This window comes from Lepidochelys kempii, chromosome 26, assembly GCF_965140285.1.
Source record: "Lepidochelys kempii isolate rLepKem1 chromosome 26, rLepKem1.hap1, whole genome shotgun sequence".
In the NCBI taxonomy this organism is placed as follows: domain Eukaryota; kingdom Metazoa; phylum Chordata; order Testudines; family Cheloniidae; genus Lepidochelys; species Lepidochelys kempii.
Window position 1 is genome coordinate 6267008 of NC_136405.1, and position 243793 is coordinate 6510800.

General features: G+C 47.8%; 2 protein-coding genes across 3 annotated transcripts; both read right to left on the reverse strand.

Annotated features, from left to right (window-relative positions):
- Positions 1-2404: 2404 nt before the first annotated feature.
- Positions 2405-8170, reverse strand: EGR3 (early growth response 3). 2 transcript variants are annotated; one of them, XM_073325113.2, is made up of 2 exons: positions 7651-8170; positions 2405-5908 (listed from the first exon to the last, which is right to left on the reverse strand). In XM_073325113.2, the coding sequence occupies exons 1-2, from the start codon at positions 7802-7804 to the stop codon at positions 4905-4907; spliced, it is 1158 nt and encodes a 385-aa protein (XP_073181214.1). In that variant the 5' UTR covers positions 7805-8170; the 3' UTR covers positions 2405-4904. The 2 variants fall into 2 exon arrangements, with proteins under 2 accessions (XP_073181214.1, XP_073181215.1); XM_073325114.2 differs by lacking the exon at positions 7651-8170 and adding an exon at positions 6464-7374.
- Positions 8171-40643: 32473 nt separating this feature from the next.
- On the reverse strand, positions 40644-243483 carry PEBP4 (phosphatidylethanolamine binding protein 4). Its single transcript, XM_073325118.2, has 7 exons — positions 243230-243483; positions 240478-240623; positions 237873-238005; positions 165229-165327; positions 77293-77338; positions 67011-67127; positions 40644-42202 (listed from the first exon to the last, which is right to left on the reverse strand). Exons 2-7 carry the CDS (start codon positions 240615-240617, stop codon positions 42111-42113), a joined length of 627 nt encoding a protein of 208 aa, XP_073181219.1. The 5' UTR covers positions 240618-240623; positions 243230-243483; the 3' UTR covers positions 40644-42110.
- Between the last annotated feature and the right edge of the window lie 310 nt (positions 243484-243793).

Below are 243793 nucleotides of genomic sequence, written 5' to 3' on the forward strand. Positions count from 1 at the left end.
TGTCTCACTGTACCCACCTGGACCTCAAGCTGAGTGAGGGGGGCCTCTAACCTCCAAGAGAAATCTCCAGACGAAACCCATCAATACCCAGATGTGTTCTGAACTGTACAAGCCGAAAGGGCCAAGTAATTACACACAGAAACAGGCAACAAGAGACTGCCTTATTTTTATATAGTGCCTTCCGTCCCAAAACACGCTACGAACCATATCCTCAGAGAAAACACATCATCAGCCATTGTAAGGCAGCCACCAGCCCTGGACAACCTGCACACGGCAAACATCACAACAGTGTTGGGGGCGGTGCAGGGAACTGCTCACTAAAAACATCAGCACAAGCCCTTAATCTTATGGCAGGAACTATGGGATCGCTAACGTCCAGGCGCTGCAGATGGAATGTCAGCTGTTACCGTCTCATGTCAGTGACCCACAGGCACTAATCAGCACACAGAAATCAAACTTACCTCCTGGAGAAGGGGAAAAGTTGGGCCGATGCTGCTAGGATTTGGACCTGTGGTTCTGGAGAGTCTAGGTATTTCAAAGCTGATACTTAGAGCTCCAAACAAATCCCTTCCCGCTTGTAAGCCTGGGCCAAATTTATCCCTGATTTCACATCACTGGAGTCGCACCACAGATACTTTTCCCCCACTGGGTCTACTGGAATGTAAAGACCATATAAGGAAAAAATATCAGTGAAATTACAGCAATTAAAACTGCATTGACCTGGCAGTAGCAGTTAATTACTTTAGGGCCTGTCCCCGGACAAAAACTAAAGTACATGAGATTTGCCAAAACTGCTTCAGCTACTTCCCTTTCGCCCCAGTAGCCTGCGTGAGTCTAGGTTCTTAATGCAGAAGAGAGTAAGGAGAAGCGTGTAGGGGGAGGGCAGGTTAGAGAGGAGGATGTACACCGAGCAGAGAAAAGAAACTCTTCCTTTACTGGGTTTGTACGACTGAAGATGTTGTAACCCAAGAGAGAATGATTCCTTGGAGGAATATAATGTTAATGGGGGTCCAGCTGCTCTAACTCTGCCCAAACAGACCCCCCCAGCCATCCCCTGAGGGCTCATTCTGGCCCTGGTTCAACAAGGTACTTAAGAACATGCCTGACTTCAAGCACGCGTGTAGTCCCACTGAAGTCCAGGTTAGGCATGTGCTTCCTTGCTGAACCATGGCCTACCATCCCTACATGTCCTTTGTGCCTATGGAAGAAAAGAGGAGCAGGGGCTGAACAAACAGGCCATGTGATCTGGAGGGGTGTGCATTTGTGGGTATCGCAAATATCTGAGCAAGTGCCAGTCCTATTCCCAGCAGCTTCCTCGAGTGAGTAGTCACAGCTACTCCCACCTGCAAACAAGATGAGCTATTGCCTAACAGAATACTCCTCTAGCTCTTCTCTAATCCTTTCCTTCAAAGCACTTTCTAAATGGTAACGAATTAAGCCTCACAATCCTCCAGGACTCACTGTGCAGTTGAATTTGGAGTGTAAGGAGGAACATGTCCATTCAAACTATCTAAGTTTCTTCTCATATTTAATCTCCCATGGGAGGCTTTTTCTTTCCTGCAGTTACTACAGCAGTTTCTAAAACCCTTGCATTATTTCTAGCCCCATGTACTTCATCCCAGATGACCTATCAGAATGGAACAGATCTCCTGTTTTCTGTACCCTGCAGTGATTTGGCTTGGGGAAGGAGGTAGAGTATTAACAGCTGAGCGGAACCAACCAGACCCCTTTTTACCCTCCATTACCCAGCAGATACAACAGAGCCTTGTAACTTACAATTAAGAGCTTCTGTAAAATGGTGACAGCATCAGTCAATTACAAATTCAAGACTGGACAGAGCCCTGAAGATGATATTGTAGGCAACAGCCCACCCTCCAAATGATGAGACTGGATTAGGGGCTTGCTCCAAAGACTACTTCAGGGCAATGCTCACATTGATGTCCCTGGATGTTGGATCAGGCCCTTCAATTCTTAACAGGTTTCTTCCATTTCTAATTTCTATGATACATTGGGAAATGGAAATGGGAGGATTATGAGGAGCAATAATACTTAATAATGGCCTATCCTTGTTACCCTAAGTGCTCCTGTTCTGACCACTTAGCCCTGTAAACAGAACCCGAAGGAGATGGGATTGGTAAAAAGTTGGGTTATTTTAAAAAATCATATCAGAATCACTAGAAAATGTACAAAGAGATTCCAGATATGATCTATAGAGACGCACAATGCCTAACATCCTACACTTTTCAAGCAAGCCATTTTAACATTTTCTTTACATATTAGAGATTTTTGAGACTATATATATATATATTTTTCAGAGATATATATATATATTTTTTAAAAGAAAGATAAAATAAAGATATTTACTACAGGGTTTGATTGTCAGCAAACACAATATATTTACTGCATTAGCATTTGCTCACAGTGCAAATGGTACAACAATACATCAGTTCAATATTTCTGATTTTTTTCTTAAAAATGCTGTATGCATTAACTATCATATTTGCATTACAACGTGACAAATGAGCAAATGAAATGTGTGTGAAAATTATCACCTTTTCACAATATCAAGCATCATTTTTTTAACCTTAGTATAAGGTACTATAAATCCAAGAAATAAAAACATCCACAAAATATATTACATCTGGTAGGTCTTTTTTTTTTTCTCTAAGTACTCAACTTTATACAAAAGACTTTCAAAAATATCATTCCCTTAGGTTTGCATGGTTAAACCTGATTTTTTTATTTTTTTTGTTCCTTTCAGTTCACATAAACTAGATTGCATTTTCTCTCTTTTCCTTTATGTTGTATGGTTTTTGTTTTGTTTTGTTTTTTAGAAAAAAAAATCACATGCAGACATCAAACCTGAATAGCACAACCTTTTGGCAACAAATATTTTTTTTTAATAAATGATTATTTTTGTTTAGTTTAGCTTAAATGGCTGAGCAGAGTTTTATCAAAACAAAAGAAGAAAAAATCAGAGCAGTCATGCAGTGACATGCACATACCAGAAGGAGAAAGGAAAAAAAATAAAATTGAGGGATAACTGATTTCTCCTCCCTGTGGTTTTTTAAGTGACCAAATAAAATCAAAATATATCACATTATAAAAAGTATTCAGCAAAATACGGTTTTCTGCATTTCTGTAAAGAATTTCCCTTCTGCTGAAAAAAAATGGTAAATCAGCATCTTCCCCCCCACCCTCCCCAACATTATATTGTCAACCCAGATTAAGCTAGGAGTACCTGGAAATTCATAACCCACTTCCCTTTTAGTTTCTTTTTCAAGATCTAGATAGCTCGTCCATTTAAATCCACCACAGAAAAACGGTGCATTGGGGAAAAAATAAAGGGGGAAAAGATGCATAAAGTGACTTTAAATCAGACACCCTGTAAACTCAATTACTTCCCCCCTCCCTCCCCCACCCCAACAGTATACTAGCCACAGGGGGAAAAGATTGAATAGGTAACAACAGTACATTCAGTCAGATCTTTGATGAAAGCTGCTAAGCAGCTCCACTTTCCCCCCTCTTTCTTAGGGTTCAATTGAGCAAGTACATTCAGAGCTGCTTACAGAGGACAACTGGGAGGTGGATCGGGGTGTGATAAAAGAGGATTTTAGTTGAATACAAATCCCCCATCTTCCCTTTGGAGGAAAGTTTGGAGCGACAATTTTACTCCTGACAGTTATTTTCTCTTCTCCAAAAATAAAACATTAAAGCTGTAAATACGTAGATACCTTTATATATGGTTGGTACTGTACTAGAAAGCCAATAGTGACATTAACAAATACATACTGTATATATTTTTTATTATATTTTAATTCAGAACTGCTGTAGAGATGGTAACAAGAACAGAAATGGCAACAACCTCTTCTCATCCAGATGAAAGGGGGAAAGATGTTTCTCCCCCTCTTCCCAAGGTTTTTCATACTAAATGTGACATGAACTAAAACACCAAGTGGAGTGAAATGGTGAAATTTAGGGGGATTGCCTCTTTCTTTCTTCCTTCCTTCCTTCTTTCCTTCCTTCCTTCCAGAAGGGAGGATGCTTTGGGTGGAAGAGGTGGGGGGGGGGGGGGGGGAGGAGACAGAGGATGAACCTGTAAGGGAAATCGGTTTAAAAAATAAACCCGTGAAGAAAAATCTGGAGCAGCCAAGAGCTGATCCCAAGCCAGATCCCTTCTCCAGCACATCAGAGGAGGTGCCTCGAAGACAAGTAGTGAAGAGACCAGGAAACCATAAAGGAAGCGGCTCCAAGGGGAGGGGGCAGGAGACCAGAAGCAGCAGCAGCATCATTCTAGGCATTTCTGTAAGAAACATTTAGCTCAGCCGGAAGGCCACCCATTCCAATGATACCCAAGGTCCCCACTGTGTCCAAGAAGTGGCTTGGTTCTCTCCATGGTCCAGAGTCCTTTGGGGGTGGTTTGACACCGAAGCAGCCCAGTTCAGCTCAGAGTCACAGACACACACAGGGACGCACAGTCTCAGCGGGCAGCAAGCACTGCGCTTTGGCGCTCCCCCCGCCACCTCCAATGAGTAGCGAGGGGGGGAGGAGTGGGGTACGCGTATTGGGAGCGGGGGAGCTTCCCCGACCCCGTCGCCGCCACCCTCGCTGTGCATCGCATGCCTTTCCACAGCTGGCACATCACAGCCCTGCAACCCCTCACCCGCCCCCCACTACGCTCCGCTGGGAGAAGTGTGTGTGTGTGGGGGGGTCCCGCGCCCCTCCCGCAGCCGATTCGGATCAAGACGATCCGATTGAAAGCGAAGTCCCCACCCCGGCGACGCGGGGACTGGAGGGGAGGCGCGCGCACTGCCAACTGTTCCTTGGTGAGGGATCCCCACGTTTGCGCTTTTGCCAAAGGCAGCAATTGGGAGGCACTGGGACCAGGGATCGGGGCGGGAGCCTCATGCGCAGGTGGTGACCACCGGGGCCAAGGACACGGGCGGGGAGGAGGAAGAGGAGCCCTTCTCGGCCTTCTTCTCCTTCTGCTTCAGGTGGATCTTGGCGTGTCTCTTGCGCTCGTCGCTGCGCGCAAACTTGCGCCCGCAGAACTCGCAGGCGAAGGGCTTCTCGCCCGTGTGGGTGCGGATGTGGGTGGTGAGGTGGTCGCTGCGGCTGAAGCTCCTCATGCAGATGCGGCACTGGAAGGGCTTGTGGCCCGTGTGGATCCTCAGGTGCCTCGTGAGCTCGTCGGATCTGGAGAAGCGCCGGTCACAACCCTCGGCCGGGCACGCGTGGGGTCGCTCGTGGAGCGGGGTTTTGCTGGGCCGGTTGGGGTACTTCCTGGGCCGGATGGGTTTGAGGGTGAGGGGCTGCTGCTGGAGGCTGCCGAAGCTGGGGTGGATCTGTTTGTCCTTGAAGGCTTTGATGGTCTCCAGCGGGGTGATGGGGGGAGGGTTGACCCGAATGGGATCCAAGCTCTGGAAGGGTTTGTGTTCGGTGAGCGTGCCCATCTCGTTGGGGTGGTGATAGAGGTTATAGTCTGGGATCATGGGGAAGAGGTTACTGTCCAAGGCTGGCTTGGCTGCTTGGTAATCCTGGGGGGAATAGGTGAGCCCTGGGTTGCTTTGGGGGTCGTGAAAGGACACTGGCTCCGGGTAGAGGTCACTGCAGGTGGAATACGGGGGCAGCGCGGGGTACATCTGGTCCACCTCGCCCTGGTTCTGCACCATGCTGGCTGTAGAGGTCTGGGTGCTGGTGATGGCACTGGAGGAAGGGGGCACCCCCAGAATCCCAGCGCTCATGAGGCTGATAATATTATCCTGACACCAGTTGGACGGGGAATCGAAAGCAAATTTCCCCAGGTAGGTAACAGTCTTGTTGCCAGGGGTGGGTTGGAAAGAACCCGAATAGGACGACAGCTCTTGGTTGGTCTTTTCGTTCGCTAATCCAATATCCATAACATTCTCTGCAAAAAGGAAAGAGAAGGGGGATGAGTAACGCCGCGTCAGAGAGTGGTGCAGGCAAAAACGTTGGGGCCCTGGATAGAACAGGCGGAGGGCAAACGGGACGGGATCTAAGATCCGGGACACCCAGAGAGGGGCGAGAAATACCCAGGTGAGGGACTTTTACCTAGAACTGCGGCTCAATCCCAAACCACTGCCCAGGTAACAAGCAGGGAAATTAAACAGAAGCTTGGCTATTATACACATCTATGGGTACTTTCACCCACAACCATGTGTATCTATAGGCGTGTAGTGACACACACACAGCCACAAATCCACACACCTGTGCTCACACATACACACTGATACACAAATACAGACCCATAGGTGTTCACACACACGCAGGTATAGACAGCTGGGACAATCTACATATAGACTGCATAGACATCTCCACAAAGACAGCGCTAGATGTGACAACTACACACACACGCACGCGGACTGGAGAGACACGCATTGTGTTGTCTTGTCTGGCGACAGCCCAGGAAAGCCCTCAAGGTGGGTCAGGGGGAAGCAGGTACCTGAAGTTACAGGTAGGCTCAGGCTGCCAAGAGCGAACTGGTCTCTCTACTGGTGTCCAGGTGCTTTGCCACCCCACAGGCAGAGCTGGGGACTCCAAGGGACCCGTGTCCGGCCACCAGCGCTTTACAAACTTGCCGAGTTTTCTGCGTCCAGCCCAGTTATGGAAGATACCAGGGAGTTTTAGAGCGAGCAGCGCAGCTGTGGAGTTGCAATCCTGCAACGGACTGAATCGGCACGACACAAGAGCTACCGCGGTTCGGATCTGGGCAGAGGGGGCTGCAGAGGGGGCGGCAGAACCGGGTCGGCTCCCTGAGCGGGGACCGAGGCTCCAGAACACCCCGCCGCAAGAAATCGAGTCGGAAGGAGCCAGAGCAGCAGCCGGGGCAACTTTACCAGCACCCAAGTACTCCTGGCCCGGGAGAGGGGTGGGGTGGGGGGTGAGAGAGCGGAGCCACCGCTTCTCCGCCTTACAGGCTCACCTGTCTCCCCAGGGGTTTGCTCCATCTCCTCCTCCTCCCCCGAAAGCTCCCTGCTCCCACCACTCCCGCTGCATCCCCATGTTGGAAAATAGCTTTCACACACCCACACCCTTATCGTTCTGACAACAATATCCATTAAAAGTCCGTGCCGGATTATTTCTCCCCAGTGCCTAACGCAGCAATGGGCAGCAGACTCCGGATTAACCCCTATGGAATCTAGACACCGCACAAATATCGATACCCGGCGCTAGATACACACACAGAGGGAGAGACACCTAACACACACAGAGTCACATTGCATTGACACACGCACGTATAATAGACACACTATCCCTCTCCGAGGGGAAGCATCCATGACTTTGAGTAGCGCCCGGGTTGGTTGGAGATGGCCCCTTTCAGCCTGCACCTCGGGACCCGCTGCCCACCCTCCGACCCCCCCAGCGATTCTGCCCCGCCATCCTACCGGCCACCTCTCTGTCTGGCAGCTTCCACTCCCCACTACAGCCCCGAGAAGCGAAGGAAAGCCCTGCAGCAACGGAGACAGCGAACGCGTAGAAACACATAAAGAAGGGGCTGGATGGGTGGGTGGGTGGGGGAAAGATATCCAGCCCCACCGTCTCCTTTCCCTTCTAGGCTCCATCACACCCCACACACAACACGCGCCCTCCTCCTTTACCCCCTCCTCCCCATATATCCCTTCCCCTTACCTGCAGCCATCTGGTTGTAGTGAGCCACTGACTCGCTGCTGCTGGAGAAGATATTCAGAGAGTTGGGGATCTCCTCTGGGTACAGATTGTCAGGCAACTGGTTCATCAAAGTGTTCATGGTCCCCGGCAGCTTCTCCACGAGTTTGCCTGTCATAGCACTGGAGGAGAAGCAGGTTCAGTGCGGCTCTGAGCTCAGCTCCCAATGAAACGGCATCCGATCCGAGTGGCAAATCCGTGCCGGGGAAATCATGCAAGAGAAAAGTTGGGGGTGGGGGAGGGGGGGTCTTGAGGGGAGGGGGTAGGCGGGGGAGTTGGGGGTGGTTTGCGGAGGAGGGGGCAAAGGGATGGGGGTACAATCCTCAGTGGGTCCTTGGTGGTGTTTCCTCCAGTGGGAGGGGGTGATCTGGCTTGCAGATCTGGTTGTAGAAGCCGGTGGGAGTATTTGATCCCTCCTCCCTCCTTGTCTCTCTCGCTGTGTCTCCGTCCCCCTCTCTTGCGAGCAGGTTCACTCACTGCGGCCCAAATGTTCAGCCAGGGAAATCCACAGCCTATTTATGTGAGGCACTGGAAAGCTCCGTGACGTAGCTGCCCATATATGGACAGACAAAGCCCAGCCGAGAGCTAGACGTCACAATGGAAGCTCCTCACAATGGAAAACTAGAAAGCAGGAAGCAGCGCCCCAGCCAAATGCTGCCCTGCAACTGCGACGCGAAGCGAGGGGCCCGGTGCACGATTTTGCAAGCACCTCGGTGCACTAAAGAAGTCTCCTTTTCGGCTGCGTAGCTCTGACAGCACCTCTGGGCGCCCGGCTGTCCTGCCTAACCCGGGTCAACATTTGACCGCGCTGCTGTGCACCAGGCGCTCGCTATTATTAATTATTATTATTATTATTAATTATTTACCTCGGGCACGGCTAGAGAGGCACCTCTCTGCTGCCGTCAGCCCGAGTGGACTTTTCGAAAGAAACCGCGCCCTGCGTGACTTTGAGATGGACTTCGCGATCCCTTTTGAAAGACAAGCTCCAGCCACTGAACTTGCCCGTGCCCAGCCCAGGTCCCCCTTTCAAAACGGGAGGGCAAAACAAACGAATCAGGCGCGTGCCAAGGGTACCCCCTGATTGCGTTTTTAAAGCAAGCCCTGTTTTAAGCACAGTTGTCGTGCATGGGAATGGACTCGTTGCTTATTGTGACTTTGCTAAGCTGCCAGTGCGAATGGGGGGGAGGGATAGCTCAGTGGTTTGAGCATCGGGCCTGCTAAACCCAGGGTTGTGAGTTCAATCCTTGAGGGGGCCATTTAGGGATCTGGGGCAAAAATTGGGGATTGGTCCTGCTTTGAGCAGGGGGTTGGGCTAGATGACCTCCTGAGGTCCCTTCCAACCCTGAGATTCTAGGATACACAGGACATAAGTACTGTGCCTAACTTGAAGCTTAGGCTCAAATAAACATGTTAGTCTCTAAGGTGCCACAAGTCCCCCTGTGCTTTTTGCATGCAAAGAAACACTTTCATTTGGGGAGATATTCCTATGGATTAGTATTCCTATGGATGTACAATCATTCCTATTATCAATCCTAGGGATTAGAATTCACAAGTATATGTTAACTCCACGCATTCATAGAATCTCAGGGTTGGACGGGACCTCAGGAGGTCATCTAGCCCGGCTCCCCTGCTCAAAGCAGGGCCAATCGCCGATTTTTGCCCCAAATGGCCCCCTCAAGGCCTGAACTCACAAGCCTGGGTTTAGCAGGCCAATGCTCAACCCACTGACCCAACCCCCAACCTTGGGTTTAACAGGCCAATGCTCAACCCACTGAGCTATCCCTCCCCCCAACCTTGGGTTTAACAGGCCAATGCTCAACCCACTGAGCTATCCCTCCTCCTTAAAATAGATAGGTCTGGATAGGGAGGGTCCGAACCAGGATCTTATCTTGAGGAAGTAGGGGCGTAATGTGTGGGGTTTTGTGCACACAGAACGCTGGGACGCAAAACTGGCCCCAGGAAAATGGTTTCATTTCCAAGGGAACCAAGAAAGGTGAGCTAGAGAGGTACCATTGCACACTGTCGGGCAGTGTTTTGTGGGAGTGAAATCTTTAAAACAACTGGCTTGAAGGTGCTGAACTTGCAGAAGTCAGGGCAGATTTGAGATTTCTTGTCAAAGCTAATCATGGGAGAGGAAAATAAATTAATTTGCATCCAGTAGCCCCTGCCCATCGCTCCTTGATATTATGCACAGGAGAACTTTGCATAATTTAAAGCTGGTTACACTCGTTGGTCGCCTGTGATTTTTAACCTCCCCTCCCCCTTCAAAGTTTGGCTCTTCCAAGGCGTCAGTAATTAGGTGGTTTCGTGCTAAGTGTGCCAACTGATGCTATCTTTAAATAAAAGCCTCCCAGTTATACAGCAAATGTATGGAAAAATTCTATGTTGCAATAGCTCCACTTACCCAATTCCTGCAGGGCCAGCTGTGCAATGCCCGTGAAATCCATGTGTAGGATACCTAAATCTGAGGCGGTAGGGAGGAGGATTCAGCATGAGATTTCTGCATTTGCGGATGAACCTCGACCTGCACACTTCGGGGGGAGGGGCAGAGGGGTTGATTGTGCATCTTTACATCCCCGATTTATTTTTCAGAGGGAGCCCTGAATTGCACTCTTGAGGCAGGCCTGCAGAATCAGAAGCATGCCTGTTCTTTTAGGGGGAAGTGCCTTGAACTCTTTGGGGGCATTGGATGGGAGTGAACATGTGCCATTATTTTCATTTATGGGTGGGGATGGGGTACTACATTTCACACGGGGAGGGGGCAGCATGTCTCACTGGATGTTTGAAGGGCGGGGGGGGGGGCATGTCAGGCTGATCCCTGAACTCCTCCATTGGGAGGCAAGCCTGTCCCCATCAGTGTAACTAACGCACCCTAATTATATTATTTATTTGAATGACCATAGCGCCTAGGAGCCCTAGTCCTGGAGCAGGCCCCCATTTTGCTGCTTGCTGTACAAACAGAGAACCAAAAAGGGGAGGAAAAAAAAAGGAAAAAGGCAACCCCCTGCCTCTAGGGGCTAAGTTACAGGGCAGTTTGGGAGAGCTCTCAGCTGCAAACTTGGGGCGGGGGAACATGCCCCATTAGATTTTTACTAGCGGGAGGGGGGGTAGCCCTGCCCCTGGGGGGGGGGGGGTCGCTTCACTCTGCCCCATTAGGAGTTTGCAGTGCCGAGAAGGGAACTGTGCCCCATTGCCTGGAGGGGGGCGAGCTCTGCAGGGCCCTTACCCCAGGAGGCGTTTGCACTGGGAAAGGTAACTCTGAATTGCAGGGGTGGAGCAGGGCCCCGTTAAATGCTGGCACTGGAGGGGGAAGGAGGAGTCCGGCCCCCTTAGGTGCTTGCCCCCCTGGGGTAACCCTCTGCCCCGCTCCAGATCCAGTTGGGCCCGCTGCAGCCAAGCGGGGAGGGGAGGGGAGGGGAGGGAGCCCCGGCGGCAGGAGGCGGAGGCCCGGCCGGGCAGCCAGCCCAGGGGAAGCTCCATACAAGGCTCAGATCCGGCACCGCCTCCAGCTCCTTCTATGGCAGCCGGGTTCCGGTTCCCCGGCTACAAGTGGAAAGAGACGGAGCGGAACTGGCAGCCTTTAAAGGAGCCGCCCGGAGGGGAGGGGGCAAACCCGCCCCCTCCCGGCCTGGGACCGCTCCCCCTGCAGGGACCCGGGGCTGTGGCACAGGCGCCCTGCCCGGGGCCAGCGGAAGGCTCGCCTGGCCCCGGGCTGCATGCATGGCCCCGGGTGCAGCGAGCCTCTGGCAAACCCCCTCCCACCCCACTCCCTCACACCCGGGGCAGAGCAGAAATGCGGCCCCTGGAGGTTGGGTTGGGCCAGCAGGCTAGAGGGCAGCGCCCCGGGGGGATATTCTGCAGAACCTCCATGCTGAGTACAGAGCCCTGGCATCTGTAATGCCCACACTCAGCAAACGGGACTGGCGTATTTAAGGCCTCACCCCACAAGACCCACGTGTAGTACACTGCTTGGGGTGACCAGATGTCCCAAGTTTATAGGGACAGTCCCAATATTCAGGGCTCTGTCATATAGAGGTGCCTATTTCCCTGCCCCCACCTGTCCCGATTTTTCCCACTTGCTGTCTGGTCACCCTGCTCCATTGGTCTAGCTGGGGAGGCAGGTGGTGTTGATTCTGCTCCTTGAACACCCTGAAGTATAAAACACTAAGCCATGTACTACCCTGCCCTGTGCAGAATGGATGTAGCCAGCTTATGGGAGTGGGGGCTATGACACATCATAGGGCATCCTTCCGGGAATGGCACCAAACACTCCCGCTTCCCACTGTCTTGGGGACAGATGCAGCAGAATTTTAAGGAACCAATTCTTTTCTCCTTCCAGCTTTGTTCCCTGCACTGACTATGGCCTGTTCCTGCAGTCCTTATGGCTCCATATGGAACAGAGGGCTCAGCTCCCAATCTTTGAGTTCTCCTGTATCTGAATTATTATACCAGGGGTTCTCAAACTGGGGGTTGGGACCCCTCAGGGGGTCATGAGATTATTATGTGGGGGGTCATGAGCTGTCAGCCTCCAATCCAAACCCCGCTTTGCCTCCAGCATTTATAATGGTGTTAAATATATTTAAAAGTGTTTTTAATTCATAAGGGGGGTTGCACTCATAGGCTTGCGATGTGAAAGGGGTCACCAGTACATAAGTTTGAGAATCACTTCATTATACTGTGTATCTCAGTTGTTCAGTTTAGATTATAAACTCTTTGGGAGAAGGACTTTAAACCAGATTCTACTGTTAGTGACACTGGTGTAAATCTGGAGTAGCTCCATTGAAATCAAAGGGGTTGCTCCAGATTTATGCTGGTGTAAAGGAAATCAGAATCGGGTCCATTGACTATGATGTGGCTGGAAAGCCTTATGTACACAAACTATGATACTATAAACTACATAGTCCCACCTTTGAATAGGAAATCATTAGTGGTACAAGGAATAGGTGGCTCTTTGGGAGAAAAAAATAGAAGAGTTAGGATCTTTTTCACCCTCTCACTAAACTCATACAGAGATAACCGGGATTTCCATTCCCACAGTCTTCAAAGCAAAGTGTGGGATGGAGTGGGACTTTGCTTGTGTGATGGCTGCCATTTTAGCTGACCCACTGTGAATTGAACAGGGCACCTCCGGAGCTAAAAGCTATAACTAAAAAACCAGTCTCCGTGTCTAGGGGCTGTAACAGACACACAGTCCCCATGGCTCTGGCCCAGAGGGAGATCACATAACACACTGACCAGTGGGTTAAATTGCTTCTGCTAAATTTTGGCCCCCCCTCCAGACACAGCATTTTTTAGCTTTGGTTCCTAAGGAGTCTTCTGATGGGCAAATTTGGGGGCAGGGTGTGTGTGTGTCTGAAATGCATCAGATTGCCCTGTCCTATATTATATAAAAATACTTCCCAGAAATGATGCTCTTGGATTCCTCAAAGAGGGCCTGATCCCTCACCCCGACTTCCAAGAACTTAGCAGCCACACAGGTGGGTCAGGGTGTGCAGATCAGGACTCCCCCTTCGACTCTAGCACCCGCGTTGCCTCTCCTCCTCCACTGCCAAATGCAGCATCATAATAAATAACAATAAAAAGCCACACCAGATTTTACAGTGGAGGGCTGAGCGTTTGCTTTATTGGCAGACACAGATGAGACTTTCATTCCTAATTACTGTGCAGGAGCAAGCAGGCACTGGCCCAGCGGTCCTCACCCTACGAGATGGTGAAAGGCAGGTTCCAGCCCTGCATCCATGTGAGTGCCAGGCAGCCCAGCCCGTCTTGGCTTTGTTCCACATGGTACCAACCAATGTGGTTCCTGCCTGGGGAGATGATGAGTCTAGAGTGGGTGGAGGGGCAATGGATCAGCCAGTGTGTGAACTCATTTCACATTGCTAGTCACACCCCTTGCCTTGGAGTTCTCCATTACCAAGGTCTTGCAAAGAGAAAAAAATATTTCCCACTAATAATACAAACATATGGAAACTCTGGTTTGATTGATAAAGCCTGCCTTGCATGGTTCAGAGCCTACTGAGTCGTTAGGGCTTGTTTACACAAGAAAGTTGCAGCAGTTGAACCTAAGCTGTGTATTTAAACCGACTGGTGTAAATCCCAGCGTGGACATACTTATTTTGGTTAAGAGTGGGTTATTTTGGTTTAAGATAACTTGTAATAAGATACTTTGAAGCTGAAATCAGAGTATCCACTCGGAAGTTTACATTGGCTTAACTGAACAATTTAAGTTAAACTAGTGCAATTTTCCTGGGTTGAGAAGGCCCACATTTAAACAAAAGAGGAAAAGATACATGCAACCCCAAACTCCTGAGCTGTTTTCAAATAGCACCTGGTTTGTCTAGCTGTCAGCTGTTCCTCTGCTCCTAGGCAGTTTTACATTGTAGGGATATCTCAATGCGGCAGTTGTGTGGGGAGCAGCACGGGGGGAAATGAAAAATGTTTTTTTTCAGCTTCGCATTTATTTGCTGACAACTTCTTTATGTTTATTGACAAATATATGTGAAAATGGAGAGGCTTTAATTATGATTTTGTATACTTTCACTAATGCGTGTGTACATGAAACCACCGCAAAAAAGGGTCATCGATTCTGATCCTTTGGGCAGGGATTGTCTCTTATTGTGTGTTTGTACAATGCCTAGCAAAAAGGGACCCCAATGCTGATTGTAACCTCCGGGCAGTACTGTAATACAAATGCATAATAATAATTTAATAACATTGATCCACATGCTTGAAATCCCCCCAAACATTATTTTCTTCCGTGTTCAAAAAATTCTCTGTGTTAATGAAGCATGGAGAGAGAAACTGACATAACTTCAAACTCAGCATCTAATCCAGGCGCCATGTCAACCTCAAAAAACTTCTCTGATGTCGCTCAAATTGGTGCCAGGAAGTTTTGCTGCCCTAGACAAACTGGAAAAATAACCTCCTTTCCCAACCCTCCATTCTCTTACACAATCACTAGGCACTAGATATTTTACTACCCATAATATTTTGTTGCCCTAGGAAACCCACCTGTTGCAGTATGGCTAAATAGTTAGAGAAGAGGGGTGAAGTGAGAGTCAGGACACCTGGGTTCTATTCATGGCTCTGTCACTTGAAGGCCATGTGGCCTTGGGCAAGTCATTGCACCTGGTTGTACCTTAGGTTTCCTTCCCCGTTACACAGGGGTTGAGAGGATCATGTTACCATACTGGTGACTGGTCACTGCCGTATGTTTCATGTGTTTAACCTTACAACGTTTCTCTGAGGTAGGGCAGTGCTATTAGCCCCATTGTGTCGATGGGGAACTGGGGCACAGAGAAAGTCTATAGCAAAGCAGGGAATTGAGCCCCAGTCTTCTACTGCCCAGGCTGGTACCCTAATGACCAAACCATCCTTTTTTCACCCTTTTAAAGTAGTTTGTGATTCCCCAGATGAAAGGGTCTAGCACGCAAGTGCAAAATTCTGCAGATCTGGGGACAGCCACCACCACCAAAAATGCAAACTTTGAATATTAATAACCCTGCAGTGCCTTTACCTCTGAGCTGTGTGGGCTCTGGCTGTCAGCTGACATGTGAGTTCCCTAACTTTTCTCGGTCTTGTGACCGTGAGCCCTGCCGCTGCCCAGCAATTTTAGCAGAAGTTGATCTGTGCAGGAAGGTGTGAGGTGATTCATGTACTGCTCGTTCTGCTGAAACTCCTGCAGGTGCAGAGCAAGGGGAGAAAGAGAATGCTGCTGAGGGTATTCACAGAGCACAGCTGGGGGTTTTAAAAGGGGAACTAATTAGTTTGTCATCTAAGTAACAACTAAAAAGTACATACAGAGAGAGAATAGCATGACTGATCTTCTATAGAGAGAGACACGCCACCATGTAGACACACAGAGAAGAGCCCCACAATCATCTTCCTGAATAGACAGAAATGGCCCCTACCAACAATGTTCCTAGAGACAGAAATAGAAGACTCCCCTCATGTCCCTCTATGCCTTCTTATTTCTCAGGGAATTTGGTTCAAGTGGTGAACTTCCCATAATGGTTCTGAGTTTTTGGAATGTTCCTAGCACATGGCTGTGCATTTCCATATTGTGAGGAGACGGAGTCACCTGTATTGACAGGTTGCTGAGATCTCTGACCCTGAATGCTGGGATACTAGGCCTCAGACTCTTGTATTCACAGAATGCTGAGACTTTTGGCTCTGAACTTCTGCATTGGTTCTGCACCTGTTCTGTCAAGTTCTACACCTGGCCCTGAGAAAGCTGCTAAGACAGCTGACTCTGGGCCATGTTCGGTGGCGGCTGCCTTGGTAGTCACTTTATACAAACTCTTTTTCTCAAGCTGCCCTGAGAAGGGGAAAAGGAGAACAAAAGGGAGCCTGAATCGAATCTTTAAGCCCTCAGAAACCACCAGGTGGGCAAGGCAATAGGGTGTGTTTATTTTTGAGGGCCCCAAACTGTTCACTTTGCAAACCATAGAATCACATCAGCGGGACAAAAAGAGCCCAGAGGAGGAAGCTAGAGTCCGTCATTTCATGTCTGAGCTTCGGGACAGCTTGTCTCGCCTGCCTGAATGGCTGCGGCAGGCTCTGTTTACAGTAGGGAGAGAGGCAGGAACTGAGAGCCACCAGAAAGGATTATAATGACATGGTGGCTGCGATGCCAGCTCTTCCTGACAACCACTGTCGATTTCTCTTTCTTGCTTTTCATTCTACACTAGGCTTTGAAGCAAGTCTGTCACGTTCCCAGCTGTCACCTATCCCTTCATTAAAAGGCACCTCTGCTGGATGCTCCTCGTGGGATAGTTAGACAGACACCACTGAATTCTGGAGGAGCACCACCAGTTCCCCAAGGCTCCCACTGCACAGCTGGAGAGGTGAACTGTTTTGGATTGTTGCCTTCTTCTGAAGCATCTGGGTCAGCAGGCACTGGGATTTCCAAACCAATGATGTGCAGCACACCTAATGTCCCTGTGACTCATTTCCTGACATCACCTTGGGTGATGGGTCGGAGATAATACAGCTGTAGTTTGGGAGAGCTTGTGACTGATGAAAAGAAAATGAACTTTGCCGTGTTCAGTCAGAAGAAACAAGGACAGGTCAACCTTTCGTCTGACAGGCGGAGCTGGTGGCCACTGGGACCTGTATCCTGGGCTGTCCAGATATCTCATTCAGTACAGCTGTTATGACCACAGCAATTGATTCTACACGTAACCGTATATGTAGCTTTGTAAGGCACCCAGATACCATGGTGATGGGCACAACATGCTTTCATATATAACAATAATAATGTAGCGATTTAGGGCTATATTAATCCCGAGTGTAATTTCAAGGGAGTTATACCACAAAATAATTTATTCCTTACTATCTGTGGGCCAAATTCTGGCTTCAAGCTACACGCTTGCCGGGAAAACCATAGCCGAGGGTGGGGGGGGGAGAGTGGAGGGAACCATGGTGTACAACTACCCAAAGTTGACTCTCTCAAACCCCATGGAGCAGATATTCTACATATCTTCCCTGAATCAAGACATGGAGGGCATGCTCTGGGCTGTTTTTAACATAACCCTCTTGATTGACCTGGGGAAACTACATGCCCTCTGCTGCTTGGATGACTTATGCTCCCATCCCATTATGACCTCAGGTAGGCCAGAATATGAGTGCAAATGAACACTGCATGTCAGGACAAGAGGTAAAGCATGAGGCTGGTTATGGGATTGCTGGATCTCCCACTCCCCTAACTATCCAGTCGTTCCATGCCAGCAGGATGACTTTCCTGATTTGGCTTCTTGTTCCTGACTCGACTGGGGCATTTCTTCCCAGAAGAGGAGTCCCAGGATCCAGAAGACAGGCTGGTCCTTTGTCAGGCATCCAAGTGCAGGATCTCATCGGGAAGGGACAGCTCCATTTCATTTAATCACAGCGGCAAGGCCATCTCACTGACGCCGTTGGGCAGGGGGAGCTGAGGCCATGGGAGCGGAGCAGCGACCTGGCAGTGCTTGGGACGCCAGGACCAGTTCCGTTTCAGGTCCAGAGCTGTGCAGGAAATGCTGCTGAGTGAAAGTTCTGTCTGCAGCTGGGAGGGATGATCCCTGAAGGTGGCAGCACTAGCAGCTGGCTGGCAGCAGCAACTGTATTAGCAAAGGCGAGAAAGAAGCCACTCAGACGGGGAGGAGTGTGTAGGCAATGCAGGAGGGGGCTGGACATATGCACACTTCCCAAAACACACGGACACATACACAAGGACACACACGTCCCAAGACACAAGGACACACGGGCACACATTTCCCACGGTGCACACATACACACTGAGATGCACAGACAGACACACATGCTTCCCAATACACACGGACACACAGAGAGATGCTTCCCTTGGTGCTCAGTTGTTGATACCGCAGCAAGAGTTTTCCTAACTCTGCAGGGAACTTTCGACTCCCCCAATACTCAGAAGCAGCAGTCCGTGGCAATGGGACCCTCCACTGGCCACCACAACCTCCAGCTGCTCCCTGAGACCATCCTCCACAGAGAGCCCTGACTCCTTCGCTCCAATCAGGGAAAGGGGGTACCTGAATTTCAATACGCTGAGGACCACACTGATAAATTGCTGGGTGTCTGAGAGCCCCATCTCATTGATTTAAAATGGAGCAGGATCCAGCTGCCATCACCCTTAAGATGCGGCTCACAGAGACTACAGGCCCCAGGATGAAATGCAGCAGGACGTGGCCCACGGAGATGTCAGATCTTTGAATAAAATGCTTTACTTTGCCAACTAACCCAGAGCTTAGATTCTGGGAGACAACACCACTTCTCAGGCACAACTTCTTAGCAGGAGGGTAAAGCTCCGCTGTGCAGGAGACAGAACTTTCTTGGGGGCTGATTCGAGATGAGGGAACAAACTCCCATAGGAACTGAGGAGCGTCACAAACCTCACTACTTTTTGGAGCCACCTGCATGGAACTTGGAAGGACGAGCACAGGTTGCAGGAGGAAAGAGTTTGGAGGAGGCACCAAGAAATCAGTCTGTGTGCACATGGCTAGAAAACTAGATGAAGTGGAAGTATCTATGTCAATAATTCTCTTAATAAAGAGGCAGTTTAGTTTTACAAGCACAGAGTCCTCTCTTGCTAATACCCAGCATGCAACATGGATCATGGTAGCAGTGGTGGTCTAGCAAATCCCACAGCAAGGCAGAGAGTATTATTAACAGGCAAACAGAGCAGCACCTAGAAACACAACAAACAGGCAGCATGGAGGGACTTAAATCACTGGGAATGTTTGATTTCCAGACAAAAAACCTTGCACAAGCATGGAAGCAGTGGAAACAAAATTTAGGCTGTGTACAGAGCTGACCTTGGGGGACAAAGATGAGAAAAAGATGGAAAAGCTTTTTTTCCACCTCTTTGGGCAAAACAGAGGAGAAGTGAGTGAAACACTGTTGCCAGGCATAATGCCTGAAACACTGCAACTGCTGAAAAAGGGATTTGATGAATTCTGTGACACCAGAAAGAATGAGAGAGAGAGACTGTTAATCTCTAAGGTGCCACAAGGACTCCTCGTTGTTTTTACCTGAAACCAAGAAGCAGAAGAGTGAATAGATACGTACATTGCAGAGCTGAGAACTCTGGCATCCACATGTAACTTTGGAGACCTTAAAGATTCCCTAACTAGAGACAGGATCATTTGTAGGACACTTGATCTCAGTTTACAGGAGAGATTGTTGAAAGAAACAGATCTAACTCTAGAGAAATGCCTCCAAATAGCTGAATTATCCAGGGCAGCTACATTATCCAGGATCAAAACAATGACAGCCCCTAATGCAGATCAAGTATGCAGGCTCAAGCTAAAGGAACCCAGGAAGCAGGGTAGAGACAGACTGTCCAACAGTGTAACCATCACGGTCCAGTATCTATTTTATGGAAAGCAACACAAAAGGCAAAAATAACAATGCCCAGCTCATGGGCAACAGGATAAGGTATGTGGAAAACAGACCCACTTTATGTTCCAATGCCGCAGCTACCTCAGGAAGAAAAAAACAGCAGTTACAGGCAGTGACTGAGGACACAGGGCCTTCCAGTGTAAAGGAGGAGAATTGCAATGTGACTTAATCTACAGACTGCTAATGTACATGCACTGCAGAAGGCTGCCAGCCATTCCACTCCCCTACTTGCAACTATGCCATTAGGTCAACAACTGATTTGATCATGGAGTCAGCTGCAATATATTCCAGCAACACTCATACGCAGCAATATTAGACTGGATAAATGTGACAAAGTGCTGGTGATGTACAATAAAAACCATTCTAAGGCCAGTGGGCAAATGCAGGCTGCTGATAAGAAACCCATGGAACAAGAGATCTTACCGCTTGAGTGTGTAGTAGCTGACACACCACATAGCACTGTGGGCAGCAAGGCATGGATCTGATCACAATAAACACCAGGATATCCTCAGTGTGAAAGTGGACAGAAAACAGTCCCCATACAGCCTGACCAATACGCTAACAGAATTCAAGGAGATGGGTACTTAGAGGGCAAGCTGCAGTTAGAAACACACCCCTCTATGCAGCCCATGAGACTGCCAAAATGCAGAGTTCCGTTAGCTCTACTGGACCCACTGATGAAGGAACTGGCAAGCCTGTAAAAAAAAAAGGCATCCTTACACCCGTTGAAACTAGAATAGACAGGATCAGCAGCAAAGCAGTGTTAAGAAACCACGTCAGGTAAAAGGCAAGACTTAGCAACCTTTGTGGAACTTGGAGGGAGGAGCACGGGTTGCAGGAAGGAAGAATTTGGAGGAGGCACAAAGGCGGCAGTCTGTGTGCACATGGTTTGAGTGCTGGTTTTAGTTGCAGCATCTCTGTAAACACTTCTCCAAATAAGGAGCCAGTTTAGTTTTTCAAGCATGAATTCCTGTCGTGTAATAACCTAGCACACATTACATTAAACACCTGCTCCAAGCATAGGGTGCGCTTCTTCAACCTGTCCTTGTTGAACAAAAATACATGGCGGCATGGACATCTAAAAGCAAACAACCCCAAAACAAACCCCTGTCAGAACCTCCACTGCACACGCTATTCTCCCTCTGGGGAGAGGATGAGAGAGAGAACAAACCACGTGACAGATGTCAGTGATGTTGCTTAATGCACAGCTGCAAGGTGTTCGGATATGATGTTGATGGCAGTGCAGAATCTATATTGAATAGGAGCCTTTGTCACTTGTCACACTCACTGAAAAAACTGTCTCTCAGTGATTCTGAAGTTACCGTTTATTCCGCTAATTGTCCTTGTAATACATTTTGTATCTCTTTAGCTGTTGAGTGAAATACCTTTTTCACCTGAACCAAAGTTCCCTTAGCAAAACCACAGATAGAGGCTTCCTCATTCTATTTCCCTCATTCAATGGACACAGCCAGAATTAGATTTTTCTCACTGCCACAAGGAGCCAAACATAGCAGCTCTTAAACCAGCATGGAGGTGGTGGAAAGGCACAACAAGAAAGACACACACTTAAACACCCAGTCACAGTTTGCCCACCACGGTGTGGAAATATGACTTAGTATGTGGAATAAGCACAAGTGGCCCAGGATTTACTGAGGGCATCCTGCCACCTCAAAAGAGTGGGAGCACAACCTGGTTAAAGTGCAGGGCTGGGAGTCAGGACTCCTGGGTTCTATTCCTGGATGCCTCACAGACTTGTTGCATCATGCGGGGCAAAGCACGCATGCCACTGACTTCTGATTCTGAAGACCTCTTATTCGGAGACTCTTTGGCCCTGATTTTCAGAGGATGCTCAGAATCTGCAGCTGCATTTGAATTCAACGGGGGCTGTGTGCGTCCTGCCCTCTGCGAAGCCAAGCCCCTGGGGTGGGGGTGGGGATGTCTTACACTGGCCACCCAAAACCAGTGGTTTCAGAACCTGCCTGCCCCTCAGCTTGCCTCACTATGAAATGAGGATAATAATGCTGGGGCTGGTCTGCTGCATAGGGGGGAAGTGAAGTTTTCTGCATTCATGTCTGGAAAGCATTTTGCAATCATCAATGGAAGGTGCTGCACCAGGAGAAGGGACTATGGTTGGCCCACAGCTAGTTATAACAGAGGAGCATGAACGTGAGCTTTAAGCCAGCAGGGAGATTAGTGTTCAGCATTCTGTGATTCTGGTGGACTCTTCCATCCCTTGCTTCCTGATTTATTTATTTTGTGGGGAGGGCGTAAGCAGGAGATGGTGGTTTATCAGGGTTCAGATTGAAGCTTTCTATATCCTGCCACCAAGAAGGAACCCATGAACTCCCTTCTGTTCCTCTGCAGCCTCTCCCTTGCTTTCATGCCTTTGATGGACGTGACAGGATCCACATTAAGAGCCAGGAGCAGGCAGCAGGGCTGTTTAATTACAGCTTATGGATGAAGAGAGGAAGCGAGGATGGTGGGTCCAGGACGCGAGGCCTGGTTCCACTTAGAGCTGGGGAGATGTAGGCTGCCCCATTAAGCCTTCTGTTCAGGATGAGGTCCTGCCTCTGTAATTCTGGATGGTACTACTGTAGATTTTCTTCTGGTGAGAGAGCTGGGGTGCCATTTCAGTTCTACACTGGGAAGCTTTCTGTGGCTTCTCATTAAGCTCCCTCTGGATATGGGGATGGAGGAACCTTGCTTAGGTCCCAAAAGGGGCCTCCTTATTCAATCTGAATTGAAAAGAATACGAGAAAACCGACAAGATGTAAGCAAAGAAAACAAGAATTAAGTGGACCAGGGCTCCCAGCATGTATCCCACTGAGTCTTAACACACAGCCTGTGGCTGCCTCTTTCTTGTAACTCTGAGAGGGGGACAGAGCTGATCAATTGCCAGCTTTCATTACCAGCAAAGTAGCAGCAAGCAAATTCCATTCATTTGCCAAGGAAGATCCAGGAGCAACCAAACGCTGGAGTGTGTTTACATTTCAGTTAAGGATGTGTGTATTTATATCCAAAGCAGGTAAAGTGTGGGCTTCCTAATGAGTTCCTGGTGCTCAGATACCATGGTGATGGGCCTGGCATAAGAACCTGAACAGAACAGAATAGAACAGAACAAGGTCCTCCCTGGTATCCTAAAATGTGGGTATCCCTGGAGTACATAATAAATAACATACAGCTTCAGTGATCTTTTCCTTCAGCTAAGTGGGAAAACAAAATCCTGATGCAATTCATCTCTAACAGCCCTCTGATAAAAATATCACAATCTGCATCCCAGCCCATTGCAGCCTCTCTAGGCTGTTGGAAGTGAGTTATGTAGTTTGCATTTCTATCTGGGTTTCTCATCCCAGAGGACTCAACAGCATTTCACAAACTATCATTAAAATGCAACCAGCTCTGGGGTGAGTTGGCCACAGCACGCTGCGCAGCACTCAGTGAAGAGGGAAACTTTGGCCAAGCACACTGGGCAAATCTTGATTCTTATAAGAAATGCCCTGGAATTTTTAGTGTCCACGCAGAACCTTGGGGTTCGAAAGCCTTATCCAAAAGACTCTCATGCAGGGAACTGCCTAGAGCTCAGAATCATGGGCTGAATGGGTTCTGCCCAGGTTCAAAGCCACAGTTCTGGGGAACCTAGATATTTCATACCAATCCCGTATCCTCCAGCAGAGCACGTGGACAGCATCTCTAGATGTTGGACAGGGCAGGACATGGAAAGGCAGGGAGTTTGAGGACAATGGCCAACCCTGAGGCTGAATGAGAGATAGGTTCTTTAGCGTGAGGGTTAGGGTACCTAGACCAGGGAGAGGAGACGGAATCTGAAGACAGCCATGGAGTAAGCTAAGGGCCAAGAGGCTGCGCCAGGTGAGGGAGATGATTAAAGAAGCTTTCCAGAGTTGCAATCAGGTGATGCCTGCCTGTTGATGAGATTCCTGGAAGCCTGGGGCCTCCTTCTGCCCAGCCTTGTCCCAAAGGCTGCAGGGAAGCCCTGTCTATGCAGCTCTACAGATCTTGTCGTCTATCTGCATTCTTTTGAGGTGCATGTGGAAAACTATTTAATGATTATTAATCCTCCTGCTAACACAATGGTGCCTAGAGAGACCCCAGGGTCAGGATCCCATTGCACTCGGAGCTGGCACAACGATCAATGGTGAAGACAGTGTAACTGATTCTCAAGTAAATCACTTTTAGCTGCTGGTCCCAGTTCTCACTCAGATTCCCTTCTCCAGATCCCTACCCTGGCTGTAATCAGCTGTGGATCCCAGGTCACTTGTGATAAATTGGAAGGCTGGAAACTATGTAACCCAATTCCTTTTGGCCATCAGCAAGGCAGTACTTCCAGTTGCCAGACGATAGGTCTGCACCATGGACCTACATGGGCCCACTGCAGACATGACTGTAAAAGCATGAGGGTGTTTGAAGGCCAAATTTAGCTTCTGTCGACTTGCTATGCTGCAGATTCCCGAGTGTGACAGGTTCCCACAGCTCTGGAGTTCTAGTGGAGGAAAGTGTGTGTGTATCCTGTGAATTTGTGTGTGCAAGTGTCCCTGTGCATGGGTTTCTGTGTGTGTGCATCACTCGCTTCTGTGTCCATACATGTTTCTCTGTGCGGGTGTGGGTGCACCTACCTAGTTCTCTGTATTTCAATCTGGGAAATTGCTTTATTTGCTGTGTGACACGTGATTGCTTTTGTATCTCAGCCAGGATCTTTAACATTAAATACTTAAGTGCTCTAAAGAGTTTGGCAAAGGAAAATTTTGGAAATAGACTGAGAGAACACTTTAGTATCAAGAAATCACACTCGAAATATGAAGAGACTGAATCTGTCTAGTTTTATATATTGCTGAATATGCATTGGTGCAATCCACTATGGTAGCCGAGAACCTATTGAATTATGAGCTGTAATCAATAAATCATGTGCCTATATCAAGTCAGATCTCTATAGTTAGGATTCCAGACTGTTTGCAGGGCATTTGTGTGTTTCTCCAGTTCTGCTTTTCCACCTCGTGGGGCCAACTTAAGAGCGTTGGTCTCAATTAATACACGCAAGAAAATTAAATTGAATCCGCTTCTGCTGAAAGCAGGAAATGGCGTGAGCGAACCTCTTCCATCGGTGGCTTTGCTCTAGTGAGATACAGCTGGCAGGAAGCAAACAAACAGTCCTGTCAGTTGTGCTTGGTAATGTCCAGATGAATGATTTGGAAACTCAAAGCCAGTTCTGGCTTCTGCAGATCAGGAGCTTTTGCTTGCGGTGCATCCAGGTTGGGGCAAAAGGACAAACGTTTTTCAAAGGGGCAACCAGATGAATAAGCTGATCTGTTCTCTCTATACAGAGAGATACGCTCTCTGTTCTTGCATGGCTGTAGAATGGACACCCCTTCTCTGTTCTAAGGACTACTGAAGGGCAGCCTCCCAAGTAGGCTGGGATGATTGCAGTTTTGTGATACTCTCATTATCCTACGTAGAACCTTGGATTGCTCTGAAGGCACGTCTGTATTTCCCACCGACATTTTTTACTGTGAATTATTTCAATAAAAATTAAGCTTTTATTTTATTTTTTTCAAAAAGGAGGCTCAAGGGATAATTTGCCCCTTTAACAGGACTGCCACAATGGTAATAACCTAATACACGGTATTATTCCAGGTTTCAGAGTAACAGCCGTGTTAGTCTGTATTCGCAAAAAGAAAAGGAGTACTTGTGGCACCTTAGAGACTAACCAATTTATTTGAGCATAAGCTTTCGTGAGCTACAGCTCACTTCATCGAATGCATGTATTATTCCAGTCACTCATTTCCCCAGTGCAGGGAACAGCAGCAGTGTGATTTCTTGAGTCACTTTGTGACTCCATAGTTCAGCTTGTCGGACTGCTTCCAAGTTTGATTTTTAACTGGATCCCCTCTGCCACTCTCTTCCCACTCGCTCTAACACTGACCTGAGGGATTTCCCGCATGCCACCAGTGCTGCCATGAGAAATGGGAACTTTCATTCCAACTCCTCAAGCTTTTGGTGTTCTGATAAACTCGAGCCTGGGTCTGAACCACCCTGAACTCGGAACCCCAAATCTGACTGAAGATGTTTGCCAACCCCCAATTTTACGTGACTATAAATAGGAAAGGTGGTCATGAGGTAAAGGCATGTGCTTGAGAATCAGAGAGTGCCGTGCTAATCTTTCCTCTGACACTGACTGGCTGTGTTAACCTTGGGCAAGCTTCTTAAGACCAAATGGTCCACTACTTTTGGGTGTCTCCAGTTTTGGAAGCCTAATGTGAGATACCTTGGGCCTGATTTTTGGAAAGTGTTGGGAACCCACAATTCGAGATGATGTCAGTTGGAGTTCCAATAACTAAGCACGTCTGAAATAAATCAGATGTCTCACCTTTAAAACCAAGTTTCAGAGTAACAGTTAGTCTGTATTCGCAAAAAGAAAAGGAGTACTTGTGGCACCTTAGAGACTAACCAATTTATTTGAGCATAAGCATCGGATGCATCCGATGAAGTGAGCTGTAGCTCACAAAAGCTTATGCTCAAATAAATTGGTTAGTCTCTAAGGTGCCACAAGTACTCCTTTTCTCTTTAAAACCAAGGCACCCTAAATGGACAATGTTGTCCTTAGCTGCTCTGTGCCTCAGTTTCCCCATTAGTAAATGGGATAATGATACCTACCTACTTCTATGGGGGTACAGAAAGGGTTACTTCAGTGAATGTTTGAGGAGTGCTTACAGATCCTCAGATGGGAGATATTATGAAGGGCCAGGTATTAATGTATTATTATGATCATATTGCTATGTGCTCAGGTCATCATCAACAGCCTGATCCTGGAAATCTTTCCTTATGTAAGTATTCCTTGCTCACATGAGTAGCACTACTGGTTTCAATGGGATTACTCATGTGAACAAGGGTTTGCAAGATGGGGCACTGATGCTCTGATCCTGTAGTGATATCCATGCAGGCAGGCCCTTGGAATGCCAGTGACCTCAATGCGGAGGGGTGTGGGGGGAAAGGGATGGGCTTTGCAGAGATCGCACTGCACTTGCACGGAGCTCCATTGACCCCAGTGGATGCCGGGGATGCTCTGCAACGATCTCGCTGCATCTGCACCGAGCAATGACTTCACAGCTTCATTTCTTCAGTGGGTGCAGGCCTTGGCTTGCAAAGATCTCAGGGCAGGATCGGGGCCGGCATTGCTCTTTAAAGAATAGGCACGCTCACCCTCACCTGCCCAAAGCAAGTTCACACACTGTTGCGCCTCACAAAGCCTTTCCTTCCTATGCCTGCGGCTCAGAGTCCCTGTACCCCCAACCCTCCAGGGGCAAGCTGAGGACCCAGCCGCACCATAATCAAAGCCAATAACACACTTAAAAAGAACTTGCTCTTGTTTTCCATCAAGGGAAGGTACCTGAGGCTGCTCACCCTTGAGCCATTTGTTGAGATTTTCATTATGGTAATTATTTCAGTAATTGTTAAAAATCGGTAATTATTACCCTGCTGACTTAGGAATCGCATTTAGCGCAGACTTCCTCTGAACTATAGCCCAGTTTCAGAGAGAAACACCCAGCCATATGTGCTGCGGGGAGCTGCTCCTGGTTACCATAAGTATATTAATTTTTTACAAGCTCACAATTTAAAAAAAAAAATCCAAACTGTTATATTTTTGGTGCATGATTTAGATTCCCCGTAAGTCTCTCTGGGCAAGAGCCTGGATGGCTCAAGGAAGAAGGAGATGAAAGAGGACTCAGCCCTCAGCTGTGGCTGGATTACTCATCCAATAGATGTGGAACGCTGGAGGGTAATGCGTGCTCCAAGCCACGCAAATCAGGCACTGCACTGGGACTTAGGAGGCCTGGGTTCTCTTCCTGATTTCTTGGCCTGCTAGGTGACCTTGGCCGAGTCACATCCTCACTCTGTGCCTCAGTTTTCCCATCTGTAAAATGGGAATAATGATACCGACCTGCTTTGTAAAGTGCGTTGAGATTTGTGGATGAAAATCGCTATTTTAAAGCTAGGTGTTTTTAAGCCACCTTTCTGCTCCCTAATCCTGGGCCTGTGTACCTCAGAGCACCCTAAGGGCTTTTTTAAGATATGTTGGCTGCACTGGTTCCTTAGGGACTGCTCCTCCAGCCCAGGCTCAGGAAGAGCACGATGCACTCTGTCTTGCCTTCTCCTTCCAAGGATACGCCCCCCCATCCCACTGACACACCCCCGTGTGTGGGGAAACAGATGGAATTGAGCCTCCAGGCTGGCTCTATGCCATTTTAAGATTGATTCCCTTGTGTCAGTCCTTGGCTGATCCTTCAGGGCAGCTTTCCGGATGCTTTGCCTTGCTTTGAGGCAGATCAGTGTTTGTGGGTGGATCCCAGACTCATGTTCACAGACCTTCTGACATGAGTCATTGGGTCGCAGTGGGGTTCCCGCACAGTACAGAATAGCCACGAGGGACCAGATGCGATGGCCACCAGCTGAACCTGCCTGGAACCAGGAGCGCTCAGCAGATCTGAAAAATCAGGCCCCATGAGTCTTAAAGCTGGACAAAGAGGTGGGGCTCCCAAAACCAGTGGCCACCCATAAAAATGGTGGCCTAACCACATGAAGGAAGATCACTAATGGACAGCTGGGTTTGCAATTGACCTGCTGGTGACAGGAGTGCTTCTCCACTAGGGTCAATCCTCTTTCCTCTCGCTGCGGGAACAGCACTCCGCACTGACTCTGAAGGGCTTTGCCACTGCACCAGATGATAGAGGAAGGGTCAGATTTCGGGGAAAGTGCTGTTTGTTTTGTTATTTTTCCATTGTGAGCTCTGAAGTTGTCAATTACCAGCAGCCAGCTGAGCCCCACCGTCAGGAGGTAAATGATTGTAAATCTGGCATCGTAACCACTTCCTTGCCCCAGCGAAGACAGGCAAGAGGAAAGTGGAGCTGGTTCTTCCTCTTTTCAAATCAACAGCAAGGTCAGATCTCCAGGTAGCTGTGTGTGGCAAGTTTGATTGACAAGTGGCTTATATTCCTGAGTCCCTGCATGGGTGACACTGCTGGGTTTGCTAATAGCCACTCTGAACTCCTGACTCAGAGGCCAGATTAATTCCCTGTGGGACACCTGACTTAGTGGAGATACATCTGGATTGCATTTGACCCAGAGAGGACATAGTTTCACGTGTATGCTGCACCTTTTGAGAAGCTGACTTTGATACTAGCTCTGCCTTTCATTCTCCCGTCCTGGAGCCCGGGTTAGAATTGGATGACATAAATCTTCCAAATTTTTCGAAAAATTCAGATTCGGGGATGCTGAGGCATTTTGAGCATTTGCCAAATTATTCATTAAAACCAAAAGCTCCAAAAAACAAACTTTTTTTGACATTTTCTAAATGTTTCTTTTTAATTTGAAAGGACTTCCCCCCCCACCTCAAATTTCCTTTGAATTTACTAAACAGTTTTTTTAAATGGTAAAAAAATGCCCCAAATTGAAAAGAAAAAACGTTTCCTTTGACCTAAAAATGATTCCCCGCCCCCAACTTTTGAATGCACCAAAAGTTTCAAAAAATGTCTTTGTTTGGATTTGACTGGAAATGAATCTTTTATTTTTCGTTTTATTTTTTGGAATTGCTAATGACCTCTACAATCCGTTATTAGCCCAGCTGGACATGGGCGTGGAGGGAAGCCTGCATAACGAAGGAGAGAACAATGTGTGTAGGCAGCTCATATGGTCTTTGATAGCGGCAAATCTCTCTGTGCCTCAGTTTCTCAATCTATGGGAATGGCCATGATTCCCTGCCTCCCAGGGCTGTTGCATGGTTTAAGTGCATTGAGATCCTCAGACAAAAGGCACTACGAGAGAGGTGCAAAGTGCTGTTGTTACTATTTACTTGATACTGTGCAATGTTGAGTCTCCAGGGATGCCCTTGGAGAGTTGCCGTTTGGTTTCTTCTGCATCTGTCTGTTCATTAATATCATCTATCTGTCTACTCCTGCTGCGTTAGGGCCTGACTCACCATTGGCCTGCACTTTGGTAGCCACTTATTGCAGGGCAGAGTGGGTCTAAACCTCCACTTTTCCAATAGGGCAGCATTTTACACCAACTTTTCAAAGGGGGAAATGACTGCACGGAGCAATGGAGAAAAAAGGCCTTCAGGGTCCAAAGAGCATATTGAGCCAAAACGATCCCTGGTGTAACTCCACCAGAGTTCACGGAAGTTGGCTCAGCGTAACTCTGAGCGACGGCCCAGCATTGCTGGCCCGGTTGCAATGGCGGCTGCCTCTCCATGCAGAGGGGGCTAGATGAAAGGGAGGGATCCTTGTACATAAACAGGGCTAAACTGTACAGGCCTGACTCATAGAATCATAGAATATCAGGGTTGGAAGAGACCTCAGGAGGTCATCTAGTCCAACCCCCTGCTCAAAGCAGGACCAATCCCCAACTAAATCATGCAAAACACCCCTTAAAATGAACAGAAATATTTACCCTTGTGTGGACTACAGCGTGTAGGTCCCCTTGGCTTCAGCCTAGCATATAAATCTGAGCATCAATGCACCCCCATGCAGCACAGCTTAAAGCAAAGCTTATGCTTAAAGTTAAACACGTGTTTAAGTGCTGTACTGAACAGAGACGGACAGCTGAACTGGGGCCTTGGCCACAGGCTGCTGCCCTGTATGTGATCTGAGTATAGAGAAAAGCACGCATCTCTGGCACTGGAGAGAGTGACTGCGGTGGGGATGTGCAGGCAGTAACTGATGGGTCAGGATGTATACCCATTACAAATTGCTACTTACCCCCCTGAACGATCAACCCCCCCGCCCCCAGCAAAGTGTTATAGTCCCACTATGATTACAGTAATCATCAGGCTTCACACACAAGCCTTTCCATTGACTTCAGGGGTTTCTGAAGAACCGATAACACATTTGCACCTCAGTTTCCTTGGGGCTATTTTCTCATTCCCCCTCCTCCTGCTCCCCAGAACAGAAACCACTGCAATGGAAATTCAAACTAACAAATACAAATACAATTTCCTCTGGATGCTAAAAATGACCCTCACATGCACTGAAAAAATATATCAGTGACAATAACAAAGTGGGAATCTATTTCAGTGTCAGCCTGTTCCATTGCAGTTCTTTGCAATGGGCTTGTGGCTGCTACAGTCTAGCCACTTCCCCCGGGACGTGACGTATTTCCTTTCCATCATGGACTGATTTAGAAACAAAACTTTCTACATTTAGGCAGAGAGAGAGACAGCTTCTCTTTTCTCTTGCTCTGATTGTGAGCGAATGGAAGGAGTGATAAAGGGGGTGGAGCCAGCGCTGGGTGACTGTATGCTGCTTCCGTTTTTGTTTTTCTTTTGAATTATCAAAAAGTAACAAAACCCACAATTAATATTTTCCATGCAGCAAAGCTCTCACAAATATCAAAGTGAGAGTTTGTGGTTACAGTCTGGTCAATGTTCCTACTATTCAATACGTGTTTCTGCGTTTCTGTACTATAACCCCCTGTGTCTTCCACCAGCAGGGTAAAGTCCTGGCCCAATGAAAACAAGGGACATTTTTTGTGAGGCCAGTTGTACTCATACAGGCAGAATTTTGCACTTATATACAAGCCCCTTTCATTTGAGCATCTCAAATCACTTTACTAGCATTAGTGAATGAAACCTTGCAATCCCCTTGAAAACATAGGGTAAATCTTATTCCCATTTTACAGGTGGGAAAACTGAGGCACAGAGAGATTGAAGTCACAGATATGGCTGGGTTGGGGCCCCCATCTACTATAGTGTGGGTCCTTTAACATGGTTATAAACACATTTGGTTCTCCAAGCCAAAACAGGTTATACCGTGGTTAGAACAGGGCTATGTTGTAAGTGGGTACCCCTATACAGTTGTGTCTGTGTTGTACGTGAGACCCAAGTGTCCACGAACTCATACCTATATTTCTATGTGTAATGTGTGTATCTGTTTATGTATGTACTGTACATGTGTTTGTGTTTGTTGTGTGTACTGTACACTCAATGTGTACTCTACCCATATTGTATGTACTGTACGTGTGTGTATGTACTGTACACACTGTGTACTGCACTGTGACTCAATGTGTACTCTACCCAGTCTGTGCGTATGTACTGTACGTGTGTTTATGTGTTTGTTGTGCGTGCTGTACATGTGTGTACTGTACACTCAATGTGTACTGTACACTCTACCCAGATTGTGTGTACTGTACACTCAATGTGTACTCTACCCACATTGTATGTACTGTACGTGTGTGTATGTACTGTACACACTGTGTGTACTGCACTGTGCATTCAACGTGTACTTCACCCAGTCTGTGCGCATGTACTATACGTGTGTACTGTACTGTGTGTCTCTTTGTATGTTCTGTGTATGCCCAGATATGTATGCATCACATTTGTGTATCTATGTATGTGGATGTACATGTGTTCTCTGTGTGTCTTTCTGTACGGGGTAAGTTCCTGCCAGCATTGAGAAGTAGAGACCAGGACTGGGCCTTGAACGCTGACTCTCTAGAAAGCAGGGCTCACACTCATCAGGAGCTTATCCCTGTGACTGCGAGGCCTCCGAAGAGTCTGATGAGACATAATGATGCATCCCCGACCCTGGTCATCCGCCCTCCCCTTCATCTGAAACTCATCCCAGACCGTGGAGGGGGCACTTAGTGAAATCATCCAAGGAAAACTATTTACTATAGAACACAGAATCAACCCCCTCCACCCCCAGCATTTACTCTGAAAAAAAAAAAAAAAGAGCCAAATTCTGCCTGAAAAGAAATTTTAAATAGAAAATGTCCTCTGCTTCCCAGTCATAACTTTCTTTGCAAGCCTACAAGCCATGCAGTTTCACCCAGCTCACCCTGGCTGCGACTTGTCCTTGCCCTTTCTCCGGAGTTATCAAACTCATATAACCCTGATGAGCCAATGAATGTCTGACCACATCAGCCCCCCACCCTCTAATGTTTTCAGTGGCTGCTGTACATCGAGTTCCGGTTCCTCATCGCTTGTATTGCCAAGTCAGAACCTTCAAAGATCATGAGCCCGCCCTGCAAAGATCATAAGGTTGGCTTAAAAACCATGAGGTTTTTAAAAATAACCCGATAGCCCTTAACCTGTGGTTGACCTCAGATGGCCATGTCATGGTGAAAACTACAGCACCTCCTCTCCATTCGAATGTTACAAATGAGACAGTTATCGGCAGTCAGTAATCACAATGAAAACTACACCTGTTATTTATTTATTTTTGTTAATGCAGTGAAGACACAGCCAAGCCAGGTAACATCCCACCTCTGGGTATGTCTCCACTGCAATCATGGGGTGTGATTCACTGCTATCGCTACCCGAGCTAGCTAGCTAGCTAGGGTACGTCTAATGAGCAGCCATCACACCCCGTGATTGCAGCATAGATATCCGCCAGGTCTACCCTTGCGAGCTCACAGGGGCACAGCTGTTCGGATGCAGCTGTGCTGCAGTAAGATCGCTCATGTATCTGTGCTATGCTGAGGGCAGATAGCTCTCCCGCTGACATAGTTAAACCACTTCCAACCAGCAGCCGTAGCAGGAGAGTGTCTCCTGCCAACATGGTGCTGTCCACACCCGCGCTTCTTACCTCGCTCAGCGGGGTGTTTTTTTCACACCCCTGAGAGACATAAATTACACCAACAAAAGCGCTCATGCAGACACAGCCAGAGCTCCTGATTCAGTTTTAGAGCACACCACTGACAGCTGGGCCCTGATTCTCAGCTAAGGCCTCTCTAGCCGTGTAAAGAGTGCTTCAACTCCGCATCAAGGGAATTTACACTCGCTTGATGGCCTCTTTGCACTGCCAGACTGGTGTAAAGTGGCCTAAGTGGAAATGAGACTCAAGAACATTGCATTGAAAGGCTGCTTGCAGATAACTTTTCTTCGCTTCATCTAAAATTAAAAACAAAAAGGATAGTGATAGTTTCCTAGAAGGATAAACATCCGATTTTTTCTCTTCCTTTCCATCAAAAATAAACCAGCTAGCCACAAGGAATTAAAGGCAGAGAGGAGAAGATGACTATAGTCTGACTTCAGGATGTCAACAAAGTATGACCTTTCATTTATACCGGTCCCTCTGCATTAATCTCACAGACCAATTACACCCTCCACTAAGGGTAAATTTAAAAAAGAAGTGATGGAGAGCTCCAACTTTAGCTGACTTCCATGACCTGTCAAACTGTCATTTCCTTTCGCTGCTAATTTTAACACAGATTGCAAGCAGGGTAGTGCAGTTTGTATTTTCTTCCCCCAGGCTGCGGTGTGTTACAACCCCAACTTCCTTTTTTCCTTTCCTCTTTCCCTCTGAGTCCTGCAGTTTCATTAATGGGGGGGGGGGGGGCGGGGGGAAGCTGACACGTTCTGACTCTGCCCCACCCCGGAAATGGAACCATTACAGACACACACAAGACCTATAAATATAACGGGCAGCTTTGCAAATGACATCATAAGCCCCAGGTGTAAAGCGCCAGGAGAAAGCCCTGCTCTTCATTCCGGTCGTATGGGTCCCTTCACAGGCATTTCTCCTTCTGCCACAAGCAAATTGTTTTCTTATAAAGGAGTATGTAATGTACGCTGGGGTAAATGGGCTTACTGGGCTGGATGCAGGCCTGACCCAGTGGAGTCTCTGGCCTGTGTTGTGAGGGAGGTCGGATTAGAAGATCTTAATGGTCTCCTCTGGCCTTCCTATCCAGGAAGCTGTGAAAAATGGGCTGGCCAATGAATGGCGCAGGCGAGAGAATATTTTGCATTTCCACACGGGGTAAAAGTTTCAAAAGCACCTAAGTAACGTAGGTGCCTAAATTACGCTGAAAGTCAATGGGATTTAGGCTCCGAGGTTACTTAGGTGCTTTTGAACTATTGTCTTGGAGGAGCATGTACTCGGGGTGGCCTAGTCCCTCCTGCTGTTTGCACCCAGTACATTCCTTTTTTAGTGCACTAGCTTAATCAGAGCTAATGCGTGGACATCTCCTGGAGCTGAAATGTAACCTCCCCCTGGAAGTGTAGACATACCCTTACTCCTGTGCTCTGATCAGTACCAACGCCCCGTCCCAGGGCCAGGAAAAGAATCTCTGGGTATGTCTACACTTCAAGAAAAGACCCGTGGCACAGCGGTGGCTGGCTGGGGTCAGCTGACTTGGGCTCGCCAGGCAGGGCCGGTGAGTTATATGGGCCTGTGGTGCCCGTGCTCCAGCAAACGCAGGGCACGGGAGCCCGGCTCCACCAACGTTTGGGGCCGGGTCTCTTTCCTGGCCCCGCCAGCTGCCCCGCGCGCCTCCCCCAGAGCATCCCTGCCTGCGCCCTGGGCAGTGGGCGGCTGCCCTGCACTCTGCCCTGAGCCCCCTCACTGGCCACTGCTGGCTGCAAAAGGGAACGGCACCAGGGCCTGCGGAGGGAGGGGACGCACATCTGATGGCAACCCCCCACCCCCACCCCCCGGCTTTAATCAGTGCCCCACGAACGCTTCCCGCACTGTCCCCTGTTGCATTTTTCCTGAGTCTTGATGGGCCCAGGCAGCACTGGGGAGAGAAAGAGAGGCCGAGGAAATGCGATGGGTGAAGGAGAGCTCCACGCAGGGCTCGTCAGGCCCCACTGATGGGTCGCAACAGTGCGACGCCCGTCCTGGAGCCTTGTCTGAAGGAAGTGGCAGTGGAATATGGCACGTCCATAGGCAGCACAGGCTGCAGGCCAGGGCTGGGAATTAGGATGATTCAGCCAAGGTACTCCAGGAGGTAAACCGAGACATTTCCTGCTAAAGGGAAAATCCCGTCCCGGTTCTATTCTCCGTGTTGCTTGTGAAGTCAGGCTGGCTGCCAGTGCAGAGCTGCGGACGAGCAGGCATAGGGAGCGGAGGGAAGGGAACCAGTGGAAAATGACTCTCGCTTGCCCTTGTTCTTGCTTCGGGAGTGAGGCTGGGAACTGTGTGTGACGCTGCACTCCACAGACTTTATGAAAATATGCTTATGAGAGTGAATATGAGAGTGGGGTGAATGAGAGAAAACCTTTTGTAGTGATAAACACCCATTTTTTCATGGTTTGTGTGTATAAAAACATCTTCTGTATTTTTCACCGTATGCATCCGATGAAGTGAGCTGTAGCTCACGAAAGCTTATGCTCAAATAAATTGGTTAGTCTATAAGGTGCCACAAGTACTCCTTTTCTTTTTGCGAATACAGACTAACACGGTTGTTACTCTGAAACCAGTGAATATGATGTAACTGGAATATGCTTTCTGCAACAGTCTCTTGTAAGGTACCATAACACAGGTTATCACCTACTGAATATATTCCTCCGATTTGTATGTATGTATAATTCTTGTATCTGAAGCTAGAAATGTGAAGTATAACTCTGAGGTCCTATTGTAACTATGCAAAGTGTGGGCCATTAACGAATCCTAGTGGCTCCCATTGACTAGGACAATTGGTTGTAAATGGCTCTGTTTATTTGCAATCCTTCCTGTGTACCTGTGGGCCAGGCCAGGAAGAATGGAGGTTGGGGTCTCACAGGACATGTGATCATGTCACCTGATACTGGAATCCATCTTAAATCTGCTACTTTTCCATTTAGAAGGTGGGGTGGGGACCCAGAGAGACAAAAGATTCCTGCCTTGTGCCAAAGCTATGAAAGGGGGTGGAACAGAACAAAGGGGACTGCCAGTCATGAGAAAAACCCTAGTTTCCCCCTAAGATGTCTGCTGGAACTAACAAGGCAGGGTTCTGGAGTCCAAAGCTGGCAGGGAAAATGGGCTCAGAGGTAATCTCAGCATGGCAGGTGACAGTCCCAAGGGGGTCTCTGTGACCGAACCCGTCACACTGTGCTGTCTTTGCATTGGCCCCCTCAGCTCTCAGACAGGTCCACAGAGCCAAGTGTGGCAGCACTGAACAGAACAGAGTCAGGATGTTGGCATGAAAGCTTTGGAAAAGACCAGGATCCTGGCCGGGATAGTCTTGTGGCTAAAGCATGGGATTCGGAGTTAGCAGACCTGAGGTGAAATCCTAGCCCTGTTGAAGTCAATGGGAGTTTTGCCATTAATTCCCATCGGGCCAGAATTCCTCCCTGGGGTCTATTTCTAGCTCTACCCTTGCCTTGTTGTGCCACCTTGGGCAAGTCATTTCCCCCATTTGGTGCCTCAGTTTCCCCATCTGTAAAGTGCCTGGGTAGGGGATAACAGACTCTCACGTGGCAAGGCACTTGTAAGGCCCAGTTGATTAATGACTGTAAAGCGTGTTGTGATCCTGTGACCGAAGGTGCCAGAGGAGGGTGGTGGTGTGATCAGCTGATTATTTTATAGTAACACATTTCTAAATAATTACTACAAAGGGCTTGTGGTGCAAAGATTGCCAAAGAGATGATGCATGGGAAGGGACCCAGGAGAGAGGGAAATCTGGGTCTTAAATAAAGGGAAGTCTCACATGAAAGACTAATTAATTAAAGGGATGATTAAAGGGGAAGTGGGCTAAGTGGCCAGTGGGTACAGCCATTCTGATTTATTGCTCTAATTTCAGTTTTCCTTGTAAAGAGAGCTTAGCGCTGGTGCCAGACGAAGCAGTGCAGAGAGCAAAGGCACGTGCAGGGTGCAGCACAGAGGGTACATGTGTGCTCCTAGCACAGGGCGTTATGCAGGGATGTAGACATACCTGAGCTAGCTTTCATCTAGCTAGCTTGGGTCCTGGAGCTGGGAAGCCACAGCCATCACTGGTTGTACAGGCCCACCTGGAACCCTGGTAATTACTTGCAGGGCTAGCCGGCACTGAAGCGCACGCTCCAGTGGCTTCATGGCTCTGGCACCTGAGCTAGCCAAATTAAAGCTGGTTGGGTTGATCTGCAGTCGCCCCCTGTGATAGCCGTGTAGACATATCCCGAGTGTGGCAGGGCAAGTGTCCCCCTTGCTGTCCCACCAAGGTGCTTTAAACCTGACATGCAGAGCGTCAGAGGTTGAGTCTTTATGAGGCCAGCGGGAAGGAAGGGGGGCAAATGTGATTGTGTTATGTGTTTTACAGCCGTGTCTTGAGGCCCCAGCTGAGATCGGGGCCCTATGGTGCTGGGCACTGTGCTGATGTACAGCAAAAGACTCCTCCTGCCCAAAAGGGCTCACAGTCTCAAGGTTGTGCACATTTGTCCTGCTAGGTGCTATACTGGGACCAGTCGACAGCACTCCTGCTCTGCACTACTGACTGCAGGGACACTGTTGCGACAGATAACCTCCCCTCCAGCTGCAGCTGGAGACCATGTGGCAGATGTTTCCCTCATGCCAGCGCTGCCCCAGGTGAACGGCTCTGAGTTTGGTTTGGCATGGGTGAACAACTTCCCTGCTCTGGCTATCTGCCCTAGACACAAACCTTCATAATTTCACAAATTCAGCTGAAGAGTGAAACTACGCCCGAGAGGAAAGAAAATACGTCTTGTGGCTTTCCTGGGACCAAAAAGCTGACATTTGCAACCACACAAAACAGAGTTATACTGAAACCAAGTCCAGTAATGTCAAAAAATAATCAGGTGGTTATGGAGCCTGGAAACTGGAATCCAGACCAGCTTTGGGTCTGCCACATAACTGGTGTGGAAGTGGGTCCTGCCAAGAAAGAAGCTCTTGCAGGCCAAGATGGAGATGTCAGATTTGATGTCTCGGAATGTTCAGCAGGGAGGATGTTCTGATGGAAGCATGTTTCATTCACACACGTCTCTGGTGACAGCTGGTTTCTCTATGGACCAACACTCAGATCTCCTCGCACTGTGGGGGCATCTGACGTCCCTCTCCTCTGCATCATCTTCTTTGTGGTCCTTTCAGAGGAACAGCCGTGTTAGTCTGTATTCGCAAAAAGAAAAGGAGTACTTGTGGCACCTTAGAGACTAACCAATTTATTTGAGCATGAGCTTTCGTGAGCTACAGCTCAACATCTGATGAAGTGAGCTGTAGCTCACGAAAGCTCATGCTCAAATAAATTGGTTAGTCTCTAAGGTGCCACAAGTACTCCTTTTCTTTTTGTGGTCCTTGTTCACTTTAAACTCTTCCCCTTCTTTAGTCAACCACCTCTGCCATCCCAGGACCTGATTTTGCTGCTCTCCAGAAAGGAGAATTCAAGGTTATCTCCAAGAGCCAGCTGAGAGGTAAGCAGGTGCCTTAATGCAGATACGGTTATGTCGCTCAAGACTTTCCTTTATCTAAAGCCCAACTAACACTCTGTTTCCTGGGTCCCTGCACTGACTGTGTCCCCTCGGCACAGGGACTTGCTGAATAACCTGGTGGTGGGATCACTGAGCGGTGGTAGATGGAGCCAATGAATCGCAAGCCAAGCAGACAGCATGGTGGCACGGTGGCTGGCATTGTCACTGTCTTGGGAGCAGGGATTCAAGGACTGACACTCTGTCCTGACTCCATGAGGCTGTCGTGGTGGGGGTGCTGCCCTGCTCCAGGGACTGTCCTTCAGCTCTCTCCCAAGTGCCTTTCTGCAGGCTCCCCGAATGGAGGTTTAAGAGCCCCATGGGCGCTGTGAAAAGAGCAAGACATGGCCTTGGTGACCTAGTCACTTCCTTCCTGGCAGTAGCACTGAATCAGACTCTCCACAGGAGTCAATCAGAACTTACCCAGGTTCTGATACCTTGAGCATCAGCTGTTGCCATGTGCGTCGTTGCTGGGTTGGCCTGCACAGTCAACGCACCCCAGCATTGAGCTCCCCCCTGCACCTAAACTCCAAAAGACTTGGGCCGTGAAACCAAATTCTATTCTAGGTGGTGAGCAAATGAGTGTGTGGTACATGCTCAGGGTGCACACCAGAGCACAGGGTGGCACAGTAGCCTCAGGGGAAAGGGAGCCAGGGACAACACAGCACCTCAGAGGAGCACAGGGGAAGGCGCCCTTGGGCGTAGAATCATAGAATCTCAGGGTTGGAAGGGACCTCAGAGGTCATCTAGTCCAACCCCCTGCTCAAAGCAGGACCAATCCCCAGTTTTTGCCCCATCCCTAAATGGCCCCCTCAAGGATTGAACTCACAACCCTGGGTTTAGCAGGCCGATGCTCAAACCACTGAGCTATCCCTCCCCCCACATGTTTGTGTCTGGTGAGGTGGACTCCGATTGTGGTGGTTGTGGGTTCAGATTACAGCTGCTACGGATGGCTAGCCTGGGAGACAGCAGGAAGTGAAAATGCTAGCACTGCAGGTTCCCCTTTGAAGCTGCAGGAGATTGGATCAGAGCTGCAGAATCATCATGGAATCAGAGATGGAAAAAGACCCGTGAGGTCACAACTTGTTCATCCCCATTGTGGGGCCTGGTGCGGATTGTTCCCGGCTCGGCATTCTGCAGAGCCAAGCGACGGGGGCCCGTAGTATTTCTCCTGGGAGGTGACATGTGTGCATGATGCTTTGGCAATGTAGGGCACTGTATGTGCTATTATGGAGCAGATATTCAACAGAGGTTTCCAAGTGCTCAGCGCCTACTACCGGAACCAGGTTTGTGGTAAATCTCAGCACTCATTTAGGCTCCTACATAAGAGCCAGAGTTTCAACAGAACTCAGCATCCAACATGTACCTGACATGCTGAGCTCTCTTGCAAATCTGTCTGCTAATCTCATCCTTACCTTTTTATACCTGCCCTGAACTCAACGGCATTTCCCTCCAACCCAACCCAGAGCTGTGAAAACATCCTGGGAGAAATTCTGTCTTTCATATGTTGTTCTCCAATTGCTTTACAACCTCGCTAAGCTCCATGACCTCCTTGGGGGGTAGGTCAGCGTCACTCGCCTCAGTTTTTCAGATGGGGACACTGAGGTGCAGAGAGGCAAACTGAGTCATCCAGCGAGTGAGTCAGTGGTGGAGAAAGAAGTAGAATCCAAGAGTCCTGATTCCTATCTCCACCTCTAATCACTACATCACACTCCCTCTTCGAGCTAGGAATAGAACCCAGGACAGCCAATTCCTACCCACAGCTCCAACCACTAGATCACACTCCCTCTGACACAACTGAGTGCTGGGCCTGTATTGGTGCCTCAATACTAGAGTGCTGGCTGCTTTAGAAATGCACAGGCGGATCCCGTGGGAAAGAGACCCCACAGGGTAAATGTTAACGCGAACGATGTTCAGTGGCACGTTTTATTCTGATTGCTGCAATAAGGAACAGGTATTAAAGAAAAAAAAAAGCACAGACAAAACAAAACCAAACAAAACCCCACTCCCACACACAGAGGCAGGAAATGCTACACTGAGCCTAGGCCAGAAAGGAAGAGACAAGTTGGAGGGCCGGATCCGGCTACTCTGTCCCAGTGGGATTCCCAAACCACACAGCTTAGAGCCTGTCAGTGACAGAGCCAGAGGGACCCAGCTCTGACCGTTTCTTTGTCACTTCAGTACTAGACACAACATCTGGTACACAGCTGTGCCGAGTTCACTACGCTTGCTTGGGGAAATGGAGGGTGACCACAGAGCATGGGACTTGAGGAACGGTTAAACCTGGATGGTCACTGCGAAGGCCCGTCTTCAGGACAGCCGTTGGAAAGGCTCCTGCTACAGCCCGGGGGGGGGGGGGGGTGTGTGTGTGTCTATGCTCGATCCTGCTCTCACTCACACTGGTGTAATTCCATTGGTTTGACTGGGTCCTCTCCTGCTTTAGATGGCTGCAAGTGAGACCAGAATCAGGCTCTCCAAACTGATGACCCTCTCTCTGCTCACCGCCACGCTGAGGCCAGACTGGAGGCCACTGGTCTTTTCAAGAGACTCAGCATCTCTCTCTAATACCCGCGGCACCGCGAGAATGGCGGCTTTGGTGGCTGCTGCTGTGCAAGCCAGCTGTGAAACTTTACACCAGGCTGAAACCAGAGGGACATACCCTAGCTGAGAAAATCCCAGCTGGGTTTTTGGGGTAAGGGTGGGTTTCTAGCTATATGGGCGAGGACAGTCTTAGCATGTCAAAGGCAAGGCTGGTGCAAAGGGGCCAGAGGGCAGGCATAACTCCCAGGCAATACCCTCGAGCCCAAAGTTGCACTGGCCCCTGCAGCCCCTGAATAGGAAAGGTGAAAGCTGCTTCCTCAGGGCCCTGTGCTGGCACCTGCATCACTGGAGGGATAACTCAGGCTCCAAGACAGCTTCAGGAAGTGCAAAATACCACTTCACCTCTGCAGACTGCCCGCACGCTGCTAGATAAAGCCCATCACAAAGGGCCTCGACAAACCAGCAGGGTTCTAGCTGCAGTGCACTCAGGTGAAGGGGGCGTGTTTGCACCTCTATGGTGGCATTGGTGGGGCACCAGGGTCAAAAGCTGAGCACTGTGAATCGTGGAGGAAATATGACTTGCTCCAGTGCAGGGCACCGGGCTGGCCCCAGCAGTGACTGGGGTACTGAATGGAAGGAGATGAGGAAATAACGGAATGGGTATAAGCATTCGTAGAATTCACTTTCTAGAGGGCAGAGGCTGAGTGTGACATTTTTCAGAGCCTCACGATTCGACAGGGAAATGCAAACAACTCAAAGCCAAGAGAAGCGACACTCTTCCGAGGGGAAGCTCTGGGGCTGGCCTCAGATGGTGATGCTGCCTCTAGTCACTGTGATGTTGAGTGAGGAACTGGGTCGAAGCCACGGGGGATCCGAGCCGAAACTGCTCAATGAAATGCTCCATTGGCCAGGAACCTGGAAAGAGACCAAAAAGGTGGGAGCGAAAGTCAAGCTCTGAGGGCTGTTCTGGCCAGCAGTTTCAACTGCAGGCACCGGAAAGAGAGAGATGTTCATGCTTGTAATGGGGCTGGGCATACATTCAGCACTGGGGCCTGCCATCTGGAGCTCCAGGGCAATCAACCAAGGGCAGAACGGGCCCTCTGAGCCCACAGTCTCTCACTTGGCTATTGGGGCCACCCACTGAAAGCCTCAAAGCAGCTCCTGAGTTGGTCACTGTTCTGTCTGCCGGCGTTTCCACTTGTCCCCTTTCTTCCTCCTCTCCACTAATGAGTTTCCCACTCGACCGTAATCCTGGGTATCAATGGTCACCGTCCAGCCCCGGAACGGGCCTGGCACAGGGTGCTTGGCCTGCCAGTGCAAATTCCAGCTGCTCCAGCCCTGACCTGGAGAGGTAGGCTCGAGGGGAGAGAGGCCCAGTCATTTCTTAGCCCCTAGCTCTCCTCACCTTTGTCATTTCTGTTTCAGCTCCTCTGAGCTGGTAGTTTGCACCGGCACACATTGATCTCACAGGAGGGAATGCTTGCTACAATGACCGGCACGGAGCATGAAGGTAAGGGACTTTCCAGACCGCTGCCCCACGGGACATAGAGTGTAAGGGACCGTCGTCCAGACTGGTCACGGAAAGGTGGGCTGGAGCACCTATGGGATTGTGCTGGGGGGAGGAACTGCACCTCCTGCGTTTCCAGTCCACCCTAGCGTGGTGAGGATTCACACTGGACCAGTGTGGGCTGAGTGGTGACAAGCCTTGTGCGCAGCTAGGGTAACACTGTGGAAAGCTCCTGGGCGTGAAGAGACAGCTCCTCAGCATGGACTTCAATGGAGCGGTGCCCGTTTACACCAGCTGAGGATCTGGCTCAGTGCATTTGACACGCATTCCGCGGCTGCGTCAGCTGCTGCAAGCACCAAATGGGGCAGGCCAGCCTGCAGAGAGCAGGTGTGATTCTCCTCTGTGCCGGCTGCGCAGGGAGATCCAGGACAGGCTTGTTCTAACGTGGGGCACAGAGATTTGCTGTTTATTTTTCTGACCTGCATGACACAGACCACATCCTGTCAGGAGAGAGAGAGAGAGGCAGAGCCAGAGAGAGAGAGACTGCCAGCGAGACGCAGCCTCTCCCGGACCGTGGCACACACCAGCATGCTTAGGTGACCCCAAAGCTTCCCTGAGCCCTGCTCCAAACCTGTGCCAGAAAAGGTCTGATGCTCTCGTGCATTTTTCCGGGCCGCTACAGTCACTCTTGGGTTTTGTTTATTGTAAATGCTGTTTGTTCCTTTCATCTTCCTCCCCCTCCCGCCCCCTTCTGCTTCCTGATGACCTTTGGAGCAGACCTTCCCACGGCTTCCCACAAGCCCACCCCGAGATACTGTGGAAATCCCCAGCCACTGAGCCGAGATGCAGCCTGTTGGGGAGGACGAGGGAGCTTCCCAGGCCCCATTCCCTTGAATGAGACTGGGGGCTGCATTCAACAGGCAGTGCCATTAACCCCCGCAGCACACTGTGCATCTTGGCTGAAAAGCCTCTGGGGTATTTTGAGAGCTTCTTGGTCCTTCCTTTCTGATCTCCCCACCACACATAGGCTTGGACCCCATCTCTGCCAGATAGACCCAGGGGAGGTGAAGCACCTGCCCGGTTGCCCAGTGCATTCTGGGAAAATCTAAGCCATATTGCCCTGGGCTGGGCCAAGCAGGGGCCGATGCAGGCAGTGACTCCTGTCCCCCTAAGCCGGGGTCAACGTGGCTGGCCAGAGGGAATGACCTGGCTCACACAGGAATCAGGACGGGAGTGATTTTCCTCAGAAACGAGAAGTGAAACCGCTCGCAGCCCCAGCAGGGCTGTGACCAGCAGCTTGTGGATGCGACGCTGACCGGTGTGTACATGGAGGAACTGACAGCGCCCTGCCTGGGGGTGGGGAGAGGGCATTCCTTCCACGCCTGGGGGCGGTGGGACACCCCTGGCCTGACTGAGTGCGTTTTTCCCTTGGGCGCGGGTGGCAGGGATGCCCTTCTCCCTGGCCGGAGGGCGGGGGACAGTGCAGAGGTGGCAGGGATTTCCCTATCTCTTGCTGGAGACTCCTATATGGGGAGGAGGCACCAGACAGACACATACAGGTCCCATCGTGATCTCTCCTGTAGTGGGCAGAGATTCATCCCTGTAGGCTCCGAAATAGGATGGAGTCATCTTCCCTCTGACCCTCCTGGGTGGCTGATGTTATAGCTGCACTCAGAGAGGCTGGGAGGGGTATTAAACAGGGTGTGACGTGTTACATGGCCTTCCCTGTCCCCCTGGGCCTGAGAGTTGGGCAGGGATCTCAGCACGGGGAGCGTCTCCTAGGCCAAAGCTAGGGGAGAAAGTGGCACCTTGCTGGGCCAGCGGGTACTCTTCTCCCACTGAAGCTAATGACAAAACATGGGAGGCCAGATGTCCCCATCTTTGGGATGTGCCCAGGTGCCCACACTCTGAGGAGTGTAACAAGGGCTGGCAATGTCACCTGCCCTTAGGGGAGCACCCTTGTCTGAGAGGTGTTCTGCAAAGGTAGGCTTGTGGGGAGGAAGAGTGGTCACTCGCCTGCAACTCTGGCAACCTGGGTTTGATTCCCCTGCTCTGCTACAGATTTTCTCTCTGACTTTGGGCAAGTCACTAAACTACTCAGTTCTCTGTCTGCACAGTGGGGACAAAAGCAGTGCCCTACCTCACGTGGGGGTGGTCAAGTTCCTTCCGTCTTGTGTAACTACAGTTAAAGTGGCAAACCCCCCTAGTGTGGGCACAGTTATACTGGTAGAAAGGTGCTTATGTGAGTGTAGCTTAATCCAGTTTGGCAAAGCAAAGCTTACTCTACAGTATAAAGCACCTTATACCAGTATAACTGTGTCAGTAGTAGGGCCTTTACTGGCATAACTAGGTTGGTAAAAATATCCCACCCCTAAGGGATGGAATTATGCCCTGGTAGAATCTTGTAGAATTTAGATTAGCACTTGTTCCATTGCCAATTTAGCCCATTCCCATTTACACCGGAGAATTCCCACCCTCTCTCCAGGGAATTTCGTGTTAGGCATGACCCAGCCTGAAGCGACTCCCCTGAGGAGTTAGAGTGGCACCCGTGGAGCTGGGCTTGTGATCTGGCCCTTAGCTCTTTTAATCCTTTCTCACAACTCAATTCCTTAGTCCCCTTCACCCACTTCATGGTGCACCTTTGCACCCCCTCTCGCTCGTTGGACTCCTCCTTTGGTGCCTGAGCATGGACACGGTATTCCCGGTCTCGTCTCATCACAGCCAGAGCTTCCCCTCCCTCGTGCTGAACAGCAGCTGGCTCCACCGGCCTGCAGTCGGTGGAGCTGCTGGAGGAGCGAAGGGCTATTCAGTGTGAACGAGGGGATCAAAATCCATTTCACAAAGATGGACCGTCCTCACCCTGCTCTACAACGTGACGCCTCTGCTGACAACAGGCCAGAAATGCACACGCCAGCCATATCGAGTTGCATGCGTGTGCCTGATGTGGCAACCCCTGACCCAGGTACTGAGATACTCTGAATTAAAGCAATGAAAAAATATCACTGCAACAAACCGAGATGGCGCTGGGCCTCGGTCCAGCTGAAGCCTGCTGTCTATTAGGAGCCCTGACCCCCTTGTGCACCTCCCTGACGCTGGGTTAGGATGGCATCACTTCGCTGAATTCAAATCTCACGCCACCCATCCCTGGTGCTTTTGCAAAACAGCTGAGCTAAGTGGTATTACTTCATCGTGTGCCTCTCAGACAATGGCTCCGGCCCAGAGCGAGTGAGCGGGGGGGGAAACGCATCCTGACTCAGGCCCCTCCCCTTTCCTGCCACAAGCGGTAGGAGGACTCAGACGCGGCCACCGACTCCGGTTGAGTCAGTGCCTTAGAGAAGGGACCGTGCAGTTTAGTGCTTTGCGGTTCCGCAGCTGGGCAAGAGCAAAAAAGCCCCTGTTCTACTGTCAGAGCCTTCTTTTTTCCATGAGACCGTCGGATTTAGGCGAGGCTTGAGGAAGTGTTGATCACGGAACGCGTGGGTCACCGCCTTGACGGGGCGTAGAGGGGCACACTGCATGCAATGCTAGTTCAGTCAGCTTTCCCTGTGCTGCCCCACAATGGGGCCTTCTCTCTGGGGGAAGCGAGCCTGTGTGTAAATGGGAACCGATCCTGTGTTTGGCTTGTTGCAGAGGCCTAGGAGCCTGGCACGTCCGTACGTGCTGCAGAGAAGAGGCTGGCTGTGAATCTGAGAACAAGCTGTGCTGCACGCTGACATTCCCATGTGCTGCGGCCGAGATCCCCACTGGCCTTGCTTTCCTTTTATCTGTATGTGCATAGGAGGGTAGCGCGGGCAAAAGGGGCTGGATTGAAGGGCACGGAGACTGTTTACTCACAGGCAGCATCAGCGCCAGCTTCTACCACCAATCTGCCTAGCTCCTGACCCGCAGGGACCCCCTCCAGGGGGCAGAGGGGAGTTCAGGCCTTGTCTACACTAGAAAGTTGTACTGCTTTAACTACACTGGCATCGTTAAAGCAGACCAGCCTAGCGTGTACACAGTTACATCTGGATAAAGGTGGTATATCCCAGAATAGTTTTTCCCTATGGGAAGGGGAAGAACCTATACTGGTATAAATTACCTTTGTAGCAGTGTAACTGCATCTACACGAGGACTTGGGCTACTATAACTATGTCAGTAAAAAAATCACCCCGTCCGACATGGCTAGCCTCAGGCTCTAAGACACTGTTAGTTCCTGCCCGCTCTGTCTGAAGAGAGATTGCAAAGTCTGGCACTGTTTAGTTTTGAGAGGAGAGAAATGAAAAGAGACATGGAAGCTCTTCAGAGCAGGGATTGTCTCTGTGATACGTTTGTACAGCACCAAGCACAATGGCGGGCTGGCCTCTAGACCCCCCTGCAGTACAAATAATACATCATCATCATTGAGGCAAACAAAATATTATTATGACCATTAATTATTTGTACTGAGACAGCACCGAGGAGCCCCAGTCACGGACCAGGACCCCCCTGTGCTAGGCATTGTACAAACACAGAACAAGAAGCTGGTGCCTGCTGCCGCGACCTTGCAATCTAAGTAATAAGTGGTGTAGAGAAGGTAAATCAGGGGCTCCTACCTATCATTCCTCATAATACTACAGCAAAGGGACTTTCAATGACACTGTAATATAACCAATTGAAAGCTGATAAAAGGAAATCTTTTTATGATACAATACTCTATGTATATAAATCTCCCCACTGTATTTTCCACTGAATGCATCCGATGAAGTGAGCTGTAGCTCACGAAAGCTTATGCTCAAATAAATTTGTTAGTCTCTAAGGTGCCACAAGTACTCCTTTTCTTTTTCCTACCTGTGAGGCTCATGTCCTTGGGGAAAGCACCGTGTATATCCCACCTTGCCCAGCAATGAGCTGAGTGGCTAAAAGTCTGGAGAAACAGCTCTTTGACCACATACTGTCTGCCTGATGGGTAACAGATCTCAGTGGTCAGAAAGCAGAGGTGTGCCCGGGTCTGCAAATGGCTCTCACATGCTGACATCATAGCTTTGAGAACAGAAATCAAACCTGGGATTTCCCTGACCCTTGCTACCCAAGACACCCTCACCCCACACGGTGCCTAGGATGACCGCAGTCGTGGGTGTTCGAGACAGCACCAGCCTCAGGGGGCCAAGATGCCCCTCAAACCCTGCATGCCTGAGACACCCCCTAACCCCAGATGCCTATGATGTGTCCCCCCAGCCCCACATGCTGAAGAACTCCCCCTCCACACACACACCCCTAATCCCAGGGGCCAAGTTGCCTGCCATGCCTGAGGTGACCCCTAGCCCTGGAGTGTCCAGAATGGGACTTTCCAGGATGGTTTTTTGGGTTTGGTTTGGAATTTTTAAAATATTTGAGCCTAGCAAGACTATCTGCAGCTAGAGTAAAACAGCCCCAGCCTTGCCCCGCTAACCCCCACGCTGGCTGGCTAAACTGAAGAGATTATATGATAATGGGAGCCAAGTGAAACGGCCTCACTCCTCCACCCCTCAGCCCGCAGGGTGATTTCTTTCTGCAAATATATGACAGTTCCTGAACCACTCTGTTGCTCTGACACCAAATGGCCTAATTGATTCACTAATGCTTGGTGCTGGTGATTCACCAGAGCTCTTGATTAACAGCCAAGGGTAGGAGAGAGAACAGCTTGGGATCGGGGGTGGGGGGGTCAAAAGGGCCATGACCCCCTTCCCTCCAGAACAGTAAGAGGTTTCATGCTTCCTTTGGTCCATTTTCAAGCTCATTTCCTGGAGGATTATATCATAGGGTTTCACCCTTATCTGAGTGCTTGCTGCAGTCCGAGGAGCTGAGAACACTCCACAAACACTCCCTCTCACAACAGCCCCATTATCCCCGTTGTACAGATGGAGAAACTGAGGCACGAGGGAGTGGAAGCAACTTGCCCATGCTCACACTGGCAGAACTGGGAATTGGGGCTGCTGGGCCAGATGCCTGCTTCACTGACCTAACTGCTAGACAGTGCTTTCTCTCACTGGACTGGGTTATTTTAAATGAACTTTCACAGCACCACTCCTGCCCATCCCGTTCCTGATCCATCACTGCCCACTAGGGGAGCTAGTGAGCAGAGCAAGTTGTTCTCTATTTGCTCCAGACTGATGCTGCAACCAGAACATAAGGTCTCCCATGTGCTCTTAAGGACCAAGCAGCTCACAGGCTGACTGGCCTCCTGAAAATCTGAATGTGCCTGGTTCTGTTCTTATGGAATCCTGGTGTAAATCTGGACTGACTCTGCTGAAGTCAGCGACGTACCTGGTGTAAGTTGGGCAGGGGGGAACCAGCCACTACGAATCCTGGATCGTAGGGTCTGGAGGTGAGTTCTCTCTAGCCATTGATGGAAGGTCTCACGTGCAATGCGCCGGCACCATTGCAGGAAGTGGGAATCAAACTCCATCCTGATGTCAGCAGAGCTCAGAGGGCAGTTTGCGTTCTGTAATTTATCTGCCTCATCACCGGGTACGTTCTCAGTGATAGGAGACCTGATGCTTTTCTGCAAAGATTAATGATGTCCCAGCAGAGGTAGGCGGGAGTCCTTTTTACCATTAAATAACACCCAGAGACTTCTACACTTTGGATAAAGCAGCTGAAAAGTGCTGGATTTGCAGCACCGGTTCAATTACTTGCAGGGAATATCTGCCGAGTGGCAATTCCGACTGGGAAGTTAGCTGAGAAGTTTGGTGAAAACTTTGGAAGGGTTTTGAGGAACTCCACTGCTTGCTGCTCAGCTCTTTGAAGGAGCTGGCTTGTAGGGATTTTTGTTCCTTTCCCTTTTGCTGCGGCTGCTGTCCTTTGGCTGGAGGGATGGGATTGGGACAATTGTGAGGACTGAATCCGGAGGCTTGGAGGAATCAGGGCTAGCTCCGTAAGATTTAGGGGCCGCAACTGCAGTTTGTGGGCTTGTTCCACCTTCTATGGAACTAGAGTTGCTGAGGAGTGGTCTGCTCTTGAAGTCTTGCTGCAGTTCTCTGCACTGTCTGGGTTTCTGTGCAAGGCTCCTGGACTTCCTTATGATACTCAGTGCTTTTACAGCACCTCCCATTCCCGGAGCTCAAAGTGCTCATTACTTGGCTTCAAAACACCTCTTCCCAGTTGGCATTACTTCCATTTTACAGACAGGAAACTGAAGCAGAGAGGTTAAATGACTCACCCAAGGTCTCAGAAAGAGTTGGAGGCAGAGTCAGGAATGGGACTCAGAGTGCTGGACAACCCCTGGCCTGTACTTTAATCACAAAACTATTCCTACTACATCCTAGAAACATGTCCAGAGGTGACCCATCTTTTTGAGGGCTCGGCAGTCTGGGCAAGAAGCTGCTTGCCAGACATGAACTAGGTCTCCTCGCTCGCTGCCCGGGGGAAACCTTCGGTCATTCAGTACAGTCAGGGCAGCTTCCAATTTACAGCTCCAGCTGGTAACCGGGGAGGCCATGACTGCTGTCCCCACGCTCGCACTCTGTGTTTGCCAGAAGAGGGTCTAGGGCACAGGCTGAGACAGCAGCTTGTAATGTGGTTCTTTCCCATCTGTCCTGCACAGGGGCCAGATCCAAAGTCAATCAAAAGACTCTGGTTGACTTCAGCAGGTCTGGACTGGGCCCAGCGTCGGCAGCGCTCTGCTCGAGAGCACCCTGTTTAGACGTAGTTCAGACTCATGCTGTCTGGACTGCCATGTAGACAAGGCCTTAGGGGGAGGTGGGACACTACCATAGCTCTGCCACGTGGTGCCCCAGGAGAGTTAAGATGATGATTATTAGTGTTATTAAGCAGCTTTTATACCTGCCTAGCTCCTTAATGTCTTTATTCTCTACTGAGGCTTTGCCAAGAGACCAAAAGCTCGGGGTCCCCCTGTGGAATTTTAACCCACAGGAGGCTGTGCTCCGGTGCAGGTGCTGTGGCGGAGTTATTTATCCCAGAGTGGCCTGGCTGGGACGTAGCCTCTGCTTCTCATCCAGGTCCTGGGTCTACCTGATTTTCCAGGTGGGTGGAACTGAGCCCCAAGGAGTGCCTTGCACAATGTCGTCCTGTGAGTCACTGGCACAGCCCCGATGTGAATCTAGCACTGGGCGAAAGAAATATCCCCCAAAGAGCATGGCGCTTTGACAGCATACCTGAGACAGGTCGCTGGGCCCCGTGGGGGAAAGCTGCCCTCTGGGTACTCACATCTGCTGTTTCTCTGCAATGTTCCCTTCTGGGGCAATTCCTCCAAGGGGTAGCGTGGTGAACACTTGTGAAAATCTGAGTTTTTTCACATGTGCGCTAGTGGGAATCTGTTCATGTTTTAGGAGTGACTGCAAAGGGCATAGCCAGCATGGAGTGCTTGTGAAAATCCCACTCACAATAGATGCACACACTCACCAATAAGGGACACAGCTGCCTAAGAATTCCTTCTAGGTCAGAAAACACCGAAAATCCCTAGAATCACCACCCTCCCAAGCTTCCTTAAAATTGTGGGTGAAGGCCGCAAAACAGAGCATCTCCCATAATATGGTCTACTAAGGAACTGGTTAGGCAGGGTGCCGAATTCCCGCTACTAAAAGCACCCTCAACACCCTGACCACGGACGTCGAGGGCATGCAGCACCTTGCATGATTCGTCCCTAACAGAGTAAGTGCAGTTATGAGGCCTAGAGGTCTAGCACTGTGTGAATAAAAGGCCTGACGAGGAAGAAGAAATATGTGGTTCTGGGAAAATAAGGGAGCTGATCCTACAAGGTGTTGAACACCCTCAGCTTCCCTGGACATTAATGGCACTCACAGATTCCAAGGCCAGAAGGATCCACTGTGATCATCTAGTCTGACTTGCCTTATAATAGGCCAGAGACCTGGCCCAAATAATTCCTAGAGCAGGTCCTTTAGAAAAGCATCCAATCGTGATTTAAAAATTGTCAGCAATGGAGAATCCACCACGACCGTCGGTAAATTGATCAAATGGTTAACTTCTCTGATCATTAAAAATGTACACCTTATTTCCACTCACCACTTTCTAGCATTGTGTCCTACAATTCAGCCATGGCATGCACCACACAGAGAGCAAAGGGGCTGTGTCCATCCACCCACCACCAAGCAAACTGCTGTCTAATAATCCAGATTTTCCATTTACTTCCCTCTCAGCTGCTGATCATGTCAACTCACATTACATATGACGAATGCAAACCACTCCAGACATATCCCCTCCAGTAAGAACCTCACACGGCTTCCCAGTGCAAACAGGGCCCATCACAGATAATCACTGCAATCCTGAGTGATCACACTGCTGTGATACACACCCTCTGTGATCAGAGAGAATATTATACCCCCTCCCTAACACATAGAATTAGAACAGGTGAGTTTCCCCCTGTAAAGGGACAACTCACACACCAGCCATTAAATAATCCAAAAAAACCTCACAGGCTGAAATGCAGCAATCCCTTTCTCATACATGGTGTAGGAACCTTACATCCCGCCCCCCGAAACTGTTAATGGGATTTGAATGCAGACGAAAAGCAGCAAAGCACAGATTCTTGCCACTTGAACTAAATCACTCATGCCCTGGGAACAATAGCAGGCAGCTCTCATCTGTGGACCAGCCACAGAGGGGCCACACTGTACAAACATGTTGTATTTAGGTATTGCCTAAAGAGTAAGGGTTGAGTAATCTCTGAGTAAAGGACTGAGACTTTGTCCCCTCGTTAACTGCAATCGTTTCGGCAGCTGTGGGCTTCTCCCTTATTTTACAAAACACAGCGGGAGCTTGCAAATTCTCAGTTTGCTAATCCATAAAACCCACTCAACTCCAGGATTTTCCTCCATTGCTCAGCAGAAGGTAATAGCAGATACAAGGAGCTCTCGGGTCATTTTTTAGACTCTGTGACTAAATGACCCGGGAGCTCCTTGCTAGTGCCCCATGTGGTGGCATAATGAAAGACTCAACATCAACCTCACTTGTCAACCTGCACGGTGCTCTAGCGTGGGGCCTGAACTACAGCTCCAGGGCCAAACGCACCAGGAACAGGAGGCTGTTTGAATCCAGATTCAGGCTCTCAATCCAGCTCCGTCTTGCCTGCCAGTTAGCTGTGTGAATAAGGGAGGTCCTAGTGTATACATACAGGCCTGCACACAAACGTACGATAAGCCCAGCAATTGGACTCTTGTGCTTCTGGCCTCCTGTGCCAGCCGCCATTTTGAAGGAGATGCCTGGGTGAGTTGTGATCGTGACACAGAGTGAAAGCAGCAGCACCAGATACCCTCGAAGTCAAGCGCTGGTTTTAGCAACACAGTCCCGGGGCTGAGTTTACTTGTCAGCTTACTGGTTTCACTGGATCACTAAATTCCCCAGTGCAGAGAGGGAGTTTCCCTCTATTTGTACATCAGAGAAGATATTAAATAAACAGTTCGAAGCCAGACCAAGTTGTGGATTAGGTGAGTGTGTTTGACATTTTACAGACCACAAACATTATCGTTAATCAGTGAAAATGAAATAGATGTAACCCTTTCAGCTCGGGGTGAAGCTGGAGAGAGCTTCCAGTGAGAGAGAAAGGCTTTCGCATAGCAACATTCCTGATGTACCTCCTAGACTGTGAACTCCCAGTATTTCCATCTTCAGTAAGAAACATGGGGCATCATCCCTCAGCTAGTGTATTATGGCATAGCTTCACTGGAGCCAAAGCTACACCGCTTTACACTTCCTCAAGATTTGGCACATGGAAGTCTGTGTGAGGCCCCAAGCTGGGATTTTTAAAGCTGTGAGAAGCCTTCCACACGGTGGCTTTATTTGTTTAGGAGGATTGGGTCCATACAGCCTGTATCGATGGAGTCATGCCCAGGCATTTAAACGACCCAGGATAACTTTCATGTTGGGACAGGGAGTGCAGTGACTTGTCTGTCACAACTGCGCGCCAGCCTGTGGCTGCATGTGAGATGGATGCTCTCCTCATGCATGGGATTTTGTTGGCAAGGCAGCAGCTCAAAGGGATCTGGTCAGTTGCCTCACCAGGAGATGGCAGTCATGAGAGCTTCAGGGAGCAGACCAATCTGTTTGTGGCACCAGGCAGGTTGTGGAGTTTAATGGTGGGGGGACCAGGGACAAACTGAAAGGACTTCTGGGGTCTATCTCCAGCTCTGCCACCAACTTGCTGGGTGACCTTGGCAAGTCACGTAACTCTGTCAGTGCCTCAGTTTCCCCACCTGAGAAATGGTGATCATGATACTGTGCTGCAAGACTTAATTTCTCTTTGTAAAGAGCTTTCTGATCTCTGCGTGAATGGTGCTATGCTCATGCAAATTATCATTAGTAAGGGTTGCCAGGCACATGACTGACAGATCCATTTGCTTACCTACCTGCATACTGGAGGATATATCTAGGCCACTTCTCAGCCAGCTATCTTGGCATCTGTCTTCTGGCCAGTAGCTGCTATTCTTATGTATAACTGTAAACTTCTCTAACTGCCCATCCAGGGAGGGGAAACAATAGGATTTATTTTACTTTTATCTTTTGCTATTTTAATTTTGTTCCTTTCTATTTTCCATTGATCTGAACAAGGAGGAAAAAACATACATAGGTCGCAGTTTAGTGCCCTCTTCTGGAGGTCTGAGCCCCTCTGGGTCTATGTGGAGCAAATGGCTTGCCATTAAGATGTCAGGCCTCTGTTTTATTAAAAGGGCACTGCCTGCTTATTTTATGCTCAAGATGCAAGGTGGCTGTGTGTGGGGGAGGTGAAAGTTTTATCAATGGCTAATGGGAAGAGAAATGTTTTCATGATCTTTTACATTCATTTTCAGTGGACCCATTTTAGGAGGGAATTTCAATTTAGAAGCCCTGATCCAACAGTATTGTGCTAGTACACAGAGATGTGAAAATTAATAGAAACAGAAGAGGAAGCTGACTAACCCTGTTTCACTGTTCCCATCAGCCCAACTGCAAAAACTAAACAAGCCGTTAATAGATTAATACATTAGAGCTTTAAAGTGCTTCAGTTGTAATAATCTGAGCTCATCCACATGCCATGCTGTTTAAGCCAATGGCTAGGTTCTCTTTTTATGTTCCAAACAGATGAAAAGTCAAAGAATTGTTTATGCCTAAAAGCAGTGTTTTCTTGTATCATCTCAGTGTTGGCTGCAACCTGAGAGACTTTTCTTCTCCTGACTGTACAGTTCAAGTATTTCCCTTTGTCGGATCAATAAAATAGGATCTAAATGAATGATCTCTGGGATTATTAGTAACAAGGATAAGGAATTTAAAATATGTATTCTAATGGATTGTGCTGCATAGAGTCTATAATCTACATCAGTGGCTCTCAACCTTTCCAGGCTACTGTACCCTTTTCAGGAGTCTGATTTGTCTTGCCTACCCACAAGTTTCACCTCACTTCAAAACTACTTGCTTACAAAATTAGACATAAAACTACAAAAGTGTCCCAGCTCACTATAACTGAAAAAATGCTGACGTTCTCATTGTTACCATATAATTATAAAATAAATCAATTGGAATATAAATACTATACTTAAATTTCAGTGTCTAGTATATAGAGCCAATATAAACAACTCAGAGTCTGTATGAAATTTTAGTTTGTACTGACTTCGCTAGACCTTTTTCTGTAACCTGTTGTAAAACTAGGCAAATATCTAGATGAGTTGATGTATCCTCAAGAGGACCTCTGCGTAGCTCCAGGAGTACCCCTGGTTGAGAACCACTGGTCTAAGCAGATTATCTATCTGGCTATCCAGTGCTTACCACTTTGCTATTTGAGTGCATGCTAGGTGCTTTGGAAATATCTTTGATAATTAGATAAAAGTACCATTGCCATCTACTGGATGCAGCAAGAACTGCTTCCCTGTGTTTCATAGATCCTATATTGCTAACAACTAATGAAGATTCTTATTTAGCTAACGTGGCAGGAGATGTACGCTTTTGGTGCAAGAGGCTCTGACTTTTATCCCCCTTGTTGTCCTGAACTTGCGAGTGGCTAAGCACATGGCAGGAGTGACAGTACTGAATTCCTAGATGGCCTTGGGTTTTTCTACAGTATGTTTGTCAGTTTCCCTTGAATACTGATATCATGGAAACTATTTGCACATCGTTTCTTCCATAACTGGATGAAAGAAAGTGTGGATACCAATCTACTTCATCTTACTGATGAGTCTTACAAGCAGTTCTCTGCATGTAGCTTTCTATCTGATCATGAACAGTCTGCAAGTAGAAGGCACTTTGATTAAGTATCCCATCCTTCTACTAATTCTGACAGCAATGAACAGATGGAATATATTGGCAATTCATGTTTATTCAATATGATACATGGGGCTCTATTAAGTCAACAAAAATATTATATTAAAATGACAAGGAGGATCTGGTTTAAAGCAAGACTAGATGGAAAACTGAAAGCTAAGGCTGATCTTAACAACTCCTGGTGGGCTTCAGTATTAGAGCAATGGGTGATCTGGTGTGGCTCTTACCCGGCAATTCTTAGGAAGAGTGGGGTGGTCTGAGCCCTGGAGAATAGCTTTCCATTTCCATTTCCTGGCTTCTGTTAACTGACGTCAGAGCTTTAATATAAGTTTAATGTGCTGTAGAACATATATTTGCAATTTTCCGCTTATTGACTTTGGGTTTCAGTGTAAGAGATGGAAAAGATTTGCAAAAAGTATTAAACAACGGAGGATTTGATGCTGTGCTGTAAATCAGTATTAATGTCATTGAAGTCAATGGGGTTACATTGGTGTAAAACCCCTGTCATGACAGAATCTGGCCCTTTGTTTGGATGCATTTAGGACTTCTGCCCCACTAACAATTGTCCATGGGGGTTCAAATGGACAGGCCCCTGAGGGGTGCTTGTTAGATCCAGCAGCAACTGTTGGACACACAAGGTATGTGAGTCAGTAGGAAAGAGGTTAAATATAACCTTCCACCAACTATTTAAGTAACGGACCCTCTACTGTGACAGTTGCAATACAGAGCACAGCATAGCTGTTGGACAAATTGAGATGCTAATGTATCAGAGAGTCCAGTGACAAGATATACTAATATATTACAGGTCTTTTGGACACAGCCCAAGCAGTTCTAACAGCCAGCAGACAACAGACCATGCAACAGTAGGATGAAAGGTAGCTTAAGTGAAAAATCTTGCACCCAGGAGTGACACATTTTGCATCGAGTTCCAGTGGAGTGTAATCTGAAACGTGAGTTACAGAGCCTCGGAATTAGCCACTGATCTTTTGGTACATTGTGATGTTCTAACTATTGCGTACATGGTGAGCGCCTCAGGGGTAGAGCGCTTTCTGTGTCCCAGGGGACATCTGCTATAGAGCGGGTGCCTTGTCTAGTAGATAGAACACAGGGCAGGGCGTTCTAGGGCTCCTGGGTTCTGTTACGGGGTCACTTCCTCATGTCAAGTTAAGAGGTTGGAGTGTTCTGTCCTCCTGGACAAGTCACTAAAGGTACGTCGGCACTGAGGGAGTAGGGGGAGCTCAGAGAATGGGTCGACTGACTCAGGCTCGCGGGGCTTGTGCTACGGGGCTAAAAATAGCAGTGTAGCTGTTTGGCGTGAGCTGGAGCTCAGGCTCTGAGACCCACCCATCTTGCCAGGTTTTCACGTACTCTGCTATTTAGCCCCGCAGCACAAGCCTGAGTCAATTGACCCAGGCTCTGAGACTCACTGCTGTGGGGTTTTTTTTGTTTTGTTTTTTGTTTTGGGGCGTGTAGACATGCCCTTAGGCCAAAATTTTCAAACTCGGCTGCCAAAAATTAGGCACCGAAATCCACAGTTAAGTCAACTACTTAAGCAGACTGATTTTCAGAGGTGCGGAACACCTACAACTCCCAGTGAAGTCACGCAGCCCTTTTATCTGATCAGCAGCTGTCTGTGGCAGAAAGCTCTTTGATTAGGTCTCCCAACTTACCTTTCCCATCACCAGGGCGAAGTCATTGCTGCTGCTTAGGCCCTCCGGCCCCGAGATGATATTACATGATCCACCCTGCCGTAGTGCAGCCACACCACCGTGTAATTGAATGGTAGAACCCTGCATGTGTTACAAAGTGGAGCATGCTCCACAAAATACTTGTTGAAATGAAGTGTCTTTACAGCGTAAGTGGCCAATTATCTTCAAGATGAATGACTCAGATAAAGTTCTCTGATCCATCGAGGGGGAATTTAGTGAATGTTGCTAATAGCTGGATCTAGTGTGTGAGGAGTTAGGAAGAGACAGGATTAAGGAGAGAAATCATCTGCATATGGAATAATTAGAAATCAATTGTCACATAATCACAGAACATCATTCTGGGGCTGTGCAGGTCCCAAGCTTTCCTCTTTGTTAATTAGAGAGGATCCAGGATTACTATGTTTAATTACTTGCCAAGATTCTCTGCATCTTCTGCTATCATCATCATGAATAGGTCGGAATATGAACAAGAGGCTGCTAGGCAGCTCTCCAACACCACTTTCTACAAGCCATTACCCTCTGATCCCACTGAGGGTTACCAAAAGAAACGACACCATTTGTTCAAGAAACTCCATGAAAAAGCATAAGAACAAATCCACACAGACACACCCCTAGAACCCCGACCGGGGTATTCTGTCTGCTACCCAAGATCCATAAAACTGGAAATCCTGGACACCCCATCATCTCAGGCATTGGCACCCTGACAGCAGGATTGTCTGGCTACGTAGTCTCCCTCCTCAGGCCCTACGCTACCAGCACTCCCAGCTATCTTCGAGACACCACTGACTTCCTGAGGAAACTACAATCCATCGGCGATCTTCCTGAAAACACTATCCTGGCCTCTATGCATGTAGAAGCCCTCTACACCAACATTCCACACAAAGATGGACTACAAGCCGTCAAGAACACTATCCCCGATAATGTCACGGCTAACCTGGTGGCTGAACTTTGTGACTTTGTCCTCACCCAGAACTATTTCACATTTGGGGACAATGTATACCTTCAAATCAGCGGCACTGCTATGGGTACCCGCATGGCCCCACAGTATGCCAACATTTTTATGGCTGACTTAGAACAACGCTTCCTCAGCTCTCGTCCCCTAATGCCCCTACTCTACTTGCGCTACATTGATGACATCTTCATCATCTGGACCCATGGAAAAGAAGCCCTTGAGGAATTCCACCATGATTTCAACAATTTCCATCCCACCATTAACCTCAGCCTGGACCAGTCCACACAAGAGATCCACTTCCTGGACACTACGGTACTAATAAGCGATGGTCACATAAACACCACCCTATACCGGAAACCTACTGACCGCTATTCCTACCTACATGCCTCCAGCTTTCACCCAGACCACACCACACGATCCATCGTCTACAGCCAAGCTCTACGATACAACCGCATTTGCTCCAACCCCTCAGACAGAGAAAAATACCTACAAGATCTCCATCAAGCATTCTTACAACTACAATATCCACCTGCTGAAGTGAAGAAACAGATTGATAGAGCCAGAAGAGTACCCAGAAGTCACCTACTACAGGACAGGCCCAACAAAGAAAATAACAGAACGCCACGAGCCGTCACCTTCAGTCCCCAACTAAAACCTCTCCAACGCATCATCAAGGATCTACAACCTATTCTGAAGGACGACCCATCACTCTCACAGATCTTGGGAGACAGGCCAGCCCTTGCTTACAGACAGCCCCCCAACCTGAAGCAAATACTCACCAGCAACCACATACCACACAACAGAACCACTAACCCAGGAACCTATCCTTGCAACAAAGCCCGTTGCCAACTGTGTCCACATATCTATTCAGGGGACACCATCATAGGGCCTAATCACATCAGCCACACTATCAGAGGCTCATTCACCTGCGCATCCACCAATGTGATATATGCCATCATGTGCCAGCAATGCCCCTCTGCCACGTACATTGGGCAAACTGGACAGTCTCTACGTAAAAGAATAAATGGACACAAATCAGATGTCAAGAATTATAACATTCATAAACCAGTCGGAGAACACTTCAATCTCTTTGGTCACTCGATTACAGACCTAAAAGTGGCAATTCTTCAACAAAAAAAATTCAAAAACAGACTCCAACGAGAGACTGCTGAATTGGAATTAATTTGCAAACTGGAAACAATTAATTTAGGCTTGAATAAAGACTGGGAGTGGATGTGTCATTACACAAAGTAAATCTATTTCCCCTTGTTTATTTCCCCTCCTACTGTCCTTGTCAACTGCTGGAAATGGCCCACCTTGATTATCACTACAAAAGGTTCCCCTCCCCACCCCCGCTCTCCTGCTGGGAATAGCTCACCGTTCCTGATCACTCTTCTTGCAGTCTGTATGGTAACACCCATTGTTTCATGTTCTCTGTGTATATAAAATCTTCCCCACTATATTTTCCACTGTATGCATCCGATGAAGTGAGCTGTAGCTCACGAAAGCGAATGCTCAAATAAATTTGTTAGTCTCTAAGGTGCCACAAGTCCTCCTTTTCTTTTTGCAAATACAGACTAACACGGCTGCTACTCTGAAATCTGCATCTTCTGTCTCCTGAAGACAGTGCTGGCTGGGGTATGCAAAATAACTCCCACTCCTACTGTGCCGGGCCTTTAGAAGAGGTTTGGTGCATGGAGTGACTAGCAGTGGAGCCTGAACCAAAACCCTGCATCCAAACTTGCCCTGGTCCAAATCCAGATTTCATAGCTGATCACTCTTTCTACAGTGGACGAAGCCCTAAACTCAACACATGAACCTTCCCAACCCACCCAAACTTTGAGAGGGCTGAAAACCCTAGATCTGGTTCTCAGTTTTGTGACCTAAGCCCATCTGTATTAGTGACAGAAATGTCTATGTGTTTGCCAGTATGGTTTAAGCCAAAATACTTTGGATATATTAATATATCAGAACGAAGTCTCAGAGTAACCTTCATTCAGATGGATTGGGGTGTTCCATGGATTTATATACTAAGGTGAATGGGGCCATTTAAGATATGATATAAGACAGATAAATAGATGGGTATGTATGGTGATAGATAGAGAAGCATATCAGAGCCATCCACTGTAAATCTACTTACAGAACTGGATTCTTCCTTGCTGGTACAACATGGGAGTTTATAAGCAAAGACTCATATCCAGGTCAACCTGTTGTCCATGAGTGTATATATTTGGGATGGATTTAAGAAGCTGGCTAGATATGGGCAAACTCAACTGGGTATTTTTGAATTGTTTGCTTTAATAAATTAGCTTTCTCTTAGACTACTGTGCCTGCCTATTGCTTTATAGCTTAATCCAGGATATGAGATATTGGTTAATATAGGCATTTGTTAAATACGTTAGTCAATGATATGCTATTAATTGATTTTTTTCCACAATGGATTCTACATTTAATATGCTTGTTGTTCTGGCTTTGCAGTAATAGTTTCTATTGAAAACATGATAAAACATTATTTTTATAAGCACCTCTGATGTAATGTTCAAAATTAAAGACTTTCATACTATGAGGAACAGCAGTAGCATTTACCACGGATAAAGATGGCCCTGAAGCAACCCCACCAGAGTCTAATTATCTCACAAAGGTCAGATCCATGACTGCTGTACATTGGAGTAGCCCTGCTGACTTCATTAGTGCTACCTTGATTTACACCAGTTGCAGATCTGGCCCTCAGATTTGGGAAAATTCAGAACTGGGTCAAGGTTTGAACTTTGCAGCTGGCCACAGGGTCTTTAAGGGCCGATCCAAAATACTGGATCCAGTCACCCCTGAACCACAGGAGACCACTGGGTGGGAATGTTGCAATTACGTGTAGCTACAGACTGTATGCTGAATGCTAGGTGCATTCGTGCACTCCTTCGTGTTATCAAGAACTTCTGTGCGCTCATAGGCCGTGTTGAAACTAGAGAGTTACAGTATTACTAGGGTCGAGAATTACTGATCTGATCGATCTAGGTGCTTTTATGCCTTCCCCCACATCACGTGGTGCGGAGGATTTGTAAACTTCCCCCCCTGTAGCCAGGGCCCGAGGAGGCTGAAGAGGCTCATGCCATGTAAACTCATTGGGAGCAGCACCCATCTTTTTCTTCTGCGTTTGTACAGTGTCTAGTGCATCCTGGTCCCTAGCTGGGACACCTAGGTGCCTAACACAAATAATACATAATAACAATACTAATTGCATGGGTAGGGCAGGGAAGCACAGCATCATTTGCTAGATGCACTTGACCCCTATTCTCTCATTGCTCGCAAGGCACTTGTTTGCACAACTTTCTGAGACAGACATGGCTCTGGCTCTGCACGTGGATGTTGTTTGTTGCCAGTGCTTCTCGTATATCTCCGTGGATGAGGCCACCTTGCAGGGTGTCCCTGCAGCTGTCCCTCCGCCTGTCTCTTAATATCCTGCCTGTGAAAAATTCATCATGCAGTAGTTTTCTTTGAGACCCTGGTCATCCCTCCATGAGGAGGACATTCCTGGCCTGGTGGGGCAGGGATTTTATGAGCAATATTTCAGGGCTGTTTGTGCAACTCCATTGCCAAATCTCATTATTCCTGATGTTTATCTCACCACCTGATATGCATAATAGCTCGGAGGTGTCACTGATGAAACTGCTTAAGCTTGGGGACGTGCCAGCAAGGATTTGTCAGCATTTCACAGCCATTGAGACCTCTCCCCACCTTGGATTCTGCTATCCAAGTGATTTAGAGCTGGCCGGCTGGGTGGTTTTTTACAGCTCTTAACAGCGGCTCCTTGAGCCTCATCCCAAAAGATACACCAGCCCTGCTCCTTTTAGGGACCCCTTCGAAGGCACCTGCATGACTCTGGGCCTCCTGAGGTAGAACTAGGATCTTTCTGGGATCTGTCTCACTGCAGAAACATCAGGTCAGGCCCCATTGTGTGAGGTGCTGTACAAACATACCATAAACATGAGTCTTTGGGGAAAGCCCTGCTCCAGCATTGGCTTTCTCCACTCCACTGCCCTGCTCCAAAGAGCATACAGCCTACAAGAGAAGCCCTAACAGGTGTATGAGACAAACAAGTCTGGCCAGGGTGGGGTGGAGGAAATGGGGGAACATACCGGTATCATAGGATGCACACATTATTAGGGCTGCTGTCTGCCCCACACAGAAAGCCCTCCTCTTCCAGAGCATGCCATATCCTCCCTTTGACTGTTGGTTCAGAGGATTTCTGTCCATCACCCTGCTATCTTTTGTTCCCTCCATCTACCAAGGTACTTCACTGACCTCATTTAAATCCCTTCTTAAAACTCTCCTCTACAAAAAATGTAACAATGGTTAGGCCGCTGGATGAGACCTCTGCTCCTCGCGCTGACCAGTATTGTCTCATTGTTTCCTTGTACTTCCCGTCTATCTGTCTGTCTCCATTTGTTGTCTCTTGTCTTATACTGAGATTGTAAGCTCTTTGGGGCAGGAACTGGCTTTGTCCTGTGTTTGCACAGTGCCTAGCACAATGTCCAGGGCCAGGGCACTGAGGCAATAGAAATAAATAATAATAATGGTCCTGGCTGTTTTTATAGTTCTCATGACCTGCTGCCCAGCCCCCCAGCATCTTGGAGGTATGGAGATGAGAGTGCTTTACTAGCCCCTCATCCTGCATGTGCTCCATCCATGGAGGGTTTCTAAGGAAATGCCTGATCCACAGTGGGATTTCTTCACACAAATTGGCCCTGCCTCCACTCTGCTCCTTCCCTGTGTCAGCTCTGCTTTTCTTCCCTCATTGATCCTCACGTTTCTAACCCTGGCAGCTTCGGTAAGAACCATGTTGAGTCTTCAGCCATGCTCTCCTCCTACTCCATTTACACCGATCCTCCTGTTATTTCCACTGACCCTCTCACTCCCTTCACGCCCTCCTAACTGCTCCCTTCCTCCTTTTTGTGTTCCTATTCCCATGCGTTTTCCTGCATCTCCCTCTTCTTGTGACCTCCCACTCTCCCTATGAATTCATCCCCAAAACATGCTTCACCCACAGAGGAGGATGGGAGGGAAGATGGTCCGGTGACAAAGGCATGGCATTGGGAGTCAGGAATCCTGGGTTCTCTCAGTGGCTCTCTGACAGAATTGCTCTGACCCTGGGGTCCACCTCATAGAATCATAGAATCATAGAATATCAGGGTTGGAAGGGACCCCAGAAGGTCATCTAGTCCAACCCCCTGCTCGAAGCAGGACCAATTCCCAGTTAAATCATCCCAGCCAGGGCTTTGTCAAGCCTGACCTTAAAAACCTCTAAGGAAGGAGATTCTACCACCTCCCTAGGCAACGCATTCCAGTGTTTCACCACCCTCCTAGTGAAAAAGTTTTTCCTAATATCCAACCTAAACCTCCCCCACTGCAACTTGAGACCATTACTCCTTGTCCTGTCCTCTTCCACCACTGAGAATAGTCTAGAACCATCCTCTCTGGAACCACCTCTCAGGTAGTTGAAAGCAGCTATCAAATCCCCCCTCATTCTTCTCTTCTGCAGGCTAAACAATCCCAGCTCCCTCAGCCTCTCCTCATAACTCATGTGTTCCAGTCCCCTAATCATTTTTGTTGCCCTTCGCTGGACTCTCTCCAATTTATCCACATCCTTCTTGAAGTGTGGGGCCCAAAACTGGACACAGTATTCCAGATGAGGCCTCACCAATGTCGAATAGAGGGGAACGATCACGTCCCTCGATCTGCTCGCTATGCCCCTACTTATCCATCCCAAAATGCCCTTGGCCTTCTTGGCAACAAGGGCACACTGCTGACTCCTATCCAGCTTCTCGTCCACAGTCACCCCTAGGTCCTTTTCCGCAGAACTGCTGCCTAGCCATTCGGTCCCTAGTCTGTAGCTGTGCATTGGGTTCTTCCGTCCTAAGTGCAGGACCCTGCACTTATCCTTATTGAACCTCATCAGATTTCTTTTGGCCCAATCCTCCAATTTGTCTAGGTCCCTGTGCATCTGTGCATCTGTTTCCCCATCTGCTTCTGCCTGTGGGTTTGAGACTAAAGTGTGACTTTTTGCAAAGTGCTTTGAGATCCTTGGATGCAACCCACCACAGAAGTACCAGGAATGAGGATTATCCCAGCAATGACCTTGGGAAAATTTCTCCACCTCATATATCATTGCATGGTGGGTTATTTGTGTCTAGAACATCTGTGCCAGAACTAAACCGCAAGCTGATTGGACAGGGTTATGTTTGTAGTATGTTGTGGGGGCTAAGTAAATAAAACAGTAATAAAGTATTACATGAAATTTTCTCTCCTGTTCTCTTAAAAAGACGATTCCTGACTCCACAAAGTTTGCCAGCCCTTTTCTGTGCACCAGCACAGGTTAATTATCTAACATTGTTGTTCTCTTATTTAACTACACACATTGCAGCAAACAATAGGGTACGTGACCCAGCACATTCAGGGGGGTGGTACGCATTGAGTCTGTGGGGTTAGTCCAGAACCTGGCAATATTCAAACTGAACACACACCCCACCCACCCCCATCTCTGCACAGTGATCAGAACCAAAATCATGGTGTTTGGAGAAGCATGTTTCCTGTGAGCAGGGGAAATGTGATATGATAGGCCAAATTCTTCCCTGCTGTAAATTGATTGAAGTTAATGGTGTTACACCAGGGGAGAAGGTTGCTCAATCAATTCTGTCCCTTACTCTGGGGATCTAATTCAGCTCACTGAAATCACTGGAGTTGCACTCACTTATACCATGACTGAATTTTGCCAGATGGGAGGGTGAGTTAGAGCTGGGCAAAATGTTTTGCACACAATTTTTTCAGTGAAAAATGCATATCTGGTGACAGAAACGTTTCACTGAATTGTTTGTTTAGAAATGAAACCTGAGGGGAAAAATCAGAAAAAAATCTAACCAGTTTCATTCAGACATTTTTCTAAATGAAACAGTCACATTTTTTGGGTTCAAAATGACTTTTCATTTCAAAATTTTCATAGATTTTTATTAAAAAAATTCAAATACGTTTTAAAATGCTCAAAATCTAAGCGCAACATTTTGGGTCAAACAAAATCAATATGTTGTTTCCTTTGGTTTGACTCAAACCAATTTTTTTTTTTACTATTTGATTTCACCAAAAATGTCCATTTTTGGTCTGACCCCAAATTATTATTTTTTTTTTAGGGGCTTTTTGAAATTGCCCTCAAACTAAAACATCTGTTATTCGCCCAGCTTCACAGCATGCAAACTACCTCATTGCTATTGTCTAAATTGGATGTTTATAGGGCCAAGAAGGGACACGATACACTTCACAGATATAAAAAGGGGTCTCTCATATCTAGGCTTGGAAGGATTAGATTTTCATTGATAAATATGGGTAAACATCTATTTCACTGTGCACAACCAAACCGACAAAAATATTTCCATCGGTGAGAATCAATATTTACAGATAGGCAAAGACAGAAAAATGCTGCTTAAGAATGTATTATAGGTTGATTTAAGGTCATTTACTTTGTATATTTTGACGTGACGGTGACAATTTATATCTTAATGGTGATAATGTGTCATGTTTTTGAAGCTCAGCATCTTCTGTCATTAAATAATTATTGTCTGTCGCCCTCCCCCCCATAATTTTCGGCAACTGTGAAAATTTAAATAGATAAAAGTAAAAAAATGCTTACAAATGAACAGCAATATTAGCCACTGAAATTATTTTAAAAAATCACATGCTGCCAAGCCTAGTTGTATCCATCCACATTCACCAGGGGAATCATGTTAGAAACCTGGACAGCAAGAAAACAGGTGTCTAGGGCCAGTACAAATAGGAATCCAGGCAAGCGCAGAATCTTCTGTTTCTCTCCTGCCTCTATGAGCTCTAATGTCTTTTGCTTTACGTGGGGGCGGGATTCCCCTCTTACTGGTGTAAATGAGGAGCAACTCCACTGAAGTGGATGCGGTAAGTGCAAGTTGGGGTTTTGCCACTTGGAGTGACCCTAATTTTTGCCCTTCCCCCAAACTTGTTCGAGCGCCTTTTGTCTTCCTACTGGGCAACTGCTGCCGCCCCCACCCAGCCAGCACTGGTGCTTTGCTGTTGATGGCACCATACGGATTGGTACCAAGAGTCCCTATCTGTTCTGCAGTACCCAGCTATGCCTCTACTGGGGGTTATTTTCTATTGGGGTCCTCAGATGCCTCCCAGCTTGAAAACTTGACCACGCTGAGCTGGGAGATGGTGAAATAACAGACGGGCAGACAGATGATGAAGTGATCATTCCCTTCAGATGTCAGCTGTGCTAACAGAGAGATAGACAGATACCGCAAGCTCAGCAGCACACAGAGAAGGCAGGTCATCTCTTACCCAAAGATGCCTCTTCCTCTGGACTTAGGGATATGGCCTCGTGAGCTGGCTGCTCGTACAGACGAAACTGGTAGCGATGGTACCCGCTCTGGGATGGAGGTGTGGGGCGGCCGTAGTCTGGAGACAGAAAATGCAGTGGATGAGGCTAGTGCATGGCCCAAATTCCATCCCCATAGTCACATACCCCAGGTGCGTATGGCACAATTTATTTGTAGCTGGCATTTTCAGGGGAAAAAATCTCCCCCCGCTCCATTACCCTCTTTGCTCCTCGCTTCCAATAACTTCCAAGCCAGGGACTGTGTTCCCCCCCATTCCCGTGCTTTGCATGAGCTGTTGCACTATTTATCCCAGGTTGCAGCTTCGAGCCCTTTCTGCTGTTTCCCCCTGCCTTGTCCAGGAGCTCAGGGAGCTCCTTGGAGGTGTTACGAATTATACCTGATAGGACACGCAGACAACTGCTGCGAATTATACCTGGTAGGACATGCAGACAAATGCTACGAATTACACCTGGTAGGACACGCACACAAATGCTACGAATTATACCTGATAGGTCACGCACAGTTCGAATCTAGGCTGAGGCACATAAACAAAGTCCACAACTGCAGAGTTCCCAAAAACCACCAAGTTTATTACGCTAGAGCGTGGTGCCCCCCTGCTAGCCAGGAGGGGACCCCGAATACAGATTATACAAAGGTTATATACTTTTTAGCAAAGCATGTTGCCCTCGTGCATCAGAAACCTTAGCCAATAAACAAACCCTTTTCTTATCTACCACCTATCCCTGCTTGGTGCATTCCTCCTGCTAAACCAGTATGTTAATTACACAGCATGGTCCTAAAGCCATGCATCAGTAACTTTTATTATCAGGATGGGAGGCCTCACATCAAAGGCCAGGAGATAGGGAGTTAGGGACTGACAAAAAAACAGATACTGGGAGTCAAGGCAGGCTGGAGACAAGGAGGAGGATTTTCACAGGAATGCAGTATCTAAGGAACACGCCTCCTGGTGCATGATGTGCTTGCTTTTAGACAATGGTGGGCCCCAAACCAAAATGGAGTCACATGTGCTAACTTTTCCTTAACAGTGGCGAGCGCTTGGCGCCGCTCGGCGCAAATGGACTCTGCAGGCCTGTGCAAGGGGATCCAACGCAGCGGTGCACACATCAAATGGCTCTTATATTGGAGAAGAGGATGGGGCTACTCTATTTCTCCACAGCAATGAGCCAAGCAACGCTTTGAGGCCTGGCCCCAGGGTTAGTACAGAGAGGGGAGCAGGGCAGTTACCACCCTGCTGGGGTTTTCAGGTGAGCATGTCGTTACAAAGAGAGCTGAAGAAACGCAGTGCAATCTCAGGTGTCTCCCTGTCAGGACACATCGTATGTGTCCCCTGCGCCCCATCCTCTCCCCTCCAGCCTTCCTTCTCCCAGCCCCTCCCGTTCCCTTATCTTCCACCCATCTGGCCCCTTGCCACCTGCTTGCAAGCGCATTCTTGTTTCCCCTCCACTGAAACAACCTCCCATTCGACCCCACCTGCTTCTCCAGTCCCCGCCCTAGCTTCAAAGCTCCAAAGCACTCTGCCCGCGCCTAGTGCCCGGACTGCCTCTGCCCAGACCTCCCTCGAACTCCTTCCCCTGCCCGCGAAGGCATCACATTCAAGCTCCTCACCTGCACAGTCTTGCCCTAACCCCACATTTCGGCTCCCAGCCCCACCTGCTCTCCATCCCCATCCCCATCTCTCAGCTGTACATATTCTTCTATGCTGCCCACTACTCCCCAGAGCAGCCTCCTTCTGTCCCGTGATCCTGCTTTTCACCCCTGCTCTCTTGCCCCATCCTCTCATAGATTTGCAAGGGCCAGAAGGGACCAGTGTGATCATCTAGTTTGAGCTCATCCTGCCTGCGTTTGATTGTAAACTCCCGGGGTCGGGGGCCATGTTTGAATCTGTACAATGTGGAACGCTGGGCATCCCTATGGCCCCCGATAAATACTAATCTCTTATTCTCTGCACAGCAAACCTTAACTCTCACTCTTTTCAGCTATTTCTTTGCTGGACCCGAGTATTCTACAGGTTCTCCTGCAGTGAGCAGGGTTTTGGTTCTACAGAGATAGGCAGGATAGTGCAAGGAGCAGGCTGCTTTATATTGTTATCCCTAGCCAGGGAGTTCTTTTTTTTAAAGTGTCATTGTTTCTCAGTCTACAAGCCAGTTCCTCATTGGTGGTACGCTGCCAACATTTTGAAATCCTCATGCACCAAACCTCAGAGGGAAAGGAACGTTTTATGGTCAAATTGGGGACTTTTGTCTGTTTAGACTGTAGGCTCCTTTGGGCAGAGACTGTCGCTTATTATGCCTTTACACAATGCCTAGCACAATGGGGTCCCTGGTTAATACTGTAACACAAAACATGACTAACAACCACAGGCCGAGTCAGATTAAAGGTATCAGAGAAGGCCAGCCAAGATGGGAGAAACAAGCTGACAAGTTAGGGGACTGCATGCTTTCTTCTCTTGAAATCAAGCTGCAGGAGCTGGGTCATCCGACAGGCCAGTAGCTGATGGCTATGAAAACACCACCATCATTATTAGGGCTTGGTATTTCCCCACCAGTTTATAAAATCCCGTTCCACACAAAAAATCGAGGTTTCCTCCTAACATGATGGTGATTTATGCACTACCCCGGTGCCCCTCCCACATGTTGTTAAATATTAGCTTGTATTTTTAATAAAATATGCTACTCTCCCAATCAGTAGGCCATGCTTAGTACTGCGCGGGATTGTTTGCTAAGCAAGGCAGAGCATCTCCTGAAAAAGCAGGGGAATGGCCATACTGGGTCAGACCAAAGGTCCATCTAGCCCAGTATCCTGTCCTCTGACAGTGGCCAATGCCAGGTGCCCTAGAGGGAATGAACAGAACAGGTCATCATCAAGTAATCCATCCCCTGTAGCCCATTCCCAGCTTCTGGCAAACCGAGGCTAGGGACACCATCCCTGCCCATCCTGGCTAATAGCCACTGATGGACCTATCCTCCATGAACTTATCTAGTTCTTTTTTGAAGGGCTGCATAGACTGAATGGCATGAATTCTAGTTTTCCCGCAAGAGAAGCAGCCTCACACCCTGTTCTCATAAGTCAAGGCATTAGCTGATTGCTCAGTTGGGCTCAGGCAGGAACGTCGCCCTGTGTCCATGTACACCACTGCGCACTTGGCTAGCTTTTTATTGTCGTCGCCGATGTTCCCTCTAGTATAGCTGCGTGGGAAATGGTTTTCCCATCCCTCAAATATTTCAAGTTCAAATTCCCCCCCAACCCCCCATCTCAAACCGGGGCAAAAAGATAAACTCTCAAAAATATTTGTGTGCCAACATTTTTTCCCGGTTTGGGTCAATGGGAACTTTGCTTTGATAATTTTGAAACGTTTGGTTTTGATTGGACTTTGATTCCCCTTTTTTAGTTCAATTAGCTTCAATTTGGAACCAAAGTCATTTCAAATAAGAAATTTGAATTTTTTGTTTTGAAAATGTCAGTGCAAGATGTTTTAACAGTTTCAAAAATTCTTTTTTTCAAGTTGGGAGATTCATCCAATCAGAACCTGGTTCATGAAGTTTCAATTTTGACGAATTGGCATTTTTGACCAAAAACTGATTCGGGAAAAAATTCCTGACAAGCTTTACCTTCAAGCAACATGTTGTGGTTTTGGTAGGAGGAAGTGTGATATAATTGTAACCTGATAACCCTGGGTGGAAAAATCTCATCTCCCTGCTAGAGAAGAGTCTTAGCTGTAAATTTTGGATCTGGAGCCCTGTCCAAACTTGCCCAGAATTCAGGGAGGCTTGGATCCAATGATCTAGCTCAGGCCTTTGTACTACAGGAAACCCGCAGGTATGGAGCACGCATCACAAAAGGGAGTCTAATGACATGCAAAGCGATTATGTGCGCAGATGTTCCATAACTGTTAAACTCTAAAAATGGCTAAAAGGGGCATTTCATATTTGTTTCAAGAAAGGAGGATGTGACGCGAAGGGACGAAAGGTGGAAAGGTCCTCCAGGACCTGATCAAATTAAGCCATCTGAGCAAGAGAAAGCCATAATTGCCATCTCCTCAGAGCATTAGAAGAAATTAAAAACAAAGGATCTCCTTTACTTCTCACCACTGTTGATGCTGCTAAATCGCTTACTGCATTTTGCTCTGCTTGAGGAGTGAGACAAACCCAATCAGTTTAACTTTGGGCCTGACCCTGCAAACTCTGGCTATGAGGCACAGTGGCATTGACTTACTCCTGCTTTGCAAGGCAGCACCCTTCATGGCCAGGGTTTTCAGCGCCCACCGTCAAGGTCAGATTTTCACAAGAGCTCAGGATGTTGGGTGCTGAGCACTTTGGACAGTCTGGCTGGAAATGTCACAAGGGGAGCAGTTGGCTGCTGAAAATCTGACCTTGCCTTTCTAGTTACCTTCACTCTCTGGTCCTTGCTGCACTAGCCAGCAGCTGCCAGGTTGGGGTTCCCAATACCTCAGTGGAAGGTTGAAATAAGAAAAGCCGGTAATGGTATTTTCGAAAGAAATAATAAAACACACTGCTATCCACAGCAGTTTTTTGGAAAATCTCTTTTTAAAACTGCTCCTAAGCTACTAGACAATATCCCTTTAACCAGAGACTTTTTGGGCCAAATCCCTGCCTGCTGTAACATCATTCGAATTAATCAAGCTACCCCAGGGTTGAATGTGGCCCATTTTGCATTGCAAGTCCTTGTTCCCATATACCATCTGCCTATAGCGAAACCACTGGGGCCCACCTTCTTCCAAACAGCTCCTGGATTTGCTTTAAGTGGGCTGGGATTTCTTCCACTGACTGGGTTTTTTAACACCATTTGCTCCTCTGGATAAGTTCTATTTCAGCCAGTTTACTGTTAAACATTTTTCTGCTGCTGTCCAGGTGTGTAATAAAGTGTCTTTGCATCTCCCAGCCTGTGTGTGGCGGACTGTCATTTCCTTATGATCTTAACTCCCAAAAGAGCAATGCAAGGTATGGAATTGGTTGCAGGGATGGGAAATACTGGGGCTTTAAAATAAACTATTAAGCATAATTGATTTTAAAGGACTTGTTGTTCAGACAGCAGCCAGAGAGAAATCTCACTCATGGAAAGGCCATGGCTTGTCTTCTCTGCTGTCCTGCCCCTTAGGCAGTTGTTGGTGTAGTGTTACTAAATCAGATTGGTGGTGACTTACACCCATGCTGTAGTTTATGCTGGTGTAAATGGCTACACAAGGTACAAAGAAAAGCAGGCCCCATGTGTTCTACTCCCACCACCCTTGTAGAATCCAACCTGCTCCTTAGATACAACTGTGCTCCTCTACATTTACATTAGGGGCATGATGTGACTTGCCAGGTGGAAGAGATATCTGCTACTTAGAATCATAGAGTAATGGTCTCATAGAATCATAGAATATCAGGGTTGGAAGGGACCTCAGGAGGTCATCTAGTCCAACCCCCTGCTCAAAGCAGGACCAATCCCCAACTAAATCATCCCAGCCAGGGCTTTGTCAAGCCTGACCTTAAAAACTTCTAAGGAAGGAGATTCCACCACCTTCCTATGGTGGAAACACATTCCAGTGTTTCACCACCCTCCTAGTGAAAAAGTTTTTCCTAATATCCAACCTAAACCTCCCTCACTGCAACTTGAGACCATTACTCCTTGTTCTGTCATCAGCTACCACTGAGAACAGTCTAGATCCATCCTCTGCGGAACCCCCTTTCCGGTAGTTGAAAGCAGCTATCAAATCCCCCCTCATTCTTCTCTTCCGCAGACTAAACAATCCCAGTTCCCTCAGCCTCTCCTCATAAGTCATGTATTCCAGTCCCCTAATCATTTTTGTTGCCCTCCGCTGGACGTTTTCCAATTCTTTCACATCCTTCTTGTAGCGTGGGGCCCCAAACTGGACACGGTACTCCAGATGAGGCCTCACCAATGTCGAATAGAGGGGAACGATCACGTCCTTCGATCTGCTGGCAATGCCCCTACCTATACATCCCAAAATGCCCTTGGCCTTCTTGGCAACAAGGGCACACTGTTGACTCATACCCAGCTTCTCGTCCACTGTAACCCCTAGGTTCTTTTCTGCAGAACTGCTGCCGAGTCATTCGGTCCCTAGTCTGTAGTGGTGCATGGGATTCTTCCGTCCTAAGTGCAGGACTCTGCACTTGTCCTTGTTGAACCTCATCAGATTTCTTTTGGTCCAATCCTCCAATTTGTCTAGGGCCCTCTGTATCCTATCCCTACTCTCCAGCGTATCTACCTCTCCTCCCAGTTTAGTGTCATCTGCAAACTTGCTGAGAGTACAGTCGATGCCATCCTCCAGATCATTTATGAAGATATTGAACAAAACCGGCCTGAGGACCGACTCTTGGGGCACTCCACTTGATACCAGCTGCCAACTAGACACGGAGCCATTGATCACTACCCGTTGAGCCCAACAATCTAGCCAGCTTTCTATCCACCTTATAGTCCATTCATCCAGCCCATACTTCTTTAACTTGCTGGAAAGAATACTGTGGGAGACCGTGTCAAAAGCTTTGCTAAAGTCAAAGAATAACACATCCACCACTTTCCCCTCATCCACAGAGCCAGTTATCTTGTCATAGAAGGCAATTAGATTAGTCAGGCATGACTTGCCCTTGGTGAATCCATGCTGACTGTTCCTGATCACTTTCCTCTCCTCTAAGTGCTTCAGAATTGATTCCTTGAGGACCTGCTCCATGATTTTTCCAGGGACTGAGGTGAGGCCAACTGGCCTGTAGTTCCCAGGATCCTCCTTCTTCCCTTTTTTAAAGATGGGCACCACATTAACCTTTTTCCAGTCGTCCGGAACTTTCCCCGATCGCCATGAGTTTTCAAAGATAATGGCCAATGGCTCTGCAATCACATCCGCCAACTCCTTTAGCACTCTCAGATGCAGCGGATCCGGCCCCATGGACTTGTGCTCATCCAGCTTTTCTCAAGTTGCAGTGTGGGAAGTTTAGGATGGATATTAGGAAAAACTTTTTCACTAGGAGGGTGGTGAAGCATTGGAATGCGTTACCTAGGGAGGTGATGGAATGTCCTTCCTTAGAAGTTTTTAAGGTCAGGCTTGACAAAGCCCTGGCTGGGATGATTTAGTTGGGGATTGGTCCTGCTTTGAGCAGGGGGTTGAACTAGATGGCTTCCTGAGGTCCCTTCCAACCCTGATATTCTATGATTCTGTGATAGAAATGTTGGGTTGGAAGGGACCTCAAGAAGCCATCGAATCCAGCCTCCTGCACTAAGCCAGGATCAAGTAAACCTAAACCATCCCTGACAGGGGTTTGTCCAACCTGTCTTAAAACCTCCAATGACAGGGATTCCACAACCTCTCTTGAAAGCCTATTCCAGAGTTTTACTAACCTACTATCTGACATAACTCTCCCTTGGGGCAGATTAAGCCCATTACTTCTTGTTCTACCTTCAGCAGACATGGAGCACAATCAATCACCAACCTCCTTATAGCAGCCCTTAACATATTGAAAGACTGTTATCAGGTCCCTCCTCAGCTTTCTTTTCTCAAGACTAAACATGCCCAGGTTTTTTAACTTTCCCTCGTTGGTCACGTTTTCTAGCCCTTTGATCATTTTTGTTGCTCACCTCTGGACTCTCTTCAATTTGTCCACATTGTTCCTAAATGTACAGTGAGCAGCCAGCTACGTTACTGGGGCCGGGACTCCAGGTCGTGGCTTGTCCTTTTGTCTTGAAGTGGGAGGGAGCTTCCCAGCCATGCTGTCCAGAGGCAGCTTCCTCTCCCCACCAGCTGGTAGGCAGTCGGAGGGGCGCACTCCAGCTTCTGGCAAAGGGGCAGGGATTCCCTCCTGGTTCGGCAGGCTGCACTGCTTTGTGTTTGGAAATGGAGGTACCAGTTTCTGGACTGTGATCAGCTCCTGCAGAGGCGTGGAAGGAGCTTCCCCAGTTTGTGCCACTCCCCAGGGGCTGAGCACAACGGAAGGCTTAGTTAGTACTATGCCCCACAATCAGGGTGGTGAGGATGTGTTCATGGCCCTGTTTCTCCCTCCACATGGGTCGGGAGAGCTTTGCCTCCTCTCTAACACTGTGCAGTGTCCATGCCCCCAGGAGCTCCATCTGGGGCATTACGCCTCCATTCCCACCCCAGCCTGGTGTGGCTGTGCACCACAATCAAATCCTACATGCATCAAAATAACAACACAGGGCCAAGCCCCAAGGTCTTGACTCAATCCTTCCTCAGGTTGAAGGTATTATTGAGGTCATCACCCTGGGGATTTGGGCCACAGCCTTTTACATTTCTCTAGCAGTCTCACCCCAAAGGAGCCTACAGCACTTTACGCGCCAGGGGCATGATCCAAAGGACTTTGGGTAATTATTATGATGTTATTATGTATTATTATTAATATTATTAGTATGTATTATTAGTATTATTATGATGTAGTGGTATTGTGGTAGCCACTGTGAACCCCAATCATGAATCAGGGCCCCACTGTACTGGGCTGACCCAGAGAGCGTACGCTGAGGGTATGTCTCCCCTGCAATTAGACACTCATGGCTGGCCCGTGCCGGCTGACTCAGGCGTGAGGGCTTGAGCTGTGGGGCTGTTTAGCTGCCATAATGTATAGTCAGGCTGGGCCTGCAGCCTGAGCTCTGGGATCCTCCCACCTCACAAGGTCCTAGAGCCTGGGCTGCAGCCCGAAGCCAAACATCTACACTGCAATGAAACAGCCCCTGAATCTGAGCCTGAGTCAGCTGGCCCGGGCCAGCCATGGGTGTCTAATTGCAGCGTCAACACACCCAGATACAGGGAAACGTATCCCGGAATTCACTGTACAGCTGCCGGGGTGGGGGTGGGGGCAACTAGCCAGCTGAGACAACAGCTGGTGTAACAATGCAGGGAGCTCAGAAAGGAGAACGAGGGCCTGGCTTTCCAGATGGGCTGAGCACCGAGAAGTTCCCACGGATTCCAGCAGGAGCTGGGCATGTACAAGGCCTCCGAAAAGCAAGCCATTATTTGTCCATGTCATGCAAGCAAGAGGCTGGCAGTGAAGGTCTCATCGGAGAGACGAATCAGGGGGCTAGTTATAGCTGCTTGTTAGTTTGCACCATTTGTAGCTCAGGCACAAATTAAGAGAGAGAGAGATTTGGGGACATTCCACCTACAGTGAATAATCTAAGAAGCCGGGCGGGGGAGGAGGTGGAGAATGGTGGGGGGTGCTTCAGCTGGCTTGCTCTGGGGTTGAAAAAGTTTGCAATGCTTTAAACACCTCCTCATTTTCCTGTATCAGCTAAACAAGAGATCGATATCAAAGAGAAACCTGTTGTCTGGTTAGAATGTGAAACAGTTCCTCCTCGCTGCATTTCCGGTGCGAGGCCAAGGCTGTTGGTGCTCTGAAAGCCTGCAGCTGGGGGAATCCCTCGCTATTTACATCTTTCCATGTGTTTACTGAATGCAAATCAAAATGTGCGTGCAGGGAGGTTATTTTAAATGTTCTTTGCAAATCTCTTTTCACCTTGAAATGGAATGTGATTCCGAAATTCCGAAGCGGGGGATCTGCAAAGGCCACGGCTACCCGCTGTTCTGATCTGACACCATCCGTGTTGATAGACTCATGATTGGGGCCCAGATCCTGATACTCTTACTCTGGTTGGTGAGTGCCTTAGTATGGCACCCAGGTACTGTGGTGATAGGCGGCAGTATCAACCCCTAACATGAGTAACCAACTGCAGTCAAAGGGACCATGTGTGGAATGAGTGGATGTGTTTGGACGGTGGGCAAGCACATCAGAGCCTGCCCTGAGAATGGAGAGATTTTGTTTGAACATCTGGTGGGGAAGCAGGGACGGGGGGCGGCCCCTGCTTCTACCAATTTGGGGTCTCTACATCCCTGCAAAGCTCTAAGGACCCCTGCATTTCCGACATGTGCACCTCCTGGCTTTCATCCTCCCAGCCTCCAGGCAGCTGCCTCCCTCACAGAATTCTCTTTGGGCCCATCAAGATTGCTCCTTAATGGGCCAGAAGTTTCCCTGGTTAAGCAAAACCAAGCATGTGCCCCAGGTGCTGAGCTGTCTGCCCTCCCCATCTCCTCAGACCCAGGAAGAGAGAGGTCACAAATGAACTGGTGCCCAGCTCTCCCAATGGCAGTGGAAGACAGTGACCCTAGGCCATCCCTTTGCACACCATGCCGATACAAGTTGAATAACGTGCGCCAGAGGTCTTGGGACAGTCAGACTGGTTGGGTTGGTGCAGCCCCAGCTTACCTGTTAGCACGTGGCCTTTCAGTTTTCCAGCCCTCAGGTCTGTGCCCTGCAATGACAGAAAGGATTCGGTTAACGCACAGGACACCAGAATACGCAGTTGCTCACCGGACCTAATTATTTGCGTTGTAGAGGGGCCTAGGATCAGGACCCCACTGCACTAGGTGCTGTACAGACAGGCAGTAAAAAGACAGTCCCTGCCCCACAGAGCTCACAGTCTAGGTTCTGACAAGAGACAGCAGGTGGATGAGCCAGAAGGTGGGGATTGGGGTGGGGATGACCATAAAGGAAGCAAGTTTTGAGACAGGAAGCGGGGCCCCAGCTCACTACATGCGTAGCCACTGTCAGACTTACCCATCCAGGGGGAGGGTCTCAAAGGCACAAGGGGCAGTTAGGTGCCCAGCTCCCACTGAAAGTCAGTAAGTGCCATTGGTACCTTGGGGAACCTGCCCCCAGGTGTTTAATGTTAGCACAGTACAGCTCGCTGCAGCCTCCCTCGCGGCGCTGCCTCTCAGCACAGAGCACCTCCCGGACATTGCCTCGCTTGAGTTTAGCCGGAAAGTTTCCTGAACTGAGTTTGTTTCCTTCATCTTCACCTTCTCCAAACCTCTCCTGACAGATGTCATTCCTTTCCCTGGGTAAGCAGGGGAAGGGCGGGGAGAGAATGTGCCAGGGCCTATATTTTGCTTGTTAATTTATATTTTAAAAGTGTCAGTGACTTTGTGCCCGGCAGCCAATGCACTGTAGAGTTCCCCTGAATCGCAGGCTGTGTTGTCACTGTGCTCTTGAAGCCAGCACACAGGGCCTGTCAGACGGATCATATTGGACCTGTTATCTGGGCCACAGGGTGCTGGGAAGGCTACAAAAGCTCTCTCTAAAAGCCCTGACACCATCCTGTGCACAGATATTCAGGCAGAAGTTAATTAATATCCCTGTGATGGCAGGAAGGTCACAGTGTCTTTGGAAAGCACATAGGCTGGAGTGTAGGGAACGAAGGTGAGGAATCAGAGATGCCTACAAAACCTGACAGGTGCAATTTACAGCTGCTGAGACAGATCCTCAGCTGGTGTAAACTGTCATGCTTCCATTTAAGTCAATGAAGCCCTGCCAATTTACACCATCTGAGAGTCTGGCCTATTGAAGACAATGAGGCCATGCTGATTTACACCATCTGAGAATCTGGCCTGCTGTATTCTAATCAGCCCACAATGAGTGAATTATGAATAGATGCAGATTCACCAAAAGCTTCGGAGCTTCCCAAAGCAATTCCCAGCCGAAGGCTCTTTGATTTTCTTCCCCTGATGGATCCAGAGAATTTCTCTCTGTCGCTTACTCACTCTTTGATTCCCTAAGGCAATATGTGCATTACACTCCCCACCAGGAATGTCAGGGAACCAGCCTATACCATGCTGTTCTCATTTGTAGACTAGAATGGATCTATACCATGTTCGTGGCCTTTGCAAAAGCCTTGTCCAAAGCTTTAGCATGGTTAGGGGATGTAGGCAGGTCCCAGGTACCTGAAAAGGAAATCTATGATGCAAGCCTTTGTGCATCCGGTGCAATGCCTGCGGTTATATCCGGGGACAGTCAAGAATGAGCATTTCTCAAACCTTGTGAGAGAGCCTAGGACAATTTAGTTATGGCGCAATTCAATGCCCTAGCTCGCCTGGACTTTACCACCCCATCACAGTCTCTCTCTCACCTCCTCCTGCTGCAGCACTTATGGAGAATTCTAATAAGGTTTTGTTGAGACCAAAATACAGTCGGGCAGAACTCACATGCTGCAAATCAACAAACAGCACTAACAGATGGGGAGAGCCAAGCATAGCACAAGCCAATGCCGTGCAAACATCCCTCGACAGGTCTGCCAATGCACCTCACTCCTGACCTGCAGCACCCCCGACTAGTCCCCCACTCAACTCTGCCAGTGCACCCCAGTCTGGAACCGTAATACCCACTGCTATTCTAGTCCTATCCCTCCTACCCTGCCAATGTGTGTGAATGCTCATCCGGAACAGCCCCCGTTATTCCAGGCCTGCCTGCCCACAGGCACCCAGCTCTGCCCATGCACCTTAGTCTTGACCTGCCCTAGCAGTAATTAATTAGCAATTAAAGGAGCATCAGATAGAATGCATCTGACTCCCAGAATTGCTGGATCAAGCGTCACCCTTTCCAAGAATAATAGAAGCCATATCTTCATTGAGTCACTTGGTGATAAGAACATCGACCAAGATTCATGTTGCATAGTAAAGTTCATTGTAATGCAAACATCCTCTCAGTTTCTGTGCATTAGCTTTGCAGAGCCCAATGAAATTTTACCAGCCACAGCACAGAATTTCCTCACCCTCCCTTTCCATCACGCTCATGATAAAGAAACTAATGACTAAGATTTTCAAAAGTGACGAGCGATGGAAGGGGCCTGGTTTTCAGAGAGTGGGTGCTCAGAACTGAATACTGCCCCTTGGGGGTGTGTCAAGTTCCCTTCCCCCAAAACAAATCCTGAAGCACTGAAAATCACCCATCGCTTTTGAAAATCTTGGCCTAATATTTTACTTGCCCATCAAAAGAAAGAAGCGATGGGTCCCGCATGAAGGTGTGAGGGGAGTTCTGCATGCCGCAGTCTGCCAATGCACGGAGCAGTTTATCTCGCCAGAACAATGCTCAAATATTCTTGGATGGCAGGAGTGTTCCCCCGGCCTCAGTTTCTTTGGGATGAATTTCACTTCTTGGATAACTCTTATCTCAGCCTCTCTTCCAAACCCACGCAAGAACGTGGTGGTGGTGGTGGTGGTGGGGATTTAAAGGACTGTGCTGAGCATTCCATGGAAATTCTGATTTTTTTTTAATGCTCTGATCTGCCATTAAAAACTCTGATGCTCGATTTAAGTGAACTATGGCCGACTTCAGGAAAGACCAAGCCTCTCTGACTCAGCAGACTGCTCAGGTGAGGCCACCTGGAGCTAGGCACAGAGTCAGGACACAAGATACCTGTGGTGCTTTGCCCAAAGGCAAAGCAGGGAAAGCGGTCGTTGGTGGCAGTCGCCTGGGGCTGGGACCCTGAGAGTGAGGGTCCCACCTCGGCAGCGATTTCTTAAGGGCCGGAGCAACAGCATGACACTGAACAAACAGATGTTAGTGGCTAAGGGTCTATAATGGGATACGTTTCGAGTTGAAACTGGTTCTAGGACCACACTCAGAGTGCGGCCCCGCCCAGTTCAGAGCTGGGACACCCTCCAGCCACCGTTAGCGTGGTGTCTTCTATGCCAGGAATTGAGGCCATTTATGTTTCGGAAGAGGGTTGGTCTTTTGATTGCAGCACATGGGACTGGGAGTGAGGGGAGCAGCGTTCTGCTCCTGCATCTGCCACAGCTTGTTGTGTGAATCCAGGCCAGCCTCCTCCCTCTCTGTAAAATAAGGACAGTATGGGCTGCCTGGCCAGTGCAGGATCCCAGGTGCGGTGGAATCTGGCCACATCCTAGCGTACCCTGGATCTGAGGATCAGGCTCTGATTGAGAAGGGAGAAGAGGAAAAGCCCGGTGGGGTTGGGGCTAGCGGTGCGGGGAAGAGCACTTTACAATAGCTGTTTGTTATAAAAGAGGCAGAGAGAAGGCAAGATTTAAAAGCAAAGGAGCAAATTCTGCTCTTCGTCACGCCAGTGTCCGATCGGCGTGAATTGTCAGAGTTGCTCTGGGTTTGCAGCAGTGTGATGGGGGGCAGAATCTGGCCTGGGGGCCTCTCATGCCAGCGTGGAGTAAAGGATGCTGCTCCTGGCACCTCCAAGGCATTCTGGGCTGCTGATTCATTGGCTGCCTATCCTCATGGAAACGAGCAGCACTGCTCTGTTTGTGGGGAGAGCCTGCCTGAAGTCTTTGGGGAGTCATATCTGCCCCTGGGGTCAAACCCAGCCCCAATTGCCCTGGGCAGCTTTTATTAGCTGGGCTGCCTGGCTGGATTCCTCAGTGGGACACCTGCGTGCTTTTGGAGGACGTCAAGAAGGCCAGCTCCAGGCTTTTCAGCCCCAGGAGGACGGCAGTCCCCAGCCACCTCCGCTCCATTAGATGAATGGGGCCCAGCAATGACATAGGCAGCTTTCTTGTACTTCAATTACAGACTGCAAACTGCCTGCCCACTCTGGAATCTGCGAGGGCCGGGTTGCCAGCTCCTCCTGACCCCACCGGAGCGCAGGGTCAGCAGCACATTTCTACAAGTGCAGGAGAGATGAGTTAATCTCTTCACCCACCTCTTCCCATTTGCTGGGAAGAATCAATCACTTTCTCCCCCGTGCAGGGCAGGCGGAGGTGGGAGTCTGGCTTCCCACCTGTTCCTAACTTGGAAAGAAGTTCCAGGTGCCTCCTTCTCACTTTGGCACAGAGCGAAGCTGCGGCTGGTCGAAGGCTGCAGCGTGAGAGCTGTCAGTTGTCATTCGCTGGGGAGGAAGGTGCTCAGTGCTCCAAAGGCAGCACTGCCTGATGAAGTGATGATGATGCATCCGATGAAGTGAGCTGTAGCTCACGAAAGCTCATGCTCAAATAAATTGGTTAGTCTCTAAGGTGCCACAAGTACTCCTTTTCTGAATGCAGTGGGAATCCATTGATGTTTTCAGTTAACAAAAGGTAATTGACTAAAGGGCACCAGCTGTTCCCTGGGGGTACGGTGGCATCCTGCAGAGATTCATGCTTCGAGGTGTTGGTTTAGCGCTATGCATCCGGTGCGTGGAGTGCTCCTGAATGGAAATGAGCCCAGCAAAATTAACTAGACAGCTTCGGCTTGATACCCCCCTGCCCTGCTCCTTATCTTTCTATTTCCACCTTGTCAAGGGCTGCTGTTTATTGCACTGAGGCACTTTTCACCGACCCACTGCCAGGGACTACACGTGGTGCAGCACAACAGAGAACTCGGCCTGCTCTCTGGGGAGGAGGAAGAGGTGTCTCGTGGTGGAACAGAAGAGTCCAGCCTCTGAGTTCTATTGTGAATGATCTATGGGAGCCAGTGACTTCATAGCTCTGGGCCTCCGTCTGCCCATCTGCAAACAGAGGTTGAAGATAATAGGCCAGGTGTGCAAAAGCTGGTCTCCTAACCTGAGGACAGATCCATATGAAGGACAAATTACCCAGCACTGCCAGGGAGAGTGGAAGCCAGAGACAGATGCCGAAATTGAGAGGGAGAGGAGAGAGATGAGGCAGTTTGGGAGAGGGAGATGCAGGTGGTCTGGCGAAAGGGAAGAGTTAATGGGGGAGCAGAGGGAAGGACAAACACGGAGGTCCCACTTTGAGAATTCTGGAGGGAAGGGAATGAAGAACATTATTTGCCTAGGAGGCTAGCGCTGTCTAGAGCTGGCCCTGACACTGCTATTGGGATTGCCAGCTACTGTTCGGTCATCCACCACCCCCATCTGCTTTATAACTCCATGAAGTCTAGTTACCTAATGGGGACATCCAAATCAAAGTGCTTCCTTTACCTCTCAGCTCATTCATTTTCTTGTGACCTCGATCAAAGAGCTCGTCTCATCAGAGGAGGAAACCCTCCCCGCCCCGCCGTAACTTCACTTGTACCAATGGAATCACGCTGACGCACAGTGACTCCGGAGATACCGAGTGGGGATGTGCCACTTTGCCCATGCCAGCATTGTGGCTTTGAATGTTTGACAGGCTCAAATGTTAGTCGGTTTATGTCTCACCTGAGTGGGACTCTGGCCTTGTCTACACTAGAGAAAAGTACCATGCTAAGTAACGGCTGGTCTCCTTCAGTCCCCAGGAGCGCACCTCTGTGCCCACAAATACAGGGGCTCTCATCGATACCCGCCCCCGCCCAGTGCAAAGTAATGGTCCCAGCTGGGGTTGAGGGGTTAAGGAATGATGGAGTCTTGGTCACGCCTGCCTCAATCCTTTGAGCGTTGGCATGTGGATGCATCTCCCTGCTGCAGTGGGGCAACCAGTGGGAAAGGAGCAGAGAAGGAAAGTGCTAAAATAATCCAAGGCGATTGTTAGATTAGGCAGCGGAGAGGAGGAGAAGGAAACTATGAGGACAAAATAAAAACTATATGCAGGGTCCCCACCTGTGCCAGCTGGGCTTTGTCACAGGAGAGCGTTCGGGGAAGTTCCTCTGCCCTTTGTAAATAGAACAGGCTCCCCATTAGCTGGGGTGGCACCTGTTAGTTCTCAGTTCAGCAGCCTTTTGGAAAAAACAAAACCCAGTGACCTCATAGATTTACGCTACAGGGACACCGAGGTTCCTGAACTCGCAGTAGTTTTGGAAATCCCCAAGGCAGTCCTAGAGGTTCACCATGCTTCAAAGGCCTCAGAGTTCATCTCACCACTAATACTGAGCATGGATTGAACCCTGAGCTCCTGCTGCACCAGGGGCAAGACAGAATCAGTCCTGCTGGGGATTTTGTTGGCAAATTGGCCCCAGGTCTTCTCCACTGCCATCACTACGAGGTCCTCTGAGACATGAATCTGCTCTCCGGAGAGTGGCCTGCAAACTGGGTAGACACAACTCAACTTTGCTCCACTTCCTCGGGGCCTCCACCGCCCAACCTTTGTGAAACCACGTCTGCTGTACAATCTACCGTGTCTGCTGCCAGCAGAGCCCGAGTGTGTTTCTCTGAGCAGCCTCTGTGGGGACTGCCTTCCCCAGACCTCTCTCCGGATGGTATTATAAATCATGCTACAGGCTGTCACTGGGTGTGCTGGAGTATGCATGTGTGTACATATCTGTGGCTGGGAGCATGAGGGGAGAGCTGGTAGGGAGGGGTTAGTCTTTGATGTGGCCCTCAGGAGACAAAAGTTACCCTGGTTATGGAAGCCCTGCTCGAACGCCGCTGACCCAGGTGGTTTCATCTGCAGGTTCAACAAGGGCTAAGGTACAGGGCTAAGCACGCATGCCCTGAGCCAGGGTTACTCCCCAGCGGCTGCTTGTTCTCAGTGCAGTTACTTTGGCTGAAGTCTGGAGACTTAACTGAGCCAGGGGGCACAATTTTAAGAAGAGTCTCGGGGATTTAGGAGCCTAAATCCCATCGGTTTAGGCACTCCTGGGTCCTTTGGCCATCTCTCAGGCACAGCCCGGCAGCACGTTCCCATCGGGCTCCAAACTCCCCCGGAGTCGGGGGGTGTCTAGTGCGGCCCCAGCTGCTTTGTAAAATCTCTGTAACAATCTGCGATGAGCAGGCCCCCCCAGGGGCTGGGCTATCACCGTTGCACAGAGCTTTGGAGAGACCTATTTTCCCAGCGCCGGCTGGAACAGCTGAGAGCGCGAGAGAGGCGGAGGCGCCGGGCTGAACGGAGATGCGGGGCTCTGGGGCAGCAAGGCCACCCGGGATGTGACAATGTTAGTTTAATAGCTCTGGCTACATGCCGTGTGCTTGGAGGCCGCTGAGCTGTAACTGCCCATGGTGTTCCACGTACTGCCGCACAGCCTCGGTGGATCCCTAGCATGGGCTGAGCTAATGGACGCTGATGTGCTGCCATGTTTATTAAATACCTTTTTATGAGAGCATTAATATTTCTTAATGACACCATTTGAGCTTAACGTCCTTTTTTCCTCCCGAGGATGTGGTCTGTGGCTTGTAAGGGGAGAGCTAAAAATTCCCACCCTCCATGCCGCTCAGACTGTGGAGGAGAGGGGCTGGAGGAAACCAGTGATGTTGTTCCGGGGCATATAAACCCCAAAGGGACACCAGCTCGATAAGTTACCGTTTGTATGGACTATCCGGGGACCCCAGTCAAGGAAAGTCTGGGGGCGTCTTATTATTTAGGCATTGGTGTTGGACTCGGGAGATCTAAGTTCAATTCTTGGTTGAAGTCACGTAGGGCCCGATTTTCCATAAAGCTCAGCCTGTTGGGTGCTGGGCTCTCTTGAAAATCTGACCACCAGTGTCAGAACAGGAGTCGCTGGCTGCTGAGCACTTTGGGACACTGGGCCCTTGTTTAGGTACTTAAATGGGAACTGAGCTCCTTTGAAATGGGGGGTGCTGAGCCCTTGAAACACTGTCCCTGAGCTCCTCTCAAAGTCTGGCCCTAAATCTCCTTGTGCCTCATTTCCCCATCAGTAGAATGGGGATAAAAATAATTTCTTAGTCTGTCTTGGCTCTTTTGACTGCTAACTTTCCAGAGCTGGTACCGTCTTCCCTTCCAGCTGTTTGTGCAGCACCGACCACCATGCATCCCTGATCTCAATTGGGCCTTTCGGGTGTGACGGCAATACAGGAATCAGGACCTGATGGTGCTAGGAGCTGTACAAACATCCGGCAAAGAAAAAGTTCCCAGCCCGAAGAACTTACTGTTTAATGATAATTCTACTGAAAAAAGAGAGGAGGATGCTGTCATAGCCCATTTATGGAGCCGTAACCCACTGCGACACCTGAGACGCCTTCTGCAAATGCCGGATGGGATTTGGCTGGCGCTCCTGGACAATATGAATGAATAAAACACAACCCCCTTCCGAGCTTCCAAAACTCCTCTGCATGGCAGGAGACCAGCATATTGTCCAGAGCGGCTCTTTGCCATGCAGAGGAGTTCATTACATTGCAGGTCATTCCAGCGCACTGTCCCGCAAATGGCAGGGGAGCATTGAGGCTCTGAGGTAGGTCTGCTTGGGCCCTTGGTGAAGTCCGCTCCACATTGAATGAGTCATATTTTGTTTTCCCCTTCATAAATCTTTTCTAGAACATGTCTGATCCCATCTGAGGAAGGGGGAGGAGGGGACTGGGAAGGGGAGCGGTGGAGAGAGAAAATCACTAAGGCAGGGACTCAGGGTTAGGGAAAGTGGGTGTGGGAATCAACACAATAGCTGGCAGGAGACCAGGACAAACAGATGACTGATTGGACTGAGGTTTGTGAATAAGAACAGGGCTGGCTTGTTATTCACTCCCAGATATAACTCCTTCTCCCTTCCCCCTCTCCACCCTGCCCCGAGCCAACAGCTGGAATACTAGTAAACAAGAAGGGCTCTCTGCAAGGAGGGACAGCAGGATGGAGTGCAGCTGCTTGCTCCTGGCATTTGCAGCTGCTTGGCCTGCTAGTTGAACGGCTTTCTGCACTGGAAGGCTCTGAGTTCATGCTGGAGATGCTGGGTGCTGTCTCTACAGTAGGCTGATATGATTAAAGAACAATTAGTAAACTGGGGAAGTTAATCCCCAAACAAACAAGGTGCTTCCTGCACTGCTCGCTTTGGGTACGCTAGCTCAAAGGGGAGAGGCGGCTTCAGAACTGGCACACGCAGGAGGCCAGATTTATTATTCTCCCTCTTTGTTATCTTTATAACGAAGCCAGGATTTATGAATTGGCTCTCACTAGCACAGGGGAAAGTCTAAGGAGGGATAAACCAGCTGACATGGGCTAAGAACCAAGCTTTCTCCAAACAAACCCGAGGCTTGAAAAGTGCCGTTAAAAGAAAAGAATTGCAACTATATGGATGCCTAGCAACATTGTATCTATTTGATTTATCCGTCTCACCTCCCCCCTCCCTCAGCTCTATGTCCTTGTCATCTTAGACTGTAAACAGTTTGGGGCAGGGAATGTGTCTACATATGCGTATCACCTAATACAATGGGGGCACTGATCTTGATTGAGGCCTTTGGCTGCTACTGTAATATAAATATTAAATGGTAGTTGTTTTTTCTCCTCCCGATAATTTTCATTTTTAAACCCCTCTGCACTTTCTGCTTCTGGCCCATGAAGCCTGGAAGCATCATGAGACAAAGCCTGGTCTAGTGATATTTTCAGCCCAATTTTGTGGACTATAGGAGGTCCATTGTAGAGATGGGCAGACCAAAACCCCAGCTCTGAATATTCCAAAACTCTGGAGTTTCAAAATCCAGATGCAGGTTTGGGTTTTATGGCTGGAGCTCATCTCGAGTTAGATAAATCTCAGCATTAGGATGGGAGTCCCAGGCCCCAGCAAGTCTAAACCAGCCCTGGCGACCCCATTGAAACGGGGTTGCGACCCACTTTGGAGTCCCAACTCATAGTTTGAGAACTGCTGCACTGGATGACACTCCCCATCCAGAGCCATGAGTCCTGACCCTTGCTCTAGCCACAGAACTCCCAACCACCAGCAAAACTATAGCTCCATAACTTCTGGTGGGGTCTGGAAATCATCCGATGCTTTATTCATTTGATTTATACAGTTCATTTTCTGTATCATGCCAGAGGGGAGGGACCAACATTCAGGTTCCAGCTGACCTGGCTCTGCACTCATTGACACACACACACAGCTTTCCAGGGTCTCCTCTCTACCTCTCCCGGGTCTCTCTGAGTTGCGGGTTCTCCCCTCTCAGACCCAGAATCATTGCCAGTGTCACAGACCCTGCCCCTCGCTCAGAGGAGACAATTAAACAGGCCCTTTTGCATTGCGGTTGATAAGGCTGGATGTGGGAATTGCATACAGATGCTCCGGTCCCTTAGGATGACTCAAACCTAACTGGACACCAAAGCAGGGAGGGGGAGTTGGAGAAAGAGAGAGAGAAGGGAAATCTTGGGAGGCTAAAGCCACCCGAGGGATTCCCTTCAAAGGCTGAGCTAATCTGGTGCTGCTGAGCCCCCTCCTTGCAGGCAGGAGCAAGGGAAGTTATGATTTCCTGCCGTTCAGAACCCTTTCCTCTGTTGCTCTCTGCACTAGCATTGGGCTGATCCCCCATTCATCAGCCCCAGTTCTGCACCAGGCTGACGATTCTCAAGGTCTTGCCCAGAGTCCTGTGTGCCAGGCAGACAAGCATCCCGGTTCCTTAATTGCTCCTAGAGAATGCAGGGATTCTGCTGCGGAGGGCAGCTTAGCAGGACAGATTCAGCTCTCCAACCCTATGCCATAGCTAATGCAGTGCCAAACACTCACCAAAAGGGTAGTACATTTTCCTGTAGGAATTCTCTCCAAGTCTGATCTGAACCCAAAGCCCAAATCCAAATGCCTTAAGCTCTGGGGCAGTTTGGATCCAGATCTAGGCTTGAATTTCACAACCAGTCCCTTTCTCTGGAATGGTACCAGACCTCAATTCTGGACTCCTGCAAACGTTCTCCTTCAGCTCCAGTTGTGAGATAACACCCAAACAGATGCTCAGATACCACGTAGGGATAGCTGCATTAAAAATACGTCCTGTAGAAAAGAGAGACTAGATCAGATGAAGAGAGCTAGCTAGCTAGCTAGGCATACAGACAGAACAGCCTCTGGTCAATGCTACTCACATCAACGTTTATGCTCCCTGTGCTTGCTGCTGCTAACTGCACTGTACTATGTAGCGTGCAATGCTATTCTAGTGCCCAGGGAGGGCCTGGCGGAGCTCTGCAACAACAGGGAAAGAATTTACACAAAGTTTTGCAGAATTTTTTTTCTGTTTTCCTTGGGGAGACTCTCTGCTTCCCGCTGTCCCTTCTCCCCCTTCCCCTCTGACCTATATTTAGGCTCTGAAGGCTGAAATCTATTTTCACATTTTTAAATTTTGAGGACTAACGGACACTGCTTTCCAAATAACTCCTCCATCTTTATCAACATAAACGTTTGCACTCTAAGAAAATTCTCTCTCTCTCTCTCTCGGACACACACGCACACACACACAGAGATGGTTATTGGCCATTATACATTCAGGGTCCAATTCTGCTACCCTGTCATGACTCTGTGTATTAGAGTAATGCCATGGGGGGCCCCCAATCAAGCTCAGAGCCCCACTGTACACACACTGTACACACAGTCCCTGCCCCAAAGAATGATTTAACTAGTTGAGATAGACAAAAGGGGGGAGAGAGGTGGGGTACCCCCATTTTGCAAAGGGATTACATGAGTTGTCCAGATGTCACCTAGGGAGTCTGTGCCAAAGCTGGCCACTGACACCTGATTTCCCAAATCCCAGTCCAGCCCCTTTAACCAGAAGACAATCCTAATATGAATGTAACTGTTCATGGGATAAGGGATGAAACCACGTGAGCAGCAGAGTGGAGGTGGGGGCAGAAATTGGGCCCTATCTGAGCATGGCAGTTGAGATTCATGACAGAATCATAAATGTAATGTACAGAATCATGTTATTTCATAATAATGGGTTCGCATTTCAGTTTTAAGCATTGTGAAATACCAAATTCTTTGCTAGGGACTCAAACACACATGCAATATTTAAGAAAAACATCAAAACGCTTTCCTTTTCTGGCGGAGTTCCAGCATTTTTCCAGTGAATTATGGGTGGAGGAAGAAATTGACAATTGGCAACGGTTACCAGTTATAATCTAATCCCTCCGACCCTGCACAGAGTCATAGAGTTTAAGGTCAGAAGAGACCACCAGCTCATCCAGTGTGACCTTCTGTATATCACAGGCCACCAGCCCCACCCAACACCCGCACGCTAAACCCAACCACTGAAATGAGACCAAAACTTAAGAGCCCACAGGAGACTAGGCTATGATGTGCCACAGGCAGAGAACAGGAGGGACCGAGGTGCACCAGTGCTGAAGGCCCCCACAGCGGCAGGGAAATGGTTAAGCGAGAGATACCCAGATAACCCTGACAAGTGACCTGCCGTTACATGCCGCAGAGGAAGGTGAAATTCCCCCGCCCACCCCAGCATCACTGCCAATCTGGCCTGAGGGAAAATTCCTTCCTGACCCCCTTCTGGGGATCAGTTAGACCCTGAGCATGTGAGGAAGAACCAGCCAAGCACCTGGGGGAGAGAATGCTCGGTGCCACCTCAGAGCCCTGACCCACCCCCATGCAGTGTCCCATCTCTGGCCAGGGCCATCCCTGGTGCTAAAGAGAAATACATTTTTGGGGGGTCAGGGTACCCCTTCCTGACCCTTGCAAGTGGCTGGCTGAACACTGAATGTCCCAGGATCATTTAACATTTGACAAAGTCCCCAAAGGGAGCGCGTGTGATAAGCAGTGTGGTCAGCTTGATGTGGCAAATCTGCAGCATGGACGGGTGCTGCCAGACAGTATAGACTGGTGTACATCTGACAGGAGTTGCCAGGGGTGATGCTGGATCAGATCAAACCAGGTAGGAAAAAATCTGAGATTGTGAATAGGAAAACAAGGTCCTGGCAGGGCTCCTAGCGTAACATTGCGTAACCTGATGTTATGTCAGCAAGTGATACAAACAAACAGAAACATTACAGGACTCCGTTTAAAGCCCAGCACACCTTCATGCTCACAGTGGCCCTGCTGTCTGCACATAGCAAGGGAGGGAGAGACTCCCAGATGCTCAGAGGCTGTAGGTTGCCCGGTGGAAGCTGGAACTTGGTTACTATCCCATCACTCACTGACTTGGGTTTGGGATCCTATATATAGCCCATGCAGATGGCCACTCATTTTGGCTTTTCACTCGGGCACTACTAAATCTTGGCTATCTGGAGGAGTATGAACAATAGGTTAAAGCAGAGGGGCTGCAGAGTCAGGACTCCTTGGGTTCTATTCCGAGCCTTGAGAAAGAGTAGGGGTCTACTAGTCACAGCGGGGTTGAGAGAGGCTGGACATCAGGACTCCTGGGGAGAGCGAGCTGGAAATTTTCCATTGGGTGTGGGTCAGCATATGGCGACTTGTTGGAACTGAAACTTTTCATGGAAAAGTATCATTTCCGATGAAACTTTCATCAGGAAGGTGTCTCTGGTCCAGGATGGCTTTTCTGGTCAAAACCAGAGAGAGTGGGCAAGACCAGTGATTAGCTCATGTGGAACGTGGAAGATACATGGTCAAGTCTCCTGTCTGATTCAGAACAGGAATTAAACCTGGGTTTCCCACAGCGCCGGTGAGTGCCCGAACTCAGGGATGTTGGAACAGTGTGTATAGTGGGAGTGCTGAAAGCCATCGAACCAAACTGCGAGCCCTGTATGTGATGGGAATCCACTTCAAGGCAGGAGGTGCGACAGCACCCCCAGCACCAGCACCCCTGCCTAACCACCGAGCTGCAGAGTATTCTGGGGTGGTTATCTCTCCGTCTTTTCTGTTGTAGCTGCTTCTCTTTGCTTGAATAATTAGACATTCACTGGGTAGAGAGAGAGATTGGCCCTAGGACCCTGCAGTTAGGGCACTCACATGGCAGATGCAGGGACTCGAACTTGGGTCACATCCTGATGAGGACTGGGGGTCTCTCTTGCTGTGGCTTTTCACAAAATCCTGCCTTTCATCCTGATGCAGAATGAGGAAAAGTTTGGAATCGGGAAGGTTTTCACAGGATGGGAAACCGTTTCCCAGCCAGATCTACTCTTGGGTTCTATTCCTGGCTCTGGGAGGGAAGTTGATCTAGTGTCTGGAGCAGGCACGTAGGTTTTTGGTTCTGTTCCCAAACTTGCTGTGGGACCTTAGGCAAGTCATTTAACTCCTCCAGGCCTTAGCTGGGACATTAACACTGACCTGCCCTAGGGAATGATATGAGACTTAATTACAGTATTAAAGTACTTGGAGAGCCTTTGAAGCAGACCTAGGGTACGACTGCCCTGCAAAAAGCCCATGGCAGCAAGTCGACAGATTTGGGCACTCAAAATAGCCATGCAGGCGGGAGTAGGCTTCAGAGTCCAAGCTCCAGCCCGAGTCTCCATGGCTATTTTAGCTCTATAGTACAAGCCCTGCACCTGTAGACCTGGGCTCTGAGGCTCGCTGCTGCAGGGTTTTTTGCAGGGTAGAAATACCCAGAGACTGCCCAAAGTCACACAGAGAGTCCAGGAGAGAGCTGGGGATAGAACCCAAGAATCCAAACTCCTTGTCCGCCTCTCCAATCACTACAGCAAACTCCTTATTAGATCCCATCTGTCCCAGCCCCCTGCTACAACCTCGAGCTCACAGGAGTTGCATTTTCAAAAAAATTTTTCCCTACAGGATCTCTTCTGGAATTTAATTTATCAGAAGAAAAAGACGCTGAAGCATGAGTCAGGTAGATGACAGGCTGGCTGGCTGCACTGGAGAAGATGCAAAGGAGCAGATGTCCCTTAGGAGCTACAAAGACTAATGCCTATCCCCTCAAGGAGCTAGAGGAAACAATGACACAGCAGTCTCTCTGCCTTGGCACTGTTCTTTCAGTCGCTCCCATCCCTGGTGGGCATCTGATGCAAGAGGCTGACGCCGGTAACCAGCAACTCGGATAGGCAGAGAGCTTGTTGTAAGAGTCCCCGCCAAAGTCTGCAGACAATTTGCCTCCTGTAGTTACCACAACAAATAGCTGATTTCGCCCTGCCCCAGCAGCAGTTCTCACCCTGCTGGGGCAGACTCCTTGTGCTGGATCTTGGAGCTACCAGGTGGGGTGGGGCCTTGCCATGCTCACTCTCTAGAGCTGGACAAATTATCTGCACACTCACCGGGGTGGATTCAGCTGTGAGAATGAGCAGGGGGCAGCCCCAGACGCACCAATTTCTGAGGCATGTTGAACCAGATATCATAGTTGGTGTGAACTGGCCTTGCTTCATTGACTGCCGCAGAATTAGGCTGATTTACACTCACTGAGAGATCTAGCCCATAATATTTATGATCTCTCTTCCTGTGGAGTCTCCAGAACTCCCGGCAGTCTGCATATGTTGGAGACAGGCTGGCAGGAGGGCGTTAAACTAATAACAAAAGTGGAGGGTAAAAAGAGGAAAGATATGAGCCCTCAGCACAAAATCGAGGTGTTGGGAACAAACTGAATCAAGGAACCAAAGGGTACAGAGACTCGATTTAGGAGTCTCTGCTTCTGGAGATGAGCTGTGTGGCTGGGATGATGCACAGCAGGAGGACTGAGTTGGCAAAATTTGCGGACGATCCAAAACTACTCAAGCTAGTCAAGTCCCAGGCAGATAGTGAAGAGCTACAAAAGGATCTCACAAAACTGGGTGACTGGGCAATAAAATGGCAGATGAAATTCAATGCTGATAAATGCAATGTAATGCACATTGGAAAACATCATCCCAAATCTACATATAAAATGATGGGGTCTAAATTAGCAGTTACCACTCAAGAAAGAGATCTTGGAGTTATTGTGGCTAGTTCTCTGAAAACATCCACTCGATGTGCAGCGGTAGCAAAAAAGTGACCAGAATGTTGGGAATCATTAAGAAAGGGATAGATAAGAAGACAGAAAATATCATATTGCCTCTATATAAATCCATGCTTTATCCACATCTGGAGTACTGCATACAGATGTGGTTGCCCCATCTCAAAAAAGATATATTGGAACTGGAAAAGGTACAATTGGAAGGCCAAGACTATAATAGGGTTCAAAAAAGAACTAGAAAAGTTCATAGAGCATAGGCCCACCAATGGCTATTAGCCGGGATGGGGTCCCTAGCCTCTGTTTGCCAGAGGCTGTGAATGGATGATAGAGGATAGATCACTTGATGATTCCCTGTTCTGTTCATTCCCTCTGGGGCACCTGGCATTGGCCACTGTTGGAAGACAGGATACTGGACTAAATAGACCTTTGGTCTGACCAGTATGGCTGTTCTTATGTTCTTAAGAAATTCTTTAATTGTCTATACACCAATGCTGGAGCCTGGGTAACAAACAAGAGGAATTGGAATTGCTCAATTATGAGCATAAATTTGATCTAGTTGGTATTCCTGAGACCTGGTGGGATGATTCCCATGACTGGAATGTTAAGAGCAATGGTTAGAATCTATTTCGGAAGGATCTAGGGGACAAAAGGGGGGAGGCATTAATGTCAAAAATGGCATTACCTGTTTCCGAGTCACTGATAACTCAGAAGAAAATGATCTTGAATGCTTATGGATCGATATCCTAACAGATAAAGCACAAGCTGGGGTATTAGCTCATGCCTGCGACAGATAACCAAATCACACTAGCGAACAGAATGACAAGCTCCTTACCCACCTATCTGTAATGGGTAAGGAAAAAAAGCTGTGTGATTATGGGGGACAGAGGTCTCATGCTGCCAATACTAAAACATCCTTGGAATTTTGAAATGTTATAGCTGACAATTTCCTACCTCAAAGTGTGTGTTGCATCCAATATGGGGGAATTCTATATTAGACTTTGTCTTGGCAGATAAAGAGGAACTAATCACAGAACAAAACATTAATGATAGCTTAGTTACAAGTGACCATAACTTGATCACATTCATAATGTGAAAAAATATTGTGTCCAGACCAGGGATATATATATTTGGTACTTTAAAAGGGCCAATTTCACAAAACAGAAAACAATTATGAGCCAAATCAGCTGAGAGGAAGAATTTAATTAGAAAAATGTGAATGATAATTGGGACTTGTTTAAGAACACTTTACTAGATGCACCAAAAGCCACCATCCCACAGCTGAGAAAGAAGGTCACATTGGTTAAAAAACAGACCTGGTTTAGAGAGGAAGTGAAGGCAGCTATTAAATATGGTATACTGTATATATAAAACAAATGGAAGAAAGGGGAAATTGATAGTAATGAATATACATCAGAAGCTAGGCATTGTAGAAAATTGATAAGGGAAGCAAAGGGACATAAAGGGAAATATATGGCCAGCAGAGTTAAGAACAATAAGAAGCATATTAGGAACAAAAAGAATCCTAACAATGGTACTGGTCCTTTACTAGATGGAAATAATAGAATTGTAAGATTGTAGGACTGGTAAGGACCTCAAGAGGTCATCTAGTCCAGTCCCCTGCACTCATGGCAGGACTAAGTATTATCTAGACAATCCTTGACAGTTGTTTGTCTAACCTGCTTTTAAAAATCTCAGGTGACGGAGATTCCACATCCTCCCTAGGCAATTTATTCCACTGCTTAACCGCCATGACAGTTAGGAAGTTTTTCCTAATGTCCAACCTAAACCGCCCTTGCTGCAATTTAAGCCCATTGCTTCTTGTCCTATCCTCAGAGGTTAACGAGAATATTTTTTCTCCCTCCTCCTTGTAACAACCTTTTATGTACTTGAAAACTGTTATCATATTCCCTCTCAGCCTCCTCTTCTCCAAACTAAACAAACCAAATTTTTAAAATCTTGCCTCACAGGTCATGTTTTCTACACCTTTAATCATTTTTGTTGTTCTTCTCTGGACTTTCTCTAATTTGTCCACAACTTTCCTGAAATGTGGCACCCAGAACTGGACACAGTACTCCAGTTGAGGCCTAATCAGTGCAACGATGATATAGGATAGAATTAATAATATGATATGAAATGACAGAATTAGTAATAATGCAGAAAAGGCACAGGTGTTCAATAAATATTTCTGTTCTATATTTGGGCAAAAACAGATGATGTAGTCAAATCATATGGTAACACACTTTTCAATCCACTTTGTATCTCAGGAGGATGCTAAGCAGCAGCTACTAAAGTGAAACATTTTAAAATTAGCAGGTCCAGATAACTTCATCCAAGAGTTTTAAAAGAGCTGGATGAGAAGCTCACTGGACCACTGATTTTCAATAAGTCTTGGAACACCTGGGAAGTTTCAGAAGAGTGGAAGAAAACTAATGTTGTGCCACTGTTTAAAAAGGATAAATGGGATTACTTGGATAATTACAGGCCTGTCAGTATGACATCAATCTTGGCAAGATAATGGAGCAGGTAATACAGGACTTAATTAATAAAGAATTAAAGGAGGGTAATGTAATTAATGCCAATAAATTTGGGTTTATGGTAAATAGATCCTGTCAAACTCACTTGTTATTTTCTTTTGATGAGATTACAAGTTTGGTAGATAAAGGTAACAGTGTTGATGTAATATACTTACATTTCTGTAAGGCATTTGACTTGGTACTACATGTCATTTTGATTAAAAAACTAGGAAGATATGAAATTAACATGGCACACATTAAATGGATTAAAGCCTGGCTAACTGATAGGTCTTAAAATGTAATTGTAAAAAGGGAATCGTCATCAAATGAGTGTGTTTCTAGTAGGGTCCTGCAGGGATCCGTTCTTGGCCCTAAGCTCTTTAACATTTTTATTAATGACCTGGAAGAAAACATAAAATCATCACTGATAAAGTTTGCAGATGTCACAAAAATTGAGGGAATGGTAAATAATGATGAGAACAAGTCACTGATACAGAGCAATCTGGATTGCTTGGTAAACGGCACAAGCAAACAATGTGTGTGTTAATATGACTAAATATAAATGTATACATCTAGGAACAGAGAATGCAGGCCATACTTACAGGATGGGAGACTCTATACTGGGAAGCAGTGATTCTGACAAAGATTTGGGGGTCACAGTGGATAATCAGCTGAACATGAGCTCCCAGAGCAATGCTGTGGCCGAAAGGGCTAATGCAATCCTTGGATGCATAAACAGGGAAATCTCCAACAGGAGTAGAGAGGTTATTATACCTCTGTATTTGGCACTGGTGAGACTGCTGCTGGAATAATGCGTCCAGTTCTGGTGCCCACAATTCAAGAAGAATGTTGTTTAAATTGGAGAGCGTTCAGAGAAGAGCCACAAGAATGATTAGAAAACATGCCTTACAGTGATAGACGCAAGGAGCTCAATCAACTTAGCTTAACAAAGAGAAGGTTAAGAGGAGTTTTGATCAGTCTATAAGCACCTGCATGGGGAACAAATATCACTGACAAGATTGGATGTTTTTCTGAAAGACCTGCTCGAGGAATTATTTTGGGGATGTTCTCTGGCCTGTGTTATACAGTAAGCCTGACTAGATGATCGCAATGGTGCCTTCTGGCTTTGGAATCTACGAATAGCACTTTTCACCTGTAGATCTCAAAGTGATTTACACAGATGAGTAAGTGTCATTACCCCCATTTTACAGACAGAGAAACTGAGGCACAGATAGCCACTGTCCCAGGGTTACACAGTGAGTCTGTGGCATAGCCAGAAAGAAAAAAAAAAGACCTTTTGCTTCCTAACTCAGTGCCCTCTCCCCTAGATATTTGGTCCTTCATCTCTTGTACTTTAACCACTAACCCAATGAGACTTTTAAACAAAAACAAACAAACACACACATCCACTCAAGGAAATAAAAACAGCATTGCCAACTGTCCTGATATTATTGCAAGTCTCACAGTCCTTGCTGTTATTTGTAAAGTCCCAGCTCCTGAAGCCACATGTGTCCGTGAGAATCTTGGCTTTTATTTCAAAAAACAATTTTCTAGCTCTGGTGGCTGCAGAGAAAATCTAGAAACCATGGCCCAGGTGAGCCCTAAAGGCTCAAAACCTGGAGGCAAATAAAAAAATCCCAAAATGTATTTTAAAAAATCACACAATTTTAAAGCCAATTGCATAATTTTCAGAGGCCAGACTTATGATTCTTCAATGCTGTGGGCTGGTGCCACTAAAAACCACAAACCAATGAGGATAAAGGAACACAGCGGGGCCGGCTCTCTTCTCACACTGGTTTTACATCATTGTGACTCCAGTGAAGCTATTCCTGATTTACACCATTTGCCGAGTGGGAGGGGGGAAAGGAGGGGGAGAGATTTAGACCTTTGGTGAAGATAGGAAATGCACAGCCAGTTCAGAATTGAGTGCTGCAGGTAGAATAACCAGACTAGGGTGACCCGATAGCAAGTGTAAAAAATCATGACACTTTTTTTTTTCTGGGGGGGAATAGCTGCGTATATAAGACAAAGCCCCTAATATTGGGATGGTCCCGATAATATTGGGACGTGTGGTCACCCTAGACCAGACCTATCTTATCCTCTTAGATGCCTGGCAACTTTAGGAGAACTTTCTGCCTGTCGCTAATTACTTGGCTTTGCTGCATCTTGAGTGATTGGTTTTAATGAATGTAAATGACAGGAGATTAATCGGCTGTTCAAGAGCCTCGTGCTCTTCTCTGTAGGATCTCGCTATGCTCCATTCAGTCCTGCATCCCACTATGGCCAGGCGGCAGGCTTATTGTTAATCTGTTAGCATGCCAGCGCCTAGGCTTAATGGAGGAAAGGGCAGAGCAGCTCCTGGGAAGCACTGAATTCCCCAGTGTTCTCTGGAGACGGCTGTGCTGTTCCACATGACGGGGTTTGGGTGGCTTCACAGTCCTTTGCTGCTGGCGTTATTTGTTCACAGGATGTTGCAGAGCTCCCAGGAACCAGTCTGGCTAGGAGTCATGGATATCTGCAAGGAGCCTCCTTTAACCTCTTTGCTGCTGCCAAGCTGCATGGGACTGCACTGAAAGGGTATCTGGCTCCATACACTAGCTACACTAGGCAGGAACACTGAAGAGGTTACATTCTTTATTTGCTATAATATATACATAGGAACCTTGACCAAGGATTTCAAAAGTGCCTAGTGATTTTGGAAGTGCCCAGCCTAAGACACGTTAAAGGGACAGCTTCAGGGCTGAGCACCTAGCTGCAGATTTTCATTGACCGAGCTACAACCATTCACGTCCTCCGAGGATCTGCCAGCTGCTACTTAATGTGTCCCAAGTTCGGCAAGTAAACATTAAAGTTCCCCAAATCACTTATCTCCTTCAAAAAGCTTGGCTGCTGGATCTACTACGCCAGCCCCATCAAGGCTAGTACCCTGCCTCTACAATGAACAATGCTTGATGCCTAAGAAGAATGTGTTAAACCACCCATAATACACCGGGCTAAATATACAGTGCTCTATGCATGGGCATAACTTCCTTCCGGATCCTGTGTTGGTCAGCTGATGCCCTGGGGCATGAGATTTGATTACTCATTACCATAGAATAATAAAATCCTCCCTCTATTAAAAGAAAAAAATCCAGCCTCAGTATTTGACTCAATAACCTCCTAGGGCAGCAAGTTTTTCAGGTTGACCATGAGCTGTATGAAGCAATAAATCCTTTTCTAATAAGAGGTAGGTGTAACCAAGCCTATAGTTAAGGTTGCTTACACATGCCCATTATTTATAGTTGTTTGTAACTTTCTCAGAGTTTCACCTATCTGGCTGAAATTTGGCATGTTTGCTGTTGATCAAGGAGTAATTTTGTGTGTGTGAAAGTTTACTAAAAGAAAAAAAGAAAGGCTGACCCATTTACAGGCACCAAAGGAGTGAAAAATATGCAATTTTTTTGCTAAGAACGTATGTCTTTAAAATGGCTCCAGCATCTTAGTGGAAGGTGATGAAAACTTTATATTTGGCAGATTCATAGTCCACAGGTAGTAAATATGCCTTACGCTGGTCTGGTGAAAATCAGATTTGATTTGGCCAAGTTATCAGGGTGAAAAGCTGTACTTTTAGCACGTGTACTGGGTTGTGTTAAACAATGAAACTGACCCTCCCAGCATGGACACTGGGCATGCCTGAGTATCTGAAAAGAGTGGACATTTCTGCTGACTAGATGGTGTCTCAGGACTGCAGACGAATTCACTACACACCCTTGCCTCACCCACTCTCTAAAGGGTGACCTGAGAGCCAAATGCAATGCTCGTTAAAAGTCAATGGAAAGATTCCCAGTGACTTCACTGGATTCTGGGTCAGGCCTGAAATGAAGCAGGGGTATGCAGAAAGATAGCACGTGATCATGTAATTAAAGGTTGTATCATAACTCAGACACACAAGAGGTTGTATCATAATTCAGACATACAAGAGGCAGAGTTAAGGCTGGGCAGGCCAACTTAACATCATTGCCTGACTTTTGAATGCCTCATTTTCCAACTGTAATGGTCTTTTCTTGCGGTATATTTGTATAGAATTTGTTCTACACATTTAGCAGCTACTAAGCTCATTTGGTGATGCTCTCCCCTTGTTCTTGTAGTATCAGTCAGGAATTAGCAGGGACTGATCAGAACTGTTTCTGAATCCAAGCAAATCTTATTTCTGCAATGGGTCTTCACAGACAAGACAACTAACTATACAGTTAATGTACACAGATCTCAAAGTGCTTTAGAGACATTAATGAATCCTCCTCGCAAGGTAGGGAAGGATGATCATAGAATCATAGAATATCAGGGTTGGAAGGGACCCCAGAAGGTCATCTAGTCCAACCCCCTGCTCGAAGCAGGACCAATTCTCAGTTAAATCATCCCATGTCAAGCCTGACCTTAAAAACCTCTAAGGAAGGAGATTCTACCACCTCCCTAGGTAACGCATTCCAGTGTTTCACCACCCTCTTAGTGAAAAAGTTTTTCCTAATATCCAATCTAAACCTCCCCCACTGCAACTTGAGACCATTACTCCTCGTTCTGTCATCTGCTACCATTGAGAACAGTCTAGAGCCATCCTCTTTGGAACCCCCTTTCAGGTAGTTGAAAGCAGCTATCAAATCCCCCCTCATTCTCTTCTGCAGGATAAACAATCCCAGCTCCCTCAGCCTCTCCTCATAAGTCATGTGTTCTAGACCCCTAATCATTTTTGTTGCCCTTCGCTGGACTCTCTCCAATTTATCCACAATTTATCAGCCCCCGCTTTACAGAGAGATGGGGAGGTGAAGTGTCCTTTGCAACACCATAGAGTGAGTCTGTGGCCAAGCTAACAGGAGAACTCCAGACTCCCAGCTCTGTGCCTTAATCTCAAGAATATTATCTATAGTGAGTGCCCATCCAAGCATCAACCTCAGAGAGGGAATCAGATATGGGCAAATCATAGGGTTTGTCTACATGACGAGTTACTGAGTGGCAAGCTGGACTGTGAATCTCCTACGCATCAGCTAGCCACGCAGTAATATCCACGTGGATGCTGCCACAGCGCAGTGAAAGTCCTGGAGCATGCTTTGGCTGACTAAGTTCAGCCACACTCTCGGACTTGCAGTATGTGTAACAGTGTCCCCATGGGGTGTTCCTGCGTGGCAAGCGGGGGCGCTGTAGAATCACACCGTGGCTTGGCCGCCCAGTAACTCGCCGTGTAGACAAGCCCATAGGCAGGAGGATTCTAGCCAAACGGGCTCCACGGAGTCTACCTTTGCTGCTCCCGCTCCTGAAATGCTCCACTAACAACATGCACTCCTCTAGCAATGTGTGTGTCTTTGAGTAAACCACAAACTCTAGCTTCTCCTGTGTTTCTTCTTCTTCCTTGTGCACCTAGAGGATCAGCACTTCTGCCACGTCCACTAATCATCTGTTTTACTGTTCACTGAACACGGGGGTGCACAATCCAAATAATCACCCTATCATACATTTTATTTCACCCTGAAAGATCCCAGAGTGCTTTATAATCTGGACATTAATAAAATAATAATAAATAATAATAATAATAAAAAACTCAGCATATCTCTAGCCCTTTGTACATCGGAAGTGCCGAACAAATACGAATCCATTAAATCTCACAGCACTCCCATTTGGGAGGGAGTCCCATGCCTAATAAAATGTGGCCACCTCTGGGGTGGAACATGGCAGCTGCTTTGCACCAGCAGCATTACAAAATAATTTTAGGTGCGGTAGTAATGGAATCCCATATCCAGCTGAAACTCTAGGGGAAGTTAGGGAGACAGGCTGCAATAGCTAAGTTGGAATTTGGCCAGTACACTAGACCTCTTGTGAAATGAGCCAGGGGATCTTTGATGAGTGGGTCAGGGCCTGGACTTCGACAGTACCTGTCAGAAGTACTGGACTGGACTTCGACAGTACCTGACAGGAACCGCAATGATTCCTGAATCATGAACGCCACATCCCAGAGATCCCACAGATTCTTCTAAGCACCGACCAGCTCTTTCCTTATTTTGCTTCCAGTCACTAGCTGAGATTACAGCCAGAGCTCGCGTGATTGCAGGTTGGTTATAAGCTCTAAAGAGATGCTCACCTTCAGCACCATTCGACAATTTACGCTGATTGATTTTATGATTATTAAGGTAGTAACAGCATTTTCAAAGGGGGTTTAGGCACTTAGGGGGTCTAAATTCCATTGACTGTCAGTGGAATTAGACCCCGAAGTGTTCCCTTTTGAAAGAGAACACAGCAATGCCTAAAGAGCTTTAAATAACTGGGCATTTGGGCCAGATTTGTGGAGGTATTTCGGTACCTAAAAATCCAGAAAGTCACCTAATGAGATTTTTTAAAGCACCTAAGCAGGTCAGGTGCCTTACTCCCACTGAAATTAAGGGGAGTTAGGTGCTTAACCTGCTTAGGTGTTTTTGAAAATATCACTAGGTACTTATCTGCATCTTTGGGCATCTAGGCCCAGATCCTCAAATGTATTTAGGCGCCTAACTTCCATGGGTGTTTGGCACCTAAATACTTTTGAAAATCTGGCTCTTAGGAGCCTAAGTCTCACTGGAAGTCAATGGGATTTAGGTGCTTTTGAAAATTTTATTCAAAGTAGCCTGTTAAAGGAGCTTTCTACAGACATGTCAGTAAAAAGGGTAGTGTAGCCCGGTGGTTAGAGCACTCCTGAGCTCTGCTCTTGGATCTGCAGCCAACTAATTTTGTGGGCTTGGCCAGGGCATAGCTTCCCCACAACAAATTCAGAAGTGGTGTAAATTATCCATCAGTAAATGGGTGAAAGTCTTAGCTGGTGTAACTTACATGCCAAATGACTGGGAGAAGGGGTGTGCGCGTGGACCAACAGTGCAACAGCCCCAGTGGCCTAGGGATAAGGCATTGGCCTCCTAAGACAGGGATTGTGGGTTCAAGTCCCATCTGAGGTAAGCAAGATTTTAACTATAACAGAGTTCGAAAAAAGAACTAGATAAATTCATTGAGAATAGGTCCATCAATGGCAATTGGCAGGGTTGGTGTCCCTAGCCTCCGTTTGCCAGAAGCTAGGAATGGATCACTTGATGATGACCTGTTCTGTTCATTCCTTCTGGGGCACCTGGCATTGGCCACTGTCAGAAGACAGGCTACTGGGCTAGATGGACCTTTGGTCTGACCCAGGATGGCCGTTCTCATGTCTTTTTACGTAGATCCAACCGTTGCTGCACATTTACACCATGTGACTGAGAGCAGAACAAGGGAGCTGCTTTGACGTGCACGTTCCCTCACTCTCCTCTTTCTTATTCTACTGTAGTCTTCTCTCCTGGACCCTCCACATATCAATTTCAAACCGGCTTATCTAGGTGAGAAAGCTGCACCAGTTTAATTTAAGGTGTGAATTAATACCAGATCAGTTAAACTGGTGCAAACCCCTTTCAGGTTGCTCTTATTAAACCAGCTTTATTTTGGTTTAGATTAAGTTGGACTGGGAATCAGTTAAGCTAAGTCCAAATCAGAACCTCTTAAATTAGAGTAAGAGCATCCACACAGGGATATGCATTGGGTTAACTAAACTGGTTTTAAAAAGTCACATCTTGAATAAAAGTGGTGCAACTTTCTTATGTAGATAAGACCTTGCTCGGAATTCATTACAACCACTTACTGCCCCCTACGGTATACCACCATTCCTCAGACTCCAGCCCTCTGGCCTCCATTTACCCTTTGTAAAATGGAGATGACAAATAATGAATCTCATTAATAATGATGATGATGACTGCAACCTCACCAGAGTGCTGTGAAACTCAGTGTATGCGCTGGGCTCCTTGGCTGGCTGGAGTTTATATCAGCGTCTGGTGCAATTATAGATGAGCCTATTACTGAGCTTTATTCCGCCTGAAATAGCTGGACCCGCTGGCCTGGTGCTCCCCCTCCGAGTGGAGAGTCTCTCAAGGGAAGAATTTGGTGTGCAAGGTTCTTCCCAATCCCAACTGTGTATCGCTGTGAGCCCCTCCAGGCCAGTGGGCTGCACACTGCAGAAATGTCTATACTGCAATTAAAAGCCTGCTGCTGGCCTGTGCCAGCTGACTTGGGCTACGAGACTGTTTCACGGCAGCGTAGACTTCCAGGCTAGGGCTGGAGTCCGGGCTCTAGGACCTTGTGAGGTGGGAGGGACCCACAGCTCTGGCTGCAGCCCAAGCCTGTATATCTACATTGCAATTAAACAGCCTCGCAGCCCAAGCCGAGCCCGAGTTAGCTGGCATGGGCCAGCCGCAGGTGTCTAATTTGGAGTGTAGACATACCCTAAGTGACCAAAGGCCTGGGACAGAACATGGTTGGAACAAGTAACCCCTCCCCACCACTCCATACAATGGGTGTAGTGCCCAGTGATAGGAGAATTATTGTTATTGCCTTTATAGGGAGTTAAGTGGCTGGGAACTAGGAGAACCCTGAGGGAAAGGAGACAGGAGAGGAGAAGCAAGGCCTGAGATTTATGAGGGGCACCTGCACAGACTGGAGCCAGCATGCCCTTCATGAGGCAGGACTGTGAAGGGCATGTGGTTTGGAAGAGCATGTGTAGCCCTGGTTCTCCACTGCCTCCCACCTAGGGTCACCATTTGCTTTTGTGCCCAGGGGGTGTGAAACGCTCAGGCAGCGCTGTACATTGCACAGGATGAACTGACCACCGGAGGCGCTGGGCCCTGGGGAGTCACGCCCAATGGTCCTTCTTAGGTGCGCTCAGTGCAGAGAGAGAATACAGATACTAGAGGAATGGAGACAAGGATGGGGGCCTCAGTTTACCCACTCTGCAACTAGCACTGATCAGTGGCTGCCATTTACTCGGGCCCATGGGACTACTGGAGACATGGTGGGACTTTGATGGAGCTGACTTAGGTGCTAAAAGTATCATTGCTTAACGAGGCTGCTTGCGACACCTATTTATCACACCAGCCACTGAACCACACCCGCGTTGGTCTGACAGGATAGACGGGTGCAGGTGAATCAGTAGGTGAAACCTTTCCCTCTGAGTCAGCATTGAACCAATGCCTCAGAATGGCTCTAGGGGGCGCTGTGCCAGCAACGGTATCATCTGTTGGGTGAGGCAAGGTCCCTTGGCACTCTCCATAAAAGCAGGTGTGCTAACAACCCCTGTGTCCCCGATAAATTATGATAATTACATCCTGCCTACTTAAATTCCCCTGCGTTTTCACTTGGGTTAGGGACTCATGTTCACTTCCTGTCCTACGCTGCTGGGTAGCATTGCCGTGAGCTTTTAAGGAGCTTTCACATTCCACCCCAGAGCTGGCTGCATTTTGTTGATACTGAAGTTGTTTTTATAATCCCCTGGGAGGGAGGCTGGAGTGTTGTGAAGTTTAAATGTTTGAGAAGCATTTAGAGCTCTCTTGATCAAAGCTTCTAGAGAAGGGGGCAAATTATTATACTAATGGGGGCATTTAAAACTAGTGAGCAGAGCTCTAGAGAACGTAGTGTATGGAGTGATCTTGTACAGGACGGAGGATGGATTAGATGGGACCTAAAAGGTCTTTTTTGTCTCTAGTTCTGTGATTCTTTCAGTGGAGAACTTGTGCATGTTGCTTTAAGATTAGCTTGCTTTTCCAGCAGCAGATTTCCGGAGGATTCTTGGAGAAACGTCAAATCCTGCCGAATTCAGTTATTTTAAAGTACTGTAGCCTCATTCTGTGCAAAAGAAAATTTAAACTAAACTAAATTCCTTTCCCCTGGGAAGTATACGGGACAGCTGTGTGTATATTTGTAAGGGTGTATAGTATTTAGACTGTACAGGCTCTGGGGCAAAGACTATATCTGCCTCTGTTTTAGCAAAACACCTAGCATATTTTGCTATCACAATCTAAATAATCATAATAAGTATACAGGACACAGGTACCCGTGCATCACAGGACTGTTTTGTTTTTCCATATGCAAAGGGCAAGCAGACTCCTGCAGGCCCAAACCCCTTCCTTTCAGATCGAGAGAACAGCGAAACAAGAAAGAACAAAAGCCAAGTCTCCAAGGAAGAGCATAGTACGTGTCACTTGCTCTCCTCTGTGGCAGCCTGTGCTGAACTGAACACAGAACGGTTCCCTGTCTCTGCAGACTGGCTAGCCCTTAAAGATGTAAAGGCCAGCACACAGACGATGAAGGCAGGAGAGCTACGTAGCTAAACATGACCAAGCCGGTGGTTCATGCTGCTTGGAAGGGAGACAAAAATATCACACGATGTCCCATGAAGTGCAGGCACTACTATAACCCTGCGTAAGATACTATGGAGCTGAGCACTCTCGGTCACAATGAACTATTCTCTATCCGACGCCGGCTTCCGAGAATAAGGTTTTCCTTTTGAACTACTTTGCAAAGCAAATTGTGTATTTAAAAGGAGATTTTGTGCCGACGGCCGGCGGGGAGACTGCAGGCCCCAAACAGGGACAGCCTGGGCAGCGTCCGGACAAGCGTCCCCTACCCACGGCCCTGCCTCCATGTAGACCGTGCCTGGAGTGGGGGACTCTATGTCCTATTCACTCTGTGGTATCGTTACTGGGAGTATCAATGAGGGGGCCCACTTCGTGCCAATGGCAATGGAGGCGTGATGGTCCTAAGAGCTGGACTCTAACCGTCGACCTCATTTCACAGGTGCCACCATGCAGCTGTCACATGGCAACAACATTTGGTTGTATGCACTACAGGCTGGGGCTTGATACAGTCGACAGGCCTAGAGATGGCAGGCTCCCAGCAACACCACTTTCACCCAGAGCTGCCTGGTCCTCCCTGAACTTTTCCTTGTGCCCCGTTGCCTTCTTGTCCAAATCTCAATGGCAGCTTCTCAGGGCACACCAGGGGAGCCCAGGGCCTACCCTGTTCAGAATCAGACCTAATATTACAGCCACATGGCAACAGTCTCCACCTGCCTTGCATGTTTCACACACCCGCTTTCAGAGGTCACCAGCCTCCACTGCCAATTCCTCCCTCTCTGATCCAAAGTGCAGCAATCCCTCACTGGAGAGGGCTGACCAAAGGGAGCACATGCCCGTTTTGCTACTGCGCTAAGCCAGCGCAGCCATTTCAGTTGCCCTCATCTGATGGGGGCTCTACAGAGCAAGCGGGTTCTCTCTCTCAGTCCAAAAAGCCTCCCCTAGCATCTCATGTGGAAGCATGGCCCAGAAGGGAGCAGCGAAGATCCTTTGAGCGATTAACATGCTCTCTAGGCTTAGACAGAGCCTCTGCTGCTGGGGGCAGTTAGCTCTTGAGCTCAGTGAGGCCGGGATCTTTGGTGATTGGGTGCTAATGTTCCAGCCTCTCCAAAGTTACTTCCTGACAGAACGGCGCTTTTGGGGGGGCGGGGGTAGAGGGGGGCAACTTGCGAAGGAAGAATCCAGAGCTGCCTTTGGGATATTATAGATTCAAACAGGAAATGTTTTTCATTTGAGTAACACGAGCCCCCTTCCCCTGCCCCACACACTTTATTTTGGATCCTGGAACAATGAGAACTTTGGGAAATGAACGAACCCTTTGCTTTGCTTTCAATGATGTGAAAAAAATAATAATTCTCAACTTCTCCCTGGCAATCTTTCCTCTGAGTTAGCTCATGTGCTGGCCTCTGAGCTTCCTAGCAGTGCCTGCCATAGCCTACATCCTTCAGCCATCTGCCCACAGACATTGTCATGGTCCCAAAGGACACAACTAAGGCTATTTGCTGGGGCTGCTTAATCCTGGAGTCAGATCTGAGTCAGCAAAGGAACAGTAGCTCTACCATGGACTAAATGCACCCAAAGTTTAACTCCCTAGACTTCAGTGGAGTTACAGAATCTGGTCCAATGAGGGTGTGTGTGACATATCACGTGGGGAGTTGTGCAGGCTGCCGGCATGACCCAGCGGGCAAAGGAACCACACCAGGCCTGTCTTGTCCTGGGGAAGAGGAGTTAATGCTGAAGAGCACTGTTACTGCTGCATGATTCTACTCCTGGCATGCACTCAGCTGCGGCTGCTGCCAAAGCTCCTCTGACAATACCATGTACTTCCCTTTCTTCCATAAAAGTCAACCGGAACATGGTTCCTGCAAGGCTTGGGGCTCTGTCAGCACACAGAGAACTTGGCACGCTGTGTCAGGGAACTCAGTGCCCCTGGTCCTGGCAGGAGTGCAGAAACGAGGGGGCTGAGATTCCCTACCTGGGGTGTGTGCAAATTCCAGGGATGCCTTATGCAGTGGTTAGACTTTTGCTGTGCTGAAATGTCCCTTTGGAGAAGGGGAATTGTTAGCCCAGCCGGACTCTTGCCACGCTTGTTCCCTGAGTCGGCGCCCTGCATCGGGTTAAGGCTGGGCTGACTGGTGCAAAGCCCAGCTCAGATACTGTGTCATGGTTTGGGAACGGCTCTGGGAAATGAGTTCTATTTCTGGCTCTGCCACTGACTCACAACATGGCTTGAGGCAAGTCACGTCTCCGTGGGCCTCAGTTTCTTCACCTGTGAATTGAGTGTGATGCCCACCTGGCTTGTGAGGCTAATGGCAATAATGTTTAGGGAGTAATTTGAGATCTTCAGAGGGAGGGTGCTGGAGAAGGACCAGGGAAGATGATTCGATTAATGACTTTATGTCTAAGCAGAGCTGAACTTGTGTTAGTTGTAAAGAGCTCCATGTTTCATCATCACTCACACAGGCTTGTTATTCTTCAAATACTGACTCAGACGCGTCCAGTGCTTTGATATTAGGTTGCTAACAGGGATACCAAGGCCATCGTGGGTGAACTGACACTCACAGACTTGGAAGGGAAAAGGGGCTGGAGGGAGAAGAAGAGGGACACAGAGAAGCAGCAATGTATATGTTTTAATGTCAAATCAGGAAACAGACCGCACCAACTTGACTTGACCAGACTCTTACACCAAGTCAGAATGCGAGCTAGAGGTTAGAATGGGGAGAGGATGGACTCGGAGTCAGGACTTCTGGGTTCCATTCCCAGCTCTTGGAGGGGAGTGGGGTCTAGTGGTTAGAGGAGGGGGGACTGGGCATCAGGGCTCCTGCATTCTATTCCCAGCCCTAGGAGAGCGTGTTGTCCTGTGATTAGAACAGGACTCCTGGCTTCTTTTTCTGGATCTGCCACTGACTTATCCAGTACCTCTGAGGGAGTACTGGGGGGGAGGGGGGTGTTGCTGCTTCAGTTTCCCCATCTGTCATTTGAGTGTAACAAGACGTACCCACCTGATAGGGAGAGTGTTGCCGGACTTTAACTAATGAATGCTAAAAAGGGAGCAGGTGCCCCTTTTATATGTGGTTATTTTCATGTTATTTCATGTTATTTTCACTCACTTGCAGGGTTTCTGAAGGAAAGTCCTGCACAAACCCACTTGCCTGTCTGTGCTTTCACCTCATGGCAGGGACGGTCCCGTACAGCTCAGGACAAAAACAACAGCTTCCCACTCGCTATTTTGGAGAAAACGTGGGTGGGAGCACAGATAGCAGGGCCAGGTCTCTGTTGGGATGAAGATGTTAAAACCATTTCCTGGGCACTCAGATATGAGAGATGACCATATAAGTTCACTGGTTAGATACGTTAGATATTGAATACAGGGTATGCATGCAGACAGACAGAGGGATATGCATGCAGATAGATAGATAGATAGAGAAGCTAAAGTTTTTGACTGACCAGAGTTTTAACAAATGAGAGCACAGTTATGTCCTGTCTATACTACTAAGGGCATGTCTACACTACAGCACTACATCAGCGCAGCTGGACCGATGCAGCTGTCTGGTGGAGACACGCTACACTCACAGGAGAGTGCTCTCCCATCGGCATAATTACTCCACTTTGGCGAGAAGCGTAAGATATGTTGGTGGCAGAGCATCTCCTGCCGACATAGCGCCGGTGTGGACAGTGTGAAACTTGCATCGCTGGTGGGAGGCTTTTTCACCCCCCTGAGTGATGTAAGTTAGATCGACTTGACCAGTAGCAAAGACTTGCCGGTAATCATGTTGTAACTGGATCCTGCCCCCACTTAGTTATATTTAGGGTACAGATGAGCCCACGGTCCCTTTACCAGGTTTCTACTGAGGGCTCAATGCCACTCTCAGCGGTCCATCTCTCTCCCATCCAATTACAGCGGGGGGCAGATAGAGACGGAGGCTTCCATCCCCTCAGGAGGGTCTCTCTCAGGATGCAGTCACCACTTCACAGGCTCCGGTTTGTTCCCAAAGCTGAGTGGGAATGATTTGATGGTAAAAATCTTACACTGAGTGGACCGTACCAATCAGAGAAATAAACAAGATGTCACCACACCACGATCCCGAGTTGCATCAGAAGTATCTCGAAAGGGAGGAAAGTCAATTTTTTACATTAAACACACACATTCACACGTGCGCACACACACACACACACACACAAAGCCTCGGTAATTAACTTAATAGGTTTCTTATAGAATGCCCGCGTGAGCGATGCTCAACATATTCAAGTGTTGACAAGACAGCACTGAACTGCACGCCTACACAATGGGCAAAATCAGACACTGAGATCAGACACACCTTCATTGTCTGAAACTTGGAGTAAAACTAAAAAATGGCATTGTGAAATAGCTGCCATGCATTCGGGGCTGAAGCTCAGAGCCTCCCGTTCAGCTAGTGCTTTAACCCTTCAGCTGCCAGGGCAGAGAGAATGCAGGCGAGTAAGTTTTATGGGCTGCTGGGGAGATTGTAAATTAAATGTGGAAAATATTTATGCACATATGCTCTGTCTCCCAGACTTACAAAAATACTGGAATATATATAAAGAGTGCATTTATAAACCATGTAACAAGCGTTAATAAGGATTAATAGATGTCATAAGCATGTTACAGACATGAATAATCTGTGCCATAGATAGTTATAAAGATGGTTATAAACTACAGTTATGAGCAACCTATTGACTTCTTGGGCCATATAACAATATTTTAACCCTTTATTAACCATTTATATGTTTAATAATCCTTTATTAACCATTATAAATGTATCCTTAATACAAAGTGTGACCTGGCATTCTATAGTAATAATGGGACAGAAGACTGCAAGAATATTAACATAAATGGTGATGTTCCAGGGTTTGCTTCTGTTCCTTTTGAATTCAATGGGAATTTTGTCATAGATTAAATAGATTAATTTTGTCATAGATTAAATAGATTTTTGTCATAGATTAAATAGATTAATTTTGTCATAGATTAAATAGAAGCAGAATAGGCCCATGGACCCATTACTCTAGAACACAAATGTGTATTTTTATAAAGGGAGCCAGTACAGGATTCCTCGCCTCCCGCATCTTCTCCAGTGCTTTGTCCAAAACGCTCCTAGCCACAGGCTTCCACCCAGTCCACATCTTTGTAAACCTCATGGGCGGGAAACATTCCTGATATTCAGCCAACTTTTCCCCCTGACTTTGGTTCCAGTTCAGCCCATTTAGGCCCATCCTTAAATCCATCCTTACTCAGTAACGTACTTAGCACAAGGCTTAATTTTAGGTACATGTTTATGTCCAGTTGACTTCAATGAGACTTACAGGTGTGCTTAGGTGCTTTGTTGAAGGATGGTTTGTTGAATGCAAGGCTTTACTGTCATCTCATAACCCTGAATTATAGCTCTTTGATTAGATCCACTAATCTCCACCGCCAGGAGCCAATGCATGGGACAGAAGGCATCTGCTGCAGGGGACACCAGTCTCTCCTTTGGAGGCTGTCCTATAATGTGGCTGAGAAAGGTTCACTTGACAGAATTATCAGCAAGTTCTTAAGGAAATAATCCTTCACACCGCTCATGGTTGGCCTCTGGAAATCGACATATTAGGTCAGGTTTAAATGCTGTGGCTAGCTTCTACCAAAGCTAGGTGATTTTATAATCAATGCCATTGTTTAATCTAGGGGACACTGTGTTTAATATTTGGGGCAGATGTTAATCCCTACCAGGACCAGGGAGCAATTCTGTGTCCCCACAGCCCTATATAAAGCACGGCATTTGAGCACTGGCCATTGCAATAGAGCAGATGAAGGACAGGTTGTTTTTGTTTTTGAAACATCAGAATAGTAGTGATGGCTGCTTGCAAAGGGCAAGGAGACGCTCCTGGTCACAATTACTTTAATTTCAAGTCAAGAGAACACTAAACCAAGAAAGAACAAAAGTAAGGTCTCAAAGGAAGAGCACAGTGTGTGCACGTGTCCTCTGACAGTCTGCACTGAATTGCAAGCAACATGGCTGTCTGCCTCTCCAGACAGGAGAGTCCTTAGAGATTTAAAGATGCAGTTCACATAAAACAAAGACACGAGATTTACATAGCTAAGCACACCACCTAGCATGTAAGGCACTACATTTGAAATAGAACAGATGCATTATGGGTTGAGAGATTATTATTTTTTTGGCCTTCCTTTGAAGCCTCAAGTTTTGGCCATTACCGGAGGTAGGACAACACAACAGGATTGATGAACTGATGGTTTGATGATCATCCAGTGTGGCAAATTTTAGATCCTCTCCAAGCCTGGAAGGATGGGGAAAATGTCTCATGTCAGATGCATGATTGGGCTCCCTCCCTTTCACTGTCACTAAGAGATCATCTCCAGGAGGTTCCAAGGACAACTTTCAGTAGATACTGGGGACGTTTCGTGCGCCTTGCAGCAATTTCCAGAGTGAGCAATGGGCCTGTTCCAAACCTGTCACATCAACTGGAAGCGCATCAGCCTTTGAACTGTATCAACGGGGGATAAGAAGGGCTGGTCACACACCCTGACACCAGGACTCCCTGCAGCCGCACGGAAAATCTCACGGCCCTAGCCAGTCTGTAACGGAATGTCCCCCGTTCAGTTGGTCAAGCAGACTCCCCGATTTGCAGGACTCAGAAAGGGAAGGCTCTAAATGCACGTTTCTCGGAAGGAGACGCAGGGAAACCTGTCTTGATAGAGGTGTCTTGCAGCACAGGGTGGAGGAGATGTGTGCTCCCTCCATTTAGGGATGGTGTGAGAGTCAGGGAAGTTGCCTAATAAGTGTTTGGTGGGGAGGGAGGGGGGCTCCTGTACAGGTTTTGCTGGGTTGGAAAACCACTTCCCAGTCAGCTGGGACCCGCATTATACAATTCATGGAGTAACCGAGAACGCTGTCATAATTATGCTAATGAGCTCAGAAACCTGTCAGCTCACTCTGCTTCCCTGCAAAGGCTCTCCTCCCCCCCCTCGCTGCTTCTCTGTTCTGCGTTGCCACCCCACCATGCCTCACAATGGCTGGTCTCCTGTTACAGCTGCCAGTCTCTCCACAGCTGCACCCTTTCACTATCACTTAGAGATCATCTATCTCCAGCAGGCTCCAGGGAAAACTCTTTCCCAGGGTGCTGGCAACGCTTCACCCACCTTGCAGCAATCTCCAGAGCAGGCGGTGCGCCCGTTCCAAACACATCACGTCAACTGGAAAGGTTTCAGCCTTTGAATTGTATCAACAGGGGGCTGGTTACACACTCTGACACCAGCAGGTTCAGGAACTTCTGTTCTTTGTTTCCATGCACTTTTCCTTTTCCCTGCCCCCACGTGCTTTGGAAGAATGATGGATAATGCTCTCCTTACTGGTAATGCTTTGCACTTATATAGAAGGCGCCTTTAATTCATTTCAAAATACTTTGCAAATAGGAGCCATGTCTTGCAGCAACCCTGGGACATGGGGAGCTATTAGTATCCCCATTTTACAGACGGACAAACTGAGTTGCAGGTGGCTTGAGTTTGGAGTAGAACTCAGGAGTCCTGGTGCACAAGGTCTTGCTCCAACCGCTAAACACACGTCCACCTTCCCTGTTAGCAGGGGGGACAATTATAATAGCCTACTGTTTGTTTTATGCTGCCAATATGCTTGGTGATGCACAGGCCACAAAATATGGCTAGTCCCTACCTGTAGAGCCTATAGTCTAAGCCAGAATGCTCCAATCTAAGCCAGAGCTGGGCTACCGGGGAAGAGAGCTGTTTATTGAAGATGGAGCTTGGGTTGCAGATCACTGAATTCACAGGGCTGTGGTGGCAGGGAATTATGGATTTAGCTCGGTATTGTTAGGGAATTAAAGGTTTACCTGAGTGTTAAGGCGGCAGGCTTGGAGGAGTTTTACACGCACAGTAGGTTTAGAGCTCACAGAAATTTTAACACAGCCTGATTTTGCCTGCCAAGTGGGATTTCAGTAGAGGCCCGCCTGGTGACTCCATCTGATGTGTGTGTGCAGGCTGAATGAGTCTATGAATCAGGGCCTCCCCCTGCGCACAGGCTGGAACGATAAAATATATATTTCTGGATGGAACAGAGCTAAACAAATTTCAGAGCCCAACCTTGATCCTCCCAAAGTTTAAGGGGCTTGTACAGATTTGATTGGATTCTGTCGAGATTCCTATGCCACGCTCATCACCACAGTATCTGAGGCCAGGCTCTAGCCTATGCCCTCGTTAATATGTAGCACGGGTTTGTATTCATGTGACCATTGGTATCTGGAAATGTTCTAGTGAGGAGCATTTGAAATGAACCCAGCATGTGTAAAAAGAAAAGGAGGACTTGTGGCACCTTAGAGACTAACCAATTTATTTGAGCATGAGCTTTCGTGAGCTACAGCTCACTTCATCGGATGCATACCGTGGAAACTGCAGTAGACATTATATACACACAGAGACCATGAAACAATACCCCCTCCAACCCCACTGTCCTGCTGGTAATAGCTTATCTAAAGTGATCATCAAGTTGGGCCATTTCCAGCACAAATCCAGGTTTTCTCACCCACCCCCACCCCCATACACACACAAACTCACTCTCCTGCTGGCAATAGCTTATCTAAAGTGATCATTAAGTTGGGCCATTTCCAGCACAAATCCAGGTTTTCTCACCCTCTGTCCCCCTCCCCCCCCCCACAAACTCACTCTCCTGCTGGTAATAGCTCATCCAAAGTGACCACTCTCCCTACAATGTGCATGGTAATCAAGGTGGGTCATTTCCAGCACAGATCCAGGCTTTCTCACCCCCCCCCCCCCGGGAACACACACACACACACACATAAACTCACTCTCCTGCTGGCAGCAGGAGAATGAGTTTATGTGTGTGTGTGTGTTCCCCCGGGGGGGGGGTGAGAAAGCCTGGATTTGTACTGGAAATGACCCACCTTGATTACCATGCACATTGTAGGGAGAGTGGTCACTTTAGATGAGCTATTACCAGCAGGAGAGTGAGATTGTGTGTGTATGGGGGTGGGGGGGTGAGAAAACCTGGATTTATGCTGGAAATGGCCCACCTTGATTATCATGCACATTGTAGGGAGAGTGGTCACTTTGGATAAGCTATTACCAGCAGGAGAGTGAGTTTGTGTGTGTGGTTTTTGGAGGGGGGTGAGGGAACCTGGATTTGTGCTGGAAATGGCCCACCTTGATTATCACACACATTGTGAAAAGAGTGGTCACTTTGGATGGGCTATTACCAGCAGGAGAGTGAGTTTGTGGGGGGAGGGGGGCGGGCGGAGGGTGAGAAAACCTGGATTTGTGCTGGAAATGGCCCAACTTGATGATCACTTTAGATAAGCTATTACCAGCAGGACAGTGGGGTGGGAGGGGGTATTGTTTCATGGTCTCTGTGTGTATATAATGTCTACTGCAGTTTCCACGGTATGCATCCGATGAAGTGAGCTGTAGCTCACGAAAGCTTATGCTCAAATAAATTGGTTAGTCTCTAAGGTGCCACAAGTACTCCTTTTTTTTTTGCGAAGACAGACTAACACGGCTGTTACTCTGAAACCCAGCATGTGTAGGAAGCCTGCCTGCAGCTCTAGCACCTAGGGAGACGAACCCCCTGTCAAGCTAACCCAATCTCCAAACTCCTTGCTTTACACTGGGTAATTGATAAAATTGTCTTTGCACTAAGGCTGCCCTTTTGCCCCAGTTAGTGTCTCTTCCATTAGAAAAGATGCACAAAGGCTTCAAGGAATCCATTAGATGTGGGGAAGGCTTGTGCAAATAACCAGGACCTCTCTGACTGATACGCATTTCGAAGCCTGAAATATTTCAGATGCTAAAATTGAGCCAGAATCCCCTGGTGACCTCTCAGCCCTGTGTCCACAAGGCTGAAATTCAGCCTGTAATCTTGGTAGAGATGAGTCGGATGAGGTACCCTGCTACCCTGTTAAAAATTAGTCTCCTACAACTGCCAGGTGTCGCACGCACAACAGGACCCGGAAACGCGACTGCTCAATGAACACAGTCAGATGTGCCTCTGCCACCACTGAGAATGTTGGCGCTTTGCAGGGCACACGCCTGGCATGCTGGGGGAGCAATCTCCCCAAAGCTCCAAGCAATGCGAGAGGGACTGAAATGGGTAAGAGACAGACTGGTGGAGTCAGAGATTGGGCAACCGGCTGGCACTCACCAAGTAATCAGGGCATTATATCACAGGCAGATCACACTCTCTTCGTGACCTGTTGCATGCAAAGGAAGCATGGCACAAATACGTGTGGGCACACTGTAAGGTCATGCCCTGGGGCGGGGTGACTTACCCACGTGGTCTGGAATGCACAGCCCCTTGCGTTCCATGGAAGAGCGCAGCAATACAGCACAAGCTCCTGATTACAGTGGGACAAGGGTCAGCGTTATTAACATCTCTCTGGTTACGTGGCCAACGAACACTGTTGGAACAGACTCGCCCGGGATGAGTTTTGGCAGCTTTGCTTCCAACAGTGTTGACAGCCCATCCCTGAAGGAGCTGAGCTATATGCCCTCCATTCACTAGGCCCTGCCTGTGCTGTGTGACGCTCCCACGAGAGGCCAATTTGGCTTCATGTCCCACTTGACCTAAGCTGCAAAATCTGGATCTGGATCTTGCACACTGTAATATTCAGGGCTGTCTGGATCTAAAGCTGCCAATTAGACAGATAAGGCTGTCTGAGAAATCTGGAACCAGGTCTGAGTTCCCGAGTGCACTCGTAAAGCTGAGGGATAGTTAGCACTGGGCAAAGAAAGAGGATAGCCTCGAAGAGCAATCACTCTCAGAGTGAGCTGGGAGCAGGATCAGGCCTTACCAATACAAGAATCCCTCTGGGGCGTAAGACAACAGCCAGCACACTGCAGACATCTGCGGGAGAGGCAGGGGGAATCTGGCAAAGGCCACCCTAGCAACCTCCTAGTCTTACCAAGTGAGCTGGAGAGAGGAAGCACAGTGTGGTTAAGGCCCTGGCCTGGGACTCAGTGTCACTTCTCGGTTCTGCTACAGACTCCCTACCAGTCACTTAGCCTCTCTGTGTCTTGGTTCCCCGTCTGTACAATGGAGCTAGCAATGCTTTGTTGGTTTGTCTTGTATCTAGTCTGTAAGCTCTTTGGGACAGGGACTGTTTCTTACTATGTGAATGTCACAGCACCAAGCACAACAGGGCCCTAATCTTGCTAGGGCTGCTGGAATACAAATAACTGTTACTACCATTTGTATCCATTATTACTCTATTGCAGTCCCCCCCAAGAGGACCCAGTCAGGGCCCCATTGTGCTGTGTGTTATATGCAGACGGAGATAGGTAACGCTGTCTGCCCCAGAGAGATTTTAATACCCGGTCTGGAGCACGAGAAGGAGGGGCCAATGTACCATATAAAGACATGGTCTTTGACTGGAAGAGCTTGCAAGCTAGCTCCGGTTATCTATTGCACCTTTACAGGGTTCTTTAATGTCCACGCACGATTCCAATGCAGGGAAATGCTGCAGAGCGCAGCTGACCTCCTTCGGGAGGATGAAGGGCTGAAGCTGACACTGAGCCAGGATTAGAATCCCATACCTCCCAGCAGCCGGGGTGTTTTCAAGCCATCCCTACGCCACCTCCTCCCACCACCTTCCCAGCTTCTCTGTGCACTCCCTGCCCAGCAACGTGGGCTGCTGTTGGGTGGGAGTTCGGAAAAGCTGAATGAAATGGGGATGGCGTATTAATGAGGAGGGATCAGGGCAGGCCAGACCCAGGCTGCAGGGCGCTGAAAGGGAGGAGTAGGGCAAGCGGGGCTTGGTGCGGTTCAGGGCGTCTGAGCGTCTGACGTGACCTGTGGGGGAAGGAGCTCGGGAGCCAGTGCTGGGCTCGGTTTTACGCAGCGCTGCCGTCACTGAGGTGGGGATAATCAGACTTAAGCAGCAGCGGTCACCGGCTAATAAGGTTCAGAGTAAACACAGGGGTTATTATTAAAGGAAGTAAGATGACCCCATCTGGTGACCAGGTGGTGCCCTTAGTGTGCCGTGGGATGGGCTTTGCATTCTCCACAGGGCCCTCTGTTTCCTTCTTAAGGCAGTCTAACCTCTTCCATGCCTTTCTGACTCACAGGGCACCCTGAGTGAGCAGGAGCTTTTCTTAATGAGTGACTCACAATTGTTGGTTATGTTCTTCGTAGCAGTAACGCTTAGCTGGTCTAGTGGGCTTTCAGTGCTGGTGTAGCTGTGTCAGTCCCAGGATATTAGGCAGACGAGGGGAGGGGGAAGGTGATATCTTTTATTGGACCAGCTTCTGTTGGTGAGAGGGACAAGCATTTGCGCTTTCAGGTCAGAAGAAGAGCTCTGTGCAAGCTTGAAAGCTTGTCTCTCGCACCAAAAGAAGTTGGTTAAATACTAGATATTACCTCCCCGGCCTTGTCTCTCTAAGAGAGGGCCTTCCATCCATTGAGCTCAAAGGACTTTATCTCCATTTTTCCAAATGGGCAAACCGAAGCACAGACGGAACAAGCTCGCCCAGGAAACTGGTTGCAGCGCTGGAATTAGAATCCAGGAGTCCATTGTCCCAGTCTCTGTTCCGCTGATTGGCTGCACGACCTGGAGAAATCATTCCACTTCCCCGGGCCTCAGTTTCCCTGTCCATGAGGCAGGGGGGAGCATTTGCCCCCCAGGGGTGTGACTCATCACACACTTCCAGCTCCCATGATGGACAGGCACCAGAGAGGTGCAAGGTAGGATGATGATGATTAATAACTCGCCTAGTTTGTGCTCCAGTTTCTTTAGAGATCTTGAAGGAATGCCACCTGGGCCTAGTGATTTACCGCAGCTTAATTACTCCAGGCATTTCGTCATCCACTTCTTGTTTTTGATGTGTGTGTGTCTGACAGGGCCTCACCTTCATGACTAAGGGAGCCAGGAAAACTGTAAGAAAGAAAGAGAGGGAGAGGAAAGGAACCGTGTAGCCAGGTATTGGGATTACCCCAAGGCTTAAATCTGGAAGATCAAGTAGGAGTCTGCATGCTTCTCATGTTGGGAGATTGGGTCCACTGGAGTGGGAGGAGTGTCCCCGTATTCAGGGGACAGGTAATTGGACAACAACCCTCTGAACAGCAGGTTTAAGTATGAAACGAGGGAGTGGGGTCAGCAGGTTAGAGCAGGGGACTGGGAGTCAGAACTCACAGGTTTGTTCCTGGCTCCAGCCGGGAGTGGTGTACAGTGGTTAGAGCAGGGGGGTTTATGAGACAAAAATCCTATGTTATCATGATTATTGAATAGTATTTTGAGTGACACAAACCAACGGTTCCTCGCAATATTCTGACAGATGGATACGCAGGCTTTTTAATTTTGTTGCAGATGTTTTTCCAGACAGTTATTTCTCTCCAGTTTCTAAGACGGGGAGGGCTCCCACATATTCCTGCAGGGCCTGACTGATTTACCTTGAAATTGAAGGGCCTGGCCCATGGCTCACTGAAGTCAGTGGAAAGATCCCCATTGACTTCAGCAGGCCTTAGATCAGACCCCAAGAGGCTGGTAAAACTCACTCTGCCTTTGCAAAGTGGCAAGCTTTTTTCTCCTATACAAATATTTGATCACAGCTTCAAGATATAGTGATCACTCAGATACAGTGATCAAATCAGGGCTTGCCAGATGGAGCTGGTAATAGGATTCCAGCAGTACCTGGTCTTAGTCTTCTTGAGGGAGGCCAAGGTTAAGGAGTCAGAAGTGGAAACAAAGGGCCAATCTCAAAGGGTGATGAATGTGTGCTGGGCAGCTTACAGGTCAGTAATAGGGTATAATCTGAACAGTCAGGGGGTAGGAGAAGATACAAATCCTGCCACTTCAGAGCCCCTGTATATATCTCTTCTCAATTCAGCCCAAAGCTCCTGGGGAAAGGATAGTGAAAATGCTAAGATCTGTTGCACTGGAACCAATTTTGCCTGGGTGAAATCACTGCAGATAGATAGGCGGAGAGCTGGCAAAGAGATTAGCGCTGAAATAACAGAGGTTTAGGTGAGAGGGGAGGTATCATGGGACTGGGGAGGTGGGAGGGAGGCAAAGAATGGGATTATGTTTAAGAACCACTCAAGGTGGAAGCCAGGAAATAACAGGCCAGAGATGCAAGTTTAATTGTGGTGGTATGTGAAATCCTGCAGACATTAGTGTAGGATGTGACTTGTAGGGCACCTGGAGAAATAGGAGCTGACAATGTTACTCAGCAGGTTCCCATAAAGGGTAAATACTGCTAGAGATATCTGCTGGATTTTTCTGAGAAGATAATGCGAGGAGCAGCCAGGGTGAAGCATGGGACATAATCTTCCTGGATTTCAAAGAGGCATTTAACACAGTACGGTGCAGTAGACTGATGCACAAGGTTAATATACAGAGCATGGAAAGCGCATCCTTAAATGGATAAGGAGCTGGTTAGGTGGATATTGTAAATCTATCCCCCTCAGTACTTAAAGGGCCCCTGTCTTCATAGTATCTAAGCAATGATCTCACAATCATTAATATACTTATCTCTACAATGCAGGCTTGTGTTTGGGAAACTGAGGCACAGGGCCAGCTTTTCAAGTGCTCAGCCCCCGCAATGAGGGTGATTTTCAAAAGAACCGAGCAGTTTGGGTTCCTGTTGGGAGCTGGGCTCTTTTGCAAATCTGACCCTAGTTGTGGGTGCTGAGCACTTGAAAATCTGGCCTTATACAGCTCTGTGCCTCAGTTTCCCAACCTTTCCTACCTCAAACAGGCATTGGGAAGATAAGTGCATTAATGACTATGAGATCCTTGCTCAGGTGACCAAGGTTAGGACCCCTTTGTAAGGGAGAGATCCTCTCAAAGACTCCTCTCCCTTCCCAATCCCCCCTTCCAGACTCCAACTGGTGCTCCAAGGAGTACAGTACAATCAATGGCTTAAAGTACAAATAAAATAGAGGGGGAAAGATCAAGAGATGGCTGCTTACGGAACTATATCTAGCTGTGCAAGGTACCGATATGGCCCCATTACCGCAGTATCTGAGCACCTCACAATCTTTAATGTTTTTATATTCACACTCCCTATGTAGCTGGGCAGTGCTATTATACAACCCCATGATACAAAAGGGAACTGAGGCAAACAGAGACTAAGTGACTTGCCCAAGGTCACACAGAACATCTGTGGCAGAGCAAAGTATTAAACCCAGATCTTCCAAGACCTAGGCTAGTACCCTAATGACTGGACCATCCTTCCTGTATATAGTCTAATGGCTTACAAGTCCTATCTCTGCATCAGTCAGTGCGAGCAGAGGGCAGCAGAAGCTTCAGTGATCACATTCAGCAGAGGAGATTTCAGGAATACTTGAAGTATGGTCAGATGGTCAGAAAAGTGACAAGTAGAACTGGTTGGAAATTGTATGTCAAGAATGTTTTTCAAGGGGGAATAAAAAAGCTTTTTATAGGGAACAAAGATTTTTGCAAAGAGTTTTCATTTCCTCGTGTTTCCATTTTTTGGGCAAAATGAATCAGAGCAAATATTTTCATTTTGTTTGGAATAGAATATTTGTGTTGCTTTGAAAGATCAAAAAAATTCTCTGAAATATTTCAAAATAAAAATTTTATTTTCCACAGAAAATACTTCACATTTTCCAACCACCCCTAGCGACAATAAAGTGGCACCTTCTTGTTCTCATGTTTCTTGAAGTCAGATCTACATACCTTACTGACCAAAGCAAATTTTCACCCTGGTTAGTCCTGCAGCTAGAGGAGAAGGAGCTGGATTGTAGTCCGGCTCCAGCATCACCTAAATTCTAACTGCAGGATCTTTATTACTGGTGTCAACCTAAGAGACTGGAGCACCTTAGCTATCTGCATCATTTATTAGTGGGTAAAGTCACTATGTTAAGATTAAACTTCATTTTAATTATCATTCTTAGTTCTGATATAGCAATTTTCATCCGTACATCTTTGGTGTGTTAAAAATGTAGGTGTGTGTTAAAAATGTAGGTGTGTGTCATTATCCACATGACACAGGTGGGGAAACTGAGACCCAGAAAAGCTGCTTGCCCATGCAGCCAATTGATAGCAGTACTGAGATTAGAACCCAAATCTCCAGCCCCCCCCACCCCCGGTAATCATTTCCTGTCCCCATGTGGCTGCCAGATACATGGCCTCGTGCTGTGGAAAGGGAGCACACTGTGTTAGCAGGGTGCATTGCCAGCGGCCTCGAAGCACCAGTACGCTGCTGTGTCTGTTTGCTGGAGCATTTATATCACTAAATGTTGGGAGGCTTTTGGCGTCTCCAGCGCAGACGCTCCTGCAAGAGAGAGGCCCCCTCATCCCACAGAGCGGCTCCACCGGCTAATTAGAAATTCGGAACGTTAAATAAAGTATGGCAGTTTCACACTTCCAAACGGGAACAGTGATGCAGGCAGCATCTGCTGATCTCCAGCTACCGAGGGAAGCGGAGACTGCGCGCTGTGGGGTTACTGGAACTCGGGTACCAATGTGGTGGGGGAGCAGAGAGGAGGCCGTGTCATGGCTGGGTCCTTCACTTGGGGTCTGCAGGCAAGAGTCGCGGGGATGCTGCTCTCTGTTTGTCATCGTTTGAAAAGCTCATCTGACACCTTGCATTAACTCTCCAGCAGAGGCGGGCGGGGGGCAGTAGAAAAGACATTTTAATCTGCTTTACAGCATGCCAGAGTCAGGGAAAAGCAGATTCCTTTCCTGCACCACACACGCACACCACTCCCCTCCCCGACACAGTCCATGCAAAACTCTGCAAAGAGCCAGCACAACCGGGTATGGGGGGAGGCCAGGATGGCAAAGCAATCAATGTTCATAAAAAAATGTATTTCCCTGTGTGTCTTTGGCCTGGTGCAGCCCCTTCTGCTCACTGCTCTGTTTATACATGATAGACAACTAATTAACATCCAAGCCTCTTGAAAGGTCTTTTCAGAGGTAATGTACTGACAGATTATGTCAGTAAGGAGCACTGATTTGTCTAAGCAGTGATCACATTGTTTCAGACTGAATGAGGTGAATATTAAACTGCTTTAAATGCATTCTTCATAAAGCACTAATTACATACTCCCGGGGGAGAACGGGCAAGGAATACTAAACAGCCGAAAAGTCAACAGAGTTCTTTTTATAGTATGTTGCTGGGTTCTGTGTTTTTCTGTCTTTCTTTCTCTCTCTCTCTCTCATTTTTTTTTACAGTAAAATCACAGCACGCTGAAGAATACACATTTATAGCACAATGGTTCACATCTAATTATATGGCAATCATTAGTTTTAAACTGAGTGTATTATATTTTCTTTGATATAGTGTGCCCCGGCATCTCTCAACATCGAATGCTTCCAATGGCAGAATTCTACTCCTCCCCTCTGTTAACAAATGATTTTTTTCATCACTACAGTTTGCTTATTGTCTTTTTTTAAAATCAGATTTAAATTGGCAGGAATAAAGGGGGGAGGGGAATCTGTTTAATCAAAATAGAACTCTGCTCCCTTCCTCCTAGACCTGTGCACTTGATTATTAACTAGGTGACTGTACTGGGTTTTTAAAGCTCAGAAAGTGAAAGAATGGTCCATTAATGAATTCCAGCAGATCCTGCTGAACTCCTGGTTTGGTTTGCACAGAGATCCCGAAAGGATGAAAGAATTTACTCTGCTGGTTGGTGTTTTTTTTTTTTTAATAGCACAACTGGGGGATCAAAGTAACCACAAGTCAGATACTCAAGGAAAATAAAACATAGAAATTCTATTATCAAAATGAGATCAAAAGAAGTAGAGAGGGGCATTGCCAACCATCTCTGCTCCTGCCAGCATCTTCTAGGAATCTGATCGCTAGCTTATGGTAAAGTCATAGAACCCCAGAGAAGTTGGAGGTGGAAAAGCATTAAGTCATCTAATCTGTTCCCTTAGCCAAAGCAGCCCTGTTTCCCCGCTGTGTATCATCCCGTCCAGCTGTACATGACATAGGCAGTGGGCGTGACACAACTTCTCTAGAGATAAGTGTTCCACAGTCTCACAGGGTTTCCTAGTAGGCAGTTTCCCCCCAGGATTCAACCTCTATTTTCTTGGGTTGATTTCCTCCAGCCAATGCTAGTGACAACCCCTGCACATTCCCAAACAGATCCTAGATTTACACCTTTCCATACCCATGGACAATCAAAAAAGAAGTGGATAAAATCATGGAGGATAAATCCATCAATGGCTCTTAGCCAAGATGGTCAGGGATGCAACCCCATGCTTGGGGAGACCCTAAACCTCTGACTTCCAGAAGCCAGAGTGGAAGACAGGGGTGGATCACTCCCTAATTGTCCTGTTCTGTACACTCCACCAGAAGTTCTGCTTTGGGTCACTATTGGAGATATGATATTAGGCAAGACAGACCCATCGGTCTATCCCAGTATGGCAGCGCTTACGTTCTTAATCATTATGTCAACCCAGTGCCAGCAGACATCTGGCCAAGCTGTCCATATTTCCTGAACCTCCTTTCGGCCCTGATTCAGCATGGTATTTACATTGACTTCAGTGCAACTGCTCTTGTGCTATTCAGGCATGTTATTGAGTGCCCTGCTGAACTGGGTGTAATATCATATCATGGCCAGGAATCTTTTCTCCTATAAATCACTTGTTCATGATTAAAGACTGGCTCCCAATATGGAAAATTTTCCACATGACCCACAAAGATTTAGTCCCTCCTGCTGATTTACTAAATATCAAGTAATAATAAAATGGTTGGGAGTTATATAGAACTTGTTAATCTCCACTGCATGGAGATGCAGAGAAAAGCTAAGCAACTTCTCCAAGGAAACAGAGGAAGTCTGTAGCAGAAGGAGGACTCGAACCCAAGCTTCCTGACGCCGAGGCCTTGACCGTAACCAGTACACCACGCTGCCACCTATGACTCTGTGTGCTATCAGCCAGCATTCCAGGCACCCTGTCATTGCTATGTTAGCAGGTCACTGTGTATGGTGTGGGCTGTACCAAGTTGATAAATTCCTTGTTTCCGCTCACTAACGTTCTTGGCTCAGCTACTGAACCATGGAAAAGGAAAATGTTGGTAAAATAACCCATTTGCTGCCATTCTTATGGTCCCAGAAGGCGTGCCCCCTCGGGGCTCTGCTGCTGCCCAGGCTGCGGGGATGGCACTCGTACGAGCACGTTCCCCAGGACAAAATCCATCACGTACCTACAGTGACAATGTCTAATGCCCCCCTCCCTGCTTACCTGGCTGCGACAAGCCTTTGGTTTCAGCGCTGGGGGTAGAAATGGATTTGCAGGCTTTGCACCCATTACCAGCCCTTAATATTCATGAGGCTGCCTTGGGAAATGCATTAGGTGGTAATAAGGTCTGAAAACAACCCTTGGGGGACACGATTTTGTGATGTTAAGGCAACGCGGGATCAAGCTCCCATAATGATTAGGAGACGGAAAAGTGCACTTATCCATGACAACGGAGAGGAGCAGAGGTTGACCTGCAGCAGAAGTGCCGCCATCCTGTTCAGCCAGATGGTTAGGGTCTCGGACTTGCCGTCTAGGAGAGTTTTGGTGAGCGTGATAACATCATCTCAATTAGAATAAGGTCTGGTATGAAAATAAGGCCTCCCTGTTCCTCCCCAAGGTCATGAAAACAGACTGCTATTATTATGATTATTGATTTATTTTATGGTAGTACCTAGGGACTCCAGCCATAAACCAGGGCCCCATCGGGCTAGGGTGCTGGACAAACAGCCCTGCGCTGAAGAGCTTGCAATCTAAGTATAAGGCAAAAATGTTTTTTACAGGGTTATTCCAGCTCCCTACAATTCCAGATAAGGGGGGGGAAATCCTGGCCTCATTGAAGTCAATGGCCAGGAATTCACCCTTCAGTTTTGGGCTGATGTTCAGTGTGGGGCACGTTTTGTGCTGAAGGTCCCATCCAAGAGTTCTTTCTGTCTGTCTGCTCTATCTGTATTTCAAAGGGACCTCTACACAGACATCTACAAAGACTCGACCTATGGGAAAGATGCCTGGAGCAAAGGGTAATTTCACTGCCTCCCCTACTGTCAAACCATTCCGCTGGCTCATCTGTTCACTTCAGCATCCAATGTCTTGGCTTGAAAAATGTCCCTGCTCCCACCCCAGACCCTGGATCTTGCTCCCATGCACTGGGGTAAATTAGGAGCAACTCCATTGACACACGTGGAGTTAAACTGGGTCACAAGAGCAGAACCAGGTCCTGTACCCCAGCTTTGCTCCCCGTCTCCTGTTCCCTCCGTACATCATGCACTGGTCTTCTCTCAACCATTCACCACTGCTGGGATGGGGTGGAGTCTCCTCTACACCACCTGCTGCCTAGAACAGCCTCCCTGCATCCCTTTGACTCAACATCTTCATCTCTCATTTCACGTCACAACTGAAGACATCCCTTTTCTCCACTCTGCACCTCAAGTTCTCTCCCCTCTGCTATTTTAGCTCTGTACCATGCTTTGACATACAAGTTCTATTAACGAAGCTCTATCAAACGGGGTCCCATTGTTTTGCACCAGCATCATTCCTAATGGGTAATTCTCTCCTGTTCATCTAGAGAGTACAGCCGTACATTTCCGTATTGTATCATATTAATGTGAGCATTATCATGCGGGTAATTAACCATTGGATCAACTTATCTAGGGATGTGCTGGATGAGCCATCATTTGGAGATCAAGAATGGCTGTCTTTATAAAAACAATTGCTTTAGCTCAACCACAAACTATTGGGTTAAATGCAGGAATTGCTGGGTGAGTTTCTCTGGCCTGTGCTGTGCAGGTTGTCAAACTGGATGGATCACAGTGGTCCCTTCTGGCCTCAAAGTCTATGCCTCTACAATACGACCTTACTTCCACTCTGAAAAGGACTGCCCGCCCCCTAGTGGGCAAGCATGGCTTTGAAGTTGTGTGTGCTTGTAGAAGCCACGTTTGCAGTCCCTTAGCAGGAAGAGTCCCCCTTCCTCGTGTCCACTTTTGGGGTTCTCATGCAGCAGGTGTTGGGCCTGGTTCTCCACTCCGTTACACTGGTTTCCCCTTCAATGGATGCTTCCCTTCAATGGACCCAGACTGTATTATCACCGCCCGACAACATAAAGCCATTGGGGCGGTCAGGTGTAATCTGCTGGTCGGTATGAATTATGCATCCACCTCCGTGGCTGACCCACAGAGGATATGGGTCTGCTACAGTGTTGGCTCTTTAGCTCAAGTGACAAGCCCATGCTTTTAGCTCCGGAGGGCCCCCTGTTAAATTGCCCATGTCAGCCATCACAGGGCCTTTGCTCCTAACAACTTCCCTTAAGATGTTGTGGGTAAGGACTTAACCTTGAACCTCTGGATATAAGGCTTGAGCTAGTATCTTGTGAGCTAAAAGACGATGTCTGTTACTGTCTGGACTAGTCAGCCGCTGGAGGGAGACCAAAAAGCCCACAATGCTTTAGCATGGGTGACACACTCCCTCTTGCTGGGCATAAGAGTGGGATAGCAGTTCAAAACTCCATGCATTGGGTAACCCACATCAGTCCACAGGCAGAGGTTTATGAGGCTGCTGACTTGTCTCCACTAGCATTCCCCAACCATTGCTACCGAGAGTGGGAAATCTTTGGCCACAAGCCTAGAGCAGATAAGACCCAATCCTGGTGGAAGCGGGATGTGTTTGCTGCTTTCCTTCTAGGTGCAAACTTCTTTGGAAAGGAAGAGTCAAGGAGCCTTTAGGTCCCCTCCGCCCCCCCGCAAAGAACATGAAAGAATCTGATAATTACTTCTATCTACCACCCAACTGTACTAATTACCAACCTATTTCTTCACAGTATGACAGACACAGGCTCTCCAAAACACATAGAGATAAATTAGCACTAATTGGTTTTCCTCTGGCTGTTTGAATTAGTATTTAAAGCTCCAATTACAAAGCAGAATAATTACTATTAATGTCCTGTCGCAGTACAAAAGGCAGATAGCTTGAGAACTAGACCAGGTGTATTATTACACTGATTACAGAATATTTAACCTGGCTCCTTAAGACAAAGGTGCAGGAAAACTTGAAGGAAAAAAAAAAAAGGCAGATGGTTGCTACTTCCTGCTGGGAATGTGGAGGGAGGGGGTCTTTCAAACCTGGGATCACGGAGGTACAAAGGCATTGAAGAGAAACGGAGTGAGGGAGAGAAAGAGCAAAAAGGACGGGAGGGGGAAGAAAAAAGAGAAAAAAGAGCAGTTATGACAGAAAACAAACAGCTTTTTTTTTTTGGTTGGGAAAGGGGAAAAAAATACAGGCCTGAAAGAAAGAGGCTATAAACATCTCTGCGAGATTCTGCTGGGAACAATGCGGCCGACACACACGCACTCCTTGGGAAGCTCTTTCTGACTTCCACTTTCTTGACATTTCGTTTGCGCTAAATTGAGAGACTTCAGGGAATACAAATAGCTGCTGTCTCTGTTAAAGCTCAGGAGTACAAAAGACAATGAGCGCTGATGCTTCAAATGGCTCTCCTTCTCCCACTCCTTTCCTTGGGCTCCCGGCTGCTCCCCTGGCCTGGGAGCAGGCATTCTGCTCTTTCCCTGTCAGCCTTGATCCCATGAGGCCTGGTCTGGTGTCTCTAGAGAGAGCCAGCAGGCTTGGAGGCAAGTCAGATTGGGTGCATGCCTCTGTGCTGAGCAGTGCTTGTCCCTACTCTAATGCAAAGGGTGGGAGCCAGGATGGGGTGGAAGTAGAGAGTGGGCATAGCTGAGAAGACAGGGACTTCTGTGTGATCGTAATCATGCTAAGGAGGAGCTTACCCACATGTCCCCTCATGGGCCTCGCTCCTGCGACTGTGTACAACGCTCGACCATTGTGAGTTTGCAGGATTCAAGCACCTAGTTAGGGGTGGGAGAGGAGTGACCCTCTGACTTTCTTCCATTCTGGAAGACCTTCCTCCTCCTCCTAATGGTTGCACACATCTGGGCAACATTCTCCTCCACAGGAGGGGAGCTGGTACTCCTAGCAACAGCTGGAAACATCTTCACAGAAACATCCGTGGGGGTCTGTGCTGGGCACGTGGCATAGGGGGGTCTGTGCAGGGCACATGCTAGGATAGTCGTGCCCAAGGTAGGTGGCATTGCTGGTATTGCAGCCAACATTCCTGCTCCCCGAAATAGATTCTGCTGTCCAAAGGCTTCTGCAGAGGGCTGATTTACTTGCAGAGTCATTGTTCTGCCGAGCTAATCTAGCCTGTTCCTTGAGTATGAGGCACTATGTAAAACAAAATTCTCTTTGATTCTATTCCAGCCCAGGAGCGTTGGTACTTTCTCCTTTTTTGTAGCAAACCCTCTGGCTGCCTCTAAGTCCCAGGGAATGGGCTGGATGCTCTTTAGTTTTCTGGAAATCATGGAACCGGGAGAAAGACTCGAAATGTTAGAATGACAAAAATGTGATGCTCAAGAGGAAGGAACATGGCCTGGTGGCATCTGCAGCTGCCAACCTATAAATCTCATCCAGCCAAGACAATTCCGCCCCCAGATGTCCTTCCTGCCCTTGTGATGATTCCCATACTCTGAGACTTCAGGTCTGCAGTGGAGAGAAGGGGCTTACATGAAATCTGTCATTTTGACAGGCAGGCTCCCTCCCTGTCAGTCTTTAAACTGGGGGGTAGGGCTGGAGCAGGGGATCCCTTGGAATTCTGTAATGCTCAATGCCAATTTCCCCAACACAGAATTCCATGGCAAACATTTATCTGCTCAGCAACCTTTCTGCACCAGTTGCAATGAACCTGCACAATGTACAGCCAACTGCAGGATTCCAGAGAACATTTAACATCCTGCGCCGTCGTGCGTGTGCACACACACATGATGCCAAATCCACATTTGAACTGCTTTTACCCAGAAGCCCACATCTGAACACTAGATCCCCATATGCAGGCTTTGGGAAAGTTTGGATCCAGATACAAAGTTAGCAGCTTGAATACACACTTTGATCCTTCTTTGATGAGTAACCATTTGCTGGGAAGGAGATGTCTTCTGTGAGGAGAGTAGCTTTATATCAGACCCTTGCCCGAGTATCTTCGTCTTGCATTTTGGGATTGCCCTGGGAGGACCAATTACGTCACTGCAGCTGTTACTTCAGCACTTGCTGCCTACACTGGCTCTGCACTGGCAGTCAGGGACATGGTAATAAGGAACATCCTACCTGCTCATAGCAAGTGCAGTCACAAGGGTGGTGTGAGGGCTGGTGCACAGTTGCTAGCATATATGGGTGGTGTGTTACAAGCAGGCTATGGGGCTCCGGAATTGGAACGCCTTTAGAGACCCTTGCTAACTCCTGTGGTAGCGAGGATCTCTAAAAGAATTAAAAGTGCAGAGCGAGAGGAAGGGGGTGGGGGAGAATACCAGGGCTGGGCAGAATTCCCAGCAGTCAGGGGGATTTGGCCAAATGGTTCTGGTTTGGGCCCATCACTATGTGAGCAGAGGAAAACTAACTACCTGGGATGTGGCCAGTTCATCTCTGCTCCCCCCTTCTCTCTATATGTCTTGGCCTTTGCTTGCTCTGAAGCTCACTCACCTCCTGCTCTTCCATGACCAGGGGCACCTGTGCTCCCAAGATGACTTATGGGATATTTCCCTCTTTAACATTCAGCTGTCTCCTTTCATTCAACTCCATCTCCAGCCTCCCTTTCTCTGTGCGTGAGTCACTGTGTCCGGCTCTCGGTGCCAAATGTTGGGCAATCCTTTGCACTGAGGTTGCCATATAGTGAAATTGTATTTGTCATTTAGGCAGGCGCAGGGCAAGCGAACACCACCGTTCTGTAAACGCACCTGCAGCACCCCCTGCTGTTCCAGTCACGTTGCCACTCTCCCACCGCTCTGCTCGTGCACCTCAGCACTGACGTGAGACATGCTGCTATTCCCGACTACAGAGCTAGATGAACGCACGTCATTCCTCACCTGCACTCCCTGTTCTTCCATTACCGCCCTACGTCCCAGCTCGGCCAGTGGTCCACACTCCACACCTGGAGCATCCTCTGCTCTTCCTGTCCTGGTCTCCCCACCCTCTCCCCTAACAGCTCTTCCAGTCACCTCGTTCATCACTGTGAGCCCCTTGTGCTAATCCAGTCCTAGGCCCACCCCCATGTGCCTCAGCCCTGACCTGCTGCACTCCCTTCTGTTTCAGTCCAGCCTCCCGCTCCCGCAGCTCTGCCAATGCAGCTCATTCATAGCCCCTGCTGTTCCAGTTCTGACAGCCCCCTTCACTTGCCGACACTTCTCTCTCCTGACCTGCAGCGTCCCTTGTAATTCAACGTGAATTACTGCAACAGCAGAAGGCTCAGCCAATACACCTCTAATCAGACTTTCTTTCCCCTTACTGCATGCCTTTCTTGAGAACAGAGTCCTTAACACGCCAGACTACAGCATGGCTTTAGCATGTAGACAACTGTACAGTAGCAAGAAGGAGTTGCTTACACGTAATTTACTTGTGATTGGATAAAATTACACCCCAGCGTGCACAGAGCACTGGACTGGGTCTCAGGAGATCTAGGTTCCATTCTTGGCTCTGCCACTGACCAGCTGGGTGACCTTGAGCAATTCACTTCACATCTCTGGGCCTGTTTCCCCTCCCACCTTGTCTATTTAGACTGTCAGATCTAAAAATCTGTCTCTTGCAATGCACCTGCACAGCATTGAGCAAAATGGGGACCTGATCTCAGATGGGGCCTCTAGGGCCTATTGTAATACAAATAATAATAATAGGTCTTCAGGGTGGATAATGTGCTCACCCGCTGTTCCAGCTGGAGACAGAGTTCCTGGGAACCATGTGGTGGCCTGCATTGCGAAGCCACTCTGCCTGTACAGCAGACATCTCTCACAGATCTTACCACTTCCCAAAGCGGCACAAATTGGTTGGTCCCCTCTCTGCTTAAAATCTTGTCGTCTTTTTAGCTCCAGACATTTTTATCACGCTTACATTGAGACTCCAAACACCAATGATGCTTCATCATTAGCAAGTACAATTGACAGCAAATGCTCCCTAAACCTTTGGCTGAATGCTCCCAGGCAGTCTGGCGTGGCTGCGACAGGAAGGAGTAGGAAAGGGAATGGTGGGCGGAAAGGTATGTTAGATGCTATTGGCAGTGGAGTGCTCAAGGCAGCCAAGTTCTGTCCTTCCACAGGCAAATTCTAAAGCCAGCACCAGGGCTGCGGGAGTTAAGTTTGCTCCCCTGGCTGATTCTCAGAGAACCATAGAAACATCTGCCCATTGGCCATGTCTCACACACAGGGCCAGTGCAGGATTGGTCCCGCCAACATCATCCCTGTGTCGTCATGGGGAAACCCCAGGCTCATGCCAGCTCTGTGACCTGCTCTGGCTGCGGTGGGAGGAGATGGGAAAGAAAGTGTTGATCTGGGTGTGTGTGAAGCAAAATCCCGCCTGTGTGAGTTTACACAGCCCTGTTCAAACTGCACTGAGATGAGTCTGCACAGGCTCGTGGGTGTGGAGTGAGGGGGGGAGCTGGGGAGGGATTTCTTTTTAAGAGACAAGGTGGGTGGAATGCGGGGATGCCAGCTGGCAATGGACTATATTTCTACTGACAAGGCTTTACCCTGTAGGTGTGAGGAATTCCAATTAAATATTCAGCCTATTTGTCTGCGTGTGGGAGAGGGTTTGCTGTGGAGGAGGGAAGCCTCAGACGCAGCTCAGTCGCTAACCATTAAAAGAGAAATTAGCTCAGTTCATCAAGGGAAGCTAGTGGAGGGTTTTCCTCTCTCTCTCTCTCTCAGAATCAGCAAGGAGAAACTGTTGATATGTCAGGATGGGCTGCACTTGACCAGGATAAGAATGCCAGGTACCAAACCCTCCTCCAAGGGACTCTCATTGCTCTCGAAAGGTGAACCCTCCGGAGAGCTGCTACGAAACCAAGGCTGCCCAAAATGCAAGTATCCTGATGGGGATAGGTACATACACAAATGAGACCACCTTGCTCTTCTTTAGTGTAGGCACATTCACCCTCACAACGCCTCTGCTGGGGAAACTGAGGCACAAAGGAACAGTGGCTAAGGCCTAAATTCTCAAAAGCGCACATCACCTTTGAAAGTCAGGCACCTACATAACTTGCCCAAATAGCACAGTGAAAATAAATGACTTCCTTGCACCTCTGGTTCCACTGCCCCAGCCGGAGATCGGGGTATGTATTTGCTCCCATGGATGGTGGCTGAGAATGGGATAGTAGAAAGCTGCATAGCAGCCACGCACATTGCATATGCTTGAGGCCAACCTGTACATTCCCTAAAGATTTTTAATTTGCCACTCTCTTGTTCCAGCATGAAACCATCCTAAAGCAAATGCTGGGGCCCCGGATCATTGGGGGCTGTACACTAACAAGCTATACAGAATTAATTGCTCTTGCATTTACTGTCCATCTCCTTTCCAAATCATTAGTGATATATTAATTAATCCGCTCTAACTGGAGGCCCTCACATTAGGATGATCTTTTTAAGCCTATCAGTGGTGCCCTGCACTGGTGTAAGCTTCATTGATTAAATTCTCTTTCCCTCTTGTAGTGCCTGGCATTCACAAATCAGATCAATGGGACTTAATGATTTTTCTTACAAAGGTAAAGTTTGTTTGGGGTGATGTCTCAAATGGCTGGAGGCTGGAACAAAGCATTTGGTGACAGGTCTCTTGTAATGAGCTGGAAGAGCTAGAGTTTCGATAGCCTTGACTGTAATATAGGTCATCAGCTTCATGTGTACAACCCAAAACCCTTTTTTTAAATTTTCCTGCCTGGAGAATTTTGAAATGTTGGGGTTCTGCTGCTAATTGGAATGAATGCAAATTTCAAAATCTCTAAATCCTTTGTAAAATAGAACTTCCATCCTCTGCCCAACTCAGCTCAGAGCAAAAAGATGCTCATCTAGCAGGCCAATGGGCAACAAATAAAAATTTACAAATGCAGTCTAGATAGAGAGATACTGGATAATCTAAGCAGCATGTTGGATAAAATCCCCCTGCCTAATGTGCCCCATTATTTATTTATTTAGATTTAAAATAAAGACTTCTCTCTCAGGGTCTACATACAATAAATACAGTTATACTAAACCTCACCAGTACTGAATTCAGCTCCACAGGAATTTAGACAGCCAACCAGCCTCCTAAGCCCCTGCATCATTTAGGAAGCACGCCTTCAGCTTTCTCCAGAGACCCCTATCAAACAGCTGTAATAGAATCATAGAAACATAGCGCTGGAAGGGACCTTGAGAAGTCATCAAGTCCAGCCCCTTGCACTGAGGCAGGACCAAATAAACCTAGATCATTCTTGCCAGGTGTTTGTCCAACTTGTTCTTAAAAACCTTCAGTAATGGGGATTCCACAACATCCATTGGAAACCTACTCCAGAGCTTAACTACCCTGATAGTTAGAAAGATTTTCCTAATATCTGACCCAAATCTCCCTTGCTGCAGAGAAAGCCAATTACTTCTTGTCCCACCTTCAGTGGACATGAAGAACAATCGATCACCATCCTCTCTATAACAGACCTTAACATATTTGAAGACTGTTATCAAGTCCACACTTCTCCAGTGCTCTGAGCCATCACCCATCCTTCATGAGTTCTCAAAGATAATCGTGAATGATTCTGTGATTGTTTCAGCTAATTCCTTAAGTACCCTAAGGTGCATTTTCATCAGGCCCTGCTACCTTGAATACATTTAACTTATTTAAATATTCTTTAATGTGTTCTTTCCCTGTTGGCTTGTGTTCCTTCCCCCTTGTTGTGAATTAATCATGTTAAGTGTCCGGTCACAATTTACCATTTTAGTGAAGACTAAATCAAAATAAACATTTAACAACTCAGCTTTCTTTATGTAGTCTGTTATTAACTCTCCTTTCCCACTAAGTAGAGGACCTACACTTTCCTTAGTCTTTCTCTTGCTCCTAATGTATTTATAGAACCTCTTATTATTGCCTTTATGTCCCTTGCTAGGGTAACTCATTTTGGGCCTTAACCTTCCTGATTTTATCCCTAAATGCTTGTGCTATTCTTTTGTACTCCTCCTGAGCAATATGTCCATGTTTCCACTTTTTATAGGATTCCTTTTTGATTTCAAGGTTATAAAAGAGCTCATATTGGCACCACATTGGCCTCTTACTGTCCTTCCTATCTTTCCTTTCTGTTTGGGTAGGCTGCTGTTGTGTCTCTAATATTGTCGCATTGAGAAACTGCCAGCTCTCCTGAACACCTTTTTCTCTTAGATTTTCTTTTTCTGCATGCCTCAAAAGTCATTACATTTGGGCTATTCTGGCCAAGGTGGGGAGCAAGTTCCAGAGACTCAGAGCCCTCCTGGAGAATGCTACACCTCCCTTGCGGACATTGATGGAGCAACAGTAGAGATAGGCCATCTTAGGCAAAAAGCCCTAGAGTCGGTAAGACCTGTGAGATGTTTGACCTGAGCCGCTATTGTATCAGTACAGAATGGTGGCTGCAGCAGGCCAATTGCTGTGGAAATGATGCCCCAGGAAAGAAAAGACAAAAATGAGACAGCTCGCTGTCTAATCTGCCAGGCCTGGGCAGTGCAAAGGTGGATGGCTGGGGCAGAAATAATGCAGCAACTTAATCAAAAGCATATTTCTCCGAACCATTAAATCAAATGGTTGGTGTGCTGTGTCGCCAAGGAGAGAAGCCGGCTTTAATCAGCTGAAAATCCTCATTGCAAGTTTCATTAAGGAACTAAACCCTTTCTTTAAACTCCATCCATGCCACCTACAGGCTGGTTAACCCAAACTAAAAGGCCATCATAAGGCCAGCCATTGTGACACCAGAGCTGCTTTCATTGGTGACTTTACTGATGCACTGGAGGACAGCTACAAAACTGACTAAGAGGGAGAAGGCTCGGCTAATCCCCTTCTGCTGCAGTAGCCATGTTCTGCAGATGCTCCGTGCTTGTAGCAGTAAGGTTCTACCCAGACCCTGTCCTACTGGTGTAGCTCCCCGTGCCAAAACCATGACCCAGGGGACTGAGCTTGACAGAACTCTTCCACTCCACTGGGAATGGCAGAGAGGGCACGCGGTCTATCAGGCCCCTTATGGATATATTGGGGACAGAACATTAATAGCACAACAGTGAGGAACAGTAAATTGGCTAATGTGCCACCACACAGAAATGTCTGGCTTGCAGCTGATTAGAGAGGTGGCAGATTCTGGCGCAGCAAAAACAGAACTCCAGCTTGCCTGCACATTTCACCCTAGGGAAAAATCTCCTTTCCCATGGGCTCTTTGGAAGGATGGGGTCAGCTCCCCACGCTCCATAGAATCTCCAAGTGGCACCCTGGAGTGCCAGTCTGTCTCCTAGAAGCACAGAGATTTTGATTACATTACCCTTCGGCCCAAAACCAACTATAGAAACCTTGTCCTCTAAGCTGACTTCTCAACCAACCAACAGCAAGTGACAAGAAAAACCTGAAGGGATGAGGGGAGTGGGAGGGAATGAAAGAAACATACAGCCCCCACCTATCCTGGGAAAGGAGGACACAAAAGTCAGTCTTGAATGCAGGTATGAAGACAGACTTGCAAGCTGTTCATTATTCTTCGGCCTAAGGGTAAAGCCAGGAAAGGTGATGGAGATACATGTTCTGAGGGCATATTATCACTGGGCACACTTGGCACATTATTACTGTGGGATCTCGTGGTTAGAGCAGCGGCCTGAGGGCATGTTAGCACAGGTGATCAGCACCTGCGTCTGGCCTAGCCTAGCCTGGGTGGGAGCCGCTGCGCTGCAAAGCCAGCCTCGAGTAACTGTGTCCACCCGGTGCTGCACTCACTTGTGAATGGCGCTGGGACTTCTGGGGGGCATTTTCTATGGTTCTTAGGGCTGTGCTAGGATGAGCCGCTCTATGATCCTTTCCCAGTGAATTGTGAGAGAATGTGGAAACGGGGAGAATTGCGGGACGACATGGGAGGACCAGTGGCACTCAAGTGGTTCAGCTTGCATCTTCACTGCAAAGTAGACAGGTTACCAGCCTCAGTGTGAGCACCGTTCAAGCATTAGCCTATAGCACCAGGATAGGCTAGCTAGCCCAAGTATAAACACCACCACAGTGGGGCTAGAGGGTTTGTGTGTGCGTGGATGGGAGCCAGATTAGGGGCAAACCTTGAGTAAGCCCCTGAGTTCACTGCAGTGAAGACAAGACTTGAGAGTCAGGCATTCTGGGTTCTATTCCTGACTCTGGGAAAGGAACGTGGTCTCTAGTGGCCTGAGAGTCAGGACTCCTGGGTTCTATTTCTGGCTCTGCCACTGGCTGTGTGATTTGGGGTAAGCCTGTTTCCTAGCTGTGAAATGGATATATTGATAATGACTCCCCTTTGAGAACCTTAGATGAATAACCTCCAAGTGCTTCACTGTTGCACTCAAAGTCTCTCCTTAGCACCAAAGAAGATGAAACACAAGCTGCCTTTTAACTTTAACTGCAATCCCCAATGGGGTTTCACCTGCAGGCCCTTGACAAGGAAGGCAAAACGGTGTGGCAAAATGCCTGGCTTCCTGAAGGCAAATCTTTTTTGAATGGTGGAAACGCTTTTAGAACTTCCCCCTTTGCAAAGGGGAAGAGAGCAGTGAATAGACGGTGAGGCGTTTTCCACTGCTAGGGATAACCTTGTAGGAGGAAAGGGAATCCAATTAAATATTCAATGCTGTGGAGTCTGTGGGAGTGTGGGAGAGGGATCCCTTCCTCTTATTGCATTTCTTATCTGCTCAGGGACAGAGAGGCACCAAACCACTAAAAATATTCATCACTCACTTTCCACAAGAAAGTAAACAAGAAAGTTACACAACTACTACCCTCCCCCCTTCCCAGGCACTTCCTCCAGCAAACATGCAGGAACAAAACATTGGGGCAGTTTATCTAAGCTGCTACCCTTCTGCTGCCTAACTTTGGGCTGCAATCCTAGCAGAGCTCACAAGCTAGGTGGGGTTGGGCTAGGTCAGAACTTATATGGGAAACCACTGCAGAAAGCCCAGATCCTGAAGGCAGTGTAATTAGGAGATGATGTTCTCTAAGAATCAACATCCAGGTCCGGTGCGGTCTCTTGAATGAAGTGCCCATATACTAGATAGTTTTACTCTTGTTTTCCCTAAATTCTCCCTGAAGTTTTAATGGGGGGGGGTTTACTGGGTTCTTCTTCACTTCCTATCTTATCATGCATTATTTCTATGTGCTGCTACACTGGGTCTGCATTCCACCGGTAGATTAAATGAATCCTGTTTGTAAAGCACTTTGGGATGAGCGGTGCCACAAAAATACAAGATGCTTCTGCTGTTATAACATATAGTAGCCACACTCTGCTCGCAAACCCCTTTTAACAGGAAGAGACCTGAGGTACTGATCTCCTGCCAGGTAACGATCCACCTAAGCTCAATTCAGCCGAGGGAAGCCTTGGAATCGAAAGGGGACACGTGCCTGCATTTGTTGCAAGTGTGGTCTGGGGGCGAAAGCACAGGCCTGGACGTCCTGAGGATTGGATGCTGTTCACTTCTTTCCTGTGTGACCTTGGACAAGTCACTTCCCCGCTCGGTGTCTCAGTTTCCCTATCAATAAAACAAAGCTGTTGATACAAACCTCTCTCACAGAGGGTCTTGTGAGGCTGAATTCACGGCTGTTTGAAAAAATCACCGGAGGGAAGTGATAGAGAAGAGCCAAGTTTTATTATTAACACTTGTAACAAAACAGTATCTTGCACCCATGGCTCTCAAAGGTCTTACAAACATTAAATAAAAACTCTCAGTGTCCCCATGTTACGTCCATTTTGTGGCACGGAGAAAGGAAGTGACTGGTGCAAGGTCACACAATGGCAGAGTTGGGAACAGAGCCCAGTGCTTGCTCTAACCATTGCACACTTCAGGCTTAGGTTGTAAACTCCATAGAGTGGGAAAGTATCTTTTTGTTCTAGGTTTGTACAGCACCTAGCACGGTGGGATTCTGGCACATGATTAGGGCTCCTAGGCACTATGGTAATACAAAGAGACCGAGCAACCCAAAGAGCTCAAAAATTAATATCAATCGCATGTAGGTCCTACACAAACACAGGAGTCTGATATTTCTTCACAAGCTCCAAAGATGGTCTTGTGCTTTTCCATTTAATTTTTTTGCTGTAACCATCTGTAGGTTTTTGGTTTTGTTTTTTTGGGGATTTTATTTAAATCCAAAGCCAGAAACTCCATAGCAACCCTCAGCTCCCAGGTTCTGACTCCAGCACTTTGATCACTCTGTCATTCTGTTTAAGGCTATACCCCTGTAGGTGTGAGAAACTCCAATGAAGTATTCAGCCAGTTTGCCTGTGCGGGGGGGCGGACGACACAGGCTTTGCTGTGGAGGAGGGAAGCCTCGGCTTGTTCGTGGTGACTAATTGTTCCAACACCCATTGTCTGTGGCATAACGGGGAGGGCTTTCCTGCACCACGCAGCTGCCTCTGCATTCCCTTATCTGGAAATATGCAGCTCCCTGCTCTGTTCTGGGGGCTACAGGACAAAGTTAGAGGGGCCCAAGCAAGTCAAGCCTGGCATTACAGGGCTTCTGACCATCTATCCTTGGCTGTCATCTGGCTCTCACGGCTGTCGAGTCTGAGCTCCGCACAGTCTTTAATGGATTTATTCTCACAACACCCCTGTGAGGCTGGATGGTGCTCTTACCCCCTTGTACAGCTGGGGCCCTAATCCACAAAGGTATTTAGGCCTCTATCTCTCATTGATTTCAATGGCAGTTAGGCACCTAACTACCTTTGACCATCTGAATCAGAGAGACGACTGGCCAGATTTTCAGTCGCATTAGGGACCTGAAGATGCAGAAAACTGGACAGCTACCTCCCATGAAATCAATGGAACTCAGGTGCCCAATCCACTAAGGGGATTTTGAAAACCCCACTAGGTGCCTAAATCCCTCGTAAATCTGGCCCTGAATTACTTGCCCGAGATCGCACAGGTAGCCGATGGTGGAGCGTGGAACTGAATCCAGGTTGCCGGAGTCCCCGCCTAACCCCTGGTTCCCCTGTAAGATTAGGGAGGCCCATGCAGCTGCATTATGCTTTAGGGCTGGAAGATTAGGGGAACCCATGTAATTAAGGGGCACTGGCAATTGTACTGTGCTATAAGGTTTCAAGCAAGCCTCATAGGATTAGCGAAGGCCCTTAGCAGCCCTCCTTCTACTATAGGGTTTTGAGCAGCCCTGTTGGATCAGATAGGCCCCGGCAGCGTAGCCATTCTATATGGTTTCTAAAAGCCCGCAGAGATCTGAAGATCCCCGAGCATCCTTTCTGAGCTATAGGGTTTCCATCAGCCCAGTGGGATCAGAGAGGCTTCTGGCATAAAATCACAAAACCCGTTTTTCCTTGTGAGTTACAGGCAGGATCTGAGCTCAGGCCTGCAGCTGTAAAGGACAGGCCTAGCTCATGACTGCTCTGCTTCACCTGGCTACCTGGACCCTTGAAACACAAAGACAATGGCCAAGTGCGGCAGCCTGAGCTTCAGGCCCAGGTCCTGGCGGCACACAGGTAAGGTCTCCTTTACTACAGACTCAGCGCAAACGCAGTTCTAGTCAAGCAGGAATCCACATGCCATTAACTCCTCTCCACATATTGGAGCAATGGAGGCTTCATCTCCTGACTCAGATTGGACCGGTCTGCCTGGGCACAGTGGATCCGGGCAGGCTTCTTCTGCAAAGATTTTCAACTCCATTATCTACTTCTCACTCACATGTTCAGGGTCAGATTTTTAAAAGAGCCCGGCATGTTGGGTGCTGAAATCTTTTGAAAATCTGGCCTCTGTGATAGGGGCAGAGCACCAGAAAATTTGGCCCCAAGAATGCATAGGGTTGTTGTTAATCCTACCACCTGGCTTGTGCACCCAGCATAGATTGGGTCACCTACATTATGCTAGGCCATGAACACACACTTCTCATTGCACTCTCCTTGGACTGTGCATGGGGAAGGGGAGGTAGCTGGACCTTGATGCTATTTTAAAGAGGGATCTTCACGCACTGGGAAAACACTTCATTAAAAGAGCATCTATCCAAACAGAGCTTCACTTGGCCAGTGCTTCTCAGTTGCCCCTTTGCTTTCCCTCGCAGAGATATACTGCTGTATTCTACATTAAAGGCCCAAACACACCTAACATGGGCCTGAACCAATGCTCCACCCCACGGATCTGAGCACCCCCACCGTTCGGGGAGGGGAGTTAAATCTGAATCGTGTGCCTCAAACTCATCTTTAAATCATTAAACACACCTTAAATTGTTCCTCGAATGGAACGGGTATCCAATGGCAAGCACAGTGTGTGTTGCCATGGGGATGATTGTGGTGTCACACAAATTCATCATTACATGCCTGCAAAGATCACATAGGAGAAACAAAAGAGACCTAGAAGGACAAAACCCCAGTTAAACTTTAAACACAGCCTCAGCAATTAGTCAAATTAGTGATTAGTTGTCATAAGAACAATGAGGAGCACATGAATAGGGTGTGAGTTTGTGTTTACATCGGAGAGGGCTGGAAGCTTTTGTCCTGTGAAAGTCCCTCTTGTGTTTATCTAACATAGTCATTGCTGACCCTTCCCCATCTCCAGACCTGCGGCTGGCCATTAACATTCCAAACATAGATGCAACGGGAGCAGAGGCCAGGTACTTCCACATGGACTAGGACAGTTAAGTGTAGATGGGGGGCTGGGATTGAATGTTCATATAATAAAATAAAGCTAGGCCAGGTTTTTCTGGCACAAAGGCCTTGCTTAGACCAAGAGTTATTCCACCCATGCAGTTACCCTGGAGATGCACTGCACCAGGGTAAAAAATGACTTGTAGCCCTATAACTTGCCTCAGTTTCAAAGCTCGGTGAGCTGCGCTGATGCCTCTAACTACCTGGGTGTATCTACACCACTGCAAAAATCTCCAGTGCATCAGCTCCCAGCCTCCGACAGAGCTGAACTCATAAGGAGCAAGACACCATCATCTACAGAGACCTGGGAGAGGAATCTGCCAAACCCTTTAGTTACTGCTTCTCTTTCTAGCTTACTACATGGGGCCCTGGCTACTCGCATTAGAAGCAGAGACTGGCCTCCCCTCTGCTCAAGAGCCCTCTAACGGTATCTGAGAAATCAGGCCCCGTCCTGCCTACACCCCTCACTGCTGCTCCCTGTGGTGGTGTTTTCTCCAGTGTTTGGTCCCATCCAGTTTTAATAGGCTCAAGTGCTGGAGCTTCCACCGCTTTCCTCAGGCAGACCACTCCTCTCTCTCCTGGAATCTGCCATCAGGAAGATTTTCATGAGACTGGCTCTAAATTTTCCTGTTGTTGACTGTTTCATCCTCTCGCACCCTCCGAATCTGCTCCTCCTCCTCCCTAACAGGCACACGCTTCCTGTACCTAGAGGAGACGCTCCTTTTCAGTGCCATCAGAATGAAACAGGCCGCTCCACGGGTGGTGGTGGGGGTCGTGGGTGGCTACAGAACAGCACATGAGAGCAGACCATTTTGATCAGAGATGGGCCCAAGTTGCACAGCTCAGGAGAATTTGCATTAGGGCCCATCTCTAAATGCCCTCCTCTCACTTTCCCTGTGCTGCAGGGCTTTGTAAGGTCGCACCTGAGGGACTCAGGCCACAGTCCGCATGGTACTCAAGGTATCATCTGTTGTGGATGGATGAAGGGCTGAGCTGATGCTGCTCGGGTTTCTGCCTGGGGTACCAGGGATTCTAAGGGTTAAAAACCGGATGCTTAGACTTGCCAGCGCACCAGGATTCAGCAGACACTGGAGAGTGACTTGGGGATGCCAGGGTTTCGGAGAAGCTGCAAAGACCTCAGTACAGGAGGCGAACACTCCAGCTGCTGAATTCCCATGGGATGAAGTTGCCAATGAAACTAACATCCACCTACCCCCATGGAAGTCCCAATGCCAGGGTGTGCTCGTGAGCAAAAGCCAGCAGCGCCAGCAGCCTGGCTTTCAAGGGGACAGACAATAGAGACCCGTGCTCACACAGACAGTGCTTGTGGGTCAGTCGCTCAGACGCATAACATGTGCACCATGGTGCAGCATGGGTTGCAAGGGAATGAGCTTTCAAGGAGGGAAGTCCCCAGTGGCCCTGGACAACAGCGAGTCTTGTGTTTACACAGGCCAACGAGAAGCCATCCTGAGCTTGAAGGAGATTGGCCTGTTTGCAAAAGCTTGTGCAGTGCCACCTCTAGACTGGTGCCTCTCCCTTGGGCAGAGCTTTGGAGCCAAACAGGGCTGGCTGAGATTTCAGGCACTCAGGCGTGAGTAGCTTGGGGCCTGTGTCAAGAGGGGAGAGGATGACCAGGGTTGCGAATGACACACCCGCAGCCCTCTGTCAAGCAGAGCTGCCCAGGCATCTCCGGCTGCTCACCTGTGGGCATGAGCCATCAGGCTGCCCTCTTCCGCCCGAGGACACTTGGCTGCCCCCCATGGGGCCTACACTCCTCCACAGGGCAGGGGCCTCCCTTCCCATGGGCAGAGCCCCCTGCCCAGCTACTCTCCAGTTGGCAGAACCCGCGCAACTGCACTCCCACAGGGAGAAGCCTCTGGTGCCCTCCAACGGGTGCCAGTCCGCTGTGTGCCGAACCCCCCCCCCCACCAGCTGTAGGCAGACACCTCGCCCCCACAGCCCCTGTGGGCAGGAGCCACCCCACCCCTGCAAACCGTGGGCAGTCAGCAGGATGTGCCGGCCCCTCCCCTGCACTTCCCAGCCAGCGTTTTACATAACTTCTGCTGCTTAGTCACAGCTTCGCCTCTTTTTTCCTTTTCTTTTTTTTCCCTTTTTTTTTTTTTTAATGTGGAACGATTTCGGCAGCATCAGCGCGCGAGTCATTCCGGCGAGGGAAGTCCCTTCCTTTCTTCCGTTCCCTTGGTAACGGGAGCGAATTTGCCTTTCAAATGATTCATGACCGGGGTGCTGTAGGAGTTCCCTCCTCCAACACAAATCTCTCCCACACAGCCACACATACCCGATTAATCACTGATTAGAGTCTCTTCCGCAAGGTAAACCTGGGAATCAAGTGGCTGCGGTCCCCGCCTCCACCACCTCCCTGCCACCCCTAGATTTAAGCTGGAGGCCCTAGGCTCTGACCCTTGGATCACGCATGGGTCTTGGATTCCGGAGTGGAGGGTTGAGTGGCGGCTCAGGAACAGATTCCCACACAAAGGCCTCTCTCAGTGGGGTTGGGGTTTACTGGTTCCTTTTTTTCTTTTTAACGGGAAATGCAGTCTGAACTGTCACATAGACACGACTAACAGCTCAAGCTTCTCTGAGCATGAATTACAACACGGTCACATCCCCGCCCTCCCACAATCTCACACACAGACACACACTTCCCGTCTCTTCCCCTACAGCTTCTCAGAGAGCAACAAGCAGCTCCTGGCCGGCTGCTTCCAGGGAGGAGAGGTTTTTAGGTCTCTTTTTTATAGGTGCAACTTACTGGCACATAGCTATTGTCATAGATTAAATGTCCAGGGCTAGACCCTTTGTGGGTGTAAAGTTCTTTCAAGTCAGTGGAGCTGTGCCATTTACACCAGATGAGGCTCTGGCCCTCCATCTTTCGGACCTGAGAGACTGACAAATCCTCATCACAGATTGATAGAGAAGAATTTGTCTGGTGTTCTCAGCTGGAGCAGGGAAAAACACTTGCTTTAACAGTTCCAGCATTAACTCTCTTGGCCAAGTCACAATGTGCTTCATTTACCCCACCTACCACACTGAAGTTGTGATGATGGCAACACCTGGGGAAAGGGAATTGAAAAAATCCCTGATGTGTCTTTAAAATCAGTTTAGTCTAACTTGGGCCCACAACCACGAGAATAACTATCATGATCTTTTCTGGCATGGCAGATCAGGTGGTTTGGGTGCCTTACATGTTCATTTCCATACCTTAACATGGCTGGATTTCTTTTAAGTGTAACCTTCATTTCCTGGTTGGTTTGGGGATAACCACAACATCGCTGCAAATGGTTTTTTTTACTCTTTAAGTTACTGATACGTACCCTCAGCTTTCACTGAAATGTAACTTAATTTTTTGTCTTGTCATGTAAACTAGGAGTATGCAGGGGATGCAGTATCAGGGTTTAAATTTCTATTAAATGGACTTTTTAATAGCTCACAGAGCTGATTATAAAGCCAAACATCATCAGCTTGGGTTGTATTATTATTATTTGTATTATAGTGGTGCATACAGGTCCCAACGAAGCTGGGGTCCCCACTGTGCCAGGCACTGTACATACCCAGTGAGAGACAGTCCCTGACCTGAAGAGGTCCCAGTAGAGGTGCCGTTAGTGGGGGTTCATGTGTTCTATTGCACCTGCAGAAATTGGACCCGCGCCGCTCCATCATGATGGAAGGGCAGCTGGGGCAAACCTGACTGGCGCTGCGACCCTGTGTACTGGGTCACAACGTCTGGAGCAAGGACTGAGCCTAGCCCTGTGGGAGGGGAGCTGCTGGTGCAGGGTGAGCATGGGAGGCTGCATCTGCCTCTGGCTCACAGTCTTAAATTAGATCTCAGCCACTTCATTTCACAGGGTCCTGAATATCCTTTTGCAACTTTCTTACCCCTGAAGTGCTGGGGTTCAAGCAAACCCTGTAATTCCAAGTGAACCTGAGCTAAAGGCAGCTGGGCCGGGCCTAGATTCTGGATGAAATCGGAGACCAGTTCACAGGCACTCCGAATAGTTCGGTGATTAGCAAACCTGCCCTGAGCTTACGGGCTGGAACAACATGCACACAGCTTCATTCATGACCTACATTTTTGGTACTATCTTAGACAAAATAATTGTTGGGCCACATTGTGCGGCTGCTCTCACTGGAGCTAGGCTAGCTCAAGAGGAGTAATTGAAGCAAACTGTTGCAGTGAGAAGCAGCCCTTGGGCTCCCTCACACATTGGTAAGGTGGCAGCAGGGCTAAGAGAGCCTGGGAACATGAAAGAGCAGAGGTTAGAGGAGAATGGGGCATACAGGGATGCCCAGAGCCCCATCTCTGCTCAAAACAAAGGGAAAGCTTTCCCCCTCTCTGCCTGCTTTGGGTAAGCTACTCTCCACCACAGCTCCCGCTGCTCCTTGGCTGGTGTGCTGAAAGCTCCTCAGCCGGTGTGCTGAGAGCTGCTCTAGCTTGGTAAATGTTCTGTTTTCTTGTGCCATGCTTGCAGCTGCCTAGGGTTGAGCTTTGCTCCCATGACAAGCTGGGGAGTTGTGAAGCAGTGGCAAAAATATACTCAACTCACTCAAGAGATGATTGCTCAGAAGAAAGCCCTGTGGCTGGTCAGAACTTGTGATGAGGGGTTCCTTCAGAGAGTAGGAAAGATAGTAGTTAAGGTTAAAATAGCAATTAGCTCAAAGTTAACTGGAGCTGTGGCAGTTCTCTCCCCTCTCTGCCTTGGCAAGAGGGTGCAGCTTTCATTCCCTGTGGTTTTCCTGGTTGGGACTCAAACTCCACTGGAGATGCTAAGAGAGAGACCATATATTTGTATAGTGCCTTTCAGCCCAAAGGACTTAAACTGCAACAAGCCCATCACAGAAATGCGGCCATCTCTGGGGCGAAACACAGCAGCTGTGTAACACCCGATGTACTATACAGCAACTTAAAACAGAATTCAACTGAAGATACTTGGCTGCTGGATCTGGTGCAGACCCCCACCCCTCTCCCATCTCATAAAGCTGAACAGGATCATGAAGGACCACAAGTGAAGGACCTTGTACTACAGCTCATCTGGAAGATGTCACTTTCAGCAGCCTGGTGGCCCGTCACACCATGCTGGGGCACTGGTTCTGTGCTGATTCAGAAGGAAGAGTACCACACACACTGAATTGCCAGTGTCACTTTCTGCAGCATATGAGGCTTTCTGGGAGATCTTCTATCCAAGTCCTGACCTCGCAACACCTTGCTTGGCTTGTGAGATGGGATGTATTCTTGTCAGCAAGTTAAGGAAGTATGGGCTGGATGAATGCACTACAAGGTGGGTAGAAAGCTGGCTAGATTGTCGGGCTCAACGGGTAGTGATCAATGGCTCCATATCTAGTTGGCAGCCGGTATCAAGTGGAGTACCCCAAGGGTCGGTCCTGGGGCCGGTTTTGTTCAATATCTTCATAAATGATCTGGAGGATGGTGTGGATTGCACTCTCAGCAAATTTGCGGATGATACTAAACTGGGAGGAGTGGTAGATACGCTGGAGGGGAGGGATAGGATACAGAAAGATCTAGACAAATTGGAGGATTGGGCCAAAAGAAATCTGATGAGGTTCAATAAGGATAAGTGCAGGGTCCTGCACTGAGGACGGAAGAACCCAATGCACAGCTACAGACTAGGGACCGAATGGCTAGGCAGCAGTTCTGCGGAAAAGGACCTAAGGGTGACAGTGGACGAGAAGCTGGATATGAGTCAGCAGTGTGCCCTTGTTGCCAAGAAGGCCAATGGCATTTTGGGATGTATAAGTAGGGGCATAGCGAGCAGATCGAGGGACGTGATCATTCCCCTCTATTCGACATTGGTGAGGCCTCATCTGGAGTACTGTGTCCAGTTTTGGGCCCCACACTACAAGAAGGATGTGGATAAATTGGAGAGAGTCCAGCGAAGGGCAACAAAAATTATTAGGGGACTGGAACACATGAGTTATGAGGAGAGGCTGAGGGAGCTGGGATTGTTTAGCCTGCAGAAGAGAAGAATGAGGGGGGATTTGATAGCTGCTTTCAACTACCTGAAAGGGGGTTCCAAAGAGGATGGCTCTAGACTGTTCTCAATGGTAGCAGACGACAGAACGAGGAGTAATGGTCTCAAGTTGCAGTGGGGAAGGTTTAGATTGGATATTAGGAAAAACTTTTTCACTAAGAGGGTGGTGAAACACTGGAATGCGTTACCTAGGGAGGTGGTAGAATCTCCTTCCTTAGAGGTTTTTAAGGTCAGGCTTGACAAAGCCCTGGCTGGGATGATTTAACTGAGAATTGGTCCTGCTTTGAGCAGGGGGTTGGACTAGATGACCTTCTGGGTTCCCTTCCAACCCTGATATTCTATGATTCTATGTGCTCACAAGCACAAGCCAGCATGGCTATGAGGAGCATCTGAACTGGAAAATAAAGTGAAATCTGCAAAATATTGCAGTGTCGTTTGGGTACATTTTATCTGATTTATTCTCTCCTCATTAACAAAAGCTAATTAACAAACCATCATTTAAATAAACAGCAGTGAGAGTGTTTGTAACCTCCGCTTTATTGAATTGTGACAAATTATTAGCCTATGCATGTTAAATGGAATAGAAGTATCTAGGAAAAGCCCTTAAATTCAATCTGCATAAAGATGATACCTGCTGTGAAAATGAAGGCAGCGAGGATTCACTATCAATTCTCAGAGCAACCTACAGGGCTCCCCTCTCTGGAGCTTGTGTAACCTCTTGTCACAGCAATGACACAGACATATTAACAAGGGAATGGCTGCATATGGCCAGGGTTTTTTCAGGACATCAGTGAGTGGAAACTCAAAGGGGTTCAAATCCAACCCAGGTTGGAAGAGATGCTCGGTCATTCTCATTGACTGGATGATCGCTTGGTGCCCTGGGTGAAATTCACCCTTGCAAAGAGGGCTTATGCACCATTTTAACCCTCAAAATAGGGTTATGCCTTATCAGATTTTTACAGGTATTTAGATGTCTAAAGATGCAGACAGATGCATCCGATGAAGTGAGCTGTAGCTCACGAAAGCTCATGCTCAAATAAATTGGTTAGTCTCTAAGGTGCCACAAATACTCCTTTTCTTTTTACAGATGCCTTAGTGGATTTTCAAAATGGGCCTAATTCCCATTGCAGTTCATAGATTCTAAGGCCAGAAGGGTCCACTGTGATCACCCAGTCTGACCTCTGGTATAACACAAGCCAGAGAACTTCCCCCAAATAATTCCTGTTTGAACTACAGTAGAGCTTTTAGAAAAACACTGAATCTTGATTTTTAAATTGCCACTGATGAAGAATTCCCCCCTCCCCCTCCACCCTTTTGTAAGTTAGCCCAGTGGTTAATTACCCTCACTTAAAATTGTACATCTTTTTTCCAGCCTGAATTGGTCTTGCTTTAATTTCAGCCACTGGATTTTATTAAACTTTTGTCTGCTAGACCAAAAATCCCATTATCAAATATTTATTTCCCATGTAGGTACCAAGCCATGATCAAGTCACCCCTCTTTAAAGTTCTCTTTATTAAGCTAACTAGATTGAGCTCTTCGAAGCTATTATTATACAGCATGTTTCCCAATCCTTTAATTATTCTTAGAAGCACAGATGCTTTAGAAAATTCCAGGATCTGCAACTTTAGGTGCCTAAATAACTTTACATATATGGCCTGTGAGATTAAGTGGTGTATAAATCTCATGTTAGCCTTCTACACAGGAGTGAGTTTCACCCTGATGAATTTGTCCTCTGTTCTGTCCATGAACAAAAGAGCAAGATTCTCAGATGTATTAGTAATTCCAAGTTATTCACAAATACCTCCAAGCAGGCGGGTCTTGGACCTACAGATCATTCATGAACTGCTCCTTTTGAATATTCAACATTCCAGATGCATTTGCTAGTTTCAGGAATCACAGGATATTGTTTCTCTTCCTTGATTGGATGATTTGTGCAACTTAATCACCAACAGCACAAATATTGAGTTGCGGCCTGTTGAATGTCGCACTCACAATGTGCACTGCTTTTATTGGCCAGTTCTGCGATTTGAGAACTTCCTTTTGGACAAATATTTAAATTTACAATTTGCTTCTCATGGGTAATTGTACCAGTTAGCCCAGCTGCTGGAACAGTTATGAATAGAAAATGGGAATGAACACAAGTGCAGTCAAATTCCTTTTTAAAAAGCTGGAACCAAATATTCTTGCATTTAGTCCCCTATTTAGATTATAAGCTCTTATGGGCAGGGACTGTCGACTACGCTGTGTTTGTAGAGGGCCTAGCAAAATAGGAGCCCATTCTCAGCTGGTTCTTAGGCACCACTGTAATAAAAGCGATTAATGATAACCAAGTAACCTTTTGTGCACCATTCACCCAGCTCTAGAAAGGAGCCTGGTGAGACTCCTCATCAGCACCGTGAAAACCACCCGCTCCGGTGGCCCCAGTTGGCAGCATCAGATTGAATTCCTCGAGTCTAGAGGTGAAACCTGTGGCTCCACTCTGAGGCCTGGCACCTTGGCTAGGGGTGTGGGAAGTTTTCTCTGCAGCTGCTTATGCTTTACCTGTTCTGTGGATAAAGAGAGGGCTTCCTTCTCCAGGGCTTGCAGTTAAGCCCCTTCCCTGGCACTAAATTTACACCCAGAAAATTTGGTGAGTAGAACTAAATGCACAATAAATAGAAACACAGTTTGATCAAAACCACTGTCCCAGCAGCAGAAGAGTGGCAGCTTCTGGGCATGGGCTGCTCTGCATGCTGCACAGGGCAGCCTCTGACAGGTGACAACCACGCGGAAGAGGCTGCTCGTAGCTCGCCATCTGCAATCCCTGGTTACGAGAACCACTTTGTAGCAGTCAGAATCATCTCTTGTCATGGATCCTTGGCAGTATAATGATAATAATCATGTTACTCGCGGCTGTGGCTCTGTCTGTCAGCCCGAATGCAGCCCCAAGAGCTTTACAAACATCTCTCTTGGTCTCTCTCTCACACACACATGCCCCGACCCGAGGGGCTAGGTTCTCCTGGTACAAATGATAAGATGGCACTTGCAGCACTGGAAAGCCAGCCGGTGGAGGGAAAGTTAAAACAACACACACACATACATACGAGCCCACGGGGGCAAGGAGAGGCAAATTGCATCTCCTTGCAGCCGCCACTGTGAATATAGCCACCTATACAACAGCCAGTGCTCAGTTAACAAAGAAACCTCCAAGAGTAAGTTCCAACAGCATACTCAGTGCCATGCGAGGCACATAAGGACCATTCCACCCCAGGGGTCTGAGCAGGATGGAGAGACACAGCGCTATGCAGACAGGCAGACGTATCCTGGCTACCGCGGTAGGAATGTGCGGACTGCTCTGTGGAGGCTGACAGTCACTGTGCTGTAGTCTCAAGATGCTACCATTTCCCCCCGTCCTTAGAATGGATGTGGTTAACTGGGCAGTAAGAGCTGGCAAATGTCACCTTTTTAGTGGTGTGTATTTACTTCCTTTTTTCTGTCATGCACGTGTTGGCGAGAGGACTGTCTGATTTTCAGGGATGCATGATCTCTCACTTAGCAACCACCGGGTCTGGCTAAATACATGCACTCCCATAAGAGTCTGTTCTTTGTTGGTTCATTCTGCTCCTGGGGGCAGGAATGCATCGGGAGGAATCCAGAGAGTCATGTATGGTCATTAAGGAGCAACAGGGGCGTTTGGCCCTTAGTCACCGTCACCTGGGGATAGAGGCCAAGATTTTCATAAAGTTTTTGGCTGGCCAGATAGAGACACCTTAATGGGGCCTGATTTGTGCCCAGTTCTGAGCACCCACCCTCTGTAAGTCAGGCCCCTTTAAGTCATCACAGGTTGAGCACCAAAAATTCACTGGTCACCTTTGAAAATCTTGGCCAGCACAGATGAAGGGTGGAACGCAAAAAGTTTGGTTTGGAGAAGGCTCTAGAAGTGTAAACGCTTATCCTACCTCTCTGGCCTGCAAGTCTGGTGCGAGCTTGCCCCATCATAGGAGCAGCCCTAGGAGACTGGAACTCAGTCACAATCTTCCCCCTACTTCTCCCTTGCCCATGGTGTGTAGTAGCTTACTGCACTCCTTTACAGAGTGCAGCTCGCTTCCCCCCTCATGCCGGCTCAGCTCTGCTGACTGGACAGAGGAAGGTGCTCTGAGGATGGTAGCAGCCTCATGGTCCCCATCACCTCTTCTCACTTCCTGCAGCCAGACTCTCAATCTGGAAGGTGATCCCCTTTGCTTCCCTGTGGCACCATGGGAGGGATAGTGGGCTGGACACCCATGAGGCCTCGACTGTTCTGACTGCACATAATATTCCCCCTTCTCATTTTAAGTGGCTTTGTGTTTCCTGGAAGAATTGTTTCGTAGCTGTGGTTTAGAGGCTCAGGAGCGTAATTACCTGCGAGCGTTAATTACAAGTCGGGAAAGAATAGGTTCAGTAAGAGGCGCTGCCCTTTTATTCAAACACACGTCGTGCCCGGGCTTTTCAGTAAATATTGTGTTGTTTTAACTGTTTTACGCTCTGGTTATTTTGCAAGCCACGTCAGCGGATTCTCCAGTGCCCTGGGAGTCGGAATGTCTCAGGCACCCAAGCCCAGGTGAAAAGTGTGCCAGGGCTGAGTCCTCTGAGCGCCAGAATACGGGCTACGGCAGGGCAAGCACTCTGAATAATGGCTCTTCACGGGGCCTTGGTGAAGGATGCATGGGGTAGCCGGAAACACCAGGGGCTGTGTCAGGCACTAAGGCCAGGATGCGTATCATGACAACCTCATGTGCTCTCATGTACGCCAGGGGCCAGGCGGGCTGGCTTGTGAATACAGGGGGCACCAGGCTGCTTTCAAGCCCTCTTTGTGTCCCTCCCCCTCAGTTTCTGCACCAAACAAAGGAAGGGGGCCCTTGTCACGATGGAGCTGGGCTGTGGCACCTAGTGTGCCTGGAGGGTGAAGGACCGTTGCCAATGGTGGATTAAAACATGACAGAGGGGCTGTAAAGAAGATAAAACCACCACCCCAATCAGTGTTTACTATACACACTATCCCACACCCCAGGCATGGGTGCACACACACACATACACGCACCCCTTCCCCACCCTCCCTCTTTATTGTCCAACCTTTCCCCAGCACTAATGAGACGCTGTAACCCTCCCAGCGCTTGTGATGCGAACATCTCATCTCCTTCCCTTCAGAAAGCCATTCAATGTACCTCGTTTTTTCTCCGAAGCTACGTGAAAGCAGCATTTTGCCCTAATGGTGCCCTTGAAATTACAAAGATTAGCAGCTCTATTCTTCTCCAGTTTTGGCCAATCACATTTTGGTGTTGTTTTTCCATCAGTAATAAGTTACTGCTGTCATATTGTTCTGGCATATCAGGCCCTAGTGTGGCATTGTATCCCTCAGTCACTCACTGATCCTAATGCTGATGACTAAAGACTATATTTAAAAGGTAATATAAACAGTTTGATCTTTAAAATACATTTGATCTATAATTTCTATACATAGTTTCTGAACTTTTATTTTACAACAATTACCAAAAAGCTCTTTTTATATGAAATTTGCAGCTAAGCTGAAAGTAATAGCAATTAAACCCCATCTGTTTGCGGAACATGAATAACAACAGTTGACACTCAACTTCTAATACCATTCATTGGAAACCTGTTAAACACAGGAACTTGTTGCCGAAACGTGTGCCTTTGGGGCTTGGTCTAAGCCTTTTGTAGACAGAGTTTAGAGGATTCTGAAATTGCACGGCACAGATGCTAGGGTTTGGTGCATAAAAATGTACTTATCCGGCAAATTGTTTACTTATCTAGGATCAACGATCTCTCATGATCCCTCTGGATCACAGGGAATGTTTTCCTTTATCAGGATGCCATTAAACAATGTGAATGCTGCTGCTGCTGCTTTCTGTTATGTGCATGGCACTTTACAGACAAACAAGTTCCCTGCCTGGAAGATCTTATCGTCTAGTAGCAAGGGAGAACGTGGTAAGTAAATCACTGGTGGAGGAAACAAACAGGGAAACGTTTGAGATTGCTAAGCACACAAGCATGCAGAGGCCATTCCAGGAGCAGGGGGAGGCAGGCAAAAGGTGCAGGATTATAAGTAAGAGAATCAGGTTGAGCTGAGGTGGCAGAATGAAGGGTGCACAAGGTGGAAGTTGGGAAGAAAGACAGGAGACCTTATAGGATGTGCTCTACACAAGACCCTGTTAGACTCTCTTCCTGGGTGTTCCTATGGGCAGAGCACCTGCTAGGTTCTTCCTTTTCTAGAGATGAGACAAGACTGGAGCAACTCCTAAACTCAGGGCATTTGGATAGAGTAGCACCCTGATCTGAACCAACGCTTCAAGAGCAATCCCTGGCCTCCTTGGCCTGTCCACACACTGTACATGGGGACTTGAACATTCTGGGATTTGTTATGGAAAGAAATTAGCGGCACATTTGCTTGTTGCTGTGGTACAGGTACATTTAAATCCCTAAATTAAACATGGAAAGCTCAGTTTCAGGAAGTGGCTAGCTGAACTGTCCCCCTGAGTCTTGCATTGCCAGGCAACCAGACACTCATGTGCATAGTTACCCATTTCGCATGTCCAAGTGCTGACTTGCATATGCTGTTTAGGTGACCATGGACAAATTAGGCCCCGGTTATTGCTATTTTACAGTGGAAGCTCTTTGAGACAGGGATCCAGTCTTGCTATGTATCTGCCAAGGGCCCGGTACACCAGTGGTGTTATACAAATAATAAAGAACAATGCATCCTAACAATGGTTTCCAAACTACTTGTTGGGTTTTAATTTTTATTAATACAAATTTCTCTAGATTTCTACCAAAAATGGTGACAAACTACTCTAGGGAATTGAGTATTATATAAACCTCCCAAGAAACCAAGTCATCAGTTAAAACACATTTCCCTCTGTTCTTTTCCTTTCAAACACTCAGTTTAATAACCAAAAAGTAGACTACAAAGGGCCCAGCAAGAAAGAACAATACAGAGTCACTAACTATTACATCTGTAGCGTTACTACAAAGAGGCAGCGTAGCCCGCTGTGTCAGCGGGGAGCTGGGATCAAACAGGGCTCACAAAAACAGCAACTGACTAAACAAAGCTGATCTGGGAGGTGATAAGGCACTTGGCACACCTCTTGTGATAAACTCTGAACTGAAAGGGATTGCTTGAGTGTGTGTTACTCTGGATCCAACAGCAGCATCATTATGTTGAAAAGAGAGGCCAAAAGGGAGTTGCGGTGGGAAAAGAGTGCCTGGTTTGGACCACAAAGGATAAACGAGATGCTAGGATTCCGAAATAAGAGCTGCTATTCCGGGGGGGGGGGGGGGGAGGGGGATGTGTGTGCCTGCATGTGCATGTCTACATGGATTTAATTCTCATGGAAGATGCTGGATCAACAGCCCTGGAAACTTATGGCCCCTGTGCAGTAAACCAACAAGTACCACGTGACTTACAGCCCTCCTGTGCAATGCCAATATGCCTAAGAATCCTGACTTGGAAGGACACCCTGTCAGGGGAGTACCGTCTCTGTGATCCCTTCAGTCCCTGGCTTCTCTGCCAGCCAGGGAGCCAGCTGGGACAGTGGGTCATTTTTGTGATCTGCGGGTTATCCAATAGACACTGGACTGAGCCCCAAAAAAGGACTGGGCAGGAAATGGTTTTCCTGTCCCTCAAATATTTTCGAGAATTCAGAAATTCTCTCTGTTCCATATCAGGATGAAACAGAGACCTTTTGAAGTTTTTCAATGAAAAACCAGAGTAAGGGCACCCCAGAATAGCCAGGTGACTAGAACAATCATCTGGGATGTAGAAAACCTGTGTTTGAGTCCCTAGCTACCTGATTTGGAGCACGGACTTTAATCCGGGTCTCCTACATCCCAGCTGAGTACCCTAATCCAGCGGTGTGACACCCTGGCATCTCCTTATTCACCATTATCATATAATTAGGATATATTTTGCACAAAGGATGCCTTGTGAGGTATCATTCTAAAAGTCTTGAGCTGCTAGACAGTAATATCACAGTGGATTGTGTATGCTGTCGTCGTGTGTGAAGTTATGAAGTTTGGCTATGTATGTGTTACTGGAACGTGTTGTGAGGTTGAGAACACCCACAAGCAGCCTTTCAGGTACAACCGTAAAAAGGCCAAACAATGTTCATGGCTTATTGAGGAAATGCACACAAGCACAAGGATTACCCCAGGAACTGTGTACAATAGAAACCTCTCAGAGATAGCACTACACAATGGGAACTGCTTGACTCAGGTTACAGCAAAAGAGCTTTCTAGCAACTGGGAAAAAGATATAAAAGGGGGAAATGACATCATGATGGTACCTCACTCTCCCTACAACACCACACCTGGAAACACCTGAGGAACAAAGACTGAACTGGGGAAGTGATAGTCCCAGGCTAAAGGGATTTTTAGCCTGTGTATGAAAACCTGGGAAACCCAAGCTGCAAAGCAAAGGCAGCTTGTGCCCCAAGAATCTGCTAGCCTGTTTATCACTCAGGGTGAGAATTTGCTAATTTATCTAGTATGTTAAGCTCAGTTTGCGTTTTTGTTTATTTACTAGGTAATCTTCTTTGATCTGTTTGCTATCACTTATAATCACTTAAAATCTTTTGTAGTTAATAAACTTATTTTGTTTTAATCCAAACCAGAGTGTGTGAGATTAAGGTGTTTGGGGGAAATCTCAGCTTGGTTACCACAAGTGTTCATAGTCCTCTTCACGTTGAGGGAGAGGCGGACTGGGTATTAAATCCATATACTGGCCCGATTTGACCAGGGCAGGATGGTACTGCTCTGGGGTCCTAGCTGGGAATCTGGTGGCTAGATATTCTGTATGTAACTGCAGCTGGGTGTGTCCCTACTTGTGTGAATGCTGGTGAAAGTGCAGGCTGGAGGACTTTGTAGCTTGTCACAGTAGCATAGTGTGAGAGGGAGCTCAGGCTGGTGGGTCAGAGGGCTCAGTGGTACCCCAGTTCCACATGGCACCCCAGGGGGAACCCGTCACAAGTGGCTCTCAACCTTTGCAGACTACTGTACTCCTTTCAGGTGTCTGATTTGACTTGTGTACCCCCAAGTTTCATCTCACTTAAAAACTACTTGCTTACAAAATCAGACATAAAAATACAAAAATGTCACAGCAGATTATTAATGAACAATTGCTGACTCTCATTTTTACCATACAATTATAAATAAATTGGAATACAAATATTATACTTACATTCCAGTGTATAGTATACAGAGCAGTATAAACAAGCCATTGTCTGTATGAAATTTTAGTTTGTACTGACTTCACCAGTGCTTTTTATGTAGCCTGTCGTAAAACTAGGCCAATATCTGGGTGAGTTGATGTACACCCTGGACGAGCTCTGTGTACCCCTGGTTGAGAACCACTGCCCTAATCCCCTGGCTATTGGCCATTTTTGTGTGGATCTCCCTCAAGATCTCTTCTTGGAGCTGTACCTTTTTGTATGTATCAATAAATAAATATTCAGTGAGACAGAGGGAGACTGACTCTATAGCCCAGAGGGTAGGGCGCTCACCTAGGGGGTGGGAAAGTCAGGTCCAAGTCCCTGCTTTAATAACTATTTATTAAATAGTTTATTATACAAACGTTTTAAATAAACTATTATTTATTTATACAAAGTGCAACAGCTTCAACAAGAGAATTGAGAGACAGACCCCAAACTAGCCAGTCATCTGGGGGTGACAGCACACTGCTGGGTTCAAGGCGCTGCTCCAGATTGGGGCCTTGAGTCCACTTCTCCCCATCCCAGGTGAGTGTCTGAACCCCCAAGTTATTAGCACCTCACTGTCTCTCTGACCAGAAATTCCAGCCTGTACCCGAGAAGCCTCTCGGTTAAAGTTCCCTCGAACCCAGTGCATTCCGGGGAACAGCTTCATTTCAACAAATCAGTATTTTCTGATGAAAAACTTTTGTCAAAAAGTTCCTGATCAGCTTTAACCCCAACCCATTTCACGTAAGGGCCAGCAAAAGGCACTGAAGCAGAAATGGCTTTCACTAACTATTGGCCTAAGCTGGATCTAAACAAGTGACCTAGAGGTTCAAGATTCTGTTTTTTTTACTCATTGCTTGTCTAATATACTCTGTTCTTTTATCCCTTCCTAGGCTGTAGCAAGCACTTCTTTTTATACATTCCCATTGGACTCAGAGCAATGCAAATACCAAGCACAGAGCTGCCCTGTGTAGTTCTCACAATGCTAAGGCACTACTCACCATCAGCCCTCAGACACCAAGATCACTGACTTCCTAGAAATGCCACAGATTAGCTAGAGATATAGGGTCAGATCCCCTGCTGGAGTAAATTGGCACAGCTCCACTGAAGTCAACGGAACTATAAAGAATTACCCCGGAGGATCTGGCCCATCAAATGTATCAAGCTAAACGATTGGTAGCTCAGAATACAACAGCTCCCAGGTGTGCCTGTCGAGAATCCAACCACCACCTTCACATGTCTCTTTTATAAGCAGAGGCCAGGTCTAGAGGTGAATCTAACCGCACTGTAATGACATTTAAATTCTAAGCTCTTCAGGTGAAGGGCAATGTCTGTATGCTCTCGACAGTAGTACCATGCATCGCTACGATGCTACGTGCACCTAGATTGCAAGTTCTCCAGAGCAAGGAGCATCTAAAGGGTATAGCACCTTGGAATCCAGGCTTCAGTGAAGACTGGGGCCCCACTGTGCTAGGTGCTATATAAACACAGATTAAGAGACTGTCCATGCCGCAGACACTTCATAATCTATAAGGTATTAGCTTCCATTCTGGAGAAGCCTTGTCTGCCCGGAAGCGATAGGCTCTGCAGCTGGTATCCCTGTGTCTGAGCACAGATCACTAGACGGAAGGGAGATCCATAGATGTTAAGGCCAGAAGGGACCACTGTGATCTGATCCAGCCTGATCCACAGGCCAGAGAATTCCACCCAGCCATTCCTGTATCCAGCTGCTTGAGCTATAGGATATATATACACATACACAAGCACCTAGCAACGCTAGTGCACGATTCTCCTCTCCCCCCCCAGCAAACCTTTAGCCTCCACTCCAGCCCCTGCCTCCTATCATTTGAAAATTCCATAACTTTTCAGGTTAATAAAGCTCTTGTTTGCTTCAGCTAGCACCTGTTTCTATGGTGACACTTGCAACCCAGAACCTGTTTATTAACCAATACAAGGAAATACACTGAAAAATTCAACTGGTATCAAAGTGAAGTGCTCGAGAAACCCCTCAGAGGTGAATGGCCCTGGCACGTGGATCGAGCATCCCCGAACCGGGGGCTGCTCCCTTCAGAGATAGCAGCCTCCTCGGGAGCTGCCCTCAGCCCCACACACACGGGATTAAGAGATCACTGCTGACAAAGCAGCCCCTCTCTCTTAGTATCACACAAGCAGCTTGCTAGCCTAACGCCCTACTGGGGCCCTCTTTTCACACAGCTACCATATTGCGCAGAAGGAACAGCTGTCGGCATGCTGCGTTCCTTGCTGAACAGATTGTTTCCTTTACCGGCCTCCTGCTTCACCTTCAGGCATCAGAATGCCCCTAATGAGAACACCTGGAGAGCTCCAAGAGGAGGCAGCAAGCCCTTGTCACAGGACAGTCACAGCCGGTCCCCCTCATTCTCACCTATGTCAAGAGAGTTTCTTTTCAGGAAAACAGCATTTAGAGGCCAGATTCACAAAGGTGCCTTGAAACCATGAGCTTGAGGAAATGTAAACTTGGGGGTTATTGCTGATTCTTGAGTGGAAGGTCGACATATGGGATGAGAGTGTTATCTAGTGGTTAGATTACGGGGCTAAGGATGAGGGCTCCTGGGTTCTTTTCCCAGTTCTCAGAGAGGAGAATAATCTAGTGGTTAGAGCCAGGGGCGGGGTGGTGGCGGCTGGGAGTCAGGAATCTCGGGTTCAATTCCAAACTCTGCCACTGACTCACTCTATCTGACCCTGAGTGAGGCTCTTAACCTCTCCATATCTCACTTTCCTGAGCAATCCTGCAAATACTCCAAACCTCTTCACTTGTGCAAAACCTTGGGCTAGCTCTGCCAAGCAACAGATCAGACCCAGGGTGGGTCTCTCGCTCTCTTTCTCTGCACTCAGCCTCATGTAGGAATTCTCTGGCTGGCAGAGTTGGTTTCCATAACAACTTTCGGTTACAAACATATTTTGATAAAAATAAAGTTAAAATAGCAAGGCTTTGGTGGAGTACAAATGTTCTGGATTCTCTCTCTCTTTTTTGCTCTCTCTCCCCCTCCACCCCTTCCCCTACAATGGGGGGAAAAATAAAGAAGTAAAACATTCCGTTTGAAGGGCGGTATTTTCTCCCTTCTTTCTCTCTCCCCACTGAATACAAAATGAAAAGCCTTGTTTACTGGATTTCTCTGTAAACTGGTTCAGTCCCTGCCTAGTTACCTGATGCTCTACAGTATATACTGGATAATGTGATAAATTCATTTCCAATTCACTGCATTATTCTTTGAATATTTTAATGACTCATTGAATGGAGTAAAAAAAAAGCCTATTTCAAATGAACAATTATGCTGCATTAGAGTAAAGGCTGATTATATTTAAACACTGCTTGCATGGATAACGGGACATATCGACCTCTGCCTATAAGAGCTAATTTGGCTCTTATCTCTAAATAATTTTACACTGCAAATTACCATGAAAACCTAAAGGGCTTTAAAAACATTCATCAAAAGGTATTATTCCACTTTGTAGCAACGTTTTTATTTAAATTATTTTGAACGGGAGTGAAAGCATCTCTCGTGTTTGACAATCCGAGAAACAGCGTAGCCATCACTGATAAGGGAACGTAGAGCTGTATGGCAGAAGGCATTCTATAGATTAAGCCACTAAAAGTAACCGTCGGATAGTGGTAATGCTTCGGACTGAAACCCACACCTCCAAAAGGAAATTCAGCATGAACACCAAGACTTGGTGGAGTGCCAAGGTATTGTAGAACATATAATGGTACTTAGCACTTCTCTAATGGTGTCCCTGTGAATAACTCAAAGTGCTTCAGTGGCTGTATAAGTGGATTAAGCTTTCCCGGTGGATCAGTATATACTCCTTTTTGCAGATGGAGAAAGTGAGGCACAACAAGGCAAGGCGATTAGCCCAAGGCCACCGAGTGAGTCAGTGGCAGAGCTGGGATTTAAGCATAGATCTTCAGAATCACATTCATGTGCTTTAACTACTATCCCATGCTTCCTGTCCTGGAAGCTAAGGTCATGGGCATTGCCTACATGCAAGTTGATGATGTATACTAAATTGAAATAAGCCCCTTTTAATCTGAAATAAGAGAGTTTCCACACTCAGACGTGCACCAAAATAACAACAGGTTTGAATTAAAACCACTAAGGGTTTCTCTACGAACGAAGATTGTTCCAGATTACGGCAGGGTGAGAATTTAAAGTGCAATCGCTATTCTGGAATAGCTCCATGTGTAGACAATCCCTAAATCATTTCAGTGCCAGTTGGTGTGCAGACAAGACCATAAATAGAAGCTATCTGAAGCAGAGACTTTAATTTACCAGGGAACGGATTTTCATTTACACCAGGGGCCAGATTTCTAAAGGTATTTAATAAGTGCCTAACAATGCAGCTAGGCATCCAATGAGCTTTGCAAAATCAATAGGAGCCAGAAATATTCCACTAGTTGCTTGGCTGCATCTTATGTGGTTAAATACCTTAGGCACATGTAGTACCTGAATACCTTGGTCCCATTACACCACACTGACAATATAAAAGGGGCATTGAAGCAAGTGTAAATGGCCCTGGTGTACATGAGATACAGTCCCTATGTGTCTGTACAGCACCTAGCCTGATAAGACCGCAATCTCTGGCGTCCCTTGCTGCTAGTGCAATATAAACAAACATTAATAAAGAGCTTTCGACTGGATCCAGCCCTGTTTCTAGTCACAGACTCACCATAGTTAGAGACGGAAAAGCGCAACTTGGTCCCACTTTGCCTGTGCCCTGGAGGCCAGTGCAGGATTCTTCTCTTCAATCTATTGTCCTGGGCTTTATCTAGTCCAGTTATGTGAATTAGGGATGAGAGACCGACATAAATAAGAACACCCCCTCCTTCCCCAGAAGCTTAGCCCCTCGATAGAATGAAGACTCTCTCAGCCTTGTTGGAGGTTCTGAACTCGTCAGGTAAGCAGATTATCACCCTCTGCCTGCCCCCACCCACCCGCTTATGCTTTCTGGTTGGGAATAGAAACAGAATTGCCAAAAGTGTCAGAAGAAAACCTTGCCTTGCCATTTGGATGGACCCACTTTGCCGAGAATGCAGCTTTAATCCGAATCCCTCCCTGATTTCCTTTAGAAGCTGTTTTATCTTTGCAAAGATGACAATAATTAGTAAAAGCTAATGCACCGGAAGGATCTGTGTACAGAATGGAAAAAATGAGCTCCGGCCTTTTTGCATTTAGTAAATATAAAAATTAATGAGAGACTTTCAGGACCCTGTTAGAAATGCAGAAGGGCTCCTGTGAAAGATTTTTTTTAAAAATTGTACATGAATCTCTGCAATTATTCTGAATGCTTTATTTTTTTAGCCAATTAGGAAATGCATGGAAAGTATTAATATCCAATTTTAATTTGCTTAATATTCCTATTAACAATAAAAAGTCTAATTAAGGTATCTGTACAAAACGCCCTTAGCAGTAATTTCAGAGAATAAAAGAGGAGAATGACTAGATATTTCTTCTTAAATGCATGCTGCAAATTAATTGATATCTTAATTAGACTTTAGTACTAAGATTATTAGTTAGATTGAATCAGAGCTGAAACACCTAATCTTTAAAAAATAAAATAAAATAAAATAAAAGCAGGCAAGAGAGAGAGAAACAAGCTGCTCTTCTAAATGTTGTTTCTCTAAAGAAACTGATAATGCAATGAGAGAAAGGTTGGAAACAATGTAAGGGAGTTAGCACAAAAATCATAATAATGCTTCCTCCTTCTCTTGTGTCTTCCATGCCAGAATCTCACAACACATTCACAAATTAAGCCCCCTAATGCTCTTGTGAGATAGGCAAGCATCGTTACCACCATTATCGCACAAGGAGGTTAAGTGATTTGCCCCAGCTTGCACACTGAGCGAGTGGGAACAGAATCCAGGCCTCACCTCCCAAGTCTCTGTACCTACAAGACTGTTCAGACAAAGCAAAATTATTCCTCCTATTTGTTCTCTCCCCTTGCCACCAATGTAAATTCTCATTGATCATTTTCTTGTGAGAAATTTGATCCGTGAATCGCATATTCTTGCTACTTATCCCTGGGTCGGCTCCAGGACACTGACTCATGGCAATCCATAAGTGACTCAAATATGTGTTGAGATTTTTGTTTTATGACTGTTTTATTTTCCTCAGAAGTTTCTGACAAGGCGACTACCCACAGCACTAGAGAGGGAGGTCTTCTCCAGACAACCTGCACTACAGAATGCAAAGGGTGGTTTTTAAACAAAGATGACATTTACTTTCCCAACCAATACTTGCATCACGCTAAAGGAAAGGGCCAGAGAAATGACAGTCCCTGTTCTCTGATTGATGAAAGTGTAAAAGCATTGAAAATAAACCTTACCTGAGTCATCTCAACTGGAGAAAATCCCAGAATCTATGGTAGAACTGGTTGAAATGTTCCATTGCAAATATAATTTTGACAAAAAATGTGGAAAATTTTAGTTTTGGTTGAAATTTTAAGTTTTTTATTTTTTTTTTTAAATGAAAAAACTTTTTTTTTCTGTAAAAATATTAGGTTGTCAGTTTAGGTTCCCCCCAGTCAACAAAAAGTTTTTATGGGAAATTTTGAAAACAATTATTTCTCCAACATTCTTTACAAATGATTAACATTTTCAGACCAGCTCTACTGTAATGTATTGGGTAAACAACCGCCTACCTGCCTTAATAATCCTGCCACTTTACATTTATATGGCAACCTTTCACCCCAGAGAGTTTCACCTACAGAACCACAGAAATGCAGCTACCTCTGGAGAGGAGCATACAACATTTTACACACAATTTGAGAAGGGAAGGGAAAGCAATTTTTGGCCAAGAATACTGGGTCAAACCCTGGCATGTATGAAAAGCCCCAGACAGAGGCAATCAAAGCATGGGGAGTGGGATCTCTGGTGGCCACACAGAACCCGTTTTGTAGGGGCTCATCCAAAGGGGGTACAGGGCCTGTGTGCTGTACAGTTCTCAGTGTACTGCATCCAGCCTAGGAGGAGGAAACACTGAGAAGCCTCTGCTGGGATTTGAACCTGGGGTTCCAAGGAAATACAGCTGTGATGCATAGGTCGCTGATGTTAAGAGCTGATGTAACAGCTAAGCTACGCCCCTCCTCCTGGCTTCTAAACTGAGTTACCGGTCTCATCCCATTGCACACACCAACTGTTTTTTATGCTCATTTGTTCCATGCTGAATGACTGATACATACACAAACACACACTTGAGAACATCTCCTTGGGGGAGTAACTAACCACCTTGAAGCAGACCAGCTGTTCTGATTCCCTCAGGTAACTGCTCAAAATACACTCACCCTGGGCAGTACAAATAAATAAAAGACAGGGATTTCTTGGTGAGTTATGAAACTCACAGTGATAGGATACAGAGGGAAGTGCTGTCTTGCTGTTACACCCTGTACTAAGCACCAACCTCATGCCCCCACAGCATTAACCTGACCTCCTTTCCTCCATAAGCTCTGCTTTTAATTTGTATTCCTGACGCTGAGAAACCCCAAAGCCTCCAAAATCTGCTCAGGGCCCAGCTCCTCAACCAGCAAGCCAGGCAAGAAGATGGGTTTCCCTCAAGTTCAGCTGTATGAAGCCAGATTCAGCATTGAAGGAAGCAGGTGAACCAGCATCCAGGTCAGTGGAGTTGCAGCTGCTCCCATCCGAGCTAAGTTTGGCCCCTGGAATTGCACTGTCTGCGCCACCCATCCCATCTGCTCCATTCTCACTGCATTCCACCTGCTGCATACTGGCGCTCCAAGTCACGTGCAGACAAAATGTTTATCTTCCTGAGACTCTGGGCTCAAAGTATCAGGAGGTGACAGAAGCAGAAGGTGCTCAGTGTAGAATACCTGTGATTTCCCTTCCCCCAACTGCTAAGGTTGTATCTCCATCTAGTCTACAAAAGGAGGAGGAGGAGGACAAGTGGGAGCTGAAGAAGGGGCATTAGTGAGTTTACGAATTACTAAGCCCTCGTTCCTCTGTGTAAAGCTCAGCTTTATAATACATGGAGAGTTGGGCAAGGCTTGTTTCCAGGTTTTCTCCTCTTTGTATCCGTGCATCCACTTACGATCATTTGTAACAAGCCCTTGGTGAATGGTAAGGAAACACTGCGCCTGTTGTTCCCTACCCCTGCAAGGTGGCTATCCAAGGCCCAAACCTGAAACCGTACACAGGAATGAACCAGAGGAGGGAGAGTAAGACTCAGAAGAAGCAGTCCTGTAAAGTCTCTTTTTGGGGCTACCCCGCAAATTAGCCCATTGCCGCCCTGCTGACTTAAAAGAACAACTAATCCTTATTTGAGCGCAGGCTAAGGTCTGGCTGGAGGAAAAAGTTAAATGTCACTCAACGCATTAATTTACACACCACTGGCGTGATCCTATGTAGGAGAGAGAAGAGGAAAACAGGGCCAGTACTCACTTTGATGTCAATGACAACCCAGTGTCTCCAGAAACGGTACTTCGGATTAGCTCTGTTCGGGGCATCTGGATCCACCATGATCAGCACATACTTCTTATTCTGCAATATATAAAAAAAAAAACACCCGACCTTTGAAACACGCAGGCTTACAGTGCTTTCACAATTCAGTAGTAGGTAAATGCTCTTGGGGGAGAGAGGGCAAAGTAGATGGGGAAGTAGGACTTTGGGATTCTCTTCCTAGCTCTGCCTCTAACTCAGTGAAGCTTCAGTGCGGGGAATACAATCTCAGCATGGACCTCGGGTATGCACTCAGCTCGCTAGCCCACTCTGACCCCTGCACGGAGCTCTTTTAATTGCTGTCACTACCTGCACTCGTTGGATTCAAGCTAGGTTGTGTAGGCTAGCCTGTGCGGAGCTTTTGCTGTGTAGATATACCCACTGTGGGAATTAATCACAGGTTAGGACAGAGTCTGCCTCTTGCCATGTTGTGTCTGTGTGGTTTTTGGGAGGGGGAAGAGGGGGTGAGAGAACCTGGATTTGTGCAGGAAATGGCCCAACTTTATTATCATGCACATTGTGTAAAGAGTTGTCACTTTGGATGGGCTATCACCAGCAGGAGAGTGAATTTGTGTCGGGGGGCGGAGGGTGAGAAAACCTGGATTTGTGCTGGAAATGGCCCACCTGATGATCACTTTAGATAAGCTATTACCAGCAGGACAGTGGGGTGGGAGGAGGTATTTTTTCATATTCTCTGTGTATAAATAAAGTCTGCTGCAGTTTCCACGGCATGCATCCGATGAAGTGAGCTGTAGCTCACGAAAGCTCATGCTCAAATAAATTGGTTAGTCTCTAAGGTGCCACAAGTACTCCTTTTCTTTTTGCGAATACAGACTAACACGGCTGTTACTCTGAAGCCTCAAAGGGCATCAGTCCAGGACTTTCATCAGCCCTGAATTCTCTCTCTCTCTCTCTGCCACCCCCCCGTAACAGTTATATTTGTGTATGATCCTCCGATTAAATGAGCTGTAAAAATGCAACATATCCTATTACTAAGTACTTCACATTAAGCCTGGATTCCTTCTCCTGACATTTTATTCCTCATGGCCTAAACTTCCTCCAAGAGCTTGCAGAGGAAGAATGGGCTTTTGTAATATGTCCAAATACAAGGCACAGGAGAGAATTTTCCCCAACCATTCACTAACCACATCCTACAGCAGAGTAGCACAGAGAGACGTGCCGTGACACAAGGGGCTTTCCACACAGAGGCCTGCATTCCACTGGAAATGAGGGACAGGATATAGTCTAATCTCAGAGACAGCCTCTCACAGCCCCTGCGCACTACCCTGCTGGGTCAGCTGTGTGAACAGTCCGGAGAGCAAGGGAAAAAAAGTCTCCCCACTGACTAAACAAAATACTGACTGAATTAATTCAGCTGAGCACAGGAGCTTCCAGGGCGGAGCAGGCCGATGAGCTCTCTTAAGTCCAGTACACCTTGCGTCTGGCCATAAGCGATACTTCAAGAAGGCAAAATAGCTCCATAATGGGTTGTAAGTGGAAAAAGTGAACCTGTCTGACCCTTGCAGGTCACAACCCAAGGCTATGGTGACCAGATGTCCCGATTTTATAGGGACAGTCCCGATTTTTGCGTCTTTTTCTTATATAAGCTCCTATTACCCCTCCACCCCCACCCCGTCCCGATTTTTCACGTTTGCTGTCTGGTCACCCTCCCAGAGGCATGTGTTTTAATAACCCACCTCAGCACGTTAGCTGGTTTTGCTACAAATGCTATTGATGGCCATAAAATGACTCAGACCCTCTCAGTTATTTTGATCCATTTACATAGGCTTGGGGCTTGTGAAAGGTGCTGGACTGACAGTCCTGGAAGAGGAAGGCCTTTCTTTATCCAGAGAACAGGTGTACACTAGCAGTGGTGGTTCTTGCAATGTGGACACCTGACCGAACCTACAGGTGCCTCGTTGCCGGCTGCTGACAGATAGTAACAATAGTTTGGTCCTTGCCACCCTGGACTGGGTTTGATGACCTCTGGATGCTGAGCTAGAAGTGCCTACAGATCTGAGTGGACTTGGCAGGATACAGGGTTCCAGATGATCCTGCAAACACTTAGATCATTAAGGGACCTACAGGCTAATAAGATCTCGAGATGGATCCAGCAGCCTGCCAGCAATGCGGCGGGCTGGTGGCATCGATTCCCTAGCACACCTTGGGTCAAAATTTCCTACATTGGCTAAGAAATTTTGCCACGTGACTCCCACTGAAATGAAAGAGAGCTGTGTAGCTATATGCCCTTTTCACCTATGAAAGGCTCTTTGGGGCAATTCTGTGTTTGTACCGGACCTCGCACAGGGAGGCTCTGCCCCATGGCTGGAGCTCCCAGGTGTTACCACAATACAAATGAATAGTGATATTATGGCACTTTAACCTCAGCAATCCCACTGGAGATAAATCACGATCCGCCCCCTTTTACAGATAGTGAACGTGCGTCTGTGGGCTTTTCTACCAGCAGAGTTGTGCTGGTTTAATTTAAGGTGTGAACTTAAAGAGATTTAGCTTGAACAGTGCAAAAAACAAACAAAAACAAAACTGTGTGTACACTTATTTCAGTTTATCTTGATAAATCTATTAGGACCAAGTTTAAGCTAAACTGAAATAAACCACTCATACTGAAATATGGGTGTCCATACGGGTTTGTGCTGATTTTACTAATCTTGTTTCATCCAACTGGTGCAAGCTTGTGGGTAAACAAAAGCCACAAAGATCTTAAGAGATTGACCCAAAGAGGCCTGGTACACCTGCAATTCCCAGGACCAGACCAAGGTTCAAATGTGGGATTAAAATCTGGCAATTCCTGGTTCCGAGTTCTGTTTTCTAATTGCTAATCCATGACTCCCCATACTTAATGCTGCTCTGCACTAGTAGACACAGCCCAAAACATTGGTTGAAATATCATACAATGAAAATATTGGATGGCAACACCGAAACTGGAGTTTATGGGGGAGAGGGGGGGAAATATCCCAGGCTACAAGTGTGAAGGAATTTGAGTTCTAACTTTAGGTGGGTACGTGGCTGAACGCTGTGTTTGTGAATCTCTTGCTTCGACTTCGGCGCCCAGCTGGTGGGAACAGAACGTGTAGTCATGGGACTGTCATCGTGTGCTGTCCAGGTTAACATGTAGCATTTCTATTACTATTAACAGACTTTCCGCTCCTCACTCCATCTGTTCTTCAAAATAATTGCAGTTGTACAGACCATGCCTTCGCTACAGGCAGGCTCTGGGGAGAGGATAGTGCTTTTATGCAAAAAAAAAAAAAAAAAAAAACTGTTAAAAAATAACAGCAAACACGAGAATCAAGTGCGAGGGAAGTTAACAGCAGGCTCAGAATTTGGTACAGATTGTGGCCTATCAAGGCGGCATTGCACAGAGCCTTGGGCTGGTCAGGCTAGGCCATTCTGTGTGAGGGAAGAGGGGTTGTATCTGTGCCAGGCATGCTGCATTCCCACTGGGGGTTTGGATTTCTCCCCCCGCCCCTCATTCTGACGTAGCAGGACTGATTACTCTGAACCTGGATATGCCCTGAGGGTGGAGCGTGGGCGTGATCCTTCCCCTGCTCCCCAGCAAGATACAGTTAATTCACACTGACGTCAGGGGGCAGTGTGGTACCCAGCCCTAGATCAACACAGGGTCAAGGCCTGATTCTTAGTTACTGTCTCTCTCTGCTTGGGGCAGGGATAGAAGCAGCAGTGTGGGGGCATTTTAAGTCACTTTTGTTCTCCTCCTATCCTGGGGCTGCTCTATCTTACGCTCTGCTTGTCATGCACGCTCCAGCCTGGACTCAGGTGGTACTCCCTACCGTCGGGGCTGGGAACAGGACTCTTACATCAGCTCTGTGGCTGCTGGGCCCACCCGGAGGAGGGGGATTATCAGGGGGATGTTTCTACCTTCTAAGACCCCTTTACACCGCCAAAGGAACTGAGAGTCAGGCCCTCCACGTGCATGCCATGTGCACCATACAGGAGCCATGTCAAAGCAATTAGCAGCAAAAGGTGAACTACAAACGACTTGGCTCAACTTGGAGCAGAACCATGGATGCGTCTCTCGAGTTCAGTCAACCCCCCTGAGCTGTGCTTTGGGATCATTGCTCTCACATGTTATAGTGACTTGCTGCTTTTGGCTGGACCAGAAACACTGCAAAAACAGTCTCTGTGATGGCATTCCAGCTCTTCCGTTCCAGAGGCCCAGGACACCCCAGCGCCTGCTGAGGATTGCGGGGTGTGGAGTTCCTCAGGGAAGCCTGAAAATGCCAGAGGTTTGTTCGAAGCCTGAGCAAAAGATTCCCTCAGCCAGGAGGCAAAGGCATTCCCAAAAGAATGTTTCCTAATAGAAACAATCCCACACCTTCCAGCCAAAGATAGCAAAGCCTGTCAAAGACATGCAGAAATCTTCTCAGTGGGTATTATCATCTCCCATGCAACAGAGAGGGAAACCAGCTTGCCACTCAACAAAGCAGGGGATCGTTAGATTACAGCATCTTCCGTAGCTGGTAACAGAAAGCAAGAATCCTGACTTCCTGGCTCTGGTCACTGGAGCCCCAGAACCTAGGAGTCCTGCCTTACAGGCAGCCGTTGTAATCATTGCATGCTTGCTCCTGAGATTGCACCAGGCCAGATTTTTAAACCCGACCTAGTTTCGCTCTAGAAGTGACATCGTTGCATGCCGAGAACCAGCAAAGGGGGCGCTGGCATTTTAGACTGCCAGCCTGCAAAGGACACAGGAGCCCTGATGCTGGTGAATTATTGTTTTTTTAAACCCTCCTTTGACACGGGCTAACAGCATTAGCTCCTGTCAAGACTCCAGAGAGGGAATCAGACCAGAGTGAGGCTGGAGCTGCTCAGCTTTCTGGGCATGAATCAGTCCAAGAGATTAATGGAGGGGAGGGGACTCGGTTTAAATCAGAAAACTCCTCAATCCTTTCGCTTCTCAAGAGGAACGTACGTTGTTTTTGCAGACAATGAAGGGAGAATGAGAAGAAAGGAAAGCCATTTCCTAGTGACTATCTCAAATTCTTTAATTTTTTTTTGTATAACTACCTCAGCTTTCCATAGTTTCTCTCCCTTGCCTTTTCAGCAGTAACAAGCCCAAAAAGCTAACGGCCTCAGACCTGCAAACTACCTGCTTGGCCAAGATTCTCAGGCTCTATTCCTTGCTCTGCCACTGGTTTGCTGTGCGTGGTCTTGGGGCTGAGGATATATTGTGCCTGTGCTGGTGGGAAGGGGTGCCGAGGAAATCCCTGGAGACATTCCAGACAGAATTCCTTGAGGGTAGCCCGTGCTGGAGTGGAAGTGGCACTGTCCTTTTACAAGGTGCACCATCTATTCCCATTGGGTTTATCCAACCCCATCTTCTGCGATGGTCCTTTGTGGGTATTTATGGACATCCTTAGACTAATGGCGTGACTCTGCCATGGTCACTCAGGAAGTCAGTAGCAAGAATTGAATGGAGTCCTAGACTAGTACCTTAACCTCCAGGTCAGCCTTCTTCTCTATCCCATGTGGTCCTGTGATTGCAGGGGATGGACCCTGGACACTGATTGTCAAACCACGGGCATTCCTTGCACCCTCTACCTACAGTTGTGCATATCCACAAATGCCCAACCCCTCCGAGACTGCTCTGTGACTCAGTTTCCCTAGCTGTAAAATAGGGAAAACAAACTGACTGGGGGGGGAGAGAGTTAATTAGTTACCGTCTGTTGAGTGCTTTGATGGAAGGTCTAAGCGTCACGTTTTAGCTGCTAATTGCAGCTGGGTGGAAGCGGCACTGTATATATATAATTATATATTTTTAAAAGCATGAGCTGTTCAGATTAGCCATCGTTTTGCAAACTTGCTCTGAGCAAGCAAGGACTTTGTAAGAACCAGAGACAGCATGGCAGGCAGGGAAGACTGGGTGGGGTTGGGGGGGATTAACGTACTGAGGATACACTGCTGAATAGATCCAGGGGAGACAGGGCAGCACAGGAATTAAAGATTTATCCAAATGAAAGCAAACAGGGTGTTAAGCAACACACATGTAGAGCTAGTGGTTTCCTAGGTAACAAGTGCACCATGGAACTGCCACATATGCACCGCCTAGTGCATCTCTGCTGGCAACTGAACAATGCAAAGGAATGAGTCAGGGCCTACGCTTGCAAAACACCGGCGGCTTTAGGGTGACCAGACAGCAACTGTGAGAATTCTGGACAGGGGATGGGAGGTAATAGGAGCTTCTACAAGAAAAAGACCCCAAAATTGGGACTGTCCCTATAAAATTGGGACATCTGGTCACCCTAGGCGGGTATGACTCCCCAAAGAGGGATAGATTAAACAGACTGACCCCAGATTGCAGTCTGAATGCTGGAGCAATTAAATAAATATACATGGTGCCATCTGTAAGAGCTGTGAATTGTGACACATGCAAGAGGGGTGGGGGGAGTTGTTCTGGAAAGAAGCGATGAACACAGAATATTTGGGGAGGGGTGAGAGGTGTGCCTGGGCTAGAGCATCAAGAACTGCTCAGGGTGAAACCCAGTCGTATTCACAACTCACACAGGTCCAGCCGCTGAGGTTAACAGACCTTTGAAGTAAATCTGAGCCATTTTAGAAAAAATGTGCAAAACTCAAAGTTTACCCGTCTTTGCTGCAAAACCCGGCAGGGCTCAGTGCAGCAGGCCTAGCTTCACTTTGAAAGGGTGGGTTCATTTGTCCCTCAAATTTAAGAGCAAGACTCAGGTGGGGAGAACCCATGGATCAACCACTCCCTCCCATCTCCCCCAAATACTTTGAAGAAACCCTGCAAAGCAGAACAGACGGGTTTCATGCAGTTCCAGTCTACACCTTGTGCCCATCAAAGAGCAATAACTACCCTTTGCCGACATCGGGTACTTGCAACTTCTCGATCACGTTCCGGTCCTACCCCGTCAAAAATCTAAACTTCTACCCAGGCATTTGCCTCCAGTAACAGCAACAGTAACTTACGCTTATAACGAGCGATCTCATCCCAGTAATCGAGCACTTTCCTTCAGAGTTTTGCAAACCTCGAAGAGTGTGAAAAGCAACTGTTTATAGTACTTAGATGGCCCCATTACTAGAGTATCTGAGCAGCTCACAACTGTTAATGCACCTATCCTCCCAACACACCTCTACGGTATTATCCCCATTTTACAGCTGTGGAATTGAGGCACAGAGAGATTAAAGGGTTGGCCTAGATCACACAAGAAGTCAGCGGTGGGTTGCCCAAGTTCCAGACTAGCACTCTAAGCATTGTCCGTTGCGTGGTTGCATGATCGTCATCGCGCTGGGTACATCTGCGCTGCAATCGGGGATGTGACTGCAGCACGGGTAGACATACCTGAGCTAGCTGGGATCGAGCTAGCACAAATAATAATAGCTGTGAAGCTGCAGCAGCATGGGCTGTGCAATCCTATCCAGGAGCCGAGCTACGTATGTGAGCATCTAAGCTCGTGCTACTGCATCTTCGCTGGTATTGTGACTTGAGCGAGCTAGATCAAAGCTAGCTTGGGTATGTCTACCCATGCTGCATTCACACCACTGACTGGAGTGTAGACACATACTAAACGACCCTCAATTCAAGTTTGTCCAAAAAATATTTCCCCCTGGGTGCCAGTGCTGGAAACTCAGCCTGGTATCTGAGAATCAAGCTGGGTTCTTTCTGGCTCATCCCTGGTAATAAAGATTCTATAATAGGCACATAGTGAGCCATTCTGTTGCTCGTGCATGACCAAGAATGAACTCCAGCTTCCTCTTCTGTGGCTAACAGGAGGGAAAAGCAGTAAAAAGAATCACTTGCAGCTAAATAAGCCAGTGTGACTCTGAACACACATAAGGAGCAGAACTGACGGGATTTTTGTAGTCACTTTTTTTAAACCATAGCCTCACCTCAAGTTTCAGGTCCGTATTGTTAACCCAATTTAACAGAAGATAAACAAAGGTGGAACGTCCTGCCTAAGGGGCCAACTGGCAGAATCTGTGAATTTGACCCAGGCATCCCAGCTCGGTCTCTCTTGCTCTAACCACTACACCACACTCCCCAACCCCTCCCTGCACTATACAATGCTTAATGGAGATTTCATTGATTTTATAGGAGACTGGAATTCCAACACAATCTGGAGTGCTGATGAACCATTTGCTAGCCAGTCTACAATATTTGTGCATGCTCTCCCTCATCTCCCCAGGGGCTAGGCAGAGCTAAGCCAGCCAAATATTTATGCAACCTAATGTTCTAATAATAATTGATTAATCCAGGATCATTAAAGTCAGACTCTAAATCTGTTAGAAGGCCTATTCCCAGACTGAGCCTTTACGTACTTTAGGAAAAGGCTTTATTCGCTGTCAAAAGAGAATGGCTTCTTTCTGCAGAGCAGGCTAGACACATTACATTTCTTCTGATAAAACAGCAAGTGCTACATTAAACTGGTAATGTTACTAAAGAAGCAATGGGGTGGGATCTGAGTTACTACAGAGAATTCTTTCCTAGGTATCTGGCTGGTGAATCTTGCCCACATGCTCAAGGTTCAGCTGATCGCCATATTTGGGGTCGAAGGAATTTTCCTCCAGGGCAGATTGGAAGAGGCCCTGGAGGTTTTTTGCCTTCCTCTGTAGCATGGGGCACGGGTCACTTGCTGGAGGATTCTCTGCTCCTTGAAGTCTTTAAACCATGATTTGAGGACTTCAATAGCTCAGACACAAGTGAGAGGTTTATTGCAGGAGTGGGTGGGTGAGATTCTGTGGCCTGCGTTGTGCAGGAGGTCAGACTAGATGATCATAATGGTCCCTTCTGACCTTAATATCTATGAATCATAGCATTCAAGTAAGGGGTCTGTCCTGCCCTCAGTGCAGATCTGTAAGACCTATTAATCCTAATGCAGGATGAATACATATATGCAACATGGAGAAACCGCCACAACATGCATACCCAACTCCCATAAACCATTAGTGGGAGACATACGGTGTGAGGGACATCACCCACACTGTTTCATTAAGGGTTTTGTGTGAGCGTTTTAAACAGCCATTATTCCTTCACATAAAGCCAAACCATAAGGACATTCTGGGCTTACCCAAAATGATTATCCATGGACACAGGCTATGAAATTACTTTATAAACTGCAAGTCCACAGGATAAGGGTGGCTGCATTGGGGCAATGGGGGAAAAGAGTGTTGATTCCACACAGATCATAATAAGTTAGGGCCAGATTTTGATCTGAGTTACACCAGGGTAAATCCGGAGCAAAGACAGTGAAGTCAGCGCAGTTATACAAGTGCAATCAAGATCAGAATCCGCCTCTTTTAGTCTTTTCCTGGCACAGTCTATAAAAGGTGAAGTCGGCCTATGTAACATCATACTTAAAACCACAGCAGCAGAGATGGAAAATAAGATTGTCTTGGTAAGCGAGGCTGCTTTCCTTCGCGACAGCGCTAAATTGTCTGCAATTGATGATGATGACGGCAAACATATTCTTTTCACATTTTTCCGGAAATAAAAAGTATATCTAAAAACCTGGAAGGGACAATTCTGCTCTCATTCCCCACGCCCTCACCTCTAACACACAAAAGGAGTAATTGGACAGTTTAGGCCCCGCTACAACAAGCCTGCTGGAGAGAAGTTAAATCCACTAAGTGGCAGCAAAAAGTTAAAACAAATCCCACCCCCTCCCCAACAACAGAGCACCATAACTGAGAGGGAGGCTGGGGCACCTGTTTCTTCAGCTGAGACACACTTTTACTGAGATTCAGAGAATTCACCCCCGAACCCTTCCACTTAATTGTCATTTGCCCAAAGTCCTGAGGAAATGGATTTGGGAACAGTTAATTAGTGAGGACACTACCTTGTCCCCCCCGGTTTCTGCTCGATCACAGGACAACACTCAGAATGAAGCGAGTGTGCCCGCTTGGAAGCAAGGAAACCGCTGTACTAACTGGCTGCGTTTTAGAGACCCTGTGTGAGAGGAGGCGGCAGGAGGCGAGCAGTCCCTGTGACAGCGCCCAGCCTTCCGACCCAATCTCTGTCACACGAGGGGACATGTACATTGGGGACAGTCGACATTTTCTGACAAATATTTTGATGCAAAATGGCACCTCAGTCACAAATTATTTTCAGAGTCCTGCCTAAAAGGGATCGTGCTGGGTGACATTTGAAAACAATAAGAGCATTGTTCCCTGGCCACAAGCTAAGGGGTCAGCTAGGCATTGTAGCCTCTTGTGGGCCCCGCCCAATTTCCCATTGCCTCATGCCTGCTGCAGTGGTTCACACCAGGGCAGCGTGAGTGTTCAGTGCTGCTGCCAGAGGACGCGAGTGCTGATTGGGTAGTGTTTGCACAAGTACAAGGCAGCGGAGGCTCCAGCAAGCTCTTAGTCCTGGTGTACGCTTGGGAATAGCCACGGCCAGCAGTTAGTGTAGCTGCACCCCATCAACCCTTCAGTATAGACAACGACTTGAAGGGTTGAGCAGGGGCTGACCCCCCAGTTAGCTCAATTGCTACAACACTGGCTTGCCCTGGGCTATGCTTAAAACTCAGGTCAACATAGTTACAGTGACAACGAGGAGTCTAGTGGCACCTTAAAGACTAACGGATTTATTTGGGCATAAGCTTTCGTGGGTAAAAAACCCACTTCTTCAGATGCAAGAAGAATGCATCTGAAGAAGTGGGTTTTTTACCCATGAAAGCCTGTGCCCAAATAAACCTGTTAGTCTTTAAGGTGCCACTGGACTCCTCATTGTTTTTGTGGATACAGACTAACACGGCTACCCCTCTGATAGTTACAGTGCTCAGGGGTCTGAAAAACCCACACCCTGGAGTGCCATTGCTATGCCAACCTAACCCTGGGGTAAATGTAGCTAGCTCAGTGGAATAATGCTTCCATCCACCTAGTTGCCATCGCTTTGGGGCGCAGGGTTCCTACAGCAATGGAGAAACCCCCTCTGTCTCTGTACAGCTGCACTATACCGGGGGGTGTAGGTCTGGTGCTGTTGCGCCGGAGCGTAGGCGTGGCCTGACAGCTCTGCCTGTTGGAACAGCTGGCCTTTGAGGTCAACACCGCAGGAGCTACAAGAATTGCTGGCCGCCGGCTGCTACGTCAAGGCCATTCCTGAGTGTGGGCAAGGCTCATCTGTATGTTATATTCCTTCCCCCCCACCCCCCGGCAACCTGTTGCTCCTGTGACTGGTCACAGTCAACCTACTAAATCTGACTTCTCAATGCACAGTCCTGCTTGACTCACCAATGGAAGGAACTCCCATGGGAGCCTTCAGTGCTAATGGGGCCAGCCCAATGGCTGTGTGCGGGGTTACAGTGGGGTATAGAGGTTCGCATCTCAAGGGCTGAGCCTTTTTAGATTGCAGGCTCTTCGGGGCAGGGGCCACCTGCTCATCTGTGTTTTGTACCGCACCAAGCACAATGGGGGCCCCATGCTTGGCTGGTCCTTAGGCACGACTGTAATAGACCCAACCAAGCACTATTTTTCCTAGAATGCATAGTGCAGGCATCACAGGGGCTGTATAGGAGGCCTCTGGTAGAGAGACAGTGGGGTTGGGAAAGAGGTCTGAGGAAGATGTAACCAGAGGAACCACCTGCTAGAAGCCCAGCCAAGTGGCCTGTTCAGAACAAACCCCTCAGTGAAGGTGGAGGGGAAAGGGTAATGAGGGAAAGAACTGCCATTCTGAAGTACCAGAGCGAGCCTGGATCCACGCCTGGCTATGGGCTCATCTTCTGGGTCCAAGGAGGCTGGACCACAGTGGAAACAGCTGGCAGGAGTGGGGAGGCCCAGACACTACTACAATGAAGGCTAGGCAAGGACCTGGAGAGAAGGGCTGGGGGTGAAAGGGTGTATTTGAGACAGTCTGAGTGAGTCCCGTTAACATTCTACAGCAGGCCTGTGACGGGCTGCTTCCTTCCCGAAAGCCTCGTTTTCTAATGTCAGTGCCCCAAGGAGGAGTCCAAATCTTGCCACGTTAGGATACTGAAAACACAGGAACCTCCGGACTGGAGAAGAGCTGTGAGCTGATCAGACCAATTAGGACTTCAGAGGAAGGAGCAGGAAAGCTCCTAATCTCTAGTAAGCAACTGTCTTAAGCCCTGAAGCACGAGGTTTACAATCTCTTCCAAAATATGTTCGTATTAACCATTCTCATTCTGGATATTCTGCTTATCCAAACCCTGTCTGAATCTTGCTGAGGTTTTTGGCCTCAACAGGATCCTGTGGCAACAAGTTCCATAGTGCTGTTATCCACTGAGTGAAAAAGTATTTCCTTTTAGTGGTTTTTCGGGTCTCGCCTCTTAAATTTTCACCGATTCTCCTCTTGTTCTTGTGTTCTGGAAAACCTGCACGTGCATCCCGGGGCTAGTCTGAGCCTGCAGGGCCGAGACGGAGTTCAATGTTATTCATGCAACCACAAGAAGAGTCGGTTCCTGCTCCTGTTGTGCAAGGTGGCAGCAGCGTCACTCTGGTTTAAGCAAGAAGAGCTCAGCCTTGAGTGAGGGTCTCAGAAGGAGGGTTCGAGGTCAGGAAGCAAAGCAGCTTGAGGTTTTTAACTGGTATTCTTTATTAGGTGACAAATATGTGCCCCGCCCTCTACAGTGGCAGGTCTGGCTCCCTTCTGATAGAGAGAGGCTGCAGACACAACCTCGGAGGGTGTGTCTACACTGCACCTGGGAGTGAGCTTCCCAGCCCCAGGACACAGACTTCTGCTCGCAGGGCTAGTGTGCTAGGAGGAGCGTGCAGCTGTTGCAGCTCGGGCTCTCAAGCCGGAGGGGCACGAGGTGTGTACACAGTCTACACCTGAGAACAGCCCTTTTAGCATGAGCCTGGCTAGCACACGTCTGCCGACCCAGGCGTGGTGTAGACATAGGTGCTGGAACTAGGGGTGCTGCCCCGGATTCCATTATATCCAGGGTTTACCGTTTGATTCAATGGCTCTCAGCACCCCCCCTCTACAAATTGTTCCAGCGCCCCTGGGCGTAAACACACTAAAAGACTGGCAAAGAACCATGAAGGGTTTGCTTGCACAGCAGCTGGGAGGTGCAATTCCCAGCATGGGCACGTGCTCGCTCTGACCAGGCCAGAGCACTATGGTCACGGTGGCATGGACAGTGGCTTGGGCTAGCTGCCCAAGTACAGTCCTGTCAGAGGTCTGAGGTACGTACCCAGACGACTAGCCCGAGCTGTCAGCTCACTCAAAGCTAGTGCGCGTATGTCTTCCCCAGCTGGGAATTACCCCTCCCAGCTGCTGTGTAGACATAGCCTCCCTACTGAGATCATTGAGGGTATGGCCCGGCGAGTTCTCCCGAGAGGTGAGGTCATCACAAAGGAGAGTGGCTAGGCTAACCAGTCCAACCATCACCAGCCCGTACTTATGTGGTCAGGCTCCAGCCAAACCCTTCAGCACAGTGGGCCAGGAGTGAGACAATGGGCCTTTACCCTGCCGTGGAGCTCAGAGTGGAGTAGATGGAGGGGCAGGCCCGTGCTCCGCACTGGGGCTGGGAGTAGCCTAGAAACACGTTTTTATTCCTCTCTTTTCAAAAGGTGCAATTATACAGGAGAACAAAATATCCCCCCCTCACACCAGCTGGGGCTGACTGAGATCCACTCACCCCCAAGCTGGCCATAGGCCCCAGAGCCATCAGACCCTATTTCCCACCCTGGTGCAGAGCCTGCCCTGGCAAGCTTTACCTGCCAACTTTTACACGCCAAACGGCTGCATGAGAAAGCAGGGCCCTCTCCCCATCCAAGAGCTGCATGGTGGAAGCAATGAGGAGCCATTATTCGGAGCTGGGTATTGATGCCATGAACTCCTCCGGCGTGATGGGAGCCACGCGGCTGTGATAATTGCTGAACTCTGTTGCTACCAGACACCTCTGAAAAGCTAAAATGATTTTAAATGCCTAAACATTTTAAAACAAACCTTGGAACAATTCAGCTTCTACCTCCTCGCCTGATCTTGCTCTCTCTCTTCCCCCCCTCCCCTCGTTTTTACGGTTTCGAGAGCTGTTTTACGCCTCATTACCTGTACACTGTGAGTGATGTCTGTCGGTCCTGGAGCTGTAAATACTTTAAATCATGCTTCATTAAGAATATCTCTGGTGCTATTAAAGAGCTATAATAGACAACGAGTTAACAGATGATTAAATATGAACTCCATTTGTGTCAGTCACCAGCTCGCAGGAAGAGGCTTTAAGTTTTTTAAACTCACACTCATTATCTGCTGAAGTGCAGCTCAGGCGGGCGCTGGGTTTGTGAGAGGCAGTTGAGGAAAGCGTGCTCTCCTGGCGCTGTGGAGGGGTTGCTTAAATTAGAGTGCAGCTTGAAGAATCGCTTTCCCCACCCGTCACTTTAGTGCCTTCCTGCAGGATACCCACCCTCTCCTCTCGAGTTTGAAGGGAGCAGCTTGCTTTCTCCATCTCTGGGATTTGTTATTCGGAGCTGACAATGCTGACAGCCCTGTTTCCATGCATACAGTCAAATACCACTTTGAGACACATGCAACCGATCAATCTTTAATGTGTGGTAGCCGGAGATAAATAAAGAGGAATGGGGGGGGGATAGAGAGGAGAGAAAACACGTCAGGATGCTGACTGCCTTACACAGAGCAGGACAGGGAGAGGATGTGAGCAACCCATAGCATCACTCCCCCAGGTAGCCTGTAAAGGCCAAGACTCCAAAAAGCAGGAGGAAAAACAAAGGGGCCAGCGAAAATCACAAGGATGCAAAGCTAGGTGGCTTTTTTCATGGTTTTGACATTTCTATTTTTTTTTTCTTTTTTTGCCCCCATTCGAAACAACTTGCATTTGTCATGAATTCACAAAATGTTTGGGTTGAACTGAACCTGCATATTTTGAAAAAATAAAAAAAAGTTTGGCTGAAAAATGTCGCCCCGTTCGAGTCCTGAGTTCTACTCTTTGCTCCGCTATCCATTCGCCGCTGGTGAAAGTCACTGCTGCGCAGCTAAGAGCACAGAGGAAAGCGCAGCAGGCCTCAAGAGCTAGTTATACCCCTGCGACATCCTCTGCCCCTGCGCTTTATGCCTGTACTCTTTGTGGCCGGGACTCTTGCTCAAGAACTGGACTTGTTAGCCACTCACCCCGCTGCGGTCTGGCACACAGCAACTGAAATGCTTTGGTGCTTACCCCATTGTCTTTGAAGGCGGATGGTTGCTACCCCTAGCAGCCAGCCCGCCTAAGACCTATACACCACTTACCTGTCAGATGAAGCTGTCAGAATAGACCTTAACTAGGGCACGTGACCTTTGTCTCCATGTTCCATATGTACCAAAATCGAAGCAATTACTGGTTTAAACTGATTTACATGGCCCTTTGCACAGGGGTGAAATTTATCCTGCATGGTTTTTGCAAGGCCCGCCACCTTTCTGTGCCTCAGTTTCTCCCCCTGTAAAACGGTAAGGATGATAAATACTCCATATCTCACAGGAGTGATGGGGAACAAATTAATATTTCTATAGGTTTTTCCATGGGTGAGATGCAACACAAGTTCTTATTTCTTACTACTGAGAAAACACCTTTAGCCCAAACTAGATACATGCGCATTCCTGTCTATCACGTGAAATGCCCTGCTTTCTGTCCCAGCTCACTGCTGCATGAGTACCCAAGAGAGACCCTTAGCAAAGCTGCGCTACTCATGTGGACCATGAAGAAGTTCAACAGAAAGAGGATGTCCTTCCTTGCCCTGTGCAAACCAGAGGAAGAATCTTTGCCCATTCCCAACGCTGCTTCACTGCGCACCTGCCTATTAGCAGGACCTCAGTGTTCAGAGCACAGAACGGCACAGGGAAGGCTGAAACATTGATCCCAAGGGGCAGCGTTAGCAGGGACAGTAATTGAATCTCAGCGCTTATATTCAGTCACATACCATTCTGTGATTAAGTTAACTGGAAATGCCATTTCCGTATTGTTTAAACTCTAAGTGGCGAAGCCCCCTTATCATTTACTACCAGTCCCCTCTGCTCTTTCTTTCTGACCTCGTCCACCCTGCTGTACTACAGGTCAGGCTGGATCAGCCTCTTGGGTCAGGGAAAGAAATTAATCCTGGCTTCCCTTGGGAATGCAGCCGCACGGCTCATCCACAAAAGATTACATGTGCTAGAAGAGACTGGAGAACTATCTGTCCATAGCTAGTTACTGAGCTCCTAAAAGCATTTAGACTCTTGCTGGAACAGACCTTCTCTGCCAACTCCATCACTGGGGACTGAATGCCAGTTCAAGACTTCTCTTCCCTAGCCCTTTACCTTTGGCTGTTTACTCTCAGAACATCTTTCTGCAAATGTCCCAAAAAATAGAGTAGAATTCCCCAAGTCCCACCCTCACCCGGACACCAGTGGATCTAAACCAAGTAATTGCTTTGGCAAAAACAGTCCAGGGCAGATAAGAAATAACCCCTTCCCATCACAGAAATGAATCTTGCCTGGAATAGGAGTGAAAGGGGAACAACTCAGAACTTCCCTCCCCAATAAATTAAGGAAATAAACCAGCAGGCCCACTTCTATGGGGTTTCCCATTTGTAAACAAATGGATTTTTGATTTCCAATCTGAAATATGATTTCCAACATCTAATTTGTTTGAATGGGGCCCTTTTTGCAGCAGAAGGGAGATATGAAGCTTACAGTTTCTACAGTGGCTGGAGTTACCAAGTCCAAGCTGAAACAATAAATGTTACAAGTCAGAATTTATTGCACCCAGCCTACATGATCGATCCATTCTCCTGAAATGATCAGGGCCTTAGCCCTTTAAAAAAAAAAAAAAGTCTTTGAAAGTCTTTAATAATATTTTAAATTTGCAAAGTGATAAAATGTCGATGTTAACGTGTTAATTTCTACTCTGCCTTGTTGCTTTGAAATCTGTGAAAAATGCAAAGCTTAAATGAGTCCTGTGAAAAGGAACAGTGCATCATTAACACAGCCAGATCCATATCACAGACTGCAGCAATTACCATCCAGTGAAACACTGCAAGCTGTGAAGAGCTTTCATTACCAGAGGTTTTACAGGTCATTCACCTTTGTCCAATCTTACGCTAAAACAAGCATTTTCTGCGCCATGGATTCCAGCTTCATTTAAATCAGTAATTGCTTTGATTTTGGTACGTATGGAACATGGAGACTTCATGACTAAGAATTCTATTAGTCAATAAGTTTGCTACTTTTATGAACCATTAGTCATCTTGCCTCAATTCTTTCCCACACTGAGTTATGGACTGAGAACTTGATTTTCATGTCCAGTGAAATCTACCTTAAAGACCACCTGTTTGGTGCAATTATGCTTTCCTGGGTCACAAAGGTGGGATTCAATCAGCAGGTTACACTGTGGAATGCTATTTCTGGCTCAGTCACATCATTCTTTGTCATCTAGAAACTGATGAAAATAAGCTTCTTATTTAAAATACAAATGCAAATAGGGGTTGGTTGCTTTTTTTTTCAAATCAGAGTTGAACACATCTGGACTCTGCTTTTGAACACATGGGTACTCAAACTTTAATCACCTGGAACCCACACATCACTTATTTTTCTTTCCGGTAATCCCGTGAAATCCCAGAATCCTTTGTGGCATTTCAGACTTTTTTTTTTAAATATTCAAAGAAAACATGTGTGTTCCAAAAGGCAGCAATATGTGAGGTTAGTGTGATCAAGTTCATTGTGCTATAAATACTTACATTAGTGGCATATACATTTGAAAATATCTCAATTAAGAAATATAATTTGAACGTTCATATAGAATAGGTCATGAAATGCACATTTCTTAATGCTGTATATTCCAGGATGTGTGCTATCAGAAACAAACAATAGTCTATTCTATTTTTATAGGTTCTTATACAGTCCTTGTCACTGTCATATCGGAGTGCCTTCCAGTAATGCATTCAGCACTGTGATTAATCTCTCTCATGTGTGGTTTATTCTCTCTCTCTCTCATGCTCTACTCAGGGGAGCATTTGAGGGTTTGCTTTGGTAGGGGTTGTGGTTTTTGAGATGTACAGCCAGGGGTGAAATTCATACTTGTGTGGAAGGCCATCACATGGATTGCTGTTATTTATATTTACAATAGTGCCTGAGGCCAGGGCCCCATTGTGCTAGGTGCTGCACAAAGAACAAGGAGACGGTCCCTGGCCAGATGAGCTTTTATTTTAAAAGGTGAGAATGTGGGGAAGCAGACAGACAAGGGGATCGCAGAGTAACAGAGATGCAGTCATGAACAGTATGCCAGCTGCCTAATCAGTGCTCAGGCCTCCAGCAGGCTCTCTGCACTGGGAGTGAATTTCACCTGGATGGAATTACTGCATCTATTTGTACATGAAAGGCTTTCTTCTCAATCTGAAGGGTGAGGAGCCGGTTTCAGTTTGGGAGAAAAATGTATGCCCTCCTACAACCCTGAACAGCTCACAGACCCGCAAGGGAGTTAATCTTGTGGCCTAAGAATGGCTGTTTTAAACCCACACTGAAAACTAATTGTGGCCCAACTGCTATTTCAGGGTAACCCTGACAAGAAATCTAAATTTAGGCGTCGCACTGACGTGGGCATGTCAACATCACCACCTCTTTTGGTAAAGACTGGGACCAGATTTTCAGGTGGTATAAACAGTCGACTTCAACAGCGCGATGCCATAGGTTGAAGATCTGGTCTTGAGAATACAGCAGGAACTCAGGAGCCATGTCTGCACTGTGACATTTTTGAAAAAAAAGTTTCCCACCGGTTCAGCCCCACTTGGTGGTGCCACGTACCTCAGCACCAAGGCTGTGAACCCTGAGCAGCAGAGGTGTCAGGTGCAGAGGGAAGAGAGCGATTTTGAATGGCATGTAGAGCCAATCAACGTTTTCTCAGGAAAGATTTTCATCATGTTTAGACAGGTGCTGGTGGGGAAAGATGGGGTGTCCCTGTTTTGTCATCTTGAATTGATGCTGTTGGCAGGACTTCCAGGAAGAGATGTCAAGAAGTGGAAGATGAGCGACCGCACTCAGTGGGGTAGAGACTGGGTGCGGAAAGGTAGATTTGGAAGTCACCGCTGTCGGTGGTTAACTGACGCCATATGCATCGGTTCCAGAAGACTCTTAGATTTTTAAGCCTGAAGGGACCATTAGATCATCTAGTCTAGCCTGCATAACACAGGCCATAGACTTTCATCCAGCCACTCCGGTATTGAGCTCAACAAGTCGTGTCTGACTATTACATATCTTCCAGAAAGGCATCCCATCTTGATGTGACAACTTCAAGAGACTAAGAACCTACTGCTTCTCTGTGTTGGGTTTTCCAATGAGCTTGACCCTTGCTTTTGGTCCGACTCTGAACCTTCACAGATTCAGCGTTCCCTGCCCTCCACCCACCTCTACATTTGTCCATGTTTAGGCTGCAAGCTCCTCAGAGCAGGGACTACCTCCTCTTGACTGCCTAGAAAGGGCCTAGCACAGTGTAGGTGTTACCTCCAAACAAATACATCATAATAGATCTCCGCCAGGCACAGGTTTCAACGGCGCACTGGTGGAACGTGCCTGCATAGCAGCTAGACCGACCGACGTCAGGGAAGCAGTTAACATTCCAGCAGGGAACGTTCTCCAAGTGTTGTTTCTGTGGCATGAATCGGAATTCTTTTTACAGTGATTTGTCACGGATTGTTGCGTATTAACTGCAGTTACAGTACAAGTGTTCATTGACGCAATTACCATAAGTACGCGGTAAAGCCATTAGAGAAGATAACATTTATTTAAAGGTGTTGGTAGGGGAGGGGACATGCCCTGTGTGTCCAGTGCTTCGGTTAGACCAAAGTGGGTTTCTTTTGACTTTTTAATGACTGTTTCAAAACCAAAATTCACATTATGGCAACTGGACTGAAAGAAGAGAGAAAAGTTCATTCAGCATCTGTATGACGGTATGGCTGTAGCACCTGGGAGCCCTAGCCATGTACCCAGACCCCACCGGGCTAGGTGCTGTACCAACACAGAAGAAAACAGACAAGCCCTATTTCAGCGTACAGTCTAAGTCACTTGATGGTTCAAGTGGAGGCTGCAAATATTCACACAGCAAAAACGCTCAGGTTTGGGGAATAATCTTAACATGCTCTCCACGGTCAGCTCTCTGAGAATCCTCAGGGGATTCAGGAAAGGCTCTTTCTGCCTTTGCTGGTCTTTTTTTTTTTTTTTTTTTTCTTTTCTTTTAAGAGCGCTCTTTCCTGTTCATTTAGCTCCAGTGAAAGAAGCTGGCTGGACAGGCCTGGAGACTGATGTCCTTGATTCACTGAACAGATACAACCTGCAGTCTGCATAAGAGCTTCCCCGCAAGGCGCTGCAGCTCTGGAAAGAGCCCTCCCAGTGGCACACGCTCTGCCAACTGCAGTGCTGGTGTCCTCCTTATCAGCGTGACATTTTTGAACATAACGTGTTTATTGAAGAGACAACACTGGGCTTGGCGAGCTGGCCATCTGACTGCGGAGAACTGCACTGAGGCCATACTAATTTCTCACAGGGGTGAGCACAACTCCGACAGAGAGTAGCATCCCCGGCCACATTTAACATACACAGGCTTTGGTGATGCACTTCCCCTGTTTTATAGGAACATCAGAGGGGCCCTTAACCCTTGAAATTCTCTGACCTCCTCCCCACCTACTTACCCAATGCATGTGTCTAACCATGATGTACAACGCATTGCAGGTTTTCTAGGGTGCCTAAACCTGACAGTTAGGGCCCTGAGGGTATGTAGGGGAAAGGGGTACGGTGTAGTCATGAAGCATCTAGATTCAGCATCTTACAGCACAAGTTGAGATACTGTTGTTATTATATTATTTGTATTGCTATAGCACATAGGAGCCCCAATCGTGGACCAGGGCTCTGCACAAACAGAACAAAAAGACAGTTCCTGCCCCACAGAGCTTACAGTGCATGTTGACAGCTTGGAAACCTACTAAAACTGCCCAGTTTGCTTGCAAAATACCACCCCAAGGGCTTGCTAGGCCTGTAGCTTTGAAGAGGGCGTTCTCTCCTAGGATGAAAGAATCTCACCAGAGAGGAGTGAAGGTGTGTGAAAGTCATCAGTTCTGCCCCTCTGCCCTTGTGGTGCAGGCTTAGAAGGAGGCATTTTATTTGCTAATGAAGCCAGTGGGTGGGACATGGTGAATTCCAGCACATCGATAAACACGACCATCTAAAACCTGGCAATTCAGCTGAGCTGGAGCCATCTAAACAGATTCCCCGTGGTGTAAAAGAAAAGATGAATGCGAACACCCCGGGCCTGTGTGCGTGCTCTGATACAGAGCCAAACTTTGCCTTGTACTGCTTGTCTCTAATTACAGTCTCCCTATTCCCCAGAGCGCTGACTCGTTCGGAGTTGGGGGTCTCGCTTATACCCATGACAGCGACGGGCTGGTGGGTCAATGTTCAGATCGGTTTAAGGATCTGGATACTTGCACAGTTTGGGGCAGGCAAGAGTCTTAACCCATTATTGCTAGGCAAGAGTTTTATGGTCTGTGGATGGACAGCGTGTGATAGGTTGAGTTTTTTCTTTAGCTCATGCTTGGGTGTTTTCAGAGACCTTTCCCCCTCAAAAGTCCTTCCGATTATGAGACCTGGTTCCAAGTGTCTGAGTTGTTTGTGAACGAGTGGTGGTTGGGAGAGAGGGGAGATAGACTCCGGGTCAAGGCTTATCTTCAACCTCTGGGATCATCCTGGGCATCATCAGACGATTCTGTGAGGGCACCAAAGGCTTTCAACCGGCCTTCCTCTCAGCAGCATCAACTCACTCTGGTGCAGAGCGGCTTTCCTTCTGGTCGCCACCCTTCCTGGGACAAACTCTCCCTTTTACGCTCATTTCCTCCAGGGGGCACAGGCTGTGCAGGTGTGCCCCTTTTGCACCAGCTGACCCCGGAAGAGCTCGTTAGCCTTTCCTTGATCGAGATAGGGATGTGTCCCATCCCACCGAGCAAGAGGACTGCAAGGCATCAGCAGTATCTTCCTAGCACTCAGCAACTGTATCTTTGCTGAAAATGGCAAATGAATCTTTCTTTAAATTACATAGTAACCCTGGGACAAGAAAGAATTTAAAGAGAGAGGCCTTAAAAGCGAAGACCCTGTAATGGGCCAAATATTGACCCTGGAGCTTGGAGGAATGTGTGATAATGGAGTTTAGCTAATCGCACTGACTTTTCTTTATCATTTTCATTAGTGCAGATGGAGGCTGGTCCCTGACGGTAGCGCAGTTCAAACAAAAGCAGATGAGGGAAATACAGAGGAGACCTGCCATCTCTCTGCTCTCACAGACACCTGAGTAACAAGCAGCTCACTCTCCTCTTCATCAGCGTGACATTTGGGAGGCTAATCAGTGTCTTGCCAGAGAGAAACTCTCAAGTCAGATGAGATGCAGCAACAAGTAACGGGGCATTTTCCTATGAGAAGATGCAGAGAGATGGGCTCACAGAGGCCTTTCTCCTTGCACATTATTAGAGAGGCCTGTGGTACACCACGAAGACTGATGGCTTCCAGCCATGCTCCAGCCTCTGACAATCTGTACAGCGACTGGTCTGAAGGGCTTGCGTCTGGAGCTGCTGTGGTTCTTTTCCCGGCATGAAGGGAGCCTGAGTAATCCCGTCTGCCCAACTTTGTTGCTCTCGGCAAAGTTAGTGCCTGGGTTCTGCTCCCCCTTGCGCCAGTGTGATCCAGGAGGAACTCTGCACCATCGAGGGTGTTCTGCTGGTGTGGAAGAAAGGAAGCAGATCCTAGGGCATACAGCTCCTTGGAGGCCGAGCCAGGATCTCTCCAGACCCATTTCACTTCGAGCACAGCTATGCAGGATCCGTGCACCCTGCACTTGTTCCTTCCTGCAGGACTTCTGTGCCACACTCACTTGGGTACAAACTCTTACAACTGCCCGTGGATGCGTACCTCCCCTGGCAACTGAAGAATCAAGCTGCATCCTTTCTGATTCTTCCAGCAGCATCCCCTCTGCCACGTATGGATTCAGAACTCAACAGGTAAGCCTGCTGACGGCACAAGCAGCAGACTGGTATTTCCACGGGCTCTGCGGGGCAATGCTGGCTTTGCAGTAAATTCCATGCTGCCTGGAAGATCCAAACTGATCAGACGTTGGTGGCCCTGAGCTCCCACGTTTACAGTTGTGTATCTGACTAGAACTACACTTTGCATCTTTTCGCTTGCCAGTGAGCAGTAAACGTCTTGGCAAGGGAATTATTTGACTATCAATTATCGACTTGATGTTACTAAATCATTCCTCCTGTGAGGGCAAAGGACAGTCTTGTGGCAAAAACAGAGGGCTGACAATCAGTACACGTGGGGGAGGCTATCCTTGACTCTGCTATAAAGTCACTTGGTGCCTTTGAGACCCCACTAAGGCTCAGATTTTCAGAATGGGGGCTAATTTGTGGTTCCTCAATTTTGGGGCATTTTAACATTAGACAAGGGCCTTATTTGCAGAAGTGCTGAGCACTTGCAATTCCAGCTGAAGTGAATGGGAACTGCAGACAATCTGCACCTATGAAACTCAAGCCTTAAGGCCCAGATCCACTAAGGGACATATTTAGGCTCCTAACTTCAGCTGAAATCAATTGTGGATCTGGGCCTTCGTAGCTATAGTTGGCCATCCAAAAACTCAGCCTTAATTGAAGTTCTAACACCTGCTAACAGGGTGGGTCAGCAGAAGGGCACTGGTCCCTTGTTCCAGGGGATCCAGTGTGCCATTCATTGCGAAAGAAACACCCGCCCTCCATTCTGGATCATGTGCATCACTGTAGGTCCACTCATTACAATGGATTGTCAAGGTAAGAGCCTGGACAAGGAGGGATGTAGTGTTAAGTGTATCATGCTCTGAAGTCATTGTCTTCTACCAGTCTTAAAGATGAGCCTGAAACTTGCATGGTTAGGTTTACATGGCTAATTGTACAGATTCTCCCTTTAAAACAGTAAAACCTCACACTGCACCTTTAACGTGTCAGCCTTCATTGCTGTCAAAATGAAGCTATTAAAGTGACGGCCACCCTCAAACCCTTGTTAAAAATGTGACTATTCCCTTAGGAGAGAGTGGAATACATGACCAAATTAATGAGGACATGATAAAGTTTACAGGTCAGCTTAGATTTCTATGCCATGGTGGCACTCAACACGACCCTGAAAACTGACTGGAAAGATGGGAAGCCAAGGGTAACGGGCCACTGGGGGTTTTGGAGCATGTGCATTCACCAAAAGAGCAATCCTGTCGTTGTCATCATTAATCAGCCACACGCTAGACACGCTCTGCCCCTCTGGTAGGAGAATCGGATTAAACCCCCCACCTACCATCTCTCTGCGGCTCTCTCCACGTGGCTGTCTTCCCTCAGCCCTGCACTAGTGGCTGTGCTACACAGAAAGGGGTTTTGCAAACACACGTTTAAGAATACGTCAACCTAATTTGTTGGGATATAGAGCCGTGCATTCGAGGACAGCAATGATGGCATTTATCTTCAACCCAGACTAGATGGAGGCTTGTTTGACATCGCAAGATTTAGAGGGAAAACCAAGGTGAAAAATATATAATACCACCTATATCTACCTATAACATCTCAGTAGAGCAATGGTCTTCCCTCCCTTCCCCTGCCAAAAATCAATCTGCTTAATAGGAAAAGTTCAGGTGGATTTATAATGCTGTGTTCTAAACTGATTCTGTGAGGGATATTTTCTGATTTTTGGATTGAAAACAAGAGAACGTTGTTCACAGTTTTTATTCACGATGTGTTTGTAAATTTCCCCTCTCTGCTCAGGTGGGCGGCTGAAGGGTAGGCAGGTATCAGTCGCCTCCCCTAAACTCGCTCTTCACAACTATCAATAGTTGTTGAGGGGGAGGCAGTGTTACCTAGTGGAGGGAGTGGGTGTCAGGACTCCTGGGTTCTATTCCCAGCGCTAGGAGGGCGTGGGGCTGAGTGGTGTGACAAAGTTCTGTCCTTGCCTCCGTGGGTCCCACGTTTCCTGGTGGATTTCGCAAGCCTCAGAGGCTCACTGTGACCCTGCACGTAACCCTTCTCTCGCTAGAGACAAGGGTCACAGTCTACTGAGCCATTTTCATCATAAGCCAGCGAGGGAGGTGAGGAGAAGTTATCCTTCCTTGCACAGTCTCTGCTGTCTCCCCGCCTCAGTGATTAATCAGGGGACAAAGGTGGGGGGGGAGCCCGGGACCACCCTCTACTCCGGGCTCCAGTCCAGGGACCCTAATAGTATCAGCTATGGTAGCTGACCTTTTAGAAACATGACATGTACAATTCCCTGGGCTACTTCCCCCACAGCAGCCCCCACTTCCTCAAACTCCACTTCACCCTTACCTCAGGGCCGCCTTCCTTGTGCCTGCTATGGTGCGTACTACTCAGCCTCTCCACCAGCACAACTTCCTCCCACTGCTCCTAACACACCCACCCACCTGACTGGCTGGGAGGCTTTTAACTAGTTTCAGCCAGCCCCTGATTGGCTTCAGGTGTCCCAATCAACCTAGCCTTCTCCCTGCCTTCTGGAAAGTTCTTAATTGGCCCCAGGTGTCTTAATTGACCTGGAGTAGCTCCATTTCACTTATCTGGGTACCAGGGATTTATTTAGTCTGAAGCTAATATATCTATCTCCCACTACTTTTCTATAGTCATCTGGTCTTGCCCCGTCACAGTGGTTAAAGCAGGACTGTGATTCAGGATGCCCATCTCTACCCCTAATTCACAATGCAACCTTGGAAAAGTCACTTACGTTTCTCAAAAGCAGCCATTCATTTGGGGTGCCCATCTTGGGACATGGAAGGTTTGATACTCTGAAGAGCTGAGCACCCACGGCTGCTATTTAAGCAACAGGAGCTGTAGCTGCTCATCAGCTCTGGGAAATCAGGCCCAAGGCGGCACTGGGTGGGCTCTCAAAAATGGAGGCACCGAATGTCAGTGACCACTTTTTAAAACTGGCCTTACCCCAACAGTATGCTTCAGTTCACCCCTCCATCACTTGGCTACCTTGTACGCAGGTTGTGTGGCTTATTTCATTAGTGGAGCTTCCCAGCACGCCTTGAATTACCAAGCATTGTGATTATCATAGTTTTGTGAAGTGCTTAGAGATCCTCCAATGAGAGAGGCTATGTGGGCACAAAGGGTTATTACTAATATAACTAGAAATTATCCTGAACCCATCCCGCGGGGGGCAGAAGAACCTAAGAACTTTGGGACCCGTTCCAAACCCTGAAGCTTAGGCCCATCTCCAAAGAGCTCTAAACAATTTCGTTTATGGAAAATAGTGTCAGCCCAACACATTCACAGCTTGGGAATATTTAGTGCCGTTTGGTCAGAAAGCCCTTCTAGAAAGAAGGGAACAACAGCGTTCTCTGGAGCCTGTGTCCAGGGCCACCTCAACAAAGTTCCACCATAAGGCCACAAGGATGAGAGAACAAACGTCTGACAGACGTGTAGGCACATTGCTTTATGCACTATTGGAAGGCACTCGGATACTAGGGTGATTAATGTGGCACAAGAACCAATGTAGAAGAAAATAGAATCGGGGTCCACAAAAGAGTAGAAAGTGGATTAGAAAGGCGGGTCACACTGAACCAGACCAGTCCACAGTAAGAGATCAGAACTGGGTCTGACTGGATCAAACTGCATGCCTTCCTTTAGTTCACACACAATTCTGCTTTGTTAGCAGGAACAGTATGCAAAATAATGGGCTGTCCGCTAACCTGAACTGTAGAAATGTACTTGGCAAAGTAAGTGCCAAACACCACTCTGAGCTTTGAAGTGCCTCCGAAGGGGAAGGAGAAGATCACAAATTCTAGCCATCAATCCATCATGTTTGGGGCTCAAGCTCCAAATGCAAATGCTGAGCTCCCTGAGACCTGAGCAGGCAGAGTGATATTACAGAGTGGTTACTTGAAACAGTAGATGTGATATCTTGATTTCAGTAAGGCTTTTGAAACAGTCCCACGCAACATTCTCATATGCAAACAAGGAAAATGTGGTCGAGATGAAATTACTATAGGGTGGGTGCACAACTGGTTGAAAGACTTTACTCAAAGCGTAGTTACCAGTGATTTGCTGTCATACTGGAAAGGTGTACCTAGTGGGGGACTGCAGGGGTCTGTCCTGGGTCGGGTACTATTCAATATTTTCATTAAATGTCTTGCATCGTGAAGTGGAGAGTATGAGTATAAAATCTGTGGATGACACCAAGCTCGAAGGGGTTGCGAGCACTTTGGAGGACAGGATTAGAACTCAAACCGACTTTGACAAATTAGACAATTGGTCTGAAATCACCAAAATGAAATTCAGTAAAGACAAGTACAGTGTACTTCACTTAGGAAGGAAAAATTCAATGCACATCTACAAAATGGCAAATAACTGGGTAGGTCGTGGTGGCCAACCTGTCGCTCCGGAGCCCCGTGCGGCTCTTCAGAAGTTAATATGCAGCTTTAATATGCGGCTCCTTGTCTAGGCCCCGACTCCGGGGCTGGAGTTACAGGCGCCAACTTTCCAGTGTGCTGGGGGGTGCTCACTGCTCAACCCTGACTCTGCCCCCACTGCACCCCTTCCCGCCCTCTCCCTGAGCCTGCCGTGCCCTCACTCTCCCCCCCACAGCGAAGAGCCTCCTGCATGCCACAGCTGATCGGGAGGTGCGGGGAAGGACGGGGAGGTGCAGATCGATGGGGTTGCCGGTGGGTGGGAGGCACTAGGACTGGAGGCGGGGAGGTTACTGGTGGGGGGCTGCTGACATATTACTGTGGCTCTTTGGCAATGTACATTGGTTAAATTCTGGCTCCTTCTCAGGCTCAGGTTGGCCACCCCTGGGGTAGGTGGTAGTCCTGCTGAAAAGGATCTTGGAGGTATAGTGGTAAACAAATTGAATATGAGTCAACAATGTGGATGCAGTTGCAAAAAAGGCTAATATTCTGGGGTGCATTAACAGGAGTGTTGTATGTCAGAGGTAACTATCCTGCTCTATGTGGCACTGGTGAGGTCTCGGAATACTGTGTCCAATTCTGGGCATCACATTTTAGGAAAGATGTGGACAAACTGGAGAGAGTCTAGAGGCGAGCAACGAAGTTTTCAAAGCCTGACCAATGAGGAAAGGTTTAAAAAAAACGGGCACGTTCAATCTTGAGAAAAAACAACTTGAGAGGGAAACAGACAACAGACTTCAAATATGTTCTGATAATGGACTTCAAATATGTTCACGGCTGTAACAAAGAGGATTGTGGTCAATTGTTCTCCATGTCCACTGAGGTAGGACAAGAAGTAATTGGCTTAATCTGCAGCAAGGGAGATGAAGGTTAGATGTTAGGATAATTTTTCTAACTATAAGATTAGTTAAGGTCTGAAATATCCTTCCAATGGAGGTGGTGAAATCCCCATCACCTGAGGTTTCTAAGAACAGGTTGGACAAACACTTGTCAGGGATGGTGTTAGGTTTACTTGATCCTGGCTCAGTGCAGGGGACTGGACTTGATGACTTCTTGAGGTCCCTTCCAGCCCGACATTTCTACGATATCTACATCTGATGTAAAGAGAAGCATCTGAGCTCCACTACAGAGTTCACGACTAACTCTGTGGCCCTTTCAGTCACAGAACTGATTTCCCTCCCCCCCCCCGCACACACACACCATCTAGCGAGGAAGGGGGGTGTTTGGAAACCAGGCATTTGGTCTGGGCCCATCTTTAATTTTTAGCAAGTTTGCCCTGAATCCAAATCCTTGAGAAGGAGATACCACAGCTAAAAAATACTTAGTCCTGCCATGAGTGCAGGGGACTGGACTAGATGACCTCTCGAGGTCCCTTCCAGTTCTATGATTCTGTGAAAAGGCAGAGATTGTTTTACCAATGAACCTCTCTCATTCATGCACCTTTGCACTGCAGGAGGTCAGAAGGACATTCCTCTTACAAATCTTGCATCCCAAGACCAGGAGGGGGAAAGGGAGCCTTGAGTGCAGGACAGCCCAGTGCCGATAAATCACTTCGCCATACAAAGGGTCTGCAAGGGTTAAAGTGACTGATCCAGTGCTGTCTGGCTCAGAGTCCCCCATGGACACCTGCAGTCTGATGGGGGAGCGGTAATACATTTTCCTAAAGAGATGGAGCGACTGGCCCATGTCAGTCTCTGCTGCGGGAAGTGCCATTGCACTGCCAGAAAGAAACAAAAGACAGTGAGAGAGAGACAGGGCAAGGCCTGGCTTTTACAAGCAGCTCTAATTTCCCTGGAAGATGTCTCCGAGTCATGCACCGGGTTGGAAACGTCTCCCATTATAATTATGATTCATTCGTGACTCAATGACATTTCTGCCATCAAAAAGCATTCGCTCATCCAGCCCTTTGCTGCTCTACTTGGCGGCCGAGCCAGGGCTAAACAACTTATTTCGAATGCTGTTTCCCAGACAAACAGCCCTGTCCCTGGCTGGGGCTAGCTGGAGCTTTGGCACCTAACAAGCAAGAGCATGTTCGCTCTCATGCAATGCCCGCCCCTTGGAACGCACAGAAGGAGTCGGTGTATGCTGCGTCCGGAGCCCTCCATTCCAACAGCCCATGAGCCGTTGCATGACTGTTAGCAACAACCCACACAGGAAGGTGCTCTGGAGAAGAGGGGGTGAGACCGTGGGAGCACCCACAACATTTACCACCAGCACCATGATAAACCTCAGCTGTCTCCAGCCACACAACTCGGAAGGAATGTTCCAGGCCCTGTGCAGAGACAGAGGGAGGGAAACTGCTGCCTCTGCATGGCTCAGGGTCTCCTCCTACCCGCCCTCCCTCCGGCGGAAAATCAGAGCAAGGTCTCTCTCCTTGTTCCCTCCCGCAAGCCAGCGTCTACCAGGCAAGGGGCTTTGGACAGGTTCTGTGCTGAGAGAAGGCAGTGTCTGCCTTCAGCCGTTCCCCAAACTGGATGGCCCCTCCTGTTAGAAGTGGGTCCAAACCAAACCCCATCATCCAAACACTCCCAAAGTTTGGCCCTGAACTGAACAGGCAGCTTCTCATGTCTCTATAAAGGAGCAAACCAGAACTCTGAGTCCACACACCTCGGTTTTGGGATCCGTATTCCAACTTCACAGCTTGCTCCTCATGACAACAGGACAGTCAGACCAAAACCCCAGATCTAGACACTCTGGAGTGCCATGGCTCAGGCCTATTCTCTATTTTCTACAAGGTAGCAATGGTGCACATCTAACCCAACACGTCTGGCTCCTTGGTAGCAAGTACTGAACATGGGACCTCTGGATCTAAGACTAGGAACCTCTACTGCCTGACCTAAAAGACCAGATACTAGAGGGGCACAAAGAAAAGGAGGACTTGTGGCACCTTAGAGACTAACCAATTTATTTGAGCATAAGCTTTCGTGAGCTACAGCTCACTTCATCGGATGCATGCAGGGGTCTAGAGCCATGCTGTGTAATTGTAAGTTACACACGTGCACTGATGACCACCTTCTGTTTATAAAGAGTAAGTACTTTTCATATAGAGGGATCCCCCAATGCTTTACAAACCTTAACAACACAGAGATCGCTTCACTCATCACTAAAATGCAGCCACCTCTGGGCTGGAACACAGCGGTTGTTTTAACAGCTCAGAGCAACATTGCACAATGCTATATTAAATGCATACTGCATTCACTTGAAACTGCATAGGGAAGGAGAATGAAATGACTCAAGGTGGAATTTGCCCAGAATACTAGATTTACAACACTCCTAACTTGCAAAAAATCCCCCGGGATTTTTGCATGGCCACAAGTCGCCAGGCTTTTGGTTTTACATCACATTTCAGCCAAAGAGTTGGCCCGTCCAGCAGCACTCTGCCAAAGCACCAGCTGAACACAGGCTCAGAGTGATGACTGACCCCTACTGAATGGCAAACACAGTTTACAGCAGCACCTGAGCTCTCTCCGGACGTCTCCCATTCACAGACTGACCCCTTCTGAGTGGCAGGTGCCACCTTGGACTTGCTTCGGTCACCTCATCAGGTTTCCCCACAGAGGCGGGCACACATTCATCTGCTAGTTTGGATCAGTCCTCACTCGGGGGAGATCCACAAAACGCTTGTGTTACAAATTCAGTTTGTCCCCTCCTATTTCCTCACATGCCAATCCTTGCTCTAAACCTGCCCTGCAGCAGCCAAGCTCTGCACTCCTCCAGCGACCCTGCAGTCATGTGATTTCAACCCCCTTCACACCTTGCAGAACACAGCCAAGACAGAAGTCAGCTGCGACCTCCACGCGGTGCACAAGCTCAGGGCTGGCTTTATTACCACGTGCACCTGTCAATGCTGTTTGCCCGTGGTGGTAAGAGGTGGGTCCACAGCTGTTGGATCCTTCGGCTTATTTAGAATGAGAGGTCACATCGTGTCCATGTGAAGTCTCTTTGGATGGGCCATTAGGCGCATTTTGATTAATAGAGCCTGCTTCCATATCTCACTTTTACTCTGGGACATATAAATCCAGGCCAGGAAATGCGCTCAGCCAATAAACCCCATTTGTGCAATTATGCCCCTCTCTCTCCATGGTCTCTTTAGAGCACGAGGCTGGATATCAGGTTTCAGGTTATTAAAGAACTAGATTTTAAAGCCCGAGATGTGGACTCGTCCAGATGATGTCAGGTAAAGTTGTGGGAGAGATTTGACTGATCTGCAAGTGATACCGAATTAACTTTTGTAGCTTTGGAAGCCAAGACCTCAAAGAGCCTTTTGTCCCCCCACCCGCATCTCCTGCAAGTGCAATAGCTATTCTTGCAACGTGTCCGTAGATAGATGCATTCGGCACATAGATTGTACAGTGGCGGCTTTTTGGTGTATTGGTTTCTTGGCATCTATGACTACGGCACTTATGCAATCACCTCTATCTCTACTATACTTAACTTGGTCTCTCACCTCTCCTCACCAGGCCCCCATCTTCTTATTCACCTGTTGAGCACTGTCAAAATCCTGGCTTAGGAGCAGGGGGCTGTCTTTGTGCTGTTTGTTCGTATAGTGCCTGGTAGAATGAGGCCCTGATCTCTGCGTTGGGGGGCCCTAGATGCTACTGCAACAATACCGCACCCCAGTGTACCCTGATCCCAAACTGCTGAGCACCTTCAACTCCCACTGCAATCGCTGGCAGGATGAGGATTATTCCAGGGGAGAAATCAAAGCTCTTTTCTCCTATCAATACTTGAAGTTTGCCATCTGCCACTCCAGCGGCAGGAACCAAAAGACACATTTGGGTAACTAAATGTTTCCTTCTGTAGCTCAGAAATGGGCACGAGCACTGCTGGTACATATCGGAGCATAAATAGACACCGATTCCCTCCGCCCGCCTGTTCCTAGGATGACTGAGGAGCAACATCTTTCTTATCTTTGAGGATGATTGAATTGCTTGATGGTGATGGCTGCCTGGCTTGGATACAGTTGAGCTCTGGACGTTGCCAAAAGAAATAATGAATATGAAAGAGGAAGGAGCCTCAGGAGCAGGAGTGCTGATTGACAACAAAATGAAATGGCCGAATTCTATTGGCATGGTTTGAAATCCCGGGATGATGCTGATAGCTGCAGGATCTTTTCCTAGGGTTGCGCCAGAGCTAGCTTTCACTTTTCATCCTTATTTACTTTCGTGGTTTTTAGATTGCCAGGTTTTTTTTTATTATTATTACACAGGCCTATCCTGGAGGATCCCACAGATCCTTTACACACCACAGGTCATGCATTCAGCACCACTGAAATGCAGCCAGCTCTGGAGAGGAGATGGCCAGCCAAAGCGAACAGCAGAAGTTTGCAACACGGGGAGAAACCGCTGGACAAGGCGGCAGGCTGAAACTGCCATGCAACTCTCCTGCTGTATGGCTACATCAGAGCAACTTAAAGCGCTTCCTGCCGCTCAGCAGGGGAAGAGCTGGGGGGGCGGTCGGAGCACTCCCTCAGCACTAACTTACCCCAACTTCAACCACGAAGTTGTCGGCGGACATCTGGGGAGTTACACCAGTGCACGTGCACCGAGAGCCGGGCTCTCGGCCACTTCCTCGTGCCCTCCCACGTGTATGTAATTTATGCCACTGTCCACATCACCTCTGGAACTCCGCCCTCACGCCGGGGAACGGGGCTGTGCCTGTCCCACTTCCACGCATGCAGGAGATCCTTGAGCCTAGGTCCCTGCCCATCACCACCCGCAAAGGGAATGAGAAATGCTTCCAAGGGAGTCCCGAGCTGTTTGAAACTAGCCTTACAGGGAGGAGAGCCTAAGGTGATTGGACACCATCGCCAAGAAGGTCTTGTGAGTGAATGGCGAGATAGGGACAGTGCCCTCCCCTCCCACCCAGTAGACACCTCTTGCTCCTGATGTAACAAACATCTGGAAGAGCAAAGGCCTATTGATATATACCCAGCTCATACACAGCCAAGGGTCTCCTCCACCCCACAAAGACTTAACGCACCGTGCAGCTATAAGCCATGCATTCACTTGGCCCCAGTGTGAAGAATCCTGTATCCAACTGCCACTGCAGGGAGACTTTAGGGGAGACAGAATTGAAAGGACCAGGAATAATATTTTCAAAAGCACTCAAGTGACTTAAGTCACTTTTGAGAAGGGGATTGAGGAGCCTCCATCCCTTTTGAAAATAGCACGTCGGTGCTTTGGAAAGCTGTCCCCCGGCTTTGGAATTTGGCCAAGACACAGCTGTGGGATATTTAAATGGAGACAGCTGGTTAGCATCTCTGCTAGTGCAGCACCCCCTGATACCAGGCTGTGTAAGCGGGGCAGGGTGGGATCAGCTAAATCGCCAGCGGTGCTTACCCTAGCAGCCTGGAACGGAAGCCTCCTGTCCAGGGATGTGACAAGATCACAGCCCTTGCTGGTCTGATGCGGGCTGTACCCATTTGTCTGGGAGGAGGAAACCATCCGCATGCAAAAACATCCCCTGTTCGAATCATTTCCCCTTTGTGTGTGTGAAAATACTGTACTCCCAATTACCGAAGCGACACAGGGAAAGCCGCGGATCTGAAGGCCTGTAAAGCTGCAGTAATGATAGTGGACAGACTGTCTTTGCTAAGTGACACCTCCTGAGTGAACGCTTTAGGATTGTAGGTACTTAAGCGATGGCAGATCCCTGTCATGGTAATGATGAGCAGAAAGCGACATCCGCATTTATAGCGTCTGCTGCCAAAACAAAAAGGGGGCAGGATGGAATTTTTTTTAAATGGTTTTTTCTTCTTCAAGGGGGAATTCAGTGCTGGTGAAAGATGATGGATTGACGGCGCTGTATCCCAAATCTTCCTTTATTTACTGGAGGGACAGACGGAGAGAGAGAGGGAGGGAGGGAGGGATGGATGGACACGGACACAACATGGGTGACAGCAGCACAGGACTCCCCAAGTGGCTTTAGCCTGACCTGAGGCAGTGTCTGTGGGGAGAGAAGGGAGTTGTCTGTTGCCTCCCTGCTTACAGTGCCCATAAAGGGCCTAATTAGCACCAACTAAGTAGGTGGGCAGTGCACAGAGCAAAGGCGAGAACAGGACTGGGACCTTCAAACTCTCGTCAGACATGGGCCAAACATGGCTATTGGACAGGGGTAGCTTTTGTTGGCTTCTGACTGAGGCTGGATGCAGATCAGGTGCCCTAAAGGGACAGGCTCTATTCTTTACAGCTAGAGCCTATGTTTTTGGGGCCTTGGGTTCCAGTGTCCCTCTCTGACGGGAGGCATTACAAAGTAGAGACCTGGAGCAGGATTTGAACTCTTGTGCTCCTCAGACAATCAGGAAAAGCTTCCCTGACAGGTGGAGTGCCAAATGAGCTGGCTAAGTAGGTCATGCCCCCTCTAGTGGTGGGTCTACATAAAGGATAACAGCCTGCTACTGCTACCAGCAAGTAGGAATACTTATTTAGGTCAAGTGACAGAGGCCTCTGCTTTAGCTGATGAGGGGCTTAGTTCAAACCCCACTGCTGACCAGTGGTGCACGAACAATTTGTATAGTGGGGGTGCTCAGAGCCATTGAACCAAACTGTAAACACTACATATAATGGAAACCACTTCAAGCCAGGGGGTGCAGCAGTACCCCCAGCAACTATGCTGCTGACCCACAAGAATCCCTTGAGAGTTTTGTTTTTGACAACAGGAAACCCATCTTCCATGAGACAAGTATCAGAAGAGCATTCTGTTTAAAGGAGAAGTCCCCGTAGAGGTGCATCTCATAGGCAGCTCACATTAACTTATTCACTAATGAGCATGCCCAGACCCCTGTTGGCTCCTGAGTGGCAGGCAGGGTTTCTCCAAAGACCTGGGATTTTGACTCAAGTTGGTGGAAATGTGGGGAGAGCTGCTGATTCCATCAGATCTGCTCTCTCCAGTGCGGAACTTTCATGGAATTAACGGTTCCCATGAGCTTTCGGCCACAGCCAAATAGGAGAATAGCCTCCTTCCATTTTAGGAGCAAACCAAAGCTGTGCTGTGCTGGATCCAGATTAGTAGGATTCAAATCCTTCCCCCAGCTTAAATGGGGTCTAGATTCCAGGCCTATCCCTGCTCTGAACCATATCCCAACAACTGGCATCTACAAACCTGGGCTTGAAGAGGGTTGCTTCTTGCTTGAAGAGAGTTGTCACTTTGGATGGGCTATTACCAGCAGGAGAGTGAGTTTGTGCGTAGGGAGGTGGAAGGTGAGAAAACCTGGATTTGTGCTGGAAATGGCCCAACTTGATGATCACTTTAGATAAGCTATTACCAGCAGGACAGTGGGGTGGGAGGAGGTATTGTTTCATGATCTCTGTGTGTATATAATGTCTGCTGCAGTTTCCACGGTATGCATCCGATGAAGTGAGCTGTAGCTCACGAAAGCTCATGCTCAAATAAATTGGTTAGTCTCTACGGTGCCACAAGTCCTCCTTTTCTTTTTGCGAATACAGACTAACATGGCTGTTACTCTGAAACCTGGGCTTGCAGCTCTCCTGAGAACAGGTGTGCAAGCCACGCCAGAGCTTCCAGGTCTGCTCTCTGATGCAGCTGTGTGAAAGGAAGGTGTGAAAAACAAAGAGAAAAGGTATCGGAACATTTCAGAGGCCTGAAGGAGCTTCAGCTCGAGTGACGTTTTGGGCTTGAGGGGGGTGGCAGGACTTGCGTGGTTTTATTGAGTAATCGCTGCTCCTTCAATCTCCATGATCAAATTGCCCCATGGTCCCGTTTCTTTAGAGCCCTCTGTCAAGCACAGAGAGAAGCCAGGGATATTCCCAGGAAACCCAAGAGGCTTGGAGTTCTGGCAAATGTTCAGCGGGAGAGAGAACATGAAGCTCCCAGCAAATTTGCTAATTGTTTCATCAACCCTGCTGCATTTCTGATAGCAGCCAGGGCCTCATCGCTCTGGCTGGAGCAGTGACAGCCACTGCAAAGTGGCAGCAACAGGTCCTCTCCTTCTCTCTGTGTTTAATGGCCCTCTGCTGGGGCTGCTCTTTTCCTGAGAAAGGAGTGTGTGGCGGGGATGCAGGCTCTCCAGCTGGTAGCTGCCAGAGAAGCACATTGCTCTGCACTGCTGCTGCTTCTCCTCCCACTCGCCAAATATTTGTTTAATGAGGGAATTCCTGTCCCACGTGGGCTCTGCCGATGGCGCTGGGGAGAAAAAGACTCCGTCTGCAGGATTCTAATAAACGTGGGAAAGCCTCTGACCGCTGGAGACAGAGTCAGAGCAAGGCGCTCGTCAGGAGACTGCTGCTAGCTCCCCCCTCTCCTGTGGATTAGGTATAGATCAGCCAAGGAAGTAAAGACAGGGCCTGGCTCAGGGGAGGTTCCCTTCTCAGCCAGACAGGGGTGGCTTTGAGGCATCCAGTCTTGCTCTTCCCTCCTAGCTACTGCGTGCCCTGACCTACAGAGCATGAGAGGGCCGACAGGGTGCACCACCACCCCACTCCCTTTGCTCCACAGCCAGGCAAAGGCAAGCAAACCTCAGCTCCTCTGCAACAGAAAGCTACGGATCTGGATTTTGCTGGGGGGCTGGACAGATGCACAGCAAGTAGGGGCTGTTGCTCAGAAATCCTTAACCCGGTGTGACACCAGGCGCTCACAGCCCTGTTAAGAGCAGATTTCCTCTCTCCTTCCCCCCACCCCACCCCCCAAACAGGCATTAATGGGTCAGTTCCCTCAATCCACCTTCCAAGTGGAGCATACTTTCCACCTTTCACCCCAGAATTAGAAACTATCACAGCATCGTGGCCGCTTTAATCAGAATAAGGAATTAACGAGTGGATCAATTTCTGATCAGGCTCTGACCCTACACTCCTTGGCTAATTAAGAGAAAGTCAAGTGAGGAAAAGGCGAAAGGGGAGAAGAAGTTGTGTGTAAAACATTCACATCAACCTGCTCAGTCCTGGCCTGGAGCGGGCATTGGGAGAACGTTGCAGAAGAAGTGAGCAAAGAGCTTTTGCCCCCAGAGAAATCATAGAAACTAAAGATCCAATATGTCTGTTCTCTTAGCTCCCCACTTCAATGCAATTTCATTGCCTACTGCAAGGAAAGATGGCCTTGTCACAGAACTAGGAGTCCGGACTCCCGGGTTCTGTTGTGGCCTCTGCCACTGACTCGCCACGATGCCTTGTTGGAAAACGAAACAAAAACTCTCTATGCCTCAGTTCCCCATGTGTAAAACATTACACACACACACACACACTCACTCTAATATTGCCTTCCTCTCGCCCTTTGTCTGCTGTGGCTATTTAGACTGTAAGCTGCTTTGGGCAAGGCCTTGCTCTTACTGTATGTTTGTAGAGCACCCAACACAATGCAAAAGCAATTTGTAATACAAATAATATTCTTGAGTACTTTGTTCACTTGAGCCACAGGCTTCCACTGTTTCCATGGGGAGATTAATATAGATGGTGCATTGGCCTCTATCCTTCAACACGTCACAAGAACAGCCTAGTGTCTAGTGGGAATCGCTGGCAGGGATACCAGATTCTGCCTTTACAGGGGAAAGCGTTAAGGAGCCAGAGAAGAGGAAAAATATGTAGATTGAATTAAACAGACCTAAATGTCTGCCAGTGACCAGCTAGGGAATCTACTGTGTTTGCTGACCAGCTCAGTAACCCTGGAGCTCCTAGAGACGCTCAAGCTCATCCCACCAGGCAGCTATGGAAACTTCAGTTAGGAAGAAGCATAAAGAAAGGTCAGGAGGGAAGCAGGGAGTCTGAATGAGGACAAGCCTAGGACCAAAACAGAAGGAATGGGAAATTATTATTTCAATTACTATGAAAGTGTATTTGATTAGAAAACAGGGAATCATCTTTGATACTTTGCCAACAAAAGCAATATCCAGGAGTATAAAACCCAGTCTCCGTGCAGGGAGCATGACATTAAATCAGAGGACAAACGGTTTGTAGTGCCGTTAACTGCACCAGTGGGAGAGAAATAGTTATAAACTTACTGTACATCCCAAAATGTGCCCTGCTTCCCACCCCCCCAGGGCCTGCCCCTCTCCTTTTCAGAGGTTCTACAACTCGGTGTATTTGCATGGCTTATGAAAATTCAGGAGGGAAATTTTAATCCAACATGCAAAAATTAGAAACCCCCCCTTAAAAAAACAGAAGGACTAAAAATAATCTAGTTGCATACAGTTCAATTGTTGGAAAGTAGCAAGGATGTAAATGAAGGTGCATTCTTATGTAGAAGAGTGTTTCCATCAGTTCCCATGGCAGGGTGAATAACTCGGTGCTTCTGTTCTGCATGAATAAATATGTATAAAAACGTCGTGCTGCGAAGGACGAAAACCCGATAACTGAGATAGTGTTTCTCAGAGGCAGGGAGCAACACGAGCCACCAGCTTTCTTATTCTTCAGTATTTATGTAAAAGAGCCATCGAAATGATAATGTGGAATTTCCCCCCCTCCCCCGCTACGCGAGTATTCTGTGCTTCTTTGTAGTGACTTTTACACACACAAAAACGTGGCTACTAAGGCCGTCCATACAAACCCGCTATCAGTGGCAGCTGAGATGGGCTTTTTTGTCATCCCCTGGGTAGGTGATTACTTTAAAGTAATGTCATTTGCGTAGAGGGAAGGAGGAATTGGACCTCCCTTTTGAGAAAGGCAAACTGCCCCCCCCACCCCCCAGTGCCCAAATAAATCTTCATTTAATATAATGCCCCCCCCCCCGCAATGCCTTGCACATTACAGCATTAAATATGTAAAGAGAGTCATGTTTCACCAGCATCACAGGGAGGGTGAAGTGTGGAAAGATGCTGCTGTTCTCAGCAAGAGCTATAGGACAGAATAAATACCCACCACTCTCTTACATTAACATTGTGGGTCTCACCTCAAAAGGTCATGCAGGGTTACTCATATTACACACCATCTTACTCCATGCACACTCCTGTTGAAGCCTATGGAACCACTTGTGGAGCAAAGTGTCCTTTGCCACGAGCAATGGCTCAGAATCTGTCCCGAGGGGATTCGCAAACTTTAGCCACACGAGTCATTGAAATGCTACCACTTTACAGACGGAAAGTCTCTTGAACAGCTCCCAGCAACGCCACCCAAGAGATCAGGGCAGGGAGGGAAGAAGAAAGTGCATCCAGATGAAACTACGGGGGGGTGCTTTAGGCAAGCAGAATGTCATGACCCAGGGTGGAATCTGGCCAGCGCTCACACACTGCCTGTTGGGGATAGGTCCATGGGATCCGGGCAGGATTTCCATCTCCTCTCTCATCCTAAAGTTGGCAACTTCAATTGCACACTGCCCCCAGTGCCATACAAGGACATTGAGTCAATGGGGACTCAGAAGGTACAATCACAAACATTAGCTGCAGTGCCTTCTGCTTTCCTTGGAGGCCTCTCAAGCTCCCATCCTAGTAGTGACCAAACTCAACTCGCGTGAGCTCACAAGGACACGGCGAGAATATTCTAGAGCACGTTTCCAGGCTTCTAGCTTTAACTCGCCCTTCCCTGAAGATGTAACATGCTGGCTTCACATTGCCTCTCCTAAGAGGGTAAGTCGCTCTCAGTTAACGGTTTGCTGCTCTATGTATGTGGTTTTCAAAGGCACAAAGCCTCTAGCCATACCACCTCGGGCCAGATCAAATATGGCCAGACCTGCTCAGTACCAGGTGGGATTACAGAAACCATCAAGAAGCCTCTTTGTACTGCAGGAAGCGGTGTCGGTCAGCTCTGAAGATGAAACGCTACCCGGAGTCAGTGTTGGACTAATTCCCCTGCATGGTGCTACGGGGCACTGCGACACCGGAAGAGATCTACAACCAAAGCCCTAGCCAGTTGGCCATCCGAGCACCTTTAGAACATGCTGGTGTTTACCTAGTTTACCTGACCAAATTCCTACTTGGAGAATTCAATCTTGCTGATCTAAAACTCCTCCCTCTGTAGTTTCAGGTGGAGAAGTTACATGGCACTTCTCTTCCTAAACACTAGAGAGTAGCTTTGCTGGAAGAGAAGGGTTGCCATGTTCCACTATGGTGATACTTGCACTTTGGGATCCTGTTTGATGAAAGGTGCTATATACATATAGCTTATGAGGATGTGGTGTTTCTGGCCTGCATCCATTGGACCAGATTCTGCTGATCAGGAGTGACTCAAGCATAGACAACAATGTAACAGAGCGCAGAGCCTGGCCTGCTATTTTTAGGTGCAGTGCACACACAAATGCCTCATCTTTTAAGAAACTGGAGCAGCTGTGAGCAAGATTTCTAGCTTAGTAAGCAGGGCCTTTGCAGTTCCCTTGCACCTAAACAGAAGAGCACGGCCTCGGGAGTGTCCTTTAAACACATACATTAAACAGCGGATGGGAGTGGGTCTTTCAGTCAGCAATCGGAGTTTCAACCAACCTAAACCCACTCTGCTCTGGAACAAGTGATGCTTGCTTGTCTTGAGTTACACAACCCTGCCTGGGAGATCCTATGTGGGTAGACGTGGGCTTTCCTCAGAATTGACAACAGCCTCTTGCTGCGGCTCAGCAGAACATGAGCAGCTTACATAAACACTGCTTCAGAGATACCCTGAGTGTGGGTTGCAGAGAGTCAGAGGGGGAAGAGAGGGGAAAAAAAAAACAACCAAAAACAAAAAAAAAAACCACCCAACCCCAAACCAAAACCGAACAGCCTCGCTCCTTGTGGGGGAAAGAGAGAAATGACTCAAGTGTTTTGTAACTTGTCATATTCTAAGCTGCAATTTGTAGGCAGGGAAGAGTGCTCTGAAATAGTCTTCCCACCCCAGCCTTGTATAATTGAGATCCTCCCCGCCCCCACCCCCAGGAAGAAGAAACAAAATCTGTGACAGACTGGCAGTCGGAGAGCAGCAAGAAAGCCCAGGATTTCTGCCGCTTGCTCGGAAGCACAGGAAGATCCCCCCTAATTTAGAAGAGTTACTCATTCCCTTAAAAGGTTCCCATGCAGGCACATGGGGGGTGGGCAGGGGGAGTAGGGAGGGCTGGTGAAGAGGCTTGGCAGAAGGAAGCACCGCACAGCAACATGCCAGCTCTGCCATCTCTCCTTCCCGTGCACGCTCTGCCCATCATGACAGGTTTCAGAGTAACAGCCGTGTTAGTCTGTATTCGCAAAAAGAAAAGGAGGACTTGTGGCACCTTAGAGACTAACCAATTTATTTGAGCATGAGCTTTCGTGAGCTACAGCTCACTGTAGCTCACGAAAGCTCATGCTCAAATAAATTGTTTAGTCTCTAAGGTACCACAAGTACTCCTTTTCTTTCTGCCCATCATGCGTGCGAGCAAGGTTGCGCTGTTTGACTCCCCCTGGTCCAGACCAGGGCACCCAGGACCACCGGGCGGAATTTAAGGCTGCATTGGCGGGGGCGGGCATCAGCTTAGGCAACGGAGCAGAAGACAGCAGCCACAACTGACGGGTCCCCCAGCACCTCGTGCCACAGAAAGCGGTCGCCATACTCCAGACTTAAACACATTCAAAGGCCCCTCTAATCTCTTATTAGCTATTCATTTCCTGAGAGGCCAACAGGCAGGTGCATCCACCCCCCTCCCCGGAGACTTGGCCCTGCTCAGAGCCCACACAATCCACTGGGATGCTAGGAGCGCTCAGATGCTACCGGGACAGGTGTCCCATGAATACATCAGTGTTTGTACAGTGCCTAGCACACCAGTAGGGGCTACCTCACAAAAGTGGTATGACAGGGAAAATAGGGATGCTTCCCCCAATGCAAAGTGCACCTCTTTTGCACCACATTCTAGTTAGTCTTCTTGCTCCCTCCTTCCCCTTTCCAGCACTCAAAACTTCAGACCGTTTATTGGAACACTGCAAAGTCTCAGGGGCTGGCAAAAGAGAGTTAGAAACCACCTGAGAGCAGGCTGTTGGCAAGCCTGGCTGTTGTGTCTAGGGGTATGTCTACACTGCAATCGTAGCTCAGGCAGGTATACTGGCATTAGCTTCAATCTAGCCAGCACGGCTAAAAATAGCAGCGAAGATATGGTGGCGTGGGCTGTACACCCTGAATAGGTTCTCACGTTGCTAGCCTGTGCCTGGGTCCATGCCGCTGCATCTACAAGGCTACTTTCAGCTGCATTAGCTAGATTTAAACTGTGGTCACACCTACGACTGCAAGGTAGACACAGCCTATGGCTAACTGAATAGAGGGGCAGCGAGCAACACAGACCCAGGAACCCTAGGGACGGCCCACGGAAGGAGTGAATAAGAGGAGAAAACATGCCACAAGAGCAGCCCCTCCCACAGCAGGTCAGGCTTTGAGTTTGTCGGGGAGGAGAGGGCAGAGATGAAGCAAGTTATCGGAACAGCTCAGAAGGCTCTCAGAGGCGGAGGCTGGGTATAACAATGAGTGAAGGGTGGACGTGTGTGGGAGAGAGAGTTTCCTATTCTCCAAAAACTGTTTTCCACCCTCGCTTTCAAGTCGCGTTAGCCTCTATCTACATGCCGCAAAGAAGAGGGTTTTCCCGTCTCTCGATCTCAAAGTGCTTTACATCAGTGAGCCGGTGTCATTGCCTTGTTAGACAGACGGAGAAGCGGAGGCCCAAGGAGGGGAAGTGATTTGCCCAAGGCCACACTAGGAAGAGTGGCAGAGCTGACATTAGAACCCAGCAGTCCTGATTCCTGGGCTGGTTCGCAAAGCCCCCATCCAGGACACCCATAGGAGAAAGGTACCATTGGACTCCTGCACTGAAGTTCTGCCCTGTAGTTCCTGCTTAGAGGGAGAATTGTGCAACCCGAAGAGGGCTGCATCCTGGCAGCCATGCTCCTGCATGGCTTACAGTCAGCCTGCTGCACGCCATGGCACACAGTTGTGATGCACTGCAGTGAGAAGATTTTTAACTTGAGACACTCCAAAAGATCCTGGTTTTCAGGGAGCGGGTACTCAGCACTGTCTGAGAATCAGGTCCCTTTGCGGCGGTTGGTATCAAGCTGCGCACCCAACTTCATGCATCGCTTTTCAAAGCCTTGAGGCAAGTTCCTGGGAATTGACAAGATTTATTTATTTAGGGGCCGGTTGGTCTTCCATTGAGAGCAGAGACGGGTCCACAAGCCCAGGTCAGAAGGAAAGAACTGTTAGCTTTGGCCCCTGGCTCCATGTCAGTTTGCAGGCTGGCCCCAAGATAACAGAGCATCCCCTGGAGGGAGGATTGAATGCTACGTGCAGTAGATAGAAAGATGAGCACTGGGGCTAGATGCACAAAGGGGTTAAAGCTCAGCATTGCTATGCCTACCGTTAAGGTGCTCTGCTGCCCAGTTGAATTCACAGCCCTGAGTTAGACGCCCAAGCTCCCTATACCCTGCAGGGGGAGAGTTAGGCACCTGAGAAGGGTCACAGAAGCCAGCAAGCTCAGCAGGGAGTCACCTAAGCTAGGCAGTAGGAAATATCAAGGAAAGGGAGTGGCCTAAGCCCCATTCTCCTCCTGGAGTTGGGCAGCTAAGTCAGGTCAGCCCTTTCCCATGGAAAGCCAAAGAGAAGGAGACGGGTCCCCCTTTATACCCACGAGCCCAATGATTGGAACATTCACCCAGGATGCGGGAAACCCCAGTTCAAATCCCTACTATATAGAGTAGTGACTTGAACCCAAGTCTCTGGCCTCACAGGTGAGTGCCCGAAGCACTGGGCAGAGTTAAGTGGCAGCTGAGCAAGGGTTTTGAGGATCTATGCTTTGTACCTAGGTGCCTAAGGCCCTTTGTAGTAATACTTAGCCAAGGATCTCAGAAGCATAAGCACTCACAGCTCTCACTGAAGCCAATGGGAACTCAACACCTGGAGATGGAGGGGCGAGAGCCGGTGGAACTGCTGGCCACTTATTTAAAAGGTGCCTAAATGTGGATGTGTCTGCCTAACCAGAGAGACCTCACAATCACGTCTTCAAAATGTGGGTGCCTGTCCAGATACCATTCTGCTTAGCTCTTAGACAGGGCTTTTACAAGGTCACTCGCAAAGTGCTTTGCAAAGCCAAGCCTCGTGATCCACAGCACACAGGAGGGAAACTGAGGCACAGAGGGGAAAAAAAAATCACTGACTTGCTCGGTCACACAGCAAGTCCACAGCAGAGCCAGGCATGGAACCCAGTTCTCCTGACTCCCAGCCCAGTGCTCTGTCCCACATGATTTAGGACACGTCCATCACTGTTCCAAAGGATATATGGCATGTTATAACATTGTATGCACCTGGACACAGAGTCTTTCAAACAAAACGGCATGATTCAGCATCAAATATACATCTACAGAAGCAACACAATTATCTCTTGGAGTTAAACAGTGATGGATAGAAGTTTTAATTACCACACCTTTTCATCCTCCCCCACAAAAGAGAATATTTTCTGGCATGTTTATTTAATAATAAAATATAATAAAATTATATGTTAGAGTAATAAGCACATGGTTTGTGTGTAAAGCAGGAGCCGAGATGAAGACTGTTTTGTCACTAGAGCTGAAAATATTATCACTTTTGATCTTGCAGACTTAGCGCAAAGTCCCAGCACTTGGAGGAAGCCTGTTCAAACTGCGAATAGCTAATTAAAGAAAGCCTGATCAACAGCAGCAAAATTAAGAGGTGCCTTAGGACACCCCCTCACCCTGTGGGGTATAATCGGAGCAGAAGTAATATCCAATAGCGAGATGAGGAGACAGTCAGGACTCCTGGGTTCTATACTCAGCCACGAGGGAGGGAGAGAGGGTGGCCTGGCAGTGTTTTAGAGGTAAGACCTGGGGTGGGGGGGAGGTGGAGGGGGCTAAGATCCTATCTTTTCTAGGATTGCACAGTGTCTGACATGGGGAAACATGGTGCACTACCATGTTTAGTGAAATACAAAGAGCAAAGCATCTGGATTCCTGCGTTCTGTTGCTAGCTATGGCAGGGAGCATGCAGTACTAACAGAGCAGAGAGCTAGACATCAGGATTCCTGAGTTCATGACTTTGACAAGTCCCTCCCTTGCCTAAGGCAAGTCTTTCAGACCTCTGTGCCTCAGTTTCCCCCACTTATAAAAGCAGGAGTAGTAATAATTCCCTCCCAGGTATGGTGTGAGGTTTAGTTATTTATAAATTGCTTGGAGATCCTCAGAACAGAGGTGGTACAAATAAAGGATGATATCCCATGCAGCGGCAGAGCAAAGGTGATTATCCTCCCCCCCCCCCCCCCCCCCCCGCTCCTCACGGTAGCTGGAAGATTTGTTTTTTCACCTCTACTTTAACTATCACTAGGGCTGTTGCTTAATTGCAGTTAACGCACCTGATTAAACCATTGTAAGGAGAGTGGTCACTTTAGATAAGCTATTACCAGCAGGAGAGTGGGTTTGTGTGCGGGGGGGGGGATGAGAAAACCTGGATTTGTGCTGGAAATGGCCCAATTTGATTATCATACACATTGTAAGGAGAGCGATCACTTTAGATAAGCTATTAGCAGCAGGAGAGTGGGGTGGGAGGAGGTATTTTTTCATGCTTTGTGTGTGTATATAAAAAGATCTTCTAAACTTTCCACACTAGTCGTCACCTTCAGCCCCCAACTAAAACCCCTCCAACGCATTATTAAGGATCTACAACCTATCCTAAAGGATGACCCAACACTCTCACAAATCTTGGGAGACAGGCTAGTCCTTGCCTACAGACAGTCCCGCAACCTGAAGCAAATACTCACCAACAACCACATACCACACAACAGAACCACTAACCCAGGAACTTATCCTTGCAACAAAGCCCGTTGCCAATTGTGCCCACATATCTATTCAGGGGACACCATCACAGGGCCTAATAACATCAGCCACACTATCAGAGGCTCGTTCACCTGCACATCCACCAATGTGATATATGCCATCATGTGCCAGCAATGCCCCTCTGCCGTGTACATTGGTCAAACTGGACAGTCTCTACGTAAAAGAATAAATGGACACAAATCAGATGTCAAGAATTATAACATTCATAAACCAGTCGGAGAACACTTCAATCTCTCTGGTCACGCAATCACCGACATGAAGGTCGCTATCTTAAAACAAAAAAACTTCAAATCCAGACTCCAGCGAGAAACTGCTGAATTGGAATTCATTTGCAAATTGGATACTATTAATTTAGGCTTAAATAGAGACTGGGAGTGGCTAAGTCATTATGCAAGGTAGCCTATTTCCTCTTGTTTTTTCATACCCCCCCCCCCAGATGTTCTGGTTTAACTTGGATTTAAACTTGGAGAGTGGTCAGTTTGGATGAGCTATTACCAGCAGGAGAGTGAGTTTGTGTGTGTATGGGGGTGGGGGGATGTGAGAAAACCTGGATTTGTGCTGGAAATGGCCCACCTTAATTATGCACATTGTAGGGAGAATGGTCACTTTGGATGAGCTATTACCAGCAGGATAGTGAGTTTGTGTGTGTGGTTTTTGGGAGGGGGGTGAGGGGGTGAGAGAACCTGGATTTGTGCAGGAAATGGCCCAACTTTATTATCATGCACATTGTGTAAAGAGTTGTCACTTTGGATGGGCTATCACCAGCAGGAGAGTGAATTTGTGTGTGGGGGGGTGGAGGATGAGAAAACCTGGATTTGTGCTAGAAATGGCCCACCTGCTGATCACTTTAGATAAGCTATTACCAGCAGGACAGTGGGGTGGGAGGAGGTATTTTTTCATATTCTCTGTGTATAAATAAAGTCTGCTGCAGTTTCCACAGCATGCATCCGATGAAGTGAGCTGTAGCTCACGAAAGCTCATGCTCAAATAAATTGGTTAGTCTCTAAGGTGCCACAAGTACTCCTTTTCTTTTTGCGAATACAGACTAACACGGCTGTTACTCTGAAAACTTTCCACAGTATGCATCCGATGAAGTGAGCTGTAGCTCACGAAAGCTTATGCTCAAATAAATTGGTTAGTCTCTAAGGTGGCACAAGTACTCCTTTTCCTTTTTCTGATTAAACCTCTGATTGATCACAATTTTTTTTAATTGCGATTAATTTTTGAGTTAATCGCACTGTTAAATAGAATACTAATTGAACTTTAAATATTGTGCATGTTTTTCTACATTTTCATATAGTATTCTGGGTTGTAACTGAAATCCAAGTGTATACTTATTACAAATATTTGCACGATAAAAATGATAAAAAGTATTTTTCAATTGACTTCATGCAAGTACTGTAGTGCAATCTCGTTGTAGCGAAAGTGTAACTTACAAACGTAGATTTTTTGTTACATAACTGTACTCAAAAACAAAAAAATTGTAAAACTTCAGAACCTACAAATCCACTCAGTTCTACTTCTTGGTTCAGCCAGTCGCTAAGCCAAACAAGTTTGTTTACATTTACAGGAGAGAATGCTGCCCACTTCTTATTTACAATGTCACCAGAAAGTGAGAACAGGCATTTACATGGCACTTTTGTAGCCGGCATTGCAAGGTATTTACGTGCCAGATATGCTAAACATTCATAGGCCCCTTCATGCTTCGGCCACCATGCCAGAGGACATGCTTCCATGTGGATGAATCTTGTTAAAAAAATAATGCATTAATTAAATTTATGACCGAATGCCTTGGGGGAGAATTTTATGTCCCCTGCTCTGTTTTACCCACATTCTGCCACATATTTCATGTTATAGCAGTCTCAGATGATGACCCAGCACATGTTGTTCCTTTTAAGAACACTTTCACTGCAGATTTGACAAAATGCAAAGAAGATACCCATGTGAGATTTCTAAAGATAGCTACAGCACTCGACCCAAGGTTTAAGAATCTGAAGTGCCTTCCGAAATCTGAGAGGAACGAGGTGTGGAGCATGTTTTCAGAAGTCTTAAAAGAGAAACACTCTGATGTGGAAACTGCAAAACCCAAACCACCAAAAAAGAAAATCAACCTTCTGCTGGTGGCATCTGGCTCAGATAATGAAAATGAACATGCATTATTGAGCAGAACCCATCATCAGCATGGGCACATGTCCCCTGGAATGATGGTTGAAGCACGAAGGGACATATGAATCTTTAGCACATCTGGCACGTAAATATCTTGTGACGGTGGCTACAACTGTGCTTTGAGAATGCCTGTTCTCACTTTCAGGTGACATTGTAAACAAGAAGCAGGCAGCATTATCTCCTGCAAATGTAAACAAACTGGTTTGTCTGAGCCATTGGCTGAACAGTAAGTAGGACTGAGTGGACTTGCAGGCTCTAAAATTTTACAGTTTTATTTTTGAATGCAGTTATTTTTGTACTTAATTCTACATTTGTAAGTTCAACTTTCATGATAAAGAGATTGCACTACAGTATTTGTATTAGGTGAATTGAAAAATACTATTCTTTTGTTTTTATACAGTGCAAACACTTGTAATCAAAAATAAATATAAAGGGAGCACTTTACACTTTGTATTCGGTTGTGTAATTGAAATCAATATATTTGAAAATGTAGAAAACATCCAAAAATATTGAAATAAATGGTATTCTATTGTTTAACAGTGCGATTAATCACAATTAATGTTTTTAATTGCTTGACAGCCCAAATCATCACACTGCTAGATCTCCCTGCCCTTACTACGTTCATGATTTCTGGGCCAAATTTAGACCTGCTGTAAGTGGGTGCTTCTCCACTGACCGCTGTATACAGTAGCATCTTTTTTAGCTGACAGAGACAGTGGATAGGGAAAGCTAGAGCATGTGCAAGGCCCTGAGCGTTCGCCCCACCCTGCTTAGCGTGGCAAAGTCCTGAAGAAAGTTTGCAGTGGCGAGAGAGGACTGAGGGACTTATCAGACCCTTAAATGTGTAGCTGTAAGTGGCTGTATCCAGTACATACGCACCACTGCCCTCTGCCAGATGGGGTGACAGGCCTGCTCAGAGACTTGTTACCCACTCTCTTCTCAGCATTGTTGTTGCTCTCTAGAGGCCGCAGCGCTGTAAGCCAACCAGCTGCACAGCTCAAGAAGGGGCTTGATTAGCTCAAGTGGTAGAGGCCTATGGTTTTGGAGTAGCACGTCGTTCTCAATTCTGTCCCCACTGCTGCCTGGATGTAGCGTGTGGCTGATGCGCCTGGTGCCAGAAGTTTGCAGTCATGGATTCAACCCAGCGAGACCGATGCCACGTAAAGAGACACTGGCCCACCGCGCACTGCATGGCCAATCACCATTGCTATCTGCCTGCCCGCCTCACTGCTGCAACTCACTTCTTGCCACTTACGCTGCATAAGCTTGCAGTTCCTCCCCAGAGTGACCACTTGGACTGGGCTTCAGAGAGAGAGAGAGACAGCCTCCACTTTTGCACATGTCTCCTATCTCCTGATTGATCAGATGAGAAAAGCAAGCACAAGCCAGCTTCTTTAATTGCCAGAGACAGAGCTGTAGGGCGCCCCTGTCACCCATCAGTACCATTTAGGGCTTGGGAACTGCCCAACTCCCCTGGGGAATGCCAATTACACTCATGTGTTCATATCAGTGTTAATTTCATTTGGTTCCTGACACCATTGTCTTGTTACCGTATCTAGTCCTGTACAGTAACATGAGCTGATGAGTTGAATTTCTTGACACCAGGCTGTGGGAGCTTCCCCGCTACAGCATCAGATCGGCAACCCCCTGCTCCAGCACCAAAGTGTTGGATGGCAGAGGCTGCTGCTAAGCCCTGGTTGAGACCACTAGAGAGATTTATGTTACTCACTTTTCTTTTCAGCATTTTTGTTAGAAGATGCACGCACACGCACACACAGCGTTTGGGCATTTACTAGCTGAAACCGGGCAGCCTCCAAGCCATTTTACGGCAGCCAACCTACTAATGAGTCTTTTTGAACCCGGTACTGCTTTACCTCTAATTTTGCAGCCTGTTAGGATTTGAGTTCTGTGGACAGCCTCACATTTAGTTTAGAATTATAGGCAGAGTGGTTGTTCTCTCCTATTATTGTGCTGTCAATCACGGATTAGCACATTATACTATGGTACACTGAATGCATCTGTTCTGTATACCATAAGTCCTAATTGTCATTTGTTGAATCATTTTGTCTTCTATGATTGTTAAGCAATTATTTCATCGGAGGCAGTTTAAACTTTGATTCCTGTACAGTGTTTACAGGGATCAAAGTAAAATCAGCCACTGCTTCAAACAGGCACAAACAGCTGTCCTAAAGGCACACGTGCACCCCAAGCAGCGGTGAAATGGACAAGATGACCTAATAGGCCTCCCGCCTCCAGGCGGAGGGACGGGAAACACTCCATTTGTCCAGGATGGTTAAGCGTCCGGCAAACGTGGAGGGAATCCAACAGATGCAGAATGACATTTCTGCCAAGACTGCTCATGACAGGAGGCTCTTATCCGACAAGCAGCCCTGCTGTTCCCATACTGCAGAAAGAGGGCACGTGGTGAAATACTTTACACTTCTCTAGTGCCTTTCATCAAGGATCTTAGGAGCGCTTCACAAGCGGCTAATTAAGCCCCAGGCTCCCCTCCCCCGAGGCAGGCCAATGTTTAGCTCCATTTCCGATGTGGGGAAAGTGAGGCGCAGACCAGCTGAGACGTTTCCCCCCCTCCCAAGGGCCAGATTCTGAAGAGAGCTCAGAGGAGTTTCCTCTTCGAGCACTCAGCCCCCACAGCCGGGGCCAGATTGGGAGCAGACCTTTGTGCTTAGTGCGCTAAGGTCTGTTGAGAATCTGGACCCAAGTCGTTACGTTTGTGGTCTCCTGTCCCCAGCTCCACTAGAGAGTCAGAAAGCCAGCACCAAGTCCACAGGCTGCTCGCCTCCCCCTTCAGTCCTCAACATAGGAACGTCAATGGTGCACAGGTGTGAACATTAGCCAGCCCAGCCAGTTATGAGCGTGGGATGGCTAGGTTAGAAGTCCCCCAGGGTCTGGCTCCAGCCACGGGACCGCACTGCAGAGCCATGCAGGGTATAAGAAGCGCTCTGAAATCGGTATTCTGCCAGAACACAGCAACACTGGCATGGTCACACGTCAATACGGTGGAGTGAGGACTCGCTCTATGGTGATTTTGCCCACTGTTAAGGGGGCAAAGCCCAACGCCCCTGCCAGTCTGGCAGGGCAGTACAGGGTCCCTCACTAGGTGCTTGGGCCAACAGAGTAATTTTAGTCCATCACCTCTTGAAATGCTCATGCATTGGTCCTTAACGTAGCAAGTCCCATGAGATGAAGATGCACAGACTGTGAGAAATGTTTCTTTAAAAAAAAAAAAAAAAAAAAAAGTGTTCAATTTAACCTGAACACAACCCAAATCCCCTCTTTGGACCAACTCCAGTTCACTAGAGGACACAAACAGAGCTCATCTCCATTATGTAATTAAGTAGACTCTTGGCTCCTTTCATTAAAAAGGAGAGGCAGATTAATTCATGGGTACGAACAATCTTACAATTAAAAACGGCCACAGATACCATAAGGGAACAGAAAAATAAAGACCCTTCAAAACAGGAAGAGTCCTGAGACCGGGTACCTGGTGGATCCAATACACCAAGGCCAAATTCAGAGCAACACACACCATTTTACACATCCCTTCTGATCAGACCACAGCTTAAAAACTGCCCTGCACCCTAGAGCTTTTTCCTGCAGTCGACATTTTAGGGACGTCTCCAACAACTGCACTTCACAGCAGTGCTGACGCTCATCAACCACCCGAGATTTTAAAGCCATTGTGTAGAATTAGATTGCACAGCAGGAAGAGCGCCAGAGTGCCGTCTACACTAGTGCTCCCCCCCACTGAAAATGCTATCCTGTTAGGATGATCAAGGGACGCTAATGTGGGCACGCCGCCCTGCACATGGTCCTCTGGGTGGCAGACTTCTGGAAGAACAATGGTCCTGAGGGATTACATGCTGAGCTGCTAGGTTAAGACTGAAGGGCAGTTTCCCCAGGAGATAGAAATAAGTCTCCATGTAGGAGGGGATGCTGTAAGGTTACTTAGCATAATATCTGTGATCAGCTCAGTCAGTTCAGGGTGGAGATGCCCAGAGTGGACACAAACCTTGGGATCAAGAGATGGAGTCATTTCCAGGGCAACTCTCAGGTGGATTTATAATGAACAGAGTTAGTCGCACCCGCGAGGACTGTTGCATCAAGGACGCCAATCAACGAGCTGCAGTTATAACATCCACCTGCCCTGTCACAAAGGAACGGAGAAGCAAGTAGCAGGATCCACCTGGCTCTTTTGTTGCTTAGGAGCACGAAGCACACTCACTAGCAGGGCTGGATCATGCCCTGCTCGGCTCACAAGCACATTGAATTGTGGTTTAGTCACACAGGCCAGGAGATACAGCAGAAGCCACTTGACAGAGCAGGATTATAGGCAGAGGGTGAGTGGCCTTACTGCAAACAAGTCTACCAGCCTTGTTAAAAAGACACCCAAAAAACCCAACCAGACTAACCGGGCTGGCCCTCCAGCTACTGTGTACTGCAGTTGCTCACACTGTTATACCGACAGAACTGCACAGGATCGTTTCAGGGGACAAGACAAGACGTCACGTTTATTATAACACAATTTGATTTAAGACCAATAACTAACATCTAATACCTATGTACGCGCACCCCCCCCCCCAAAATGTTCTGCAGCTGCTAGACAGTTACCAGTCCTGAACACAGCTAGGGTTCGTAGCTCGTGGCGGCGAACTGGCCAGGAACGCCGGGCACAAGAAAGAACTGGGTCTCTGTTGGGCACGCACTGAAGCCCTTCCATGTTGGCAGCAGAACGTTACCCTCTAAAGTCTTCCCTCTCCTCCATGCTTTCTGTAGGCTTTAGTTTCAATCCGGAGCCTATAGGTCTTGCTGCGCCACGCTGCCTCTGGGTCCGGTGCGATTGATCACCCGTCATTTGCGGGCATGACTTTCAGCCTGGGACTTTGAGGTTTCTTCAATTGTACTTTTGTTCTTTTCTTTTGAGGGTGGACTCTTCTTGCTTTGTCAGGGCTGTTGTCTGCATCTTCAGCCGTTGGCGTTTACGCTTTATTTCACCAGGACAGGCTGGGGCTGGAGGTTGATTCCATCATCCATCCATACCTCATTCCCACATCGAAACTACGCTAATCAGATTACAGCAGGGTTTTGCAAAAATGAAGTGAGCGTTTTAAAATGGAGTTTGGGACAAGTTAAAATGGAGTTTGGGTTACAATATGGTCAAGCGTAAGGAATGACAAACAGTGAACAGAAGTTACAATATAGACAAGTACAAGGAATGACAAACAGTGAGCTGAAGTTACAATGTGGAAGCAGTGCAAGTTTCAGTGATTTAAGCAGCAATTGGATTGAAAGTGAAACTCAATTAGCCAGTTATTGGGGTACCTGGTTTTATGAATGAATGAAGTTTCATTCATAAAAAACGTTACTTATGAAGTTATATTAATAAAGCGAACAATTAAAAACAATTTCATGGATCAGGTCTACAGCACACACACACACTTTGCCCTTGTGCAGCATCTTGCATCCCAGGACCTCACAGAGCTTTACCTGCTTGAATCCTCCACACCCTGCGGTTGCTAAACATTATACTCCAGTTACAGCTGGGGAAGTGCCTTGCCCAGGGTCATGCCGCAAGATGGCGACAGGATTACAACCCAGGAGCCCTGACTCAGATGCTCCGCTCTAACCACTAAGCCAGTCCACCCCTCGGGCCACTTCGGGAGGGCTATTTAAAAACAAATCCACTGTCCTTGGAAGGGTTGTTATCCTGCTTTGCCTGCAGCACGTACATTCTCGTGCAGTGGGTGAGTCAAGGCACCCGAACTAGCGTTTTCTGACCACAACATGCTCCAGCGTCAGAAGTTCCAGCTGTCAGGGTTCCCATCTGTAGTATTTGGCGCCCCCCAGGAAGAACGCAAGTCCTCTCACAAGGCTAATAAGCCCAGCAGTCATTTGGCCCATTGTATGGTTACATGGCACTTCAGCATCACAAGAAGCCCCTGTCCATTCCGCCATGGAAAAATGAAGCCCTGACTTCAAAGCAGCCACTATTAAAACACATTTTCCTGGCCCACGTTCTCCAGCTAACTCTCAGGGCAGGGGCACTGATACTGGCCAAGAACATAGCAGCAGGATGCCGTCTCAGCGCTTGAGATGGGAGCTCTCACCAAGGCTCTCTACATTATGAGATACAAAGTTAATAAGTCCAAAGATCTCCTTGGCCTGGTCGGTACTTGGAAGCCAGCCATCAATGGCCAGCAACCCAAGAGATTGAGTTTACCCCCATTTGATGGTGGAATTAAGTGCAGCCAATTTGCAGAGAGGTCCACCTTGCTGTTGCTATGTTGGCTATTGCCTGCCAAATTCATGCTAATCCTACATGCATACAATGTATTCATGGGGCCCAACATTTGCCGAATGTGGAGGACCATCCAGCTAATTACTGAAGTAACGAAGCAGGAGCAAGAACAAAGCCCAGAGATACAGCAGAGTCCACCCTCCCAAAGCGAATAACGTTACAGCCCAAAGAAACCCCTAAGGAAGTCGTCAAATGCAGCGATGAAAACAGAAGTCTGGAAGAGTAGGTAAAAGGTAATGTCGTAAATTGCAGCTTAAAAACAATCGCTGTGGGTAAATTGCTTTTTAACAAGCAGACAAGCTATCAATAGCATCTACCGTATGTTTTTATAAAGTGCAGAAATATGTTTTTAAAAGGCCAGTAAATAAAGTTCCTATCGATTTGATCTCAAGTGTAATCTGTTTTTCTGTCTGCCACCAACACTGGTAATAAAGCAGAATCATGTAATACGGCATTTCAGCTAATGCGGCTATACATCACCACAGGGACTGGGCGCTCCCGGGCGATCTATCATTTTCTATTGGGATTGCTTAGCTGCAGAAATTATAAACTTGCTCCAAATTGATGCAATGTCCAATTTTCTTTTCCAATTTATTTTTGGTTGAGCAAAGCAATATTGAGGCGTCAGAGACAAGGAGGGAACATTTCCCGTCTATCCAGATGTTCCCCCACTAAGCTCCGACTTCCTGCTCGAGGCTGCAGGCTCTGGAAAGCCCCTCATGGTGGAGTGTGAAGTTAGTGACTCCTCGGCAGGGGGACCTTTCAGCAGGGCTGCCGTTCCCCACTCTCAGAGACACGTTAATAGCAATGCCAATGGTGCTTGCTCCACTTTAGAGCTACAGAGTGCTGCATGAACACCGACGGACTAATCCTCACGACATCCCAAGGGGCTAGCCCATTTGAAGCTGCCTAGAACTTCCTGGCCCAATCCTGAAAAGGGATCTGCCATCACAGACCCTCGTGTGCATGTATAAGCCCCTTGGCTGTTCACGACTTGGGTCCATGCTGCGTTCCACGCCTACTTAGACCTTTACACCAGTAGTGGGGTTAGTCAGCAGATCCTTCTGCTTCTAAAGCACAGGCCCCTCATGTGGCCTAGCAGTAAGATTACAAGCCTGGGATTCAGGACTCCTGGGCTCGAATGCCAGATCTGGAAGGAGCTGTGGTATAGGGCTTGAAGTAGGAATTGGGACCCCTAGGTTCTATTCCCGACCCCAACTGCTTGCTCGACCTTGGGCAAAGAGTCACTTTACCTTTGTGGGCCTCTTCTTCCCCGGCAGTCCTAACTTAGAAAGACTACTACTAGCCTACCTCCAGGAGATGCAAGCAGTTTGATTGATTAGCCTACGAGAAGTGGTTTAAGATTCTTGTTTCAGAGACAGACTGATTTTGGTAAGGTATCTATTGTACTGCACTTATCCCCGATAGTACTAGTTTGCAAACAAACTAGGAAGTGAGCTGTAGCTCACGAAAGCTTATGCTCTAATAAATTGGTTAGTCTCTAAGGTGCCACAAGTCCTCCTTTTCTTTTTGCGAATACAGACTAACACGGCTGTTACTCTGAAACCTTTTACTGTAGGAGCATTCTGCTTGTAGATAAAGATACTCAATTTTATTTATTTGAAAGAAAGAATGATGGGAGGTAGAAAACTATCTGCATGTTAACTCCCCTAAAGTGATGTTTGGAGAAGTGAGGCATGGGGTAGCCAAGACCCAATATTTAGATTTTTTTTAAAAGTAGCTTAAAATACAACTATAAACATTTTAATTTGAAAAAAAAAAAAATAAACCCTCTGTAAGCCAGGAAAGAAAACTGAAGTTGCAGCGAGAGAAACGATAACACAATGCATAAGGCCCTAGACTGTGCTAGGAGCCCTGGTTTCTGTTCCCAGCTTTGCAACTGATGCAGTGTGTCACCTTGGGCACGTTACTTCCCTGCTTGGTGCCCGTTTCCCATCCCACTCTTGTCGGTTTAGATTTCGAGTTCTTTGGAACAGGCCCAGTCTCTCTTCAGTGCATCTGTGCAGCCCTGATCTCAGCCGGGGCTTCCTGGCTTGACTGTCACACAACTAAGTGGAAGTAGTTAGAGTCACTCATTTCCCTACAGCCAAAACACTGTGCTGGCCCTTGAGAGACAGCCCTGAAAGTCTCAGTGAAGAACAAGATAACCAGCCAATCTGGTTTCCCATGCCCAGCTCAGCCAGCTTCAGTGGGAGAAAGTAAAATCAGCCCTTGAAAATTCTGTTTCAATAACAACTTTAGCAGCACAGGCCCGTGGGGGGGGGGGGGGTGGTTAAAACCTCTGCTTTTTAACCAGTCAGTGTCTGAGGCTTACATGCCTTTGCACGTCAGCTTTCCCGAGCAGGCGGCTTCTGTAGCCCCAGCTCAGCACAGCTGGCAGAAGCAACTTGCAGTGGTGGTGCCTTTCATCTGTGGGAGTTGACAGTTCAAGGCTGTTCTGAATCCCACTGCAGTGAAACCTGCTTTCCACATAGGAAAATAGAGAAACGAATGGAGTTAGCACTAAAAGCCCCCCCCCGAACCAGAGAGCAACAACATCCCTACCTCAGTTTACAATAGCCTCTGAGGGAAAGAAAAAAAAAAAGTGTTCAGGGCCTTATTCCTTAGACCTAAGATAGTTGGTATGTTCTACTATGAGAAGACAAACAAGGATTGGTTTGAACACACCTTCCTCCAGCCTTAATGCACCTGGAGAGTGTGTTTGAATAAAGCTGCTCCCTACGACTTTGTTCACAAACCCTGGGACAAATTCAGTTCTCCTTACCCATGCAAGCAACCCCTTGGGTGAGGAGAGGAGCAGGATATGGTCTCCTAGCTAGATACATCTCAGGCCAGCCCTGTGAGACGAGAAGCCTGACCCCATCGTACATGCACAGGGAGTGAACTTCAAGAGTGCCCTCGCTGTTTGGAAGCCCCACTTGAGAAAGCTGTCAGAAGTGCCGAGCATCCAGCTGAAGCCACTGGTGCCCGACACCTCCAAAAATTAGGTCAGAGGTGCCTCAAGTTGGCCTCCTCCCCGCCTTCAAAAGGAAAAATAAAAATCAAATCCCTGGCCACTTCAGAAATTGTGTCTTAAGTGACTCAACAAGAATATCAGAGTCAGGACTAGGGGTTTCTGACTAAGCACTAGATCAAGCATTCTCCATACTGCTCCCTCCCCCTGCTCCCCAGCTGTAACACAGCTGCTCAAAAATAAAGTAAGTGTGGCCTTTTTCCACGAGCTTCTCCAAACCTTTATGCCATCAGTGACTGCAACATCTTGAAGCCCAAGATTTCAGGCTAAATATACGGGAGGGGGGAGGGGAGAAAGAAGGGAGAACAGTCTTTTCCATTGTTTCCTGGCGCTCTTATTTTGGAAGCATTAACAGGTTTACCAATCCTTGCCATGTAAATAGCAGCAGCAAAACAATCATGACAACAGTTAGCTTTTGTTTAAAGAGACATGATACAGGAATATAAACAGAAAGTGCCAATGATTAAACAGGGTGCTCGCTATTACAGAGCGAGCCTCCATTACATACATAGGACATGGCATTTCTCGTGATTAATAGACTGAGTGAAGTCTCTGATTACACATTTAACACACCAGACATGTTAATACTCAGAAGCTGGCGAGTTGTGTTGGGTGGGGGTCTGTTTTTTAGCAGGGGAATGTACTTTGAGTATTGAATAAAAACGGTAAATCAAAATATCTAGGTATCTGTATCTGTCCTTTGATTGCTTTGCTATATATATATTTTTTTTTTTTTAAAAAGGCGTGTTTAAGTTTTTCCTCTAGCAACCTCCCATATTTTTTGAACCATTCTTCTTTTCGCTAGTGGGAGGCTACAGATAGCTGAGCAGCTACCCGCAGATGAGATTAATTCTTCTTTTCCTCTTTGTGGTCATTTCTGCTAGCAAGTCCCGAAGCATCAGCAAAGGATTGTTTGGTTATGAATATCCAACAGCTTGCAATATTTGGTTTCAGATCGCACCCTGATACTTTCCAATGACTGCTATCCTGGCTCTTCTAATCCCAATCAGAAACTATCATGCAAACTTCGTAGAGTTTGAAAGTTTCTGTTCAAACCTAGTTGCAGAAGTGAGCAGAGGGGAATAGGAACCATGGCCCATCATCTTCGGATTCTCAGCTCTGATCAAAGCGACCAGCATCTGCTGCTTCAGAGTGTGAAAACCCCTCCTAATGGACAAATATGCATTCATCTGCCATGGGGTAAAGGGTCTTCCTAAACCCAAGCAGGTTAGGGGGAAGCTCGGGCTCTGAGGACTGTGGGTTCACGTCCTAGCTACTGTAAACGCAGAGGAGATTGGTGTTCAGAGACGGCTGATCACTCGCCTGCCCCAAATCTCTGCAGAATTGTGCGCGAGAGCGTCAAACACTTTGAGGCGCTTTGCCACACCCCAGAGAGGTAGGAAGTATCATTAGACCCATCTCACAGAGACACTGTGGTGCAGAAGGCTGAAACGCATCCCTGGACAAGGCCTATACAAAACACTTAAGTCCCACTTCACCCTACACTGTTGGCATGAAGTGGTAGCCTTCTGCTGGTCCAGGGGCAAATCCTCTCCCGCAGAGGAGAATCCCCTGTGGCAGAGCCAGGAACTGAACTCCAATATTAATTTGTATTGGGGTAGCAGCTAGGAGCCTCAATGGCAGACCAGGGCATCATCACACTAGGTGCTGTACAAACAGAACAACAGGAAAATAATGGTCCCTGTCCCAGAGAGAGAACAGGTGGAGAGAGACAGACTGACTGATGAGCTGTTGCAACAATTAGTCTATAATTTTTGCCTGCTTTGGAATTTACCATGGAAAGTAGGTCAAGTTATTTTCAATAAAGAACGTTACAAACTGGTACAAGAGAACCAGACTGACTAAATTAGTTCAAACAAAAGGTCACATTGTTGATACAATTCAAGAACTGTGGAAACTGCGCTGGTTAGAAAACACAAGTGATCTGGAACTGGAACTTAACCAATGAAAATTGGTGTGATGGATCTTAGGTCCAACTGATGGACAAAATAGTGCAGGGTGGGAGGACTCGGGTGAATTATGCCACCCACTTTTTCTCCCTTTGGGGTTCTTACAGAGATTCTTTTAAGGGGGGGAAGTTTTAAGGAACTTTGTTTTCACCTATAAGTGTTTAAAGTCACCATGTTATGACAACATCTAGTCCTTAGCCCGCCAGCAGAGATATTCAATCACCAGCAGTGCAAAAGCATGGGAGAGACTCTGCATTGTGTTCCCTTTCCTTGTAGTGTTATTTTCTGCCCCACTGTTTCTTGCCTCCTATCCTGTCTCACTCTCTTGGCTTTTCATCAAGTCCTGAAATCAATTAAACTGCATCCACCCAAGCCTGCCTTGTCTAAGGAGAAAGAAGACAACCAGATGACAGCCCTGACCAGATCATAACTAACTAGGTTCCAAGCAGCAGGTGTCGTGGTCAACTTGTCAGCCAAAGCATCCACGCCCAACTAACCAGTGGTCCAGTGTTCCAAAACCATCAAACAAAAACTGTATTTCACCCATCTTTTTATCCTCTCTCCTCCACCGTGTGTCTGTCTGCTTGTTGAGAACAGGATGAGTGAACGCACATCATGTGAGGGCACTAAAACTTACTTTTTCCTCCTCAGAGAAAGCTTCCTCTGAAAACAAGAGACACTGGTACTTTGATACAGTCTGCCTAAGTCTGCATGGCACAATCATGCAGCTACAGTTTCAGTATAAATGTTGGTTTTAATTTCTCTCGTTTAATCAATAAACTTTGCCTTTGAGTGAATGCTTTCGTGTGTGCGCCAAGTCACCAAGAAAAAACAAGAGCTCTGTTTAAAAATAACTCCAAACCTACCTACTATTGTTTAATGTTAGACAGTGAAAGTTTATAAACACCTTTAACTCTTTGGGCCTTTGAGAGCAACAGCCAGACAACAGAGCACAAGGAGACAGCATTGGTCAGCATGAGAGGCAGTGTCTCAACCGAGTAGACCACTGGTGTGCTAAGTTTCTTGTCGACATCCTGGCAAAAGAGTGTGTCTGAGGCCAAAGTGGCTTGAGGGAGGTTTACAGGGAGCTTGTCCCAAGCGTGAGGGGCAGCAGGGGAGAAAGCACAAAGATGTCTGCTTGAAAATGTAAAAAAAGTGGGCAACGGATATATCCCAAGCTCCAGTCCAGAGCCTCAACATCAGCACCACCCCCTTCCCTGCTAAGCTCTTCGCCTCAGAAAGATCACGGTGCAGGAATTTCCACCCATTAAGTCTGTGTGGTGTGGATAGGCAGCTGCCTTTCCTCAAAGGTCCATTTTTTTCTATCCCATCTGACTTAACACCAGCTGGTGACAGTGGACAGTCTGGAAGCAGCCAGTCACCACAATCTCACCTGGCTTAGAGAAAGTTTTATTCCTCTCAAGATCAAACGCTAAAGAGAGAGTTTCACGGCATCGCCAGGACAGATCCTCACGGCAATTAAAAATCTTCCTCCACCAAAAGGAGCAGTGTTTAATGCTGCTCTGCAGAGCACATCCCCCAACCGGCGAGCGCGAGACAGCAGACCCGCCAAATGAGGTAGCTAGCAGCTGGGCTAGCTTGTTGATGGCCACGTCCTATTCTCAGCAGGCAATGCTGGGTGCTAGCTTTGTAAGGATCATAGTGGAAGACTATCAGAGCAGCTAGTGCATCCACTGATGGAGGCGACAGCAGGGGCCCAAATCATGCAAGGTACTGCACAACCTTCCCATCTGAAAGCTTCTGCTGCTTTCACGGAGCCTCCCCTCTCTGTGCAGTTCGCCTTGGACTCCAAACTCAGGAGTCACTTGTTCCCTAATGGGACAGTAACGGGGCTAAGTCACTGGCGCACGGACAAGACTGCAGGCTCTTTGCTTGTCAAAGCTAGGTAGGGTCCAAGCACCCCGTCCCTATTTCACGAACCACGCCCAGTGAAATGAGCAAGAGCAGGGGGAGGGCTCAGCAGCTCTGAAAGTTAGGCCAAAATGTTCTCTGCTCCTCATGGTCTCTCTGGTTTCAATCTCGTGCCTATCCCCATGTATCTAAGCACTGTGTAGACACAGGGTGTGCAAACTGCAGTTCTAAAGTCACTTGAGAGATAGTCGAGCTCAAATATTAAGGACTGCTCATGAAGTAATGTGCTATTCACAGAGAGTAAGGAAGCAGAATTGGGTCCTGAGCTTGGGGGTTGCTTGGACGTTTTGTTATCCCCCCAAATTAACACGGATTAAAGTGAAATAGCTAAAACCAAGGAGAGGAGTCAGATATAGGGCCAAATCCTCTGCTGGTGTAAATTGGTGCAGCACTATGGCTTCAGTGGTTCCATGGTGATTTACACCAGCTGAGGATCTGACCTTATGGGTCAGTGAGAAGGCACACATTGTGCAAGATGTGGTTACTAATAGCTGGAGCCCACAGTGTCTAACAGCTGGACAATAGCAACTGTGTTTTTTTGGTTTTGTTTTTTTTTTGAAAGAGAAACACACACACACACACACATATATACCCCTCTTGGCCAGACCACCTGTGAAACAAGTTTGGTTGGATCTCAGCCCAGTTTCTAATGACAGGAGTCCATATCCCAATAAAGTCACTCCACTGAACCCGGCCTCCTTGTTGGCAGTCTCAGCTGAAGAGTCAAACTCATCTCTGGGCTGAGAGATCAGGGGTAAGCAGCTTCAGCCCCAAAAGCATCACTGCCCCAGACAATTGCAACAGGCCTAAACACAAGACTCCAGCCTGAAAGTGCCTCCTGAGATGGAGCGCAGCATCTTCCTCATGGGCCTGCAGCAATGAGCCGCACATCTGGAGGCTTCAGGGGTTAGAAAGAGAATCACCATTAATGCCATCTGCCAGCACCTGCAGTCAGATTAAATTTAAAGACCTATGCGATTGCAGTGAATGAGAACCTTTCACCCCCCCTGCCAAGGGTCATCAAGAATGTGACACGCCTTAATAAGTTAGCCTTGCTGTTTCCATTATCATCACCATCCACATTTTGCAGATTGGGAGGCTGGGCACAGGTGCTGGAACAGTTTTTGTAGTGGGGGTGCCGAGAGCCACTGAGCCACATTGTAAACCCTGTATATCATGGAAACCACTTTCAGCGAGGGGGTGCGGTAGCACCCCCAGTTCCAGCACCTATGGGCAGGCCTGGGGTATTGGGGCATGGAGAGGACAACAGATCGCATACCCCATCCCAGGACAGGAGGAGAGAGGCACCACACACCGGGTGCAAGAGGCAACATTCGTAGAGGAAGCAGGCGAGGGGAAGATGGTTTCATCTCCAGTGGGGACAAAGCAAAGTTCCATCAGCCTGGCCTTCCCCAGTGGGCGTGCTCTACAGACACCACCGATCATCCCAACACCGCCAACACAGCAAGATCAACTGCCCTGTGTCCTCTGACGGGTCGGCTTCAAAGACAGCTGCGTGGAAATCTCACAGGATACACAATGACTAGATGGGGACTGGATTTCAATCCTTGCCAGGAGGTCAACCGGCTTCTGTGCTAACCAACTGCAGGGAAATTGAGATGTTGCATTGGATGGACCCCTGTGTGTCCTGAACACGCACTGCAAAGCGGCTTGCGTGTGTTACTGTGTGAAAGGGTGGGGGGAGGAGAAGAGAATCTCTCAGAACGTGCAAAGCCATGGATAACTCCAACATCCCTGGCTTTATGCATCACCGCAAAACACCCAGAGAGGGTGACCAGATAGCAAGTGGGAAAAACTGGGACAAAGCCCCTAATTGGGATATCTGGTCACCCTACCCCCAGACACCACAACGACAGAAAGGTAGCGCTGCATCACTTTCTTCCCTGGACTTCAGGGTTGTCTTTGTTTATAGCCTGTCCTCTAGTCAAACACTTCACACTCATTTTATCGAAAAAGTGAAACTTCCCCACAATTTCCACATTGGTGTCCTCTTGTTCTCTCCCCCCAAGCCCAGTCGGTCCCATGTGCCAGATATTTTGAGTGGCTACTGACCCCATTTTCTCCGACACCCCATGGAAAGGTTTTATACATTGTTCATACAGAAACATGGTACCACCTTCAGGCAAAACAGTGGCTTAAAAAGGATCAAATCAGGAAGACTGAAATTTGCCCTGTGAAGAGACATCTTATTTACCAAGGATCACCACAGCAGGATTGCGGAACATGCATGTAGAATTTGACCTCCTCTGGTATCATTAATAGCTGGGACTGGTGGGGAAAAATCTCACGCCCCCCCTCCATGGGAAATGGAGGTGCATAGTTTCCTAGGAAAACCAAAATCTATAGTGTTTTGGTTCTTCAAAAAGCCAGCTTTCCACTGTAAGCAAGACACTTCCTGCAAAAAAGATTTTATTTAATCAAAAATGGAAAAATCCTGATCAGCTTTACACTTAGCTCTTTCTTCAGAATTTAACAATCAAGTAGCAAAAAACACCCATCAGTATCATTATCCCCATTTTACAGATGAGGAAACGGAGGCAGAGAGGTGAAACAACTTGCCAAGTTCACACAGTGAGTCAGTGACAGATGGGTAGAACCCCTGACTCCTGACCCTCAAAACCCAGTTCTAAGCATGAGAAACGCTATCACCCGCTGGGATGTCCGTCAGAGGGCACACCTATGGGAATCCACAGAGGGAGGCACCTTCTGTTCCACCTGAAGACCATGAGTAACTACACCACACTGCAGATCTGGAGCTTAGCTTATATCAGCCATGCCCCAATCAAAACACTAGTTTCCAATTCCAGACAGACAATCTCACCTGCAGGCAATTCCTTTTGTTGGAAACGGACATTACGAGAGCGCCTCCAAACTTCAAAAGCATCCTAAGGCATTCAAGGGTTAAGAATATATACAAAAGCACGGCCCTTTAGAGTCAGCTCTGCGTTTCAGATCTCACTGTGCATTGCCCCTTGCTGAAAATTAAAAATACTATAACGTGCTGCAAAACCCAGCACATTGTGTGCTTTTCTGTCTCTCTGAAAGACTTATTTGGAAACCTTCCAAGCTGTTCAGGAGCAGGTTAGTCAGCCAGCCTGCCGCACACACACACTTCTTTAGAGAGAAGAGCCTGCAATGTACAGCATTCATGCAGCGCCCCCTGCTGGCTGACACCAGTGGCTCCAAAAGCGTGCCTTGAAAGCAGTTTCTACGAAGAGGGTCAAACTAGGAGGAGGACAGAGGGTAAAACTCAGTAAACACGAGAACGTTGGGGCATTTGTCCAAACAGTGAGAACTGCTGAACCGCGGAGTCATGTCTCAAAAGAGAAGAGACTGAAGACTTGTTGCTGGGGACACTAGAAGCCAACAGGCTTGATGTCCAGATTAGGAGGATTCAGAGTAACAGCCGTGTTAGTCTGTATTCACAAAAAGAAAAGGAGGACTTGTGGCACCTTAGAGACTAACCAATTTATTTGAGCATGAGCTTTCGTGAGCTACAGCTCATGTCTTCTGCAGTTTCCACAGTATGTATCCGATGAAGTGAGCTGTAGCTCACGAAAGCTCATGCTCAAATAAATTGGTTAGTTTCTAAGGTGCCACAAGTACTCCTTTTCTTTTTGCAGATTAGGAGGAGCAATCTTCCACTGTGCTGGGTTAAATGGGGTTTTGTGGATTGTTTCTATTTTCTAATGCCACCAATTCTAGCATTAAAAGTGCAGCTCACCCTGAGAAAGAGGTGCTAGAAACAGCAGCTCAGTGACTCCGGACAAATTCTGCTCGAGTTTAGGGGGAGCTAGATTCTTCACCCCACGCTCTTTAACTGCCAATCTGACCAACTCAGCCTGGGATCAGAGGTGCAAGCTGACCTCGCTCCTCATGGGCCATCACCAGATTCTGCAGGCCAATTTCTGGCCTTGGTTACACCAGTGCACTCTCACTTACTTGAATCAGGCCCTTTGTCTAGGCAGTGAGGCCTAGTGGCAAGAGCCATGGACAAGCACTCTGAAGACAATGGTTCTATTCCCAGGTCTGCTACTAGCCTGCTGATTGGCCTTGAGAAAGTCACTTCCCGTCTATGCCAGTCACAATACTGACCTTTCTAAAGTGCTTTGAGATCTATGGATGAAGAGCCATATGTAAGAGCTGCATATTAACACCCCAATGATGGCTGCTTGAGGGGTTCCCCCCTCCCCACACACACACACACTCTTTTCAGGACAATTGTACTTCAAACAACTTGGGCAACATGGAGGGAGATTCCTTACCACCACCAAGTGGCCAGTGAAACTGGTTCTCAACCCAGGAGCTTATCAACTGTGCAGTAAACCCCACCCCAGAGTACTAGCTTAAAGTTTCTTCTGTGTCAGTTGCATCTCAAGATTGCACCATCTGCTGCTGTGTTTTCAGTGCTGAAAAGAATGACTGGCAAAGTAATCAACGGGAAACCGGGAAATCTCAGTGTTCTATCAGATATACAGAAAAAGTATTAAAGAAGAGGCATCAATGGACTGTGGCTATTTGTTTGCTTGCATTCAAAGACCATATCCTCTAGGACGGTCACCTTGCAATGCGAGCCCGTTAGCTGCTAAGCAAGGTTAGGGCTGCTCTGTATTAGAATGGGAGACCTCTGTGTACCACTCCGGGGCAGCAATGGTGATTCTTCAGGTGGTGTTTCAGATGACAGGCAAGCAGGAGGTCCCGACCACGTGGTCATAAGAGAACGCAGAGCACTTGCTACCCGAGTAACCCGAGCATCCTGGCCCCATTCCATCGCCATTCTCCCTGGAGTGCTTGCAAGAAGAATAAAAGGTCAATGGTGCCATCTAGCAGTCTTCTACAAATATTCTCTGTGTATATATAAAGTCTGCTGCAGTTTCCACGGTATGCATCCGATGAAGTGAGCTGTAGCTCACGAAAGCTCATGCTCAAATAAATTGGTTAGTCTCTAAGGTGCCACAAGTACTCCTTTTCTTTTTACAAATACAGCAAGCACTTCACATGGCTTGCAAATCTCTCATGCAACAGCATCCCCACGTGCTGTACCACACCCCCCTCTCCAGTGCAGAACGGAAAAAGGAGAATGCCGCACTTTAAACACCATGAGTCAAGATTCTGTACAGCCGAGAGCCTTGTGTAGTCCTTGACACCCACAGAAAGTCAATGCAAAGTTTGGAAGCGCTGGTATCTGTCCCAAGGTTATTTACTGGTTTGCAACATACATGCTGCAGCAGGAAAAACACCAGGCTTAACATGCTGGCTTACAGTGACGGTCGTGCTCTGGTGACGTTCAGCTGTTTATTTCTCCTTTATGGCTAGATAGGAAGCGAAGCTTAATCTCCTAGCTGCGTAACTAGCCAGCAGCCTGCATCGCACCTTTGTGTCTCCTCTCTGCTCCTACTCATGCCTGGAACTGCCTCTCTTCATTCCAATCCCTCCTCGAGATGCCTTTTTTCTTGAAAGCCTTTCAGCGACAATGCCCAAGGAATAACGACAAGAGCCTTTGCCCAGTGAGCAGCATGTGGTCGGTGTCTTCCTTAGGCTGCAATCTCCTTGGCAGAGGGATGGTATCTTACTTCAAGTCTGACCAGCCCCAGGCCACGAAGAGGGTAATCAAATCCCACTGCTCCTGGACCACTCTGAATAGCCCCCCAGGCTCCTGGCTGACTTTGCTTTGGCCCATTCAGCAGGGCCCAGCTTTTAGTTTCCCCGGCCAGAGAACGGAAATACCAAGAGACTGAGCCCGTGAAGCTATTGCTGCCGGTCGGTCCTAAAGAATTCTGGCTAATTGAGGAGTCCAGTTTAAAGAGCCAATGGAAGAGAATTGGGAAGGCATTCTCGGTACATCTACATTGTGATAAAACCACCGCTGCAGCTGGTCTGTGCCAGCTCACTTGGGCTTGCGGACTTAGGGGGCCATAAAATGGCAATGTAATGGCAGACATCTGGGCTTGGGCTGGAGCCCAGGCTGTGAGACCCTTCCCTCTTGGAGGGTAGGGATACCCCCAGGCAGGCCCAGGGAAACATTCGGTTTGGATTCACTTCAGAGTCCACCCAAGATTCAGGTTCACCACAAAGTTTCCCAGGTCTGGGATTAAACCCCTCAAGCTTTGTTTGGTGACAGTCCTCCAAGTGGTTCAAAAGCAGAGATGGGAGCAAGACACAAAATTCAGACCTGGGCCCGATCATTACATTTGGGCCCATTTGCAAACATTTGGATCCAGGATCAGATTTCAAACTCCCAAACATTAGAGAGAGATTCAGATCTTGGTTCCCCCTGCTCCTGTGCTGGGTCAGGTTGGCTGAACCCAGCCCACCCTTTGAGTTTGTCATGTTGCAGTGGGGGAGGTTTAGATTGGATATTAGGAAAAACTTTTTCACTAAGAGGGTGGTGAAACACTGGAATGCGTTACCTAGGGAGGTGGTAGAATCTTCTTCCTTAGAGGTTTTTAAGGTCAGGCTTGACAAAGCCCTGGCTGGGATGATTTAACTGGGAATTGGTCCTGCTTCGAGCAGGGGGTTGGACTAGATGACCTTCTGGGGTCCCTTCCAACCCTGATATTCTATGATTCTATGAAGCCTTCGGGGTTTGTTCCTGTACAGCTGCATCCGGCCACCACAGTACAAGTGTCACTTGAAGCAAAAGCTTGGCTTCTATCCATTGCCCAATAGGGGTCGCTACCATGCTACAAGTAGCTTATTCCCCAAGCAGGCTTGGTTAATCAGCTGGGTTACGAAACAGACAGGTGGGAAAGAACTAGAGGAGGAGAGGGAATTTACTGCTGGGTCATGTTTAGTTACTTGTTTCCCCTCTTTGTGGGGTCAAGAGCTGTCATGATGCACAACGTTGCTGACAACCACGATCTCTCACTGCCCAGTGCCCACCCACAGGGGCTTCCTGCTTCACACCCTCTAGCTTGCCAAGCGTAGCAGCCAGTGAATCCCTTTCCTAGACAAGGGTCTCCATCCCAGGAACTCACAGTGGGGTGAATAGGTTTCCTCTCCATTCTCCCTTCCCCTACCTATCCCACCCTGCCAGTGCCAGTGCCCAAGCCCAGAGGCATTCAGCATTTTTCCAGACAGCCAATGGCTCTCCTCACAGTGATCTTCCGTCAGATGGCGGTTTGGGTAGATCTCACTCCGGATGCCATCAGTGCCACTCCATGCATCCATGACAACACCAGGTGCTCCCTCACTGAGTTCCAGAGCACTCCCAGTCCTGGAGCGATGGACTGAGCATGGACCCCAAGCTGTGATGCCCCTGCAAGGTAGTAGGATGCGCTGTCGCTCGACACCCAGGCTGGTTCGTGATTGCCATAGGGACTGAAGAGGAGGCTCTCAGGCAGATTGCTGCTGGTAGAGAGCCTCCGACAAGAGCCAGACATTGACTGGGTTAAAGGAGATGTCGAGTAATTGATTCTAGAAATGGGTCTCAAGAACAAACCTCGCCCCTAAACCTTCCTCCCTCCTGTTCCCTTTCAGATACCACCAGCCCCTCTCCTCCTTGTCTGGAGCCAGCCTGAGCCAAGACACACCTGTATGCTTCCTGCAGGGCCAGCAGGGGCTGCTGTTGGTACGGAACAACTACTCCCTTCCATCTCTCCCTGAAAACTGGCTTACGCTCCATGCGGCGCATTCACCTAGGCCTAGGTGGTTTGGGGACTGGGTCAACTTCAGCTCAGAGTCACTTCTTCCAAAGCCCTTGCTACTGCAGTACAGCCACTCCAAGTGCCCCTTGACAGGACACAGGAGCCTGGGGAAAGATCCCGGGGCAGCTACACCAAGCTGCGTCGTTTAGAAATAAGAGCTAGTCTTTGAATCTGATTGACGCCTCCTACCGCCTGACCAATGCGGTGCAGAGATGGGCAGGAGAGGTCATTCGCTAATGCACATACAGATGCATCCGATGAAGTGAGCTGTAGCTCACGAAAGCTCATGCTCAAATAAATTGGTTAGTCTAAGGTGCCACAAGTCCTCCTTTTCCTTATACAAATGCTTGGAGGCGCAATTGTTACATGGCGCCCCCATAGCTAATAAAGCTACAAGACTGTGTGACAGTCCGGTTTGCACAAGTTACAAAAAATCTGCAGCTACGCACTACTACAATACCCCACCCATTGCCATATTACACAGTTCACTCTGGCTGTTCAGCCTGTGGTGTCAGACCAAACATTGCACACGAACGGTGTCAGGGACACGGCCCAGTAATATAGCTCCCAAACTAAGGTTTTGGGGAAAAAAAGTTTTGCAAAACCAAGCCAAAGACAGTTATTTGCAAGTTCATTTCTACTTTAATCCAAACAAACAGAGAACTTTGAAATCTGCCAGATAATTGGTTTGCAACCAAAATCCTGCAGCTTTGAACTAGTTCAGGAGAGTCAGGAAGGGACACCAACTAGATTCCAAAGTGGAACTGACCAACCCAAAGGGGGTTTTGTTTCCTTGTTTTTTCAGAAGCGCTATGTGTAAGCTTGTCTCTTTTGGTCAACAGAAGTTGGCCCAGTAAAAGATATTACCTTACCCTGCTTATCAGTCTAGTTTAGATATCCATCAGCAGTGGAATACAAGTAGTGAGCAGCTCCAGAAATAAAAAGAAAATTGTTTAAGGGGTCAGATTTAATAATCCAAGAGGCCACTAGTAACACAGGCAAGAAAATTTGCTTTAAAATCATGTTTGTAAAAAACAAACAAACAAACAAAAAAAACCAGACCTGAGCTCTTAAGAGAGCTCACATGGTTGAAGTGCAGACAGACTGTGAGGTTTTTCGCAAGCACTCCCCGTTATATTTCCACAACAACCAGAAAGTCAGACATTAAATTGCTTCAGCCATCCACGAAATAACTGGGCAGAAAAGCCAGCTGAGCAGTTATCTTCAAAAATCAATACAAGTGAAATCTGACCCGAAGAGCTCGGGAATTTGGAAACCAAGCAGCAGAAAGCCCAGCTACAGTCAGTGTTTAGTGTCCGTGAATTTAAAAAGTTACAGAAAAGAAGCTCTGGTTACATTTGATCTGACGTTTATGTCCAACAGCCCTGGAATTGCACTTTTATGAAGATGCCAGGGCCAAGTCCACTAGGTGTATGTTCAGCTGTTGGTCCACCTCCGCTCCCAATGCGGCCAGTGGAGGCGTTTTCCACTGAAGACAACAGACGCAGACAGAGACCAATGAGGAATTTTTAATTTTTTTTTTTTTTGAAAGTCCCACCCAGAATCTGAATCTCCTGTTTCACTCAATGCATCTCAGCTGCACTTTGATGCTTGGCTGAAGCAAGAGCTGGTTTTCTTCCACAACACAAGCAGCCCCCGCAGAGCGCCCAAGTTTAACGCTCTGTCTGGGCTCAACACCAACCACTTAGCTCCCTCCCTGGGAGCATGTTTTATGCAGAGCACAGATTACTAGCTACAATCCCATCTGCTGAGGGGGGTCAGTGAAAAACTTCAGGTTCTCGAGGTATGTGGTGGAGTATTTCACAATGAAATTACAGGTTTCAGAGTAACAGCCGTGTTAGTCTGTATTCGCAAAAAGAAAAGGAGTACTTGTGGCACCTTAGAGACTAACCAATTTATTAGAGCATAAGCTTTCGTGAGCTACAGCTCACTTCCTCAGATGCATATCGTGGAAACTGCAGCAGGCTTTATATATACACAGAGAATATGAAACAATACCTATTCCCACCCCACTATCCTGCTGGTAATAGCTTATCTAAAGTGATCATCAGGTGGGCCATTTCCAGCACAAATCCAGGTTTTCTCACCCTCCACCCCCCCCCCCCACAAATTCACTCTCCTGCTGGTGATAGCCCATCCAAAGTGACAACTCTTTACACAATGTGCATGACAATCAAATTGGGCTATTTCCTGCACAAATCCAGGTTTTCTCACATCCCCCCCACCCCCATACACACACAAACTCACTCTCCTGCTGGTAATAGCTCATCCAAACTGACCACTCTTCAAGTTAAAATCCAAGTTAAACCAGAACATCTGGGGGGGGGGGTAGGAAAAAACAAGAGGAAACAGGCTACCTTGCACAATGACTTAGCCACTCCAAGTCTCTATTTAAGCCTAAATTAGTAGTATCCAATTTGCAATTTAGGCTTAAATAGAGACTTGGAGTGGCTAAGTCATTATGCAAGGTAGCCTGTTTCCTCTTGTTTTTTCCTACCCCCCCCCCCCAGATGTTCTGGTTTAACTTGGATTTTAACTTGAAGAGTGGTCAGTTTGGATGAGCTATTACCAGCAGGAGAGTGAGTTTGTGTGTGTATGGGGGTGGGGGGGATGTGAGAAAACCTGGATTTGTGCAGGAAATAGCCCAATTTGATTGTCATGCACATTGTGTAAAGAGTTGTCACTTTGGATGGGCTATCACCAGCAGGAGAGTGAATTTGTGGGGGGGGGGGGGGGTGGAGGGTGAGAAAACCTGGATTTGTGCTGGAAATGGCCCACCTGATGATCACTTTAGATAAGCTATTACCAGCAGGACAGTGGGGTGGGAATAGGTATTGTTTCATATTCTCTGTGTATATATAAAGCCTGCTGCAGTTTCCACGATATGCATCTGAGGAAGTGAGCTGTAGCTCACGAAAGCTTATGCTCTAATAAATTGGTTAGTCTCTAAGGTGCCACAAGTACTCCTTTTCTTACAACGAAATTAGGCTCCCCAGTGTAAAGACAGCTCTTGTCCTTTAAGAGAACGGGACGATTGAATTCCTGTTCCCTGATTCCCAGAGGACACGGTCTCCTAACTATGCGCTTCCTTGCAGTGTATTATTCAGACACTACAGTCTGTGGACAGTGTGGAGTTCCAGGCAGGGGTATGGTCCTTGGGAAACAAGGCCGGAGCCTGAGCTGCGTGGAAGCCTGTCGGTGCCTATCTATAAGTGGTAGCTATTTTCTCTAATAAATGCCTCCCGTTTAAGGCAAACTGATTCAAGATCACGTGAGAGATTTGTCCACATTTAATCCACAATCCAAATACCTAGACAAAAGCCCACAGATTGTTCGATATGGCCCAGTTCAACTACACAGAAGAGACTTGATTGAGGTTTTACCTTGTCAGCCTGTGGATACACAATCGTTGGGCTGCGCCATTCCTTGCTGATCCGTTTCCGGTACTGATTGCACTTGGGGATGTACGTGCAGCCAACATCTCCCAGCTCTGGGTAGAAAACCTCCAAGTCCCCTCTGGAAAGAAATAAGGGGCAGGAGGAGAGAAACACTTGGGTGAGACTGTGGTGTGTAGGGCTGCTTTTGTGGGGAAGTGAATCAGCTCTTATTTTCTGAGGTCCTTAAACCAGGGCCATGATACTGAAAGGAAGGTGAATTCTCAGCCCCCTTGAGCCTTCCCTTAGTGGTTCATCTCTCAGAGCACAACGGAAGTGCTTTACTGAGCTGGGATCTGAGATGTAAAACCCAGCGCTTGGCCATTTGTGATCTTCAGAGACCTTTTGGCACATCGTTAGCACCTATTGTACCTGCTCAACATCTGATGAAGTGAGCTGTAGCTCACGAAAGCTCATGCTCAAATAAATTGGTTAGTCTCTAAGGTGCCACAAGTACTCCTTTTCTTTTTGCGAATACAGACTAACACGGCTGTTCCTCTGAAACCACCCTAACTGGGAAATTCCAGCCCACCTGTCGTTAGAAGCAGATCATTGAAGTGTCATAACATTGTGCTAGATTCCGTTGTGCTTTATTTCCCAAAGGTGCACAAAAGCAAGAGATGCGATTGGAGTCCCCCTGGCTGGGGCATGCTTCCCTTCTCCTTTGCCCAGCGATTAAGGTTTTAGTCTGGGACTTGGGAGTCCCCAATTCAATTCCCTGCTCTGCCACAAGCCTCCTGTGTGACCTTGGGCAAGTCACTTCATCTCTCTGTGCCCCAGTTCTTTTCCCCATCTGTAAAATGGTGCTAAAAATGCACCATCATCAGAGGGCACTCTGATGCTACAGTTCCAAGGGCCACATAAATACCCAAGGCAGACTTCTGAATCATTTTTCCTTATCACATCATGTAACACTACAGAGGAACTGCCCATTGTCATGGGCCTACAACAAACTGCACTATAATCAGAACTACAGGTCATGCCTTTATGCAGGCTGCAGATCAACAGAAAGGAGATGGCATGGCTTCGGGCTGCCCTAAAGATTAGCTGGAGCTGACATGAACCTTGTTAGAGGAGCAGTTAATCCTCCAGCCAGGGGGGGAAGCTAAGTGAATCCACAATATATGCACAAGACAGGAACGATTGTGCACATAGGGCAGGAGAGGTGGAGAGTTCAAAGCAAGATGTTCTTGTTTGTGACACGTGGGAGGAAATCAGAGATGGGATAAAATATACTACTAAGTAGCAAGGTTAAGTCTACACTGACTTTAATAATTTGGGAGCTCGGTTTAAGTTGCTTATTTTAAAAAGAGCATTTCAGTTCACCTTGGAAAAATGGAAATGCTATTTTTTATGCAAAAGTCCTTAGTAATACCGTTAAAAATAAAAAGGAAAGACATATGCACTGTCCCTTCTTGTCTACTACCAGCCTCCTAGCTGGGCTTCTGTGTCCAACACCCCACACAAATCCTCAACAGAGTTTGAGCCACAGCCCTTCAGCACCAAAACCACAGATCTCCTACAACCTGAGCGAAGGGGCACCATTGTTAGCTGGTAACATTAGTGGCCTATTATTCTCCAGTGGAGCAGCTGTTAGAAGGAGGCATAAGGTGGGTTACTTCCCCACAACCTTGATGCCTTCCCTTTTGCTCCCAAGGCCCGTAAAAGTAGCTTTCCTGCATTCTCCCCCTTTCAAAGCTCAGCTCAAGTCATCTCTTGGTATGCTCACTTTTCAACTTCCAAGGTCTCTCCCCTACCCTGGCTATTCTTTTTTTTTAAAAGAATAGCCTTTCCTCAAAACAAAAATCTCTGCAAAAAAGCTCTTTAGAAAACAATGTGAAAAACCCCACAAGAAAAACATGTTTGGTGGGGGGGGGGGGGTTTAAGCCTGCTCTAGCTATTATTTATCTTCATCTTTGAGGCAGTGAAGCATTTTGCGGGACAGGCTATACAAAATAAAGTTACAATTGACTGTATTGTACAGGTCAAGGAATGACTCAAACGTGACCAGGTGAGGATGCAAGGACCAACCTTGCATAAAATAACACAAAGACTAGAAGTCCCAGTGGCCTGTACTTTATCTTGGTCAGAACTTAAGGTCAACATCAGAGCAGACAGACAAGGAATTTAGCTTTGCCCTGCCATGCAGTGAAGGCTCGAATTCACTACACTAGATTTACGAAGGACCTGGATAACATTACGACCAATAGCATTTGTAGCTGCAGACCGAAAAAGAAGGGAAATCAGATTTCATGCTTCAGGGCACCATTAGTTTACCACAAGGGTCAGGAAGGGTCACTGTCCTTTCCCTTCCTTTGCGTGCAGGATTACACATGGAGACCCACTGCATGGGGAACTACCTTCTTTGACGTATGAGCTTAGCCTACAGCTGGCCGCCAGAGGACACCTGGCTTATCAGGTCAATCTGGAATGGCAAGTCCTACATTCCTGAGCATGTTGGGACCTGCAGGCTGCTCCTCCACAGGGCCCCCAGATACATGGTGTTTCAGGGCACTGGCATGTCCGAGCACAGCAACAAGTGGAAGCTGCTCACCTGCAGAACTTGTAGTCCTGTCCGGTCAGCTTCTCAAAGACGCAGGTGCCCATCTGTTCATCCCCTGCGAAGGCCTCACTTCCCCAGGCAGCGACGCCAACCAGGCCTGCAACCAGCACCACAGCAGCCAGCAGCTTCATCCTGACCTGTCAGGGACCAAGGGACATCATCAGGTTAGAGCTTCCTACTGGCAAAGCAGCAACCCAGACCTTCTCAGCAAGGCCTCTCCTCCCACACACAGGCTCCCTTTGGCACCGAGCGCAGTACAGCGGTTTCCTGAAGAGCTAGCCCTCCACCAGAGCACGCACCTCATCTCCCTTTCAGCAAGACTGTTTGCAGCTACCTTGCTATTTCACTAGCAGTGTGAGCGTTTCCACTGCATCTCTTAGCCCTGCTCGTTATCTAGTCCTGGAGATAAGCTGCAGACAAAGTAAAGCCATTCTTACAATCACTTTTGCCTCTGCCAATTCCACATCTTTTAAATCTCCCTTATGTCAGAGGGTAATTGCATTTACTAATGACAGACAGCGCCAGGGAAGGCAGGACTCCTGCCAGGCTATCTGCTGCTCGCCCTTAGGAAGGCCTTGCTCCTCGGAGGGCCCCATTGCTACCTTGTAGAACAGGCAACTGAGCAGACCTCAGAAAAAAATTCAATCAGCTGCACTTCCGCGGTTGGCTTTGGGTACTCAGGAGGGAGAGGACGGCGAGTGGCTTTCCCTTGCTGTACCTGATGCAAACTCAATTTCAAGTGTACCCACTACTCCGCCATGCCCCCCCAGGCCATACTCCCTCTCTCTTCCCCCAGGTCTTGTCGTCCTTTCTTCCAGCATCATGCAGCTATAGCAATGGATCTACCAATATTTTCCTGAACACAGTCATGGACGCAGCCTGCTACACTGCCCTGAAGCTCTGGTACTGGCCTCTGCCGGAGACAGGATCCTGGGCTAGACGGACCATTGGTCTGACCTAGCACGGCAGTTCTTGCATTTTGAATAAATACTGCAGCTCCAACCCACACGCAGCTGGAGCAGATGGGGTTTTGGGCTGAACCCAGAAAACCCCAGAAAGAGAAGACATAGTGTTCTGGTCTCCCTTCTGATCCACCATCCCATCTACTGGCCCATGTTGTACTGGGAGTTAGGAGACCTGGATTTGATTCCCCGAAGTACAAGCCTGGCTCTGTTTCTGCCTCCCCTGCACCCCTCCTTTGTTTTATCCTTTTAGACTGCAAGCTCTTGAGGACAGGAATCCTCTCACTATGCACATACAGTGCCTAGCATACCCAGGCCTCCAGAGTATTGTTTGGACTACAGTAGTGCCTAGTCCCCATCCATATGTACCGCGTCTTAGAGTGGACTGCTCAGAGAGCGCGCGTCCCGAGGGACAACACCCTGTTGGCTAGTCAGTGATCAAAGCAGACATCCTTTCTCTGCGGTACTAGCCAGGGTTAAACCAAGGTTTCTCTCTTCTGAGTCGTGATGCGAGTTCCCTGCTGCTTTTTGTAACACACTGAAGCACAGCTTCGCAGTGTGGGGGAAGAAGAGGGAGGTTTGCATGAAACACGGCCTCATTTCACCCAAGAAGTTCAAATGAGTGCACTTAACTACAGAGAACGATTTCCATGGACAACGCAGCTAGCCAGCTCCTACCGCCCCCAGCTCATCACTGAGTGAGAAGGGGCTTTGGAGCCTCAGCATAGAGACCTAGGAAACAGGAATTCGTTCTGCATATTTTTAAATCAAGGTTGGAGGTTCCCCCCCACACTAAGATCTCTGCTCTAGTTCAAACAAGAATTAGTTCAAGGAAGTCCTCTGACCTGTGCTAGGCAAGTCAGATTAGATGACCACACTCTGCCTTTATAAGCTATGAAGCCAGGAAGATGTTACAGCTGGGGCTCCCATTCTCGACAATCACACACAAATTCACTTCAAGCGGTTCCACAACAGCCTCTCGAAGTGGATTCCCTCCAGTTACTAGGCAGAGCCTGTCCCCCACCAGAGGGGTTGGGACACCTTTAAGCCTTCAGTGGAGCCGTATCATTATTCAAAATTTGTAAATCAAGAAGGGGTCGGAGTGCTTATTCCAGGAGAACTATGGATTTTTATGTGGTAGGACGCTTTGGGTATATTTACGCTGCCATAAAAAACCCCACAGCGATAAACCCCACTGGTCTCAGAGCTGGGGCTAGCCGACTCGGGCTGGGGCTATAAAACGGTAGTGTAAATGTTTGGGCTTGGGCTGGAGCCTGGGGGGAAGGTCTCAAAGCCCGGGCTCAGGCCTGAGCATCTATGCTGCAAATGTATAGCCCCCCCATCCCAAGTCAGCCGACCCAGGCCAACCTGGGTCTTCTTTTGCAACGTAGATGCACCCGTACAGGCCCCACCAGAGAACAGGGCCCCATTGAGCTAGGTGTCGTACATACAGGCAGTAAGAGACTGTCCCCGCCCAAGAGCCTGCAATGGATACAACAGCCAAGCAGATGACTGGCAACTGAGGACTGAGATTAAGTGACTTGCCCAAGGCCAAGCAGGAGTTGGATACAAGTCCCACTTAAGCGCATTAAGCATGAGTCTATCTTTCCTGTTGGCCTTCCTTACATGTCTTTCCCCTTCTCTGGGGCACCTAACTGGGTTTCTGCCTCTCTTGGTTACTCCTGAAGAATTAGGGAGCAAACAGGGAGAGGAGATAGCCCTTCCAAAGCCCCCTCTCCCGAAGCAGGTCATAGCCCACCCCCCAAATCTCTGCAGTTTACCTGGAGCAGAAGAATCAGGCCAGGCTGGAGCAGGGAACTGATCTGCCTCAAGCAGGCGGATAAACACTGCAGTGGGCTGGACTTTGTAACCCTCAGTCATTCCTCGTGCCCGGCCAGAGTGACAGTTAGCAGGTGCCAGGGAGGGAAAATGAGAGGAGCAGGGAAGGAGGAGCTGAAGCCGAACGGGTTTTGCAACGGTCAATCATCTCAGACTTGACAGTTAGAGGCAGGTTCCGATTCTGGCTCCCTGTTCTCTTGTGTGTGGGGTAAGGGGAGGGCACGGAGTATTCAATGAGGGTTAGTGGATAGGCTTCCTTCTGGGAAGATCTTGACATTAGAGGGAGTTGTCCTCTATCTCCAGCTGAGGAAGCAGGGAGGGTACATTTTAGGTTGCTATGGAGATGGTTTCTTCAGTAGGAGAGCAGAGGGCGAGACTGGAAGCCGGGGATGGGAGAGAGAGAATATATGCGAGGAGAGGCAAACAGCCAAGAGGAAAAGGGCAGCTGCTAATTCCTAGAGTGAGAGACCAGTCTGGGGTGACCAGTCATTTTGTAGGTGGTGTCC

What these genes read in the sequence shown, in the direction of transcription:
- EGR3 (XM_073325113.2), bottom strand. Translation starts at nt 7,804, where the DNA reads ATGACAGGCAAACTCGTGGAGAAGCTGCCGGGGACCATGAACACTTTG. An exon ending in CTACAACCAGATGGCTGCAG is followed by an intron (nt 5,909 to 7,650) that starts GTAAGGGGAAGG and finishes TCCTTTTTGCAG; the next exon opens with AGAATGTTATGGATATTGGA.
- PEBP4 (XM_073325118.2), bottom strand. Translation starts at nt 240,617, where the DNA reads ATGAAGCTGCTGGCTGCTGTGGTGCTGGTTGCAGGCCTGGTTGGCGTC. An exon ending in TGTATCCACAGGCTGACAAG is followed by an intron (nt 165,328 to 237,872) that starts GTAAAACCTCAA and finishes TATATATTGCAG; the next exon opens with AATAAGAAGTATGTGCTGAT. An exon ending in GGGTTGTCATTGACATCAAA is followed by an intron (nt 77,339 to 165,228) that starts GTGAGTACTGGC and finishes CTGTCATTGCAG; the next exon opens with GGCACAGACCTGAGGGCTGG.